The sequence below is a fragment of the Strix aluco genome, chromosome 2 (assembly GCF_031877795.1).
Source record: "Strix aluco isolate bStrAlu1 chromosome 2, bStrAlu1.hap1, whole genome shotgun sequence".
NCBI lineage: Eukaryota > Metazoa > Chordata > Aves > Strigiformes > Strigidae > Strix > Strix aluco.
The window spans coordinates 36,439,316-36,679,181 of record NC_133932.1 but is presented as its reverse complement, the minus strand read 5'-3'; the positions used below and the strand labels follow the sequence as shown (position 1 = coordinate 36,679,181).

The 239,866-nt window shown below is 38.8% G+C and overlaps 4 protein-coding genes and 2 long non-coding RNA genes across 26 annotated transcripts; 3 read left to right on the top strand and 3 right to left on the bottom strand.

The window, feature by feature from the left end:
• Positions 1–29,528: 29,528 nt before the first annotated feature.
• DYRK1A (dual specificity tyrosine phosphorylation regulated kinase 1A) lies at positions 29,529–122,367 on the bottom strand. 6 transcript variants are annotated; one of them, XM_074814355.1, is made up of 12 exons: positions 122,299–122,367; positions 92,043–92,121; positions 58,130–58,335; positions 42,155–42,247; positions 41,114–41,302; positions 40,210–40,357; positions 36,603–36,889; positions 35,368–35,514; positions 34,850–34,990; positions 34,265–34,571; positions 33,961–34,085; positions 29,529–32,857 (listed from the first exon to the last, which is right to left on the bottom strand). In XM_074814355.1, exons 2-12 carry the CDS (start codon positions 92,050–92,052, stop codon positions 32,234–32,236), a joined length of 2,277 nt encoding a protein of 758 aa, XP_074670456.1. In that variant the 5' UTR covers positions 92,053–92,121; positions 122,299–122,367; the 3' UTR covers positions 29,529–32,233. The 6 variants fall into 6 exon arrangements, with proteins under 6 accessions (XP_074670456.1, XP_074670457.1, XP_074670458.1 ...); XM_074814356.1 differs by having other exon boundaries at positions 122,331–122,352; XM_074814357.1 differs by having other exon boundaries at positions 122,308–122,326.
• On the top strand, positions 122,298–135,556 carry LOC141919224 (uncharacterized). Of its 3 annotated transcripts, XR_012621898.1 has the most exons (4): positions 122,791–122,819; positions 123,606–123,637; positions 124,114–124,220; positions 132,943–135,556. It is a non-coding gene; the product is annotated as an uncharacterized LOC141919224 (long non-coding RNA). The 3 variants fall into 3 exon arrangements; XR_012621899.1 differs by lacking the exons at positions 122,791–122,819; positions 123,606–123,637 and adding an exon at positions 122,298–122,439; XR_012621900.1 differs by lacking the exon at positions 123,606–123,637 and having other exon boundaries at positions 122,800–122,819.
• Positions 135,557–136,289: 733 nt separating this feature from the next.
• On the bottom strand, positions 136,290–146,434 carry LOC141919223 (uncharacterized). 4 transcript variants are annotated; one of them, XR_012621897.1, is made up of 6 exons: positions 146,346–146,434; positions 140,802–140,863; positions 138,846–138,974; positions 138,700–138,761; positions 137,082–138,074; positions 136,290–136,617 (listed from the first exon to the last, which is right to left on the bottom strand). It is a non-coding gene; the product is annotated as an uncharacterized LOC141919223 (long non-coding RNA). The 4 variants fall into 4 exon arrangements; XR_012621895.1 differs by adding an exon at positions 141,851–141,914 and having other exon boundaries at positions 137,082–138,761; positions 146,346–146,431; XR_012621894.1 differs by having other exon boundaries at positions 137,082–138,761.
• A 9-nt stretch (positions 146,435–146,443) lies between these two features.
• VPS26C (VPS26 endosomal protein sorting factor C) lies at positions 146,444–170,531 on the top strand. Of its 3 annotated transcripts, XM_074814362.1 has the most exons (9): positions 146,544–146,570; positions 147,936–147,982; positions 154,273–154,416; positions 155,706–155,855; positions 159,407–159,487; positions 161,999–162,073; positions 166,954–167,104; positions 167,443–167,595; positions 169,166–170,531. In XM_074814362.1, exons 2-9 carry the CDS (start codon positions 147,980–147,982, stop codon positions 169,246–169,248), a joined length of 840 nt encoding a protein of 279 aa, XP_074670463.1. In that variant the 5' UTR covers positions 146,544–146,570; positions 147,936–147,979; the 3' UTR covers positions 169,249–170,531. The 3 variants fall into 3 exon arrangements, with proteins under 3 accessions (XP_074670462.1, XP_074670463.1, XP_074670464.1); XM_074814361.1 differs by lacking the exon at positions 147,936–147,982 and having other exon boundaries at positions 146,444–146,570; XM_074814363.1 differs by lacking the exons at positions 146,544–146,570; positions 147,936–147,982 and adding an exon at positions 153,337–153,541.
• A 1,597-nt stretch (positions 170,532–172,128) lies between these two features.
• TTC3 (tetratricopeptide repeat domain 3) lies at positions 172,129–234,885 on the bottom strand. Of its 7 annotated transcripts, none has more exons than XM_074814346.1 (46): positions 234,838–234,885; positions 233,809–233,894; positions 230,804–230,849; positions 229,495–229,627; positions 229,001–229,088; positions 227,769–227,822; positions 225,532–225,655; positions 224,522–224,607; positions 223,645–223,739; positions 221,879–221,941; positions 217,874–217,928; positions 217,009–217,171; positions 216,835–216,883; positions 215,608–215,731; positions 212,341–212,395; positions 207,628–207,688; positions 205,220–205,286; positions 203,776–203,913; positions 202,688–202,768; positions 201,860–201,972; positions 200,254–200,380; positions 198,562–198,684; positions 198,282–198,383; positions 197,633–197,725; positions 196,863–196,927; positions 195,322–195,458; positions 192,799–193,113; positions 191,720–191,983; positions 191,254–191,300; positions 189,560–189,616; positions 188,146–188,222; positions 187,234–187,386; positions 185,341–186,247; positions 183,343–183,408; positions 182,505–182,654; positions 181,109–181,248; positions 179,676–179,744; positions 178,878–178,974; positions 177,829–177,929; positions 177,467–177,560; positions 176,771–176,869; positions 174,302–174,723; positions 173,731–173,851; positions 173,360–173,587; positions 173,058–173,147; positions 172,129–172,440 (listed from the first exon to the last, which is right to left on the bottom strand). In XM_074814346.1, the coding sequence occupies exons 2-46, from the start codon at positions 233,881–233,883 to the stop codon at positions 172,330–172,332; spliced, it is 5,925 nt and encodes a 1,974-aa protein (XP_074670447.1). In that variant the 5' UTR covers positions 233,884–233,894; positions 234,838–234,885; the 3' UTR covers positions 172,129–172,329. The 7 variants fall into 7 exon arrangements, with proteins under 7 accessions (XP_074670447.1, XP_074670446.1, XP_074670451.1 ...); XM_074814345.1 differs by lacking the exon at positions 234,838–234,885 and adding an exon at positions 234,699–234,767; XM_074814350.1 differs by lacking the exon at positions 234,838–234,885 and adding an exon at positions 234,699–234,767 and having other exon boundaries at positions 177,467–177,557.
• A 39-nt stretch (positions 234,886–234,924) lies between these two features.
• Positions 234,925–239,517, top strand: PIGP (phosphatidylinositol glycan anchor biosynthesis class P). 3 transcript variants are annotated; one of them, XM_074814342.1, is made up of 5 exons: positions 234,925–235,006; positions 235,418–235,518; positions 236,788–236,860; positions 237,389–237,507; positions 238,892–239,517. In XM_074814342.1, exons 2-5 carry the CDS (start codon positions 235,437–235,439, stop codon positions 239,020–239,022), a joined length of 405 nt encoding a protein of 134 aa, XP_074670443.1. In that variant the 5' UTR covers positions 234,925–235,006; positions 235,418–235,436; the 3' UTR covers positions 239,023–239,517. The 3 variants fall into 3 exon arrangements, with proteins under 3 accessions (XP_074670443.1, XP_074670445.1, XP_074670444.1); XM_074814344.1 differs by having other exon boundaries at positions 234,952–234,996; XM_074814343.1 differs by lacking the exon at positions 234,925–235,006 and having other exon boundaries at positions 235,043–235,518.
• The last annotated feature ends 349 nt before the right edge of the window (positions 239,518–239,866 follow it).

Genomic DNA, 239,866 nt, shown 5'->3' with positions numbered 1-239,866 from the left:
TCTCAGCATTTTCCATGTGCCACAGAATGAAGCTTACATGGGTACAGTAAGGACAAACCTCTTCAAAACGATGTGCCCAAAAACCTTTATGATATGGATCAACTATGTCCACTTGACACAAAAAACCCACCTAAAATCATTTTTCTCTTGTTTAGTATGGTCATTTTACAAAAATTAACTAAAGTTAATTCTGAATATCCAAATGGTAAGTAATTTAACAGCTAAACAAACCACAGTATTTTAAAGGTCTGGGTCAGTATTTTAAAGTTTCCCATAAGTAATATCACATTTTAATATCACTAATAGCTAGAGCCAAAGTCTGAGAGCCAGTTACTACCATTTTTTCTTCCATTTAATCCAGAAAGTGGACAAACAGAAATTAAAGCAATTACTTTAGATAAACATGAAAATTTTTTTATTTTAGTTTAGAAACTACTTTATCGGTAGTCACAAACTCCAAATATTTCAAAGCCTGAAGTCTGCTATATCATTCCCAGTAGAATAAAAAATAATAACGTAATAAGATATCAAATACATTTTTTCTGCATTTCTGCATAAATCTCAGAAGTTGAATGTTAACACAATTAGGTTAGAAAATTAGGAAATCATATCTACCTTAAAATACTTACATAGAAGTTTATGAATACATTAGTAAAACTGTACATGAATATGCACAGATCATCTTAGTCGGTAAATAAGCAGGAATCAGAAAAAATCTTCTGTGGAACGTGCAGTTACCTACCACATAGCACTGTCTATACTAGTATTCTGTCAGATAAGAGCAGATACGAGGTAGGTATGCAAAAGTAATCATTTGCTATTAACCTACCTTTGCGTGCTTTTGTCTTTCCCTAGCAACAATTTCAATACACCTGCGAATGGGTAATGATGAAAGCATATTTATTAAGAAAGCACAACAAAATAATGTATTTAAACAACTAATTACATTTTTAAATAAAATATATATGAAACTGCTGTTCTAGGAAAATTGTTTACCCACTTTAAAAAAAGGATACTAATAAATAAGTTATTTCCTCTGGAACAATAAACAGCTTTGGACACTGTCTTGATTTAATTTTCTTCTGTTTAATCCACTGAAATACCAGTGTGCCGTTAATAGAAGGCACGGCTGTAGGTGAGAGCTGAGAATGAAGATCTGTTTTCTTTAGTTCATAGCTTAGAATTCAGGCTCCCTTTTTTGCATCTTTGTTTGTCCAGACTATTTCTTACACATTCCAGGACCCAGAGGAAAAATTCACACATGTATTTTGAATACCATTTTTTACTGGACTTTGATTCATTGCAGTACTAATTAAACTTGGTGTGAGTATGACTGGAGCTGGGTTTTCTTCCCATATCACAGACTCACCAGTGGCTTTGCGAGCTTGCCTTCACCTGCAGGTGATATACCTACAAGGCTCCACATTTTGAGAAACAACGGATGTCGCAGCAGGTGTGGGTGAACAAGGACCTCGCGGCAGCCTCAGGTCTGGAAGTGGGCCACATCTTTCATTGACTCATGTTCTACCCACCTCAGCCAAAGGCAAGCTATGTAGCTGGTCAGTACATCGCGTTTCACCCTTGGTTGATTTGGCAATTTTCTTGGAAAATTAGCAAAATGCTATCTGGGCTAACACATCCAGTTTGTCTGCAAATGCAAACTCACTTTCACCTGGCCCACAAATGCTAGCAGCATGCACAGCCTTAGCACAGGCTGCACAGCTCCAGAGGTCTCCAAGGTCTGTTCCTGTGGTTACCTTGCTGGGATTTGAACTAAACAGATCAAAGCTGGTGCAACACATGTAGGCTTACATCTGTCACTGCTTTTATGGCCCTACAGGAATATGCACCAACATTAGCCTGAAAATGGAGGATACTCAGTCACAGAAATTATCTGTCAGGAACCTACATGTGGTCAAAACTGATGAGGTTTGTGTGTTGTGCTTCCAGGTCACATCTCTCCTGTAAACACAGTTCTTCATCTTTAGTCACTGGGGGGGTCATACCATTTCACATAAACATTTGCTGAAAGAAAAGAAGCAAGGGAGAAAGAAAGGCAGAAGAAAAGAGTGTCACTCTCCCTCTAGCACTTAAGTAACCTTCCAGGAGATGAAATACAGCCTCTAAAAGGTGCTTTTTCAATTATTCAGCATTACAAACTCCTGTGTTTAAAAAGGTTAGAAGTTACAAGATTATCTTAACAGGCATAATATTTTAAAGGGTAAGACACTTTTCAATAGGTCTTATGATCCTAAACTGGTTATGAAAGATCAGCCTCCAAGCACTGTCCTAGTAAGAACTTCATTATTGTTACTAGGGTACTTGAAGTTTAACAATGTTTCATTGGATTATAGGACAATAGGATGAAGATATTTTCTACAGCCCTTATGTTTTCAGAGTTCTGCTTTGATTTATGTGGGAAAAACAGCTAATACGTTGCAAATACAGAATTTAAAATAATGGGGTTTGGTGGGTAATGATCTGGGTCTCTGAGACATTTTGAAACTGCTTTTCAACAGTTTTCAATAGTTTCAGTTTTGTGTGGCACTTTCTCATGTTTTATCACAGTATCTTTTACTTTATACTTTCTCTAAATGTTACAACACTAGATTATCATGTAACATACTATAATCAGATTTCAAATCAATAGATATTTCTTTAAATGTGCCTTATAGTTAAGCAAATTTTAATCTGCCAGAATTCAGTTTACTCAGTGACAACACAGCTTTCTATTCCATACCCTGTCAATTTGCTATACAAAATTCTGGCCACCCATTGCACCACATCCCAAGGCAAATCTCTGCTTCTCATTGCTAAAGTTCTTTATAATTTGTTTTTTTTCTGAAAAGCCCATGAGAATTAACTCTAACTCAACCTTATTTGATCATTATTTGGAGAGTGGAATAAACTTAAATTAAAGCCATTTAAATTTTGAGTAAGTGCTATAAACTAATTCAGTGCAATCAAACTAATCCACTTCAAATTATACCATTAGCTAATTTAGATTAACTTCCTGCATAGACAAGTCTCAGTTATAAAACTAGAGACAACAGACAGATAAATATGAAGATAAGAGGAAGTGATGCAACATCAGTGTTAAGCTGGGTAAGGCTTCAATATCAGTGAACATGTGGACTGAACAGTATTGAGGTTTTTGTAACTGTCACAAAAAATGGAAGCTACAAGGAGGAAAATTAAAGCTATACATAAAACTATTGTGTTACTATTTATGGCGTTATTCTCCAATAAAAAAGAAAAACACAAGGAAGATGAGAAGACTTTTGATAATTTACCCTTACATTTATAACATAGAAACTTGCATTTAAATATAAATGTAATTTAAATTTTTGGGCCATAAATCTGCGTTCTAGTGAAGTTGACCCTAGGGACAGACAAGGCAGGACTGGAGCAGAGAGGTAGATTACAGAGTTTTCCACACAGGTGGCTGCTGATTTTTTTGTCAAAGGATGAGATGGGACAGCAATGGGGATGGATAGGGAGAAAAGAATGTGTCCAAGAGACACGATAAACCCACAGCAAGTTCTGGAGGGACTGAGGTATACCTCTGCAGAAATGCTGTAGAGACCTGATCTCTAGGAGACCCTACAGAAGAAATCCAGCAGGAGGAAGAATTCAAGGTGACAGCAGTTTGGTGTTTCAAATGCCACAATGTGCCTCCAATGTGAAGGCTGGAGGCAGATGCAGCACCCTTCCAAGATTTGCTTGCAGAGCAACCTCCCCACATCCCCATGAGGGTGCTTCTGCGCGAGGGAGAGGATGGGATAAGGGAGAGCATGGAATGAAAAAGACAACAGTGACTACAAACAGTGCACTCAGCAAGATAAGAGATGAACAGAAGGAAGAAGATGGGCAAGAGCACTCATGTTGTAATAAAATGTCAAAAAAAAAAAATCAGTTAGGAACAAAAAGGTGAAGACAGACTAAAAATGTGTCTGAGAGATCAGAGACAGGAGCCCTTTCAGGGGCAAGGGAAGAAAGAGAACAAAAACAAAGGTCCTTTTACCTTCCCATAAGCTGTTCCCTGAAGTTCTAGCTGGTTTTCACCTTTTTGTAAATATTTGGTTCGTGTTTGCTTTCCATATGACAAGGGAGTGGACTTCAAACTACTTAATAGCATCCTATTCCCTCTAAACTGACTACTCAGATTGAATGATTGGATTCAAACTATTTTTTATAAAAAACATGAAATGTAGATAAGAATTTAAGCAAATTCAGTGTGCCAAAATTAATAGAGAATCAAAAAAAACCCCAATCCTGGGAATATGAATCATTAAAATAAATACCAACTCCAAGACCTGACTTCTAATACACTTTTTTAAAGTTGGTAAATAACTGAAAATCAGTTTCTATGATTTTATTTTGTTATGGAAACAAAGAAGAGGAGAAACAGCATTATCCAAGATTCAGTTCCCTGCTGGTATTTAAAAACTGAGTATACTCAGATATAGTTTTATAAGCTGTTAACAGATTATTACTCCCTTCATGCCAAATTTTACATCACATTAGATAACTTCTGTAGAAGGACTAAGGATAGCAAAAATATCAGCTAACTCTTCAGAGCAAATCGTGTTGCACAAACCCAAGAAAACAGTTGCTCATACAAACTAACCACAAGCCTACACCCTCCAGACAACATGCATATTTTATTAGCGTAACTTGTAGCAATAACACTGTTTCTGTTTTGCTAAAATGTGCAGGAAGAAGAGCAAGACAGTCACATTTTAATTTTAATTCTGTGAATATTTCAACAAGAATTGAAGGTATTGTAACACCAGTTTAGGAAATTTTGTCTTTAAGCACAGGAATGGAGCTGTGTGCTTAAGGTCATGGGTGTGCACAAATACCTTTCCCAGATTAGAGTCTGTGTTATAAGAGCTACTTAGCACATTGCAGGATCATCCCAAAACTATTTGGTTTTGTAAATGACACATCGTTTAATTCCATTTAATACGGTGGGCTGCAAAGCTGTTATACTTACTCCTCATTGAACAATAATGAACAAGGCATGCAAGTTACTGGTCTAATTCCAGAGACACACTCAACCTGGCTGCCTGCATGTAGCTGTTTGCTATCCAAGAGATCAGCAAGGGGAGCCATGTCTCCCTCCAAGGGAGGGATGCTCTTATGCAACAGCCAGTAGCCATCAGCAGAGCTGGCTGAAATCTTTCTAGGCAAATTTGCCTCATTTGGAACTGGAAAAAAAAAATCTTGCTGGTTTGATAAGACTCTCTTGGTTCTCAGTGAACATAAGCAAATACAAGGAGTATTTATGTGAAATAATCCATTTCATAAGGGGATTTTTTATTTTATCTTGGTCTTGTCATGGTCTATGAAAACTGATGCTTTCCTTTAAATTTCTTAAGCCTCAGGTTACTTGGAAGCTGAACATCAAGGGAAATGCCTGAAGGCCTCTGGCTATGCCAAATGGTCATGCTATTGCTTGTTAACAATTTACCATAAAGACATCCTGTATTTTTATATTAATACTGAAAAGGAGAGCAATGATTTTTTTTTTTTTTTTTTTTGGTAAATGTTTATCCTATAAACTGCAAATCAGGTCAGAGCTGCTCAAATGCGTGCAAACAGATTTCTTTAACTTTCACTGTGAAGAGAAGAGGGAGCTATCAACTAGACAGCTCTTCCTTCAGTTGTACTCCATGGGAAAAAACCCCTGTTATCACTCAAGCCAGCCAGCACAGTACCTTTTCTGCTGAGCCTGCGCTATTTATTTTTTCCTCCATATTCTTGCCCAGACTCAATGAGTGGAAGAAAACATGGTTCCTGCCTGTTGAAAATTATAATTGCTTCAGAACAGTAGATAGATTTCATAGAGTTTTTATTTCTTTCTTTTTGGGTTTTTTTTTTTTTGGTCTTTTTTTGGCTAACTTAAATTATTTACTTTCTTTGAGCTTCATCCACTGTGCTTTCTTCCTGTCACGTTCCACTCTTGACTGATGTGTACAAGTGTTTCTGCTTTCCATGCTATATCAAATGCAGTCTCGCTGTGGTCATCTGATACAGCAATTCAGCTATTTCTGGAAGGTTTTTCCTCTGGCATGGATTTTGGTTAGCTCCAGAAATCTAACTTGCTTATGGACCTCTGATGTGCCATCTCTAGAAACTTGCATTTTATATTCCATTACTCCACCAGCATGACTGAGAAACATCCCCTGCAAACATATCTTACTATTTTTACAAATCCTTCTAATAGCATTACGTTCTCAGATTTCTTCCATCGACGGCTGTGGGATTTTTTCAATGTCTCATTATTATTAATAGCTGTTCATCCTTCATATCTCTTACCTCAAATTCACTTTCAGTTATTTCTGTGTTGACAGTTGCAGCCTCTGCACTTTATCTAATCTACCATGTATGTCTTCCCTTTCTTGAATTATGTTCTCCTGAAGCATCATAGACTGAGTTCACACTTTTATCTTTCTGCCCCCAGAAATACAGCACAAATTCCACCTTCACTACTTTGTAGCAAATGGCTTTTTAAATTCCTTAATGAATGTCAAAGTATCCTTTTAGTTTTCCCAAGTTGAGGAATTCTGCCTTCTGAGGTTTTTTTGCTCGTAGTGTACCTAGACAAAGTCCAGAACTGCTGAGCTCAAGCGTACTTTCACTGGTTTTCTCATTTCTTCAGCAGAGTATTGTAAGCTTTTGCTTTGTCTCTTTACTTGAGACTAGTCACAAACCACACAGTGCTTTTCTTCCATTCCCAGAGTGAATGAACAGAGATATCCATTTAAGAGAAGTATAATATTTTGCCTTATTTGCTATGACTTTTTGTGCTCATAAGTGAAATTACTCAAACTTCATGAAGAAATCATAACCAAAAAGATGCAAGACTGAAACAATCTTTTATAAAAAACTCTATTATTATACATTTTTCCAGGGTGTGTAAGTCAGAGACAGAAGAAGTGAAGTAGCTTGTCTAAAGCTATGCTGAAAATCTGGCGCAGAGCTGGATATAGAGCTTAATTTTCAAGAACAAGTTTAGTTCCTTAACCCTCATTCCACACACACAAAGAATAACCAGGGGTCAACATCGCTGCAGTGCAGATGGGAAGGGGGCTGCACACACATGAATTTACTCTCCCCTCTCATGCCTGGAGGCAGGTACTGCTCCAGCCACTATTATTGGGAGAATGAAGAGGGTAAGTGTCTGAAGACATTTCCTTCCCTCCTCTTCAAACCCATGATTAAAAAATAGTTTCTCCTTCTTCTAAATTAATACTTGAGGGGAAATTGCATCAAATGCATGAGAAGTGTACTGGATTAAAAAAAAAAAAAAAAAAAGGCCTGTTTAATAAATGCATCTTCAGTGTACCATACAAAAATAGATTTCATTTAAAATTTCCCTTAAGAGAACATCTTAAAATGAAGTTAAAAAAAAAAAGAATCAAATGCTGAGGCACTTGTTTTAATTGGCTTTAACTTCTGCTGTCTAAATGCAAAGTATGAAGCCCATTATAATTTGGATGGCTGGTGCTTCTAAACATAGTGACAGAATTCAGTGAATGAAGAAAGGGGTGGCAGGCCAGCACACACGCTGCCAAGCAAAACAGCTACTCCAGCCACGCTGCAAAAATCAAACGCACATACAGAGCAGTAGCTATAATTAGACATGAACAAACCATGTCAGATGTGTTAAGAACCCACTTTAATTCAAATATTTCTTAAGGTTTTTCAAGTACGCCCTTCTACTGAGTTGGACTGAAATCTATTTCAGATAATGATGAAGAGTTACCTTGTCAGGGTTTTCTTTCCAAACTAGAGGAAAAACAAGTCAGTAGAAATGTGCATGCTTAGATCTACATTTTCCTGGCTCTCCTATTACCCCTCCTAAATCCTTCTCTCTCTTGTTCGGATTTTAAAACATGCCTTCTTGAACTCACAGCTGTGTGAGTTTGGCCAACATTCAAAAAAAGGGACAAGGAGTTTTTTATGTAATACAGCTGAAGCTGAATGTGGATTCAGTAATTAAGGAGAAGGTTGCAGGACAGGCAGGCTTTGATAAAGCCCTTACATGGTCAGAGAAAAGATCTTCAGTATCTTCTCCCCAACTACAGCAAGCACCCAAGTTTCAAAAAGAGTAGCTACAGTAGAAAGCAGCACGGGCAGCTTTTTGTACCAAGAAGTAGCAAGGAAGTTTTCTCCTAAATTTCAATAATTAGAACTTATTAATGCCCCTTAAGATTGAGGATGCTTGTTCTCTCCAATATCTGTTATTCATTTTGATTAAGGATTATCCATACACTCTCTAATGCTTTCTTTTCAGTCCTTGGTTTCAACGAGATTTACAGGAATGAGTTACATCAGCTTAGCAGAGCAAAGCATAGAAAAGCTTTGACTTTGTCACTTTCAAATTCAATTCAATTTCAATTTCTCAAGCAAAACAATTTCACAATATTTCACCTCACAAATAAAAATATACCGGGGTATATTTTTAAGTTTCTCTACATGCCTTGTCCCTTCTCATTAAATAAACAGCCGGAGTCTTTTCAGCTTTCCTCCATGAGAACTTTTCCATTCCCCTCATCCTTTCTTCTCACTCCTCTCCAAGTCATTCCCCCTGGAACTTTTCACTGAGCTGCAGATATCCAACTGCAGGCAGCGTGCTGTTCAGTGAATTCCCGAGCTTGGTGAGGTGCCTCTCAAGTTTCTCACAGCTTTCATGAACTTTGCCCAAGTTTACCACCCCGTGTCATTTACGGGATTTGCCATTGTGTTCCTCAACCTCTTTTCAAATGTGTAGTAAGGATACAGGTCCTAATCCAGGACCTTTTGCTTGTCACTTCCAATATTGTTACTGCTTTCATTTGCATTGTGGTAACTTCTGCCCTCTAAAACAGAGTCCTACTGTCCCTCCCTGCCCCCACATTCCCATGGAGCACCTCCTCAAGAGCAGAAACCATTTATGGTGGCTCCGAGTCTTCTGCATACAGCCACAGTCATGCAGATGAGGCAGGAATCATCTTGTGCCCTTTGCTTTCCAGACAATGGAGCAGAGTGAAAGACCTAAACTCTGTCAAGAATAATGTTTCCTTGCTTTTCATTTAAATAAAAAATATGGTGATTACGGCTCAACTTTCTATTAGTTGAAGTTCAGAGCACTTTTAGTATTATTTGTTCTATATCAGACACTACAATTTGGTTTGCCATTTATCTCCTCACCATCACTTTGGGTGTTGTTTTTTTTTTAACTTGTACCACACTCTGGTTTCTTTCCCCAACCAACCGCACCTTTATTAAGGAAGTTGAGAGAACATGTCAAGCTTTTGATAGCTCTTGAAGCAAGCTAACCCAAACAAACAAGGGCTCAAGGTTTCTGGTCTGAATTTACACAGCAATGAAACAAATGACTGGCAAAATGAATTACAGCATTATTCTTCCTTTCCCTTTCCATGGTACACACTGACTGGGCCACATACAAAATTACTTTAAACAGGCTTAGCTTAATCTTCAATAAGCATTTGCATCATGTCAATGAGAAGGTACCACTTATTACCTGAAGGCAGGAACAGAAAACGTTTTTGAGCAAGAGGCTCAAAACCAATTTATACCGCAGATGAAAATTGGTCAGCCAACAATGGAAATATGCTGGGTTCAAGGCAATAATTACAAGACCAGTCAGCAACTCTAAGCACATACCATATTCTTTTTGCCTTGGATATAAACATATTTCAACTGAGAAGAGTCATAGAAAAATGAGAAAAGTCTGGACTTCATCACTTCCTAGGTTAGACAATTGCAGACAATGGATTGTGTCTCTCAAGCTTTTCCCTGGGCTACACTGGTCTTTTGCTCAGGGAAGTTCCATATCAGTTCTGAGGGAACAAAATTCTCTCAGCCTTTTTCACAACTGTGGAACAAAATGCTATAAAGAAAAAACTGAACAGAAATCAGGGAAATATTTGAAAGAGAATTAAAAAGTATTAATGAAGCATTTACAGAGCTCGGAAATGGACCTGAAATGTGCCTGCATTGGCAAAACTGACAACTGATGGAGGACCAGTCTTACTACTCCCAATCACCCAGCAGTAGAATTAAGTTCTTCTCAAGCTAGGACATCTTTACCAGATCTGCTTTCACATAACACCCTGTTATGAGAAGGTATAACTATCTCCACTTCACAGGGGAAACAAAAGCATGGAAAGTTTGTTGTAACATAAGCCCAATGCATTAGATCTTAGGAGGCTGCCTGATTGGTTAATGATCCCCCCCTCAGAGGAAGGAAACTGGGTCCTTTTGGTCTTCTAACACTTACTCTATTAGTTGTCCTTGTTCAAATTACAGCCAGCTACAGAGGTCATGAGCTACTTGTTCATACTCTTGGAAAATTTTATTTTCAGAGCAGAAAATAGATAGACATGGCCAAAAAAAACCAAGATGAGCTCAGGGTAGCATAAGCACTCACCCACAAAAGAGGATGTTCCCTTCTTCCTCAGAAGAGGTGAGAAATAAGGAAAGGGGTTTTGGATAGGTATCAAAACTTGTTTTCTCATTACAATTTCCTTAGAAACAAGATTTTTAGTATAGTCATCTTCAAAGTTTCATGATAAAAGATTAGTACATAAGCTATTAATAATTATTTTTATTTCTGACTGTGATGAAGTGGGGTGATTGTTATCAATCCAGACATTACCTTCCAGAAATTACTTCTGCCTTGGCTTATCTTCTAAGTCTACAGCTTTGAGTGACAGACAACCACTTTTAGTAGTAATCCACAGAATTTCCAGAAGCCTTACAGAAACAGCACACACATACACTGAGTAGTGTATGCACAGGGAAGCCAGTGCACAACAGGGCGTGCAATATAGTCAGTCTTTGCCTCAGTCACTCTTTGCCGGTGTGGCCAGTCTGAATGCCTCCAGCTTTACTGTGCATGCGGAAATAACAGCACAACACACGAAAGCAAATCAACCTGTACAAGCACAGCAAATCTGATGCATACAGTGTGTGCAACAGGCTGAAGACACATGTGGTAACCTGACTCACTGACTCTTTACAGGCTACTTGGGCAACTTTTTGTACCAAATCATGAGGCATATAGTTTTAACATATACCTTCATCCAAACTCCAGCCTGAAGGCTTGAGTTTGTTTTTCAGAAACATTCAGAAGAAACATTCAGAAAAGAAACAACCAGCAAAACATAAGCTGAGCAAGGCAAGAAGACTTCCCAGACAGATTCCCCTGTATATTAGCCGTATTTGCCCGTGACTATCATAACAAAAAAGGCAATGATGTACCTTACAGGACAATTGCCACCATGAATTTTTCTTTACTTAGCAAAATAAGATGTTACCTCAACAGAAGTGGTAATAAATGATATTTTGGATTACATTCTTGTCTATTTTTCTGACTTTAAACACTGATGAATGATATACTTGGCCCTTTTGTTCTACTATTTCTCATTCTGTCCTCTCTCCCTCTTTTAACAAGTCTTAAAAGACAGTTCAGTGGTTGTTCTTTTGTTTGGAAATGATTAATAAGTTTAAAAATAAACCATTTGTTTTACCAGATAATCCATTTTTTTCTAAAGACTGGTTGGAAGTATTTTGTACCATTTGTAAGATTCAACACTTAATCCAGAATTCTTATTTTGTTATAGTTGCTGGCAATGATCCTATCAAAAAGCAAAGTTGTTGGTAGTCTCATCCATAAGAGAGACCACTTTAAGAAATGTAAATTATTTTCTTGCTTGTAACAAAGATTTTAAAACTTGAAGAGGACTTTTACTCTTCAAGATAAATGGCTGTACAAAGATACTGAATGACTCCAGCTGTCACGTGTACTTTACAGCAGGAGAGAAACTATTTTATTACTCTTTCTTTGAGATTCCCATCTAAGTATGGTCACAGATAGCAACAGAGCGAGTTGTTCCAGACTTCACAGTTGTAAAGCCAGAAATACTAGCTTAAAAAGTGTTTCTCCATTTACTGTCATTCCTAATATATTTCTAAGTAGCTCATTAAAAATTTGGTGAAAAAAAAATGCAAACTGTACTATAAGCTCCTCTGGAAATGCTGTTTCCCTATAGACCTATTAGCTTTGATGGATAATCTCTGGAGAATCTCACACCAGCAACTAAGACCCTTTGTTGCAGCTGTCTGTCATCACACTGCCAAAGTAGGCATGGCAGAAGGCAATATATGCCTACACCTCTGTCACAGTTTACTGTCCAGCATCTTCATTTAAACATGACTGCATTAGCAGTGTGAGCACAGGTCCAAGGTTTGCACCAGAAGAAATCTCCCCTTTGCTCAGTTCCAGTCCAGGAGCGACCAACATCTGGCATATGCTGTGGAGGTACCATCTAAAGATGGTATAACAACTGCTACAAGACTCACTAGCCAACTTTCATCAGAGCTCTTAGATTTTCACATACTGCTCACCTGCACACTATAACATTTATTTCCCCAGGCTGAAGAAACCTGTTTACCAATCTGCCAAAGGAGTGCTTAGTGCTGTAAGAAACCGAGCAGGGAGTCTCAAAAGAGCCTTACCTCAAGATGGCCCTTTCGTACCAGACTGAAAGTTGCCGAGTGCTCTATTTCTGGGGAGAAGGGTTTCCCAAAAGCAGACCATTCAGACAGGAGTCATGCAAAAGTTTTCTGGAAGCTTTCACACAAGATGAATGGGGTGAAGAGAGACTTCTTGGCAACAAAATAGGTAGACTTACAGTCCAGGGGACTGCAGAGATTCTCAGAGGTGTTGGCTGGTTTGGAGGGCTCCCTAAATTACCCTAAGGACCACTAATATCTACCTGACCTACACTTTCCCCTTCTGTAATGATCGTCTGCAGGTGCATCAGTCAGTCTCTTCACAATTTCTACTGCAATGAGTGCATAATCTTGGACACAGATGGTGTGACACAAACACAGTATCACAGTAGGCAGGTAGATGGATAAATTTTAATGTAATAAAGGAATAACTGCTTGCTTTCTTCCTCATTTTCTCTGCTCCTGCTTTTCTCATTAGCTCCTCAGAACTTGGGTTCTGTCATGACTCCTCCTTGCAAACAAAAGTGGAGTATTCTGGTAAGTAGATTCATTGTGTGTCCCCATTTCTTGTCTTCTGCCAAACTAGAAAATCTTGAGAAGAGGAATCCTTTGTGGAAAGGGAACAAAGCAGTGGGCAGAGAGTGCAGAAAAACTTCTAAGGTTATGGTAATGAGGAAGAAGGTGTGAATGCAGAAATATGATCCAAGTAGAGCATAGTTTTTCTGAGAGTGATCATGATACAGTTAAGTATATTTTCTTCTCTGTTTCTTCTCTTTGTTACCATTCTTAATCCATGAGAAGCATAAGTGATTATAAGCAGCTACATGAGGGCATAAGTTTTGCATCATAGTTAAAGCAAAAAAAAAAAAAAGTATTTTCTTGTTTCTCAACCACATTTTTCATTGTACAGCTCAGAGAAAGTAAGAATCAAATTACTACCTCTGCTCATGGAAATTATTACATTACCTCCTCAAGGTGTTCTAGAGTGTTCCACCAAAGCAACCTCTAGATGACACATGAGAATATTAGAAGAGGTATAAGAAAAGAAAAGCAATCTTGTTTAAATGAAAATCTCTTCAAGTGTTGAGAAGTATATTGTGAACACACAGTTATGAGTTACAGTTGTATTATCAGTATGTGCTGAAAACCACATCATTCTTGGTCGTGTTCTTCTAAGTCAATGATTTCTGTTTACAGAAACATTTTTGTATCTTTCTGAATTTAACTGTAATATATGATCAGAGAAAAAGTGACTAAATAAAACAGAAATGAAGGTGCCATAAAGATTATTTCATTTATGGCAAGATGGATAATTATAGATAAGGTTACATAAATTGCCTCTATCCTGAGTTCCTATTTTCAGTCATTTATTTAAATTATCAATAACTACTACATTTAGCAACTAAACCACTCAAATAATTTCCACTTAGAATGACTAGAAATCCCAGTGTTTTCCACTATGAGAAAAACATTTTCTTTAAGGATATGCTTTGCATCATTTTTAAAACCCCCATACAACCAAAAAGTCTAGAGTCAAAAAACTTTTGCACATTTGAGCAGGAAACATTTTGACATTTGAACCAGGAAAAGCCCTCACTGAAATTAAATTTTCCATGCTATACTTTGTGAAAGAGGCAATGCAGAGAAAGCCATAAAAATCATGACATCAGTTCTCTTGTCAAGGGAAACTCATGTCAAACTGGCAGAGATTTGAACAAATGGAAAGGTTCTTTACCTTCTGTAGGTCAAAACCCAAACAAAATCTGCCAGGAAAGGAGGGGACAATGTTAAACTCGCCACAGCCATGGCCCATAAAACTGGTACTTGGATGAGAGTAATATGGCTTCTAGAGGTTAATCTCTAAAACTGGATGATTTCATTACTGGATACTTTGGTTTTACAGCTGATTTCCATGTTGTATAAAGTGGCTAGAGTAAGAACCCTCGCATGACAAGCCTTGCACCATTACAAAGACAAACTATTAAACTTTTTATTATTAAAAACATCAACAGGACGAAATAGTGAACAGGCAGATTCATTTTCAGGAAGACAAAGACTAGATATGTTCACCTGAGGGCACAGAAAGATGAGAGAAAGATAAAACAAAATGGATTTACCATAGATGCCAAATGTCCTTGATGGGTGATGCAGCACGTAAAAAATATCAGAATAATTAGAACTGTGTAAATGCCAAAAAGCCTTTTCATTAATGACTTGTTAGATCAGAGCAGAAAATTTGTTTCAGATGAGTTCACGTCTGCTCTCCTTGAACATCCAAGCAATCAAACTTCATTACAGATGTGCTCCTGGAAAGCACATCTTATGGATATATGCTCAACTATTTGCACAACTTGTATGAACACTCATCATGGAAAATCTCTCTTTCTCATCAGGGATGAGATACTGTTGCAGAGGCAGGACTGAAGTCTTCAAGCACTTCAAGCAGACACAAAGACTGAAATTCCATGCTGCATCACAGGGGTAGAGAAGAAAGACATGGGCAAGGGGAGGACTGACTCTGCTTTAAATTTCATTAATTCATAGGCTGCCACAGGTCTTCAAGGTTAAGTAAATTGTGGCTGGTTATGGGCCATAAAATTCTACACAATCTCTGTATCTCCCTTGTATGCGCTCTATGTTTTACTAGAAGCTGCACTTGTCATTGAAAGACTGGTACCAAGGGAGGATGCTGAAGGGCAGAGAGTACTAATCAGACACATACCGTAAACCATAATTTGAACAAATACTGTCTTGCAGTGTGAAATCATAATATATACATGAAAACTACCTTTAAAATAATCTTACAAATCTACCTAAATAATGGATTTTCTCGGGGACTTTATGCTTCATATAAGGAAAAAAATGCAGGACAGTGCTGTAATATAGATAAATGTTGACTGGAAATATGACAGAGTCCTCCAGCATAATTTACTGGTAATTCAGATTATAAATCTGAACTTCAAGGGCAGAAAGACAGTGTAATAATTCAACCACCAATTACCAGTGCTCACTTCCAATTAAACCCAATATAATGAAACTTAATCAACAGATTATTTTATTTCAAGAATTGAAGTTCTTTAATTAATCTCATGTTTCTATCTCACATTCCAAAGCCCACAGTGACCAGGTCCTAAATTTATGTTTTTGTTGTTACTATTTCCTATCACGGTTTGCTCCAGTTTCCAGTACTTTACATAGCCTAGAAAAAGCAAATTTCAACCTACTGACAATAGACTTGTTTCCCCTGTTTAACTTCACAAACTTTTAAGTAGTTCAGTTTGCAGGCATCCACAGGTTGAAAAACCTTGTATTTTAAATACACAGGCCTTATTGACAAGCCTCTCTTGCTCCTTTTGCCTGTCTTTAGGTGACAAAAAAAGACAATAAGAAAATGGTAGAAGGTTGAATAAAATCAAAATTTTCTACCTTTTCCCCTCTAGTCTTTCCCCCTGTTTTTAAATACTAAACTAATAAGTAAAAAAATCAGTAAGACTCAGGAATTAAGGTGGAAACAGGTTCTCTCAGAGTCATTCTCCCTTGCGCTTTACCATTAACGTTCCTTTGTGTATAATCACCCTCCTTTGAAAGTCTTTGCCTTTTCTGTTGCATCCTGTCTCAAATTTTCATTTTGTTGTGGTGCTGTGTGTGACTTATTCCTTCCCCAATAGTGTTTTCTATTTTTAAGAAACAAATTTTGCTATAATTTTTATTAATTTCATGTTACTTCTTTACTTCTTTTTACTACCTTTAGTTTTCTTTATCCCATCTCTCTCATTTTTCTTCAACTACGTGGTTTACATTCAAGTGTTTGCTTTCAAATTGTAACTAATATAATTTAAGGCCTATATCATAGAATCGGAACCACGGAATCATTCAGGTTGGAAAAGACCCTTGGGATCATCGAGTCCAACCACCAGCCCTACTCTACAAAGTTCTCCCCTACACCATATCCCCCAACATCTCTTCTAAACGACCCTTAAACACATCCAGGGATGGTGACTCCACCACCTCCCTGGGCAGCCTATTCCACTGTCTGAACACTCTTTCTGTGAAAAATTTTTTCCTAATGTCCAGTCTAAACCTCCCCTGTTGCAGTTTAAAGCCATTCCCTCTTGTTCTATCACTAATTACCTGTGAGAAGAGACCAGCACCAACCTCTCTACAATGTCCTTTCAGGTAGCTGTAGAGAGTGATGAGGTCTCCCCTCAGCCTCCTCTTCCTCAAACTAAACAGTCCCAGCTCCTTCAATCACTCCTCACAGGATTTGTTCTCCAGGCCCTTCACCAGCTTCGTTGCCCTCCTCTGCACTCGCTCCAGCACCTTGATATCTCTCTTGTATTGAGGTGCCCAAAACTGGACACAATACTCCAGGTGCGGCCGCACCAGTGCAGAGTACAGGGGGACTATCACCTCCCTACTTCTGCTGGTCACACTATTTCTAATACAAGCCAGGATGCCGTTGGCTTTCTTGGTCACCTGGGCACACTGCCGGCTCATGTTCAGCTGCTTGTCAGTTAGAACCCCCAGATCCTTCTCTTCCAGACAGCTCTCCAGCCACATCTCCCCAAGCCTGCAGCAATACATGGGGTTGTTGTGGCCCAAGTGCAGGACCTGGCACTTGGCCTTGTTGAAGCTCATCCCGTTAACGTTGGCCCACCGATCCAATCTATCCAAGTCTCTCTGTAGTGCCTCCCTATCTTCATGCAGATCGACACTCCCGTTTAACTTGGTGTCATCTGCGAACTTACTGATGATACACTCTGTGTCCTTATCATCAATAAAGGTGTTAAACAGAAATGGTCCCAACACCGAGCCCTGAGGAACACCACTTGTGACCGGCCGCCAGCTGGATTTAGCTCCATTGACCACCACTCTCTGGGACCATCCAGCCAGTGATTGATCCAGCAGACCTTTCACTCATCCAGGCCATCAGCAGTCAGTTTTTCTATGAGAACTCTATGGGGAACTGTGTCAAATGCTTTCCAAAAACCCAGGTAGATAATATTGACAGCTTTCCCCTCATCCAATAGTTGGGTCATCTTGTCATAGAAGGAGATCAGGTTTGTCAGGCAGGACCTGCCTTTCATAAACCCATGCTGACTGGGCCTGATCCCCTGGTTGTCCATTATATGACTTTTAATGGCACTCGAGATGACCTGCTCCATGACCTTCCCTGGCACCAAGGTCAGACTGACAGGTCTATAGTTTCCTGAATCCTCCTTTCTGCCTTTCTTGTAGATGGGTGTCACATTTACCACCCTCCAGTCCAATAGGACCTCCCCAGATAGCCATGATTTCAGGTAAATCATGGAAAGCAGCTTGGCGAGCACATCTGTCAACTCTTTCAGCACCCTTGGTTGGGTGTAACCCATCCGGTCCCACAGACTTGTGTGCATCCAAGTGGTGTAGCAGGTCTCTCACCACCTCCTCTTCAACTGTGCTGACCTCAATCTGCTTCCCCTCCCCATCTCTGAGCTCATGAGGCTGGGTGTCCAGGGAACCACCAGTTCCACTGCTAAAGACTGAGGCAAAGTAGGCGTTGAGCACCTCAGCCTTCTCCTCATCCTTAGTTACCATGTTTCCCTCTGTATCCAATAAAGGAGGGAGATTTTCCCTAATCCTCCTTTTGTTGTTAATGAATTTATACTGATCCTTTGATTCCTAATAAAAACACATTTTAAAAAATGTAGAAGCAAATGTATCTTCTAGCTGTTTCAGTACTGCTAGTTTTTGCAGTATGTTGTAAAACATACTTAGAAGCCTTGTGTTAATGTCTTTCTTTTTCCTTTCCCCTAAAGAAAATACAAATCTGAGAACATGACGTTAGGTGTATTATAAATATTGTGTGACACTCAAATACTGTCATAACATGTTCCCTACAAAAAGCTAACAATCCAATAGTTCATTATGATACTGCAATGATAGCCAAATAGCATGAGATTAATTTTTCAGCATGTCTGAAAGGGGTTTTTTTATTACCATGGTATTATTATTTAACTAATAACTTGCATGCCTACTACATTTATAGAAAAAGCAGAAAAAATGAAATTTGCTGGTAAGTCTTGTTGAAACGAACTCCCACCAATGTAAAACTGGTGTGTGTCCATAGTCCGCACAGAGATGAATCTGTGGGATGCACATGAAGTCTGCAGAGCTGCCTCCAGCCATCTGCACCATTTTGCCTGTGACCTAGACATTTCAAAGCATGTAGTGCTATTATAGAGAATATCTGGACATTTTCCCTCCCCTCACAATGACCAAGACCCCTGCATTAACTCCCCACTTGAGTTTTTATCTCTTTACCTTCCCTGCCCTTGTGCTACACTTCTGTTGTTTTCATCTTAATAGAACATACTTTACACCCATTTCATATCACTCCTCTCCACAAATGGCCTTAATCCTAATCCCTCTCCTTTTCTAGGAAATGCTTCAAAACCACAAGGCTACACACTCTTTTTGGATTCTCTGCCTGTCCAAATGAGTCTTGAACCCTTAGCACTCAATAAGGTAATTTTAAGAGGTGGGGTGCACAGTGCCTCTTCTTCCTTTTCTTTCACCTTCTATTCTGAAATCACATGAAATAAGTGATACCCTCATGGTAGTATGGGAGTATCTCTTTGAACCCCTACGGACAGGCAAGATTAGAATCCCACATCTGCCAAATCTCAGCTGAATGCTTTATTCAGGGATGAAATGTTCAGTCATTAACATCAGACCTTTTCTCCCCATGTGCCTGTCTGCAAGTCCGTAAGTATTAACATTACCATTATATTGTAGTAGAAAACTACAGTATGCATTCTGACTCCTGAAAGGTTCAACTCCTTCCTACAGTCAAGTGATTGAATGGATTTCACTGAAGAGAAAAACATGGCAATAGCTTTGAGGTATCAAACTGGCAAAGTAAGAGTAGAAGTTTTCACAATTATCAGCACTTTATTTTTGCCTATATGCTTTATGTGTGTATTTTATTTCCTTTTCTATGTACTGAAGCCAACAAGAGGTCAGCTGGAATGTTGATGAGGAGAGATGTGAAAAGGGGGAAAGAAGAAGGTAGAAAAGGAGGAGGGGGGAAAGTGATAAGAGGAAAGAGAGAGAAAAAGTAAAAAGAAAGGAAGAGACAGGAAAAGAAGTGAAAAACGTGAAGTTACAGACATTAAAAACAGTGAAAAGTGGTGAAAAGAAAAAACATGAAAGAAGTGAAAGAAGATACCAAGTTGAAGTGAGAAAAGGAGACATAAAAGAAGAGAATGAAAAAAAACCTGAAAGATGCAAACATTTGAAGAGAAATGAAAACAAAGAAAAGACATGAAAAAGAAGTGATGGATGGAAGAACTGCCAAAGGAAAAGTGAAAAAAGAAATGAAAAAATAGAACTGAAGAGAAACAAAAGTTGAAAGACGCAAAGCAAGAAAGGATTGAGGGGATGTGAAAGCAGTGACAAGCAGGGAAAAAAAATAAAACAAAAGAAGGGAGGTAAAGGAAGAGACCTGAAAGGCAGTGAAACGAAATCAAAGCAGTGCATATCTTGGACAAGCATTGAAAAGGTGAGGAAAACAGCAAAACGGCTGGGAGAAGCAGGGAGCAGAAGGAAAGGGAGAAGCAGGAAAGGAAAACAATAGGTGAAAGAAGTCAAGGAGCAGTGAAAAGAAGTCAAAGCCATGAAAAGCAGCAGAGAGCAGGAAGAAGCATGGGAGGGAAAATCAGGGGTCAAAGGACAAGATGTGAGAATTGGCAATGTAAAGTCAAAGCAAGGAAAAGCAGTGAAAAGCAGGGAGAGAAAGGGGAAGCAGGAGGTGGAGGAAGAGGGAAATGGAGAAAGGCTAAGAGGAAGGGGGAGGGGGAACAGGGGAAGAGGGAAAGAATCACAACAGGGAAGAGAAAAGAAGGGAGGCAGGGGGCGTTGAAGACCTGAAAAGCAGTAGTAAGAAGCCAAAGAGGGGAGAAAGAGAGCAAGGGAAGGGAAGGGAAAAGAAGGGTAGGAAAAGGAAGGGAGGAGGGGAAGACCTGAAGAGCAGCAAAGCAGTAAAAAGCAGCAAAAAGCATTCAAGATAAAACAGAGAAAAGTGAGGTCAGGGAAAAAAACCCCACAAGATATAAAAAGCAAGGATAAGCAGTCAAAGCAGAGACAAGCAGGGAAAAGCAGAGACTAGGGAAGCAGCCTAAAGAAGTTAAAGCAGTGAAAAACAGGAAAGGGAAAAGCAGGAAAGGGAGGGAGGGGAAACAAAACAAGATGAAAGCCACCTGAAAAGTAACAAAAAGGAGTGCATAAAGTGAAAGCAGGAAAAAGCAGCCAAAAGCAGGGAGAAGGAGTGAAAAACAGGGAAGGTGAGCAAGCGCGGGGGGGAGAAAAAGATCTAAAAAGCAGCAAAAAAGTCAAAGAAGCCAAGCAAATGGACAAGCAGGGCAAGGGGGAAGGAAGGGAACGGCTTGAAAAGCAGTGGAAAGTCAAAGTGGTAACAAGTAATGAAAACAAAGGAAAAGACCAGACAAGCAGTTGAAAAAAGTCAAAGCAGTAAAGAGGCTGAAAATCAGGGGAATGAAGAAGAGGGGAAACAGGGGAAAGGAGGAAGGGGAAAAAACAAACTAAAAAGCAGTAGAAAGCAAGGAAAAGAAGGAAAAAAGCAGGGGGAAGACCAGAAAAGCAGTGAAAGGAAGTCGAAGCAGCGACGAACAGGGAGAAGAAGGGGAGGGGGGAGACTTGAAAAGCAATGAAAAGAAATCAAAGGAGTTAGTAGCAGGGAAAGAAGTCAAAGCAGTGAACAGCGGGGAACAGGAAGGCAAAAGCTGGGAGGCGGTGGGGTGGGAAGTAGGAAAAGACCTGAAAGGCAGCCACAAGAATTCAAGCACTGAAAAGCAGTGAAAAAGTGTCAAAGCACTGACAAGCAGCGAAAACAAGGCAAAGCAGTGACAAGCAGGGAAAGAAAGGAAAAGGAAAGAGACCTTAAAAGCAGAGAAGTCAAAGCAGCGTAAAGCTGGGAGAAGGGGGAAGAGTAAAACAGGGAAGAGAAGTCAAAACATCAAAACACAGGGAAAAAAAGTCACACCAGTGAAAAGCAAGGAAGAGAAGGAAACATCTGGGAAAAGAGTCAAAGCAATGAAAGGCTGGGAAAAGAAGGAGCAGGGAGGGGATAAAAGACCACAAGAGCAGGGAGTGTCAAAGCAGTGATTAGCAGGGAAAGGAGGGAAAAAGAAGTTAAAAGATATGAAAGGCAGTGAAAAATCGTTAAAGCAGTAAAAAGCAGTGAAAAATAGACAATTGCAGAGAAGGGAAAAACAGGGAAAAGAAGGGGCAGGGGTTGGGGGGAAGAGAGAAAAACAAGAGACCTGAAAAGCAGGAAAAAAGTCAAAGCAGTGAAAAGCAGGAAAAACAAGATGGGGGAAGGAAAAGACCTGTAAAGTAGTGAAAATAAGTTGAAACAGTGACAAGCATTGAAAAGAAGGGAGGAGGGAAAAGAAGTAAAAGCAAGAAAAGCAGGAAAAGATTGAGAAGCAATAACCAGGGAGGAGGGGAAAAAGAAAGAAAAGACCTGAAAATCAGTGAAAAAGAAAAGCAGTGGCAAGCAGAGGAGGTGGGGAAGGAAGGGAAAATATGTGAAAGAGAAGGGAAAAACAAGGAAGAGACCTGAAAAGCAGAGAAAAGTCTGTTAAGTACTGAAAAGCAGGGAGAGGGTGGGAATAAAAGTATGAAAAGGAAGGAAAAGATGAGGATAGAAAAGCAAGGAGAAGACAAGGGGCAGGGAAAGAAAAAAAAAGTCAGAAGAAGGAACTAAGTCAAGCTAATGAAAAGCAGGGAAAATGACAAAGTATCTGAAAAGCAGGGGAAAGAATGTCAAAGCAATGAAAAAATAAAAGCGGGGGAAAGCAGTGAAAAAAGTATCAAAACAGTAAAGAGAAAGGAAAAGAGGGTGGGAGGGAAGATGAAAATCTGTGAAGACCAGGAAAAAGCCGAGGAGGGAAAGGCAGGGGAAAGGTAAGAGAAGGGAGAAGTGGGAAAATGATGAGGAGAAGCAGGTAAAAGACAAACAATGCCATGCAAGGAAGAGACCTGAAAAGTGGGGAAAAGGCCAGAGAAGACCACAAAAGTAGTGAAAACAAGTCAAAAGATGGAAGAGGATGTCTGAGCAGGAAAAACAAGAGACGTGAAGTCAGGACAGTGAAAAGCAATGAAGATAATATAAGGGGGATCAGAGGGTGTGCAGAAACAAATAGGGGAAAGAACTCCAAGCAGTCAAAAGCAGGGAAATGGAGGGGAAATTAAATAGTCCAAAAATCATGGAAGATACGGGAAAAGAATGGGAAAGAAGAGAAGTCAAAAGCCAGGAAAAGCAGGGAAGGGATGGGAAAATAAATGAGGGGAAGAAGAAATACACCTGAAAAGCATTTGAAACAAAGTGGAGAAGGGGGAGAAACCTGAAAAGCACTGAAGTGAGGAAAGAAAGTAAAGAAAACATCTGAAAAGCACTAAAAAGAAGGGGGGTGGGGGAGTGGGGGAGGGGGAGGGAAGACACAGAAAGCACTGAAAAAAAGGGGGGGAAAGACCTGAAAAGCATTAGAAAGAAAAGCAGTGAAAGTCAGTGAAGGGAAAGCAAAGGGGGGAAAGCAGTGCAAAGCAACAGTGGAAAAGGAAGCAGGAAAGACAGGCAGGAAAAACACACACAGGAAAGAGAGGAAGTGAAAAGAAGTCAACATAGTGAAGAGAAATTAAAAGAAGGGGAGGGGGGAGAAACAAACTGAAAAAAGAAAGGGGGGAAAAGACTGGAAAAGAACAGAAGTCAAAGCAGGCAAAAGAACAGAAAGCACCAAGGAGAAAGGGGAACCTGAAAGACTTGAGAGGAAGCCAAAAGAGGAACAAGCAGGGAGAGGGGAAAAGCAGGGAAGGGGGGGGTGGAAGACATGAAAAATATTGAGAAGAAGGGGGTGGGGGGAGCAAGGCAAACAGGGAAAGCATGGCAGGAAGAACAGGCAGGAAAACAAAAGCAGAGAAGACAAGCAGGACAAGACAGGAAAAGCTGTGAAAAGACAGGAAGAGAACAAGCAGGAAAAGGAAAGAAATACTGTGAAAAGAAAAAGCAACAAGAGGAAAGCAGGGAAAAGACAGACAAAAAAAGCAGGGAATAAAAGGCTGAAAGACGGGAAAAGGGGAGAAAAGCAAAAGGTGAAAAGTGTAGGGAAGTGGGGAGGTGTCAGAGTGGAAAGAAGGGAAGGGGATGGGAGCGGGAAGCAGTGAGAAAGTAACTTGGAGAAGGGCGGAAAGGGCATGCATTTATTGTTTCTGAAGAGGGAAATGAACTGCGGTTTCTGCTGAAAATGAAAAGAGTATTAAAATTATTCTAGCCCAAGTTACTGTGTTTGACACTTTCTTCATTGTCCCCATAAAAGAACTCCTAATATGACATTTCTGATTTTCAAAAGCTCTGGCTCCTGAGATTCCTGGATTTGTCTTCCCAGGTCACTGAGGTTATGTCAGGACGAACCTTCACACTGTCACGATATCGAAGTGACCTCTACGGCCACACCTGATTTCATGGCACTGCCACTGCAGTGTTTCTACTTGTAGCATGTTTTGTTTACAGAGCAAATGTCCCTTTACATAGGATACTATTAGCTCTGTGTACTGAAGTTACCAGACTGACGTGAGATAGCATACATAGAGTACAACAAATAAAGTGGGTTATTCCAGTACAGAATAAACTTACGTACAGCATTTTTCTTGAAATACTAACTTAACTAGTGTACAAAAAAGTGGTAAAAATTCCTCATACGCAAGACAAACATTTTGTATGGGCAGGAGACCAATTCAGATTAAAAGAAAAATGCATGAGTGCTCTGGCACGTTGCAGCAAAGAGGAGGTATCCCACTGGTACTAAACTGCACTAGCCCTGTACTGGGAAAGACGACAAGCGAGACTGAAGCTTTGAAAACTAAATTCCCTCAGCTCATTCTTAACTCCAAATGGAGTTTCCTTCAAGTGCAAATTATGGAAGGGTTTGTTGCACTGAAAATGCAGCATAGTTCAGAATGTGCTCCATTCAGGACTAGCCTTTCTTCCTGCTTTAGGGAAAAAAAACAACTCTTCATCATCATCATCCTTGCAGTCTCAAAGTGATTTAACTTGATCTATCAACTGTTGACATTTCATGCTGGGAAGGAGTCATGAAGGGAGCCCTGAATGAGCCACAGGTTGGCAGGAGAATCTGAAGGAAAGGAATTGCTTTGGAACAGCACAGCAGGTGGTACAGAAAAGACTTCTACTGGTGAGGGGGAAGAGAGATCGTAAAGAAGTCTGAGTGGAGAGGTTTTCCGCTTGGTATCTTCAATTAGTTTCTTTAGAACAAACTCAGTTTTTATTTTTTCATATATAATTTTCCAATCACTAACCAACTAATTGTCTTTCAACAGTCAACATCTGTCAAATCTCCTTCCCTCCCGCTTCTCATGGGGAGACCTACAGGAGGTGGATTTGGTTATTAATTTCTATTGTCTTATCTATGCTACTGTTCTTATTACTCAAGACTATATGGAACACCTGTAAGATCTGAATTTCAAGAAATTCTTAAAATCCATGGGATTCTGCAAGAGATTCGTAAGTTAGTGCAGCAGGGCTCATCTCTGTGATGTCCACATAAAACTGGATCTTAGAAGCAATGTTTTTAACCCTTTCCTCATCTTGCAGTTATTTTTTTAGGCAGCAATCTGTGGATTGCCTTGAAAATTAAGTCAACTTTCTTTATATACACACTGCAGAAAGTCAGCACAGCAGTAGGAAAGCCAGAGTTCTTTTCAAAAAACCCAGAAGCAAGCTACCAAGCCAGATCTTCAAAATTATAAATTACTGCCATACCATTGCCTTAAGCAGCAAGAACTGGCTGACACTATGCAGAAAAATTAATGGGAAAATGCAGTGCAAACATGTTAAGACAACAAGCATGTCCTACAGTCAAACATACCAACTTTCAACACCCTTTAACAAATAAATGCTTTGAATTAAAATGTTGGTATGTGTACAAATTGTAAACAGCAATTCATACATGATTTTAAAAAAATTAAGCAGTCCTTTAGACTCAACTTTTTCTTTCTAGAAGGGATAAAACTGCTCATCTGTTGCTCCACTGGCAAAACAATGCCTTCCCAGAAAGTTTTCATGATAGGCTCTACCAGGAGGTTGCAACAACGAAGAATCTAAATGACTTAATGTATTCAAGAGCACATTGCATATATTATAAAAGCATTCATATTGGAGACCAGCATGTTTCTAGGAGGCACTGCAACGCTGCCTTACAGTACACAATTGCATGAGATTTGTCCATTTGCATTCAAAACAATGGAAGCAAAACATCAAAACATTTTTGTGCTTTGTTAACTGAACAGCTTTAAACTAAATTTGACATGTAAGATGCAGCGTTCTAGACAATACAATGCCCTTATATCCAAAACATACGCCATATGCATCATGACAACTGTATTCCCGGACGCTGGAGTCTGAAGCAGTGGGAAGCAGAAATTCCTGTTGAAGCTGTTCCTATGGAGTACTTGGAGACTAAGAGCTGGACTGCACAACTTACCAGAGATGAGAAATGCCTCTTGCGAAGACGTACAGGAAAGAGAAATAGAAGAAAATTCCAGTGTACTACAGAAGTTTAGTTGCATTGCCTTGTTTACCTTAAGCCACATTACATTCTGTGGTCCAAAAAGCATGATCTACGTGCAGGTTTCTCGGTATTGGCTCTATGGAAATTGAGACCAACTCACCCCAGCCCAGGATGCATCTGCTCTTAAGGATTATTAGAATTCAGTTTAGAAAGACAAATCTGGTCCATACACTCCCCCTGAAAGGATTTATGATGTTTTTACAATGATGGTAGTTCTGTCTTAAGAGAATATTACTAGCCTTAATTTTAAAAAAAATAGCTGATGCTTTTTATTATTTAGACTGAAAATACTGGGGCTGTTTTCCCATTTGAGGGAAACATTCCCAGTTTTCTATTTGAGGTTTAGCAGCTTTGCACTGTGACACTGTTTATCATTATTTACCTGGGATACTTTTCACTGTTGCTCACTGAGGAAAAAATTGCTTGTTGGGAAACAGAGGAGGTTCTGCCTTAGGAATCAGGACCTAAGATGAATCCACAATAGAACATCTTCCAGGATATATAGAACCTGTGTCCTTTCTACTCCGTGGCAGCAATTTTTTTTAAGGATGTCTTTGGTCAGTCTCGCTTCCATTCTCATCCTACTAAACACACGTAACAAGTTTTAATAGATAATCACTCAATAAAATACACTACTTGGGTTTTGGGGGTTTTATTCCTACAGTTCTAAAACTCCATTTATAACATGTTGGTTTGCCTCTTTTAAGGACCTACTAGGCTCTGCTTTCAGTCCCTTTTAACCCATCCATCTCAGCCCTAGTCAGTAAATAAATTAAAATCCCTTCAGTTGCCTACATGCTGACAATCCACTTTATCCATCACTGCTGCTTCTGTCAGTCTGATCTCTCCAGCATATGCTCGTTTGGTCTGCTGTCAGAAAACAAATCCTCCTTCTTCAATTTAGCCTTTCTAAACTGCAATAAAATCATCCCAACTTTCATTTCTGCTCTCTTGCAAACTTCCAGATGTGACCCAAGTCTTGACACTTGATAAACAGTCTGGATTCAAGTCTACCTTGAAACAAGACAGGCAGCTACATTCTAGACACTCACGTCAATTACTGGAATCCAATCTTCTGTGAAGAACATACTTTCCACTAAAGTAGAACTGTTAAGCCTCATTCAACATGGCCATGAAGCTTTTCATTTAGTTTCACTCACATGCTTTCCTAGGACCAGGACCACATAAACATTTTCTCAGTCTCACTTTCAATTAAGGTCTGCACAATCCCCCGCCAGCTAAGGGTATTTCTCTCCCCTCCCTATGCCATTATTCACGTTAGACTCCCTCCCACACAGAACATTCTTCCAATTCCACCCCTTATCCTCTAGATCTTCTATCCTCACTTTCCCACTAGAATCTATGAATACTGCTTAAAGTTAATTATATTTTCTCTCTGCCATTCAGCACAGGAGCCTGAAGTTTAAAATTTTAACTACCACCTTTGTCTGGCTTATGAAGTGTATCACATTCTTGTATCATTCAGGCCTTCAAAGAATAGTCACAGTGACTGTCCTGTGATTGAACTCTGTGATGCTCTGTAACATCTAGCATAAAACATAATAAACAACAGAAACTACAAATCCTTTCAGGTCTAGGCAGATCATATATATTTGATAGGGCTAATATGGAGAACTGTTGAAATAAAACCAAGGCATCTTAATCAATAACGAAAAAATAGTTCAACTATCATTATGAGGTGGAGAAATAAATACCGATTGCAAACTTCAACATGAGGTTGCCTCTGTAAAACCCCACAAAACCAGGGATATATCACAGAAAACTACAATTTGGCAAGGTGTCTTTCTTTGCTCGACAGATGTAAGATACTGTGCAATTCTAACAGCCATCCTTCTAAGTAAAATAAATCACTTGCCAAAGTCATGCTATATACAAACTATCCTCATGAGATCAACACTCAGCAATAATTCTAAGTTGCTTGTGTAATTTTGAGTAGAAAGATACTTTCATACTATTGAGAAGTTCCATATAATGATCTTATTGAAATATAGTTGTTCTACAAATCAACACAACATATTCACCACGCTGCGTCAGAAGGTTAGAGTTCTAGATTACTTCCTCATTAAAAAAGGATGTTTCTGATGGGTTCCAACAGGAATTATCTTCCAAGGTATTTAAGATTTTTCAGTTACCAAGAAAAAAATATAAGCACATTGATGGTTTAATGAAAATAACTATGGCAGAGTGATAAACAATGAAGACAAGTCACACCTATAGGTGAATCCAACCCTTCTGTAAACCAGTCCCGTTCAGACATCATTATACTTACAGGATGGAAGACTACATCCTGGAAGAGCAGCAGTTCTGAAAAGGACTTAGGAATCATGATGGATAATCATCTAAATTTACAATCTTTTAATGCAAATAACTGAGACTGAAAGATTTAAAAATGCAATCCTTGGAGGTATAAACAAACAAGCGAAGATATAAACTGAAAGGTTCAAGAATGTACCTGCACATACTACACGCACACAGCAATATTGAAAACGCTATCAGATGCTGTATGCAGTTCTTAAGTCCACGCTTTAGAATGGATTTTAAAACATCTGAAGTTTCAGAAGAGCCATAAGAGCTTTACAGTTAAGAGATTTAAGGAACTCCATCTATATAGGTTATTAAAGTTAACATATTTTTATGTGAATAAAGTGAAATAGTTTAAAACTAGAGTAGTTATTCGTTATGCTAATAGGCAGCTAGCTATCCGATGGCCAGCAGCTGTAACTAAACAGTCCTAAAACTGAAGGAGGACTAAGAGTATGGAAAATAAACTAGCTGAATCACTCAAGAGACACGGAAAAATCCTCACACTTGAATAATCTATATGAAAATCAGCTATCTTTTTCAAAAGTAGGTTCTACTGCACCCAAAAGATACGGACTTCACGGTGCAGAAATAGCTAGATTGAATTCTAGGGATAATGGCATGCCAGTCAGATTGTTTCATTACCATGGTCACTTCTGGCCTTAAAATCAGCTAGTCTGTAATAGGTAGAAAGCTGCAGTGCATATAAGAACATTCAAACTAACAGATGATAATATAAAGAACTCAAACTACAAGTACAGTCCATCAGAATCAAGCAGAGCTGTGTTCATACATCAGTGATTTGTATACCTTGCTGTTTCAATTAAAAACTCAAAATTATCTGTTATGCCTCCAACTTTTACTTTCATATTTTTAAGTCTGTTTCAATGTATCTGATATTTACATATTATAGTATAATTATACCTACCATACCATGGCTTGAAGTAGGTTAATTGCATAGGAAGATTTACTATGTTTACATTTTTTCTTAAATTACTCTTTTTTTAAAAAGCACAGTAAAGAGTCTGAGGACAAATTATTCAACTGTTTATCATACATAAGACTGCATGACTATAATACAAAGGGCTTGTCTTTTCATTTAACGTTACAATATACACAGCAAGTCCGGACTAGATCTTACAATCTGAACACAGGTATTTAACCTTTTCCATGCTGTTTATGTTTACAATGCACAGAAGTCCTGTAACCAAACTGTGTAGTAAAGCACACAAAACTGGACTGTAACATAACACAGTATGCAGAAGCACTGGATTTTATGATTTCTTCATTATGTAATTTTTTTTTAACTGCTTTATTTTTTGGTGCTTGCTAAGGTGTGGCAACCCGCGCACACAAAAATTACCCAGATTTCGTATTACCCTTATATTCCTAGACAGCAGTAAGTACTGGATTCCTTTTTATATTGCTAAACTCAGCATCCTGTTTCTAAGGTGACAGCCTTCCAAATCCTTGTAAACTTCTCTGAATTACTGAGTTTAAAAATAAAAACAAAAAGAAAACAGAAAAAAACCCCACTTTCATCCACAGGGTTGACATGTCAATATAAAAGAAATATGGATCGCTTGATTAAAAAAATCATGGTTTACAAAAAACTGCTAATCCCAAGTTTCATTCCCATTTACATGGTAGTCAGCTGCTGCGTTGCCCCTGTAAGTATAAAAAATTCCACCTTTTAGTCTGAAAAAATGACTTAGCCACATGGAACTGACCAGTATAAGCTCTGGATTTTCTGCTAAATTAACTTTTAAAAGGGCTTACTGGCAGAGGTAGATCACTGCTTCTGTAATATATAATGGGCAAACAATGTTAATCTGGGATGGGCAATCAATGAGTCACCCTTATTCTTTCAAATGTTTTTCACGGCGCTTTTACTTTTCATATAAATAAATCTCTGAATGGGCCCATAAATTTTGCAACTGCCAAGCTGACTGTGTTATATTAAGGCAGCATTACCCAAAAATTAGGCACCTGTTAAATACAGCCTGCTAACTTCAGGTCTCATGTGAGTGTTTTGCTTTACTCAGACTATTATTTTGGACCTGTTCATGCAATCAAGGTCTTGCCTTCAAGTTTACAATTATGTTAATAAGGAATACAAGAATCAACTGCTGGTTTCATAGCTTCTGGATCTAGTGTCCCTTTTACCTTCAGAAGCCTGAACACATTTATAATGTAACAGATGTTAAAGTCTCAAAGTAGATGTCAATCTATTATGTTCAGTACACAGATTGCTGTAAATGTATTGGCTATGAATTCAACAACAGTTCCAGTTTTGTTTAAGCAATAGTACAGCCATAATTTTCAACTGACATTTAAAAATGGTCTAGTTACACCTTGTGTCAAAGTGCAGAACTGCTACATTATTGGTTACAGACATCTATGTGCTATAAAAACAGCTTTGGTACAATAAATTATCAAAAAAGAAAATAAATTTTTGTAAAATTCACAGCATAATTGTGAGGCAAAAAAGCAGTCACATAAAATTCTGCATTTTTAAAAATGTTCAGGATGAACAGAAGACGTCTTTGTGCAGAAGTAATGGTGGAGAAACCACGTGCCGAGAAAAAGCAAAAGAAAAAAGTAAAAAGCAGGAAGGGACACAGTTGTAGCTATTTCCATCAAACGCAAACCACTACTCCTGTGACCTTCAACCAATAAGGAAGTCAACTTTATGACACACGCAAAGTGACCTTGCAATACCTTACAATAAGTGGGTCACAAAAGTCTATTTTAAAAGAAAGGCCTCTTGAATTACCCATTCTCTGTGTTTTCAGCATTAAGGACTGTCTGCAAAAGCATGTCCAAAAGTGATTGCATCTGAAATGGTAGGCTCTTCTAACTTAAGAGTCCAAATCCATAAGGCCAAAGGTTATCCCAAAGACCACCACTTAGACCTCCCCAGGACTGGCCAGGACCGACCCGTTGATTGCTTCTCAGTGCACCTCAGTTATGAAACCAGTCATATTTCAATACTAACTGACTGTGGGCTCCAAAGTATGAGACCCACAGAATCCCATTACAATTGCTGCTTTGATCCTCAGTAGATTCAGAAAAGGAGAGTTCTGATCACCGCCACTTAGCATGCTTAATGTGCCTTACAAACTCCATTACAACCGTCCCTTTTTACAGCTGAAGAATATATATTTGTGTAATCTGAAGGTCCCTCTTTCTTACAGTACTGCATTTCTGTGCCCATGTTTGTTTGGGGAACTAAAAAAAAAATATATATATATTACTCACTCCCCTCCCACCCAAAAACTTCAAAGGGCCTTTTTATAAATCATGTGCAATGCCTTTAAAAAGAAACTAGTTTGCAACTACAACTAACATTTGAACAATAACCCCTGTTGAATGAGACCAAAAAAAAAAAAAAACCCTCCCCAAAAAAACCAAACTATGACTAGGTTGTGGCAAGTTAAAATGGGGGAAGCAAAAGGTGAACACCACTAAGCTATCCGTTAAGGTGGGTCCAGACATGGCTCTTAGAAAAAAAAAAAAAAAAAACCAACCAAAAAAACCCCCAAAAAAACAACAAAAAAACTTCATTGTCCCTTTGCAATCTTTTCAAGTTTAAAAAAATAGTCAGCTTTGCCCTCCTGTAGCGGTTCAGTGAGTTTATCTCCTTCTGATTCAAGCAGCTTTGCACTTTGTTTTTGGAAAAACACCACTTCTATAAAAACACACAAGAAACAAACTTAGTTTCAGTTTAGTCACGAGCTAGCCACAGGACTTTGCTGAACACAAACTCCTGTCATGGGAGACTCTTCTCTATCAATTCCTTGCCTCATTGCAAGGTGTCCTTCAGTCATGTAATGAGCAGGACCTGTATTAGCAGAAAACTGGTATGTTGGGTGTCCAGCTATGCCAGTTTCTTGGCGCGGATTAGAGTAGACTGTTAAATTCATGTCCATAGCTCCATTTTGTCCAAAGTCCAAAGTATTAGCAGCCACGGGGCGGTTCTGATAGGCCTGATTGCCTTGGTTACCAGTAGAGGAGGAAGATGTAGAGGAAGAAGTAGTTGAGGAAGACAGGGATGTCATGGAGTGGTGACTGTGGCCCACCTCCATAGAATCCTGGGTGGAGGAGCTGTTTGTTGGAGAATTGTAGACTCTCGGCCTGGTCCGGCTACCCAAGGCTTGCTGTCCATGATGGTGGTGGTGGTGATGGTGGTGGTGGTGGTGGTGAGAGCTATTTCCGTGATGATGATGTAATGCATTCTGTTGTTGAGGGGTTACATGGAAGGTGGTTTCTTGAACTGGATGGTTTTCAACAGTGACCTGTGTAGGAGCTTCAGTGGCTGTCCAACCAATTGGAGGAGGAAACTGTTGTCGAACCTATGTTAATAAGCAAAATAAAAATTAAAATGCAAATCTGTCCACTTGCAATATGTGAGAGAGATTAAGTTATTAATGCTTATGCTAACTTCTTTAAAAGTTAACCAAACCTTGCAGCTGCAAAATTATTCTAGAAATGTAAGCATGTAGTTAAGAAGCATTTCTAATACACTTTTCTAAATATACCTTAAGAAAAATGAGTTCACATTCTAGATGCTTTTTTCAAAACAACAGTTTAAGTAAGTGCAATATGTGACCTTACTGTCAAGATGATAGAAGCAGCTTTACATAATAGCAGTAATAAACAACATAATGTTTGTACAACACCTAGAACAATCAGGTCCCGATCTCTGACTCAGGCCTCTGGATACAGTAAGCATACTAAGCTACATTAGTATGTTGTAGTTCATATCTTGAGTGGTGTGAACAGCATTAGAGGAGTACTACCCACACCTCTGGGAGAACACAGCTGATTAAAGATTCCTAAATTAGCAAGATCTAGCTACTCACTAACTTGTTGCATAAACTGAAATGTCTACTTAGGAGAATGTATGTTTTTATCTGTTCTGTACAAAAATAAAAATATTACTGAATTATTTGTGTTAATAAATGAGTCGTTGCTTCTTTCCAAGAAGCAGTATTGAACAAACACTAATTCATCAATTGAAGTCATTGATGAATCATTGTTGAAGTACCTGAACACCATAAAGTGGAAGTAAGAACTCCAGCAGGAGTCCACTGAAGTACAAGCTAGTTCTTCACTGGGCTAGGAGATGCATAGTTGTGTGTACCCTTATGCGCTGTGTAAGGTGAAGCACTGACAGACCCACCTGACTTATTGCTACCACTAATTTGAAACCTTCACCTCTGCAGAACCTATGGAAATTTTTACAGCTACCTGTAGTAACTTTTACCTAAGTGACTGACCTAACATACAAAGGACAATACAAGAGCTGGGGGTAAAAAAATAAACCAAATGAGATGGCTAGTTCCAGGTCTAAACCACTTCAGTCTTGAAATGAAAGCGTTAATTAATTTTGCAGATTTAATATTCTCAGAAAATTCATATATATCAAACAGACAAAAGCTCTATTTAAGCATACCTGTGGGCTGTGTGTTTCACAGTCCATAGCTTGAACAGCAGCAGTGAAGTGTCCACCACTATGTCGATGCTGGTGTGTGGGGTCTGACCGTGCTCTTCCACTGTTGCTTGTTCCAGAAGATCCACCTATAAAATCATAACATGCATAATAACTGAAGAGACACAAAATTTAAAGTAAGCTGTAAAACAATGACAGCATGAAGATATTTAACCTGCTTCAAGGTAAAAATGCAAGACCTATGATAATCACATTTTGACGTGATTAGGAAATACAATTTTGTTATCTGTTAATGAGGAAAACTTACCTGAGCTTGAAGATGTACTAGAGGTGGTTCCTGAAGACTGTGACTGCTCCATGGCAGGACTTGTAGACACACTGTTACTTGTGTTTGTACCTTCGTCTGCTGTTTTCTTAAAGAAACTATGCTGTAGGGCATAATAAGGTTGAATTCGTGTCTTAGGGTCATAATCAAGCATCCTTAAGATGAGGTCTTTGAACTTCAAGTAGTCAGCTACAGTATGACCCGATTCCCCAGCACGACGTCCACCTGGTCCTCCTGTTTCAACTCCCAGTATATTGTGAAGTTTACGAGTTCCGGGTGGTTTGTATTCCTGTTGGGAAGTTTGAAATTGCTTGAGATCAAGTATGTATTAAGCCTTGGATGTGCACAGTTTAAACATGCCATAAAAGGAAGTAAGTCAAATAAAAGTAAGAAACTGTTCAACGCTACAGAAAGTGTTATTTAATCAACCTGTCTTACAACATGGAACAATAATAAACAACACTAAAGCTACATTTTCAGTAAGGCAAGATGTAAAATAAAGTAACATCTCACCAATTTTTAAATTGTATTTTTTTTTTAAAGAAACAGCCTGTATCATCATCCTACCCTTTTTCCATCTTTGGTCTTCTTCAAGTTCCAAGTGCCATCTGGCAACTTCTCAAAGAACTTTCTTGCTTTTGGTGCTTGGTCAAGGATGTGGGTAGGTGGTATCCCCAAAACTTCCACTATTTTATTCATTTGATCCACCTGTTCCAAGCAAAGAATATTTGTGAAAAACATGTGACAGACAGCTATGCAGTATGACAGAGTGAGATTCCAGTCACATGTGAAACAAATGTTACCTACCCAGACAAGTTCTAAATTAATTGTGAGTAAGGAAAATCCAATGTGTACAAGACAAATTAGTGAATAAGGAGTAAGAAGGAGCACCCAGAAACAGAAAATTATTAACAGGCAATTTAGAGTTCTGACAAAAGACATTGCTGTCATTGATGTTTATTCATTTTAGAATTATTAGATTTCTCTAATTTATGTACTACAATTAAACAGATGAAAGTCATGATGAGAATGAACAAAAAAAAAGATAAAAATCAAATTACTTGTACCATAATATAGCTGCATACCTCATTTGCCCCACTAAAAAGAGGCTCTCCAGTGTGCATCTCAACTAAAATACACCCAAGGGACCACATATCAATTGCAAGATCATAAGGCATTCCCAGTAGCACCTCTGGTGATCGATAAAAACGACTCTGGATATATTGGTATATCTGAAATAAAAGCATCTAAAGGTAATACCCAGCATCCAAAGAGCACTATTATGATTCCATATTACAAAACAGAACTACCATGAAACACATTTTTGGTGTAGGAAAAGCCAAGGTATCGGTGATAATTAAAAGCATCTATACATTACATTAAAAATATGTAAACGTTAATTCTTAAGAAAATATTAGCATTCACACTCTCTCTCTCTAAAAAAAAAAAAAAAGACAAAGTGCAGATTCAGTATTTTACACTTTAGGGTTGATGAGTGTAATCTTATGCAATTACAGGTAATCATGCAACAAAGTTTTAGTCTGCTATCACAAGCCACATCAGAATCACTAACACTTCAGACAAAACTGATAGTAAAAGATCAAAAGCCACAATTATGATGTGAGAAAACAAGATGAAATTAACAGGTGATTCCAGGAACTAGAAAACAACACATGGGAAAAAGCAACCTCCATCCACCCCTAACCATCCTGCTCATTTCACAAGACAGATAATTCTATCTTGATTCTAAACCTGAAGACTGGCTTAAACATAGGCATATTAAAACCAAGAAACAACCCCCCCCAAAAAACTCAGTTTAGTCTTTCCACAGTTGCTAAAGTGTTTGTAAAAATGGGTTAGTTATAACCAGTACCTTTAAAAGCCAGCTACTGCACTGTCTCGACCCTCAAATATCTTATCTCCAAGGCATACTAAATAGAGAACATGCTAAAATCGAAGGAGTAATACATATGGAATAATAAAACAATAAAAGATTGTTTTATTTAATAGCACTGCAGACTTCTACAGTCAAGCACTGATGCATTCTGCATTAACACAGCATAAAAACATAACCAAGGAGAAAAGAAAGATGGAAAGTTTATCACTATGGTGAAAGTGTATTTACTATGGCACTAAAATTCATATTTAAAGCTCTTACTGACTGCTGATGTCTAACACCCTATGTAAACATTAGTTACTATTTCAATTAGGTCATCATTAATAAAGTTTACATTAGATATCTAGCTATTATGACTTAAAAATATTAAGTTTTTCATATATATCCCACAGTAGCATAAATAGAATTTTTACTAATACTCACCCTCTGTCCAAGTTGACATGAACTGCCAAAATCAACAATCTTGATAGCGCTTCGTTTGGGGTTACAGAGCAGGATATTCTCAGGTTTCAGGTCACAGTGAATGATACTAAGTTCAGGAGTCGCCAGAAAAAGCAGTGCAGTGCACATCTGCTGTGCAAATTTTCGTGTCAGGTTCAATGAGACGCCTCTGAAGTTGGTGTTCCGCAACAGATCATACAGATTGTAGGACAGCATTTCAAAGACTAAGCAGAGATGGTTTCGGAACATGAAGTGGCGCTTCAAATGCACTTTAAAAAGGGGAAGAAAATAATTAACACATATCCTGTGTGGTAAGTATTAAATACTAATTACAACACAATGCTGAAATATTATAATCGATATGTAGGAAGCTGACCTATGAGTAAGATACTACAGTGTAACTTTTTTTTTTCCTAGGTCTATGGTTATTTACAGAATATTGCTGCCATGTCTACCGTACAGGGGGACATTTTATACATCTGAAGTGTCCTCAGGTGTACCTCGGTAAAGCTATATTAACCAAAAAATTATTTAAAAGATAGAAGAGGCATTTTTTCAAAATGAGCTATCACTTCCCTATCAGCAAACAGATTTGTGGGTAAATAAAAATAACAGCAAAAAAGACAAGAAGCATAAACTGTGTGTAATGCAACCTCTGTCACAACACTTGATCCTTTTCAGGGGAAAGTTAATTTCTCCACCCTCCTAAAGATAAATTGTATTTATGTCCCAGAAGACTGGAAAAGTGCACATACAGCGGCATTCTCAACAGTAAAGCAAATACCGGACTTTAGACTGAACTATTTTTTAGAAATTTCCCCTACATTTACAGAGAAAATATTTGGCTGTCAGATTAGTTTAAAATATACTAAGACATTACTGCAATTTATAAGATGTGACTTCAACTGATTACTTCAATTAATAAAACTGATCAATATCCCAAAGACATTATATTCATTTCAATCAGGCATAATCTCATGAAAGCAACCAATCCGGTCCAAATCCAATCAATTTTTTTCATGAAATAGGTGAAAAATTCATCACATTAATCTGTTTAAAGGGCAAGCAGGATTTACCAGTCTGCCAATCATTCAGGTTGGTTGCCGTAAGTAAAAGAAAACTGAAACAGGAAAAATACTTCAGCCCTCATATAAAAAGCAGCACACTCTCCTTTTTGTCCTAATAAAATCTTGAACCAATATTAGCACAATGAGAATTCAAGACTTTCAATTAAGGTCATTATTGGTGTCCTACAGATTCTTCATGTGTCCCTAAGACCTACCTGTAACAATACCATTTGCTTCCACCCTGATGCCAGTTCCTGCAGTACATCATTGCCTAGACCTTTTGTATTTTCTCACCTTTGCCATATTTCCACTACCCTCCCACTGTAAAAGCACCAGCACCTTTTCATGTCCCTGTGGACTTCCTACATTTGATTTCACTTCCTCCCCTAAGCTTGCTGCACCCGCCAACTCAGCAGGAATCACCACCTACTCCAACTGATTTGTAACTACCAGCATGCTGCTGGCCAGCCAGCACCACGTCCAACCACCACACAGCTCAAATACTTTGGTAAGAGCTGAACTTGCCACATCTTTCCTTCAGTGAAGACATGACATTTGAGTATTTCTCCTCCACTCTACCACCAATTTTCACAAAACTTGAAGACCTTAATGCATTCTTATGCTTGTGTTAAGATCTGAAGGAGACCAGACAGAAGATGTGAAGGTACTAGAGGAGATCTGACAGAAGCTAAACAGTTAAACTTTATGTCCTTAATCAGGCTACAGTGTATTTAACCATGTTCTCCCTGAAGTCTACATTTTACATCACACAGTATATTGTAACACTTGAATGCCTTCTTCAGCTATTCTCAGCGTTGTGATCTGAAAGTCTATGTAAGGGGGAATCATTCACATGTCCTACAGACACCTTATTTTTTACATGAATATGCTGAATGCTTCAATTAAGTCTTGTTGAAGAAGTATGTTCTTAAGCAACTGTTCCTACACTTCGAAATATTTTCCAGTGAAGTGCCTAGAGATCTCAGTTTTCCATGGTAAATTTTTGCACAGCATGCAATACAAGATTTTAATCCAAAACATTATCTATTTGGGATTTTTGATCTTTATTGATGCTGCCATGTTCATCAAATACTGTGTTAACTATTGAAATATACCCTAATAGATTTGGAAATCAGCTTGAAACAAGCCTAAAATCAGCTGCCTAAGCAAAGACAGTACATATTATTTCCCCATTGTTCAAAATTATCAGAACTTATTTTTCCTTTTTTTATTTCAGCATTGCTCTCTATATAAAGCCATCCTGCCTTAACTCACAGAGGGATATTATATGATGTTTCGGTCCATTTCATTTTATTTAAAATTTCAAAAGCTTATTTGATGATGCCAATAGTGTCTTTATTTGCTGCATATTAATCTGAAACTGGTCATGTCTTTAACGTCCCTGAAACATCTTTCTGACATAGTATGCTGTCAAGCTTAGTTTTGGTTTTATGTAAACATGTTATTAATAAATTTAAGATAAAAATACATTAAAAACTTTTACACCGAATACATAAAATGTATTCTAAAGACAACATTTTATAAAACAAGTTAAAATGTAACTGAATACTCATCGGATAATTTAGTATCAATGTATATTAACATTATTTCAAAGGTTTCTTTCTCAACTACAGAAGGAAAAATTAGTAATCCGACATATACATGCAAATCAGAAAAGCACAGCTATTAGTATTTCAGCTTCTACAAACAAAAGGATGCTTAAATCTTGCAGTTTAATCTTGCTTAATTACTCTTTCTCATACTTCTCCATCCCTCTTTACAACATGCTGTTGCTTTCCTTCCATCATCTTTTTGCTCAGTTGTCCACTCCAGAGGACAGACAGGATTTAACAAATTTTTTACATGAGCTGACTTAATTTCATCATAATTACGAAGTTCAAGTAGCATTATAATAATAAAGGGAACAGCATTTCAATCTACAGGAACCTTCAAAATTATAAGCTTTAAAGTATTTTCTGAGCTATAAATGGGCAAGTCTTAACATCTACACAAGTCTTAACCTCAGTTTTGTTAAACAAAATTTTGAGCTTTTAAAAACACACACAATCAAAAAAGAATGATTAAGCTAGCCATAAAACTACTGTATGATGCTGGTTTACAATAAATATGCATGACCTTATCCATGACAGTTCTGAGATAAGTTTATGATACATTCAAAGTAGTGAAAGAGATGCGAACTACTACAGAATACAGCTTTTGTGCAAAAGTTGGTCCATAGCAACTTCTTCAGGTGTCCGTGTCATTAACTGGAAAAAGAAAATTCTACAAATTATCTCAATGCTACAAAGTGACAAGTCTGTTATCCCAAATACTTTTATATATTCTTCTTTTGGATCTGGTCCTGTTGCAAAGCAAACTGTAAAATTTGCACTAAATAAAAATTTAAAAAGCTGTATTATTCTTTTCATTTCTTTAGCACCAGAAGCATCCTATGCTATATAGCAAGATCTAAAATATTCATAATTTGATTTAATAAAAATGAAGAATAACTATTCAAATACCTATATAGTACTTCATCTCAGTATCATGTTTGTTCATAAGCTCAAGCAGCCGCACTTCAATCTGGGCTTGGTTCAAGAAAGCCTTCTTGTTTTTTATTATTTTGATAGCCACCCACTCTTGTTCCACTCGATCATAAGCCTTTACAACCTGAAAAAGTCAAATACATCAGTAAAACATCTGGAGTTTTCAAAATACAGGAAAACTCACTTTCTAAACTTTCTTTATGTTCAGAATGCAGAGAAAACATTTTCAGAAATTTTGTTCTTTTCAGTTAAATTTCTCTTCTTAAATTTCTTCTCTTACTTGATACTATTATTGATCATGTGACATTCATTACAGTGAGTCATAAAACAGAACTGTGGCTCCACTGAGCTTCACTGAGGCTTCCCTAAGGCAAGTATTATATCCAAAATGCAATTATCAAAACAATCTAAAACAATCAAAACCAATACTGTAAAATGACTGGCAAAATCTGAGAAAAACTAACAAAAACAACAGAAGAAAAGCTCCATCTTCCTTCCAGCCTTTTTCTCAAGCCTTGGCTACAGCTGTGAACAGTAAAAACAAATGTTACTAAGTAACATTTGTAATAGGTATTCCCTAGCACTAGGCTATTGTTTTATTTTAGAAACCCAAGCCAAACAGCTAAAAATGTGCAGATAGCAAAAGGCTGAGCATCTGCTCATTGCAAAATGCTTTACCAGATCTACATACAGAAGTATATTCAAATGTTATCTGTAGTAACAAGAAACAAAACAAAACAAAAGTGTCTTGAGCAGGCACTCAGTACAACAGGATTAAGAAAGAAGAGTTTAATTCCAAAATGGAACAGGAATACCAGTTCAAATGAAATGCATATCATGATTCACATGAATTATAGGTTGTTCAGCTGACATAAATTACCTGTCCAAAGGATCCTTTGCCTATTAAAGAGTCGATTTCGTAACGATCCATCCACTTCTCCCCATTTTTTACAATATAGTCATAGTTGTCATCATCATAGCCATCATTGTAAACTTTTCTCTCCTTTTTGTGACTGGAATCATCTCCTTGGCCCTGCTGATGCCGCCGTTTTTTTTTTGCATAGTAAACCTAAACGTGGAAAGTATGTTGCTTAAGAGCACTTTTTAGAACATCAGTTCAGTAAGAACAGAATCAGCTTTTATAATCATCATACCTAATCCTGTGATTTTAAAATGCAACTTCTACTACTGGAAAAATAAACAACCCTCTCCTGCTATCACTCTATTTGAAGTCATTATACCAAAGCAAAGTCTTGATGGGTAATTTAAAACTCAGAAACCAGATCTAAATAAATGTACTAATAACACGGATCCCTTGAGTACATGGGTCCAAAAAGAAAAGACACACCACAGTACGCTATACACACAGCAAGTCTGAAAACAAGAGTTATCAGCTGCTCTTTCCATAAGACTGGAAAAGAAGAATTCCAAGGAAATCAGTAGTCACAGCAGAAATCCCTTCGCATTCCCTACAATTTTCAAAGAGTCAGAAACTAACCGATGCCTTCCTATATTAACCACATATTTTTTTATATTTTACATTTGCCAATAATATTTAATCAAGTAATTTAGGGAAAACACTTTACTATTTTCCTTAAAAGTCCTTAGACACATTCATAAAGGTTTATAGCATGAGCTAAAAGAATGTTTGTGCCACTCATATTTCCTTATCATGCAACACAAAAGCTCAACATTTGTTTATAAAACAACAGAAAATAAATTCCAGGATAAAAAATTTCCCATGTGCTGGACAGAAAGCAGGACCATGACATCAATGATCTCAAATGAGATGTGAGCAAGAGAGAAAGATTGATTTTTCTTATCTCTTCACTAGATTAATAGCAAATATACTTAATAATGTATTGTATGTATACAAAAACTTCACATCAATACACATTACAAAGATAGCTGGAGCCATTACCTCATTAATATGCTTGTATGTTTTGATCAAATCTACGGAGAGTTTCCTCAATGGAGCAGTGGCTGGATCACGGAAAGTTTGGGGCATCCGCCTCTGTAATATGACCATATCATAACTCAGAAAGCAAGCTATATAATTACTGCACCAAAATGTGACATTCCTCACAGAAATTAGTTATTTCATTGCAACATTTTTTCTTTAACTGACATTAAAAAAAAAAAAAAAAGAATCAAAAGAAATTAACGGTTACTTTTTAATACATTTAATTAATTAAAAAACAAACGAACAAAACCCCCAAGATTCCTACCTCTCCTCCCATTATGCCTAACAAGCTTAATCCCAGTAAACAGTTTTCCCCTCAGTTAAAAATACAGCTCCTTTGACAACCAAGATCCTGCTAACATTACTCTTCTACCTCATGACTGATGCATGAACTGTAACAGTATTTAATTTCTAGCTGCATTAAAACCACAAATGGAAGTTAACAATAACTACTGGAGAACTGTGGCAGTTTGCCACATTTAAACTGTATGAAATTCCAAATTAAAAAAACCTCAGGTACCATGCTTTGCAATATCCAGGCCTAAATCTAAATCTAAAACCTAAAGAAAATCTAAAGAAATCTAAAGCATGCACAATAAACACCATACCTACTTTCAAAGTTTTAAAACAATGTCCCTGAAAAGGTAGTTATGTTCCTCATTTGTGTTTCCTGAAATTGACAACATTTAGAACAAAACCATCTTCAACAGCAGGCCATTTTTTTTATTGGTTTCCTGAGGAAACAATACCTATGTGTGATAAAACTGTGTGCCTCTTTTTTTCCTTTGCACATATACACCATATAAATTCCAGATCTACCGATTAACTTCAACACCTCCTTAAGATTTGTTTGGAATCTCAGAAGATAAAGCTCCTGAAAAGATAAGTATCCCCCGTAAAGAGAAGGCAGAAAAAAATAAGTCACAAACCATTTCATTTGGCTAAAGCTGACTACCTGCTCAGCAGACACTTACTTAACAGCACAACCGTACCACCAGACAAGCTCCGGCAACTTCTGTCTCAGCCAGTGAGAGTGTCAGATGGGGAGCTAGGAGAGACAGTGGTGAGGCTGGTGTGACTGGTCCCCTAGCCTGACTCTCTCTATTCTTTCTCTTCCCAATGACAGAAAACCACAGGGTACGTTTAAGTAATTTCATTGCAGAAAAGCTTGTTTCATGTAGGTTAAAGCTGCTTCTACTTCCTTATTCATTATTAAGAGTGTTAGGTGACCGAGCACCACCACACTCAGCCTTACAACTCTCATCTCCCATTATTTCATCTCATGCCATCAAACATGCTCAGGCTCAGAACTCTCCTCACTTCCAAGTGCTTAATCTCATCGTATGCCTCCTATTACAGCTAAACTGATATGCACCTCTTGCAGAGCTGGGGAAAGAGCTTAAGTCATCAACAAAAATAATGAAACTGATTTTTGTATTAGTATTGTTGAACTAATAAATAAATTGGAAAAGCGTAACTGCTCCTCCATTTTTTAAAGTATCGTGGCTGTGCAAATAGCTCTTTTTTTTTGCTCAATGATCAAATTTTAAAAATCGTGTTGAAGTGACCCAAAAAAATTCTCAAAAACAGAAGCAATAAAGAGAGTTTGTGTTTCTGAAATTGGACCTAAACTCAGGTACCAAAGCAACCATACTAGAAAGCTAAGCTGACGCTCTCCTCCTGCAGATGCACAAACCTCACAGCGGGGGGAAAGAGAGCATGAGCAAGAGCAAGAGAGCAAGAGAGCAAGACAGAACGTGAACAAGCAAGAGGGCTAAAGAGAGCAGGGAAAGGCAAGACACTTCCAGCAAGCTTACTGTATCTGCGTGATGCTGGGACTCCCAACAGGTACCAAATTGAGTGGAGCTGAAGGCTCTTGACAAACACCAATTCAAAGCTTTGATGCACACCACTCCAAATACACCCACATAACATTTCTACTCCCCTGCAAGACTGATGATTTGTGATCTTTTTAATTAAGGAATGTTTCTGAAAGACGATGCAACACAGTTAAACTTCCCTCAGGGAATTTTAACCCAAGTCATGCCCTAGGTGTTTCTTCAAAGCAATTCACTTTTGGGTATGTTCACTACCATCACAGAATCACAGAATCATCTAGGTTGGAAAAGACCTTGAAGATCATCCAGTCCAACCATTAACCTAGCACTGGCAGTTCCCAACTACACCATAACCCTCAGTGCTATGTCGACCCTACTCTTAAACACCTCCAGGGATGGGGACTCCACCACCTCCCTGGGCAGCCCATTCCAACGCCTGACTATCTGTTCTGTAAAGAAATATTTCCTATTATCTAGTCTAAACCTTCCCTGGCACAACTTGAGGCCATTCCCTCTTGTCCTATCGCTTGTTACTTGGTTAAAGAGACTCATCCCCAGCTCTCTGCAACCTCCTTTCAGGTAGTTGTAGAGGGCGATGAGGTCTCCCCTCAGCCTCCTCTTCTCCAGACTAAACAACCCCAGTTCCCTCAGCCGCTCCTCGTACGACATGTGCTCCAGACCCTTCACCAGCTTCGTTGCCCTTCTCTGGACACGCTCGAGTAATTCAATGTCCTTTTTGTAGTGAGGGGCCCAAAACTGAACACAGTCATCGAGGTGTGGCCTCACCAGTGCCGAGTACAGGGGCAAGATCACTTCCCTGTCCCTGCTGGCCACGCTATTGCTGATACAAGCCAGGATGCCATTGGCCTTCTTGGCCACCTGGGCACACTGCTGGCTCATGTTCAGCCGGCTGTCAATCAACACCCCCAGGTCCCTCTCTGACTGGCAGCTCTCCAGCCACTCCTCCCCAAGCCTGTAGCGCTGCTGGGGGTTGTTGTGGCTGAAGTGCAGCACCCGGCATTTGGCCTTATTGAAACTCCTGCAGTTGGCCTTAGCCCATCGCTCCAGCCTGCCCAGGTCTCTCTGCAGAGCCTCCCTACCCTCGAGAAGATCAATACTCCCACCCAGCTTGGGGTCATCTGCAAACTTACTGAGGGTGCACTCGATCCCCTTGTCTAGGTCATCAATAAAGATGTTAAACAGGAGTGGCCCCAAAACCGAGCCCTGGGGGACACCACTCGTGACCGGCCGCCAACCGGATTTAACTCCGTTCACCACAACTCTTTGGGCCCGGCCATCCAGCCAGTTTTTTACCCAGCAAAGCGTGCAATCATCCAAACCTCGCGAAGCCAGTTTTGCCAGGAGAATGCTGTGGGAAATGGTGTCAAAGGCCTTACTGAAGTCAAGGTAAACTACATCCACAGCCTTTCCCTCATCCAATAAGCAGGTCGCCCTGTCGTAGAAGGAGATCAGGTTTGTCAAGCAGGACCTGCCTTTCATAAACCCATGCTGACTGGGCCTGATCATCTGGTTGTCCCGCATGTGCTGTGTGATGGTACTCAGGATGAGCTGCTCCATCAGCTTCCCAGGCACTTAAGTCAAGCTGACAGGCCTGATTTCCCGGATCATCCTTCCGACCCTTCTTATATATGGGCTTCACACTGGCCAATTTCCAATCTGTCGGGACCTCCCCGGTCAGCCAGGACTGCTGGTAAATGCTGGAAAGCGGCTTGGCGAGCACCCCAGCCAGCTCCTTCAGCACCCTCGGGTGTATCCCATCCAGTCCCATAGACTTCTGTATGTCTATGTGATGCAGTAGGTCACTGACTATCTCCTCCTGGAATGCGGGGAGGTCGTTCTCCCAGTCTCTGTCTTCCGGCTGAGGAGGCTGGATTCCCTCAATACAACTAGTCTTGTTATTAAAGACTGAGGCAAAGAAGGCATTAAGCACCTCAGCCTTCCCCTCATCACTTGTTACCATGTTTCCTCCTGCATCTAGCAGGGGATGGAGGCTCTCCCTAGTCTTTCTTTTGCTGTTGACATACTTATAGAAACACTTCTTGTTGTCGTTGACTGCTGAAGCCAGATTAATTTCCAGCTGGGCTTTAGACCTCCTGATTTCCACCCTGCATAGCCTCACAGCCTCTTTGTAATCATTGTGACTCGCTAGCCCTTTCTTCCAAAAGCTGTAAACTCTCCTTCTCTCCCTGAGTTGCAGCCAAAGCTCCCTGTTTAGCCAGGGGGGTCTTCTCTGTCGCTGGCTTCTCTTACAGCACCTGGGGACCGCCTGTTCCTGAGCCATTAACACTTCCGTCTTAAAGAGTGTCCAGCCTTCCTGGACCCCTATACCCTTCAGGATCGTCTCCCAAGGTATCCTTTCAAGCAGGTGCCTAAACAAGACAAAGTCAGCCCTTTTGAAGTCCAGGATGTCAGTTCTGCTTAGCCCTCTCCTGGCCTCTCTAAGAATAGAGAACTCTATTATTTCATGATTGCTGTGCCCTAGTCGGCCTCTGACCGCCACATCATCCACCAGTGCGTCTCTGTTCACAAAGAGGAGATCCAGCAGGGCACCTTCTCTGGTCGGTTCTCTCACCAGTTGTGTCAGGAAGTTATAGTCTCCCACAAGAACAAGGGCAAGCGATCGTGAGATTTCACCTAAATGCCTATAGAATATTTCATCCACCTCTCTGTCCTGGGTGGGTGGCCTATAGTAGACTCCCACTGCAACATCTGCCCTGTTGGCCTTCCCCCTAATTCTAACATAAAGACACTTCACCCTGTCTTCACTACACTTGTACTCAGAGCAACTGTAACAGTCCCTAAGATACAGCGCCACCCCATCACCTCTCCTTCCTTGTCTATCCCTCCTAAAGAGCTTATAGCCATCAACTGGCGCACTCCAGTCACGGGAGACATCCCACCATGTTTCTGTTATAGCCACTACATCAAAATTTTCCTGTTTCATCATGGCTTCAAGCTCCTGTTTGTTACTCATGCTGTGTGCATTGGTATACATGCACTTCAGATGGGCTAGTGTTTTGCCCCCTTCCCCCTTCAAATTTAGTTTAAAGCTCTGTCAATGAGCCCAGTTAACTCCTGCCCCAAGATCCTTTTCCCCCTCTAGGACAGGTGCATCCCATCTAATGCCAAAAGGTCTGGCGTCCTGTATACCAACCCATGATTGAAAAATCCAAAGCCCTGATGGTAGCACCAGTCTTGGAGCCACAAGTCCATCTGTTGAGTTCTCATGTATTCTTCATCCATCCCCACAACTGAAGGGATGGAGGACAACACAATTTGTGCCCCCGACCCCTTAATCAGTTTCCCCAAGGACCTGAAATCTCTCTTGATTGATTTAGGACTTCTCCTGGTAATGTCGTCGCTACCTACCTGAAAAACCAAGAGAGGGTAGTAGTCCTTGGGTCTCACTAGAGCGGGGAGTTTTGCTGTGAGGTCCTTGACCCGGGCCCCAGGGAGGCAGCAGACCTCCCTATGAAGCAGGTCTGGTCTGCATATTGGGCCTTCGACACCCCTCAGAATGGAGTCACCCACTACAATGACTCTTCTGGGGTTCTTTTTAGAACTAGTTTTAATACCTGGTCCAGAATGACCCAGCCTTGGTGGACCTTGGTCTTCCTCCATGTTTGTCTCATTTTCTTCCTCCTTCTCTTCTTCATTCAAAAGTTCCAGGGCCCTGAATCTATTGTGAAGGGACACCATGGAGGGTGAGGGAGGTTGGGAGAGCATTTTCCTGACTCCATGAGCAGGGACCTGCTTCCAGCCTCCCCCATCTCTTAGGTCCCTGGTAGCAATAGGATGAGGGATTACCTGCCTCTTCTGGGGCCTCCATTTGCTCCTGTTGCTTCATGGGTGCCAAGGTGCTACTCCACCAATCAATCTCCCTTTCACACTCCCTAATACTTCTTAATCTTTCGACCTCTGCTTTGAGTTCTGCCACCAGGCTGAGCAGGTCATCCAGCTGATCGCAGCGCAGACAGGTGTTGTCACTGCTGCCCCCCGGCAGGATTGAGAAGCTCAGGCACTCCCTGCAGCCCGGGACCTGGACCGCTGCATGTTTGCATGGCAGCTCCGTCTGGGTCGCCATGTTCTTTCTGGTGGTGGTTTTGACGCGAGTGGAAACCATAGCTCAGTCTACTCGTGGAGGACGGTAAGATAAAACTAGCTCAGATAAGTTCTAGACCCAGGAGATGGACTACGCCCTGTCTGCTCACCCTGTCCGCTTGCCCTGCCTGCGCAAACTGATGTGCCACAACCTTCTGACGTGCCGTGCTCCTGTTCGCCGCGCTCCCTGGGGGCTGCTCTTGTACGTGAGGGGCGCGTTGGGTGCCGTTACTCCAGTCTCCGCCCACTCTGAGTCCCCAGTGCCCTCGTTCGAAGCTCACTCTTCCCACTCAGGGGGGGAGGTGACTTGAGGCTCTCCCTCTTCCCTGGGCTTCTGCCTTCATGTCTTGTGGTTTTGCCACAGGTTTTTGATGCTTTCAGAAGGGTCCCCTGCCGCTGTCGTCCTCTTCAGAGCCCCTCTCCTCAGCCCTTCTCAATCAATTTCCCTTAAGCAGGTTTAATTCCTTCATTCTTTTTTATTACAAGCATGACCATTTTGTAAACATCAGGAAAGTCTGTTTTAAAGTTTCCTAAACAATTTGACATTTACAAAACATTTTTGTTTCTTCCTTTCATCTGTCAAACAAATGTGAACCATTAAACAAATCACGCCTAAATATGATCTCTTTTGGTTCTCACCCACAGCACTGTTAAATAACTAAAGGGCACCTAGTCCTAATCCCAACTGCCACTGTTTCAGGCTTTTCAAATGCAAGCATTTCCTTTAAATTTCTTAATCTGACTTAAAGAGATTGTTGGAACATGGGAACACTGGTAGACTTTGGTAGATTTAGAAACCATGCTGCAGTGCACGAATACTGGCAGGGACCAGTCTCTGTCCTAGGTTGACATGACCAGCACAGGCTCTGTTACGCAGGTTATGAGTTTTGAGGAAAGAGTCTCAGTGTGGAAGAACTCTATAGTTCAGATCAACTTTCAGATACAAGGTTGCTGTAATTTTGAAAGGGAATTTGTAGGACAAGTATTCATGTCTATTTTCTAATTTATAACTCAAACTTCCTTACTTAAAAAAAAAAAAATCTTCTAATTTCAACTCTGAAATAAGCGGGGGGGGGGGGGGGAATAAATCTGATTTTTTGCTGTTCCCTAATCATAAATAATTAAAATTCTGCAGGCTACCCCTATGTTGCTTGCAGTCGATACCTTATTTGAAAATTGTGCTTTTAATTGTGCATTTAGACAGTCACACATTTCTGAGGACACACTTTAACCTGTATGAACTTTTTAACAGGTACTGTTTTGCTATCGTGGGTTCATGAAGTTTTTTGTGGGAGAGGAGAAAGAAATGACCTTCTCTTCCTTCTCCTGTTATATTGCAAAATCTGTAACATTCTCTTCTTTTTCCAAGATCCTTTTGGAGACTCTTGCTCCCTTCTTCCTGACAATGGAAGACTATGGAACAAAGTGGTCATTACCCACTTTATACAGTAACAATCTCCAATTCTTTATCATTGGGGTAATGCTGATTTCCCTCTTGGCTTCAAAGTATGCTCAACCACAAGAGGAAAAAAAAAAAAAAGAAGAAAAAAAAGGAAAGAAAAAGAAAAATCCTATTGCACAAGCTTCAGTCTCTATCTGGTGGCCAGACAGCAACACTGCAACCTCAGATCTTCCTAAAGATAGAACACAAATCAAAAGATATGCTTGTATTTCAAGACTGAGAGATAAGAAACTACTTTCATTACAATTTACAAAGTCAGTAAATACCCACCACATTCTGACTGGTCCATGCTTATGCCTCAATGGAAACAGTACAGCTACCTGGGATGGAACCATGATGAAAACTACAAGTAAGGAACTGAAATTTGATTTTTCTTACCTATTAACCCAACACACATGACATAGGACTGAGAAGCAACCTGTAACTAGTCTAAGCAAAGAAGAATTAAATAAATACCAAAAAAAGGCAACCAAGAGCCCCACTTATGTGTTACACAACACATCTGAGACAAACCATGTTTTAAGGAAACTATGACTTTTAACTCAGGTATGTTATTTTAACTAGCATAGTCTTTAAGGTTTAATGAATGAAGGAACAGACAACATTCTTCTCTCTCTTTGGACATATGCTTTGTTATCTAAAAAACAGATGGCCCTGTTCCTTACTAAATGCATTTTATTTTGATTACAGGAAATTCTGAGCAGATATGTATATTCAGTTAATGGAATGCTCTAATTCAGAATTTTTAAAAAGAAAGATCCATCACCATCCACATGCATTAGTAAAAGAAAGAAATAAAAAGACAAATTCTGCTTGTGTATAGTACATATTCCATTTTACAAACAGAATAAATAATGAAGATTTTATACTGTAAGGGTAACTTTTAGCAAGAATTCCAATTGTAATGAACTATTTAGTAGACTCCCATATTAAAGAACTGAATGGACCAGTCTCATCTCTTATGCCACTCACTATTTAAAACCCTTCTTGCATCACAGTAATATAGAATAGGAAGTCAACCTTAATCCCACATCATGGTGGGCAGCCACATAATAGATGGTGTCTCCAGAGGGTCAACAAAACAGATGTTTAATTGCTATAACCACAAGCCACCATAACACTTCCCCATAATATACAGCAAACTTCAGATTTTTAGAAAAACAACCAAAGAGAAAAAAGCGTACATGCCAGAGAACAAAATGAGAAATCCAAGACTCTTCAAATCTTCAAACTGACTGTACTCAGAGCCAGAACTGTATGCAGATAGGGACAGAATTTCAGTCCAATTACTTTTATCACTGATGTGTGCTCTGTATTTCCCTCCTATTCTGGCTTCCTTCCCCAAATAAATTAGGTTGTTGAATAAAAGTAATGGTACGAAACAGAGAATTTTAAAGTTAAATAAATAAATAAAACCAGCAAGGAAAGAAAGATCATCTGCCAAGATTTTATCCTGATTCAGCCTAATCATTTTTTTAAAAAAGCAGCGGGGAGCAGGGGGAGTAAGAAAAAGGGAATAAAAAAACCCATTCTGAAATTCTTGTTGCCAGAGCATAAACATTTTTTTCTACAAAATGCCTGAGATAGATGGAAAGTGAGAGAAATGCTTTTACTGAAATGAACATTCATGACACAGTCTGGTGAAGTCTGACCATCACTAATGTTGCTGATTAGGTAGCTGACAGAGTGAAGGATTTGCTACTGCCTGCTAGAACACATTAACTTTGCAACTATCTAGTTGCAATCAATAAAATCTCTGGCCAACATCTGGTCAGTAAAACCTAGAATTTTGCAGGTGGTAAGTGATCTTAGATAGAGACAGAAAGATGTTTAGCAGTCAGCCTGACCTCTGAATTCCAGATGCTTTGTGAAAGCTAAACTGTTGCAATTTGTTACCAAAATCTGCCCAGCAATCTCACATCAACTTCTTTATCAGGTAAATCAATTTTCTAATCTTTTGTACTTAACTGAAACAAGTTTCGGGCAATCTGAGTATCTATGACGAAAATAAACATTAGGACAGCACAAAAGAGAAAGTTGTGAAAACTTTTAAACTCTGATCTTCACATCAGGCTATGTTGAACTCTCAAGAGGTAACCAGTTGAAACTGGACAAAGAAATATTACTATATGTTCCTGCTAAAGGAGAAAGGTCCCACAGATCTCATCTTTTCTTTTCACTCTAGACCACATGCTGTTACTGCTTTCCTGAACTGGCTCTGGCATTTATCAATGAGGTGAGACCACACAACTAAGAGCAGGACCCCATCCTGCCAGCAGGCCCAGCACCTGGTGAATCAGAGATTTACAGTAAACCCTTACAAACAAGCAGTTTTTGGGAATCAAAAGCCTTAAGCCTAACTATTGAAAAAAAGAAAAAGAAAAAAAAAGGACAGAGCTGGAAGTTTTTAACTGTAATTTAAAACCTCATAAATAAGCAAAAAACAAAGCAATCTGGTTGGCTTTGAAGTATCTTCCTGTTATTTGTTCCTTGCCAATGATGAGATGAGTAAGTTTTGGCCACCATAGCCATAAAGCAATAGGTGCAAGAGAAGATGATGTGAATAACATTTTAAGAGTAACATTTAATATAAATACATATTTATATAACTTCAATATAAATTGTCATTACTGTTTCCTAACCTTTAATCTGCAACTGTGAATGATTCATAAAATACCAGATTGTGGTCTGCAAGCCATTAGAAATCAAAAAACAAGCAGGACAGAGCAGGAATAAAAACAATAAATTAACATTCAAGGCCTAGCTTCCCCATTATTTGGTTATGAATGAAAATCATTACAGGAACTTGAACAAAACAATACTCCTCCAAAAAAGGAGTCAGTCCTCAGTAAAAAGAAAGACGAAAAAATAACCTGAGAAAACATAATAAGACAGATCATCTTTGCTATTTATCAAAATGACATTGTTTACAGAAAAGCTGCTGTTCTACATGCTAAAACTTAACAGCTACACCTGGCAAGTGACAAGCAGTATCCTTATGTATCTTGCTGCCTGAAGACATTTACTTACAGAGAGGAACTACTTGCTCTCAGTTATTTCTATAAAACTTCAGCACCCCAAAATCTAAGGCTTCATCCTGGATTTTATTTTCAAGCAAGTCAATTTTGTCTGGATTTGGACAAAATTGTTTACAAAGTTCAGCGAATGTAGCAATGGAGAAAGTAACCTTTGTAACATGCGCATTCTCAAATCTCAGAATCACAGAATCATCTAGGTTGGAAAAGACCTTGAAGATCATCCAGTCCAACCATTAACCTAGCACTGGCAGTTCCCAACTACACCATAACACTCAGTGCTATGTCGACCCTACTCTTAAACACCTCCAGGGATGGGGACTCCACCACCTCCCTGGGCAGCCCATTCCAACGCCTAGCACCTGTTCTGTAAAGAAATACTTCCTATTATCTAGTCTAAACCTTCCCTGGCACAACTTGAGGCCATTCCCTCTTGTCCCATCGCTTATTACTTGGTTAAAGAGACTCATCCCCAGCTCTCTGCAACCTCCTTTCAGGTAGTTGTAGAGGGCGATGAGGTCTCCCCTCAGCCTCCTCTTCTCCAGACTAAACAACCCCAGTTCCCTCAGCCGCTCCTCGTACGACATGTGCTCCAGACCCTTCACCAGCTTCGTTGCCCTTCTCTGGACACGCTCGAGTAATTCAATGTCCTTTTTGTAGTGAGGGGCCCAAAACTGAACACAGTCATCGAGGTGTGGCCTCACCAGTGCCGAGTACAGGGGCAAGATCACTTCCCTGTCCCTGCTGGCCACGCTATTTCTGATACAAGCCAGGATGCCATTGGCCTTCTTGGCCACCTGGGCACACTGCTGGCTCATGTTCAGCCGGCTGTCAATCAACACCCCCAGGTCCCTCTCTGACTGGCAGCTCTCCAGCCACTCCTCCCCAAGCCTGTAGCGCTGCTGGGGGTTGTTGTGGCTGAAGTGCAGAACCTGGCATTTGGCCTTATTGAAACTCCTGCAGTTGGCCTTAGCCCATCGCTCCAGCCTGTCCAGATCTCTCTGCAGAGTCTCCCTACCCTCGAGAAGATCAATACTCCCACCCAGCTTGGGGTCATCTGCAAACTTACTGAGGGTGCACTCGATCCCCTTGTCTAGGTCATCAATAAAGATGTTAAACAGGAGTGGCCCCAAAACCGAGCCCTGGGGGACACCACTCGTGACCAGCCGCCAACCGGATTTAACTCCGTTCACCACAACTCTTTGGGCCCGGCCATCCAGCCAGTTTTTTACCCAGCAAAGCGTGTACCCATCCAAGCCGCGAGCAGCCAGTTTTGCCAGGAGAATGCTGTGGGAAATGGTGTCAAAGGCCTTACTGAAGTCAAGGTAAACTACGTCCACAGCCTTTCCCTCATCCAATAAGCAGGTCGCCCTGTCGTAGAAGGAGATCAGGTTTGTCAAGCAGGACCTGCCTTTCATAAACCCATGCTGACTAGGCCTGATCCCCTGGTTGTCCATTATATGACTTTTAATGGCACTCGAGATGACCTGCTCCATGACCTTCCCTGGCACCAAGGTCAGGCTGACAGGTCTATAGTTTCCTGAATCCTCCTTTCTGCCTTTCTTGTAGATGGGTGTCACATTTGCCACCCTCCAGTCCAATGGGACCTCCCCAGATAGCCATGATTTCAGGTAAATCATGGAAAGCAGCTTGTCGAGCACATCTGCCAACTCTTTCAGCCAACACTCCTTGGGTGTAACCCATCCGGTCCCACAGACTTGTGTGCATCCAAGTGGTGTAGCAGGTCTCTGACCACCTCCTCTTCAACTGTGCTGACCTCAATCTGCTTCCCCTCCCCATCTCCCAGCTCATGAGGCTGGGTGTCCAGGGAACCGCCAGTTCCACTGCTAAAGACTGAGGCAAAGTAGGCGTTGAGCACCTCAGCCTTTTCCTCATCCTTAGTTACCATGTTTCCCTCTGCATCCAATAAAGGAGGGAGATTTTCTCTAATCCTCCTTTTGCTGTTAACGAATTTATAGAAACATTTTTTATTATCCTTAACAGCTGTAGCCAAATTGAGCTCTAGCTGCGCTTTGGCTCTCCTAATGTTCTCCCTGCATAACTTCACTACATCTTTATAGTCTTCATGAGAGACCTGGCCCCTCTTCCAAATTTAATAGATTCTCCTTTTGTTCTTTACTGACTCCTTCAGTGCAAGATTCACTCAAAGACATGCTAAACTGCTCCGCAAATAGTTTAAGAGCGGCGAGTTTACTGACAGGAGGGCAGTTTCGGAGAAGAGAGGGCGGCCGTGCCGGCAGAGGCGGCGGGCCCAGGCAGCGCTCCGCCCCGCAGCGGGGCAGGCGGTGCAGTGCCGCGCTCTGCCCACAAGATGGCGGCTGCAGCGCGGGAACGAGCTTTGCGCGGCGGAGCCGGCACAACCGCCGCGAGCCTGGGAAACCCCCGCCGAGCCTGGGAGACCCCCGCCTCACCCACCCACCCGGCTACGGACTCCACGAGGTAATGGAGCGCTCCCAGGAGCAAAGGGGCTGGCAAGTCGCTGTTAATCGACTGTCGGACGCTGGCCCCTGAATGGGCTACTTTTAGGCTGTGGAAACTGGTAGCACCAAAGCTGACCCAATCGTCTGGGCTGCCCACGACCACTCGCATTAGGAAGTTCTGGGAAACTGAAGCTCAGAGACCTAACTTCTTGTCTGACTGGATGCACGACATCGCATTGTAATGATCTACCCTTCAAGAATTACACTTCCTATATCTGCCATAAGTCACCTTTTTTGTTCTTCCTATTTTTCATGGCTATATTAGATCATTCTATCAAGCCTCCTACAACAGACACGTAGCCTTTTGCTGCGCAAGTTAAAAACATGATCTTAACCATATGTACTTGAAAACATATATCACCTTATGTGACTGAAGAGAGTTTGCCATTACTATAAGGTTAGTCTGGTGTTAAAAGCTTTAGTAACAGACCAGCAGATAACAACAGAAAGAATGAGGAGGTAGGATTCCAACAGAGAAAAGAAAAAACCACACAAGGACGGTTCAGAAAATGATCTCTGCAAGAGTTTTTCAGAATTGACATATACAGGACAGATCTGCTTTTATCAAGGACAGTGAGAAACAAGTTGCAGCATATTCAAGGCAATACCTTGAATAAAAAGGATTCCTGTAGAAATATCATAAAGAAAGAATCTGTAAGATGTATGTATCATTTAGACATGAAAACCTAGATGGTATGCAGATTACATCTGGAGTGAAAGGCAAGATGGTAGTCCACAGCAATAGAGAAATGTAAGACAGCACAAAGCCTTCAATAATACAGTGTCATGACTTTGGTAAGAAAAAAAAAAAGTTATGTTGTTATGTTTTAATAAGATGAACTAGAGCTGACAAAAGGGCTATTGAAAGAGAAAGAACAATAAAATTTTTTGCACAGAGACAAGGTCTAGAGCAGATGAGCTGACTCACTAGCATAAAGATGTGAGCTGTATTTGGTTTTGCAGGTAAGATTAGCCAGAAGTGCAGTGCAATGGCAAAAAAGCCATTGAGACTCCCCAGCACAGGCTCATACAGAATCTCCATACCAACCTGGAATCTGGTGAGAACTCTTTATGGACTTGTTGATGGGAGAAGCACAAGAACTCAAGGAAAGAGTCATGAAAAGCAAGTAGTCAGAAGACTTAAAAAAGTTGCCTGCCATCAAAGCCAAGGGTGCTGAAAGCGGCTCACAAAGGATAAGGGAGTAAAAATTCTGAGCTGCTTAGCCAGAGGACTATAAAGAGTTCAACAACACAATTACAGTAAAAGAGGAAGGCAGAAGCTACAATGCAGAACAAGATGGAACTGGAAAAATAAAAACATTGATTCTATAAAATAGCGTTAGTGGTGCAAAGACAGCTCGATTGCCATTATCAAGGTGGCCAGCTGGTCATTTCTTCATATGCATAACTTCCTGGAGCCAATCACAGCTTTTTCCCTATATTTACATCCTCATCTCAGTGAGTTGCATTCTTTGGTTAACAATTCTTGGCTATTCTCTGAAAACTATTCTTCAGCTATTATTCAGCTACCATTTTAAAGCCATTGTGACCACAAACAGCAACGGATGGTGATATATCCCTAAAGTTCCTTGATTCTGCTTTTTGGCTTGAAAACATTAACAACTAAGCAGTAATGTACACTAAAGCTCACAGATGTGATGCCAGATCCTAATGCTTAGATAACTACCTTGAAAGGTTTAAGGAACACAGCAACTTTTCTTAATTGGCAGACTGATTCACTAACCTCTCATTGTGGAGGTTTTGGGGGACTTTTAACCTAAAAAAAAAAGTCACATAAAATACCTTTTCTCAAGCTAAATACTATTATATATGAGCAGATTTACTCTTCCTACTGAGTGGCTCTCATGAAAGTAAAAACATCCTTTGCCAGCTCCATTCACTTTGCCATCCTTCACAGAGTCCTAGTCATTACATATCTCCAAATTCTAGTATCAAATATCCTGGCACTTAGTTTGACCATTCTCATCCTCTCTAATCCTTCCCTCTTCCTGCATTAAGCACCTTCCTACAGAGCAGTACCAACAGAGCATCTCTTGATGGTACTGTAGATTCTTCTACTGAAACCATCTTGAACACAAGAACAGACCTGAATCTGGCAGCAACAAAAGACTTCACTCTCCATCCTCTTTAAGTGGAACATGACTCAGCAGCCTGCACCGAATTTTGAAGCTCTGACTTAACAAACTTCTGGATTTTAACCTCTGAAACCTGTTTGTGTTCATGTCTCCACAACTGGGATGTGCCATTTTTAAGAAAGCAACAGAATTCTCTCCTACACAGGGCAATACTAGCTCTTGTGGCTAGCAACCTAGCACTATTAGTTAGGAAGCTACTTCAGCAGTTCTAGCAACTCAAAAGCACTATAGAAGAAACAGTGACCCTGACAGCTTTCAAAAGCATCCATTATCATCATAATCCCTGTGTTCATTTTACCTCCTTGCAACAGTAAGTAGTAAATTAGTAGTAGTAAAACCCCAATGATAGCATAGCTTTAGATTGTGCCTTTTTTTAAAAAAAAGCATATCTTCCTTAATAAAATGTGTCTTTCATGCAAACCTCTCTATTCTAAATACACTAACCAGTGGCCCTGCATTAAAACACTGTCCATTAAAATAAGTAACAAAGCCATCACATTCTAACATCAAACAGCCCTAAAAAGAAAAAGCTATTATTAAACTCTCTTTCCAACTCTCCACTTGGACAATCTTTCTCCCCTCTCATTTCAGAAATGTTAAAAGTAATCATAATAAATATGTACCAGATGTTTAAAAACAACTTCCAGAAACTTATGCATTCACCCATCCTGAAGAGTCAGGAGTTAATTAGTTAAAAAAAAGGAAAAAAAAGGCAAAACCAAAGAAACCACTAAAACATATGCTCCAATCCTGTAATTTATGGGTATATAATATACTAGAGAAAGAATTATTACATCTAAAATGACTGCTATCACTTACCTGGTTTGTTAATGTTAGAGGTTGCTGAATCTGGTCAGCATATGATAAGGCAGAAACCTGTTGGTCATTTATGTTCTGCTGCCGACGATCACTGTACTGCTGATGCGAATGGGACATCTGTCCAGCCATCTGAAGGCCAGCAGCATGGAATGAAAACGATGGTGCAAGCCGAACAGATGAAGGTTTGCATGCTGAAGTCTCTCCTCCTGCAAAGACAATGTGAGTTTTTAATGCAGTTAATGGCTTGAAAATATTTACCTCAGTTAGCCTCTGTCTCCTAGCTTAGAGCTCATAAACACTAATAGTTTCACCATTTTAACATACTCAAGAGTTTTCATACACAATGAACACAGAAATCATCCTCACATGAAGATTACCTAGATGAAGTGCTTCTTCCCATTTCATTGTGGCAAATTATTCATTAATTGTTTATTCCTATGTATCCTTAACATTCCTTTTCTACCATTTTCACCTATGCGTCATAACTCAATTGGAAGTTGACACGGGTTACTTTCAAAGATACAGATTTTGTGTATGGATTTCATGAAAGCCAGAAAAACACACAGGTTCTGCCTTTCAAGGTTGTTCATGGCAACTTTCTAGACTGACTGTACCAAAACAAAAGAAAAGCTAGTGCCCAGTCTCAGCAACTCATCTTCCCTGGCCTCTATGTTTATGCCTTCCTCCAAACTGCTTAGCTCACTAGCCTACATTTTTAACTTTCACCCTTCTTCCAATGGTACTTCAATTCAGCTTCCTGACTCCCACTGCTGAGTTTCATCGAGCTATAGGTAGCAAGCACTGCAACTTGTATTAATTCCTTTTCGGGAAGGTGAAATCAGACTGCAAGAACCAACTGCAAAGCAAGAGACAAACAAAATACTTGGTGTCAAGTTCCAGGAGAATGCCAAACTGTATGGCCAAAGTATTACATAGTGTAACATCCTGAAAAATGTCAAATTTCACAGGCACAGAATCTGTCTCTAACCAGGACAGATCTTGCACCTCTCAACTCTTGCTTCAGATGTCTGTCATGGCATTTAATTGGTTTGTAGTCTACTTGTATCTTCACTGTTCTCTAACAGTGGAGGACAGATTAAAGTACAATTTGGTTTTCTTTGCTAAAGAAAGTTTAGCATGTTCCACATTTAATATCCATCCTTTTGCTTTTTCCTGACTATGCCAGAGGGGGGAAATTCTGTAAATGGTTGCCATGTTGGCACAACGTAAAAGACAGGGCAGGATGGGACAATCAGCCAGACACACTTAAGCCAACATTGCCACCGAAGGAATACGTGTTGAATCAGAAGCTGAAATCTGAAGGCACAATTATTGGTAAAGATTAAATTTAGAAGCAAGATGTGAAATAATCAAGCACCTAACCAGCATGGGAAATCCCCATTTCCCTTACAATCAAAACCTTACAAGAAAATATAATCAGTAGAAAATGGTAGATGAACACCGTCCACCAATCTGACTCTCTTAAAAATAACTGACTGTTCAATTCATCACCTATTCTCATTCAAGGCAAAATAAAATAGTGAAAATGATACTGTATCATTGACTCAGCACCTATCAGGGCAGCAGAAGAACGGCATGGGATGAAATCAAACAGCATTATATGTTAACATCATTTTAGAAGAATATAGTTAATAAAAAGTCAAAATAATATTCAAACAGCTATAAATAAGAAAGCCTATATATAGTATAATCACCATTACTTTAAAAGGGGTGCAGTAAAATTGTACAGTGAAGTACCCACTGACAGACTACTGGTATTTTTCTCCAGTGTTACAATTCAGTACTACTAAAAGACTAAGAACAAACTGCTTCAGAAAATGAACTGGTGGCCCACAAGCACCCACATATTTTCACAATGTTTCATTAAATCTTCAAACATTTTACTTAAAAACAAAACAAAACACAAAAAACCTGAAAACCCAAACCTTCATGAAATAACTATGATATATGAAAACTCCTTTTTTTGTGTGCATTATGGTGCCTCTAGTAACATGATAAAGTATCAAGATGAACTTACAAATGGAAATAAAGAAATTCCTCACCTAAAACCATTATAAGCTAAGTCAACTTAACGTTGCACAGAAAATTACTAACTCTTCTGTAAAACATCCATTAAAAACTGCTTTGTGATTTTTAACAAAAATAGAGATCCTTGTAAGCTCCAAAACTGTCCCCCAACATTTAAAGATACAGTGAAAATGTCAGTTAACTACCAGAGTGTAAACTTTTTAAAGTACTTGCATCTTTTCCTGTTTTCATTCCAAGTAATATTTTATGTTCATCTATGAACTGGGCAACAGATTGTCACCTGCTTTTTTAAATTTAAAATTTTGTATTATGAACTTCACAAGTTCACATTTAAATACAGGGGGAAAATATGTGCAAAGATTCTAATGCATCAGCTGACCTCAAAGATATCATGGTTTTTTTATATATTAATGCATCTGTCGCTTAGATCATGTAAAAACTGTATATAATTTTTTTTCCACACTACTGTACTCTCTTACTATCTAACCTCCATTTTTACTAGAGAATCAGAGTTAATCTTCCATCCATACAACTTGGTAAATTCAGTATACATTTACTTTTCAAGACATACTGAACACTCCTGTAAGAATGGGTGAACACAAGTAAGACATTATCTGGTATGTCTACTTTCTGCTGTTTTAATTTCTGCTGATTTCCTGCTTAACCTGAAAAAAATATAATCTCACTTAGCAACATCATGGTAACTGAATTAAAAGTCAAAACACTATGTAAGTCAGATAGTAAAAAAGTACCATTAATTCTAAATTGTAGAGCAAATTACTTCAAAAGTTTTTTTTCTTGTGTTTTTTTACCCCAGGCCACAGTTTCCCAAAGCATACTAGATATCTAGCAAATTAGATAACTTAATAAAACCAAAATTTAAAAAATTCTGCACTTGCACATGTCCCTAAAAAAGCAGAAAGCTCACATATATACACATAAAAATCCCAGTAGCATAGAGTTCTCATGTACAATTTGACTTCGTAGTATCTTCTAACACTCACTGAAAAGATCACAACAACTGAGGATAAAATGAATAATGCGCCACACACACTTTTTTTTTTAAAAAAAATAAATAAAGTAGAAAAGAATTAGAAGTATAATAATCCCACAAAAGAACAGTTGTAATACGGATGATTCAGTTCGGCTTTAAATTTTTCACGCTTGCACACCCTTCCTCTCCCAAGTCCACTGGCAGGATAGTGAGGCTGCAGCTTTCCTGGTCTTCCAAACAGACAACAGTTTATGGGACCAACTCCGTTAATGCAACAGCAATGCCCCACAAGAGACCTTCATAATTTGTAACAAGGTAACTAGACTGCAGAATCACAAGGAAAGCTTCTCCAAGAAACAGTTTGACAAATAACTTTTTTTATTCAGTAAATTTAGAATTTTTTGAAGAGTCAATGTTTGTGATTAACAAGCAGTTTCGTAGTTGCTTGGAGGAAAGTCGCACACAACCTAGGATGTCAACATACATAAATGAACAAACAATCCATCCAATCAGTCCAACAAGAAACATTGCAGAAACCACTCTCCTCTGGCAGAGATGCAAACCGGTTTCACAGAGCAGCACTGAATCTCAAAAAAGGGGTCACTATTAAACACAAGAGCCTGACTGCAGTCTCACGATGTGAAGTCTGTTACAAGTAGATACATGGAAATTGGCTAGCTTATACAGCATGTTCTCTGTGAACTCTCTGTGAAGGTGGTGGTATCAACCCTTAACAATGTTAGCAGTAAGTAAGAACTACCTGGGTCAAAATTTTAAGAACTGTAACTACAAGGCTCTGAAAGATCAGTAGCCAATTAATTTTCATCTTTACAATTTCTTACTGTTAGTGAAATGGAGACACAGGAGTTCACAGACTTCTGTTGCTGAAAGCAGTCTTAGCTATCAACAAAAACAAGTTACGTCCAGCACATGGTCCCTGATGAAATACCTGCCCTTGCCACATTTCAGACTTTGTTCCATGATACATGCAATCCTACCCCAGTACATCTAATCCCAAGAGAACACTCATAACTTACTATTACGAGCCAAGAAACACCTAATGACATGTTAGGAATAAATGAGGGGAGAAAGAATTGGCTAGAATAGCACTCTTGACCTCCTTTAGTTTTAGGCCGAGGAGTCAGTCAACTATAGAAATAGGAACATCTGTGTACATACATTGTGGTTCACAAAACCTCTGGTGGCTGAAGTTCATTCAGAGAGCTGGAGACATTCAAAAAAGGATGTGACCTACTGACCACCATAGGAGTACTAAAATCCACAGGCGCTCATTACCATGCCACATCCATAACGTGTACAGGATAGAAATATCTAAGGAACAAGATCTATGCATGAAGGTCATTAAGGGAAGAGATTACAGATTGGGAGTGAGTAGAATTATTTTAGGAACGGGCCTTACCTAATGTATTCATTCAGGGAATGGCATAAAAATATATACCTTTATGTATATTTGCAGTTTAAGTTGCCACAGTTTACAACAAACATTTATTTGCCTGTGACAGGACTAAATCAGAACTTGTCATAAAGAAGGTCCAGCTACAGAAGGCATCCCTTATTTCAGACTTTGGAGTGTATGTCCCTTTTCTCCTACAGTCATGAATCTGACAGCTCCTTTGAAGTGAAGCTCTTCAGAATACTGTTTCATTAGTGACATTCCATATGCCATAATATAAGCAAAATATAAGTTATAACAATTGTAACTTCTTGAGTTTTGTAAATTTACTGTCTCTGGAAAAGTAACAAGTGAGGAAGAAGTGAGCATTAATAAAATGCTACACTACTGGATGAGCAAACTACTGTTAACTATAACCAGAAGAAAATGTTTAAAAGAGGACCAATAGCATAAATGTGGTAATAGAGAAAACTTAAATTATAACCTTAAAAGAGGTCCATAACTCCAATCTATCTGAAAATACAGATACTGCAAAAATGGACTGCCCTATCATATGGAAGAAGGTAGGGTTTATTTCTTTAAAGCATGATCTTAATACAGTGGAAGAGCCTAAATTCAGTAATATATTTCTTCATTTGGCAAGGATGGCGAATACTTCCCTCATTCAAAATAGCTCTGTTTTAAATTACTTTTCTAAGTATCAAATAAATTAGTAACTCAAAGTAGAAAAATACTTGAGATGGTAGTTATTGAACAGTGCATAAATGAATTACAGTTGGTTTACTATTGGAAAATTTTTGGTACAATTTTGCATAGTTTTTTAAAAACTCAATGCAGTTTCAAAATTCAATTTCCTACCTCACCATTTTAAATTCTGCGATTCCCATTTTAACATCAGTCTACCTAACTCATTTTGACATCACCTCCTCCAAAAAAAGTATCATAAGGTAACCAAGTGGTGCAATGCATTGCTGACCTTCTCCTTTCAACATAATGTAAGGCACAAATATTCACTGATTGACTGTAAAGAGTTGCGGGTGTCTATGTGTCACCCCAAGAGTGGATCAGTTTCTGGAAAAAAAAAAAAAAACACCTGTGTATTGTGGTAATTTAAATTTGGTATCTAGGAATATGAAAATTTCAACTGAAGATTTCCCTACAGCTGGGCCACTGTAAAGTCTATTCTCTGGACAAGACTGGCTGATGGAAGCCATGCTATAGCCTTTCCCACAGTCAGTGACTGTGCCCCGGCACAGCTTGCCCAGAGAAGTTGTGGGTAATACATCCTGAGAGATACTCAAAACCCAACTGGTCACAGTACTGGGCAACCGGCTCTAGGTGGCCCTGCTTGAGCAGGGATAGGTTGGACCCGGTGACCTCCAGAGGTCTCATACAGCCTCAACAGTTCTGTGATTCTGTGCCACAAATGTAAGCACAAAACAAGAGACAGTATTTCTCTCCTGAATCAGAAAGTTGTTAGATCAGCTCCCCGGTCATGCAGGACTGCATCTGAAAATCCTCATAGCGATTAGATAGTTTCTTTGCATTTCTGTCACCCAACTCATTAAATATATACTCTGCTTCTCAAGGTATGTATGTGAATCTCTTTGTCCCTCTGTCACAGTTCTAAGTATTCTATTTAGGTATACTCATCATGAAGGATAAAAAAGGAGACAAACTCATACATTAAAATCATTAGAACATTAAAAGAAGTGACAGTTCCTTAATATTTCTTCCTACCTGCTTACCTCACAATTAAAAATTAAACCCCAAAAAGGACCATTGTAACACTTCTGACCCTGTCAGCTATACAAGCTTGCCTTCAAGACTGACAAAAGCATCTTCCAGTGCAGGAGCTGATCTTGATGTCATGACACCAGGACATAAAGAGTTCTCTACTTGGTAACATAACCTTTGCACTGGCCTTAAAAATACTTCACAATCTACTGACTATTGTGCACAACGAAGCAGGTAAAAGCAGTGAAAGTCACACCTGCATACTATTTCATACTTTTAGAAGTTAAATTGTAGTCATTCCCCATGTTTGAGAACTTACCACTAACCTTCTATCTGGGTAACTGATTTCTTTTACAATTATAACAACTTCATAACCCCTTCTGTACCGAAGTCCTCTGCATCTGGCTTCCAGACAGTGATCACTACTTCGGCAGAATGCTTTAGTTGTTTGCTAATAACAGCACTGTCCCCATTTTCCCACCTCTTTGTTCAACTCAGCTCAAAGAAGAGGCAGAATTTCTTATCAGATCCATAAATTAAACACCTGTAAAGTATGGTACAACAGCATTTAACTGGCAGAAATAATGCAGAACTATATTGGAATCAGTGGCAATTTCCTTGGGGGTTTATCCTGGACTGTGGGGTCATCTCATTTTGAAGTATGAAACGTTCTCCTTTGCACAACTCACCTTCTTTCATTCTCTTTGCATTGCTAGAACTTTTCTTCTTGATCTTCAACATTTTCCCTATAAAGACATTGACTAAATGTTTTGAGCTTCCTTTCACTTCCTCTCCCTCCTACCCCATCCTCCCCTTCCCTATTCTGTCTCTGCTATCTATTATCGGGGTCATTCAGCAATGTGCAGAGGTATTCCATCTCAGTGATATGTTCGCAGCTGAATGAGAACCTGCCAGAAAACAGGACCAGAGAATAAAAGTCTGAACTGTATCATTCACCATAATGGGCATTCTCATTTCCACACTCAAGAGTTCAAGAGTTTGTGGGCCTACACCACAGAGAGAGTATGGTAGTTCTTAGTACTGCGTATGACTGGTTCAGACTTCAAATCCTTTTATTTCCAACCCCTGCTACGCCACCACAGATGAAGGCATCCACCTTCTTGTTATTTTTTTTTCTGCATTCAAATTACTGAATATTAAAACAGCCAAATGTCTCCTCAGAGAAAATCTTGTATTAGTTGAGAGACTGTACAGCCCTGTTCCTTTACATAAGATTCACCTTTTTTTTTGCAAAGTTATTCATTTTACAGAGTTCTTATCAACCTTTTTTTACAAAATCCATGCTTGGAAAAGTTCTCAGTACCAATGAGCATTATGATACTTCAGCTACTAAGTTGAGTGTACCTCTAAGAAACAAGTCTCAAAAAGTGAGAAGACTGATCTCTGCATTGCTTTAATATCCAAACACCTCTGCATTGTATTAGCACATCCTAAAACAGACAGTGAGCAATTAGCAATAGCGACAAACAGTTGTATCTTGAGAACTCTCTGTTCAAATAAACCCACATATAAGACAAGTTAGACTTACCTGAGTTCTGCCTAAGCATAATAAATGTCAAGCACTTGGGATTTTAGAGTTTAGAACAATCATCTTTTAAGCAATAAGCAAATGCCAACGTGAACTCTAAGTGAACTACTGCTCTACTGAAACACTGCTTTGCCTATTGTCCTCCTGCACTGCATTTAAAATGACTGCATGAGAATGTGAAGGTACACAAACTTCACTCAGCTTGCTCTGGAATGAGGAAAGCTGAGAGAACCCAGGGAACAAAGGGAAATTACCTGCAGCAGCTACTGTAGAACAAACAACTCCGTTATAAATATCCCACACTAGTTCCTCCTCTGGAAGAACTATATTATGGTGGAGGAATTACATTATCAAGAATGGCTACTTCAGAAGCTATTCCACAATAACTATTCAGTCAACTTCCCTGTACAGAAATGCCAAATGCTACTTTCTCTCAAAGCAAAAATTAAGCCCTAAACTTAGAAACAATCGCCCTCTCATGTGCTGTTCACTAGGCCAATACTCCCAGCCCACAGAATCCTCCTGCTTATGCTCTTTCCTACTGGGCAGAGCTGCAGAGAAGATACAGTGCTTAGGAGGTGACACAAAATTACTTCTGGGTGCCATCTCTCCCAACAGTTTCCAGACCTTTGACATGACTTGCCTGTCACATGTCTGGTCATATGACAGAGATGGAGCAAGAAACCTAGAGAAAAGACAGGCCAAGAATAGGCTTCATTAACTGTTCTGATATTGTTGTGCCTGTCTTCACTATCCTCTTCCCTGGATGAGCTGCAGCAGGAGGTGGACTTTGGACAGGACTTGCATGCATGCGCTTTATTGCTTTTGTGCAGTAAAGCTTGTACTCAGGGGACACTAGTTCCCTCTACTGTACAAATACCATGCCTAAGACCTGTGACAGGGAGAGATTGTGGTATGTATCTCTCCCTGGCCATTTCAAAAATCTGGTTCCAGAAAGACTAAATGTCACTGCTCACTATAATCCTCCCACAACACGAGAAGGAAATTTCTAAAACTCATGAGCAACTTATGATTTAATCCACTGGCAACACTATATAAATCTATATTTCATTAACATATAAATATTACTCTGGAGAATCTTAGAACTAAGAAAATGTTGTGAAAGTGAAACTACTTTTTTACAAATGAAGACAAAGATTGCCAAAATTCTCAGCTAAAACCTACAGGAAACACAAGTACTCTAACTTTCAAAGTCAAAATCTTGAACTCTATGAGAACTCTGCTTTCACATTTCTATTTCTGAGAAACAGGCTGCCTAAGAGCTCATCTGAAAAAAAATCTACAACCCCACGAGTAAACAGTGAGGACTCAACCTATGTACAGGCCTTCACATAGACCAGAAGCCTCCACCTAGGCATACAGTGAACTGAAAGAACATCAGAATTGAAGAGTACTGTGCACAGAAGTTAGGAAACACCAGAATACTTACACAGTTTTAATTTAGTGCCTCTATGTAAATAAATTATGATACTATTTAGTTACATGAATACCCTATTTATTTTAAGGGACAGAATGGAAGTAGTGCTCACTGAATAGGTTGCCATACAATAGATCTTTTTATTTTCATTGTATTTAACATAATATCCCTTGACACTCCTCAGACTGTGCTCCAAATAAAAATATTGTCTTCATATATATTCTATAGTTATTGTTTTTGTACCCATGTAATTCACAAACAACAGTTTTCTTCTGCAATATTCTTATGAGATTAGATTTTATTCTGTCTTGCAGAAAAACAGGGAGACACAGGTTAAACACAAAAGAATTCCATGATTTAAAATTTCTAATTCTATATATATACACATATATATAAAATTTGAAAGACTTTACAAGGACAACGAACACGTACTAGTAAGTAAATCTCTGTTTTAATGAGGTCCACAGAGGAGCAGCTTTACAGGAGGTCAGGTTTCAAGAATTTGGAAAAAGTAAACCAAATGAAAGAGGTCTGAAATGGATGTTCATTTCTGCTCGCAAACAAAACCAAACAAGAAGCAGTAACTTGATTCGTGGACCAAGTACTGAAAACTAGCATAGTTCTTTCAAGCAACAGGTCACTAACGTAGGAATTACTCGTACAGCAAACCAAAGATCCATTGAAATCAGTGTCATGACTCTGAAAGTGGCCAATGGCAGTCATCTTGGAAGACAACAGGGCAAGCGTACAGGAGTAGGTGCCAGGTCTATTTGTCTAGTCTCCAGTCCAGGAATTACATGATGCAGAGTCTTTGTGATTAATGTGTATATATACATATATATATCATGCATCCTTTTCTTCCATGGACTTGTTGAACCACTTTTTGCATTTCAGCTTTTAGCATCCAGAAGATCACATGACAAAGGACTCCACAGCTTACTCAGAGGCTGCAGTAAGCACCACCTCCTTTTGTTTGTTGTGAACTTGCAGTTTACATCTGATGGCCTCTGCTGAATAGTAACAAAAATTAAGGCTGCCCTTCTGCAAAGAGGCATGATACTGACATGAAGAAATGAATGAGAGGCTTCACATCAGCAACTTTGTTTATTCTGCTGCTGGGGTGTTGGTTTGGGGGGGTGGGGCCAGGGGGTGGGGTTTGGGTTTTGGTTTTTTTTCAAGCTTCCTTTTGACACACTGCCTTCATGTGATCCTCCTGGAGACGATATTCTAGGATTTAGAGAAGAAACATCCTCAACTGTGCAACTGTATTCACGCCAACATATTTATTATTGAAAGTTTTATATTTTTCTAATACACATAAAATCATCTTCAGAAGTTTTCCTACCACATTGTAACTATGTCCAACTCTTCATCATAAACCTGTTGCTTGAGAAACACTAGTTGAATTCAAGTAGTTTGGCTGATGATTCAGCCCAACATGGTATTTATATTATGACAAATGAATAAGTGAAACCAAATAGCTGAGTAATCAATACTTACTTATTGAATATTTAATAAATCATATTTAAAGAAGAGAGCTAACATTTACTTTAAAACTGAAAAGAAAAATTACTGAAATATTCAAAAGAATTTAAGACTCATTTTTCAGAGGACACCAATGACGGTGAAAATGTGCCAAGACTAGGGATCTGATACTTCTTTTTTCTCTCCCCCTACAAATTTATGTTTATTTTATACAATCATGTCTAAGGTTAAGTCTTCTAATTTATTGAAAATCCTGCCATTTAAGAAGAGGAAACATAGAGACGGGGAAAATGAAGATCCCCTTTTCTTATGATCTTGGTTAAAGTTCGTAACAGCTCTTAAAATAGAAAAGTGCGAGTATTATTCCAAACAAAGATTTAAAACCAACTACTTAATTCCAACTATGTAAGCATATTTAATCTGGGTGAAAGGCCCACACCTGTCCTTCAGTTTCCAGTGCAACCTGTGAAAAACACAAATACAAATAAAAAACACTGTTTATAGAGAAAGTTCTGTCAAATTCATTAAGTGAAAAAGCATAAAGGAGAAAAAATACTTCCTGTTTATAAGTCATGATAATGTCACAATACAGACAACAGAAATTTAGCGACATAAAGTTTAAATTGACATGATTTTATGAAAGTCGTTTCATTAAACACTCTATAAAAGAATCTCTACACTCACTTTTCAGAAGGCTTCAAGCCAACTCCCCTTTAAGTGCACACAAATATATTTTACCTTATTTTTTTCTAAAATGCACTAGAAATCACCAAGCTTCCCTATTAAAGAGGAACATTTTACAAGGGCATATAGTGATAGGACAAGGGGTAACGGATTTAAACTGAAAGAGGGTAGATTTAGATTAGATGTAAGGAAGAAATTATTTTCTGTGAGGGTAGTGAAACACTGGAACAGGTTGCCCAGAGAAGCTGTGGCTGCCCCTCCCTGGCAGTGTTCAAGGCCAGGCTGGACGGGGCTGTGAGCAACCTGGTCTAGTGGAAGGTGTCCCTGCCCATGGCAGGGGGGTTGGAACTAGGTGATCTTTAAGGTCCCTTCCAACCCAAACCATTCCGTGATTCTATTAAAGAGCAAATGTTTGCTTTATTCAAGAACAATTAGATTTAACTCTGCTTCCAGTTTTCTAGAAGTTTGCGAAACAGTCAAAAAATTAAAATTCCACCAAAGTAGATTTAATCATAGGCTGCTTTTTAACAGTAAGCTTTCATCTTCATGGTGAGAGTGACTTGTAAACGGCTGCAGACCATGCTCATCTCAACTAATGCACTCCAATGTTTAGTTTAAAAACCAAAACTTGTTTAGTCCTAAAGTATAAGCATTAAATCATGAGAATGCCGTCTGTTCTCTTGGTATTAAACTACCAACTAATCCAGAGTTGTAAAAATTTTAAAAAATACTTTGTGCATAGATGTTCTCAAAAAATATTTCACAAAAGAATTAGTTGTCAAACGGAATCACTTTTACCAAAATCTCAGTTCCAACTGAACTCAAAGGATCCCAAATCTGCTGACATCAGAGTTATACCTGGTCAAAAATATGCCAGTGAAAATAATTTCCACCATTACTAGTAAATGGCAGGTGGTATCAAACCTCAGACATATACTGATACCTGTGGGGGGTGGGGGAGGTGGGGGGAGGAGGGGAAGAACACAGAACCTATGTAGATGGATTTACTCAGTTAAATAATTCATTAACCCTACATTCAGTTTTACTGAGTTGGAGAGAAATAATGTAAGTAGTTATCCAAAGAAAGCCCACAATTTGGACAGCTAAGGAAGACAGAGGGAGGGACTGGGGAAGAGAGGATTGAAGAAGGTAAACTAATCCATGATTGAATAGGAGAAAAAGCAGGTTTGGAAAGCAGCAAAAAAGGAAGAGACACAGATTTAAGCAACAGACATATTTTAAGATCAGATTTCCCGATATTCTTAGGCAGGAATTATATACAGGACAGAAAAAAATCCAGACTCAACTGTTACAGCTGAGGTGGGGTTTGCTTTTTGGGGGTTTGGGTGGGTTGTTGTTGGGGGGGAGTGGGGTAAGACATGTGAATACACCATTTTTAAAAGGCAAGTGTGTGTTCTGGAAATAGATTATTCTATATTCACACCAGCTACAGATACTTATTATCTCAGACACAGAGGTTATTGCATTTTAGGAAGTACTGATATTAAAGCTGACTTTATGAACATTCCATAGCCATGTTTTCTGCATAAATCTGGTTACTTCAATACAAAGCACTTGAATTAAAAGAAAATAAAACTAAGTGAGGGAAGAGCGAGAACAGTCCTCTCCCATCTACACAGCACTCTTCTGGTTTCAAGCTATTCCGGTGAAGATTTTTTTTTTTTTAATTAACGTGGTGTACACATACACAAATTTTTTAACCTGCACATCCACCCGTACGTACAGACACACATATATTCCCAAGGCCAATGCAGAGGGAGGGCGAGCCTGAAGAGCAATTAAATCCTCCTTTCGGTTCTGTGCTAAAACCCGTGCCTGCCCGCAGTACGCGGGCGCTGCTGCAGATCATTAACTGCTCATTTATCACCGCCGCTCACCAGGCACCACAATGCAGCACAACGGCGCGCGGAAACCGCCCCGCACCCCAGCAACAGCGGGCAATTAGCATAGCCTACCACCACAACCCCGCCGCCTGATTGGGCGAGCGCCCCGGCCCCCCGGCCAATCAACGGGGGCTATGCAAATCGCAGCCCGCAGTTGCCAGGGCAGAGCCGCTGCCTATTGTCCAATCGGAAAACAAGCCCTAAACAAGCCGTGCAATTGAGCTTTGTCACATTTTCAAGTTGTTGTTAACACTTTCAAGTTTCGAGCAAAATTAGCTCCATCTACCGAGGATTAGACGCGTGTTCTACATTTCACCCCCACAGCAAGGGCAGGGCAATGCAGTAATGATACACGGGGATTACAGCTAAGCGCTGCATTAGGATTTAAACTTCCCTTCCCGCAAAACAGCCCTGCTCCGGGACGGCTTGGAGAAGGAACGTGTTCTGAAGGGCTGAGATGCTGAAAGAGCCGAAGGAGATCGCATTCAAACACTCTCAAGCCCGCGATCTCTCTTCTAACGTTCTTCAGAGGCTTTGACTCAGCAGTTAAGAGCAGGAAAGTCCTTTCACCGGCTTAGGTGGCAGATCACCTTATAAAATTACGTGGGCTGCTATACTGTATCAGATAGTACAGGCTACTTACCATACATCATTCCCTTCCTCACAGGTACTAACATTCTGCTTGTTTCTTTGCTTTTAAGGAAGAGGAAAACCACTAAAGAACAAACATCCCTTATTATTTATCCCACTGACAGATTTTAAGTAAATGAATTTCAGTTCATTTGACCAAACTGAACCACCAGCAAAGACTGAACATAAGAAACCAAAGTATCATTCAAGAAACAAGCAATTTTTCCCACTAATTAAAAAAAAAAAATCACGATTATCAGAAAGAGTATTTGCATTAAGTGTCTCTGCCTGTGACAGTGTGAACAGAGAGGGAGTACAGCAGCTACTGACCACCACCGCCTCCAACGCTCCTCGGGAGGTTCTCTTCCCACATGCACAGATGTGTATTTTGAAAACCAGCATCGCTCAGCCCCCTTCAAATGAAGTCTCTAAATGCAAAGACTGACAGACTTACTCTGGAAGCTATTGCCTCTCCCTTCAACAGCAGAATGCAGCTGCACAGCTTCCCTCTACACCGCGGCGGACGCAAGTGATCCTGTGCATGTTTTACTTCACTTTCCACAGCCCGGCAGTGATGTGAAAGTGCTACTGCAATTGACTCACCTGGGAGACTGGTGTTTGTGTGTTTCTGGTTCTCGAGTGCTTGTGGAAGGTGCCCGACACTGGCAACCGACATCTCCTGTCCAGGTACACACCAGGTACAGGATATAAAGCAACGGCGGCAGCAGCAGCCTCTGTGTTTCAAACCCTCAAAGGACCGTGACACTATTCTGCCTGTGGATCGGCTGAAAGAGGGCTATGGCTTTCCGTCAGCTGCTAACCTGGGTCATTCCTGAAGAGGAGAGACGATCTGTATTTCTTTATCAATCCCTATGACACTTAAAACTTTTCAGATCTGAATCACAGAATATGCTTTTTAAAAGTGTCCAAAATGTCAGTTCCACAGCCTGATGCTAACAGAAATTAAAGCTTTACCAGCCCCCTCATTTAGAAAATTTAACAACTTCGTTTTGGAAATTTTATCAATAGTAAAACTACTAAAATATTTCCTTATATGTCCTAAAATACATGCCTAAAAATACATCTTAGTATGTACACTAACCCCTCTGACACATACAAAAAAAAAATCAATTCCACCTATTCTTTATCTAGCATGTTAGCTTTTTAAACTAAATTACTGCTTTTTGATTTATGCTCAGCTAGCAAACTCTTTAACAGTGCAGCAGCAACAGCAGTAAGCAGCAGCAGAGTGTTGTTATCTGACCATAGGCTTACAAGATTTTTCAAGCAATCCAGCCTGGGCCAGTACTTTGCAGCACTAATCCTTCTCCTAGTCTGCTCAACTGTCCTCTCAAAGTAATACTTTTATCAGTAGTTAAGAGTTTCTTGTATTGGTGCAGGGCCTGCCCTTTCCCCCACCTCCAAAGAGAATATAAATAACATTACTTACAATTTTCAGTTTACAGTGCAAAACTAATTGAAGACTGAATACAAATTACCTGCTACATGGCAACACATCAAACCATACCATTCGTACAAGAGGTGAAAAGCACCAAGTATTCTGTACCTAATCAATACCTGTGGCTAACAGCTAGCCTAACATCTAAACTTCACTTTTCAGATTCCACACGCATTTCCAGCTAACATAAGGCTAGCATAAATATCTGAATCATTTTTAAAGCTCTCCTTTAATCTATTGTACAAATACATATATATTAAAAAAGGAATCTTTTCCTACGCATAAAAACCATCAAGGGAAATAGAATAATTCAAGTCATTTCCCATTTGTAGCTACTGAGGCACAAGATATATTTAAACAGTTGGTACAGAAAAAATGGAAAGCATCTACCATATCAATGTACAGCTAGCATGCCAAACCATTAATGTAAGAGCTAAACAAGGGATGAATACATCATGTGCAATAGTCTCACATGATATAAATTATTCAATACCTGACCAAAGAAAACAACTTTCAGGAGAGAGGGGGAGGATCTGAAAGTACTTTTGCAGTTTGAATAAATACAGTATTATGAACTGATGCAAAAATCTTTCTAACTCTACACCACAGTTAAATAATCACATGTATTTTCAAACCATTCCACTACGTTACGTCAATCCAACTTGCATTCTGATGTTTACCATAAAGGTAGATATCATCTGATACAGTGTTGAAAATTTTAAAATAAAACCAACTGTAAAAATGAAATTACTTGGTACATAGCATAAATTCTGAAAATACATTCTTGCCTATGTCCCCTCCTTCCACTTGCAGGATTTGGATAACGTATATCCCTACTGGTACTGCAAGTCTTTTGCTTTTCTAATTTCAAACTGGCTACAGGACACTTTATTTGGGATTGCTATGCTGGCAAAAAATTAACATACACTTAATTCATGTCAAACAGAAGCCTTTTGTAAACTTAGATACACAGATAGAAGGCTTTTTAAGTGACAAATTGACAAACAACAAAATATCTACCATTATAAATTACACGTCGATTATGGGGAATCTGCTGGTGTAATGATTCCAGTGAATGCCTTAAATGGCTGATTTCATACACGATCTTGAAAGAGATGATTTCACTCAAACAGAAGATTATAGTACATACTTAGTTCTGGCAACTAACAGAGCAGTTATGTTGCATTTGGAAACAGTACACTGTTTTTATACTCTGTATTAATAACAAATTCAGATATAGTTTCTAAAAACCAGAATACTTAGAAACTCCAAAGCAGGCTGTCCTTATTAATCCATGTTATAGTTCACAAAAATAATAGCATTTGAAAAGGTTTTTTCCTCACTCCAAAGTAGACTGGAAGCAGCAGAATTACTTTCTTCTATAAAATATTCACAAGCTGTAAATTGTAACTATATCATTTTTCTGCTGTGTTCTCAGTGATTTGGTAACTGATATTCTGACACCAGCATTTTGCAAGACATCTCAAGACAGTCCTTACTTCCTGACAAACTGCACTCAGACTTAAGTCATTGAACAACAAATCATTCCCCAGTAAAAAGTTGTAACATTTCCATTCCTAGCTACTGCTAATCACAGAGAACTCCAACTAAAATCAGAAATAAAATCAAGCTTTCACAAGTACAGTGAAACCTCACAATTCCAAAGCACTTATTTGAAAGACCAATTTCCCACCTTAGTATACAGACTTTTAAGTAGTTACTTCTTTCGATTTGTCTCATTTTGAAGTACTAGCTTTCAATGAGAAAAAAACTTAAGTATGGTTGAATACCTACTTGCAACTAGCAACCACCAAAAGACAGTGATGCCAGGTTTCATTAATCCAAACAACAACATGATCCCGAAGCAGGGCTCACTGTAAATTGCCTTTATTTCTCTAAAGTAGCACAAATTTAAAAAGAGAAAAAACAAAATTAAGACAAAAAACCAACAAAACACACCCAAAACCAAAAAAAAAAAAAGTATCACTATTCCTTTAGGATACTATGATCTAAGAAAATTATTTCTGAAGTGTAACTCCTACATTTCCTTCAAAGGCTTCACTGTTTCTAGTATCATCTAAACAGTACATATTAAAAAATTACATCTAACTAGTTGTTAGTTGTAACAACAACTAACTAGTTGGGGGTTTTTTCACACCAATAATAATGATGAGAGCAACACCATTCAAGTACTAGAGCTGTGCAACTTAAAAACCTTTAAATTTTGTTTACGTATTCAGCTACATGCATCTATAAATCTTATTCCCAGGTTAAAGAAACTCTGTGAGCAGAGACTGGAGTTAACGTTTGCCATGACTGAGCTCCTCCTTTCCAAAAAGTGCCACCTCTCTCCTCTAGGGACATTATGGAAGATGCATAAACCAAAGACAACATGTTCCAATTGCCATGTTTAAACTGTAACATTTAAGACTCTCTTTCCATCAGTCTCTGGTTTTACATGCCAATTCTCAGAGCGAGCTACTGAGAGGGTGATCCATCTGCTGCATCAATGTGGGGAGCAGTGCAGAGATGGTGATGTACACTCTGGCCACCAGAAAAGACAGGTTACTTCAAAGGGGGTGCAGAAACAGGGCAGGGAGGGAAGAAATCATTCGACCATTCCCTGAAGGATATATAAACTACGCCAAGGAAAATCTGACCAGATGGCTAGACATGGTTCTGGGGTTGGTTTGGGTTTTTGTGCCTCCACAGAGGTGCAAAGGGAGAAGAGCATTCCACCTAAGGAAAGAGACTTGAATGTTTTTAAAGAAAGGGGATTATGTAAAAATATTAATGCGATCCAAACGCTAAACAGACAAGCAATTCTTCAAGGTTCAGCTAACAACTATGTTCTGTGAAAAGATCATCACAAGTTCAGTTCATAGCATAAATGCTAACGAAGTTCTAAGCCCTGCAGGCTTTTAATTCTTACGGAGTTTCAGACACAACTGTGCCAGTGGTCTGGCCAGAATATACTTACAGTTCATAAGCACATACTGAACATTACATTTATAGGCACCAGACACGACTGAACTGTAATGCAAAAGAACCATGATCTCCTAACATGTCATGTTACCAAGGGTCTAGCCACTGCAAGTCAAGAAAAGTGAAACAATTAACACATGATTTCTGTACCTTAAAAGGTTAGGTACCAATGCATTTCAAAGCTTCAGCATTACAGTAAATTTTAAAAGTGTGTTCTCAGTGAAGTAAGAGAATGAAACATAATTTTTACCTAATTTAGAAACAACAAATTAATTACTTTTTTTTTTTTTTTTTTTTTTTTTAGAAAAGAATAAGAATATACAGAACAGGAAACATTCTAATCCAAGCATTATTGTAATAAGGCACGTTATCTCTCCAGGTCTATGTAATGAATGGACATATAGAGCCAACACTTATGAAACACCCTGCTTCATGTATGGTAGGCAGCTACCACAGTAAAGACTCTGGCAAACATACACCTGAAGATGCACATTTTAACAGCACGACTCTTCTCTAGCAAGTAGATGCTAAGATAAGAGGGAAGAAGTTTGAAGTGCCCTCCTCCTCCCCATGACTGAAAAACCACACATATTAGACTGAGGGCTCTGTTAAGCTTTTGTGGGAAAAGATGATTGGAAAGGTGTATAGAAGGAATGTTACCAACAGCAGGGCATAAACTAGAGTGGTCATAAAACAATCTTCAAAGTAATTTCTGTTACTACAGTGATGAATCTGGGGGGAAGGTATAAATAAGCGTAATATCTGTCACCTATAAGATGTTTATAAAAGAAAATGAGAGCTGGGTAACTTAGTATCCTCATCCAGGAGACTGCCATTGAGCCCAACTTTACACCAAGTGCATCTAAGAGTTTAAAATACTTACCAGAAAAAAAAAGCTATATTGTTTATCATGCTCCAAAGCCACTGCAAAAATAGGGACTTGGTGCAGAATGAGCACAAAAAATCCAAACCACCTGCTACTGCTTTGTAGCATCAGTCATTATGCCAAGCAGTGGCAACACATGAAGCTGCTATTTGCCAAAGCATCTGGGTTGAAAGCAATACGGTGTTGTTCGCTGGCAGTGCTGTACAAGCTAGCACAAAACTGTTTCAAAATGTCCGTCAACCTCAGACGGGCTCTTCAAGACTTCTATAGGAATTTGCAGAAATCCTACAATTCTTAGCAACTTCAGAGCCCTATCACATACAAACAGAAGGCACCACAGACAACCTTCCCTCTTCTCTTCCTCTGCCCCACAAAACAGTAAGGGGAGACTTCCTAACATCCTTAGAAACAAAACGGAGTGGACGGAATAGAAAAATTGCCTTTGCCATTATTTGCGAGAAGGAAGCATGGTAGACTCTTGAGAGTGCCATGGTACTGGTCACCTTTAGCCAATAATCCAATATTTCAAAATGTTAGCAATGATTATGCTACAAAACGGGAATCATATGGATAGAGTTGCACAGAAACTAACAATGAACAAACACTATTAAAAGGACTCAAGTCAGAGATAGCCTTCTTCATGTGCTGATAATTATTTTGTTGTGGGTTCCACAACCATAGAAAAGATGGAGAATAATGTAACCTGATCTGTCTTCCTACATAAGCATGCCCCAAAGATTATGGAGAGATTTCTCTGAAATGCTCATGGTATCAAATAGAGAAAGCAAGCCAATCCATCTTCTGGGGCATGAGAAACAAGTTTGTAGGAGCAGTGAAGTCCCTGGTCAGCTCCACTTCAACCTCCATAGATTTTCAAGGGAAGCAAAGTCCTCAGTAGTGAACCACTAAACACATTCATATTTGGCCATAGCACTGTGTTTTCTATAGACACAGAAACTGTCATAGGGTTGGCCCAGAGTTTAACTGCAGAGACTGCGGTTTTTGTTGCAGATGCCCTGTTTTTCTTACAAATTTTCTAAATGGTCTGTCTCTATCATATTCATGGGTATGACATTACGGTGAACATCTCTTGAATTCTCAGTAGGCCTGAAAAACTTGGGAGACAGCTCACAAGAGAAAGAGATTAGTCTTCTGACCACAAAGCAAATCAGAGATCTGCACCTGGGCACACTGCAGACTACTGATCAGGAGCCAACTATCACTTCTCAAAGGGCACAGAATTCAAGACACTTACCTGTCCACTAGATTCTGAGGCTGAAAAAGTTATCTGTGGAGAGAATCTTGAAACTTGCCGGTGCTCCTCTCTTGCCTAGGGTTTAAAGCTCCAATAAATGGAAGACTCAGCTAGATGTTGCTCATCATCCAAAAAGAGGCAGCGTATCTTCCTGTCATGGGGAGAACCCTTCCACACAAGAATGTGACCTGATATGTTCCTACAGCCTTGTTTAGCCTATGCTGAAGCATTTTTCTTCAGATTTTCTCTTCAAAGCTTCCAATATCCTATTTGAGAGGGAGTAGGAAAGAACTCCTCTGTGGGAAGCTACAATTCTTTTATTTACAGAAATGAAGGATCAAAAAATTTCAGTATACAGGTTTAGTGATGACAAAGGAAAAACGCTCAACTACCTAACCTTGACATGTTCAAGAAATAACAGAGGAAATGAATGTCTAGGCTAATGTGTGCCAAATAAGAATGTAAACTCTGTATTACATACTATTATGAGGAAACAGAAGGCGGGGGGGGACACCGACCCCAAACCCAAAAATCATACATGAACTAAAGTCCCCCAGATGAAAAGAAGTGGTTACACTTTCACTTTTCCCTTTGCACTTTTATCTCTCTGGACAGTCCCCTGTCTTTCTTTATCAAGGACGAGACAGTTATGATCATTTTTAAAGAAACCATGCAAGCATGTTCCTACATATGGAACAGAATTTTTAGAAGTTCTCAACATTGACCAAAATTCCTACTGAGATAAAGTGGAGCTTTATCATTTGGTTATCACAGACACATAGCTGTGCAAACAAAGCTTTTGAAAAGCTCTTAAATAAGAATACAAATTTATGCATATGTGTCCCAATCTGTTTCTACTTGCCTTTGGTGTAACTGAATATGCTGCCAAGAGTTAATCTATTTACTACTACCAAATATTTTTAATAGCTATCTATGTATATAATCTATAAAGTTTGCAGAGCTACTCTAAAAACTAGACTCAATTCCAAAACTGGGAAAAGACAGATGCCTTCCCACCTTCTCTCATTTTATATGTTAGCTTGAGTTTCCCCAGCAAAATTCAGCTAGTTTTTGACAACTCTTATTAAAGAAGTTAATACTTCTTAATGGTGCTGCTTCATACTCCACTCTGCTCTACTCTGTTCAAACAAATAAGGAAAAGCTTTATAAGAGACACTAGAAGACTTTCCATCCTTCTTCAGCTTATGTGTATCAAAATGGCAGATATCCGAGTTCAGCTCATCCACTGGGAACAATTCATGCAAACTATCTTCTCTATGCCCATCAGCAGAAGGGGTGATTTGCCCAGAAGAAACGTGCGCTATGTGTGTGCCTGTGTCTGTCTGTGTGTGTGTGTGCACACACATGCCTAGTACTTTATTTCTGGATTCTGAAGGAACGATCAAAGAGTCTCAACGAATAAGGCTGCGAATCAAGGAATATAATTCAAGAAAGATAAATAGTCAGTGGATCCATGCATAAAAACCCCTTCTGTAATCAAGTAGATTAGATACTACAGTAATTCTGTCTACTCAGATGAGGAACTAGACAGGCAGGATTTAATTACTGAAGGCGAGAAGCATGTTAGGCATACAGATTCATACTCAGAGGTTAACATGCTTGTCCCTTTCCCTGTAACTGTACTGAGAACCCCAGAATGAGCTGGAGAAAAGACACTCCCTGACTCTTCGAAAATGAACATATAGGTGCTTCTCCATGGAGCATCTTATACAGACACTTCTAATAACTTTCTAAGGCATTTCTTATTTTCAAAACTCTTGCAGACAGTTCATATCTTTGAATAAGGAAAGACAGAAAGGAAAGACAGACCTCTGTCAGAGGTCCCATTAATCCAAAATGTGCAATACCTATCTAATTACCTGGTCTTTGATGAAATTCAGCTCATTCATTAGATAAATAACCTTGAAGCTAATCTTGAAAGGTGACCAAATCACTTTAAGTAGCCTGCTACACATAGACTTGCTCATAAGACACCAATTCACTTTTCTCTAAATTGATCAAAAGGCTTAGATAAGAGGGAGATTAAGCATCTTCCTAATGGTTTACTGCAGCTTCTTGGAAAGATGAAGTTACTGTAATCTGTTATCGAGGATAATGTGGATTTTTGATGGCAAAACGATACTGTTAATAAATTCAGATCTTTGCAAAAAAGGTATGATACAAAGTAAAACAATAAAATACTGTATTAAAATACTCTTAAACTATAACCAAGCTGTAAATCATGAGCAAGCGTATTTGTGCAAAGCAAGAATACCATTCTTTTCTCTACCAACTCCTTCCCTGGAAAAATGGTGAAGTAGATTTTTCATTCATATTATATAGGCTATAGATAATGGAGTTACTGGACACAAATTATTCCTCAGCTTTCTTAATGCACATTGAGTGTTTACATGCATCTGAGTTGAATACCTGTAGCCAGAGTGAAAGACTTCAAGTAAAAAGACGTCACTATAGATCTGGCAGTGTTTTTAACCCAAATCGTTGCTCTAGACTAAGTTAGCTCACAAATTCTATTTAAGGAAACTGCCTTCTATTGAAAAAGTGGAATATTCAGCTAGCTACGTTTTGGTGGCACTTTTTCTGAACAGAGTGTCAGAATTTTTGCATTTGGATGGCAGCCTGTAGAGTCTGGATTTCTCCCAAGAAAAAATGAAGTTTTGCTTCTTGCCTTCCCCTGGAGCTCCACATGCCTCCAGACATAGAAGAAAACACCAAACAAACAAAAAACACAACAACTACTTTTCGCCTTTCTCAAGATTCAAACAGTTGTTGCCTGGGGCCTTTTGCTACCACTATCTTTGTAGGAATACAAAGCTGAACACAGCATTCTAAACTGAAGTTGCAGAACCCTCACTTGAAAATTGACCAATTGATTTGGGTGCGAAACAGCCTTTTTTTCTGGGGGAAATCTCTTTTCTTCAGAAGAGAAGTCATGAAGACCCATAAAGTCCATAAACTCAGTGTAAGCCAGAGGTCCAGAACAACTTTACAGATACAATTTGTCAGAAGATGGAAGAAAATAGAACTTTTGAAAAAATCCTACAAAAAAACACCACAAAATTCTCTGGGTCTTTGGAAGTGAGAAGGAAGCAAAGGAATATTCCTGCAGCTCCAGGTCAGGGAAAAAGAGTTACATACATATATATATTTACATATTATGTATACATAAGAAAAGGTAAAACGACTGTGTTTTCTTTGTTTTGACCAGGAAGAAAAAGACCAGTCTTCTTCTGAGACAACATTAAGGTCAAAGGGAAAGGGAAAAGGATTCTACCAGTCCTCCTTTAAGGACTAGTAGACAACAGCAGACTTAACAGTTCAGTAAACACAGAACTAGCAGCTGTGTACATCTATACTAACAGAGTCAGCTGGGCCGAGGAAGGTTCCTAAACACAGAACTATGATCCACTGTGTCCATAAAATGTTAGAGCATTCATAGCATCAGTTCCAACTAGCACTCTTCCCCAGTAACTCCTGGGAATGTGTGGCAGTCAGCATGTTCCAGGAATCCTTCCCAATAGGCAGCTTTCAGGCAGCCACCCAGTTTTACAGGCTAGGACAGTTAACTAGCACAGATGTGTGCTGTTCCATGTGATCGGCTTCAGTGGCTGGGAACATTCAATTTACTAACACAGAAGTGGGCCTTTTTGTCTGTGAAATTTTATTCTTAAATCTCTTCTGACTACATCTGCTCTTGCAGCTCTCTTTTGGCATACTTTACTAATAGTGTCTTCTACCTATGTTGAGAAAATCTCCTTCCAAATAGTGAAAATGGCAAAACAGAAAAGGTTCAATTGTGAACGCGTTTTTTGTAAAATACTGGGGTGCAAAGAAAGAGGAGGGAAGACATGTCAAAAGCTATCATCTAAAGACTGCACTGCTTGCTTGAAGATTCTGGCCTGGTGAATCTGTTTCTTTGCAAGGTGCTTTGTTTAAAAGAAGCTAATGCTCCAATCAGACAACTACACAGTGAGATCAAAGGACAGGAACAGTTAGTTGATATTGAGGATCACCAAGCACAAAACATATACATGCAAAGATCTTCAAACACTAGTCTAAATTGAAGTACACAAACTACCTTATATTTTTTCAATTATTTACTTATCATCTCAATGCTAGAATCAAAATTTTCCTTCAACATCTTAACATGCTGATTTTGAAAAACTGAATTTTGGAGCAAACTCCAGAGATATGAACACTTAGCTTAAAAGAAACACTAGCTTTTGTACACCACCTTCTGAGATTAAGCACAGAAATACACTTAAACTATATGCTATGGATACATCATTTTACTCAGGTAAATCTCCAAGAATTACTCAGCACTGTAACATGATTACTTAATTTTACAGCAAAAAGTTTTAGAAAATGTTTAACTTCAGAAACAATAACAAATCAATTAATAGATTACTGTGGGGGTTTTTTTTTTTTTTTTACAGTCTTTAAGGAGCCCACATAGCCCACTTAAAGCACCATCTTAACATAAAAATAAGGAACACTACCTAAAACAAAGTTGTAAATGAAAGTATGATGGACATCCATTGCTTTTCACAGGTATTTTGATAAAATTTATTAAGTGAAATATTTCAAAGGGCAAACACACCCTTTCAATCCAAGCTAGCACAAAGCCTCTGATTACTGGAAGGTACAAAACTTGGTAAACATTATTTGTTTGGGGTTTTTTAAATATCTGTCAATAAGCTGATCTAATACATGTAAGCCAATATTCCATACCTACATGAAGATATCACCAGTTTCATATTCAATCCAACTCACAGAGAAGGATCTGATGTACTTCTTAGACATTACTAGCAAGTCAGAGCTCAATACAACAGGTGAAATCGTACATACTTTTACTAATATATAAAAACTTGAAGTCTCAGTTCAAGCTATCTAGGCATATTCAGTGACCTTGGAGGAGCATGAAGATGGATGAAAGTCCTACTACAGATAAGCTAGCATTTAAAAACAAACCCATCAAAATACTGTTGTATTCATCCCACTTCTTGGACTTCTATAATCGCTGTGGTCTGTACAGGGATCTTCACGTATTGCCAGAAATAGTTATTTATTCCCCTGGAATAGTAAGACAGCCCTGAGGAACTGCAGGCTATAATCACAGTATTACAACGTTTCTTCTCTATTCAAATACCTTACTGCCTACATAACCAGGAAAAACATTGCTTGTGTCCACAAACCAGGTAAGAATGACATCAACTTCACCCACCTTTGCAAACACGATCCTCCTACTTCATTTCCTGGCAGAGCACATCTATTGATCCTTCTACATTATATTTCAGAGGTAGTACAAACAAGCAGCAAGTTCACTCCGAGATACTGACCCCAAATAGGCAAGATGCACAAATATTAAAATTCTCTGTGATGTTAGTAAAGACACTGTGAGACAAGGTAACACTGTTGGGTGGTGTACCAAACTTTAGGTTGGATTCTCTGTTCACACGTAAAGTAGATCAGTAAGACAATGAAATACAAGTCAGGAGCATGCAAAAAAGAAATCAGTTAGAAGAATCAGAACTAACCAGCACAAGTAGAACTTAATACTATGCTTGTATCCTCAGTTTGTTAAAGGACCCTTAATAACCAATTAGGTTAGGAAAACGCAGGCACCAACAGATTTCCTTGGGGGAGGAGGAAATCAAGAACAAATCTCTCTTCTATGTCTGGAACAAAACTGCTGCCACCTGTTCCACCTTTATAGCAAATATGTTCAACAGCTGTCTTCATCTGCAATATACTAAAATCTAGATCTTCAAAGATATTTAGGTACTTAACTCAGCAAAACGTCAACAAGAGTTAGATGTGAGTATCAATGAAGTGCTAGGCCTCAGAAACAAGCCTTCAGAATATCACTTTGGTTGATCAATATATGCCGTGCTGCATATTACCCACTGTTGCCAGGATAACTGAAAGGTCAAAACTGCAAATTTGATGTCTCACCACCACTCATAAAAACAAATTATTGTTTCTTGCTCTCTAATCTAATCATTGTCCATAACAGCTTATCTTTTGAGAATAGAGTGTCGAGATGACAATCTGAGAACTGAAAACATTCTCAGTTTTATGATATTTTCCAAGCTTAATTATGTTCCTTAGTACAGAAGGTTTTAACTAGACCCACTTAGATTATGTCTGAACTTCATCTAGTGACATAAAATGGCTGACAAGTATATCCTTAAATTGTCTTACGGAAATATCCAAGCTAATAAGCATGGATAGCTGATTGCACATTAAGACATGGAAGCCATCGTAAAATCTGATGACAGGAACACCTACTCCCCTACATACAATAGGCAAAAAACTCCATCATCAGGTCTTAGCATATAGTATGTTGCTTTGACAAACTGGTAATATACTGGCTTGGCATACCAGTTAGGCATCAAGCTAACAGAATGTGTGGTCACCACTGTCTGGAATAGCATTTAATATAAACATATTAAAAACCATGTATCAAGGGATGAATTGAACTGAATAGGAAACAGCAGGCTGACTAGACTAGAAATAGAGAAATAACAGTTTTTAAGAAGTTACAGTGTCCAATTTCAGCAAGATCTATGAACAATATTTGCATAGTTCTTGCACCACCACCACCACCCCTCCCCCCACCTGATAATCAACAGATTTCCTACAAAGAACTATCAGGTACTCAGGACTGCCTGTTAAGAGAGCCATCCTATGGACTCTCTCTCTCTCTCTCTCTCTCTCTCTGTACTTCAAAACCTAACCCCAAAAGAATAGAACTGTTCAGGGATGGAGGGAGAGGTCATCTACATCTGACTGCATGATTTGTAAAACAGGATGCCTCCTACAAACATGTATTCCCCTTCTTACGGATTCTACAAAGGATATGCTAAGGAACTAAAGTGGGGCATGTTTTAAGTTAAGCCACTATTAAGCTTGTTTAGTGCTAGGGCTGGTCAAAACTGATGAATTTAGGGTATTTTGTCTCCACAAATAGCAAATCCAAACCAAGCTACTGCTGTGTGCAATGGAAGATTTGCACCCTAAGATGTACTTTGGAAATGCAAGACTTCAGACGTGATTCTTAAAAAGCTGTAAAGGGCAAGCTCCTGAACTAGTGTTGCCCATTGCTGAGTTCAAGGGAAGAAGCTTCCTCTAGATAGAAAGCAGTGGCCTTCCCCCAAGAAGCGTAAGGCTAAGATTCACTTCAAAGCCCATCCCCACTCCTAACTTCACTCAGAAACCTCCCAACCCAGGAAAACTATCACTCTATGAATGCAGTTTGCTCCCAAAAGCACACGAAACAGAACAAAACCAGCTGTCTGCTATACAGTATGATGCATAAGACAGAACGCTCATACTAGCAAACACCGGAGCCAGTAAGTCAACATGATATAGCACAATGCCAAGACTGTATTAGCAGCTCTAAATGCAGTCTAGCCATCCTATTACTGCGTTACCCAAGAGAACCTTTACTTTTCATTCACAGACTGACACCACAGGGGCTTTTTCATTACAGCTGCTCATCTGATGACTTTAAGGGCTATAAGATAGACTCTATATTTGTAGTGTTACATTCATTGTAGGCCTTGGGCATTCTCAGTGGACTGACCAGTAATTCTGTAAATGTATAATATTTTTTTATAATAGTTAAGATTGTAATTCTTAATCTGAAATTGAATTTTTTGTTAAAATTCAAATTTTTCTCAAGTCTAAGTGAGTCTTTGCTCTTAGAAATAGGTAACGGGAACAAATTTCAGCCTTGAAATATAGCTGCTAGAGCTCTACTGTTTATTAAAAAGAAATGTCATCACTTAATACTTTGTTGAAAGTTACCTCAAAAAAACGTTTTTAAAAAAGAGGACCACATAAATCAGGATACAAAATTAATAGAAATTACTTTTCTAAAATGTTAAAACTATAGATGTATATCTTTAAGATACTTTTATTTCAAGCATTATGCAGTTTTTGAAAGCACAAAGCTCCTCTGAATCTCCTATCTCAGTGGTCCCCTGATCTGACAACACCCCAACTCCACCAACACGGGAGAGGGAGACTAAGCTGCAGTGGCTGGAGCTCTGCACCGCCCCTGCCCTCCTGAAGAAACATGCTGTTACTGACTACTGCCACCCAATGCCCCTGTGAGCCCCACCAAGCACTCTTATGAACAGCCTAAGAAAGAATATTTCAATTACTTTTGCTGCAAAACACATATAAAACTTCCAGACATGAAAAAATCCTATACAACTACTAGCAGGGCTCTCTACAGGAATTCACACATATCTCTGAAGAGAAAGAGAGCTGCTCTCTCTTAAGAGGAAGCAAATTAAATAAAACCAGAGGCCTCTAAAGATCTTCTGTTTTAGATGCTTCAGTCTGTTCCCAAATAAGAAAAGTAGCATTCGCCACCAGGCTATACTTACATGCCAAAACCCTGGAACATGATTTTTGTCATTTGTTTCCTTTTCAATGAGGACTAAGGCTAAAAACTTAGATCTTCAATATCACGGGTACTAAGCAATTTTGGAGGAGGGAAAAAAAAAATCCCTTTTCTTTTAAATAGGCAACTTCTTTTTAAATATGGATGCATGAATCTAACTTTAGCTGTCCAGGTTTTCACATTTCTGATCTCAAATACAGAAACTAGAGCATTAATCTAGTCTCTTGACTTCAAGGTTATCATTCATTGAGGTCAATGACTCCATTTCTGAAAAGCAGAACTTCCACTTTCATTATGATAACTGTTGCCCTTCAGTAAGCAACTGCGTTCAACTTGTTCCTGACTGCTTTCTCACAACTGCTGACAAAAAACTAACAGGCAGAAAGACAGCACGAACAACTCCTGCAAAGGGAGTTATCTATGTAAAATAGTGGTTAACCCTAAAAGCATTCCTATTCATGTGAAGTGCTCATTAGCTATCTTTATTTAAAACTTCCACTACTAATGAGCAACCCTGTCTCTTACATTATTTTCTTGGTATCTTCTGTTTATGTTAACCTTCTGTTTATCTGCCCAGCCAAGACCTGAGTATCCAATAAAAACTGCCCGAAACGATACAGTCAAATATGTGAACAAGTTACTGGTGGACAGAATCAGCCTAATTGGAATGAGAGGCACCAACCAGAAACAAAACCGGAACCAGCCCACACTGGTTCCGTATGGAGCAGCAGTATTGGACACAAGTTTTTCTAACTACAGAGTAACAGTGGGGTTTTTTTGGTTTGTTTTTTTACTACTGACATATAAAAACATTCTTCAAAATAGCTACAGGCTCAATGAAATCAGCAGCTAAAATATTACAAATACGACATGTGAGAGACATGGCCCAATTCTAAATTTTCATTCTACTCTTACATAAAACTAACACCTGAACACTTGCAAGACTATAAGTTCAACCCAATCCAAGAACTTCCCAGAAGTCTTTATTCTGTACTTGTTATATTTTAATAAGCAATGCAGCTGGGGGAAAAAAAAAAACAACTACAAAAGGCAAGTATCCATGCAAGTACCTCCTATTTCATTGTTCTTGCACTATTCTTATTGAGTAGTATTGGAATGGCTTCTTTTTTCCCTTTTCCAAACATGAACAATATTTTTTAAAGATAAGAGCAGTATGATCACTTCCAGTGTTTTATCAAACAAATATAAAATTTTCACATTTTATATCACTTGCTTGGTTCTCAACATCTCTGGTGCATTCAGTGTATTTTCATGATGATGAAGAGAAGAATTTGATACAACTATTATTTTGATCTGTTTTCTGCATTCAAATTTACCCATGAAAATGTGAATGTGTTAAAAAAATAAAGTTAATACATGATAAATTCTACTGTACAATTGAAGATAAAATAACCACCCTACTCTTCTTTTTAATGATTTTACATGATCAGACCTCTGGATCAGTTTGTATAGGTATAAGAATTGGACAAAAATACTGTAATATTCATATATTGTATATGTCTATTTAAGATATAACTGATAACAGTTAGCCTGTTTCCATGCTGCCCTTAGTATGCAGAAATGTCCCAAACAGTGTTGTTCAATGGCCTTCTAAATCAGGAAGAGTTATCTGTTGTGTTTTAATATAAAGTGCATCATCATCTAAAAGCAGTTCAGAACATGCAGACTCTTTTTCCTTCCCTTCTGCTTTCAAGAACCATACTTCAACAATTAACTGTTACTAGTTAATCTCTTCTGAGAGGATCAGTATATGGTGTTAAGGAATGGATCCTTCTGGAACTTGTACTTTTGGTTTAACAGATCTATACCAGTCCTTTATACTCTCAACTGAGATATGAGCCCTTTTCTTACAAAGGTTAAGACAAGAAGCTTTAAGCTCTTCAAAAAGCTTAAAGATCTGACAACTAATTATTTTTAGTTACGTATTCCTAGGCTGCAGCCAACTAGAAAAATCAAAGACAAAACCAGAAAGTTCTCTGCTATAAATCCAATCCATTTTTATAAGGTAGCCTCCACAAAGAGGAAGGGGAAAAGTAACAACCAACCACACAGTCATACTCTGCTTAACAGGTGCAGGACAAGATGTAGCAATCACTTTGAGAACATGAACTTTTAAACATGAGATGAATCCTTGTTTGTAAATACACAGCACAATCCCAAATTTGATTACACCATAAAAAGTAAACACTTGCTAGTATGATTATCAGCATAATAACTACAACCATAATGGCAGTAATAGCATTGGCACTTAAGGTTCCTTTCTTTCACAAAATGTCCTGGAGAGACTGACTTTCAAAGTACAAAGAAGTAAAAAAGAAAAATTCACATTATGAAAATATTTTTTTTATCAGAAACCACATTTTAGGCAAAACTTTGTTATCACAACATCCACTTGTAATGCGCAAGCATGTCTGAAATATAAATTTAGCTTTTCCTATGAGCTGAATCCCCAGCTTTGCTTTTTGCAGAGTGTTTCACAGAAAAGCAGTATAGATCCTACAAAATCTACAAGTTAACAAGATGGACAAAAAGCAATTATTGAAAATCTTTCAGTTGTCCAAACAGCATATTGAAATGCCTTTCTCTATATGTCTCCTACGTACCACAGGTGCTAAGAACAGGGCAAAAAGACAAGTCAGACACGCTGCAAATCTGTCTTCCTGGTCAGACAAATTAGAAAATAAGATTCAGTATCATAATTTCTTCATATTTTCACTCTTTTTTTTTTTTTTTTAAAGCAGTGGACCTTAATACATTCCTGCGTTTTCAGCTTAAGTGTGATCTAAAATTTAAGTATTCCAAGATAGAAAAAGTGAGAAAATCCCCTTCCTCAAGAGAATTGTTTCCCCCAGTTAAGCTGTGGTTAATTTTAGGGTTTTAGAGTAGGTCAGTTTCCAGTGAAATGAAATGATGCCCATTGTAATAAAGAATTTATTGACCCTATAGAGGCTTTCATGCTTTAGCCAAAGGTAGCTTAGATATTACCAGGCATCTCTGATCAGTCACCCTCAAAAGCCAAGCCTTGTTGAAAATGCAAAAGAACCATCCTCAATAACCACAAAACCTTTCAATTTCTGGCCTGAGCTTTCACCAGCTACTTTGAACTTGAGAAAGATATCAGCCGAGTCATCATATGACTCTTGCTGTTACTGCATTACAAAATAATTACAGTACATTTTTTCATTTTAAGGCATGCAAATCGCATTTATTCTCAGAACCTCAGCATACTAATATTGGCTCTCCTAATAAACAGAAAACTGCAAATAAATCTTACTTGTCTAACTTATATGACATGTCAGAAGCCTGAAAGTCTTTGTCAAGGTACATGGTTTTTCACACTGTATTTTATTATGGGACTTCTAAATAAAGAATTTGGGCTTTAGAAGATAGAATTACTACTTAAAATTCAAACTCTTGTATATATTTCTGCTCTTTAAGCTCGTAATTCTACAAGCTCCCCATCATCAGAAATCCTGGCCAAAATTGAAAGTGCTTAAGTTTTAAGCTTTAAATCAGATTAATGTATTACAATATGAAATTTAATTCTCTCAAAGTGTAAGATACATGAAGTACGATTTCATAATGATATCTCTCCTTTCAGTTGTGGGCCAAATACTTTTAAAGCTTTCAAACCATTTTCTCAATATTTAAGTTGGGCTGTATTTCAATCCACACCACAACAAGCAAATGACCTACAATGGTATCAACTGCAATGAATGCCTACTAAACAGAGCTGCAAAAATTCAACAGAACATTGAAAGATTCAATTTTGAGACTTTAAATGTTATACCTCTAGATTTATATATTTAAAATAACTGAAATATCCCTTCAGAATATTTTTTATTTCCCCTCTTCTTTGCCCCACCTAATTTTAGAATTCTTCAGACCCAGTTTTACTTGAGCTATCAACGTACAACTTACAGACGTTCAACTGGAATGAACGAATGTTTCGTTTTCACAGAATGAAATATCCACTTACAGCATCTTGGTCTTAATCCAACATGCTCCATGTAAATATACCCTCTAAAGCTGTTTATGCATGAACAGCTGATGCAACTGAAAACTGTCAATCAGGAGATGATCTGCATGCATACGTAAATCTATCTAGCTTTTTTTGCAGCCCCAAGGATTCATGGGTTTTAAAGCTGAACAAGCAAATGAAAGATCTGTCTTGTGTACTTCACTGCTCTAGGCCTCAAAATCTAAGTCACAGCACTGTTCATGGCTCAAATAAGGGCATTTGGGTATAAAAAACTACCAATCCTCCTGTACAACCTGAATTTTATTCTACTTCTGCTGATCATGACTTTTCATGTCAAAATATTAACCATATTTCCAGCAGAACAGTATCATAAAAATAAGCAATTTAATCTGCAAATACACTTGGCACGTACAGTATTTCGATGAGCAAAAAATGGAAGAACTTCCTAAAACATCAATTTTAAGAACGGCTAGTGACTTTAAAAGATGTTCAAAGATCCCATCCTCAGTTCCTGAGAAATCCTACAGTAACTGGACATAAGCATCTGATAAGGCACAGTGAACTCTTATAAGCTATTAATTTGCTATGCTCTGCAGATGGATCCATAACATTTCTTGAAAAGAAAGTTAACCAATGATAGAAATAGTGTGTCACTAAATAGGTGACATACATCTGTTGGCATGTGGGGGGCCTTAAAAGAGGTCAATAACAAACAAGACAAGACTAAAAGCAGTACAGTTAGTCACCATGTTTAAAAGCAAACCCCTTTTTTGCATAAAACTTTGGAAATGGTTATTTCCGTTCAGGGAAACCCATTTTCTTCCTGGATAGCTGCAGAAGAGTTTCAAAGGGCAAAGGAAGATTTCAGAATTCTGCAGGTTTTTAAATATTCTACTAAGGTTGGAACAACATCATTTTAGGGGTACAGAGAATGGAATAGAAACAAAAAGTAGACCAAAACCATCAAATAATTTCCCTTCTAAAGCCCTTGAAAAAAAGATCACCTGTATGCATCGTCTTCTTTCAAGTCTCATATCATCCTGCGGGGGTGTGGGGGACAGGGGAGTCCAGCAGCAATTAACACTGCAAATGAAGAGAAAAAGAAGTAAATGTAAATACAAACTAATGAGATACCTACAAAAAATTTAAACCTCCGTTCTACAAGATCCACATAGCGCTGAGTTCAACCCTAGCTCTCAGGTATAATCACAGAGCTAAACCAAGGAAGTTCCAACAGAAAACGAAGTTTTCCAACAGTAAAAGTAGAAAGAGACATTACAAAGACTATCTTCCACTGACATCTATTGTTAGAAAAATGTATCTAAGAGTCAAAATTTCAGAGATTAACTTAAATTTCAACTAGTCATTGAACAGTTCTGAAAAAAAGCTCTTCTCAAACCTGCAAAAGTGGAATTACTGATAGTTACCCATATTTGCAAAGCCCTAAATATGTGGATTTTTACAGAAACTCAGGACAAAATTTATAAAACATGACTGCGCTTATGTGGGATTTTACCAAATCAACAAACTATGAGCTGTAAGTGCACATAAATCCATACATGTGCAAGTCCATTTTTTCCTCCTCTCACATGAAATTGAATTAGGCTCACCTTACAACAAATTAAAACATGCTCAGAAAAATTAACCTTCTACAAGACAAAGTGATATAAAGACATGAGTTTCTAGGAAGAAATCATTAGCAGAAGTTAAAAAGAATGGTGGGAGTATAAAAAACCAAACCAAAAACACCCAAAGAAACCACCAAGCTCCAAAACATAACACCCAACAGCTAACCAACCCCTGGTCAAAGTATTTTTCAAGTATTTGCTTTTCACTTGTTCTCCAACTAAATATCATTGGTAGTCTACAACCTACGAAGATACCAAAACCACTTACAAATTACTGAGAATTTTAAAGAACCTCTGCAAATTACGTAACAGCTCAAATTGTAGGGTCTTGATTATCACTATTTAAACACCTCCTGATATACATAACTCCAAGAAAGTGTCGAGCCTAAAATGCACTTAGATACTGCAATCTGAGCAGACAATGTTGCAGTTCACTCCGTTCCTTCATCAGCAGTGACTGTTTAAACACTGTATATACCCTAAGCCAAGCAGTTTTTCTGTCACCACACTGGCTTCTTCCTTGTGACATGCATTCACAGACACACACAAACAAAAAAGGGTGGGAGGAAGACAAGGAAGAATTACTTTTTTGATACATGTAGGGGCACATGTTTCAGCAGTTCTGTTGTTATTTTACAAGCAGGTGAATTCTTGCTGTTATGCCTCCAAAAGACAGAGGGGGCAAACAAAAACTGGCCATGTCACACCATGAATCAACAGCCTTAGTTTTTTACTGCTGAAGTTCCAGAGACCTAGAATGTCACTATCACATCCACAGCAGTCATGAACTTGTCAAGGCTGATGAGTACTGCCTAAGGCTACACAAGACCCTACAAACTAGGCACTCTGATGTCTAAATTGCTTCAATTTGGATAAAAGATTCAGTCTGGTACATGTGCTAAGTGTATACATTACAGAGACAGACTTAGTGTCTTGCACTGAGCTTAGTCCCACTAAACACAGCAGAGGCAGCCACTTGTATTCAAGAACAAGAAAAAAGGAAGAAATAGCAAACTCTTCTCTTCTTTACACTAAATAGTCCCTGGATTTAAACAAACAAACACACAAACAACAGAAGTCCTGGAGCACCAGATATGTTCAGCCTAGTTAGGTGTCTTAAGGCTACAGAGCTATAATCTCATTTTTGAAAGTTCTCTCTGTCCAAGTTACTTTTATTATTATTTTTTATTATTATTAACTACAGTATCTGTGGACACTAAGATTAGAGAAAGCCTTTTCCACTGATAGCTGCAGGGACTGAAGGCATGACTCTTTTGTCGTTACTACTCTAGCTCAAATACAGCAAGGATCACCTCTCATTTGCATTAGTACAAGGCCAGTTTCAATAAGCCAGCTTAGTTCAAACTATCAACAAACATGAGCAAAGCTAGCTGATTTTCAGCCAAAACAGATCGTAGAGCATTCATACATTGTCTTCTGCCAGTTCTACAATGGGAATGGTAAGCTCCAAAAGCAGCACATTAGCACATCTCCGGCGCTTTACAACAGCCTAATGTTGTATCAAACTGACTGCAACGCTAGCAACATACAGCACTGTCGTGGGCAACAGACTGCCAACTCTATTCCAAACCGTAAGAGGAGGAAATCAGTTGATAGGAACATACTATCCAATAAATACAAAGACTACCAAGCTATAGCTACAGAACTTGAAATCACACAGCTGATTTTGTCAAAGCAGTAAAGCAACTTCATACACACAGGAAGCTATGCTTTTTGCTGATTGGAAGTTAATCTAGGTTATTTTTAAGATCACTTATAATACTAACTCTGAAAAAGTATTTATCTTTCAAAGAATTCACAGAAGTATAAGAAATGAGAAACCACAGATCTGAATTATTTTAGAATTTAGAAGATGATGTTAGAGCTACTGACAGTAAGAGTTGCTGATGTAACTAAGAAGTCATCAACAGGTTATTAACAGGGAACCAATACATCCACCCACTTCACACCTAACTAGCAAAACATATCCATCACAAAACAATGGGTTTCTTCAGTCTCCTCACAACTCTCCAACAATTATCACATTCTGAAGAACTGGACAACTAAAGTGGAATTAAAACCCAGAGTGGAAAGGCAGGTTTGTAGCACTGTATTCTGAGAAGTGATCCACAACATAAAAAGTAATCTTAAAACAGTAGCAGAGAACAAAGACAATGAGTTACTGTGATGGTAACAGCATCATAGACACACAACATAAAAGGGTAACATTTTAAACTTTTTTTTTTTTTTAACAGATACAACCAAATCACATATAATAGCTGCAGGGGTAACACATTAAACTCAGTAACTGAGTGTCTTCTGCTGTGCTTCTGCATTGCCAAGTTCTTAAAACCAAAAGGCCTTTTTACACAGCCCATACAAGGGCGTCCTGGTTCAGATAATAAATTGATGACAAGAGCAGGCAAGCACAAATCCCACTCATTCCACAGTCTGTAAAATCATTACTAGAAGAATCCCCTTAATAATAACATTTACTGGGCTTCAAGAACCCAGTTTGATCTACTTACTGCTATAGAACTGAAGTGAATTGGAAATAAAAGAGTGGAGGGAGGAAGAGATCCCAAGAAAGGTGTTGAAAAGCAAATTATGAAAGTGGCATAACAAGCAAAAGAATAAAACCTCAAGTCTTTCATTTAAACAAAGAGAGCAGTTCTTAGAAATCAAGTGTGTATTAAGCTACTATGCTAAAACTTTACTTCATGCTTTTATTTCCTATTTTAATTACTGTTGCTTTCTACTCTTCATCTCTCCAACCCACACACAGTGCTCCTCTGATCTCCTCAACATACAGATAATGGGATTACCTACCCAAACCACTCCACATTCATTAATAATTTCAAGTGTAGAGTTCAGCTTTACTACAAAATCTTTTGCTAGATAAGCCAAAGATGTTGAGTACATTTTATGCCATGTTATACCCCACCATATTATAAAGATGGTGACTGTGAAAAATAAAGCTTTGGCTTTTCCTTACACCATAAGCCTGGTTTGCCTGTTAGCCTCTTTGAGGACTAAGGTTCTATTCCACTGTATTCCTTAACAGCTCCACTCCTTCCTTCAAAACACTCAATACCCAACTTATGTCAACAGGTTCACTGTAAATCAAAGTTGGTTTCAGAGCAATCATACTTCTAAAAAACCTAAAAGTTAAAGTGCAAAAACTATTACGTCTCTCTGAAGATGCTTCATCATCCTCCCCCATTTCTCTTTTTTGTGTTTGGCTGGGTATCAATCAGATCGTGAGATTTTGCAAACGGGGACAATTTTATTACATATGAGCACAGTAGAAAGCCAGTTCAGCTCAATCTAGATGCAGCAGAGTAGTAAGACTTTTTTTTTTTAAACTATATTATTTTATAAACATAAGAATGTAAGTCATGTTACATATTTAGTTTGTTTAATAGTTACTAATTTAAAGCATCTAGAGTTAAAAGATTCTATCCAATTGTATTCATTGCAAGTTTGCAAAGTATTAAAGGCAACTATCAAACATCTTTAAAGAAAGGCCACATTTACACTCCAATTTTGCTTTAATTTTAAGTATATATGAAGAATTCTTTCCATAACAAATTTAAATAAGAGTTTTCAGAAAATCAACAATAGCACACCCAATATCTTGAATTAAAAGAAAAGTCTGTCAGGGAGAGTTTTACTTTTTATACCTCACTAATTTAAACACTTTGTATATAGATTTAGTTTCCTTATTCATTACCACTGTATTGTAAGATTCAATATGGCACCTTTTGCAAATTAATCACAACAAAGTTCTGGAAGTTTTTCCTCTGTGAAAAGGTTATTTTGCAATTTCTGAAATCATACTCATGAACTACTAGAGAAATCTCTGCATACCTCATGACTACACACACTGTTGTCAGAGATGAACATAATTCAGGTCACTGACCTTCGGTAAATACAGGCAGGCCTGTTGCTAGCAACATAAAATATAAATACTTACTTAGAAGCAAAAATATTTATTTGTTTACTAGAAAAATTATCCTGAGATATACACCATGAAAATGGGATTATTAACATACCATTATTAACATATAACGGATCTAGGCATATATAAATCTATACAATAGCAATTTCTTAAACTGTTGTTATTCTGCATCTCAACAGCCTGTTCTTGAAGCTACACAGACAACCAATGATGTTGCTTGATGTAAGACATACAGGGCAAAAGATTTACCAAATATACCAGATTTGGTGCATTATTCAAAATACTGCATAATAAGATGTGAAGTACAACCAATACTGCTGGAATGTAAAATAAATCTCATAGGGTGCTAGTGATTGTCAACTTCCAGAACTAGTTCCCAGAGAGACATGATTGAGGAATTCCAAAATCATTATTTTTACATCGCACAGCACATACTATGTGTGTTGTTACTAGGTAAAATCCCATGTGTTTAGATGTATAAATTAACATGTATCTGAAAACCAAACACACACACAGGTATATTTACTGCTTCTGTTCTATTTAGGACCAACAGATGTGATGTTATATATAAGAAGTAATTCATGAGAACAAAAAGAAAAAAAACAGACTAATTTGTATATCCAGTGTACAAAGCAGAACTCAGTACATCATCTCCCATCATTTCACCTACAAAATCACACAGATAAAATGAAAAGCAGTATGGTTTCAGCATGAAAACCCAACATACCCCTCGACTTTTATGGTCACCTGTGTGTTTCTATACCTGACAGCCAATATACTGAGTACTAAGCAAAATACAAGTAATTCGTGATCAGCATCACATTTAGCATGTTTGTTCCCAAAGTCACAGATCCCTGTCTCCAGGTTTAAGTGCTTTGGATTACGGAAAACCTATTAGCTAAATGTTTTCACTGAAATAGTAACTACATTACGACTATTTTTAGGTTTTAAAAGTCATAATTCACTAAGAAAAATATACTTCAGTTTAGTTTGCATATTCAACAGAACTATGAGCACAGTCACCTTCATGTCAGTTTACCCCATGCTTAAGAAAGGGAATGTTAAAATTTTGGGAGGAGCACATTTTTGTACATGACTGGTTTCCAAGTTAGGGTGAAAACACAACAATCAAAATTGACTTCACCAATACACAATTCATCCTAAGAGCTTGTATTATACTTTGTGTTCCCAATGAGTTTTAAATGCACACTGCTAAACTAGAAAACTATGCTAGTTTCTAGATCAGTATTTGTGAAATGCTTATGAAACAACCATATCTAAAATGAAACATAGTCTACCATCATTTTTCTTGTACACTGTAAAATTATTCTCAGTGTTCCAAGAAGCATTAGTTCCTCTAAAAAGAATATACTGTGAATGACTAGTTTCCCTCTTATGCTAAATTTACAACACGTGATGCAAGAACCCATCCTTTAAGTGTGAAAGCATGTACAAGCAGCTTTACTGAAATCACAAAGTTTCTCACCCAAATTCAAACCTGGCAAAGGCAAAACTACAGTTGCAGTAGAGCAAGAATTTCTTTTCAGCAGGAGTACCACTTAAGCAGTCTGTATCCTTTCCACCACTAGCTGCTTGGCTGAGACAGTGCTACTATTACAAGAACACTCAGCAAACTGCACTGTGGAACTGACCCAGGTGGAAAAACAGGGAGCAGGAGAAAAAAGACCACTACTTTTTATGCCGTATCAGTCCTCTAATCTGGTCCACTACAGATGCACAGTAGTGTGGCAGTAGGAACAAACAGCTGGGCCAAAAAGGGACTTCTTAGGCCAGTACTGGTGTCAAAATATTAAGTATGGAAGCGACCTGATTTTATCATAGAAGGACCTACACTGGTGCTACACCAGTACTAATTCAGTAAGACTTCAGACTGCAATCTGAATCTCTGAAATACCTGGTTTATAACATACAATTTTTTAAACCTATCCCTTTTATGAAAAGAAATGCATAACTTCTAAAAAATGTACTGTTTTCCTTCTACACAAAGGGACTGAACAGTGTAAATGTTATACTTGACCTATAGAGCCAGACAACTTGGGATTTGTTTTATAAATATTTATTTGTTCATGTGAACCCCAGAATAAAGCCTATGGTTTTAGAAAGAATTAAACTGACACAATTTAGGAGGAGGAAATTTAAAAAAAAAAAAAAAAACAGAGAGAAAAAAGCCCCACACACTAATAAAAATGTTAAAATACTTGAGATTTTTTAGATAATTTGCATATGCTTCCTTTGTTACTCATTGACTAAAAATATTAATTTTAGAAGCACAAACTTAAAATATTTTTCAGTATACTGACTATATAAGGAACCACAAATTAGAGGGAGGAGTGGCAATTTTTTCCACCTGCTTAATAGTGTCAAGCAAAACAGATGTGGCTACATTTTAACTGTTTTGGAACAGCAAAGTAAGTCAGGCCACTGTATTTAGCCTTCATCAACCAAAAGAAGCAAAGAGATGCTACAGCAGGAGTTGCCCATCCCCTGAAACATTAGCTAAACCATTCACAACTGCTGGATGGCACTGAACTCTTATAACCAAGTAATTCCTTCTGTACTGTTTAATGGCCTCACTGAGTACAACTGCAATTACTACAGAGTCCCATTTAAAGTCAAATTCATGTAAGCCTGAAGACAACAGAATTCCAGGAAACCGAAGGATATTTATGAAAACCATGTATTTTTGAATTATTTCTGTTGTCTTACAAAAGCAGATGCATGTAATAATCTAATTCTTTTTCATGTTAACACGTGCATCCAACCTATGATTTCCTTAAAAGGTGACATCTGATAAGCAAGGATTTAATTCTTTTTTTTAGAAATAGAGACATTTTCATTCGTATGTTAAACATGAACTAAACAGTAGCATGTGAGTAAAATCTATTTCAAAATAGATCCATGAGGGCTGTAAACGGGTTTATCCAGAGTACTGTGTTCTCACAGTTGTAAAATGCTTTTCAGAGATGAGATTTTTCTAGAGATGTCCTCAGAAAGATTGATCAATTCATTTACAAAAACTGTTTCTGTTCCTTGTGGTTAGGAAAAGAACTTTAAAAATGCAAAGCAAAACATATGCCACATTGCATTCATCAGTTTAGAACTTTAGACCTAAAAGTCTCAAGAGAGTATAACCTTCCCACTTCTCCCTGGTTTTTTTTTTTTTTTTCAACCATAAAGCTAGCAAGCAAACAAAGAATTAAAGGAATGCCTAAAATTTCCACAGAATGTGGCCAAACATCACTCAATTTACAGATCTTTACTACAGTCTTAATATTACTACAGCTTACTATTCTTCCAATTTTGTGGTCACTACCTACTACTTCCATTCTTTGTTGTACCCTCTATTTACAAAACAGACCCTCTGCTTCTCAGAGACCTGGCAAGAGAGGGTACTCAGAAGCAGCTACTTCAACTTTTTAATCCTAAACTAGAGTTGGGACAGCACTTGTAGAGCTCTCCAGCCAAGCAATGTGCACTGAAATGCCTCTCAAAAACTGCAGGAGCCCAGTCACACATTGTATGTATGCATAGATACACACACACATGCACACTACATACATACAGGAGGTAAGGGTGGTTGTTCTCCCCTATGAATACAGACTATTTTAACTGCAATGTCTTTATACTGATGAAAAAATAAAATCTTATTTTTCAACAGGCGAAAACAACAGTTCCTGTCCAAAAGTTTGCTAAAACAGCTATTAAAAAAGAGGAATTCAAATAAATGGAAGAAAATAAAATGGGCATCTGAATGGCACAGTGTTTTCACAGCTGCCAGGGTTTTATACAAAATATTATGACACATTCAAGAGAATTCAACTTTCTAAGTGACCCATCCTTATCAAATTCAGATGTTACTGGGTTTTGACATCATTACTGTTTCCTTGTTTTAACTGTTTGCTTTTTCTTTTCCCCTTTTAATTCTGCCCTGAACCATGACAAATTCCATATCATGCTGCAATGTACATGTAACAGGAACCAGAAATTAATAAATTAATAATTATCATTATGTTTCAGTAAACACTACTGTAACAGAATTCATCAAAAACAGACAGCATGTAATATCTTACTCAGACAACAACAAACTCCATTACAAAAATACTTCATATACTTCTACAGATTCCTGGGAAATTATCTGTGGAGCTGCTATCATATGTCTAAATGAAATAAGACTACTCCATTTCAACTTTGGCAGCAGATAGTTCTGACCTTACTTTCAAAAACGATCTAAAGTTACATATTTCAAGTACATTTATAACAACCTAGATGTTCACTGCCCTGATACAGTAGCACCTTCAATCTTGAAGGCTTCCAAAATATTTTAATACATGGAGATATGCACACCTACAGTCTTCCAAATTAAAAACCAGAACAAACCAAGCAACCACACACAACTGTAAACTGCTGGCTAGCTCCATAAATAGATGGTGCTTACTTACAAGACTTTGGGCAAGTGGCTTATTTCAAGTCACACATTGCTTTGTGTGCCTTTTTAAATACTTTTTAACTTTTTCAAGCACACCATGGACTAACTGCTGTTTAACTGATTCCCATGACAGCTCCTGTTGACAACTGCAAGGCAATCATCTACCCTTGCCTTTCAATATTCTGGAGATTTAGACTGGACAAGCATATGCATAGGTACTCTCTGGTCATATGTTAACCATATGCCTGGGTCTTAAACCAATCTTCAGCCCATAAATCCCCATACCTTCTGCTAAAGCAGGTATACTTCTGATATGAAAAGTGATAATGGAGAAGTACTGCTAATATCCTTTCTACTTTAACATGATAAAACAGATATAGCTGCCCAAACTTCAGTTTAGGCTGAAAAACTGAAAGCTTGTCTACTTCTGCCTTGTATCTAAAGAAACTAATTGTAAATATCTAGTTCTCAAACATCAGAGTTTTCCTTAATGCATCTGTCAGACTTCACCCACTTAGATTTTCTGGGGACAGTTGTTCAGAGATGTTTCTGAGCCACTGCATCTGAAAGGAGCAGAAAAAGGAAGACATCTCTTCAGTTACAAATACACACTTTTATCATCCTAGAAATCCTGCAGAACTCAATGTAAACCTTCTTTAAAAAAAAAATATATATATATCTAGCCCTTAAAAATCAGTCAATGAGCTAGCCAAATCATAAAGTCCTTCCAACAAGACTTCAGCCACAACAACATTCTGACAGTAAACTCACCCGTGACTAAGAAAAAATACTAAAATTACTATATATAGAGCACAATCTTATAAGAAGCCTGCCATGGAGGACAGCCTCTGCTCTAAGCTTTCTCCTTTTTTTCTTCTCTCAGGGAAATACACAAGATACAGTCTGTCTTATCATCAGGTGATGATTTTTATGCAGGCAAGTTATATTTTAGGCAAGTTCTCAGGCTTCACATTTACATTAAAATAGTCAAACTCAGTACTTCAGAAATAGGGTACACACTGCCTCTCCACAAAGGCAAGGGGAAGAGACTGTTTTAGCAGGTTGACAGCAGCAACCAAAGCAGTTTTGGCCATGCAAGTGTAGTAAATGAGGACATAACCACAACTTGAGCTTGCTTACAGAACTCAGATTTGCCTTTTAACTAGATCTACCAAGTTAAAAGATGCTTGAAGGGCATTTTAATATTACTTCTAGGATTTTAGGATACTGACAAAGTAACTTAGGTCCTAAGCTAACAGATGGGAAAGAGAAGTTAAAAGTTGTTTAAAGAAGGAGAGGAGGAATCCCTTATTTCCAAAACTATGTATACCACAACTGTTCTTCCAGCTCTTTTTAACTTGGAAACCCAAAACCAAGCTCCAGCTTTCGCCAGACATGTCAGTACAGAAACACCATGTTTAAAAATCTTGTTCAACATGCTTTCAAAGAGCAGTTCATATGAAGCTCAGTAGCTTTGAAAATTGACAAGTGGTCAAGTTCAGGCTCCATGACAACCAGACGCATTCAAAATTGATGATGAATAAACTGACATTTCATTAAAATAAGAATTCTCAGGCTGCAGTTCCCCAAAAGCCAAAGCTGATTTAGATTCAGCTGCTGTGTTCCCACCCACACCCCTCCTTGCCCTCAACCACTAGTGCAGGCCCATCTCTTGCACCACGTCTGGCACCTGACCCAGTCTCGCTGAGTCAGTTCTGCAATTTAGCATGATGTAAAATATTCACCTTTTTTGATCAGTTTTCTGCTGACTCTGCACAGCTCCAGAGCCCAAGTCTGACTTTCAGCTTAAAAATCTACACAGTAAATAAGAACCTAATTGTTCTTCTTAGCACACGCATACAGCTAACACATTTATATTCTGTGTAACACTACTGGGTCACAAAGAACTTCATTTGTATTTTTGTGCAGTCTTTGATGTTCTGGACCTTTGAAACTGACAGTTCCTAGGTCAGGGACAAGAGTCCAAAAACTTACTGATACTTGAAGTGAGGCAGCCATGCTCTAGGACTGTGCTGGGGTAATAAACAGGGCATTGTACTCATGGAGGGAGAACCCCACAGCATTAGGCGTTGTGTTACACAATAAAATGGTCATCCTCACCTAAAAAGCTCACTATCTAAATAGATCACATTTGTCCACAGAAAGACAAAAGTAGAGAGCTCACAACTTTTATCTGTAACAAGGTTTACTGTATAGGCTAAGAATACAGTACAAGAGATGTAAAGAGCAACCCAGCTAAAAGTATTTCCCACAGTTCTTGCCAAACTGCCACAGAGCACCTTGAAGACCACAGTTAACATCTGGTTTCATATCGATAGTAGTAGACCCCACCTCTACTTCAGGAACACAAGTGAAATGTTTACAGGCTTTTCTATATATAGCTTGTGTCTGTCATAATAGTCTACATAAATAAATTTAAAGAAATAAATTTAATCAGGCATGCCAACTACAAACTTCTCTGATGTTGAAAAGCAAAATGAACAAAAAAAGACTTTTCACCACAGTAAAATCCAGCATCCTTACCATTCAGCTCTCAATGTCCCAGCCTAAGTATATATAGAGACTTCCACGATATGCTTTAAGTTCTAACTCAGGCTCAGGTTGACCAATGTAACAGCAGGAGAGAAATCTGAATTCTAAAGCAAAAAGAATTTTGGTTTGGATTACTGCAGCAGTCACATAGGAAGCATTATTTCTGTTATCTTAGGAGATCCCAATTTAAAGGAGCTAAGGAAATGCACTGTTTTCAAAATTCAAGACACCTCTAGCATAAGCACAATACCATCTATTTTTTATGAGTTTCACTTACTACGTACACTCAAACACATTTCAAAAAATATCACTATTTGTATTTCAACATATGAATTAACAAATGCAAAGACAAACTTATCAAATTTATCAGATTAAGTCCTTCAGAAAATTAATTTCACTACAAAAAAAACTAGCGTTAAAGTCCCTTGACAAATAACTGAAGAGTGAGTAGAATATAATCCCACTGATACAAAGCATTCTATGTTCCATCTATACTCTCCCACACGCTCTCCACTTTATTTGCATATCATTCCTAACTTCGTGGTTGTCCTACATTTTCATAATTCACATAATATCTTTCCACCGAGGAAATAAAACATCATCCATGAGCCATTTCCTGTAAAATGCATAAGCACTGATTAAATCCCAGAAAGTTTTTTTCCTCTTCCCTTAAGGTAAGCACACTAATCACTGGATCAGAGAGTCACATTTCCTTTTCTCTCTCCTCTGTCCCATGATTCTTTGGTTCTTTTTTGTACAACGGCACAGATTACATGGGACTCAAGGACAGCTGCCAAGAACATCTGAAAAGCCAGGTGATCTAGGTATTCTCACTGGAACTGAACAACGTGAGTTCGGATCCCCTTGATCTGAGGAGCACACTGAACTGCCACCAAGGGCAGCAGCCACCCTCTGTCCTTCCCAACTCTCCAGTGCACAGCCACGCTCCCTTCCTTGCAAAGCTTCAGCATCCACACTGAATATACAGTAAAACAATCAACTTAATGACCCAATTAAAAACTGTTCACATCTTTGTCAGGTTAATTTCCTGCCAGTTTAGTAAATTGAAATGGCTTGGCAAATGGTAAGAAAAACTTAAAAGCTAGAACAAAAAGGCTAACAGGCCAAAGAAGGTGCTAGCTCAGTTTATGCCACATAACATAACCTCCCACCAAGCATGTCTTCACTAACTGACCAAATTCAGGGCTACTACTTACAAGAAAATAGCAAATCACAGACAAGACTTATCTTCCTGGCACTCTTCTACCTCATGATGAAACATGAGGTAGCTAAATTGGCAGTAAAGTTTTTACCTTTATTTACATCAGTAGGTTTCTGTGCTTAGCTTCTTAAGATGGCCCAACATGGAAAAGTAAAGCAAAAAACGCCAATGAAGAGAACTTGCAAGTATGCTTAACCAAGGGAGAAAGTGGACAGAGACAGTCTCTTGTGATCCAATTTAGGCTGCTGTCAAACAGCCATGTCATGTTCCCCTGCAACATCCAGGCACCAGAGGCAGCGGTTGTAATGATGAGGGCTACAAGTCCATCTCGGGCCCTAGCTTAACTCCTCTCTGTCTCGTAAACCATCTTTGAAGGAGGAAACTACTACAACTCTTGTATCATGCTCATGAGGTAATCTCCAATGTGTATAACACAAGGCACTCCAAAACTATGGTAAAGAAAAGTTTCCAAAGGAAATCAACAAAAAATGCACAAATGGGTTTCCCCCTTCTTTGTTCCTCCAATGTAGTAAATGAATAAGTAAAGATTCCACATTTTCCTCGCATCATTCACTCCAGAACTACAGCCCTAACATTTCTCAGAATATAGATCAGCCAGCTCCAAAAATTTTTAACAAAATATGAATCATCCTAACAGAGTATTTTTTAACTTAACATAATTCAACATGGTTTTAAGTTTCATCTGTAGTTCATTTACCATGGCCTTATTCCCCGGTTAAGGAACCACTGACCTAGAAAACTCTCATTGAAGAAGGAGATAAATTAATGAACTTCAGTAAATTTTCATATAATCTAGTGATGAAGTCAAAACACCTTCTTTTTCAGATTTAAAACTCTGAGGTCTTGTTTTATTATCTTGCTGGCCACCATCTCTGTCATTAAGCATAATATTAAAGCAAATCTTGGTATATCCCAAGATATACCAAGATACTACTCAGAAGTAGTAGGCTGTAAAATTTTACTGAGTTTTAAATGGTATTACAATCCATCAAGAAGAATTCAAACACCCTACTCAAGTCATACATGCATGTGAATGCATGCACACACAAGGAAAAGAGCCAGTATAGACAGTGGGTCCATATCAATCAGTAAAAGCTTTACTGGGGTACTTTTATTATCAAATTGATTAGAGATTTCATCAAACATTCATGGTAGCTCTATGCCTCTACAAAATATGGTTACAGGTAGCTCATTGGAGACTCTAGAACACTTGTTCTGCCAGAGAAAACCATTGCCTTTTGGGCTGTAAATTTAAGAAAAAGTAAAAAACAAAAACTTGGACAAAAACCCCACACCATGAAGCCCATTAGATTATGAAGTCATCATAATCTAATATGACCTTCTACACAACTACTTTAGACTTTCATCCAGTAATTCCTCGTCAAGCATTCATCAATGTATGGAGTACCCCACAAAAAGATCTAATCATTTAAACGCCTTTGAAGACTAAGAAACCATGACAGACTTTCATCAAGCAGAATGGATTGCCAAACACCATTAAAACAGTATTATTTCCTGCTTATAAATGTAGAAGACAACGACCTTCTTGTGTGGAAAAGTTTTCATGAACGTAAAGAGGTTGCAGATACCCTGCCATAAGGTAACTCAATCCAAATTTGACAGCTCTTGAGCTCAAATTCACAATCATTTTTAAAACAAGTTATATTTTGTCAGCTTATCCTCAGTAACTGACCACATACATACCTACCTACACCCCCCGCCTTTAGCCCACAACAAATGTGAGAGACTTTGCTTTCACTCATACAACAGAATAAGAAGGTTAAGGCTAAGGATGAAGTAGCACATGATAAGCCAATCTAATCATTTGCTGCTACAACAAAAAAAAACGGGGGGGGTAGGGGGGTGGATATCTGTTTTGCCCTCATTCCTTCCCTTCCCAATCCTCACTGCTCTAGCACTAATTGACTCAAAAGAAAACCAACTTTTTTCAGGTTTGCTTACTGGCTAACACACACAATGCTAAATTATTTGAATAAATGTCATTTTTTTTGTGTACTAAAGGTTTTAAAGAACTCGGGACAATAGGACAATTTTTTTTTTTTTAATAACTGTTATATTATGGTCCTGAATGTGTAGTCTCTCAACTTGGGATAATGTTCTTTTGAAACCCTTTTTCAGTACAGTCACTATGGAGATATATGGAATTCATTTCTGAATATTCTCTGATGGCAGTCATAAGAAAAAGTCTAAAAGACATCTCTCGTCAAGATAAAGCCCAGGAAAATTCTCTTTAACGGAGGCCTTTCAGACTAATTTTGTCTAACTAGACTTTTATGAGGACAAACAGTAAAAGTTGAACCTTTGGGATGGTTTATATGAACTTCACCAGTTTCAGCATCCAAATACTGGGTACACACTGATCAATCAAATGCTGGGTTATTTGTCATTTGTTCAAGAAGCAGACATTGCACTAAAACTTTGACAAAATTATCCGTTTCGGTAATTCTAGGACATGCTAAGATTATACAACTTTCTGATTATTTAATAGTATCTCTGCCAGCATCAGAAGTTGGTAGGGTTCTGACCAGAGGAGTCTGGTTTCCTGCAGCATTTTTTTTCCTGATAAAAATTCCTAAAATTATTTTAATAAGGCAGGTTGCAGGAAGGAAGTGAGGACAATTTTTTTTTTTTTTTTTAAAAAAAAGGCTTTTAAATCCTGACCTTACAGACCTCCAAACAGTACTCAAGATCACCATGTTCAAGGTATCCAGGAAATAAAAGGGCAAGAAAATCTTTAGTGTCTCACTGAAGTCCTTGCAGACTACCAAGAATAACTTGCTAAGTGGAACGACTCCAAAACAAAGCCACTTCTCCAGTAGATTTTTTCTTTAATTTTCTAAGAAAGTTACTGAACTGGTGTATTTCATGTAATGATGTGCTGTCTTTTTAAGAATAAATTATGTAAAAAGGTAACTTTTGACATAGACCTGCTCTTTTTCCCATTTTGTGAGAGAGCTCAACAAGAAGGTCATGAGTGTGATCTGACACACACTGTGGATGATGCCAGCAGAGGTATCCTTAGGAGGAATACAGTTTTTCCAGACATCTGAAACAGGAGAGCAACGTATGAAATCGCAGGGGCACAGCAAAAGGGATAAGAAAAGCAGAATTCAGAGCTCCTACCAGGTGCACCAAATGGACCGATTGCAGCCTAACAGACTCATCTCTATAGCCCTTCATACAACCAGTTTCCAGTGCAAGGCAAAAAGGAAACACTGAACATCATAATGTAGTCATCAAAAACCTACACTACACTGACATCTTCATTTCCAACATAAGTTAGGAAAAGCAAAGAAAGCTATGTTTAATGGATTCAAAACTGGAACTTCCCTCTTCCCAACACTTTTTTTTTTTTTTTTTTTTTTAACTTTTAAACAAGAGAGCACCACCTTTGGAAATAAGTCAGAATTCCACACTCCTAATTTCAGACTTTACTTGAACTGAACATAAAGCAGACTTAACAGCTCCAGAGCTTAAGAGAAAGAGACATCTATGGAGTTCAGTGGTGCTACACCAAATCTATCTGAGGGAAGATGGATCCCCACACGGATCTAGCAGCCAAGGCTTACTCTCCTTTTTGCTCAGAGAGATTTTTATTCAAAATACTTCAAGTTATCTTCATACTGGATTTACAGGATTTACTAGAAAGTATGGAGACATTCATGTGTTTAGGAAAGAGCCAAACTCATGCTAACCTGTACAGATTATATCTGCCACAGACACTGCCTGAAAACACTGAGCAGTCTTCCCCCTTTTCCTGAAGGGCTCAAGATGGATGCCCTGAAGGGCAACAAAGACAGCCAACATGAGAAGTTCTGAAATGCACAATAGTCAACCCAAAGCAAGTTAGGGAAAAAAAGATACAAGGCTTTAGGAAAAGTGCAATGGATTGCTGAAGAAGGGGATGGGAGGGGGGAAAGACAGGCACTACACATCAAAGTAGCTAAACCATTATTTGACTAAGGAACCTGAACTACTCCCAGAAACGAACAATGCAATGTTGTTTATCACAAGCCAAAAGTCTTTAGCCATGAAAAAAAACATGCATAAAACAAGCATGATGAACGAAGTTTATGAAGAGCAGACTAGAACAAGACCCAAAGCAGAAGAGAAGATGGATGGGATTGTTTTTTAAATCAAATCAGACAAGCCACTGAAGAGATACAGAATTTATGAGTAATACTTTTATTTACTAACCAAAAAGGAATGGAGTGAACATTTCCAAAGACAACTATTGTAATTCGGAACAGTGTTTGCCCTATTAGCATGTACATCCTGATAGCAAGCTGCTTGATAACCTGACCTAGAACAGCTGGCCTAACGAAATAAAAACCTGCAAGCTCAGAGAGTGATATGTTTAAGTGCACTCTCATATAAGAATGCAAATGTAAGATGTTGTCCACCACATTTTGCGTGGAAAAAGCATGCCTTGCAAGGTATTTAAGGTGCTCCTGCCCTCAGTCCACCCAAAGGCTTAGAGAAGGAGATGGGCAGAAAAATGCTTTTTTCCTACTATAAAGAGCAAATGTATTGTCCAGTCTTCCACATTTCTATTTGAAGTCACTTTGGATTATTAAAATATGGATGGATATTAAAATATAGATGGATTCAGATATTAAGGAATCAGCACTCCTGTCTCCTACTTTCCCAACTAACAGGTAAATAGTTATCAACAAAATTTAAACAACATGAACAAAAATATTAGATATCTGAATACATGGAAGTGAAACAACAGCATAATCCCAGCAGCTCTGGTCACTTATTTAAGAGGACAAGCAAGCATGAAATTTCCAAAAGAGTTGTTTGTTTGTTAACATAACCCATCCAGTCAGTGGTTGTGTTAAAATCAAGCTATCAGGAAAAACATTTTTTCAGGTCTCCTTTGTATAGCAGGAATAAGGAAACTAAGCATCTTTGCTCTGCAACTTAGCTTCTGGTATCAATAAGCTATGCTCAGATCTTACCGAGACAGCTGACAGCTGAAAAATACCTTTAGTTAGAACATTAACTTTAGAAACTTCAATTCGTCTCTCAGTTTGTCCAAAGAGGAACAATATATATTTTATGTGCGCATATCTATTTTAAGGCAATAAGTAAAAATTTCAGAAGTGAGTAAGATTGAAAAGAAATCTATATATTGTATTGTTTTGTGGTAAAGTGGGGGGGGGGGGGGGAACCAGAAAATTTAAAACTTGGGGTTTCTTAAGAGGTTTTAGTCTTTACAACATGGATATTTTTTTCCCCTCAAAAGCACTGTTCTTACAGGGGGGAAGAGAAAGTAAGAACAACTGAAAAAGAACAAGCAGGAGAAAACACAGCAAGCAAGAGACAGCAAGAGACAAAAAAAAGGCACTTGAGAGACAGCACTAGAAAGGACATGGGAGAAAAGGGCATGAGCTGAAGCCAGAAAATTGTAAAAAAGAACAAGTGAGAATGAGGAAGAACTAGAGGAAGAGCACAAGAAAACAGATGCATCAGGAGTAAATAAGAAGGTTAGACAGCAAACAGAAAAGCAGTAAAGTTAGAGAACTTGTTATCAAGTAAGACTGTGGTAGTGCCTGTTAAGAGTGCACGCAAGCAGGACAGCATCAGAGTGGGACCATTAGAGAGGTAACAAGCAGGGAAGTTTGAGATAGCAAGCAAAAGTCTGAGAGGCAGAGCAAGGGAGGGGGGAGACAGAGACTGACAGGAGAGTGATTTACTACAGGAGGGGTGGCAAAAATTCCTCAGAGTGATGTTCTCCATTAAGTAACAGTGCTATCGGAGACTGTTAACTAACCCCTGCCTCTTCTAGGCACCCTGTTCCTGTCCACCCACACAACCCATTCCATTATCTTGTCAAATGTCTGAGCAGCAGCACCATGTACTGGGTCTGGGAACTGATCTGACTGAAAAGTAACCTGATTCTCCACCCCCACACACACCCAAATGTTATATATATAAAATTATATATTTCAGCCAACTCAATTCCCAAGTCTGATTCACTGGTTGGTCTTACAAACAGCTGTGCCAACACAAAGCAGGTGGGAACAAGCAGCCAGAATCTGGAGAGAAGGGGAGCTGTTTAAGTGGTAATTGCCTTCAAAGAACTCCCTGTTGCACGCTTTGCCTTAGAACAACTCTTTCAACGATTTCCCTCAAAGTGCTTCAGTGCCTCTACGTCTTGCAGCATGAACTTCACATCAGTCTGTTAATACTTACACTGTAAAACAAACCCACATAGCGTCATCAGATTAAACACCGTGCATGTCCCACGCCCCTCATAGATGAGATACGAAAACAAAGAATTGTTGCTTTTCACTTTTTTGCTTCTTTTTTATCAATTATTTCAAATTTGGCATAGGTACAGTTTGGGGGAGAGCAAGGTAATTTTCACTAGCCTCATGAAACATATACAGATTTGGGTGGGTGGAAGGAGAAAATGGTTTAGGGTAGAAGGAAAGGGGGTAGAAAACCAATGTTGCTTGTGTTTTTCTCTGAGCACCTTTGCTGTGTTGTCCTTCAGCATTCTTTCAGCACTGAAACTATGTACCAGCCTATGGTCTTAACTCATGCTAGAAGATGGAATTGATCTGGATAAAAAAACGGTAATGAAGTCTTCTCAAATTTCCCCCAAATTTAAGAAGGTATAGTAGCAGAAGACTAATAGTTTCAATCGTTACCATCAGCTTCTGTCAGTTTGCTTCCCTTCACTGCCACAACTACCAATGTCTCAAGACTCTGACAAGTTTGATCAGCTGAAATTAGAACACAACTATTATTGTAGAAGAGTCACATTTAAGACATTTAGCCAATTTTCCCTCATGAAAGTCAACCAAACCCAAGCACACAGAAGTGTGGTTTACATGCCCAGTATACACTTGCACAGGTAAACCCATTGTTCCCCAGTCAGTTCACTCTCAAGTGGTTGACCCATAAGATTGAGAACCCAGCCCTGCCAGATCAGGTAGGAAAGGTGGGAGCTTCTGTACTAATGAGATGGAGATGTTTCAATCATACAAACTGGGCAAATACCATATATGACTCCTTCTCCTTCCATGTGAAAAAAAGTTTTATAAATGTCAATAAATCACAAACTAAGCTAAGAAATGTTTAAGGCAGGCCTGATACACAATTCTGTTTCTTTTATATATTTTGCAACACAATCTTTACTTACACAGTCAAATGCTGTTTCATTCATTGAACAGATGCTTATCATGTACATCAGGAGGATAGCACATAGAAAACAAAGCTATATAGTAAATGCCACCTATAGCATAAATTATACTATTTACTGAAACACTCCATCAGTTCTTTCCGAAATTGAGGTATGTGTATCAAACAGGGAAAGAGGTTGTAAGTAAAAAATGATATTTTTTTTTGAAGACAAGCGAAATCCCTTTGGGAAAAATGAGTATGAACTCTAATTCCCCCCAATTTCCAAACAAATCCTAAATTCCTTGAGCAGACCTCTATCTGGATATGCTGAGTCACTCTCCAACCTTAAGAGACTGCTCCTCTGAGTTACAAAGCACTCGGAATACAAACTCACCTCAAATGCAACTGCAAATACATAGCATCCTGCTATTAAGACATTAAGACACCTAAACCCTTAACCTCAGCTCCACCCATTGCGTCACTGTGTAACTTCGGGCAAGTCACTTTACCTTTTTTGCTTTCATTCCCCTTGCTAAAAAGCAGCTTAGTAACATGTATTTTATCTCCTGTTAGCAAGGCAAAAACTGCTGTGTATGGAAAGCAAAATGAAGTTAAGTGCTGTACAAAACACCTAAAATCTCTGAAAGCCCTCTCCCCACCCCAAAAAGCAGGAACTCAGTGTCTTCAGTCAGGCTGCCAACAAGCAAGATACATAAACATTTCTAGGTTTGGTGCAGGGTTTTTCCTATACATTGGACCCTAATAACTGAAAAACATTTCTCTTCCACAACATGCTGAAAGGATCTGTTAGCATTTGCTAGATTCAGCTACTAAAATGTTACATCTGTGCACAAGCCTATGAGAAAGTCACAAACCTGAGACTAAGTGCAAGGCCTAGACAGTGTGCAATTATTAACAACTTGTACCTTAAAAAAAAAATACTATATTTACTGCATGATGAAAGATAGTTCGTACCACCAAAAGCAAGAAATAATTTTCCCATTTTTGTCAGTGCTTTGAGTGCTTGACTTAGTTTGGGAATTTTGACGGAAATAACTAACAAAGTCCAATGCAGCTCTACAGAGGTACGCAAGATTAAAATATAAGGAGAAAAGCCATGCTTACAACATATGGAATATAATGCATACCTGTTTCCTCAAATACATAAATAAACTGGCACTGTAAAGTTGGGAGCTCATACGTTTCAGAACATACATAATGACTAACACATAACTTAGAAATTGTATTCTGGGCCCACTGTATGCTTGCTAAAAATGTATCTTGAGCTTCCGCCTCACCTCAAACGAATCCTATAATAGAAAATACGAATGGAAAATTTTTCAAATATGGAGATCTAAAAATTAAACTCTTCATCCCATATTCAAACTGCTGTATAGAAATAAGTGCATATTCTCACATTGCAATAAAGACACATTACAAGACTCAAAATCTTAACAAAGAGTGAGGCCAACAGCATGACAACATACTGTTTTAGCTATGTAGACCTAAGCTGGTACTTTTGACATAAAAAAAAAAAAATAGTGATACTGACATACAAAATGATGAATGACATAGGAAAGGTCAATTAAGTCCTCCCTCTCATAACACACTTTGGAAATACACACTAAAGGGCAACAAATGTAAACTAAGGCAAAGGAAATCTTTTTCACCCATAAAAAAATTATTTATTGATCTCAATCAGAACATGTCCCTGATGAAATTAAAAAAAAATTACATTGGACAGAATGGGGAAAAAAAAAGAAGAAAACCAAACCCAAACCAAACACTCCTATGCTTCAGAATGCAAGGCTACCATGAACTTCTGGGTACTAGAAAAATATTTAATGACATGAACTACTCCGGTTTGGTGTTTCCTTTATCTTAAAATGTTTTTTTAATAACCATTTAGAAAGCTTATGGAAGTTTTTTTTTTTCCTGCTATTAAATAAAAGCCCCACACCCTACAAATACTGAGTCTATATGCACACAAGTCATGGATACAGACTGATCACAGGTCACTCATCATCTCTAATGTTTCCAAACACAAAGCACCACATGCATACACTGGCAGAGCTTCAGAAGACCTCTTAAAAATGTCAGTTTGTAATGTATGTACATTCCTTCTCTTCATATACAAAACACTGAGCTGAATGTCCCTGCGTATCACTACATACATTTTACTTTTATATTTCGCTTCCATTAGAACAGTAGCTAAACTGAAACGTGTTTTAAATTATCTCTGTTCAATTAGAGAAGTAGCATTTTTATAAATTGTGCAGAAGAGAGAATGGTTTCAAAACATGATACTTCAACCTTGTTGAGGTTGAACTATAGGCAGAACTTGTTTTCTCATTTCTTGAAATAACTGGATGCTGGTTAACAACATCTAGCAGAAAACCAGGATGATATAGCTGCTTTATACAGGTACACAACTATTTCTTTGCACTATAAGAAGAGAAAAAAAATCAAAATTTTTTAAGCTATACTTTAAAACAGAGAACTCAAGATACCACACAACTTGGCCTACCTGTTTTCCTTGTTTTATTAACTTCTGTAGGAAATTAAACAGAAATATTTTAGCAAAAACTTATATTTTGGTTTACTGCAATTGTCTGGCAGTATGTAAATTAAGTAAATGGGCACTAGGTATTACTAGAAATAGTCTCCAGTTCTAGTAGTTCCTTACACAAGAAAAGCATTACATAAGTTTCTAGTCCCCATCACATGAAGTAAAGCCAACCTTGATTTAAGAATGACAAAAGTTGTCAGTGTTATCATTATCCACTAGGGTAAGGCGGCCAAGCACTTGTACTCCAACAATCTGTTTCCACATGTGCAACTGGATTTCTCAAGGTTTCAAAACTAAGCTCATAAAGTTTTAAAATGTCCATGCTGTGAACATGACTCTGGTTAATTTAACTCCATAGAGATACGTAAATGAATGTTTTGATGGGTAAAAAGACTGAAAGTAGACTCATATGGACACTGTTAACTGCAAATCATGATTGCATGCTCTATAAAATACACAGGTGAAAATACCCCCAAACAAATCCTACAAAGATATGAGATAAACCCTCTTGTAAGGACCACATCAGATGTCATTAATGATTTCCATTCACACCTCCAGATTATTAGATTTTAGACCTTCTATCATTAAGCTTTTGTACAACAGACTATCAGACTACAGTAACTCACAACCTTTCTATTTATCAGAAGAAAAAACAAGCCACAAACATGTATGCATTTACACAATGTCATAACAAAAAAGCTACACAGGAGAACATTAGGAATGAATTGGTATGCATCTCAAAGTCATGAAATCCTGATTAAATGGAGAAAGAAATAATACTCCATGTTGTACTGTACAAAACAAAATGGAAATCAGATCCTAGCTAAGGTCTCTAAGTAGTACAACATGCAAAACCAAGCAATTTTTAACTAGGCCCTTATAATACAAACTTCAACTACAGTTTATAACACAGTATCATATATACTCTTTCCACTCAGCCTTCAACATAAATGAATCATTTATGATGCTGTCTCTAGTAGACATAGTTCACAGAAGACATTAACTGACTTAGAAACTAACTTTGTAAAACACAGTGTGTATTAAAAATAATGAACCATCAGGAAAAGTCTGAGGAGATATAAGGGTCATTCAAAATGAAGCTGTAGTAACTACATAGTTAACTGACCTCTCCCCAAAACAGCATCTACTAGTGCTTCTGATTCTGGGGGAAAGGAAAGTGAAATCTAAGTTTGTGGCCTTAGCATATACAGAACTTCAGCAAAAATCTGATTTCAGTGGGAACACAGACAGATATGTGCAATTATGTTCACATTCAGCATCTGCAGTAATGCTCATTTCCCTGCAAAGGGCCTGCCATGAAAATCTCAACTTCTGAAGGCACACTATGACATTGACAGGAAAGTCACCCTAAATACAAGAGCACATAATTCTAAGCTTATGACCATCTGATCATGGTGAAAAATGTACATTCAGCTGTGTTACTGCACAACTATGAGCAAGTATTGGTAGTATTTATGAGTAACTTGTACAGAAAGGGAAACTGCCAAGATCTTCATGCAACAATCACTTCTTGTAACATTAACAAACACATCAATAAATTCCAAACACTAACTTATAATTTTTAGCATACCATTAAATTAATGCCTACTTATCCGCAAGTTAGAAAGAATAACAAGAAAGAAGACAGAATCAGACATGATCCAGAAAAGTTACTGAGCTTCCAGTATCAATCAGATTTTGAAAGGGAGCATCAGAAACTGATCTGTCTGTAATTACACACATACCCTACATGTGTTTCATCTATAAGCACTGTTAAAACTGTATTTAAAACCCAAGAATATATATGGTTATACATTTATAAGTAGGAAAAAAGCTGTAGTTACAACTGGACAGACCAAACAGAGATCGGTGCAAGGAAATTCATACTGTTCAGGAAAATATAGAACTGAGTAAGTATTAACACATTAACTTCCCTACCTGACTGTATTTTTTTCCTCTTTTTACCCCTTCCTTCAGTTAAACAGTAAACTGACAGTATGGACACAAAACTATTTCCTCTATAAAGGAAGTAGATGCTCTATGCACCAATTGGGTCCTCAGTGACAGGTCCACTGGCAAAGTAAATGTGAAGTTATTAGCAATTTGTATAGTTCACAGGAACACAAATTAAGATTTGAGCACACATAGGTAAACAGGATTTTGAATAAACAAAACCATTTGCTACCTGTGTTTGAAGCCAGGAAGCCAAAAACCAATGAACGACAGGTTTTCGGGACATTAAGATTAAAAAGTTTTACAGGCAAGTTTGATTTAATCATTGAAATGTATTTAACTATGATTGTGCCAACTAGTCATTCTACTAGTTCGATTTTTTTCAGTAACTCCTCAAAATTCACTCTAAATTTTTTCAATTATACTTTGAAAGAATAACTCCACCACCAGAAATCAATTTGTACATTTCCATTCCTCTCTTATTTCACCATCCAAACAGTTATTAAAAAGAAACAGGAAACTTTTCAACACATAGACATATTAATATATTATTAACTAGTCCTTTAACTGACTCAAAACACAGTCTATTTTTATTTGCCTCCAGGGGAAAAGAAAAAGGGGGAAAAAAGGAAAAATATAAGGTTTGGGAACTTTATGTAACACATAAATTGAAAGCTTAGTTTCTCACAGCTGGAACAAAACTGACACTTAATGGAGTTAATTTCACTTTCATTTACTCTGTTTCACTTTCAGGTATTTAGTGCTACTAAGACCCTGGAAACTTTGCAAGGAGTATGTTTACAAATAAGTGCTAGCTTATGTTATTTTAATTACAGAAACATTTTCACTGCTTTTAAGAAATGCTATATTCAGAGCTAAAATTAAACTGATTATGTCTTCATATGGAGTAACTGAAACAGCTACTGTCTAGGCTCAGAGGCTCCAGAGTATTCACACTGTATGAAGTAGAGCTGACTGGAAACTATCTTCCGCGTTTCCCCAGCCCTTCATTGGGTATTCTGCCTATAAATCATATAGACAGGACATTTTTTGAATGAACAAGGGTATGGTAACATCAGTACCTTTCATATTGAGTCACCACATCTCCAACCTTTTCAACTGTGGACAAACCCACCTATCCTTCAGAGACTGGGGAGGGGAAGGAAAAAAAAAAAGGTGGGGAGAGCAGGGGAAGTAAGAAAGGGGAAAGGAAACCTTATGAGGACAATGGAACTTGGCCTGTCTCATCACTATGTTCTTTCTAGTCAAAGAGGAGCCCCTTTTTTGATCTGTGCTCTCAGACAAGTAAGCCGTAATTAAGCATCGACAGATACTGGACAAGATTCATATATATATTAGGGGAAATGGAGCTAAACTACAAATAAAGCTGCGGTAAGTGTGAACTAGAGACCTATTCCAAATGAAATACATTTGTGCCAACAAACGCAGTTATTTTTTCAGTCATGCTTGGAAAAAAAAGAATCAGACGCAAATTTTACCTTTCTTCCCCATAAAGGAAAAAAGATAACCGACAGATATCAATTACAAACTGCTACATGAATTGTTACATGCAACTAATGATTAGGTCACTGCAATTCTATTGCTATATTATGTCACCTCAAAAAGAGAACACTAGATTACTGTACCTATAGAATATGTCTTTCTGGAAGTAACAATTGTTTCTAATTACCAAAAGTTTCTCCAGTGTTTTCAAACCACCAACAGACTACAGTTCCCACAACGCTCCTCCTGAAGGTCCCATGGAGGTGAGGAAGGAAAAGGAAAGTATTCCCCTTCTCAGAATGCCTTGTTTACTTTTTTCTCAACTCATAACCTTACAAGAAAGGCATGTTTGCTCAGAAAGGTTTTTTGTATTATTTCAAATTGTCTTAGAGCAAAAAAGAAGTCTCATGGCATAAACACATCAAGTCTTTTAGACTTCTTAAAGCCTGATTAGCAAAAAAGTTATTACATAAATTTTTTAAAAAGATGTTTTTTACCAAACTCTTACTAAAAAAAAAAAAAGAGATGAAACTGTAAACTTAACAAATAATCTATTGTACTCAGTTATAAAGACAAAAGCAGCAGTTCTCTGTAAATAATCCTATTCTACAACAACAGATCTATTTACAAAAGGATTTCAGAAGTTATACAAGTCTCCCGTGCTCGCACAAAACAAGGATATCAAAGTTTTTTACTTCATGTTGGAGAATAATTCTCAAAATAGCATTAAAAATTACCATAGAGAAACTAAACATACACCAGTCTTCACTTCTTACTCAAAAACATAAGCTGTAACAACAACTTTCAACCTACAGTCCTGTAGCCGGTGTTAAAAACACCTGAAATAAAGAGGTTTTAAGAGGAATGCTGAAAAGAGAAACTCATTATAGCAACAAAATTGCATCTTTGGTAAGAGTATGTCTTAGTCTTCGAATCGCCACTCAGTTCAGTTCAGACAAAACTGTTAAAATGCTATCATAAGAAATAAAGGTACAGTTCTTCAGGTGTTTAACTAGTCTTTTTGCATATTACCACATGACCAGGTGGTACAGTTTCCAACATGTTAGCATAAATGAAAAGGGACTTTTTCACTTTATATGAAGGTGATGACTAACCTGAACTAAAATGACAAAAATATCATGGGAAGACCATTAAGACAAAGCCAGACATGTTTCTTTGCAAGGCCTTATAAGAATTTTTTAAAATGTAGTATATACATCAGCAAACACGTCCTAATTAAATGTAACTTTTAACGTCTAGAGTAGGCACACGGTTTATACTAGATACAAGTCATGTTTTTCTACTTTGTTTAAACTATCAACCAGTTGGTTAGAAGTCATTTATGGTCATCATGTCTTAATTCCCAGTCTACGCAAAAACCACGTCTTTTAAAAATTTATAAATTCCTGATGACTACCTCATTATTTTACACAAGTAAGAGTATGCTACCCATAAATTGACACTGAAATAGAGAACTCTTGGCTGCTATTAGGTAAAATTATCCTCGTTGCAGCTTCTCCGTCACTGTCCAACGTGGGGGAGGGGATTCCAGTGACAAGTTCTAAATCCACCCAAGTATTGATTCAGGAACTGTAACACTGCTGCTCATGTAACAAACTGTCTTTCTTACCTATTTGCCTGCAAACAATATTAAACTATTGTCATATGTAAATGCATACACAATAATTTAACAGAAGGAATTGCCCTCTTTTCTTGATTTAAGAAGACCGTGCTCTTTATTCATTTCAGAACAAAATACACTTGCTTTACTCAAAGAATATTCAAAAACCATGAATTAAACTCGATAAACTTCATAAACTTTGACAGAATTTTTAAATCACAGCAGAAAATGTAAGTTTAACACATCACACACATATTCTACTTCAGACTGCAAATAACAACACTCTAGTTCCAAATAATTCATATAAGCCAAAACCATGAAGCATAGCCTACAGAAGTAGTCTATATATATACACACACCAAGTTCACCAAATATATCTAGATAATGGTTAACAAATACTAGCTCACACTCAAGAGTTATTTTCAGTGTTATTATCCTAATTCTATAGGGTATAATTAATTTTCCAAAAATATCCAACCTACAGAGGTTGGGGGGAGGGGGGTGCGGAGAAAAAGAGAAAACAAGTTTACCAAAACTTTTTAGGGCTACAGGCTATTCCAGTAAATTAAACTCTGCTTGGTTACAGTCAGGTAATTAAACACTACTACAAACAAAATGTTTGCTTATTTATCACCAGATATCATGGACATATTCTTCAGCTTCACACACACCTTTTCTTAAGGAAAGGAGAATGAAATACCAACACGATAATAAAACAAGTTGTTAACTTCTACTTAGACACACACACACACCCCCCCCATGACACTATATCTATGTAAGTGTGACTATATATACCTACTGGCAAAAGTTAACAGCACACACTCATTCGGATTAAAACAGTAGGTTGTCAAAAACATGCTTGTTGATTTATTTTGTAGTCAGATATTCTGTCTTTGTTAATTTTAAAGAACAATGAATGTTTATTTCCCCCGATGACTGTGGAGTAATAGGAGAACTAAGTAACAGCAGCAATCTAGACACATGATCAAAGAACCCCTACATAGTCTTTGGACAGACTAAACTGAAAACTTCAAAGCTGACTGAGATTCCAAAATGCACCAATTTCGAAATTGCAAATTACAGTACTTTAATTGCATTTTCTGATTTGGTGGTGGTGGGAGGGAATGCCACTCCAGAGAAGGAGCACCCTATGTATCAGATGAGGTCTCTAATTTCTTCAGCAACACAGAGCTAAATTCCTAAAAGACTGCAGCCACCTATTAAAATACAGAAGCGTCTGTGTGTCCCCGTGCCTATTCCCAACTGCTTCTCCCTCCTCTTCCCCACCCCACCCCACCCTCCCCCCCGCCCAGATGACAGTCATCTCACACAGGTACTCCTTCGACATCGGCCTCCAACTTCCCCACCTACCTACCAACCGCACAAGTCCCTCACACGGGTGCAGGCAGGGGCACCTAAAGCCTCCACCACAACAGGTGCCCGCTCAGCTGATGGTTCAACTCCTGACGCCCTCCCCGCCGCCCTCTCCCCGCTCCCAGACCGGGGCGAGACCTCGCACCCGCCCACCGCAGGGCGTTGCGCATAAGAGCGAGAGGATCCCGGCGAGCTCCCTTCCTCCACCGCCGGTCCCGCGGCCCTCCTCGCCGCTCCGCTTCCCAACCCGCCAGCGACAGCCTCTCCCGGACGCCGAGGGGAGAAGGGCCGCAGAGGCCGCGGCCGCCACTGCCCCCCAGCCATGCCCGGCCTGCCCCAGAAGGGGGCGGCGGTAGGGAGGGCGGGGAAGAAGGCCAGGTCCAAAGCCCGGTGCGGGTCCCAGCTCTGCCAGCTCCGGCCTGGGGCTCCTGCGCTCTTCCCACCTCCTCTCTCTAAGATGGCAGCGGAGCTGCCCCCTGCGCTGCGCCCCCCTCGACCGCGCCGGGCCGGGAGGTGGCACCAGCTCGTCCCGCTGCGCAGCTCCCCGCCACCGGCTGAGGCGTCTCACTTACCCGTGTGGGGGGCGACGGGCCCTGCGCTCCGGCCCGGCTTCTCCCGGTTGAGGCCTCTTCCCTCGGGCGGCGGGCGCGGGCAGAGCGAGGAGCGAGCGCTTCCCCCGGCCTCGGCCAGGGGCCCCGGCGCGGCAGCGCCTCCCTCTTGTGCGCTCCGCAGTCCGGCCGCCCCGCCGCGCTCAGGCCCGCACGGCTGGCGGCGGTGCCGGTGCCGCTCGGGGCGCGGGGGGCACCGGCCCCGGGGTCTGTCCGCTGCGCGCCTTCCTCTCTGGGCGGCGAAGACGGGGTGGGGGGGGTGCCCGGCCCGGCCCGGCGGGCGGATCCGCGGCGCTTCCTGGCCGGGCTGGATTTTCTATCGCTCACAAAATGGCGCGCGTTCCAAACCTGCGCAGCGCCCGGCGGCGGCAACGGCAGGGCCCGGCCTCACCTCGGCTCGGCGCGGCGGCGGCGGCGGCCTGAGCCCCGGCCAGGCAGCGCGGGGACAGCGGCGGGCGGGCGCGAGCGGGCGGGGGGAGGAGGAGGAGGAGGAGGAGGGGGTGGGGGGGAAGCGCAGCGCCGTACCGAGCCCCCGGGAACTCCTCGCTCCCTCCCTCCTTCCCTCCCCCGCCTGCCAGCCTCTACCTCCTCCTCCCCCTCCCTCCCTCCCTCCCCGCTCCTCCTTCCCCCTCCCTCGCGAACCGGCTTCACCAGGGCGCTGCGCCGCGCCGCACCGCTGCTGTTGCTGCCGCCGCCGCCCCGAGCCTCTCCTCGTCCGCGACCGCGCGGGACGAACTTCTCGCGTGTCCCCGCCGGACACCCTCGGGGGACAGTTTTTTGAGGGTGTTCTTTCGTTTTCTTGTGCGCTAACGTCTGTCGGGGTGGAGGTGGGAAGGAGGAGGGGAAGAAAAAAAAAAATAAACCCCACGATTCAGGCGGGAAGAGGGTTTTTTTTTTTAAAAAAAAAAAAGCGCTAACTGACAAAATGGCGACGGGGCGAGCCTGTTTCTATGACAACTGTCAATCAGGCGGGCCGGCTGCCCCACCCCGGCCGGGCGGGAGACGGCGCTGACGTGGGGAGGGCGGGGAAGAGCGACGGGTGAAGGGCGGGCCCTGGTCGCCCGGGCAACCGCTGCCCCCACCTCCCCGCCCTCCGGCGTGTGACGGGATCCGTGCGGCCGCGCCGCGGCGGGGCCGGGATGGACCCGGCGTGCCGGGCCGGGGTGGGGCGCCAGGCCGGTAACGGCGCTGGGGGGAGGGGAGCGCCTGCCCCTGCCGCGCGGCTGGCGCCCGGGAGGTGGCGGCCCGCCCTCACCGCCGCCCGCGGGGCTGCGGCGGCGCCTTCCCCGGCCCGCAGGGGGCGCCGGTATCGCGGCGGCGGCGGGGCCGCGCAGGGCCGGGCCGGGCGGTGCTGGAGGCGGGCGGGGGGAGCGGGGCCCTGCAGCCGCCCGGGACGAGGCGAGGAGAGGGAGGGGAGGCCCGGCAGGCCGGGATTCCCTCGCCGAGCGCGGTGTGAGGAGGCCCCGGGAGGGCTGCGGGGTCGTTGCAGGCCGCCCTCCCGCGCAGGAGGAGCGGGTGTACGGGTGGCTCGGGCGGGCAGGGGTCCTCCTCATCCGCCCTCTAAAAAATTACTCCATTCCCCAAAAAAGAAAAAAAACCCGCTTAAGCAGTTGCCTCGTCTGGCAGGCGCGGTGTGGGTGTGCTGTGTCAAGGGAGCCTCGAGTTGCTAGGGGAAGGCTCCTTTCCACTCGTAATCGCAGAGTTGCGGTGTCGGTGCAGCTAGCCTAAATCTGTGACAGGGATTTTTCTTTTTTTTTTTTCTGGAATGCCCACAAAGATCAAAAAGTAGAGTATGGCCTTTATCTAATACTTTAATTCCAACATGTGATACTTTAATCTAGTCATTTTAGTTCACAGCCAGCCTCCTTGAAGAAATTAGGACATATTACTAACACTTGTTCCATTTGCTTTTCTTCCTATTTTAATTTTTTTTTATCTTGGTTTAAAAGGTGGAAATAAGCAGCCAAGGAGAGAGGGACAGGTGCGGTAACAGCCAAAACCATAGGTACCCCAAATAATCCAAGCATTGCTTTACAAATGCAGTATCCCATGCAGTTCAACCAGGCTAAAATTTTGTTGCAGCTGGAAGTAGCAGTCCAGAGTCCCTCCACCTTCAGCCACGCAGTCTCTCTGCCTCTTTTTCTACATCAGCAGGAATGCTAGCACAAGCAAACTAACTGAAACACCCACCCAAAAGAAAAAGTTCTCTCAATGGCTAGGAGAAATACTGATGCACAGGAGACAGCAGGAACATGTGGGGGGGGATCGTGGGGCCACCCCATTGAGTAGCAACACGGGGTTAGGTTAGATCAAATCATCCATGAAATTGCACCTTAAAGCTGTGGTAGGTATCTGGGATCACCATGATTTAAGCAGCCATTTCTCATTCCCCTCAGCCCCAGAAAGATTGAGAGGTCACTTTGAGCTGCTTTTGACACTTCTCTCTTTGCCTTCAAGTATGACCGGAATGCAGTTCTTACCCTGGGATGGGGAAAGCCAACATGCGTGTTCTGCAGCGTGACAAAAGCCCATGGGATCACCTGCTTCGATCCACAGACTCCCAAGTTAGTATCATTGTATTTTGGCCTAGGGTATCTAGGGTACCGTCCAGTGTATTGTACAGCAAAACCAGAACATACAGAAAAGCACTGGCTGTCTGGCGTACGCTCTGCCCAGTTCATCAGTAAGGAAGGGAAGCTCTTCTTTTGGGGACTCCATCCCCATGAGGAGTTTATAAACCTTGCTCTCACTTTGCCATTCTGTGTGGATGGTGATGTGCCGTGGCAGAGTAATTTCTCTGTTGTTCTATGTAGGTAACTACAAAGCTCATAGAAAGTTGTCACATGATTTACTGTATTAGAGTATGTTACAGCATGTAACTTGCTGGGGTTTGGGGGGTGGGGTTTGTGTGGGATTTTTTGCTAGCACTTAAAAATATTACAGAGTTTTCATGAGTTAGTGCACTTTCTCTGTCATCCCCTACTTTTATTTTGCTGGCTATACCTAAACTGATGGTATGTGGCAACTTGGGCTGAGATAAAACATCCTTTAAAAGGTGACGGCCTTTTTCTAAATTTTATTTTACAGTACAAACAACTAAATATTCTTGTCTTAATGTTATCTTGATAATAATTAATAACCTGTATAGTTTTTCTCTTCTACAACAGTGTTCTCTTAAATGTCCACTGCATTAAAAGAATGTATACACACTACAGATGGTCTACATTTTCTGTTTAGGTCCTCAACAGCTAAAGTGTTGAAGCTGGTAATCATTAAAATTAAGGAACAAGGCCATTGCAAACTGCAGTTCTTCCAGAATCCTGCTTCACGCACAGAATCTGGGATTAGAGCTGGTGTCAGGATGGAGTTGCTTGTCTGTACGCGTTGGGAGGAGCTTGTGTCCTCTGCTGGCAGTAGGTTTAGGGCTAGGGCTAGGGATCTGAGCATCTGCCAGGCGGGGACTCTGCCAGAATCCTGCCTCACCTGGAAACCTGGCACACAGGGTGGGAGCAGGAAGAGCTTTATCTTGGCCTTGGGAGCTAGGAGTCCTCTTCTGTGCTGCAGGTAGGGTAAAGGTTGGGTCTCGTGTTTGGGAAGTGAGGGTCTTCCAAGCTGGGACTCAGCCAGAATCTTGCTCCATCCACAGAGGTTTTGTTTTGATTTTAAAACCAGGTCAGCTTCCTGATCCATTCTGTAACGCATCCTATAAACGGTTGTACTGGAGAAACCAAGAAGTCAGTCTTGCATAGATGTGGGGTGGGAGTAAAGGGTAGAAGACGAAGGTACCCTTTAACTGGTTTTACTAGTGAATTCCACACAACAGGCCAAAAATAAATATGACAGTAAGAGACATTACTTTCTAAGAGATCAGCTTTGGAGAGAAGTAGCTGAGATAATAGAGAGTGAAGATGGAGCAATGAGAAATAGTTTGTGATCTGGAGGAAGGGCATCCAAATACTTGCTAATTTCTTCTACTTTGTTCAATATAATAATGAGTTATCATATCTTACATTTTTTTTCTTTACAAAAGAAGGGACTGTCTAGACAGGAAAGACTGAGAGTCCTTTTTTTTTAACTGTTCATCAAAAACTACCTAGAGGAGGTTGTCAGTATTTCAGTATCACACTTGAAAATAGGAGTTTGCATACATGCTTTATGAATTAGTAGACAGGCTCCTAAGAAATACTTGGTTTTCTCTTCTTAAGAGACTAACCCCTCAGAAAGCTGAATATTTTGGGCCAAAAAAGACAACAATAAGGGGAAAACTTGAGAAAAAATAAGGAAAAAACAGATTAAAATGAGGAGAAAAGAATACAGTATGGAGAAATACGGTCTAAGAGAGAAAACAATATACAACAGTCTAGAGAAATAGAACAGATGTAAGAGAAACAACTAAACAGTATAAAAGTTTTCTTTATTATATAAAAAGTTTTCTTATTTTCTTATATACAGCATTCAAAACATTAAATTACAGTATCTTAATGGGACAGAAATTTACCTTACAGTAAACCTTGGTTGACTATTCTGCCTCTTCTGCCTTTCAGTATGATCATGCTGAGAAATATAATCCTTCCTGTTTTCCTCTATTGTTTAGTGTGCATTTACATCTTTGCTGTTAACAAAGTGGACTTAGAACCAGTGCATAAATGGTGGTCATTGGAACTTAAATAATTCAAGAGTTCCCGAAGGTGCAGGGGTACCACGGAAGGTATGCTGTAGGAACAATGGTTCTACATAGCCCAAACAACAGCCCAGACTGATGGCTATTATTATTATTGGTATTAGGGGGGAAAAACACACACTTTGCCATCTAAGTGAAGAACAATCGGATACAGCATGGCAGATGAATATGAAGTCAGAAATAAATATTTGCGTGTTCTTATTTACTTTTATCAAAGAAATAGATTAAGGAGATCAATGAATTGGAGGGGAAAGCTGAAAATTATGTGACATTGCCTTCATCCTTTGAGGCTTCTACCCAGTAAAGATTAGAAAGGAATTACTTGTTAGGTCTGCTTGTTTTATAATTGTTTTTAAAATTTCTGGTAGTGAAAGAATGGACTACTGGTGTGCTAAATGTGGCATTTCTTACATCCACAGTGGCCAGTTCTGCTTATTTATTTGTTGGTTTATTTGATTGCCTCTGATTATGGGCATAGTCTACAAGTCTGCATATGATGCCAGATTTACTTACCTGGGTTCCCAGATGTTGGAAGCAATAGGTAATTTCAGAACCTTCCTCACTTCCTGTGGAAGATTACCAGGACTTCGTAACTCCTGAGCTAGGAATGTCTACTCACATAACTAGTATTTTAAAATAGCTTTTTAGTTATTCAACCCTGCCTTCTGTCAGTCACAGAATTAAAGCAGTATAGTTATGTCCATAGTAATTTTTGTGGCCTTCAGAGTATACGTTGTATCAGTAAGACCATTTGGGGGATGTAGACGTTTTCCTAATTAAAGGGTTAAGTACTTCCCAAGTCTATGGAAACTGCTCAGTTTCTTATCAGCTTGGATCCATCTCTTCCTGCTTCAGACTACAGATTTGTTATTTCAGCCACACAGTTGCCTGATAGTGGAGTATGATTATGGGTAATATGTCACAGTTTTTCCCTTTTCAGCCTTCCTACATTGAGTGGAGGAGTCCATTTGCCTCTTCACTGTATGTTCTGGAAGTCTTCATTCTGTGATCCAAACCCCAAAAAGCCCTTGTAGCCATGCAGTTTTTCTTTTGGAGCGTGTGCGTGTCTGTCTGAACTCCAGGCTTCCTTCGCACTAGTCACAGGCACTCTGACCTTTCCAGAGCTTAATATTTGTACTTTGAATAGATGTTTCAATCAGATGATATGTTGTGCCAGTAGCAATTCAAATAATCCTTGGCATCCTGCACATCCTCTGCAAGAGTGACTGTCTTAGGCCAGCAGACCCAGAAATCCCAGAAAGGATTTCTTCATAATATAGAAAAAATATTGTGATGTCAACGGTTCTGTTAACTTGTGTTTCTTAGGCAAAGCCACCATACAGCTCAATCCCTTTGGTACTAGGCCACAGTCTGAAGTTAAGTCCCAAAAGAAGTTCTTCTCTCTGGGTTACATCATTAACACTTCAGAGAACGCCACGGCAGCTCTCAGACAGACTTAATTCTAAATCAAACCATCATCTGGAGTGAGCAGCTTGTGTTTCGCCTGTCAAAAAGGTGCTGCTAAGTAACTAATGTGGTCCATCTCTTTTTAGGCCAGAGAGGTTGCCATGGTAACTATTCGAATGTAGATAGATATGCTTTTGAGTCATCATCAGAGCCCAGCTTTGATAGTACAAGGTTTGGATTGACAGCCAGTACTGCATATTGTGTAGGTTGGCACGCCTCTGGACCAGAAGGTCCTGGAATTGCTGCTGTTGCTACCGGATGAGGCTTGCTACAAAAAAAAATGTGTGGTTCCCTGAGTTTTCTCTGATATTCTCTTGAATGGCAGTCATGTATTCCTTGGTGTTCTCACTCTATAAAAAGGCAGGTTGAAGACCACACTCCCAAGTGTGACAAGTTCCTCATTCCAATTTAAAAGCCCTTCCCCAAAACAATGGAGTTTTTTGGGGAAGAAGGCTCTGGGAAAGAGGCTGAGTTACTTACTTTAGGGGAAACATATACTTTAAAGTTGTATCACAGAAGTGCTCCTGAAACTTCCTGTGGTAAATACATTTGTAGAACAGTTTCCTGTTAAAATCAGGCATCCTGAAGAATTGTGATTCTTTAAAACTTTTGCAAATCAAGTGCTACAATGTCAAGTATTTCCAATCTGGGAACTTCTCTAGATCCTCAGTTTCCAACTTCTAGAGGGATCTGGTTTCCCCATGTTTGAAAAGATGAAAAAGACATTATGTTAATTTAATCATAAAGTTTCACTCACATCCAAAAGGACTAGTACAACACAATTCATGTCTCTAAAAATGTGTATTTGGTTCTGCTGATTGTACCATAGCTAAGTTGAATCTACCTACACCTGTTCAATGTAAAGCTTTTGCTTCTCTGTAGGAATTCCTAGAAGAGGAAGAACTGTCCTCAATCCTGTTAAAATTAGGTGCTTCATTGGCAGCTTCTTTTGAAGCTTATCCAGAGACACAAACTACAGTTTCCTTACTCTGTAGTTGTGTAGCAGAACATATGTCTTTGCTGGCTAAAATGAAAACTTTGTTCTTGATGTCAGGAGAAAGCTTCTTGTGCTCCCTCAGGAGGGATATTGTCTATGAAGTTCCAACACATGATATCTGCAGTATCCTGACTTCACAAATCTGTTCAAGAAAGTTCTTAGAAGTATGTTCTGCTAGGTGCCTACATGACCATAAAACCTCCTGCTAGCTAAGAAAAAGAAACTGTGATGAGTTTTAAATTACGTTTCTCTAAACTTGCCACCTAGGGCATTTCATCATATTAAGAAATTATTTTTGGAGCAGCAGAAGCAAATTCCTCCCAGATCCTCTATCCCCAGATCCTCTATCCCCTCCCAGGCCAATATATTATTTCAGGTTTTCAGATTCCCTTTGTACCTCAGACACTGAACTACCCCAAAGCTCCAGCATGTGACCCTGCTGCTATCTGTTGAGCAAAGGGGACTGTGAACTGTGACTTATTTGAGGTTACACGTGTGCAGCTTGGCCAGTTAGCCACAGTTCAGCTTACAGTTCAGCTTTTCCCAAAGTGAGAAACAGTTAACTATTTAACCAGGATCAATCCTCGACCCAGCCACCAATTTTCACAGCACAACTCTGAACCTCTTTTATTCAAGATCTCTGCCCAAGACAGGTCTGTCAGATTGTGAGGTGGCCAACCATTACTAGGAGTTAAAAAAATATTTTGAGAGAGGACTGAGGGTCTAATCAAGAGGCACTCCACTCAGACTTATGAAACCAGTATGAAAAGAGTTTGTTTGTTTCCAATATGCATGTAAATCAAATCAGCTGTGTGTACATTACCTTCCTATAATGTGTATTTCAGACTCAGTTCCCTGGCTATCCACACTGTTGTGGCCCTCGAGCATATTCTGTGGCATCACTAATGTAGGCTAATTGCTATGTGGGCCAGCACTCCTTTTTTGTAGGGCACGCTTTTTAGGGGCCTGCAGTTTCACCTCCGCAAGCTATTCCAGGGAACTGGCAAGGCGGGCAAGGTTGGTGCTGACCTTATGCTGAGAATGCCCCTGCCCACCTCATCATGATCACTGCTGCATGCCAGCAGCACGGCCAACCAGGCCTTGTGGTGTCACGTCCCACAGGGGTAGTCCTGCCAGAACAGAGCTACTAAAATAGCACATCGGCTGCCGGGCAGGGTTTTTCTGCTGGTGCAAGGATATCCCTTAAGTATTCCCGCTGTAGGTTCCCCAGGCTGTCTGTAACAGTCTGGGGAGGGCAGAATGCCACAAGCACCTGTGGGGGAAGCACATGTGTGGACACAAATCTGAAACCGGCATGGAAAGAATAATGTCACCCCAACAGTTTGGTGCTTGCGTGTCAGCCAGCGTGCTCTTCCTGTGGTTAAGTCAGGTCCCAGTTCCCTTTAGAGGTGTAATAGGGAGGATGAATCCAGAAGGTCACTAGATGGTTTGCAATGAGTTAGGTGGGCTTAACTCTGTGGGATCTTACAGTTCTCCATCCCCATTCTTTTTAAAGAAGCTACAGAGCTGTCCATCTCCTCATGTCAGTGTTAGTGACTTCCGCCCCAAAGTCCCTTGTGCTGGGACTCTAAAATTAAATTACCTGTCTGTTGAACTGCCAGGATGAGTTTAAAAAAAAAAAAAAAGGTTGGAGAAGTGATGGCTTTCAGGTCTCAGGAAATCAGAAAACCTTGCAAGGGGTTCAGCCCCCCTTCCCCCCCCCCCCCCCAAAAGAATCTAGGGTAATGCATCCTTTCTCCTCCTCAGCTGCAGTCAGGAAGTCTGATTGTTCATTTATTCAGCACAGATACGTTTGTGAAAAGACTTAGCAAAAATGGTTTGAACCATCTCCAAATCAGTTCAGGAAATCCTGAGCTGGGCCAGATGCATGTGTTTTGGCAACACTTGCTGGGCAAGAATTGGCCCAGAAGCATTTCAGAATAGCTTGTTGAACTGTTCTTTATTAGTGGTCTTCCCTCTGCAGGAGTGTGTATTGTCACGTGTTGTTTTATTAAGGTCAGTTCCAGGCTCTGTACATTGAGTTAATCTATGACAAGACAAGATGCACAGCTAGTACACTAGTATGTGACAAACTCCTGCAGTCACACTGATTTGTTCAGGATATGTTTACACACCAGCAAAGTTGTAACCACGGATTGCCTAAATTTGTCCAGTGTTATCAACGTCAGTATGTTTGGAGTGCATTTCTGAAAAAAGTCTTAGATCTAGTTTAAATATAAATGTCTAAATCTGCATTTTGGCTCTTAAACAGTGGTGGTTTGGCTTTCAAGATGTTAAGCATGTTGAACGACATTTGACTTTATCCATCACTACTGGTAATCACATTATTTCTGTTACGTGTAAATAGTATAGATCTCCTTCAGCTCACCTTTTTCTGCACCAGTACTAATTGTGGAAGGTGGATACAGTTATGTGATGTATGAAAAAAAATGTTTTATACTGGGGGTGATAGAATATTGGCAAGCATTGGTTGCATAATTGAAGACGAGGTGTGGTGTTTGCGTGAGTGCTGTGAAACCTGATCGTGAGTCGAAGAGAAAAAGGACTTGTACTGCCATTTCATTTGTTGCTGGGTTTTGTGCATTTGCATTGGTGGTATTTCATAAATAGTATTTTAAACTGTTTCACAAGAAATCTGTCATTCACAAGAAATCTGTCATTTTTTAAACTGTAGAATGGACTGGGTAAAGGTGGCAAGTCTGTAGAGATGTGAAAGATTTCATTCAGCAGCAGCTGCGCATGAAACTCACTATGCCAGTGGTTGCACAAAACCACTTCTCTGTTCTCTGTTAAGTGCATTGCCCATAAATTCTTTCCCTTCTGGAGAATAAAATTAACATAACTCCAGATAGCTAATATTTTTATGTGTAGGGCCCATCAAGTTTATGAATGCACAGGCTGTCATGCTTATGAGTGCACACATCATCGAGTTTATAAGCAGAGGCACATAACAGTTATGCTCACAGCACATAAAGTTTATCTCTTGGTATATAAAACTCAGTTATGAAAAACAAAAGCTGAAAAATTACTTCAAACACGTTTTTTTTCACCCTTCCAACCTATATGTCATAGCAGGTCTTTTCACAATAAGCTTCAACTGAATTCTGTATGTATTGACAAAGGAGTTTTTTAAAGACACTGCCTCAGGTATGTGAAATTGGACTACTGTAGCCAAATTTCAGGCAGAACATAATTTTGAAGACTTCCAGTTATTATAACAAAGCTAAATGAAAAGCATATAGAAAATTCAAAGTGCCTAAAAACTAAATTATGAATGTTTATATCAAAATCCCACTATCTTCAGAGAAAATCCCCAACATACTAATTTTTCAGCCGTTTTTTTACACAACCCTATCTTTGCTGTAGCCAAGATGTGTCTGTAGTAGTATAAGTATATAAAAAAATTAACCTATCTACTCTTTAAGTTTATTCTAGTGTATCAATATTGAATCCCATATTTGACACCTAGAAGTGTGAATTAATACATTTTCTGAAGAACTATATTTATTTAATAAAATACTAATTACACAGTGCCAATTGTATACATGGGAGACTTATAAACAAACAGTGCTCAAATTTACACACGTGCTTTATATCTGGAATGGACAGAGTGTACAGTTTTCTTTCCAATGTGAAACGGAGTACAGAACACTGCGTTACTTAGCTCTTCTGTTTTATAATTACTGACTCTCCCTTCCTGGTACTTAACTACTCTGAATACTACTCTTAATTGCTAGGTTAATGCCAGTGGCCAGTGAACAGAGCATGTACCTCCCCAATACACTAAGAAGCCAGCTACCCTGAAAGAATGCTCAACTAGATTAAATAAGAAGTCGTATTTGAGTTGTGCTATGGGAACTTATTCACTTTTTATTAAATTCATCAGAGTCCTAATACTACAAAACATCATAGGATGTACTAAGATGTAAAGCAAGGGCTGATAGGAGTAACCCAAGAAAGCACAACAAGAGCAGTACTTGTCAAAAGAAGCCTGAGATCCAAGGCTCGTCTTACAGACATTACTTTTGCTGAGGCTGAAACTCCTGTCTGCTTCATCTATCACCTCCTATACCCCAGAAATCTTTTTTTCCCTCATTTGTACCTATCTGCTTGCCCACAGTGACCCTGTTCCTTGTCCTCTCACATTTGGTGAGACATCTGTCTCCTCTGGACGTCAGCAGCAGCAATGCTGAAGAGACAGAAGAGACATTCTCCCTGCCAGATGTGCAGGTGCCCAAAACTCAGATGCCACCACATGCCGGAGCAAGCAACTTCAGTTAGCCCACTGCTGTATTAATCGGAGAAGCAGTAACTCTGGGGAATTTAGCAAAGTTTCTACTGTGCATGGGCAACTGTGATTCTGTAGACATTCACAATTTTGCTTGGGGAGGATAATAAGGAGGACTGTCTTCTTAAGCCGTGGGGTGAGAACCAAGACCCAGTTTCAAATAGGCCCCAAAGCCAGTGTTCAATAAGCCTGGCACTGAATATAATCGATTTATATATATGGTATGTAGTCACTGAGACCAGACTCTCTTGTACGTGTGATGCAGAGTCATATTCTACACATGTGGAATACATTGGGTGTCTTGGACATGCTGTACTTGCGTGCATGGTGGTCAGAGTCTTGAGCACTCATGAGATTTGGGGTAAACCTGAAAGGAATGGAAATATTCTCTCTGACACCAAGGCAGCACCTATATTGATTATGAAAACCTGGTTCCAGAGAATTGAGGTTTCAGTTAAAAGTCTAAGGGTTTTACAGAAATTTATAAGAACGTATTTCGTCCTAACTTCATTCTGAGAAACAGCTAAAACCTTTCTGGCCTTGTTTTTTGGGTGGTTTGGTTTTTTTGTTTGTGTGTGTGTCCAGAACATTCAGGCTGAGGCAAACATCCAACTAATCCTTGTTTGTTTGTTTGTCTGTTTTCCATTGTTTATAGGTTTGCCAAGCTTTAACTACTTGGAAGAAGTTTTCTGTTCTGGGTGTTGCTTCAGGCAGATTTTTAGTTTCTCTCTCTCATTTTTTAATTTTTTTTTTTAAAGGGGAAGGAATAGGGAGAATTTGGGTTTATATTGAAAAGGGTAATATTTCAGTTTGGGAAATTTATAAGCAACTGCAAACCAAATGCAAGTTTAAAACACTGAAAACAGCAGCAAAAATATTTTAGCTGTTTTGCACAAGAAATAAGTTTTTGTTGTCTTTTGCATGTTGCTTTTCAGGGCAGTAAAATCAGTGTATAATAAATTATGGTAAATATCCTAACTCTGTGTCATTAATTTTTACCCAAACCCCAGATGGCCCTAAGCATCATCTAGTCCTTAGCCAAAGAGACAACAATATACAATTTCTTTACAGGCAACAGACAAGTGTCGCTGTATGTGTTCCACAGCAGAAAAAAAAAATGCTTAAAAGTTACTTCTGAATTAGGGAAGTTTTCCAAGCATTTGTTGTTCTTTGTCCCAACAGAGTATCATAAACTACAAAGACAGGGCTTTCTGCAACAGCTTCCAGTTGTATCGCAAAATTCTGTCTGTGACTTTGCCACAGTTAGTTCTGAGACAAAAGGTGTTAAGTCACTGCTTCTTCAGAGCTGACAGAAGCACCTTATGATTTTGATATGACTGCCAAAGTACATCTTCTTTTACGTGTTTCATTTTATGGTTATAGTAAGAATAAACATTTATTTTTAAAAAATTAAGCTATTCAGAAATTAATCATATTCCTAGTCAAGTGCTTGTTGTCTGACACATTTTACATACCTGTGGTACACAGATTACACTTAAATTCTAGGGTTTAGATACCACTGATGGAGCCGTCAGCCCTTCCTAGCTGCCTAATCTTCTAAGTACAGTCACTTTTCCAGTCCTCTACTTATGTAGGAGAGACATAGCGGCCTGGACATACCACCTCCAAAATGTCACAGCATTTACAACAGAAGACAAGGTTATGAATAGTTAGAACCAAATAATCCTTTAAGGCCATTACTAAGGGTGTAAGGTAACTTTGTGATGCAAGTAATCAGTACTACAGCAGCTTGATATTCACATAGCACTATAAACAATTTTAGCTATATATCACCCAGAATGAGTAGTGGGTTTTATTGCATCAGTATAGGTATTTCAGTTTTAAATATTTGTGGCATCAAAATAATTATTTTATTTTCTTCAGACATAGATTGTTTTACTTTCCTTAATGGCCCCACAAGCCAAATTGAATCTTTTGCATTATGATTGTGTGACATTTCAACTGGTGACTAATGGAAAAATGTTATTTTCCTTCATGCTATATAAGTGAAAAATAACTGATTTTGCTTAAGATTCCCAATAACTCTCGAGTTGAAACAAAGCACACAAAAGGTCCAGTTCAAAAGAATTTCTTCAAATGATGAAAAAGGGAGATTAGAAAGTCAACTACAACCTTAGCTAATACAGTTCAGTGCAGCAAGCATTATCATCTGGTGAACGTGCAAACAGTTGAGGTAGGATAAGCATCTTTGATACAGTCTGTTTTCAGGTTACCCTTATGCAGTGTATAAAAAGGTTTAAATTCAGGCTGCATTGAAGTATTATGCCATGTTCTACCATACATCTAAAAGGAGAGAAGTTCTGAGTATACAAAGGGAGGAAATTACATTTTCTTCCTCTCATCTGACAGTCATGCTCCCTCTTGCATCACTACCTCCCACATTTGCATTCTTGTCTTTTCTGTTTCTCACAATGGCAGTGGCCACCTGAAAAAAACAAAATGTTTTTCACAATTCATGGAGATTTTCCTTTCCTTTTTGGAGAAGGATTTTGAGGCGGCTTCTTCTCCTACAAGGAGGTAACCTTTCTCCCACTATGCGCTCGCTCTTTCTTTTCTTGCTTTCTAAGTTAATTCTCACCCTCTGCTCCATGATATGCCTTTGTAGCTAGCAGCTGTCCCGGTCATCACCAGCAGAACTCTCAGACACCAGCATGGCCTCCCTGCAGAGGGCTGGTGTTAGGTATTTACACTTGGGTGACCTTCTTCACTGCCTAACTGGTTTTGACACTATTTTCCAGCTATATGGATTAAGATTTTTTCTTCCTGAAGTCATCGGTCTTTCTCTAACCTTTCATGACTCTGAATCATGTCATAATAGTAAACCTCATGGCCTCTTAATCTGCTCTTCTATAGTATTTGCATGAAGAACTACTATATTTGGAACTTAAAACTCCTCTAGCCTGGTATCTGGTTTCCAGCAGCAGCCAACAGAGGATGCCCAAGGAAGAGCTTACAAACAAGGTAAGCATGTTGTCCCCAAGCACTCCCGGGCCCAGTAATCTGTGGTTTGGAGGCTTCTGCAGTGTGGACAGTGAGTAGTATTTTCTTATTTAACAGTCCTTACATTTAATGGACTTTTCTTCTGTTAATTTATTTGGTTGGGTTTATCTCCCAAACCTTTAGCACCTTTGTTAAAGAATTTCACCAGACCCTGGGTATCTCTAGGCTTGCTTTATTAACAACTCAGAGTTAGGCCATCACCTCAGTGAGTGGCAGTGGCTCACAAAAAGCACCTTCTATATATATGACTCTACATAACATTATAAAATACAAAAAGTCTTTGGTGTTTTCCCAGGAACTCTCAGCTCTTAGTTCTTCATCAATTTCAAAAGTCCATTATATTCCACAGTTTCAGCTAGTTCTCATCCTTCCGTTCCAATTCTTCTTCTGACGCCACTGCTCACTGATGCAGTCTTTGGTCATCATGGTTACTTATCTTCTTAAACAACCTTCATCATAATTCACCTTTAGACTTCTGAGAAAAGACTGAAAATGTTCTATTTAACATATACTTAATCTATGTCTAGCTTTTAGTTACCTAGCCTTTCTAAATTGCTTACCCCAAGTTAATCACTTATTTCTTACCTTTTGTTATGTCTAAAACTTAATACCCAAGATTGATTTTTAGTAATTCAGCTTGACTGGGTTTTAAGCCAGCCATGATGAGGGCTGTACAGGGGACAAATGAGCAGTATTTGCATTGAACTGTCAGTATTGTTCTTAGAGCACCTGTATCCTATTAATTAAACCTATAAAACAATATCTATTTATTAATTATTCCTGCTATTAATAATATCCTAAAAGAAAAAGAGTTTTCTAAAAGCTTGTTCCTTTTACAATCCTACAGTATCTTGCTTCAAAGATTTCCACAGCTTAAAATCATGTAGAGAACCCACTTTCTTGTTTTTAGCATGCTTCCTAATAGCTTCATTAATATTCTTAGTACTCACATTGGAAAAAGACAGTGTCTCCATCTTTATCTTTTCTGTGTCACTGGTGATTTTGTAGACTTCTGTCATATCTCCCCTCAGTCATCTGGTTTTCAGAGTTAAGAGCCCTCATACAGGACCATTCTGTTTCTTTGGTTATCCTTGTCAAACCTTTTCTGAATCTTTTCCAGTTCTATTATGCCCTTTTTGATATGTGAAGAAAAGAACTGTACATACTACTAAATATGCAGAGAACTATGGATTGATACTGGGGCAGATGTGTTACCATGTTCTCTGTTTTGTTCCAAATATTTGTTTTTCTGAGTAAAAGGGAACATTGTGCTGATATTTTCATAGAAATATTAATCAGAACCCAAAGATCTCATTTGTGAGTGGAAAACCAGCTTACAGCCCATCCTTGTACACATAATTTTTTCTCATGTGCACTACTTTACTCAACTATATCAAATTTTATCTGCCGTTTTATTATCCAGTCACTCAGTATTGTAAGGTCTTTCGTCAGTTCTTCACAGTCAGCCCTTTAACTGCATCACAATTTGTCCTCTAACTTTCCTTTACCTGAATAGCTTAATATCATTAGCAACCTGTGATATCTCACTGCTCACCCTCTTTTTCCAGATCATTTATGAATACATTAAGCAGCACAAGTCACAGCACAGGTCCCTGCAGACTCCTCTTGTGATCTCCCTCTTCTATGAAAACTGACCTTTTATTTCTGTTTCCTGTCATTTAGCCGTTTTTTGATCCATTCCTCTTGCTTTTTGTTGCATAAAGGCGCTTTTTTGTTTGTTTGTTTTTCAAATGAAGCTTCATCTAGGAACTTCATTGCCCCTGGAAATCCTGGTAACCCTTAAACATGAGATCTCCCTCGTCCACATCAAAGAATTAACATCACCAAAGAATTATAGATCTGCAACACTTGACATAACGCAGCAAAAGCTGTGTTGTCTTCCTTGATATGTCATATTTATATACGTGTCCCGTGATTCTGCCCTGTAGGACAGACGTTAGTTAGTTGGTCAGCACAGACAACACACGAGGCTCATTTGTGTGTAGTTGCCTGGGTCTTCATGTCTGCCTTCCCCACCTGGTTAGCAGGGGAAGGGTTACACACTGCAGTTAGTACTTCAGCTTTTTGACACCTGAGTTCTCTTAGAACTCCTGGATGGAGGCCACCTGGTCCCCATGATGTCTGGCTTATTTCATCTGTTCCCTAACCTTTTCTCCTCTGCACTTGCATTTGAGGTAGATCTGCTAAATTCCCCATAATGCAAAGTTCTGGCACGGATTTCTCTAAGCTGTTGCACTGTGAACACAGATGCTAGAACATGAATGTAGTCTTTTCTCCTATGCTCTCGCTTTCTCTGAGTGTTCCTTTTACACCTTGATGGTCTACAGGCCCTACCCACTCCACGGCAAGCCTCCTGTTCCTGATACTTATGGAAAAGGACTTGGGGTTTATTTGGGGTTTTTTCCATGCCTTTGCAAGTCATTCTTCAAGCTCAGTTGTGATCTGCCTTATTGTATTAATGTACCCGAATTTACGAACCCATCTGTTTTCTGCATTTCCAAAACAGTTCCCAAAGGATACCTTCTTGCTTCTAATAACCTCTCTTACCTCGTTGTTTATGCATGCTTGCTTCCTATTCTTCTATGTCTTTCTTCATATGTTCTGAGAAGCTGGAGTATCCCATTATTAGCAAGATGATGAAAAATAGGTTTCTCTTTGAATACCAGAAAATAGGCCTAAAGGCCAGAATTTACCTTGCAGAAGAGTTACTTTGCATCTTCCCATCAACAGAAATTTTCTTCTCCACACTGAAAGGATTCTTTCTCCTCTCATGTTCTTAGTCAATGCCAAGTCCTGCTCAACCAGCAGCTGAGGATCTGTCTCTGCAATGTTGAAAGAGATCTAAAACTGAAAACTAGCATGTTTTTTAAGAGGAATCTTATACATCTACTTGCTTTATTGCCTTTGAAAATTATTAGATAACTTTACTGTGTACATGTGTGTATGTGTCTATATTAAAGTTAAAAATAATTTCCATACTATCCCTTACACCATTTTAAAATATTGCCATCCAAACACAGAGAAAAGTATGTAATTAAAAATGTGTAGTGTCACTCAACGTTTTGTGATGGTATCTCATTGCCACCATATCTATAATATGCCAAAGGAAAAAGCTATTTTAGGGACCAAGTTACACAGTTTTATGTGAAAAGAAGAAAACTAAAAAAGGTCTGTCTACTATCTCATCTAGCTCCATAGTCCAACAATCAGAATAGTAAGGTTGTAAATTTAACGGTCATTTAACATACCTTAAATTTCATGCACATTTACATACTCCTTACGACTAGCAGTAAGAAACATCAATGGATAAAAACTAATCCATAAATTGTAATTTTAGATTTGGAGTTTTAAAAGCTATTTATTTCACATTAAAATGTAAACAGCTGAGGGTATTGATATCAGTTACTGATATATTATTTTTTTCCAGTCTCAAATCAATATTTTAAAAAAATTAAATTAAAAAAGTTCTGTTACATTCTAGTCTCCTTTGAGGCCACTACAAAATTTAGCTACACAAAGCCTGTTGATTATAAAAGATGATGTAAAATGTGAGATTTATATTGCATTATTAGCAAGCACATATGCTTGTTTCCTGGGAAAACATGGCAATTTCTGCTCCTCTAAGTGGCTGCTCTGACTTAAGTGCTGGGCTTAATGACCAAAGGAATTAAAAAATTAGCAAGTGAGATCAAACTAGTGAGTCGATTGATCCAAGACTTTGCCATCTACAGAAGACTTGTCATAAAAAACACCATGGAGAGTTACGGAATATCCAGCTCCCAGATAAATTCTGGGCAACACATTTTTTGTTTAATATGACTGTGGATGTTTTCAATATCTATATAAATCTCAAATTATTTTTCAAGTGTTATCAGCACTCAAAGAGTCAATTTTACACATTAATTATCTGTGATTATTTTAATATTTTAACATGCTTTACAAAAAAAACCCACCTTTTTTTTAAAGACTGCCAACTTCTATTGCTGCTGGCAGAATATGCAAGTTTCAGTAGAAATTTGTAACTTACTTTCTACTGGTTTTATTCTACATACTTGTATCAAGCCACAGGCTGTCTGGCAACTTACCAAACAGTGCCTTTATATCAATCAGTTCTCACACAGAAGTCTGCAACTTTTACTATTTCATTAAGAATTTCTTTTTCCACAACATTTTAAAAAATATCAACTTGCACATCATCATCAGAATCTCACAATGCCCAGTATCAACCTTTTGCACTAGGAAAAATTGCTATTTATTTCTATAGGGTTTTTTCTGATTCTAAAGTACTTCTTATTCAGGATAAGGCCTCACCTGTCACTATTTTCTTTTCCTGACAGACTCTTTCAATAATTTTTTTTGAGTGTCTAAATCAATTGTTTTGCTTTATCCACTGTTGGCTGTCACCCCTCACATGTTTCAGAACATTATTTTCCATATTTGCTAATTCTTTTGAGAGGGAAGTAAAGCTCAGTGCAATTTTCAGTCAGTTCAAGCCCTTTTTAAACTATCTAATGACATTTACTCTGAGGTAATTCCCTTTAAAATTATGCATTTTTGCTGGAAAATTAGTTAGTTCATTCTTAAATACCTTCAAAATTCCTTGACCAATATTATCTTGTTTATGGGATTAGCTGCATTTAGTTTCTTACCTTCCTATCACCATTTCCTGCTTTTTCAACACCTCAGCTTCCAGCACAGCTTCGTCTGTCACCTGGCACAAATAAAATTAGGTATGTCTACGTTTCCTGTGACGCATCAGTTTGCAGTGTTTTTACCCTCTTTAGAGGAGTCCTCATTGCGCTGCCACTGAAGTTAACACAAAAAGCTCTGTAGGTTTCAATAGTACAGAATCTAGTCCGTGCTCTTCTAACTTTCTAGTGGCTGAATATGGTCCTCTAATTAACATGGACAGAGAATGTACCTCTGCATTCTTTTACTCTATGACTTCCATTTCAAAGTCTTTGAGCATTTACTTTTATTGTACCTCTCTTAATTTTAACATGACATACTATCTGGCTTTCTTTAGGCCTTCTGTATGGACTTTTCCTCACCTTAGTTTCATTTTGACTAGCTTTTTCCACCTTGACATTTGAACAAATAGGTGTATTTTGTTGTCTTATAGCCTGTTCTCATTTATATACGTGTGTAGCTCTTTTAAGTCTACTGTACTTTAAAGGATAAGTTTTAATGAAAAAGAAATTTCTGTGCAATGGGAAATGTTTTAGAAAACACTGATAAGATTTAATGTCTATATAGCCCCTATATTTGGTGCAGAGATTTTAATTTCTTTTTTATGATCTTCCTCATTTCTGAGGCATTCAGAAACACTACCACTTATGTTACAGTGCTGGGATTTGGTATGATTTCTCCACCAAAGATAATAATTTCAATATGCTTCCTGTTGTTTAGTGTATCAGTTACAGTTATTTCTTCAGCTAACACCTTTGTGTTACTTAGGAGTAAAGGATAGCCTTTCCATTCAGGTGCTCTGAAAAATAATTTTCAGTTCATATCAAGCACATGCTTATATAATCCATGTAGTGCTCTAAAAACTGCCCAATACATGAACAATATTTGAAATTACTGTTTTATTAGAATTAATCATCTCTGATCTCTTTCAGTAGTACATACTCCATATTCTTCTGATGGCAAGTACTGAACTTTCAAGTACATTTCTATTGTCATGACTTTGTATTACCTGTACAACTTCTCCCATTGAACTCTTTAAGCATACCACTGCTCTCTATGCAAAGATTTCAAAACTATTAAAAAAGCAGAAAAAAGTATGTTTCAGCTTCCCTATGGACGTTTACCCAATTTGCATAGACTAAATTTTCCTTATTGCAAGTTATGAATGCTATCATTCTATACCAGTTAATACATATATTTCAGCTCTGGGCTGAGGCAAATATAGAAGTCTGATTATTCTAAACCATTTAAACATATTTGTTAAAATAATGTCCCAAAGGAGATCAGTTACATGCATAAAACAAATGTATGTATCATACTACTGAAGTTAATATGATTTTTCCATTTGGTTTCAGTTTAAGTTCATCCGTTACCAGAGTCCTTCTAGTTCATTTCTGGTTCAGGCTCAGCAAAACTTGAAAAAAACAACGGAAGTTCAAAGTCAAGTTTGGGTTTGGTTAACTCCACAAGTAGAATTACATGCAAGATGAGTGCAAGCAAAATATGTACCCTTTTAGTCTAGTTCTTTGTGTTCAGAAATAAACAATATATTTATTTAATTTTATTCTTGTGGCTGAATGCAGCACTGCATGGACCAACAAACGTACCAATTACATAAGTAATAGAGAGCTGTCATATCAAAGTAGCTACTAGTTTTCTAAATGAATTCAGATCTCCCAAATAAAACTATGTTAAAAAAACCCAACCCTCCCAAAACAAACAAACAAACAAAAACAGAAAAAAAAGGGGGAAAAAAAGAACTACTTTAAGGGAGAGAAATATTCAGTATGATTTTGTCATTAAAATGCATATACAGAGAGAGTACTGGAGGATTGCAGCATAACCTTAATGTTGTAATTACCTAACAAGTGATTCTTTAACTCTGGAATCTAACTAGCACCTCCAAATTCCAGAAGATGAAGAAAGCAACAAAAATACCTCCCAAATTCCGCTACATGGCACAGTAGTGATACCCACACACATAATCTATTTTAACCCCCACCACAAACCACTGCTACTCAGACTGCCTTAGAGCGATACAAGCTGTCACCATGTACCTGGGCCTGCCCTCAGAGGGAGTAAGCCCCACGTTTTGACCCAGGTGCCGCAGGTCACATCTGTCGGCCCAGGCACAGTGACAGGTGAGCTGCCTTCCCACCCCCCTGCCTCTGTGGGCACCAATATTCTCCTGAGAAGCCCCCTACTCCCTTTTGCCTTTTCATTACTTCTGCACTTCCAGCCTGGAGTGTGGCTGGGGCAAACAAAACACAGTTGCGATTTTCTGAAGGACCTCCTGTTGGCCAAAGGAAGCCTAAGATTTTCAGTCTCACCATTTGTCCAAATTTGGAGTGGATTTTTCAACTGGACAGAAGCAGCACGCTCCTGACAATGAGAGGACTCGCTGCCAAAATTCAAGCCTTTGCTCTGAAGCTTGAACTGTTTAAGTAATTTTGCTGAAATCTTCCAAAATAATTCACTATGAGGTGGATACTCAGTAAAGAAAATTTGTAGCTTGGGTCACTCAGAAGAGATCAGTTCCTATGACTGGTTCTAGTTAGGCCTGTGACTAGTGACATAACAGAAACAAATAATACAAGAGATGATCACTTGGTGACTCATGATATTCCTCTCCAAGAGTTGGATTTGACTCTGATAAACCTTTATTTTTTGGTATCTTGGGATAAAAGTGGTTAAAAGGGGAAGGGACAATCACAAGAAAGTAACAGTAAAAATCAGTGTCAGATTTTGGCAAGCTGAATTGAATTGTTGGTATATGGCTAGGGCATCTCTCATCGTTACAACTAGTATTAGCTCTGTCCAGACATTTAGAAACACTGATGTCCACATCTGCCAATCTCTTTATTTTAGCCAACAGCCTCCCTAGTCCATCAGAACATACCTTCATACCTTGCATCTGAGGTCATGGTCATGAAGGAGACATCCAATACTGGCAAAAAGAACTGCACTAAGAGTGTTGAACTGTCAATACAGAGACCATATTTGGACACCGCACTCATGGGGAGCCAGGGTGCTCCAGAGCAGTTTGTTTGTGATGATCTGTGTTGCTAGGCAGATGGGCAGCTACAGCTTGTACCAACGGGAGCTTTTTCTGGACATGAGACTTCAGTTCCTAGAAATGGGTAACTGAAGTACCTTTAAAAAGGTTTCCTAAGAATGATAAACATTTGATTGTGAAAGTGACGGCAGAAAAATCTACACACTCAGAAGGCAACTATACTGGCTAGGCTAGTATTTTTTTCTTTCGAGTTCTCCTTTGTTGGGGTAGAATATAAAAATGAAAAAAATTCCCTCTTTACCTGCCTCATAGTAACTAATAACAGTAACTAGCTATATGAGGCATGGTACTAATATTCATTAATCACAGTTAAGTGCTCCCTTCTCCTTACGCTGACCACTTTCATTCTCTCTTCTCCGAAACAAACACTGCAGAATGTAGAGTATCTCACTTCTTTTCTCAAGACAAAAATGCTCCTCATTACAAGAGCGTGCACTGGTTTTTGCCAAGCTTTCTGTAAGCACTCAAGCAGTGGGGGGGCAGAGTGATGAGGTGGTCTTCAGTACTGGAGTGTGTGTAGGGGTGAAGAGGAATGGGACAGAACCATCTTCTTGGCTTCACATAGTTGAGAGGACTGAATGCAGGCTTGGAGTGCTGCAGACCACTTCATGTAAGCTGTGAGTGCTTCTCTCCTGTCACTTCTAGAGCCCTTTCACGCCCAGGAATGGTCTATCTGCACGCTGTTGCTAGGGCATGGTACTCCCACCACTGATAGTTTAAAAAAAAAAAAAAAATACAGCCCCTATGTGAAGCTTAAGAAAATGTATCTTTAGATTGCTACTTCTAAATACCAATCTTTAAAAAACTCAGTTATTTATACTACGCAACGCAATTAAAATACAGAGAACTTCAGAGTCGTTCAGAGGCTTACTCATTCTCTAATCTCTTCTAGATGTATTTGCATTACCTGTTTGCACAGAGAACAGTAATAAAGATGCTAGAATTCAGGCTTCAGTCAAGGGAACCAGCTCTAGGAATTGGGCTTCAAAGATCCATAATGCCACCAATGAACAGTTCCCCCAGTGTCTAACTCGGGCCATCTAAAGACTTCTTGGAAGACAGCATTCCACAGACGAATTTGTCTTTACCCTTCAGCTGTGTGCTTTATGCACTGTTGTTACAGTAGAGCCAGTTTACAATAACTGTGTAGTTCACTTCCAGGTTTTTTTGTTCAGGCTTTCAGTGGTTCTGTTATTTTTATTGCTAGTACTCAAAACCCAGAAATCTATCGCAATCCCCTGCTCCCCCACTAAGCTGTAGTTTAAGAGTGAATTAAAGAATTCCCACCTTTGAAAATGAGGTAAGAATGGGGTTGCTAGACTCTGAAGCTGGCTTGTGCTTGTAACATCTCAATGAAATGGCTGTCCTCACTTTTTAACACCAAAAGAATAATGACTTTAGAAAAGCATTAAAATTCCTTACTAGGACTCATGCTTTATAGATTTCCTTTGGGACTTGAGATACCGCTGATGGACAATTTCTGGTCCCACTGAAATCATAGGAATTGCTTATCTGTGGTCCTCATCTGTAAGAAATTGAGGCATTTCTCTCTAAACCATGACCACACACATTAGCTGTTCACCTGCAACGTTTTCCAGACCTGGTATTTTTTTTGCTTTAGGTTTTTAACACAGATTTTTCTCACTGTGTATTTTACAAGGCATTGCCTTCTTAAGTTTATCAAGTTGCAGACAACTTTGAGAACAGAGGCTGGAATGTATTTTGAAATTCAATATGCTGAATCATTCGTGGTAATTTTAACGGAGACAAATTCAGCCCTCGTATATACAGGTTCTTATGTCGGCACGGCCTACATAGGACTAATCCCCTTCCGTGCCGTCAGCACTATAAATCTGAAGACCGCGAAGCCTTTCCTTATCTCCCACCGCTCCTGCACTAATCAGAACGCGGCCCCCGGGCGCCACCGCGGCACAGAAGGAGGGGGAGGCCGCGCCCGCAGGGCCCGAGGGAGCGGCGCCGGCCCGCGCCGCCGCGGCCAACCGGGGTGGGGCGAAGTACCGCAGCACCGCCGCCGTTACAACGCGCGCGACCGGGTAGGTTCTCCGGCACTGGCGACAGTCCCTAGGCGCGCCCGCGGGGCTCCCAGAGGCGGACACCCCCTTCCACCGGCGGCAGCGGCCTCCTCCGCCCCACCCAACAGACAGCGCGCGCGAGACCGCCTCCCGCGAGCGCAACCGTTACGGCGGAGCCGCCCCGCGCATGCTCCGCCCTCCCGCGGGCGGTGCCTCCAGGCCCCAAGCAGCCGGGCGGCGCCGCCGCGCCCGCAGCTGGCCCTGCCGGCCCTCGGAGCGCGGGGGGAGCTGTAGTCCCCGGGGCGTGCCGCGTCACCCGCCCCTATCGCCCCCCACGGAGCGGAAGGGCGCCGACTTGCCCGGCGGGAAGCCCCCCCTCCCGTTGCTATGACTACCAGGAAGCGGGCGGAGCCGACCGGGAAGCGGAGTCACCAGCTGAGAAATGACGCCACTGGAAACCCGGATGTTCACGGGACCGACCCACACACACACACCCCCGCCGGAAGCGGGTGGCTAGGGAGGGGCTCCCGCCCTGCCGGCCGGGGTCACGTGACCGCGACGCCATGGGCACGGCGCTGGACATCAAGATCAAGCGGGCCAACAAGGTGTACCGCTGTGGGGTGAGTGCCGCCGCCCCGCCGCCACAGCCCCGCCCGGAGCCCGCCGCCCCGCCCTTGCCGCGGGTCCCCGGCTCGGCTTGAGGCCGCCGCGGGGCCGGCCCGCCCTCCCGGTGCCGTGTCCCGTCTCCTGGCTCTGCGCCGCTCCCTGAGGCGGCGATGGGGCTGCGGCAGGGCTCGCGGGCTGTTGGTGCCGTCGGGCTGGGGGAGGCTTCGCCGCTGCCTGCGCTCGGAGCTTTTCCCTCGCCACTACCTCGGCCCTCCCCGTGGCTCCCACTCTGGTCCCTGCCGAGGACGCCACGGGTCCCCGCTGGCCTCCGGTAGCCCAGCGGTGCGCGGGTCCGGCACGGCCTTGGGGTTCAAGCCCGGTTCTTGTGCCGTTCTGTCGGCTCGCCAGCCTGGTGGTACCGCGGGGCACCGCGAACCGGGCTTGGGCGGGCGGCGGCGCTTCACGAGGGAAGGAAGGAGCGAGGCCCCCTGAGACATGACAACTTGAGTTCACCCACAGGGCAGTGTCGCTTCAGTTGCTTGTACTTGTGTATTCCAGCAGGACTGGTGCTTGGGTACAGTGTGCAGGGGCGGCCAGCTGCTGCTACACGGTCTTGTTCCATTTCTGGGCTCTGCAAGAAACCCGAAAGTGTCTTAAGATGCTGTTTGTACCTGATAGGAAATCTCCTCCTAAAGTACTTAGGCAAGAGCAGATATATTTATTTTTTTTAGCCTGGTCAGGAGTCTGACTTCTTAACTTTTTTCACTGATGTAATTGTTGATAATGATAAAGTGATTGTGCATACTTCAGCTTTTGCAGCTACCTGAAAAAATGCTGTGCCTTTTTTTATGGTTGAAGACCAAGCACAGTTAGAAAAAAAAGCCCGGCTTATGTTTTCAACATTGATTTTTATCAATGTTTTTCTAGAAATATTGTATTGCAGTTTGGGGGTCTTTTTTTTTTTTTTTTTGCTATCCCACTGCACACTTGTATTATAAAAATCCTTTTCACACAGAACTTTCCTAATAACGTTAGTAGTTTGGCTGTTACAGTGTATAAAGCATGTTTCAATTTATTTAATATTTTTAATGCTGGAAAACGTCTTTAAACTGATTTGAATGGAAGGTTATGCAGCACCCAATCTACAATTGTCAAATCAGCTAGAGAATGACTTTTATAAAGCTAAATTATCAGTTTGTAACCAACACATCCTTCTAGGTATGGTGTCATAGCAGTGAAGACTGCTTCCTGTATCTCACTTTCACATTGTTTGCATGTTATTAGAAGGATGTTAGTTATTTCAGTATCATAATGCAGTGCCCGTTTTCAGTTTCTTCACTTGGCTTGCTTTATATCACTTTAAACTTTTTTAAATACAGGAAAGGAGTATTTCTTCTCTCTTCAAGATGAAATTAAGATATTTATGGTTAGTAAATCTGTCAGTATTGTTTGCTTCCACTTTAACTCCATGTGAAAAGGTTTATAATTTTAGTTCATTAACTAGGCCTGGAATTTGGAAGTTTGAGTGATGTGAAAGCACAATGATGAGCTGTACGCTAGAAGTAGACTGTGAATTTTTAATAGAAATTTCATAGGGACAGAAAGGAGGTTGCAGAGACCTGGGGATGAGTCTCTTTAACCAAGTAATAAGCGATAGGACGAGAGGTAATGGCCTCAAGTTGTGCAAGGGAAGGTTCAGACTGGATATTAGGAAATATTTCTTTACAGAACGGGTAGTCAGGCGTTGGAATGGGCTGCCCAGGGAGGTGGTGGAGTCCCCATCCCTGGAGGTGTTCAAGAGTGGATTGACATAGCGCTGAGGGTTATGGTGTAGTTGGGAACTGTCAGTGCTAGGTTAATGGTTGGACTGGGTGATCTTCAAGGTCTTTTCCAACCTAGACGATTCTGTGAATTACAAATCTCTCTTCAGCTGGGTGTGGAATGTATGCAGGTTTGTTTTTTGTTGTTTGGGGTTTGATTTTCTTTTTTAGAAATTTACTGATTATTGTATACTTCAGTGGCGATAACTATGCTGATAATACCTTTGGTCTATGACAACTTTCATCCCAAAATATGCTTGCATCAATGCTACTTGAAAATTAAGGGATTTCTTTAGTAAAGACAATAGTTCATCCCAATGTATATGTTTAGCTATTCATTTGAAGGCAATAGGGATACAGTGGCTATACTTGATCTTGTGTGTTCTGAATTTATATAAAGCTGCATTTGGATATGGAAGAAGGTGATGTCTAAATTATGTACTGGCATAATAGTCTTTGTTATGCCTATTTCATTATAATAGCACCAAAATTTGCTAAAACATTACCGAGCTTTCTAAGTCATAATTTCCCCAAGACTGTGATTAATCCAGCATAACTCCACAATGCCAGTTGTATCCCTAGCCATTTAATTTCTTCTGCCTTTCTTGTGCTGACATTATTAGCTACGCAGTAAGCCAGATCAGGGAAATGAATAGTATTTGGTTGGCATCACACTCAAAAAAAAAAGTACATGATAATTAAAAATTGGTCTGTCGAATCATGAACATCCTTTTTTGGTTTTCTTATGAACATCTTCTCAGGTAGAACAGAATATTTAACAGCCAGTGTCAGAATGGTCTTGTGCTGGATGCCCTACAGAAGAGAGATTAGACATAGTGGAGCAGCTCCAACAGAGCAGGAAACTGGGTGAATGGACTGAAGTGGAGTGGGTGAAGAACAGTCTAAAGGATTTCAGCCTGTGATTTTAGGTGATAATAGACCAAAGAACTGGTAATGGCAATGGCTGCTGATTCTTCCATTCCAGCTCTGGTTTTGCACGCCTTCATAGTGCATAATCCGGGTGAAATATTTGGGGATTTTCAGCAATTGGCATCTCTCGATCTGTTGTGTGTACATCAACCAGCATCTTTACAACGGTTGAGTGTATTTGCTATACATCTTTATTCCCTCCAAGAGGGAAGGGGTGAGGGGAAACAGATATAGGAGAGACACATTTAACAAGTAACTGTTCTGAGGATCTCTAAATGGTAAATTCCATGCTGAATAAGGCCCTGAAGGTGCCGGAGTCTATATTAAAAACTTCTAGGGAAGAACTCTGCAAGTTAACAAATCTAATTTTATTGCAGGACTGAATTTGTGTCTTGTTAGGGGAAAATACGGTTGAAAGTACATATGAGAAGGCTGGTGAGTGGAGAAGATAAAGGGTGTGTCTAAACCAAATAGCTGACTGGGAAAATTAAGGCTGAATAACAACTTTTTTGCTTTTTGTAAGGTCAGAGTGATGCATATGTTTCATTATAGGCTTTCCCCGTCAGGCCAAGATGTTTAAAATTTCTCTTTGGTGCTGAAATATCATATCATAGAACCTTCAAATACTGTTCCCTGTTGTCTTGGGTTGGGTCAGACAACTACTCATACTGCAACGGTGACCTTGGTTATGCTAAATCCAGCCGAATTCAAGCACTTTTCATTGTTGCAAAGCAATCTCCTACGCCAAGTGGAAGTCACTTCACTTCTGAAAAATTTCTTTAGTTCCAGGTAGTTGAGTAGGCATCTATTTTGTTCTTTTTAGTTGCTCTTTGCTTCTGCATTCACTGTTCTTTTTTAATTGGGAAAAATTAGACACAAAATTTGTAAAATAGTCAAGCATCATGCAAGCCTGAGATTGTGTTCTTGCTTTTAAAAAGGAAGTTGGTTAAAATAATGTGCTGTGATAAACAGTAAGCAATTTCTGTGTTCATTAGTTATAATCATCAGAAACTGGAGGAACTAAGAAAACAAAGACCTTTATTTAGTCCAGACTTCAATTTGAGAAAAGCTGGCTTAAACAGATTACTTTAAATTGTGAGTAAAAAACAAGTTTGCCACATCTTGGACCAAAAGAGTAATACCATTGTTTAAAAAGAAAAAAAGGGATTTAAGAACAAGATGACAGTAAAGTGGATCCTAATAGCATGTTCTATAACAGCAAAATAAGGCTTATTGCAGTAAGACTCTCTTGGAGTTCCTAGGAGCAGAAGATGTGTGTTCAAGAGACTTTTTTTTTTAATTGGATGGAATTCTTGAGCCATTGAGGCTCATTTAATAAGCTCTGGAATGCTAGAAGGAGGACAGGCACAGCTAATGATGCGTTTTATTTAGAAAATCTAAACAAGATGACTGGAGTAACTGTGGCAGTCTGAGATTGTACAATGCATTCTTCAGGCCTTTCAGCATAGAATTCTTTTAATTATCAAAGAAAGGTGCCATAGTTAATGTCAGCCAAGACTTTTAATGACAAGTGAGTCCAAAATATACTTAAGTCAGAATTTGCCTATAAGGAAGCCTTTTACTTTTTCTAAAAAAGCAAACTAATTAGTAAATCGGAGCATTGAGGTTTTAAAGTATCTAATGACTAGTTAGTTGGGTCTAGCAGACTTTTTCTGTTGAATGTGGTCAGTTTCTAAATAATCAGAAGAATACCTAGTTAAGACTTACAGGTGGCTTGTAGAGAAATAGATGTGGAAGACAATAATCAGGAATATTTAGTAAATGTGACTTGTGTGAATTTAATGTGAATTTTTAAATTGCAAAATGTTTGCCCTTTGTCCTAAAAGTGAACGCCTGTGATGTGGAAAATGGAATCTAAAAGGAACCTAAGGTGTCTTGTTGGTAACCAACTGACCGTGGACTTCCATTCTATCAAAATAATGAAAAGCTTAATCTATAGATGTATAATGGATATCAAATGGAACTAGAGAAATTTTAGGTATTTCTGATGGCATTAGATATGATGTCCTGTGCAGTTGTCAGCACCTCAGAAAATGTGATGACAGATTTCAGGTGGTCTTGAAAACCTGCCTTGTGGTTGGTTTGTTATTTTTTCAAAGGTACCTTGCCTTGAAAAAAAAAAGATTAGGCTGATTTTTCTTATCCGGGATGTTGTCAAGTGATTAGATACAATCTGAAAATACATAATATCTAGCTAAAGTTATTTTTGTAGTTCCTTAATGTAGCAAACAGACCTGACAGTGTAAACAGTCAGTTTGGAATTAGTATATATTCTAAAAGTAATTTTCCCAACAATTTATGGGACAGTGTAGTGCGTACTTCCTTCCTTCCAGTCCTTACATAAAGATTATAGATACTGAATAGCTGTCTAGTTCAGTCAGAAGTCTAGATGTGACTTGGGACTCTTGAGGTTCTGTGCTGTGGGTTATGCACCATTTCATGTTACTGATGGAAGATTTTTGTGGAAGACAATTGTCCTCAGCCAGACATGGGTAACTGTTCCACAACTAGAGAAACAGGGAATTGTGCTGCTGGATCAGATGAAGCAGGTGTTTATCTTAGTTGTGACCTTGGAAGTGACTGAAACTTTGGAAGTATCAGTCTTCCTGACAGTTTCACATGCACGTCTGAATGGTAAGGAACTGACAATAGAAAGCTAAGAAGCGTGTTTGGGATCATTAACCTGGGACAGTCTTCTCACAAGACCTGTTCTGTTTGTAGTTTAGCATATGTACCTCACTTCTCTGTCTGCTTCACATGGTAAATACCCTGGCCTTCCTGTGAATGGATACTCTGTTTAGATGAGTAATTCTGTGTAGAACTGTGTTAGCTTAGTTGCATCTTGCAGTTTTGTCATCACATGGTGAAGCCACGAGGAGTTCCTAGTAAGGGAGAAGGTAAAAAGTGAATAGGAGCAACTGATTGTAAGTTACCACATTGTAGTACACGGGGAGTAATTCTAGTGGTGACTTTCTCTGCGCCTTTAGTTTTGTGGTGTTAAAGGTAAATGAACCCCTTCTGATAGGGACTAATTTAGTATTAAATGATGCCAGGTAACTTTTACAAATCGTACATATCTGTAAATGTTTTGCAAAAGTAAAGTTTTCTCATAAATTGTGTGCTGACTGTAAGTATTGGAACATGTTGGTAAGCTTATGTTCTTTGGTTTGTGCTTTTTAGAAGGGTAAGTATACTGACAGCTTTGTATTTAGAAGGGACCCTGGTTTTACACAAAAAAGGACAAAGTAGCTCTTCTCCAGAAAAGACATAGCTGACTTCCCTCTACGCATCAAATAGAAGTATAATTTGATTGCATATAAACAGGTTAAGTAAATATTAGAACATCTTTTTCATGATACTTCCCTCTCCCACACACTACTGACCTGTAGAAGTTTTTGTTAGAAAGTGGTTTTGAGGTGTTTTTTCATTTATTAAGAGACATTGAATGTTATAAGAAAAATTCGTATTTAACTTCAAGTCATTCTCCTTTCTGCCCCAAATACGTACACCCTTATCGTGTGAAAGTATGTAGGCAATAGCTCTGCAATAGGTTGTTGCTGTGTGGTGGGAGACTGTTCTCATTTATTAAAGGAGTTCATGTGTTCAGGGTTGTCCTTGCTTCTTATAGTTCAGCTGTACTCATTTTTCAAAGCAATAACCTAATTGCTTGTACTAATTAAAGCGTGTTAGCAAAGCAGTACAGTATTTAGGTCAGCTTTTCTTCACTGTCCTTTTGTGCTTGTGTCTCCTGTTCCTGGCATTTCCCAATTGCTGCAGGTCCTCTTTTCAGACTTTCAGTGTGTCAGCCTTCATTGTGATGCTTGATGTTCTACTCCTGTTCTGCTTTAAACCGCCTGACCCATTTTCTATATTGTCATCCTGTACCACTAGTAAAGACAAAAGGCTGGCAAAATTCAAATAGTGTCTGTCAGAGATGTACCTAACTAGACTGGTTTTAACTGGTCGAGTGTAGAGTTGGCAGTCTGAATTATCCTTTGGTTGGAGTGATCTGTAGCTTGGTGTCTAGTTTGTAAGCCCGGTGAAGGTGCAGAGAGCATTACCAGCGAGCAGAAGAGAAGGTTAGCCCCAAGAAACTTTCTTCAGGTTCTCAAAGCACTTGCTGCTCTTTCCAGATGTGTATGAATGTTTGATGTGGAACTCAGGACTGAAGTGGATTATCTGTTGTAGGAGAGGGGAAGGCAATATATTATGGGGTATGTAAAATGAACTGTGTGTTGCTCTCCTGCAGTTAATCTTTTTTTTCAGTGTTAGAACTTGTAAGTTGATACTTCCAAGATGCAGTGTTCATGTGCAAATACAATTTTGTAGACAAAACATTCTTAATGGGATAAGTGATGCCTTTCTTGAGTCATAGAACTTGTGCCTTCAATTCAGATACACTTTTAAACTATTTCCCATGTAGCATGGAGGTTGCTTATGTAGTAGAACAACTAATTTATTTATTTACTTTAAATCTATTCCGCTCCACTCTTGAGGTGAGTCTTATCCTCAGCTTGGCCATCACTTTTACAGCTATACTTTCTCTTTCATCCACGGCTGATTGTCCCACTGTTCATATAAAAATTCCTCCTGGGATTTCATTCTAACATGTAAAATGGAACTTGTCTATTACCAACTGACCTGATAGTTGTTTATGAGGATATTTTTCATCTTCCTGGAGAGGAAGATCTTGAAACTTTGGAAAGAAATTGAAGCTCAGATTAGTACTTCTGCAAGAAGGAGGAGAATATTTTTAAAAAAAACAAACTAGAAGTACAAAGGTCTCTTCCTGACGTTGCTTTTGTTATCAGTATTTGTCTTTTCTGACAAGGTTAGACTGTTCTCTGGGAAGAGTTTTCTTGAGTTTGAAAATCAGATGGCATGCTGTCTGCTGTAGAAGAAATTTATTTAAACAAATATTTTTGTGTTGTCTTTCTCCTGTTAGGAAGTTCTTTCTGGAGTCGTGGTCATAACAAGTAAGGACACAGTCCAGCACCAAGGTATCTCGTTAACAATGGAAGGATCAGTAAATCTGCAGCTTAGTGCCAAAAGTGTGGGTGTGTTCGAAGCTTTCTATAACTCTGTCAAGGTAAGACCTGTGCAGGCTAATATTTTAGCACAAAACCTTTGTCTCTTTTTCTCAAATCTTTCCTTAATGGCTCTCGGGTAGTTATAGCACTTCATGGTATGTAAATGATAGAAAGCAAAGAAATGCTCAACATTACCTAGCAGTATATGCTGACACTTTGGGGAAGGAACTTGCAGTGATTGGAGAGGGTTTTTTTAGGGCTGAAATACAGTAACATAAATAGTATGGTTACTGAATGATGCATTGAAGAACCATGATTTAAAGAAAAATTAATAAATTGTGTGATTTTTTTTTTTTTGATATTTTTTTTTTTTTACTTTAAAGTGATTGGGTTTGATTGGACTTTTGTGCCAGATCAGTCACTATCACAGTAGTTTCTGTGGAGGCCATTGAGATTGTGCTTTACTAGGCATGATACAGGACCTGCACAGATTCTTCTGTGGAGTGTGAGGCTGCACACAGGCTGTTTGACTGCGGAGCTCCTGGAAGGCCTCTGTGCTGCTCTCCAGGTTTGGAAGTGTGGGGTTTGGAATCTAGCAGGGCAAGTTATCTCAGGCTCCACACAAACATGGCTGCACTGATTGAAGAAAGGCTGGCTCTGTCTAGAGGCGGTATAGCTACATTTGCAAAGCAGTTTGCTTAAGTTAGGGTAGCCTCCGTGCAGGGCCTTTAAGGTCTTCATTTATATCATAGTTAATTTGTTTACAGTATGAAAAATCTGCCCATGAATGACTGAAAACCAAAAAAAAACAGTAGAAGCAATAGATTTTCTCATTGCTGTCTAGTAGGTGGAAAATAATAGTAAAACTCCAGAGAGAAAAGAAGTGTAATCTTCAAGCAGGCTTCGCCAGTCCAGTCGTGGTTAACCATTGTTCCAGTGAGACTAGCCCAAAATACAGATTTTTAGGGTAGGAAAGGGCTGGGAAGAAGGTAGGAGGCAATGGCTAACTGCTCAACTGGCACACATACTGGTTGATTCCTGCTGCTACTATCAAGCATCATAATTTAGAGAATGGAACTCTGCTTTCCAAAGAGACTCTGCTGTTTAGCGCTCTAAATGTGTTTGGTCATTAGTGTGATACAACCATAAAATAGATCATCCTTTCTTAAGGAAAGCATTCTTGATGTTTCTTGTCATTGTAAGACAGGAGAGCTGTGTGTTGTGAAGAAATACCTGAGTTTCTGGAAATTCAGGAAGTCTGTTAGAGTTTTGTGAATGTTGTTGGTTCTTGAAATGACAGGTCTGTCACTCTGCTTCAACCTAAACCTCTCCATATTTGTCTTTGCAGCCTATTCAAATTATTAACAGCACTATTGAAATGGTAAAACCAGGGAAACTTCCCAGTGGCAAGACAGAAATTCCGTTTGAATTTCCATTGCATATGAAGGGCAACAAAGTTCTGTATGAGACATACCATGGTGTCTTTGTTAATATTCAGGTAAGGCACTCATATGTGTAAAGAAAATCTGAACTTTTGTTATCTGCAGAATGCATTCTAAAGCATCTTGTATTCCATGGAAGCAGAGCAGAAAGTTTTGTGATAAAGTTTTCTTTTCTCAATTTGAAGAATGAGCAGAAAGTTAGAAATCCTTTGAAGTAAGTAGCTTTTAAGCTTCTCCTTTTTAATGTAGCATTCTTCTGGTGTGTACTGTATTTTCTAGATGAAATTTAAGATTTAAAATCATGATACATGTTAACCTTTTAAGTACTAGTTTGTAGGTAGTTTCTAGTTGCCTTTTTCAGTTCCAGTTTCTAGGAGTAAATACTTTCCACAGCTGGTAACACTTCTTAAATGTGGCAGAGGAACCGTCCCAGGATCTCAGAATCCCATCAATATATTGTTGCTTTTGAAAAATTGTTGTGATGTCTGTTCCCTTTTATTTACCAGCAAGTTTAAGGTTTTCATTGGAAATAGTTGATGGTAATGAAACTGATCAGACGTAACATGGGATGTACAAGAGAGAATTAAAAGCATACTGGCAAGAGGGACTTCGGGTTGAGAAAGGATAAAATGTATTTGCTGTGCTTGTTAAATCTTGTACAGTTCTCTTACATGGTGATGATTTCATCTAGTTCTGATCTTATTGTGAGAGAAGTTGCATTTACTGTTTCGTAGATAATCTGTATAGTAGTACGTAGATAATCTGTATAGTAGTACATATCCAAATGCCAGTGTGTGTGTGCTGTTAACTGAGTACCAAACTTGGTTAATGTGAATGCATGTACTTAAGCAGTCAACAGTTTTGTCATCGCTTTTAATGGCGGCAGGGTAAAGCCCATGTTGTCATACTACTTTTGCTGCAACTTTATGTAGAAACTGCAGGAATATCTATAGGTTTTCAGCAGGAAGATTTATTGCATATTAGATTATAAAAATGTCTGCATTGTACAATCTGGGTTCACCAGTCTAAGCATAGCAGACAATTACTGCTAATAATACTTAAATATTAAAAATGAAGTGTACTGATTTACCAGATCCATTTTAAGACACAGGGATAAATCCTACAGGAACAAAGCTACCTAGTGTTCAGAGTCTGTTTTCCTGCATTCATTTGTGAGAAGCGTCCTCTAACTAGAGGAAATCTTTCCATCGTTTATTGTTTCAGGCCTTCCATATGGAGTAAGTCTTTAAAGAATTATGGCATAAACAGAACAGTAACAAGATGTCTTGCCTGAAATACCTTGTCAGAACTACTGTAACATATACCTGATCCTTCCTTATGTTGTAGACAAGTACAACCATTCCCTTCATGAAAAAAGACTGCACCACAGTGTCATTTTGTTCAAAACAAATGTGGCTGTGTAATTTCATAATGAAGACTCCAACCAAAGTGTTGAGAGCTTGTAGCATCTTCAAAAACATGAATTGTTTGCTTTTCTGTGGAGATGCGTAATAACACTTCCTGTCCAAATCTGTATGTACTATCTGCTTGTAACAGAATCTTGTGGAAACACAGTTTTGAAACTTTACCTTTTTTGGTTAAAAACTATCTTACCATAGGTGGGTTTGTTTGGTTGGGTTTTTTTTGGTTTGGTGGGGGGGTTTTGTGAGGGAAAGTCTTTCTTCAGCCGTCTCTTGGATGTAAATATTGTGTTAGACAATGCTTTTTCCTACTGAAGAGTGTTTCTTTGGTTTGGGCTTTTTTTTTGTTCAAGGAGCCACTAAATGGAAAAATTTTCAGACCAGTGCTGGTGAAGACTCACTGGGTTGTAAAACTTCTCCCTGCCCCCCCACCCCCCACTTATGAGAGTGTTGGATTTGATGACAAAGTACAAAACTGTTGGCTGTTTAGCTGAACTGGAAGTCTCATATTGCAGTCTGGGATTTAAAAAAACCCTAACAAACCAACCAAAAAACCATAAATAGAACTCAACCTACTAGCCTATCAGAAGTAACTAAAAGAAAAATTTCGTTGTTTTTTTGTCTACATTCCATTGTTTTTTTAAATACTTCCAATATCTTTTTTCAGTTTTGGCTTTCTTCCTAATGTAACATCTGTTGTTTGTGGTAGGTATGTCAAAAATGGTGCAAAACTGGTTGAGTTGCTTTCCATAATCCAGATAACTTGCCTGTGATCAATATCAGTTGTTTTAAGGTATACTTTAATGGTGAATATTTGTTTTGTTTTGTCATTCCCTCTCTCATCTACATAGCTTCTCTTTACAGGCTGGGGATAAAATGTAATTAAAAGGTTAATCATTAGATTTCAGCCTTTGAGTCCTGCTCTCCTGAAGAGGAAAATGTTATGCTGCAGGTGCTGTTTAAGAAACACTTCCTAAACCTCTGTCCAAGGCCTGTGCGGTTTAAAAGCAAGCCTCTCTTTCTTGATCTAAGTATTAGTATGTTAGCTGGGCGTTCAGTATCGCGATTCAAGTGTCTGTTCTTATGCAGAGACCTTCTAATTAGCCACTGATGGGGAGGCTCTGGGCCAAACTGCACAGCCTGCGTGGTCCTGCTGCCTCATTGCACTGTGTTCCCTGGTCTGAGTGAAGTGTAGGGCAGTGATAGAAGGTTTGCTCAACAGTGATTAACTGCAGTGGAAACCATAGTCTGTGATGGGGAAAGAGATATGCTCCCTGGTCTCGTTCCTGCACGCATATTCAGGTTATGTGCAGAGAGACACCATGAACTAGAAGTTACGAAGCTGAGTGCCTAGTCTCAGTGTACTTGTGTTTGCCAATTCCTCATCTGTAAAGAAGGATTTAAAAACAGAACAAGCAAAACAACAAAAAAAACCTACCTCAACAGATTCCCTATCTTGTAAGGACATTGAAAGGCTATGTTACAGATGCTGAAGTATATGATTACTGTGATAACCAAGGTCATACTGTTTTTCAGTCACTGATTTGTGGCTTGGTTTTTAAGGGAGAAAGGGGTGCAAATTGGCAGCAAGTTTTTGAACAGTGAACAGCAAAATTAACCTTGTTGCCTGACCTGACTGCATGCTGCTGCTTTGAAGTCCAGCTATATGGTTAAAGACAGTTCCCCATTAAATATGCATATAACCATTACCACTGCTAAATTCAATCTTACAAGAAATTTAAAATTAGAGGGGCTGTGAATACATCTTACTGATAATCACTTATCCAAAATACAGTGAAAAGCAATACCATAATCACTCTTAACTAAATGTAACTTGGGTGCTGAAGTTGTACAAGAATACCACTTGCTGTCAGTGAATTAGTACCTCAATCTCATAGGTTGCTACATAACACAAAAGATACAGAAAGCATTTGCAGATGACTATGGGACTGTAAACACAAAGAAAAATCAGCTTTCATTTGGGAGCATCTACGATCACTGTATGCCTCTTCTCCCCTTCCCCTTTCCCCATCACTGGTATGTACATTGCCTACTAATCTGTTTTAAACGATGCCTTAAATATTAATAACAGTAACATTCTGCACATATGCAATGAAAAGATGAAAAGTTGAGAGAGAGGAAATCTTAACTAAGGCTCTCTTTCTTTGCCCTTGTATTCTTGCCAGTATACCCTACGGTGTGATATGCGACGTTCTCTACTGGCAAAAGACCTGACTAAGACTTGTGAATTCATTGTCCACTCACTGGTAAGTGTGGTTTGTATTGACTATACAAAGTGAGAGGGTTTTTTGGTTTTTTCCGCTTTAAGTGAAGTTTGGCAGTAAGGTTAGAAAACCAAGTAAAACCACGTCATTTGTAATAGCAACACATGGGATGTGTCCAAGTAAAGGAAGCTAGCCTCAAAACAAAACCATCCAGAATAGCTAGGGTGTCAGTTGCTTTTGATTAGAATAACACATCTCTCTCTTAATTTAAAGAAGATAGTACAAAGAGGATTTGGATTATAAGATGTGTTTACACTGCACTGAGTTTATTTTCTTATTCATCCTTTCAGTTTTGAAAGAATGGTGTGGTTAGATAAATAGTGTGGCGTTCTTCTTTAAACACTATGTCAGATTATCTGAGCATTTCTTAGCCAAAAGTTCCAGGCACCCACAATGCCTGTCCTAGAGATGGGAGTTAGTTGATGAAGAAAAATATCTGATTTCTGTTCTTCAGATGACTAATTATGATTATGACTCAAAGTATCAAAGCTGGGACTGCATCAAGTTGAAAGTAAGAAGCTTGTCACTTAATAGTAAAGGTGATTAAGCTAAGCCCATGGTTGGCAATATGCTAAGACAACTAGGTTAAAAAATATCCACATCCTGTGGTTAGCAACATGGAGACAGCCCTCGTCCTGTAGAGATATATAATTTTGGGATGAGATTTGGCTGTCACAAGAAATGCTTTGCTGCTTGTTATTTGAAGTTCCTATGTCAGATTGGGGTTTAGTTTATATTGACTTGTACACATGTCCAGAGCATCCGATGTCAGTACAGACTGTGCCGGCCTAATTAAGTACCTGTTTTTCCACCCACAACTTGCTAGAACATACTGTTCGTATCATTCCTTTGAACTTCAGCAGGACAATAAATTATTAGACTCTTTTGTCTTACTTATGAATAATGGTGGAAATATGTTATTTTAGTTCTACAGTGCCTTTTTAAAAGATTTAGCTAGGTGCTATAAAGAAGTTTCCTGTTGGTAAGATTTCGTTATTTTCTAAAATATATTATGCTACATTTTATTGGTCCATTATTACAAGTAAGCCACACTTGTCAAAACAGTGAACAAATTAAATATTACGCAGTTTCCTGGTTTTATTTCTTGTTCCCACTACAGCACTTCTTAGATCACAAGTCAGTAAATCATGAATCTCTCAGTCAGGGTGAATTAATGAGGTTTTACTGAACGTATAATTCTCACTGTCAGTGCTCAATGTACCGTTTCCCTTAACCTTATTCTTTGCCAGAATTTGGCATTTATGGGAAAATGCAGTCAATCTTTTGCTAATATCTTTCATCTTGTAGCTGGGCAGCAGAAGCTATTTTGAATTCTTAAGTAGTGAGGGTAGATCCTAACTAAGAGTTCATGTTAAGCCCATTGGTGGTGGGGTGCTCTGCCAACTCCCAGTTACATACAGTTGGGAGTCTCATTATTGATGTTGCACTGCCCACTTTGAATATGTAGGGAAAAGACAGTGCACCTGACTGAGGTAAGGATGGAGAGAGGTCAGTGAATGGTAAGCGAAGCTTGCCTTCCTGATGCAGAGTACAGGCTGCCATCTCAGCAGAGCTCAGGGCCCATTCAGCCACTCACAGGAAGACTTAACTTCTTGCTTTTGTGATAAATGGTGTAAATAGATACTGAAGAACCCTAATAGTGTGCCCCCAGAATTGCTTCTCCAGTGTGGAAAGCTAACCGGGACCAAGTTCTGTTTATTTTACGGTTAAAGAAGCTGGAATGCTAAGCCCATTAAATCAACGCTACACTAGATTCCATCAGCTGAGGATCTCCTAGTAATATGAGGATGGCTTAGGAGACCTAAGCTGTTATTGAAAGGCCAGTGGAAAGAGTTCAAAGTGCTCAGAGATAACAGGAGGGAGAGAGAGTTTATGAAACATATTTGAAGCAATGGAGGAAGTTCATTTATAATCTCCCCCTCTCTCCTCTGCCCAAATTTACCGAGTATTAATAATGAAAGGAAACATTGCAAGTGATGTACAACATGTAATTATTTGTAAATAAAGAAATGTGAAATTTAACTTTTTTTCTATAGCATACCATATGCTTCAGCTAGGTAGTGTACTTCCTCTTTTCCAGGTGGTTCAGAGTAGTCAACCACATGTTTTGGTTTTGCTTTCCTTTTTGTTTTTTTCAGTGTAGGTAGAGCTTATGCCAGAAACTTAAAAATGGAGAGCTTATTGTGGTTTATTGCAATGGCAAACACAAAGTGACCAAAAATTGATGCAGTTCTGTTTCTACAATTCAGATTCGTGATGCATTGTGACTTGTATTTAGACAATATCGTAATGTTATTTAATGACAAAGGCAGGAAATTTCAGGTATTTTATTAGATAGATGCATACTTTCAGTATGAAGACAGTCCTGAAAACTAACACATCCAACAGTTGCTTGACTTTGGTTTTTTTTAATATTCTCTGTGTGTGTTTGGTAAATCATAGTTCACAGTTTAACTCTTTCATTACTTGTAGTCACAGAAAGGGAAACTGATGCCAAGCCCAGTAGACTTCACAATTACTCCAGAAACTTTGCAAAATGTTAAAGAGGTAAGGGTTTTCTTATTTTTTTTATTTTAAATGTAATGTTTGTGTGATTCTGAGTGAGAACAAGAGAGGAACGATTAAATGCTGCCCTGCAGATAATCAAACTTTTTTTTCCCTATTCTTTTTTACTTTTGTAAGCAATAAAGTGATTCTGCCTGATCTCTTCTGATAGTGGTGACTAATGCAAGGTGGAGCTTTTTTCAGTCATGGTTAAACATTTTTTATCATTTTTCTGAGTGACAGATGGCAGTGAAGAAAGGGAAAACATTCTATACCATGTGTAGCCAAGATCCTTTAAAAATGTGTATTTCGATGCGTGGTTATGCCTTATTTTACAGCCCCATGTGGCTTTGGGAAGCCTGTATGAACAGTAGTAGCTCTCTTGGTCACTTAGCTTTCTGAACACTGGTTTCCGTTTGTCCACTGAATCCTGTGTTCTGTTTTTCCAGATTTTGCAGTTGTGCTCTTTTTGTTAATAAGACTACTTTCCTGCTTTAGGCCTCCCTTCTGCATCCCTGATTTGTCTTCCATTGCCTTGAAACAGGCCTCTTAATCAGCTGTTTCGTTCTTTCACGCTGTTGTTGACCTTACTCTACATATTCACAGAATCACTGTGGTTGGAAGGGACCTCTGGAGATTGGTTAGTCCAGCCCCTGTGCTCAAAGCAGAATCATCTAGAGCAGATTGCTCATGGCCATGTGTAGTCAAGTTTTCAATATCCCAAAGGATGGAAACTTGTGCAATGTTACAGCATTTGAGCACCCTCACAGGATTAAAAAAATAAATAAAAAAATTGAAAGTAATTTCCTTTATTTCAATTTGTTCCCATAGTCTCCTGTCCTTTCACTAGATACCACTGAGAGGAGTCTGACTCCATCTTCTTACTCCTTCCCATCAGGTATTTATACATAATGATAAGATCCCCCTGAGCTTCCTGTTTTGCAGGGTGAACAATCCCAGCTCTCAGCCTCTTCTTGTATGTCTTCTTGTATGACCATCTTTGTGGCCAAATCCAGCAAAGGCTGGGCTTGCTCCAATCAGTCTGTGTTTCTTGTACCAGGAAGTCCTGAACTGGGCACACTATCCCCAGTTTAGTCTTGCCAGTGCTGAAGAGATGGGGAGAATCCCCTCCTTCAGCTTGTTGGGAATGCTTTCTAATGCAGCTCAGGATGCTGTAGGCCCTTTTGTCCAGCCTGTTGAGGTCCCTGTGAAGGGCAGCGCAACTATCTGGTTCATCATCCGCTCCTTCCAATTTTGTATTATCTGCAGACTTGCTGAGGGTGCACTCTGTCCTTCATCCAGGCCATCATTGAAGATACAAAGTAATAACGGCTCCAGTGTTGACCCCAGTCACTGGTGTACACCACTTGTGACTGGCCTTCTGCTGGACTTTGTGCTACTGATCACAGACTTTGAGTCCAGCAGTTCAGGCTGTTCTCAGTCCACCTCAATGTCTGATGTGTACATCTTGTCTGTACTCCATCAGTTGGTCAGTGAGGTTCTTAGGAGAAACAGTATCAAAACCAGCGCTGAAGCCAACATAAACAGTATCCATTGCTCTCTGCTTGTCCACCAAGGTAGTTATTTCATAACAGAAGGTTGGTTAAGCATGATTTTGTTTTCTTAAATCCATGCTGACTGCTTCTACCCACTTTCTTCTCCTTTATATGTTTGGAAATGGTTTCTGGGGTTACTTGCTCCATCGCTTTCCCAGGGATTGAAGCAAGGCTGACAAACCTATTGTTCCTCAGATCTTTCTAACTGAAGATGAGTGACATTTACTATCTTCCATTCTTCAGGAACCTTCTTTGCTCATGACAGTCTTTCAAAGATAATCAAGACTGGCCTCATGGTGACATGGGTCAGCTTCCTCAGCACTGGTGGGTGTGTCCCATCAGGTCCCAGGAATTTCTGTACATCCAGTCTGTTCAAACGTTCTCTAACTTGCTCCTCCTTTACCAAGGATAACTCTTCCTTGTGCCAGACCTTCCCTATGGTTGCAGGGGCCTGGGATTCCTGAAGACAAATCTTATCAGTAAAGTCTGAGGCAGAGTAAACATTTAGTACCTCTGTCTTTCTCATGTCTCTTGTCACTAGGTCCCCTGCCATAGTCAGTAGTGGGCTGGCATTTACCTTCGTCTGCCTTTTGCAGCTGGTAGACTCGTAGATGCCCCTTTTTGTTGCCCTTCTTGTCTCTTGATTTAATTCCAGGTGGGCTTTAGCTTTCCCAAAACCATTCCTGCACACTCAGATAGTGTTTTTATGTTCTTCCTGGGTCACCTGACCCTATTTCCATCTTTTGTATACTTCCTTTTTATGATTTTATCAGTAGCATCTTGTTCATCCATGCAGGTCTCTTCCTACCTTTGCTTGACTTTCTGAATATTGGAATAGACCATTCGTGTGCATGGAGGAGGTGATTCTAGAAAACCAATCAGCTGAGTCAGAGGATGAGCAGGTTGTGTCCAGCAGCCTCTTATGTCTCTGGAGACTGCTGCACACTGGAAGTGTATGTTTTTTCCAAACATAAGGATATAATAATTATTCTTGGTGGTAAAATTACTTTTGAGACTACAACGAAATACTGAGCTCTAAGCACTCTGCTCTTCCTATGAACTATGATTCCATATAAATTATTTTCTGTTTCTTCTTTCTCTTCTGTATCTTGATACTCTTACTCACTGGCTTAGCAAAGATTCAATGTTCATCATGAGAAAGGCCTGTCCATTAAAAGCTCTTTCTTAAGTTTAGTAGCAGATCCTTTCTCTATTTCAAGTACATAACCACAAAAGTAGATTCTAAAACTTCTGAGATCTCTGATACAGCAGATCTTGGTTGTGGAGCTGTCTAAAGAATGGTATTGAATGTGTATGGTTGCCCAAGCAATGGCCTCTTGTGTTTTGGAGTTTTTCTGGATTATTCTTTTTCTATTCTCCCTGTCTCAGAAAAATGTATGGGTCTGAAGTGACTACCCGGTGGACAGGTAGAAAAAGTCACTGGTTTTGTATAGTTAAAATACTAAAATTTCAATTCTCTGCTTGTCTGGAGATTGTGACTGAACTGTAATTTCTGGTAATCTACTAGAAAACTGATCAGGAGGTTTGCAGTAGCCACGCAAAGCACAAAGACTTTAGATGAAAAAAAACAGGATAGATTTGCTTGTATGTTATTGATTCTCATTTTTGGGGGATTACGAAATAGAGTATAAATGACAGGTCCTATGAGAGAAGACCTAGCTAGGATTAAAATATGAAGAGTACTGACAATAGTAAGGCTCTAGGGGAAATGTACTTTTAAAAAACCCAAGTCTCGTAGACTAACATTGAGGAAAATGGCGAGTTCTCATTCCACAAGTTCCTTTTATCTCTGTCTCTTAGGTTCCTGTACTTCACGGGATAGCTGTATGGTGTTCCTGTGAAGCAGGGAAGTAACTCTGTGTTTACTAATAGAGGTGATGAGAAGAACCTGCGAGGGATCATACGATAAAAAAGCATTTTACTCATATGTTATTAGGACTCGGTATTTCATAGGGTGGTTTTGTCAGGGATGTAACTTCTGTTTTTTAAGTTAGGAAAAAAATACCCAAGTGAGGTCACATTTACTAAACACATGAAAATTCCTCTTTCTTTATTTCCCCCAAAGATTTGTTTTGAGTAGAACAGCTAAATTCTGCAGAGGTGTTGGGTATCTGAGTGAAACAGTCTAAACAATAGCTGAGGAGAACTTTTCTGCCATTGCTACTGGCAGCCAGGACTAAGAAGCAAAACAGATTGGGAGAAAAAAGTGCAACAAGAGAGTTGGTTTGGAAGAAGGGAAAATCGGTTACATGGGCAAGGAAATCTGACTCCACAAGCAAGTGTGAACAGATGGTTGGAAGGTAGGGGCTAACATCAAAGAGGTCGATAACAAAAAATTAAGGAGGGAGCAAAGAACAAGGGCTGCAAAGAAGGGGAAGGTTAGAGCAGGGTGCTCAAAGAGTTTAAAGAAAGCTGGATGGTGAAGATACGAGCTGAAGATGTGGGTAGAACTCTTGACTGTTTCAGTATGCCTCTTGCCAGAACTTGAAATGTAACTGGAGCTTCTGGCGTGTGAGTTTCTCTGCTGGCAGAGAGTATCTGTGATGCCGGCTGGCCTGAAAAAGGGGAGGGCAGGGGGAGCAAAACCCCCGCTTTGGTCTTTTATGGAAACTGATTTATAGACTGTCATCCTTGATCAGCTATTCTTACTGCTCCTTCCTTAAAAAGCAGGAAACATGCTTGCTGCGCTAAGAAAATTTAAAAGTGTGATCCTGTATTCAAATCAAGCTTTTATTAATTGTCCTTAATTGGTGTCTTGGTACAAAAGCAATATGCTATGTCTTGCATTAAACAAAGACTTTTAAATGCCTGTCTTCCCTCCCAGTAGTGGCCACAAGAAATATTAAAAGGTGGGAAAATCACTGACATGATAGACTATGTTGTAATCCGTAACAACATGGGACCAGAATGCAGTTCTCTAGAGCACCACCACCTGATTTAACTTGGCCATCCCGTTAGCTCCTGCCCAGCCTACCTCCTTCAACATGGCATTCCTGACTTCTGGATTAATTGTAATAGCCAAATTTTGCCAGTTCATCCTAGGAAAAATGTTCCTGTGGATGGAATGAGTAGGGAGGATGCATGTCAGCAGGGAGAGTAGTAAGAGATATCTTAATGCATCTGCATAAGGATGCATATTTAAACAGTTTATTTAAGTTACTTGAGGCATTTCTGAACTTCTGAGTTCTTAACTTTGCAACTTTTTGGGATTTTTCTGTATACTTTGGTAACTATCTTTCTGTAAGGTATTTTTTTTCTTAGTCTGCTCTTACAGTTGTGATTGTGTTTTTTCCCCAATCTTTTCAGAGAGCTTCGCTTCCAAAATTTCTCATCAGAGGTCATCTCAGTTCTACAAACTGTATCATTACACAGCCACTAACAGGGGAGCTGGTCGTGGAGAATGCAGAGGCTGCAGTCAAAAGTATTGAGCTGCAGTTAGTACGTGTGGAAACCTGTGGTAAGTTTCTCTGTAAACGGAATGAGAACAGACTGCAGTAATTACCACTTGCACTCTTTCAGCTTAAATATGAAAGATTGTCAAAAGCCATACAATTAAATAGACTTGCAAAAAAAATGTTTTGGACTTCAGGTAGAGCAGTCCAAACACTAATTTAAATGACCTCTGTGATCCTTAACTCAGGAGTGCTAATGTGAAAATTTGCAGGTCAGAGCAAAATAGTTGCCCACACATACCTCCCCTCCAGCCCCGGTGTGTCTTTGGTTTAAATTTTAGCCATTGCCTTCTCTTCTCTTGCACTTCCCCTCCTCTCCCTCTGAATTTCCCACTTTCACCAGGGTGTGCGGAAGGTTACGCCAGAGATGCCACAGAGATACAGAATATTCAGATCGCTGATGGGGATGTCTGCAGGGGCCTACCAATTCCTATATACATGGTGTTTCCCAGGTTGTTCACCTGCCCTACCCTGGAAACAACAAACTTCAAAGTTGGTAAGTGTGTAGTGTGGTATGCTGTGTTGGCCTCCTTCATCCAACAGAAGTTTCTAGTTTAGCTTCTGGCAGGTAAGAGGATAAACTGCAGTCAGCACTGCAAGAAGAACGAAGGACATCCATCTGTTTCCCTGGAGAGGTTTCCTGAACAGGATTGCGGTCTGCTGTATTTCATAGAGATTGAGAAAGTACAGCCCAAGTACTTCCAACTAAAAACAGTTGTGCCGCTATTAAGCTACTTCTGACTAACAGAATTATATGGTAACGGGAGAGGAGCAGCAGCGTAATGGCAGGTAACTCTTTTTTTTCTGCCAAAAAATTACGTGTGAGTAACAGTCCAAGAATAAAATGCCAAGACGCTCCATTCCTTCATCACCAGCGAGAACCCCTCTTTCCATTCCCTCTCCTTTTTGTTTCCATTCTGCTGCTGCTCAGACTGAGAAGTAGTGAGGTTAGGCTGTATGTGACTTTGCTTTTCTTGATCTACGCCAGCTGCTTCTTCCTGCTTATTGTTGCCAAAATCCCACATTTTCCTTAACAAACACTTGAAATTTAGGATTTTCCTCACTTGTTCAAATAATTACTGCAAAAATTCTCTTTGCTAGCCTGTTTTTCTTCCCTTCATCCTGGTGGAATCTGTTGGTGGCTTTTTTTTTTAATTGATTGTATCAGACTGAAGCTACAAGTCCCTGCCTTTAGGATCCTTCCCAACTGAATCGTCTCCTACTTTTCTCCTGTGTATCTTGTGTGCACAACAAGTTTTTCAGCTTTGCCTACCTGCTCATCTTTTCCAAGAGCATTTTTGCACCCAATGTCTACAGTGATTTTCCCCAAAATACTGCTGTTCCCTACTTTTTGCCATTTCTAGGTATTGGATAGTAATTTACAGTGACAAATAGCTACTGTTAGTGTAGTATCTACTTCTAAGAACAGTCTTAATATAGTTATGAAGATTCTAAAAAAGGACAATTAATTTCAGTTTATTTTGATCTCTGGTTCCCTTAGTTTATTAACTCTAACCTGACTTTGTATTCCAACTCCATTTAGGATTGATTATAGGTGTGATGTTGATCTTGAACACAATATAATATGTGAAGAGTAGATTTTGGAGTTTAATTTCATGAAACCATACATAATGCAGGATTCTAAGGCTACGTTACATGCTGCCAGGAGCAGAGTAGTCTGTCCCCAAACTCTTCACCTACCATGCTTCTAAACAATGCATATTGGTGTGAGGCATCTTTCCCAAAACATTTTAATCTTAGGCATCTGAACTCTGCCCATTTTCCAGAAGACTGTATGTCCCAGGGTGTTGGTGATGGGGAAATGCATCCAGAGGATCCCAAAGATGAGAACAAGCCAAGGTTCTCTAGGAAGGGCCCAAGGTCTAGGATGCCTGTGGTGAGGTTCTGCCTGGAGTAGCATGTTCATCCCTGCCACAGGAAAATCCAGGGAATCGAAATGGTTTGGAAGAGCCCTGTGAAGTGCTGTGTCTGAGTACAGGAACTCCCTGCTGCTTTGGTTCAGATTTATATGGAACTCTATTTTTTTTTTTGTCCCCTTCTTCCAGAGTTTGAAGTTAACATTGTTGTCCTTCTGCATGATGATCATCTCATCACAGAGAACTTCCCACTGAAGCTCTGCAGGATGTAAATAGCCAGAGGAGAATCACTTAAGGATTTACTGAAAAAGGACAAAATTCTTCAGAAGCAAAGTGAAATTTTATCCATGTCTTATTTTAACTGAAAACACATCACTTCCTTGTCCCTGCCTTGTGTTTTCAGTCCTCGCAAAGTCTTGGCAAGACTTTGCCAGCCATGTGATGGCCTATGTGGATGTATCTATCCAGACAGCCTTGTCAGGTATCTTTCTGACTTGAACCACTGTGTCTTTCCTGATTTTTCTCAGGCAAATCCTGAAGGAAGGATTCTGTATATTTCTACAAGTTGTAGAAATAGGTAACAAGTTTCTCTCATTACTTCATTTTGTAATACTTGTTCTGAAGTCCTTTCAAGACCTCTGGCCTGTTATACATGGTGTGTATATATACTGGGGGGAGGGAATGGGACTTGTAATATAAAACTGAATAGTGTCTTTGAAGGTATAATAAATGGTGCTACAACAGTGCATGGTGGTGGGGTGGGATCAATACTGCAAGATGAACGTGAAATGAATAATGATGTGAACACCAGGTGTATTTGGGTCAAATTGGGAATATGAGTCTGCATTGGAGGAATGCATAGAGCTGAAGGTGTTCTGCGTGTGGTTTTTCCCTGGGCTCTTCTCAGGATTAGACAAACAATGCCCTTACTTTATCTTTGTGATTTGTGTAAAATAGCACTGAAAAAGAAGATCAGTCAGAAGTTTTTAGTCTGAAAATATACTTAATTTGCATTATACCATCTTCCCTGTTATAAGACTTCTACAGCTCACTTTTGATATGGAAAAAAAAGTGTCACATGACAAACAGCACCACTGAATTGTTGCCTCTGCTGACTACACAAATAACCATTCCACAGAAGACCATCACACTTTTTAATTAGATGGGCTAATATTGTCAGTTGTGCAACTTACAGTTGAAACATAAATGCCAGGAAAGGAGCAAGTTAAGGTAAATACGCTGAAGTGTTTCTAACTATGTATTGTAAAGGAACTACAGGAAAACTTTCAGCAAGAAATAACCTTCCCAATCTGAGCAGGTTGTAGGCTTTGATATTAACAGAACAGCCACAATTTAATTGTGAGTTTTCCTTACACTTATGTGAGGTAGAGGTAGGCTATGTATATAAAAGTATATGTCTGAAAAGACAGAATTAAGTGCCCAAAATAATTTTTTAGCTTTATCTAGCAGCATTGCCAAGCAGGAAAATTTAATTCTAAGTTAGGCCCTGGTTCTGTATCATCTGTATTTTAGGAATAAACATCTTAAATTCTTATTTCAATGTCTTATAACAGTCTTGTGGGGGAAAAAAAAAAAAGCTATGTACTGGAAGTGAGTACTCTCTAAGATCATGAATGTGTACAGGATCATTTTTGGAAAACTAAAGATACTCATTTGAGTCTACATGATGTTATGAGTGCCACCTGCTGCTCAAAGTGGCACTTACTTGGACCAAGGGACTGGGGTTGATCCCATCTCAGGGCCAGCACCCAGAGCAGCTGCCCCTCACCGCATACAGTCACAGGCCAGGGGGGAGCTGCCTGCTCTAAGGTTTCCTTTGAAAGGTGGGAAAGGGCAAGCTGATAAGAAGCATGTAAATACCAGTTCCCACAGCCATTATTACCTCAAGGCACACTGTCCATGTGCTTTGCCATGGCTTGAGCAGCTCAAGGATACCTCTACTCTGGAAAAGTGGCCTGAGTGCCAAGGACTTGAGCAGCTTTTGTGAAAAGCTAAGATGTATGTATCCCCCAACTCACAAAAATAGCGAGAGCTGGAAAGGATGTAAGTGCTGGAATGCTGAGCAGCACAGTACCCCATTCTTCAGGCAGCAAGACACCTCAGCTCTTTAGCAGAGAGTAGAGTACTCACCAACAACTTAGTCTCAGCAAAAATATTACACAAAAAACCCACATCAGCTGCAGTAGTAATTTTATTTTTGATCCAAGTGACAATTAATATACTGATTATTAATCACAAAGAGTTTAGAATTTCATCTGGAGGATATATACTCACATAGGGGAACAAATGAGCCCTAGACTTACCTACCTTAGTCTCATATAATCAGTTTAATACTGCTTCTATCCAAACAATAGTCACACTCTATTTTCAAAGCAGTTAAGCTGTACACTCTCTAGTCCTGGTCTTTTGGCTGTTTGAGACAAATTTTACTGAGGGAGGTACTCAGGCAAGCTCAGCCTTTTAAAGCAGTAAGATAACCATTCTTTCAGCTGTTTGTATTCTGTACCTCATGCTGTTGATGAACATTCATGCACAGAATACAGATGCAGTGTTGCTTCATTAAAAAATAAAAATCTTGTAATTAAACAAATCATCTCTTCAATGAGGGAAGTTCAAACCACATTTTGAGATTAAAGAGTTGAGCCACAGTATTCCAACTTGATACACAATCACATGAATACTTAAAAATTCTTGCTTTAAAATATTACTAAAAAATCATTATTTAAACGATTTGAATTATTAGCTATGGATTTATGCAGAGCAGAGAGCTGCAATTATATGAACTGCGTTCATAATGACCACAACAAGCCCAATTTGAATCCTGCAGTTAAACTGTAGTTGTTTATGCCAGAGGAAGGTAATGCCTTGGCTCTTCTAAATTCTGCTCATCTATCATTCAGGTCACCTACTTGTTTGATATGAGAATTTATTTTCAGCATGGTGTAAGCTCTGAAGGAAACCCCTCATAACAGGAATTAGGCACCATCCTTTGAGAAAAGCAGATAGAGTAGTTTCAATATCCCTTGGCCAAAAAACCCAACCAGATTTGTGTGCTGCTGGCCTCCGAACTACACTGGCTTCACATGTTTAGGCAGCAACCAGAAGTGCTGGATCTCGGAGTATGCTGATGTGGTTCTGCAGGTGCCACAGCAGTACCAGCGTCTTAAGAGCTTAATGCTCCGTTAAATACCGAATCAGTCTGAGTTCTACTACCATACTCCCTAAAACCAGGGTTCTGTCTCTTCCTAGGCATTATGTTTCTGTTCCTTACCAAGGTGGTTATTCTGCAGCAACTTTGTGTCTTACTACAATGTGTTCAAATAAAAGAAGGTTTAGGCATATTTGTTCCGTGCAGGGAGCTCAGGAAAGTCTTCAGGTAACAGAGCATGACCACGGCAGATTGGGCAGGTACTGGAGTGCTGCTTAAGCCATGTTCTAATGCACTGCAACAACAGGAAGATGGTGAGGAAACCAAGTCTGGTATAAAGAGTTCAGCTTAAGTATGTCAATTGTCACTAATAACTTTTCCAACATGTTCTATGTTACTAAAATTTGCAGTTAGAAAACTTCAATTGTGGTGCTGTGCTGACCAATTTACACTTGCACCTATTCTGCAATAACATAACAGCAGTAAACAAATAAGGTAACAGGAAAAAGTCGCCGACAGAAATATCAGGCTATTTAACATAATCCTGACCTTCTTACTACATGAAGTTATAGGTGCAACTGCCTTCAGGTGGCAAATGCAGGGTTTATAGTGACAGCCCATTCTGCAAGTATGCTGCAAACAAATCTGACTTGACTACCAAATTTACTCTCCAAAGAATAAGCTTAAATGAATTATCATTTTAGTTAAAAATCTAAAACTGGAAACTTTCTGACCCAGTAAGACCATATATAGCAAGTCTTGGTGTACAAAGTACAGAAGAGAAAATTGCACTGTTCTTTAAGCACTGAAGGGTAAGGGAGGGGAGGGTTGCTTCTGGAAAGTGGAACAACAGCATAACTGAACAGAGTTTGTAAATATTCGCATCTAATTGATAAGAACAAAAATCCTTACTTCTCTGTGAAAACGATGGCCACATTCTAGTTCACACAAGTCTCTGCTTAGCTCATCATGACATATTGTGCAGGGATCATCGCTGGAGGCCTGTCGATAAAATGTTATTTGAAAGCTAGCAACAACTAATCAGCAAGTTCTAATAAGGTAATGAAGTTACTAATTTTATCTAAGTATATTTATGTTTTTGTACACAAAATGAACAAGTCAATTATTTTTTCCAGCAATACTTTGATTATTTCATGTCTTATAAGTAGTACACGGCAGTCACTTCACATTCATTGAAATGGTGAAGAACTTACTGTAAAGTCTACTTTTTTCCATTTAGATTTAGGTGTTGCTCCAACATTCCCCCAGGGCTGAAGGTTTGGCCGAGATGGACTTTTACTGGAGGCATTCTTATGCGTGGGTCTCGCCTTGGGCAGGCTGGGTACATTTTCTTCTGCAGGTACTTCCCACCTCAGAGTTCCAGTCTGTGCTGGTGAAGCAGAGGATGCTGACCTCACAGGTCCCCCTGTTGAAGCTGGTGCCTAGACAGGTATTGGGAAAGAATTTGGAGCAAGTTCGTATTTCAGAGCCTGACAGCAAAGGAAAGTCTGCATTCTTTTCTGGGCTGTGCCGCGCTGTCAGAGATGGACAGTAGAAAAGGCAGCAACTACACAAACCACAGTACCTTACTTTGCTGGTCCAGAATGAGTTCTGTCACTCTGCTTAGAATTTCATCAAAACTCAAACCCGACAATGTATTCCCATTTCTTCTTTGTGCATCTTTTATGAAGCTAATAAAGTCTGAACTGAAGGGACAAAAAAAGACTTAATTACTGATTGGCAATACTATGGCTGTTATCAGCATGGTCACAGCATTAGAGAAGACTGTAGCTTCCACGTTTGATTCACAGCAATAAAGCCTTTAAAAAATATTAACGTCTCAGATGAACTGTGGCAAGTACCTGCTTCCAGTACCTCTCAATAACTAGGATCTAACTTAATCGTAAAAAACCCCAAACAATAAAATACTTGTTAGTGGCTCTCATTGGGGTAAAAAACCAAAACACATAAGCCAACACCACAGGTCTGTTCCCTTACAGAATATCTCACTGAACAGGAGAGGAGGGAGGGGAACAACTAATATTGTTATTCGCGTGAAATAGAAGCCATCTACTAAGAAATCAATTCTTTTTGTACTTTATCACTGGATGTTCAGAACTTCTGTTACTCAACATTACACTCATTAAAACAGGTACCTGCTATAGTTTGGGAATATACTCTGTAGGTGCACAATAATATTTTCAAATGCTTTTGGAAGCACTTTGTTGCTTGGAAGTCCAGGCTGCCTCAGATGTATAGCTGAGTCATCTTGGTGGTTCTGGTTTGGCTGGAGATTCTGAGTGTTACTTCCAGAAATCCCTGACGGACGAGTTGCTGAAACTTTATCAGAATATGATCCTTCCAGAGGTTTGGAGTGTGTTTTCACTGATCCGCCACTTGCGGAACAAGCCTTAGAATTTGCATACGCTGGCTTAACTCTGGCCTGTGTATTAGGAGAAGCATGTGCTGGACCTTGATCTTCAGAACTTGAAAATGCAGGAAGTAAATTAGGATGTGCAGCTGCAGAGGAATACATGACAATGGCTGGATCGCTGACTAGAGTTCTGCCTTGTTTTATCTAGGAAGTAAACATTTCACAGGGAAAATAGTGATTAAAGTAAATTTAGCAGAACTCTCAAGCATTTGCAACATGAACTAGGACACATTTGGTCATGCTAAGGAACTGGAAGGTCACATCAATTTATCTTAACTTGCTTTCCCTAGGTAAATACATTGCACAAAGGTGCTCTTTAGTAGGTACTACATATAGACAGCCTGTCTGAAATGGGATTAAGTAGGACAGCACATATGCAAAGTGTTCCTTTAACTTACTCTTGCTTTGCTAAAGAACGCATGGCTGTTGGACAGCTCTAAGTTGTACAGAAGTATAGCTTGAGGTGGGTGGTAGAAACAGAACTGCTTTAAATAAGTGCCATCAATTTGAAAATACAAAATTCACTGCTTTTAACAGATTATATAATCTATATATAATCCAGGGTGATTTTTTTTTAAACAGAAACACATGTCAGCCATAGTCATCATCTTGAAAAACTTGAGGCTGACATGATCCAGGAAGACTTGTTTTTGCACTAACGACTCTCTTCCATAAATGGAAAGAACTTAAAATAAGGTTAGTTGTTTGACCCCATGACTCCTATTTGTTTCAGAACCTGACTGCTCTAGGAAGGTGGCTTTCTGACACACAGAACTAAAATTCTGCATTTCTTCATAGTCAAATTTGCTGGTTCTTGTGCTGTGTTCTTTATTTTACCGCCTTTTTGAAGCCGTATTTTACCTTCTCTGTAAAGGTGTTTAATTAAACGGCATTAAACAGGTAGAAAAAGGGTTTTCATCACATCTTTTTCATTTGGATTCAGTATTTGCCTATTAAAGTCCTCTCAAAGCTGAAAGAATTACAGATCTCTCTTCTGAAAGTACTGTATTACTGCAATAAAAATAGTTACCAAATACAGAACAAAAAGTCACTCTTTCCCAACCTGCAAATTGGTGGTAGCCTAAGGATGGTTATTAAGTTATCTACATATTCTTAACAGTTCTGTGCCAGTAAGTAGAAAAGAGATACCTAGAAATAGTGGGGAAGAAAAGGTATGCAGGAGAGCAGAAGCGTAACTATTACTTGCATAAATCCAGAAAAACTGTAGTAACAATCATAAATATACAGTATTAGAACAGAGCCTTGAACCTAAATTATACCAAAAACAAAAGAAAAAAACCATGACTTTCTGCAGAGAATATATATAAAAAAAGTTGTGTGGTATCTTCAGTGAATTCAGGGATTTCATATGTGCGTGCACTATGATTGTGTTTTACTTATTGAGGCAATTATCTCCTCTATTTTGAGATATTTTTTCCTTACTCCAAACTGTCCCAGGTCCCATGGTTTCTGAACACTATTTCTCTTCAGGACTAGGCACCAGCTTGGTGCCCTGGTTTCAGTTTTACAGTCGGTGAATGGCAGCACACAGGCTGGTTGCACCGCTGCTGCAGCGAGCTTGGCTGTAAGTGTTTTATCACTGTCGTGGGTCTCCCCACCGCCACGCTGACGAACCGCTCAAGGAGCACGGACTTACGCTGACTTCGTCCTCGCACCAGGAACAATCGAGGGTTTGGAAGGAACTGACATGATTTGAGCGAAGCATTTGTGGAACTGTTGGCCCGTGAGAAAATGTTTTAAAATAGCATTTATCTGGGATATAGTCATTACAGATGCATTTCCATAAATGGCTATACTCCATCTAGTTCGTAACAGATACGACTGGAAGTTGATTTTGGTATTCATAATCAGTTACACATGTTGGTGTAACAGGGCCTGGTCCCTGTAGAATTCGATGCTACTGGAAAGTCCCAAGTCAGACAGAACATGAAGCATTTTAAAGTTAACTTTAAACAGCTTAAGCCTCTCAAAGGACTTGAAAATGTGCTTCTCACTGGACTTGAACACGCTCATCTGCAGTCACCTTTTCCTTCTGAACATTACCTGGACATATGAAGAGCCAAATTACTTTGTATTCAAGTTCTTTATATACATGTCCTGTAACGGATAGCCATGCAGATGCAAAATAAAGAACTTTTTAACAAACTTCTATCAAATGTAAGATACATACTAAGACACTGGGAGGAGAAGGAAGATCCACAGTTTCCATTTTAGTGAGGCAGTTCCGTACACCATTTTTCACCATCTGAATTTTTTCTTCATACTCAGCCTGCAGAAGGAAAACAAATGATCCTCCACATCAGCATTAACTAAAGCTCACTCTTTATTTAAAATGGCATTAACACAACTACTTTTTTGCAAACCACCAAAGATACCAGGCCTTTCAAATGGAGACATAAGGCTACCATTTGCTCTAGTATCATAAATATCTATTTAAGTACTTGCATTGATGCTTGAAAGGGTTTGGGAAACCCTTTCTAGTTTCTTAAAACTCAGCCTGAACATTTTACATCTTAACTTTTCAGAGTTTTCTATTGTTTTCAAAGAAGTTGTACGGATTTCTGAAGTTCAAAAAATATAAAAGAACCAAGCACCTAGACTTGTTAATGTGGGATCCCATTTTGAAGCAAGGGTATAAAGGACAGATTTTTTTCGTTTATAAATTGAAGATATTCATTGTAACTTAACTATACTTAAATAATCTGGACTTAAAACTGTGTATTCCTTTTGTAATTAAAAAAATGCAGTTCAGTATTTGGAGGACAAGCTACTGGGTGTTTTAAAAAAGGAATGCAAAATTATTTAAGGTATTTATTCTGTTTTCATTTCCAAAACTCAAAACGTGTTCAGAGAAATTAAGACTTACCTCTACTTTTTCCAGTTGTTTCTTTATATTTGAAATAAATATTTCCCAGGAATCAATCTGTGACTTCAACTTAGGTGCTGCTGAAGCTGAGCTGCTGAAGTATTCAAGATCTTCAGTTAAACTCAAACATTCCCATTATTTTTGCTTAAGACCAATGGTTTTAGTACAACAGTTCCTTTCCCTATCAACTAAATCACAGTTAAAGACTTCAAGCAATTTTAACTTAAAAACAGTTAAAATACTGATTTTTAAATTAAAACTAAAACTAACTGGTCTAGTTAAATAATCGTGACTAAACATTCAGTAGTTACTTGTATTTAGCAACTAGTACTACTGAAATTTCTGGTATAAACTCTCCATACCTGCTGAAGGACTTCAACATCTTGAGATTTGCTTCTGCATTGGCAGCTATGCCATTTACCTTGCGTACTTCAGTTTCCTTCCAGTTTTTGAGTACTGATATCTGTAACAAAACGTAACTGTCTAAAAAAAGTGCTGTAAAAGCACTGCTGTAGCACAAGGAATAAAACCTCAAAATAGATTTTAATAAGCATCCAAAACAATAGTTTGATGATACAGAGTACAACACACACACAGACGGTGTGGAATTTCAAGTGGAAATAACAGCCCTGGCAGGCCTTTGGGAGGATAAAAAGGCTACTTTCACTTCAACCAATAGTAGAAAGCTTCCATAAATGTTCCATTTGAACTTGTCCTACCTATTTTTTTTTTTTAATATATATACACACATATACTCTTAAAGGCAGCCGTTTAAATACTGCACAGTTCAAGACTGATGTGGACCAACAATCTAATCTTTTTATATAATCCTACTGCAGATAAGACAGCCTTCAAGCCCTTAAGAAACGAAGGTTGTTCACAATATTCAAAGCATTTCCAGTATAACACATATTGTTTTAGAAAAAAAATCTTGACATTTATCAGCACTCTTCTCCTTTCAGTGAAACACAAGTAAGTTGTTGCATTCTCATTCTACCTGATAAAGAAGTAGCTGTATATTCACTAACCATGAGTTACTTTTAACAAGGAATTTCTTATGTTCCTATGGTTAATTCTTACTAATGGAATTTATTCGTGACAGAGATACGTATGAAACTCAATTACTAGTTGAATTTTGTTTGGGGCAATACTATATGCCCCAAATCCTGGCTTTTAATACTGGTCAATAATAATAATGTACCTTGATGATCTGCAAAGTTTTGGAGGGTAACATCATGAACAGCACTTCTCAATATTTGAGTAACACTTTTGATATACTCTTATGAAAAGTTTTAGATGCTATTTAAAAAGTAAACTGTTAGATAAGACTTCACCAGTCATCTTCCCCACCTACTATCAGTGCAAATGATCCAAGCTCTAGCAAAAGTGTTTTAAGATTTTTTGTTTGTACCTCTGCTTTAACAGCTCTCTGCACACACTCTTGGCAGTCATCTTGACTCTTTTTTATAAGCTCTTCCAATTTTACTTTCTCATTAGCAAGTTTATTACTGTGAAATAAAAAGATGTTAAATATTTGAGTAACATTTGCAACAGAGTAGTATTTAAAATTTATGGCGTTTTAGAGGTTTTCTACAGCTATTCTCTCTTCTTCAGAGCCACACATCTCCATTTACATTGTACAGCCTGTGCCTTCAGGTATGGCATACTGCTGGCTCCATGGACAGGACCTTGGGATTTCTTAACCGCGTTTCACTGTGCAACCTAAAAAGCTTATAGGAGTTCAACTACTGCAGTCATACAAGTATTACAGTTCTGAGCCTGATCACATATACAAAGAATGTATCTATAAATGAAACCTTGACTTTACACTATGTGCAAATGAGTAACTTTTAGAAATGTTTAGATAGCCTCATGTACATTCAGGACTATAAGCATGTGAAGATCCAAACCTACATACAACAGTTCAGTATGTCTGTACCACACCCATCTTCTAACGTGTGTTCTAAAACACAGTATCATATAATCAAGGGAAATGTATGAGAGCATGTTGAAAAGCCAGTTATTTATTATTCTAAATATCTAAAAGAAAATAATATTTACTTATGATAAGTAAACTAACTTAGTATAAGAGATACAGGTTAAAGTCTGTATTTTTTTCTAAGCCTTTACCCAGAGTGAAGCAGACAACTCCAATAATGACAAGTCAACAGAAAAATGTAAATATTGCTGAAAGGTACAAGAGTTTTACCTGGTCTCAAGATATGTATTTAAATATACATTATACTGCTTTTCCTTCTCATCAATGGTCTTCAAATACCTAGAGCAATCACACATTTATTAAGCTTGTTCTGAAAAATGTTCATTAACAAATACATAACATGTTCCTTTATAACCACAGTGACAATCTGTGTGTTTTATATGCTGTTTAATAGCATAAGTGCATTTAAATGTATTCCTAATTAAGCAGTAGCTAATATAAAAGGAGGCTGATGATTTTTCAAGAGATATTTGGCCCAAACAACTTAAATTAAAGCTAATACAACAGCATTCAAGGACAGAAGTTTTCTCAGTTCTGTAAACCAAGAGAGAACATTAAAAATACAGTAGGAATTGTCAAATCTGAATGGATAAATTATTGCTACGTCAGTCAGTTTCATCAGTTATCTAGAAGCCATTTGAAATGTTTACCTGTAACTTGCAAAAAAAAAATCAAAATACAAAAGCAGACATGTACATATTTCAGCCTATTACTGTAATAAAACATCTAGCTGGTTACACAGCCATTCAGGTTAAAGTCTTTGGAATGTTTTGGGAAAAGCTACTGATAATACTTCATCAAATAACACACAATTTATTTTTCAGTACAGCAGTGACATGATCTCATGGATGCCTGCTGACTATGGTAGAAGTTGACCCAAATTGCTTCTTGCTCCTCCATAGCCAGGAGAGCTCATTGCCTAGCGAACAGCTGGGTTTGCTGCACACAGGATCATGATGGGATCTGTACATTGATATTATTAAGTTCCATGGAAAGCCCTCCAGCCTTCTGTTTTAGGGTGAATGATGGGTAAAAAAACCCCACAATAGATACATGCAGTTCTGCAGTTCTTACGGATTTCTCAGATTCAAGTAAAACTGCGACAGGACTAGAAAAGAAGGAAACATGCATCCCTGCATGACCCTCAGATAGGCTGTGTGGCAGAACAGACAAAAAGCCTGTAAGAAAAATAGATGCAGACCAGAGTTCGGTTGGGCTGATTGTACAATAGAAGGAAGGCTGAAAATGGAAATGAAAATATAAAGCTAATCATCATGCAGCAGAGGAGACACTGAGAAAGCAATGATAAGTCATGAAGGAGAAAAGTGAAAAAGCAGTGCTGATCTAAAGGATTCTGGAAAACGTGGGAAGATCTTAAATAGTGAAGGAGTAGTATTTGTTAATTACGTTAAATAACATTGTATGTAGATCCTATTAACAGCAGCTCTAATCCAAGAATTGCATTTAACTCATTTCAGAATGACATAATCAGGGCAATAAGTTTGAGTTTTCACTCTGCATACATCATGGAATCAGTAGATACTGAAATTTACCATAGTCTATCAGAAATAACTGTACTTACTGCTGCTTTTAAAAAAAAAAGCACAGAGAAAGTAATATAACTCTGTATTTAAAATTAGTACCTATCATTGGTGTCTGTATGCTTTTTAGCTGTGCTCCTTAGTGCTTTTAAGTTCTCTTGATTTTCTTTTTTCTCCTGTTGCCATTTTTTTACTTGTATTTCTAAGTCTTGATGAAACCAATCTAGTTCATTCTTTGATACCTAAAAGCAGAAAATAAGAAAACATTATTTCTGAAAATACTATTTTATTCAAATGCAAGTTACAGCAGATTGCTGACACGTGATCAAAAGCTAAGCCAGTGAAAATTACAGTAAGAGTTTTACTAGTGCTTAATCTACTCTTAGTTCAGGTATTTAGCATTGGCAACATTCATAAATGCTTTCTGCAGTGATCTGCACACCTCATTTACACAGCTTCAGAATACTTGCAACCTTGTTTTGCAGTCAGCTAAAAGAAAAAACCCAGTTAGTTCCACAGTGTCATGTAGAAATACATACTGAAATCCAACTCAAAATCCAGCTCAAAAATCGGTACTGATACTGTTGCATCAGTACTAACAACTGGGAAGTTACAATTCATAACAGAGCAAGACAGCAGTGAATCTTATGGCTGCCATAACTGCTTAAAAAAACCATGGCAGCATCAATGCATCATTGGGAATTCTAAAAAGAGTATTTTTTTAAAAAATCCTACAATGCCCATGGACAAGTTCATCCCCCGTGCACACAGCCATGCTTCCAGCTCAAAACTTTTTAAGCTCACATTTTTACCAAATATTCATACAGAAAAACCAGATGTGAGACTCCATCATGCCTTATATGACAGTTTGCCAGGCTACTCACAGCCAATGGTGAAGCTAGAACTCAGGAGCTCCCAAGCTGCAGTACATGAGTTTACTCCAACACATCATTGAAAGGAAAAAAATATATGAAACTGAGATTGAATGACAGGCCCCATCTTACTAAAGAGAGGGCATGGGGAGAGATGGCTCTCCTTTCACCTGATTTTTTTTTTTTTTTTTTAAATGGAAAAATTCCTTTTCATGTGGACAGATGGGCAGCCTGTGGCATCTACATCTTTAACTATAAAATTAATCCAAAGTGATAATAGGCTGATAGTGTTGTTTGGGGACTACTGCTCCCAGACATTTTCAAGGAAATAAAGCCTTGTTAGCAAACCTAACATATCAAGATGGAAGAAAGAGTCAGCAGTGTAGTGCTTTTTTGTGCTCGGGTGGAACCAAAACCAATACATATCCACTAGATGGAAGCAACCAATATTCCACATGTTTAAGTGTGTTCGAAGGAAGATGACACACAAGGACTGTGAGGTTTGCAGAGCCAGACTTCACAGCAATGAGGACTACCAGTCAAGTTTCAAAAATACTGTTGATCAGTTACAACCAATCTTGTGAGCCACTGCAGTTCATCCCACTGTGCATGGATAAAAACATTACCTCAGTCTCTTCAACACTTTTCTTTAGAAGCTCTTTTAAAGCACCAATTTCCTCCGAGCTTCGGCTTTGTAACTGGTCATATTTTTCCTCTGCTTCTTTAAGTTGTTCCTTTAATACCTGATGCTCTTTTTCCATACGTAGAATATCTCCCTGAAAATAAATCAGTTATAAGAAACAATCTAATATCTGTTACCACAGGACAGTGAACATTCATGACGTCTAGAAGGAACAGTCTGCTGTCAGCTGAGATTCAAAATCTTGAATGTGGTTGGGGTGGGGGTTTTTTTGTTTGTCGGTCGGTTGGGGCAGAGGGGCCCGTGTTTAAGAAAAAGTTGTAATACAATTTCAATCCAGCTCAGGAAATGAAAATTCAGGTCTGACCATGAATGGAACATGACTAGTTGGAAGACCACATTTTCCTACTTTTATCTCCTACTACAGATATAAGACTGCCATTAACATCCGTCTGAGCTGTCCTTATACCCAAATGGAATATTTAAATCAAACCTCAATATTTTTGGAGAAGAAATACTAGATTTCCCTAAAACATACTCCAACATCTGAATAGCTACAGAACAAAGCTCCAAAACCTCCTTGTTGTGGGCCTGTGTGCAGTTTCCTGAAGCAGAGGGGAAAACACTCCCGCACACCCCACAAAAAAAGCCAAACCGTAAACCACACACACAACACCAAACAAATTAAAATTTAAAAAAAAAAATAAATAAATCTGTTAAAACATGTAATTTTCAAGAGAACCTTCATCTTTTCACTACTAAATTTTTGGGCATTCCTTTAACCTTCTTAATGAGAAATTTACACAAATATGCAGGTAACTTACTTGCTGCATTTCAAACGGATGAAAAGGCAAGGTATTTGTTTCCCTATCAGCTACTTCATGATTTACCTAGAATACAAAGAATCATTAGTTGATTAAAAAGCTTTCCAGTTTATACATGCAACTAGCAGGTCAGCTCCGTTTTGGAGCTTTTGTACCTAACCTATAATTTTACAAATCCGACTACATTATGAAGTCAGTCTATCTACAATGTAAAAAGAAATTAGGGAAGTGTTTCCAAAATGGACTTCAATCTATAATGAAAGCACTTTTTTTGTCACGAACTTTCCCTAGTTTAATTGACCATGAATGAGTTTATACTGAGAACAGTTCTCCGAGTCTTTAAACACAGCTGTGCTCTAAATATCTGAAAACTTAAAGCTTGCAAAAACAGTGTCTGACAGCTCACTGAGGAGCTGGGTTTTGTGGCTCTTCCTAAACTCAAGATCTAGTACATAAGTGCTTCTACATAGAAGGAACTAGACTCAAGGACCTTCAGAGTCCCTGCTTGTTCTCCTCTAATACCACCCATCAAGGACTTACTGAAAGAACTGAAGTTTAAAATATGTGACATTAAAGATCCAGTTTATGATGTCACTGTTCTAATAGGCTATTAAAAATCATAGTCGGATAATGTTAAATACCTTGCTCTACCACACTTTTGCAAACAGAAACGTATCTGTTGCTTAGTGACCTTTTGATCTCTGCTAACCAGAATTCACTAAATTGAAAACTGTAGCCTCTTCTGATACCTCTTTGTTGCATGTGTTCAAAAACCAAACAGAAATCCCATTTTAAAAGCCCAGTCAGCCAAGTGATGAAATTCACCAACCAAGACTGATGGGAAACTTTCAGCAACTGCTCAGGAAAGATTTGAAGTGAAGAAAAGTTTTGTACACAAAACAAGTTTGGAAAAAAACTCCAACATGTTAACATTTGCCTAATTTAGAAAGCAGTAATAAAAAGACAACTATTTATCTTACAGCTATAAATGGCTATTCCTCCCTGAATGGCAAGAAACAAAGATGAGGAACTCCTCCCCAGCAGTCCCTCTAGCACGCTGGATAATCTCTCATAAATGAATCTGTGAAACTGCCATATCCATAACTCTGAAAAGCCAGTATTTTAGTCCAAAAATGTTTTCTGTAAAAAATGTGGATGTGACCGTTGTCTCCATCTGTTACATGAAGTGTGTTTTCACAAGTGGTGTATGCTGATCTAACACTGGGGTACCATTAAAGAGTGAATGCTCCAGCCCATCATCTGTCCAGCTGTATGCCCTGCCCCTTTCTGGGTATTCAGCAATGTTTTCTCTGCCTGTAGAACAAAACTTAGGGGTTTTCTTACTTCAGGAGGGAAAAGAAAATGTGAGGAAGTTTGCCCCCTGAACTCACCTTACAGCTGGGCCGCCACAGTAAGACCACAAGCGAAACATCAGCCAGCAATTGTTAAAATGTACAAGCTATCTAAATCCTCAAATACTGTGGAAGTTAAAACAAACCACTGAACTAATTACAAAAAGAAAAATGATGACACAAAAGGAATTTCCTTAACCTCTAAACCAAAGTTGAAACTGATGTGCACCAGTTCCCTCCTTTGATCCTGGGACAAAAGATATGTGAAAATATCAGGCAGAGCAAAATTCAGTGACCATCTCTAAAGAATTACAAATGAAAAACAGGACTAGTTGTAGAAAGCGTCAGCAACTTAAACTGCAAGTTCTAAGGAAGTTCCCAGTCTGATAAACACCTTAGTATCTTCCAACTCATGGTCTTTCTTTGGGAGCTAAGTACTAGAAAATGATAAATACTACTTTTAAGATCTCTTACATTTGTGTGGCTGGAAGTATTACTTGAATATTTGCTTTTGAAACTCTATACAACATTTGACCCTTTGGGAAGTCATAAAGGAACCATTCAAAAAGGAGCTGCACTTTCCAGTGCTTGACACTGTCATTTATCACTTAAAAGCTCTCAGGTAACTGTCATTTCAATTTCTTACCTGAACAGCTATCATCCTTGTATGAGGATTGCTTTTCATTAGAGGTACACCTTTCCTTTCTTTTTCCATCTTAATAACCTGTATACCACATGCAGCTTCATTTGTACTATTTGCAACAGCAAAATTGTCTTCATAAAATGTGTTATCCGAGTTCTCCAGATGGCACTGAAGGTCTTCATACATTTGTATTTCATTTGGTATGAAACTGCTGAAGTCGCATTTTCTGTCTGAAATTGCTGATTTGTCATTATCCTGATGAGCTACATGATCAGCATAAATATAACTAGGTTGCTTGGCAATATTTGACGTGACAGGCATTTTAGAAGGCACTGGCAATATTCTTTCATATTGATAACTGCAGGAAGCCCGAGGCAAAAATATACCAGGATTTTTAGAATCAAAGCACTTTAGTAAAATGTCTGAAAACGACGACTCGTTTTCTATGGTATCAATGTTCTGACTACACAAAGAAGGCACCGATTTACATGAAGTAGAAAACCAGGGCAAATATTGTGGAGTCTCATAACTTGCTACTGTTAAGTCAGTAGATGTTGATATATAGGGTTGCTTAGGATAAGACAGCGGTTTGAATTCCTTAGCAGCTGGATTTAACTGTAGGTTGTTCTGGAAAGAATTTTCTTGCACATCACAGACTATATCATTTTCTTCTGCATTACTTCCAGTCTCATTTCTGTTTGTATTTTCTTTAATAAGAACTGCATGCTTTCTTAAGCCAATAAGATTATCCACCATAATGAAATGAAGGGATTTCAGAAGAAAGGATTTCAGACCACCTTCATCTTCTACAATCTTTCGAGCTTCTTCAGGGAAATGTTCATATTGCCCAACTAGTAATTCATTATTAATTTCCATAGGGCCATGTTCTTCCAAGATTTGAGAGTAATATCTTAAAGAAAAGTTGTTATTATTAAGTAACGTTTTTTCATGTAATTCTAAAATCATATTTCACAGGTTATATTTTCACAATACTACTTAAAAGCAAAGAACCTCTAGAACTACTTGTTTTGCCAACTGACAGGATCAACAGAAAGGACACAAACACCAAGTTAAAAAGATAAGCTTATTTTACTTTAGTTTAAAGCAGCAGAAAAAATAAGCAAGGTGACGCACCTGATCATTACTACATAAAGTTAACTATAGTGATTAAGAAAGATACATCACCAATTGCCCTCATACTTTACCATCATCCAGATCCGTACTTCAGCTGGGGAGCCCCGTCACAGCGAAGGATCAGAGAACTGCTCCCAGCAATTGGGAAGTCCTACACAGTGCTTCCACTCGTAGGTGAGGTCTCCATCTTCGCTGTGAGAGGGTCCTGCTTTTATACAGTTTAGCAAACAAATCATATAAAAAAAGGGGCACGGAAACATCTGGTAGACTGGCTTCACTTCACTTGGGCACATCCCAGATTTGGCCAGGATCCTGGGCGCATCTGAGGAGTTCCTGTCTTCTAGGAAACATCTGGCTTAGGGTCCAAAAATATATATTATCTATAGTTTTCAGAGGATATTAACATGGTCATATTTCATGCTGATATGATGCTGGTCAGGAAGTTCACTCAGAAGTCAACTTTAGTTTGAGGCCTATGGTTCAGGCTTTGGTTCAACACCTATGGTTCGAGGCCTTTTTATGTCACTGCTAAAGAACAATCATTTGGAAGCTGGTGTTCCAGCCAAGCATAAAAATTTTCTGTAATACTCTTACTTGTCCACCTCTCACTAAAAGCATGCAACTATTTCAAAGCATTAGTACATACCCACATATACCAAACCACCAGGATTCAAATTCTGGACTTAATACAATATGTTATAAAAATCATGAAGTAATAATATTAAGACCTTTAAACTGCTAAGCACAGAAATGTATACTTACTCATATAAGCTCTCACAGGTTTGATCTGGGTTATTATCAATAACTCTTTGATAACTGTTACTATTTGAAATGACATAGAGAGCTTCAAACTCTTCTAGTTGCCCCCGAAGATATTCTGGGATTACAAATGGTTCATAAGAATTTGTAAAATCTCTGTAGCATCAAAAAAAAAAAAAAAAAGATATAAATAAATAGTGCATTTGAACAGTAATTCTTGTCTCTGAAAGTAACTTTATTTTTCACATATACTGAAAATAGTATACTGTATGGTAGCTACATAGTGCTAAAAATATACCCCAACAACAAAATTGTTTCTAACAAGCAAAATAAACACTATCCCCAAAATACTTAACTGTTGAATTTATTAACTGACCTGCCACTAGCTAACACTAATAAGACCTGGCTCCTGCTAGCAGCTTTCACATCTATAAGCAAGAACAAAACCAGGCTCAGAATACAAGAGTTTAACTCCTGATTAACACACAGATTCTGAGCAATGCACTACAGATTACCTCAATCTAGCATCACAACCTGCTTGACATGGCATGGATGGTAAAGTTCAGTTTGTGACTGACTGGGTACATACAAACTTATCAACTAATTTCTTGCTACATTAAAATGGAATACGAAGCAAATAAGATCTTACTTGAAAGAACTGCTTCTGGCCTAGAAAATGTATTGGGCTGCAGCCTGGCAACCATTTGGTAACTTCCTACACTGTTAAGATCTTTAAAATTCTAATGCCCCTTACACCTACACTGGAAGCAGAAAAGTAATGGCTCTATACAAGCTCATGTCAAAACCACTTAGATAGAAACACCAGGTCTGGGTTAACAAGACACTGTCTTCTCCGGTACCTGCAAAGCACTTTGGTGTCTGGGCACTAAAGGCAAAGATCACGACGGTACTTACAAAGTATTTTCTTCTATAAATATCTTATCTTCTTCTCGTGGTGCTGTACTAACTCCACTGGATAATACTAAAATAGACTAATTAAAAACAAGATTATTTTTTTAATCTCACAAAAGTATATGCAAAATGATCCACTGTAAAGACTATGAGTAACTTATTTACACTGAACCTTACTCATGTTCAGAGGCCATATGATGAACCGCAAAATTTTTAAGTACAATTATCAGTACTAAGCCATAGCAAGAAAATTCTTCAGGTTATTAATTTCTTCTTCAGAACTTATTTTGAAAAGAGAAATTGGGATATTCAGCTCAATCTCCCTCTTTATTTACCAATTTCATCAAAATCCTAGATGTGCCTGATTTTAACTTGGAATAAAAGACTATTACAGCTTCACTTTGTTAAGACTTTTGTATACCTTCTTTCCACTGGGCTGCACATCAACTGACTTTCTAGGAATCTCTTCCTTTACATTCGAGAGCCTCCAAGCTTTAATAATTTTACTACAAGTAAGTCTGAGTTATTCCTGGTTCTGCATGGTTTTAATCTGACATGTTATTCTCATGTTCACTGTTACAAATATTTTAGTTGTCCTTTATTATCTAATAACTTTATAAATATACAGACTTGTATAGATACATTCAAGTCAGAAAAAGAAAAAGATGGCTGATGACAATAGGAAAAATCTTAAATTTACTCCTGAAATTCTACTAAAATTATAAAAAGGTGGAGGCACGGAGGAAACAAAGAAGATTGTATCTGAAGGTTTCAATAAAGTGAAATCCTAGAAAAGCAGGACAAAAGACAGTGTAAGTTTCAGGTAGAATATTACTCTTAGCAAAATCTATAAAATACTGAACAACTAACAAATCTTTCTGAGCAATAAATGGAACGCTTGCATCTTCAGTCACTGATACGTCCCTAAAAATTATCAAGAAAGAAAGTTAAAGACATCATTTCGGATCTATTTCATGAAGTGTAAAGACAGGTTTTTCTTTCTCAAGATGACTGGTAAAGTGTCCTTCTGCAAATTTGCTATTTGTCAGTGCAAAATGAAACGGAGCAGAAAGTATTAATTACACAGTGCAGTCAGTGTACTGCATTCACATTCTCCCATACGGCAAATTAAGATCAAAAGTCATTCAGAGTTAAGACAGTGAATAGACTGAAGGTATTGGTATCCAGTCAGTGACAAAGTTATTAATAAATAACTGCTTTTTCAAGTTTAGAAATACCTTTTATACTGAAAAATTTGTATTTTAACAAAACAGAACTGTATTAATTGAGTCTTAACAGCATTAGACTACTTCAAGAATGAGCCTCCACAGGGTATTTCAGAAAACAGCCTCTATACATCTGAACTCCAGCAATTTAAAAAAACCTATTTGTAGTAAGTAGCTAAAAAGTTACTCACCCTTGAGTCTTTTGAGTTCTTCTTCCTGTTTTTGTTTTTAACTTTGATACTATTTGTCTGAAACAAAAAAAATAAAATTACTGTTTTTTTCACTAGAAAAAAAATTATGATGCATTTCCAAAACCAGTGTGTAAATTTTAGGAAGTTTCATATTACAATTCTCATTCTGGTTTGACCAGCAAGATTTACAAGGTGAAGTATGCAATCTTCTCCATCTTCCATTCCCAGGTGAAAAATACAAAAAGAAACAGATTTACAAGAGACTATCCATGTTGTTCCTTTTCATCATTTTCCTCTTTAAACGCACAGAACATTGATTTTTAAAACCAGAATATTCTATCATTTCAGTATTTCAGATGCTTACTCATTACTTATAGCTGAAATTGCATATTTAAAGGCTGTGACATCCTGCACAACACAGTTTTGTGTGGGGAACAAGAAGCAAACAGAACTTTCCAATGTTCCAGTCACTTAAATTTTCTAAGATATGCAAAGACAAAGGAACTAAAATGCATCTTCACTTTTTAATAGCACTGTAATGGTAGATTAACATAACTCTACTAACAGTAACTTACCTACAGTCTATTTTAGGATATAAGTAACATCAAAATAGAAGTACTTTTATTGTAATGGCTTTAATTTCATTCTTGGATTTCCAATTCATGAAATGAAAGAGCAAAGAATTTCACATTTTATTAAGATGTATATAATTAACTCTAAAGATTTATTCTGTATCAAAAGTAGATCCTGGATTTGTACAGAAGTTTATCTGCAGGCTAGAGTAATTTTAAATAAGAGTGCCTCAAACACATAATTAACCAAAATACATAATACACTTCTGCCAATCAGAATGGATTTTAATGAAGATACTAATCAAAAAGTGATTCAGAATGACATACACTAAGACTTAGGGGTTGAATCTGAAAAGCATCTATAAATGGTAACAAACAAATGCAAAATATGTCTAACACTTCAAATTACTTCACTTATTAGCGGAACAAACGTCAGATTCCTAGCCTTCCAATTTAATGCCACCTGATACCTTTCCATTCGTTGCTTTTGACTGTAAAATATACAGTACAGTTAAGTGTCCAAAATTATGCAGACGCAAGTTAAACACACTCAAGGAAGAATCATGCTTCAAGTGCAATTGTCATGGTAAACATGCAGATATAGCAGTTAGTAAGAACCTCTCTGTTTGTAAATTGGGCACTTTTTTTTTTTTAATTCCCCAATGATAACTTTAAAAAAAGCCCCTCGGAAAGTAACACCAAACTGCTGTTATCAAGTAATATGTAAATGCTATTCCCGTGCACCTTATTTGCCTTATTTTCCCTATCCAAAGGAGGCGATACAGCACATCAGTGTACCCTCATCTGCTTTCACTACAACTTCCTCATCTGCATTCTTGAAATGCTCATAATCTAAAGGGTATCTTGTTGATTTGTGCTTTAACTAAAGAGAAAACCCAACAAGTATTTTACTGATGTAGTTTAGGAAAAAAGGTATGCAGTTGTCAAAAGCTTTAAGAAAAGGGGCAGAGGAAATAAAACAAGAGTAAATCTCTAATCAGGTCTGAAGGATGATAAACTAAACCAAAAGATGCACATCTTTATTCACTTTTGCACAGCTTTAAAACACCAAATACATACTTGTTTCCGAGCTTACACCAAATAAACATTAAGTCCACTTACCGATATATTTTCATTTCCCTGCTTCTTTAATATAATGGTAGGGTCATCTATTGAAAGGATAACAAAGTCACATTCATAAACAGAAACAGTAATATTTTATGTAACTTCAACTGTGAGCTATGAAATTATAGTAATAATTATTATAATCCTTTATCATATACCACCAAAGCATCTCAAAGACTGTAGCTGCAGTATGTGCTTAAACTGAAAGATAAATACCTATTTTGGCTGGACATCATACGTGCATAAAGGTAAACCAACATGCTGGCTGTGGCACATGAAACAAACCAGCAGAAGGCAACCTCAAAAAGAGGGGCTTGCCTTTTGAGGCCATAACGCCTTTTAAACACTGAACACAGAAGATCCCATATGAGGCCGTTAGTCGTCTGCTGAGGTTTCAGTCTTTTACAGAGCCCATCAAATGTGGTGTAAAAACAGAAAAGGAAGATGACCTTTGTGTGCTTACCCATTTTATCGAAGAATTCATCTAAGGCTTGATGAAGAACTGGAAAATTTTCTCTGTTGTCTTCTAACAGCCATATAAAACAACGGGTTTTCTCTAGGGGTGGTTTTAAGAAATAATCACGAATTTCTTTGTCTTCAGAACTAGTTGTCACATAGTCAAATTTACTACCATACTTCTCATTCCATAGAGTGGTTAAAATAGAAAGGTCAAGCTCTTTTAAAAATTGCCCATACTGAAGGAGAAAGTTCTTTGTAGCTGTCAGACCTAAAAGAGAAGAACAAAAACATTTCATTCTAGCTTCAGAGTTTTAGTGCTTACAGTGTGATATTCCTCTTCAAAGAGGAACAGTTTGTGCTAGAAATTAGACAGTAGCCTAAACAGATTATGTAAAATGTTCTGTATCTTGAAAATACAAACAAAAATGATAAATGGAGTTCACATAAAATTTTACTCTTAGTCAACACCAAATAATTATTTGTATAATAAATCTATAGAAATTCCTTAAAAGACATGGGCGCAATAGAATAGAATTGAGAACCCAAATGTTGTCCAAGGTTTTGGCATCTTACGTCCATTTTGCCTGCAAAAACAAACTTCCACCTTCATCCAATTATAAATTCAATAGGAAACTACACAGCAAGGCAACACTACCAAAGAGCACCAAGTTAAATTACCTCCAAGTTATACAGTCGGCTAAACTTTTATGACAAAAAACCCACCATGCTTTACTTTCCAGAAACAAATTATTTATAGAAATATTATCATTTAAGCCTACCTGGAATTTAAAGACATTAAAAAAACATATCTGTTCAATCTTCTCTTTCAACACAAAGCCCTGCCCACATTAGAATGGTTTACTTGCAGAGACAAGAGAGGTTATTACTGTTTTATCAATGATCACACTTTCTTCTCTAGAAATCCTGGCTAAGGATCAAATAAATAAAAAAGAGGAAATCTTTACTTTACCATTTAAAGTTAAGAAAGCAAGACTGGAAAATAGGGAGGTTATCTTTTCATCCATAAACAGAACAAACATGACAGGGTAAGGTTTTCTGCTATTACATAAGCATACAGCCTACCCAAGTTGTTAAGATGTTTCAGCCATTTGTGCAATTTGGGATCCACTTCTTCCAGCTCACTCAGCACATGGATAAAACTCCTTGTTTTAACTCTGTTTTTTTCTTGAATTAAGTAACTGATAAGCTGCTCCATCACTTCATGTGACATGCTATTAGTTTTGGTATATGACATGTAATCCTCCTCACTGATTACCAACCACGAAAGCAATTCCTTTAATAGTTTGGAAGCATCACGAACAGCTGTTTTTATTTGCTCAGCATTTCGACTGATATGCTGCAGGACTCGATCACCAGCATATAAATCTTGAACATAACCTATAGCAGGATTTAAAAAAAACCAAAACAAAAACAAAAACCAACAAAACAAGAGTTCATGTCTGTTTACCACAATTAAAAGCATAAACTTTAAAGTACAGATAATTTGGATTAAGTGATGTTTTTAATTATTTGCTTTATTGCAACACTGAAAATTACACTTTACATATAAATTAGCCTCCACATTATGAATTTGACACTGGTTTAAATTTGGTTTACACAAAGACACAATCCTTAGCATCTTAACTAGATTTCAGAAAGAAAAAACCAATTACCTGCAGCAACAGTAACTTCAAGCAATTGTCTATACAGATTTATCTGCGTGGGCTGCATGCCAGTCCTGATGCAGAAACAGAATTCCCCCAAACATCAGTTCTCAGAGCAAAGGCAAACTTCTGAGTGCCCAAGCATACACCTAGTAGCAAACCTTTGCCCTGTCCCTGCCACTGGTTCTTTGTAGAACAAGAGTGAAAAAGATCACTGGCTCTTATCAGCCTTCACCCTTCATTACTCTTCAAGACTACACATTTATAGAATGCCAGTTTCAGAGCTTAACTCACAGCAACCATAGTCAAAAGATGTAGATCTGTAAAGCATTTTATTAAAAATGAAGCACTACATATTACACCTAGAATAATTAAGCATTGTAACAGACAGTTCCAAGCATACAAATAAATTAAATGAACTCTATGGGTATAAGCCACACCTGAGTTTATCCTGCAGGAGTCTGCATGAAAAACCTCTCTATGTTACAAAAATGCACACAAACAAGTGCTCCTCTCACTTGCACTCCAATTTACAAGCAGATTTGTTCTTATTTAAAGATAGCTATGGCTGCTAACAAAACAAAAAACCCTTTTGTGATCTAGCTCTCCTCTGAAATTAGCCTCTCAACCTCTCAGACAGCTTGAGAGATTGAATTAGATGTTCTTTTGCAAGATTTCCTCACAAAATCTCCCCAAGCAAAAAAACAGGGCAATAGATACCTTGTTTCCACAGACATGCAAGATTTCAATTTTATTATGGAATTGACTCAGAACAAACTAAAAAGGTTGGCCAACACCAACGCACAGATTTTTGTAGAACTGTGTAAGTTGCTTCATGTTGACATATTCCTGCATCAGAGCCCCTACTCTTATTTGCAGTACTGCAGGCTGAGTGTTTTTGTGACACTTTTTAGCTCTTACAGGTTTTAAGGGCATTTGGGACAGCCAAGCCACATATATGTGAGTGACGTGCAGTGTATCCAAAGACCAGAACTAAAGCCATAGGAAGGGAAGTAGACTAGACTTAAAAAAACCAACACAAAGTCAACCGACCATGATTTTAGAAAACCACATGGAAGCAAAAATAGTAATCTATGGTGCTAATGGAAAGGACTGCTCTCAAATAAAATGGTTAAGGAAAAAAACCCAGAAACTAAAAAGATTAGCACCTCAGAATATTTTATAGAGAAAATGCCAGGATATGCCATTGAACAGGCAACAGGGTTCTGGAGAACTCTGAGTGTGGCATGCGTGGGATGAAAAAGTGCCCACGTAGTATTTAATACGAAATTCTACAAAGAAAATAACATGAGCACTATTTTAAAGCTAATAATACAGACAAAAATAAAAAAAAATCATCACCCATTTTTGTTTGTGCTGTAGCTTGCCCTAATACAAAACGCAGTGGAAGTTCATACCTCTGAAATACAGAACACTGCAGATCAACTGGAACACAAAAGTTGAAGCATTAACCCACTACATACTTACAGGTTAAAGTATTTTATTTTCCCCAATCCTCTGAAATTTCAAGTCACTGCAGTTTCTGCGGTTAGGCTATTGTTTGTTCTCTACCTGAGATGCACTTTTTTTTTCTTCCTGTAGCAGTGTCCTAACTTGCTGGGCATAAAGCTTTTTCTGAAACCACTTTTAAATAGAATAACTCGGAATTTGAGCCTTTACCCTCTTCAGGCTGCTTCTTCATGAAGCAATGAAGCAAGTATAAAGGTCTTCTACAAGGAACTCAACGATACACTAACATCTTACAGTTAATTTAGAAACTAAAACCAGAACTGAAGTAGAAGTAATGTTGAGTAAAACTGCAAGTCTTTGGGGGGGATTATGTTTAATATTAGTATTCTACTATAATTCCACTTAGGACACTCAGAATGCTATTTATGCTACCTCTTGATAACTTAGAGCAATAACCTATACTTTCACGTACCACTGTAATCACTGTATTGAGATGGCTCATTTCCCATCTGGTTTTCTTCTATTTTCTTTTTAGCAGAATTCTGTGCCTCTTCTCGTGCACGCTTTCTTCGTAATTTTTTTTCTTGTTTCATTTTTAGCTTCCTAAGACTGGAAAAAGCAATTAAGCAGTGAGCTTAACATTAGTTAAGTTGCCAAAGGAGTTAGGCACATCTAAGTTTTTTTCCATGTCTTACAATAGCTATAAGCTCCATTCTACTATAAAATATTATGCTGAAAAGTACAAATATAATAAAGCTAGTTTTCGTTTAGAAGAGACCACAAAATTTCATAAGTTTCATAATAATCAAGTATGTAAGTGTAACAATATCCTCAAGTGTTACAATATCCTCAAATAATTTTTACTCCCATTAATGTCTGAATTACCTGAAATACTATCAGGTTTTTTTTCTTAATTTATAACTCAGCATTTTGAACAACATATCAACATTTAGATTTCCTTAACTTTTAAAAATCAATTTTGTTTATCCTCTCAGCATGATTCCTCATTATTTATAACCTTACTTGACCAAAAATGTAAACTCTGTTATGTCAAAGGTACATGCATCAACAACTGAAATAGCATAATTATACGCAGTTTTTATTTACACTTTCTAAACATTCACACAAAGTTGGTTAGATAGCAAATGCTGTGAAACAGTGGTGTTGAACTTATGCCACACAGCAATATGTCTTCCTTCCAGCTAAAAATCTTGCTGAGTTTCTTCCCTCTAGCAAGGGGAAGGAATAGAACAATGCCTGCAAGCTCAGACTGAAAATAGAGGTGGTATTCTAATCTAGATACATTTGACTATCACTGCACGTATAATTAAGACACTCAATCCATTAAGAAGAATATCAGACACCCACTCTTTTAGCAATCCAATTATTAAGTGTCTTAGCACAAATGAAAGACATGTATGGAGAGCAAGAGTAAAGCAACAGTCCTCAAGTTCTACACATAGCCGCCAAATCACACTTTCCCCAAACAACATGTTACTTCCCTACTTCACTGCCCAGAGACTTCACAATGAAATTAGGTTTCAGGTGCAGATGACTGCAGCAATTTATACTCAGAAACTATTTGTTCAAATTGTCAGGAAGTCAGTGATGCAATGGACAACTTATCCCTCAATATAGAGGTGTGGAAAATCTGATTTGCATCAACTCATATGCTGTATATTTGAAAACAGTTTCCTGTGACCAAACTGAAAATGTTTTTAAAGAACTGTATGACCACTAGAGAGCTACCAATAATTTATTCAGCAATACCAGTTAATGCCCTCTCGTGCTCATTTTATAAATCTGTAACTCTGTATCTTGTTTTACAAGTTAATTTAAATGCTTTTATAATTGAATCATATTTTACCAGACTTTTTAGTTTATCAGAGTCAAAGGGCAAGAACAGCCTTCCAAAGTATTTGTTGTATTTTAGCAATTCTTAGAAAGGCATGAAAAACAATCCTAGAGAAATCTGGTTTGTTCTCAAGTTAGTTTAAGCAGTAGAGAGCTTACCTTGAACATTTCTGTTTAATACTGGCTCTTGGTGGTTCCTTAGGTTTTGTGATTTTTTGTTCAAACTATCAAAATAAATGACATCATATTAATTAAATTTGGGTTACAATGCAACATTGTATACTCAAAACCCAGGGACATTTACTGCTTTCCAAAGCATCAAAAGTAATACTACAAAAGAAAAAAATACAGCCTACATAAGCCTTATGAAGGTCTACCTAAAATTATCTACTACTGCTACAACCTGGTATATAGCAATACATCTTTATCCGCAGAAAAGACAGATTGAAAGATAACACAAAGTCATGAAGAATTGGAGGCTGTTTTGCTTTACCAGTAGGCAGGAAGCAAACTTTACAATAATTTTTTTTTCTTCTCATAGACCAATACTGGTCTAGGAAGAAGTATCAATCTTCCTGTGACTCTGTAGAGGGTAAGAGCACTCTTCCAGTACAATTATTTTGTTTAGCAAGATTAGCTCTGAGTTAAACTAACAGTTCCTTTCATGTCCCTCTAGCTAAATATAAAACAAAGCTCCAGTTCCCACCCATTGCAGTTCTAATCAATACCATAAGGTAATGCCTGCTCCACCAAAAGAACAAATAAGAAGAGAACAGATAATTAATATTCAAAAATAATGCTCAGATTCTGTAGTTAGATAGCATATTACTTATGAGTTTGCAGTTACCAGTCTCATCTTCACTTAATCTCCTTTACCAGAGTAAATATTTTAAATATTATTTTCATATTTGATATGAACATCTACTTACTTCACATTTTACCAGACCAGAAGAACTGAAAATAACGATTTTTGAAATAAGGCCTGTACAATCAGGAGTGAAACACAATTCTTGAAGAAAATCCTGTAGGAGATGATACACACGACAAAGACATTCAAATTCATACAAAATGTATGTTCTTACACAGATTACAGTTTCTTAATTTGACGTCACCAATAGGTTATAAAGCTAGCATTTTATAGAGCTAAACTCTTACTGGATGAGGAAAGAAAGTGACAGCTGACTTGGCAAGGACTGCAAATCAAAAGGATCCTAGATCTGTGGCACACACCAGTTATTCCCCAAGCTATAGCAAAGCCCCTCTTCCTCCAACTTCAAGAGTCAACTTTAAGAATATTTTTTTATGAGTTCATACTCTGCCTGGATTTCCCTTCATTTTACACTGGTTGCTGATACTATGTTTTGTAAAATTCCTTTAGACATACTCAGTGTTGAACTGTTGCTTCAACAGCAAGACTGTAGAACAAATAAAACAATTTAACAAGACTTTCCTGTCTCTCCTGCCAGTGTCATGCAGGCGGAACATCAGGCTGTAGCACTGCCCTTATCACAAACCAAAGGAATATGATAATCTTGACTAAGAAAAAATAAAATGCTTATAGTCTGACATGGCTCTTACCTTATCATTTTTATCACTGTAGTTTGTTGTTTTCAACTTTTTCCAACAGCTGATATGAAACTCCACTCTACACTGCTGGCAGCAAGTAATACGTATAAAACCCTAATATTGAGAAAAAGTATGAATTTAGTATCTTTAAAAAACAACAGAAAACATTACACAATTTAACAGTAGATAGGATAAGATGGTGTGTTCCAGATAGCTCTTTAATATGAAAGTGGGCAGGAAACATGTAAACATGAAGTCTTATCTCCCAAACCCTTTTAAACTAAAATTTTACCTTGAAGTCTGGGTCTGTAAAAAATATTTGGACTTTGGAGTAGCCATAACATTGCTGATAGCGACAAATTGCATCTGGTTGTGGAGGGAACTTGCATTCCTCAATACAATTCTTTAAAATCAACTGAGAAACACAAAATGATATAAGACAAATTGCACAGAAACCAGGAAAAGATGCAGTATCTACTTAGAAACTTCTAGGGAACTCCGCAGTGAAACACACATCTCTTGAACAGCAGATGACTAATACCAAAAGAACAACTCTTCTGTCGTGAAAGCTATGGAAGACTGTGCTTTTATGGCAAAACATTCAAAAAGCTCATTTGAACTGCTATCAGCTCGGTACTCACAGCTTCCCTGTATGCAGGTTTATCTTGGACCAATGTTTTACATGCTGACTAATTCCAAATGTATGAGAATATAGTAAGTTTTCAATTGCCAAAAGGATGAGCCAGATTACTCAGATAATGTGAGGAAAATGGAACATCTGCTCATTTCCGCCATTTCCCAGCATTTCAGAAGTGCCTCACCCGCCATCTGGGTTACACGATCAAGTACATTCCCAGGAACAGCTCAGACCTGGCCCTGCACAGAAGCTAGTGAGATCTCCCAGAATAGTGTAGTGAGGTAAAGACATTAGAGTGACTTTATGTAAAGTCAGTTCAAGTCCCACAGGGTTGGCATTGAGCCCAGATTAACAAAACATTATGAGAAACAAACAGAACACCAGTTACAGCCTTTCAGATATTTGCACTACACTCTCCAGAAGTCCCAGACCATGGATTTATTACTGGTCAGACTACTGTGGTGTCAGCTGGAAGTCTATGAGAAATCTTTAGGTCAGTTTTTGTTTAGGAAGCAACAATACTGCTGCTTCTACCAGAAATGAAACAGGTCAGTATAGCCAGGTGCATACACTGAATAACCTAGCAAGTTCTACTGTGTCAAATTGCCTTCACGCAGAGGAGCTTACACGTCCTGCCTCTCATGGCATGGTTTATCCAGAAACCCTTCACAAATAACAGTGACTCAGTTATAGCTTAAACCAGTTAACTACTTTAAAAAAAAGCTGTTCAGTGTGAGAAAGCAATTTGTAATGTCAGAATCACAAGTTTTAGACCTTTCAAGTCAAACAGGGAATTTTACCATACAACTCCCATCACAGCAACCGAGAACTGTATGGTCAAACTCTCCTATCTGGTTTTAAATATAGCATCACTGCTGCAATTTTCAACTTCGCTTTTTTCCTAATTCAAATTTTTAACCAGTTCTCTCTAGCATTACATTGTGTATAGCATACACATCTACTTAAAGTCTACAAACATGAAACTAAGAAGTAGATACATTATGAAACACTTGGAGCAGATTAGAACCATATTACTACCTAGAAATACCCAAGCATAGAGCCTGACACAGAACCCCCACCCTTGCACTGCAAATGGGATGCCTCCCACATGTTCAAATTTGTTGTCAAGTTCTGCTCCACAAAGACCAGGCCTTGGGGCTGACAACGTTTCAGACAATGACCAGCGGTGCTTGCTCTGGCTGCTCCAGGCCAAAATCTTCCTTTTGCTTCCCTTCTTTCTTTGGCCTTGATAATGGAGAAGCAGGGAGGCAGATGACCACCTTTTTATTTTTTGGAAAGGCCATTTGACAGAACAGGTTTTTATACTTTTTTTTTTTTGTAACATACCTGTAAATTCTCTGTTCGTGTCTCTTCAATGACCCGAGATGTTGTGGGCCAAGTTAAGACTCCAGGTACAATCTTGTGATTAACCATTGTTTGTGATTTCATGAACTGATCGAGTGCATCTGAAAACCTGAAGTTTGAAACAGGTACAACATGTTCAAATCATATATGAGTAACTTCTACATGGCCTGTAATACTTCCACGATTCGTTTTATGATCGAAGGAAAAAAAAAAATGGTAACTGTAAGAGTATGCGGAATGAAAGTGCACCTGGATCATTAACTTACTGGTTTAAAGACTCTTCAATATAAAAGACTCAAAAGCGTAAGCCTGGAAGCCAGCCTGGATAAGGGGCCCAGAATCCAGGCATGGATGTGAGGCAGACTGAGAGCCTGCACTAATGCTCAAGGGACCCATGAACATGGGTGTGTTTGTCAGTACAGAGAGTGAGGGCATGTGTATGTTCAGAAGTGACCTTCAACCAGGATCAGCCAGAGAGGAGGCACAGGACTCTGCTACCTATACTTATGTTTTACATGAGTTCAGGTAGCGCTATACATGGGAGCTGCTCTGCCTGGGCTAGTCTGGGTGGCCAGCTGGGGGGGGGGGGGGGGGGGGGGGGGTTGTACACACACCTCTTTGGAGGACACACACAGCCTCACTACAGGTCAAAACTTGTAAGGGAAACAAGAACCGCATCTATGGGACTGGGACGCAGGCACCTCTTGCGTCTCAGACTGCACCTGGCTACTCTGCAGCAGTGGGAAGGAAGAATCCTCTCTCAGCATCCCACACTCTCTGACCAGGCGCTTTTAGATATTCCACATGAGGAGGATTTAAGGTTTAAAAATCAAACTTATTTATTTGGCATCGTATTGGGTTTACATGCAAGGTTGGGCAGGGGGGTGGGGACCACTGCTGCAGGGGCAGCCTCTGTAAGGAGAGGCCAGGGCTGCCCCAGTTCCAGTTGGCTCCAAGGAACCCACCACAGGGCACATTAATTAATTGTTATTATTAATGTTATTAATAATAACATTATCAGTTTCTATATGCTTACTGTCAGGACACTGGGAAGAAATACTGCCAGGAATACGTATGTTGGAGCCAGCTCAAGACTTCACTCTCAAGTTTATTAGTTGTCCGGTTTCCGCACTTTATGATTGGCTGAGCCACACATACACCCCCCCCCTGCCCTCCCCATGCTGGTCTGGCTAGCTCAGGAAGACATCACTCTTTATCTCAGGGAACCCAGTGACTCACTGGTGCAGCTGCCTTATCTAAAACCAAGGTTACCCACCAGTCTCCCTGGTGCTGAGATAAGTTAAGCTTTCTCAACGATACATTTTTCCCTGAGATCATAGTTTTCCACCCTTCTCCTGTGAGCTCTCCTCCACTGCAGGGATGTGCTGTTTAGTCATATCCCTATGCCCTACAGTCCACTCGATTCAGCAGCTTCCATTACATTCTTAGCAGTAACAAACTTGAAGTTGTTTGATGTCTGATGTATGAATTTAGTGATTAATGAAGAATAATTAAAAAACCCACACACATCATTTCCCAAATGAAAATATTTTTTGTATCAAATATTGAAGCTTTGTATTACACCAACCTGTTTTGTCTGAGGTATACTTTTCCAATTCCATAGTATGCCAAACAACCAAATCTTTCTTCCTGGTACTGTTCAATTATTTTCTTAAATTGCTCTTCAGCCTTTGTCAATGCCTTAAAAATAAATTTAAGACAACAATATGTGACACTTTGCCAGAAGCTTTTCACTTTTCCTCTCCTTTTCTGCTCCAGTAGACTGGGTCGGTACACCCTATTCTTTGATCAGTCTTACAAACAGTAAGGGAAATTAAGCAACCTTATGATCACACACAAAGCTCCCTTTTTAAAAAAAGAAACTTATTCTGTAAACATGGGCTCCCTCTGAAATAATTAAATTAAATGATTGAGCTCACTGAGCCACAAACACCCAGAGATTTTTAAATTCATTTTGAGACACTGAGTATTTTTAAACATTGCAGAAAAAAAAACCCAAACAAACCCAAAAAACCCCCAAACAACCCACACTTCTGTTTCAGTGTTTTCCAGAACCAAAACCATTCTCTTTCTCTTGTTTTAGAAGCAGAATGTTTGTCTTAGAAAGATTAGTGCATAACCACATTACAACAGAGTAGAAGAACAGTGATTGACTATACTTCATTAACACTTAAGAATCTCATTTAAAAGCTTAAAATATATTTTATTTGGCAGCTTATTTATCCAAAGCCATTAAAGATCTAGTCCCACCAGATGATAAACTGTATGGTTCAAAAACGTGACAAAAACTTTCCTTCCCCGCTCATTTTATGTCTGTTAAGAAGAGACAAAAGGGGTGGCCAACTACCTGAACTAGAATTTTGAATAAAACCAATATAGTGGCTTAATGTCATACCTCAGGTTGTCCTATTCCAAGAAGAGCAGTGGCATGTCCATAGATGATTACAACATAATTAATAATACGGAGATTCAGTTGCTGCAAATAGAAACATGCACAAGAACACTTTGCTGCTAAGTAGAACATTACTGTCTAATGTGAATTCACTACAACAGAGCTAGGAAACTCCTTCCTCATCCTTCTTATCATAACCTCTACCCAGATTTATGTTACAATTAGCATAAAAAGTGAAGGTTAACCACACCTTTACCGCTGGTCATTTGGCACCCCTATATATTTTAAAGTGATTAATCCTGAAATGTCTGCATTTAGAAAAGCTGTAACTACAGGCCTCGCTATGTTGACTTCATGCAGCGCAGTGCATCTTCACTATATCACACTCAAAATTGAACAGATTTTTTTTTTTTTAAATAAAAACCCCCCTTCTCAACCTTTTTCTTCCTAATGAATTAGGTCACAATTCCAGATAGATTGGTGCATTACCTGCTTGGACAGACAACTTGTTGGCATTGCAACAGCCCTTACTAAATTGGGAGCTTGAAATGCAGCAACGCATGTGCACACACATTGTCACACAAAACTTAATACTACAGTACAATAATTTAAAGAAATCTAGGACAACAAATGGGTCAATGGCTGATTGGCTAGATACATATACAACAAAATTTCAACAGTATTCACCATCAAAGAGTTATCTAACCTGAAGAATGTAAGTTTTTTACCCTACGTTATTACGAATAAAGGGTAAGCTGACAATGGACAGTAGTTTCTTATCAAATAAGATATTTGATAAGAGTCTCTATTATTATTCTTATAAGAATATTATTTTGGTAAGTATTTTTTAGATTACATCTAGAAATGCATGTGTATGCTGAACATTACAAAAATACATCCTATGCTACTATTGTTTTTTTTATCCTGTTCTCATTTGTCAGCTCTTTGGTGTACATACTGATTGGCACTGTAGTCAACATCACAGGCAACAATTCAATAATAATGACTATTTTGGTGAAAGAAAAGAATGAAACGTGGTATTGAAAGCACAAACTTCAATTACTCTAATAAACTCATTCCTCTCAGTTTACCTTTAATTCTGAAGAATTTAGAATGCTCAACAATTGTGAAAAGGCTTGTTCAGCACTGTGACACCGCTGGTCCATCAAGGCTGTATAACCATCACAAACAAGGGATTTAACCTCTTCTGGCAACATAGTTAAATCCACCTAAAACATTAAAGAAAACAGTAAATCCAAAAGAAAACAAGAGTCTTTTTATTTTTTTTAAAGCAAGCTATTTGCTAAAATACTTATCCAACAGACAACTGTTAAAATTCTGTACTTCCTACAGTTTTATCACAATTTCACTTTTAAAGCAGCAAATCAGGTACATTTTTATAAAATTGTTTTAAATTCAACTTCTAAAAACTTAAAGATTTTCATGGACCTACTGCTGCTAATCTCTTAATAATCCAGGTTTTGTTCTAAGTATATACGCTTTTCTCTCCAGGAAGTTTCAAGTTTAGTTCAAGCATCATTTTAATTCTTCTTACATATATAAAAAAACCCAGATTTACGCTTTTCCTCATTTGTACACTCCATTTTATGTACATTTTTGAAAAACTGAGAACTATTTCCTTCTGCCTACACCTTCTCTCCATCTACGTTAATAGCTCGTGCTAGCAGGTTTCAGAATGCATTGTTATTAGCCTTTTGCAACAGATACTTCCCGTTCCTGAAGTCTGCAGGAACTACCAGCAGTAAGACTGTAAATCAAGACCAACAGTTGCAGAACTAGGACCTTCTGATTAAGCCAACTAGTAATGCATTAGCCTTACAAAAATATGTCTTTTAAAGGAAATAAGGGTTCTTAATGCAGGCAGAACCTGCTCCTGAACCCAGTTTTGTCTTATGAGGTGCTTAATCAGAATAGAGATTTCTGGTATCTACTTCCCCAAATTAACAGAAAGGAAATGATTCATTATGTATGTCCCCATGATTTCATTCAAGAACTTTGGGATATTCATCATTCATTGCTGATAAGACCTGAGAGGGAGAATTCTCAATTTATGAATTTTATAACATTTTAAACAGCCATCCAACAAAATGTCCTATCATTATTTCCAAATGTATGTATCAAACACAGGAAAACATATTTACTCAGAACTTTGGGAGAGGTATTACAAATCCCTGAATGATTCCCGGCAATTTTTGTAATTTTTCTTACAAATCAAGATACGAGGGAGCTATATTACAAACTCATGGTTTTAGCTAAGTTATTCTATGATTACACTGAGTTTTTTTACACTGATTTCCAGTGCGAGGTCTTACAGGAGGGGAAGGAGGAGAAGCAAAAGACTACCAGCAACAAGACTGTATAAATCAATGTAATCATACAATCTTTGTCTCCTGATAAAAGTCAGGCTGAGCATCAAGTGTTAAATTTTTGAACAAAATGAGATTTTGGACGGTTATACTAAAAGGTGACAAATCATTTACACATAAAGTCGTATGCTAATGAAATCCCAGTTACCTGTTGCACTGTACAGAAGAGTTTATCTTGGACAGCTTTAGACTCTATCTTCAAATCAAGGTAATCTCTACAAATAACAGGACAATGCCATTATGAGTTTGTACATGTACTTTACACGTAATCTTATTTCCAAGAAACAAATTTCTGCGCTTTTATCAACTAGATCACATTTGCCTACATCCTAGAGATTATTACGGCACACTTTCACAACTGCAACAACAAGTACTGTAACACTATTAAAGATTATGATACTATTCATATAGTTCATATACTTCTGGCTCAGGAATCGCTAGGGCTTCAGCAAAGTAGCAGTCTTCATCATTTTATTTCTTTTCTTTTACCTTCTCCACCTTATTCTCAACTGAGTTGATCTTATGAAAGGGTGGGATAGGTGACTAGAGAACTTCCCTATACCAAAGGCAGCAGTAGAAGAAGGTGCTTAGGCCTCTTTCCCCTTCTCTACTCTTTTAAGTAAAAGATCCTTTACCCTAGCAGAACCACCACTTAAAATCAAATACATGTAGCACCTATGCGTGGTGGGGGCAGGAAGAGCACAGAAGAAACAGAGCTGTTCTTCCCAGCTCTTCCTTTCCACTACTGTAGCAGAAACACCATGCACAGCTAGAGAATGGTGAAAGTGTAATGAAGAGGCAAAGTATTGCTTAATACTGCAAACTAAATCCTCAGTGCTAAGATTGCTAGTCAATGCTTAATTATATATTGCCTTTTGCTAATATACATTCAGTTCTGTCCCACATTCAAAGGCATCAAACACTCATCATCTGAGATAAATTCTTTACAGCGTCAGAGGATTCCGTAGATTTTTGGAAGCCTAGCAACCTGCTAGTTACAGAAACGGAGATAAGATTGTAACTGACCATGCACCTCACTTGTTAAGAGCTAGCGTGTTTTTTATAGTCTAATAAACTTCCTTGTGAAAGAAGCAATTTTGTAGGTGGTTCAGTTACTTTAAAGAACATTTGTTCCCATAGTGAATTCTATCATTTTTCCACCCCTCTTAAAGTGAAAGTCGTCAGTGGCAACCCAGGTAAATAACATAAGTGGCCTCTCCTGCGACAAAAATTCAATTGTCCTAGCTACAGTGGTATTTGAAAAGAGTTATGGAAAAACAAAACGATTGCACTGTAATAAATATAGATTAAAAGATTGTGGGTTTTGTGATCACACTTAGATTAGGACTGGGAATAATCAAGTTTAGCATTCAGGCTTCCTAAAAGCCTGGACTCTTCTACATGAGAAATCTGCCTTTAAAAATTATCACTTAATGGACACTTTCCTATTTCAGTGCAAACAGCTTATTTTGCTGTACCCCTCAACTGAAAAGCACCAGCTGAAAAAGTATACAAGCAATAAAGCACAGTCAAGAGCTTAATTTGTCTAATTGCACAGCTCAGGTTAAAACACTGAAAGCTTCCATCTCTGTGTGTCCTTAAGTAATAAGTCATCATTTGCCTCAGTCACCTTACAAATAAGACAGCAGTAACAGTTCTTTACTCCTGAACTATGTATTAGATGAGCAAATACGTTAGCATATGGAATCACCTACAAATGCAGAGATTTCTCCAAACCTGTTTGGAGCATGTTGGCCCCAGTATCACTGGAAATAATTATTTCTCTTGTTAAACTTTGTTTTAAATGTTATAACAGATGGAAGCATAAATTTTGTCCATAAAGTCTATAGTGTTTCTTATCTCAAATAGTTTAAATTTTGGCCCCAAACCATCAAACAGATTTATATGCAGAATGTTCTACAGGGAGTATTGGTGTACTTAGACACTGATACACCTTAAGCAAAAAATCAAGTCTACAAACAACCTAAGGATGCTTTAAGTTGAAGTTCTTCTCTAGCATTCAATTTTGAGACTGACTTACAAAGCTTCCCTCGCAGTCAAACCTCCTCTTCTTAGCAAGCATATGAAGCGTCAGAGAAGTTTTAAAAATTATTTGGTACACAAAATAGAAACAGTACAAAGAGGCCTTGAAAAATAAGACTGAGCTTGAATTATGTTGTGATGTGAGTTTGAATGTAACAATTGGAACAAGATTCCTACTATCTTTTGCTGTAAAGGAAGCACATTTTTTTGTTATGGCTATACTGTGCAACTTGCTTTTGGGCAATGTTTTTTAAACAGTAGTTATTAAAATTATGCCTTCATTTACCAATGTAGGCATAAGCGAGCTTTGGAAAATACTTAGTTTTCAAGTAGTAACTCAGGCTCTTTGTGAAAACCGGAATTTTGTGAATTTTAATCAGCTATCTTAACCAATGTGAACACAGCGATGAGCAAAGAGCAAGCACCAAGTCAAAGTTGCATTAACTCCTTCTTAAGTGCTACACAAAATAACTCAAAATAATAATAAATTATAAAATAAGTAAGATTTCTTACCTCGTCTTTTCAGAGTCACCAGGTTTGTGTTTGGGCCTTCCTTTGTTTTGATGACTTTGGCCTGTAATGAGAAAAAAGTATTTCAAACAAAACAATCATCACCTAAAACAAAGAAAAAAAAATGCACTCTGAACTCACGTTTTGCTTTATAAATAATAGATCTTAAACATTTACAATAGTGAAAATTAACACACACAAGAAGTTTTTCAAAAAGTCACCTCTGAGTGTTACAGTATGAATTTGATACTATTTTTATTAAATAGTATAGGATTTTATTAATCCTCTAAAGGGGAAAAGATACACCAAATAAACAGAAGAATCTTAAAATTCTGTAACATACTATCTGACTCCACAATATCGTAACAACTATTAGACTCCAAGCTAAAGAAGTCAGTGTTATACAAAACCACAGTTATTATTCACTAATAGTTGATAACTAGAATATTTTAAAGGAAATAATAGATCGTTATGGATGTTCAACTACAGAAATTTTACAGAGTCTGCTGCTTCAAAAATACATTGCTAAAGGAGTTAAGTTCAACCCACATTAATCTTAGAAATGTAAACATATGAGTCGAATCGAGATAAATGTCCCTGATTGCAAAATAAAAATGTTTGACGATGTGGAAATACTGGGATCACAAAGACAAGAAAGAATCTATCACATGATACTGATTCATTTCTAACTCTGAAACTTAATGTCAAAAACTTAACACAACTAACTGGACTAACACTAAACTTTACTAATACATACCACTTCAGAGATCTAACACTGTTGTCGATTAGTTACAGGGCTCTACAAGCTGAGTAAGCAATTCATAGTAACAAGGAAGAAGAAAACATGTTTTAATACTTTATTGTAATTGGTCAAAACCAGGAAACCATGTCATTAACTGCAAAATAATCTCTCAACTGTTCTCTGTGGAATTAAAACATGACATTAGGCATGTGAATGTGCACATGCATACTCATAATTAAGTCAAGAAGTTTTTAATTTTCAAGAACCTTAAGTCAGAACATTACAAGGCGTTAATGACTCAACAGCAACAGTGACAATCCACTTACAGGAGATCTGCTTTCTAGTAACTGGACAATTAGACAAGCGAGGCAAGAAATAGCATTTCTGGACTGGTAAGGAACTAACAAACAGCTAATTCAGTTGCAGAACTACTGAGCATATTGCAAGTGTTCCTTATTACAGATACAAGTTGAAGGGGTGCAGACCAGCAGATTTTTTTTTGCTAAACCTAATGGATGTTACAAGGCATATAGGAATGCTGCCTTCTGCATCAGCTACCTGTTCCAAGAGGGTACCATTCCAGCTTAGGAGGCAACTGTGACTTTTCAAAAATCACAGAGACAACATACAGTCCAGCACCTGGATTCAAGCTATTCAAGCACTGGAACCCAAACATAAGGTACAGCTGCCTAAATCATTAAATATTGCTTGATTTATTATTATGCTTATGATGAACTACATAAACTCAATTTTGAAAAAAGGGGTTATTTATCTTTAAAGTTTCAGTAACTATCTAGGCTTAAAAATTGTTTATTTCATGATACTCAGAGAAGTATTTTCTATAATTATATACAAAATACTAAAAGACACTGATTACAGAAAAATACAAATCTACCCATTAGAGTAATCTCACTCAAGCCGGGGGGATGTCTCATGTACTCATTTCTCAAGTTAAGTTATATGCATACACACTTCATGCCTTGTGCCAGAAGTAATTTTTCATTAAAAACTGCTTAACGACATAAAGTTTAAATTAATCTGAACAAAAATCTAACATCACAAAGACTGAACACATTCAGAACTATTTCATGAACCATTTCTTGAAATTTGTCACACGGGACTCTGAATAGGTGTCTCTTGAAACAGTTCATATGCATCAAAAACTCCAAAGCAACAGTAACTATCATCACAAATTCCTCAAAATAGAGACATTTAAATGATGGAAAACAATAATCCTTTTGAAAGCCAAAAACCACTTAAAGCATGTCATCATTTAACCATTTAGAGATAGAGAAATACTACCTTTTCTTCATTATATAGGTCCCTCTCCCTTAAGGAACCAACCTATCATTCAAAACAAATCTTACTGAAGATAAAGGAATACAAGACTTCCCTCTCACCAACAAAAGAAAGAATTAATCAATACTCTTTTTTCATTGAATGATCTAATTTAAAAAGCCATTCAACAAAAGTTATTTCAGCAAAAATTCCTACAGAAACTACTATTCCCATATACCACCCAACTTAAAAAGACATTACTGTCAGATTTTTAAAAAATACTTTAAAAAATATAGCAAGCAAATCCTGTTGAATTATAGTTAAAATACTTGAGATACATTAATTCAACAGAGAACATGATTCACTTACCCCACAAACATTTTAAAATATTAGTAGAAGTAGTATTGTTTTTGTTAGACATTCCCGTTAGAAGCGAACAAAGATATTTAACAGAAACGTACACATGCTCAAAAAAATAGTACATGCAGACAAAAACTGAAATTAAAAAGGATGGTAACTTTAAGATAAGATACAGGGGCATAAAGTTCCTTTACATTAAAACTCCTGCAAGTCTTAGCCTTTGTTCACTTGAAGGCTTAAGAAAAAGAAAGCTGTTCTTCCCCACCCACAGTAAACTTGTATCAGCTAGTCATTCAGAGCGTAACTCCTCCTTTCAAATCAAAGCCAAATCAAATATTTTCTTCTACATCTGTACTGACATAAGTATGAGGGGAAGAGGAGGAGGAGGAGGAAGGAAGAACAGAAAAAACCCAGAGAATCAGCAAAGGTTTTTTTTGAAATTACTATGTTCAATGCAACATTTCATAGATCTATGGTCTCTCTAGGCTAGAATAATTTCCAGTTCTCTCCCAACATTCATCCTTTCATCACCCCTTTTCCCTCCTCAACCTCTCTAAAAAAACCAGCTATCCTTCTGACACCCTGCCCCTTCACCAGTATCAGCAGCACAGACAGACTGCAGACACCCTGCCCCCTGACCAACAAGGGCAGCAGGACACAGCCCACATTATTCATGTGAAGTACAATTCTCTCAAATCCCACTACTGTGGGTGGAGCCAAGGGGCAGCACAACTCCTGCCTGCATTCGAAAGACATTTGTACAACTTGGTCTTGCTGCCAGGTGAACTGGACACCAAGTGTCCTGGACAGTCCCCTGGAGCCAGGACATCACTTATAATCCTGTGTTTGCTATCAGCAACTGGGCAGGTTGCTGTACAGACACTTTGCTGATGATTTTTTCCACTGATTCAATAAAGCTTTGTTTTATAACATGTCGTCAAATTCCATTACTATCCAGACCACAACTTCTCGCTCAGAAAAATGTCTGGATTCACTTAGTTGTCATTTGTGTCAAACTCATTCAAAATTTCCTATAGCCTCTGTGCATCTCACATTTTGCTCCTTCACACCATCTACATATAGTTCTTCAAAATTGATTTGTATTCCAGAGCTTGACTTCCCCTTTCTAAACCCCTTCCCTGAGTCATGCTTTCTGCATTAAGTTCCTTCAGCACTTTATAGTTTCTTCTTTTCTTTATTATCCTACAACATATCTTTTCAACAAATTCGTCTTGACTCTTCTTTCGCAACCTTTCCCACATTTTCCCATCTCCCAATAAATCCCTTAATTCTTCAAGATACATACATCCAAAATCCACAAGAGCAAGATCACTTCTACTGCTTATTTTAAAATAATATTTTGTAACAGATCTTCACTAGTTTCCTAAAATCAAATTTTGAAGTGCTCTGAACTTTGGCACCTATTCAACTAAGTATTTAAGTATGCAAACACCAAAGAACAGGACGGCTGGGCACCAAGGACTTCAGACTGCTGCATGGTCAGGACTAGAAGGACCCACTGCCTTGGAGGTCACAGCTTGAGAATTCAGCATAAGCATGCAGCTGGTCCAGATGCAGTATTCCATACAAACATTAGAAATAAGAAAAATCTCGGAATGTCAGTGAAATATCTTATGCTTTCCTGGTTATAGCAGTTTAGCAGGTGATAAAAAAAACCAAGCAAAATTCAGGAGAAGATTTCACTTTGAAGATCAGAATTGCTTGCACTTCACTTTCATCACAGAAAAGTAACTCTGGCACTGTGGGAGTTTTGGTGGGTGGGAGTTCTCTCTATAAAAGGGATTGGGTGGTTTGGTTTTTTTATTCATTTAAAAAAAAAAACCCAAACATGGACAGTAAGTCACACCAACTTACACCTCTCAAACTTTGTAGCTAAAAAATCCACTCTCAAGTATTTTTTGGCCTCCCTCTCTAACCCCAGGATTATTTTAAGGATCTATAAGGAGCTTTTAGCACCACAAATGTGAATATTGAACCTACCCACACACTTCTCTTAAATTTAGATCCTTTTAGATCCCGTACCTGTCTCAGAAGGGAAAGCATTTCTAGCCTGTGACTCGGCATTCTACTTTTTAGTTCCAGTTTCAATTCTGAATTCATCCATGTAAAGTAGATTCAAACTACAAAAGCATGAAGGAAATAAGACAGAAACACAGGAGAGAAGTATCTAAGTAACTGCAAGCTAACAGGAAAAGAAGTGAAACATGATAGCTTACTGTTGTGGAAATAACACTAAATACACTTTTGCTTATTAATAACGGCAACAGCAAAGAAAGAACCGACTCGGACTTGATAAATAGCAAAAACAAACTCACTTGGTAGAAATTCCAGAGACCAACCTTTGCTTTCTGTTCTTTGGTTGTCAGTCACCTAACGACAAATACATTAGTTTGGTTTTACACAGATAACAAAAACCAAATAGATATCACTCACTAAATTTAAACAAAGAAAAAACCTAAGCCACTAACATTTAAACAAAGAAATCACAATGATAATACAGTATATTATGTCCCCAATCAAGAGGTAAAGAAAAACAATTTCATTAAATCAAAGTGGATTTGTATACTTACACTTTCCCCCCAAATTCATATCAATTTATATTATCTACTAATCCGACAAAATAGCATTTTCTGCAGTTATATTCATCCCAAAGGAAGACAAGTTTACAGACCTACATTATGAAGATTTTCCCAGCATAAAAGCAAATGAAAAGTTCTTGTAAGACAGTAAAAAAATCTTTAAGCACTTCTTGTGCATTCTACAACTGCTGTCTTTTTCAACAAGTTCTAACTTTCATTTCCTTCCCTTTGCCCTTGTACATTGGTTTCATTTTCCCCACTGAGTCATTTTTTTTGCTGCCCCACCCACCTGTGAAACCCAGAAGTTTTTTCATGTATGCACTGAATTGTTTTGACCTTGCTAGTAGGTTCACATGATTTATCATCTTGTTTTCTAGATTATATAGCTTATTTGTAACACACTTTATAGGCTAAATTATAACAGTTTCATGATCTTACAATAACAATGGTAAAGACAATCAGAAAGAGGTACAAATGTTTCTTTAATAATTATTGTGAAACTGAAGAACTGTCTGGACGTTCATTATTAAATTTTTAATTCCATGCTGTTACAGCAGGACTGTCAAAGTCTGCATGTGTCTACCAAAGCAAACCACACAGGAAAGTTTATGCACGTTTATTATACTGGCCATGAGGCACTAAGATAGCAACAGCTGGGAAATTCCACTGACATCCAGTAGCAAAACCCACCTAAACCAAGGTAAGCACCAACAAAATCCCCCAACTTTCCAATGTTTTGGGGCTGTGTGTTTGATTTTTTAAGGAATAAAAACATATGTACTGGTTTTGGCTGGGACAAAGTTGATTTTCCTCATAGCAGCTCATATAGTGCTGTGTTTTGGATTTTTGATTAAAGCACTGTTGATAACACAGGGATGTTTTAGCTATTGCTGAGCAGTGCTTGCACAAAGTCAAGGCCTCTTCTGTTTCCCATGCTGCCCTGACAGCTGGTGTGCACAAGAAGTTGGGAGGGGACACAGCTAGGACAGCTGACCTCAACTGACCAAAGGGGTATTCCGTACCATGTGATGTCATGCTCAGCAATAAAAGTTAGGGGGAAAATGAAAAAAGGGGGTGAAGCTCTGAGTTACAGCTTTGTCTCCCCAGGTAATTGTTATGCACGATAAAGCTCTGCTTTCTTGGAAATGGCTAAACATCTACCTCGAAGTAGTGAATGAATTCCTTATCTTGCTTTGCTTGTGAGTGCAGCTTTTGCTTTGCCTGTTAAACTGTCTTTATTTCAACCCACGAGTTTTCTCACATTTACACTCAGGATTTTCTTGCCCATTCTGCTGAGGGGAGTGAGCAAGCAGTTGTGTGGGGCTGAGCTGCCTACCAGGGTTAAACCAGAACAACACAGTACACCATTGTACTTTCAACAGTAGAATAACCTTCTAAAATGCAGAATTAGAGGCTTTTATTGGTGGGTTTCTTTAGTAATCCTTCACTAATGTATATCCTTAATTATTTTTCAGGAACAAAAATCAACCATGATCAGAGAACAAAATTTACTCTATTAAGCTTCTGTGGTGGATGCACCTACCTCCTTGACCAACTAGTGGTAGTTTGGTTCAGCCTCCAAAGGAAGCAAAGGCCTAGGCTGTGACCAGGCCATGAACTTCTCTAGTTCCAACCAGTTTTTCTGAAAACCCACACAGGGACAGGGTGACACAGTGAGCTTTGATGTGTAAGAGCTTGGAAACCGGAACACCAATCATGCGATTAACACATAAATGGCAGATAGTTCTTCCAAAACTCATTTGGTCAAGGAACAAAGGAAGTTGTGGGTACAAGGAGTCTCATGCTTACCTTTGCCATCACATGTAATTTGACTACGAGCCAACCACTTTATCCCATAATATGACAGCCCAAGTGAGCTTTTTTTGACCTCTCCCTTCTAAGTAGCTGGCAGCATGGCAGTGATCTCCTCCTGAGTTGGGACACCTCTCAAGGTTACTCCCCAAGGTTGAGGAGTAACCAACCAACTGCAGATCTTTGGTAAATGATCAATATTGCACACAACCTTGTATCACAGGGCATTAAGATCTTGTATTGGTAATTTTGAATCATTACTGTATCCTCTGTGCAATAGAGTAAGAGATTGAACCTTGACATTGGACTTTAAGCCTCACATTTACAACATCTTACTTCAGTATAACCACTTTTGCTGCTACCTTCAGCAGTGGTTCTCCAAGCAGCCTAAATTTCCCCTGCAAGAGCTTCACATTCTCCTTTAGCCTTCCTCACCAAAAAAGTTAGTAAAAATAATCTAGTAGAATATTTGTGCTTGTGAAGTCTTTTAAATTCAAAGAATGAATCTAAAGAATTACAAAGGGCTAAAGTAACACAACTCCATCTTGCACTACACTATACTTGTTTTACACACACAAGCCAAACAGATACTTGAGAACCGCAAAACCCTAGTTTTAAATACAACGCAGTTAAGCATACTATTTAACCAGCATTTCTCCCGTACAAAAGAAATCTGTTTACAGAGCATGAAAATAATGGTCTATAACAATGCAAATACCTTAACGTCACAATATCAGTGCTAAAAAATGCTCCAGTATAGCAAAAGCCCTGTATATGAATTAACTTTGGATAAAGCTTCTTCCACTGAACTCCATTACACCAGTACACGTTAACTCAATCCTCTCCCCTAAAGCCAAAAGGAAGCCCACATCTGAATGCACATTGACAGTTGATTAAATCAGACATGACTTCAGTCTCAGTAAGCCCAAAGAGAGTCCTCTCCTCCCCATAACATATGGCCTCCACCTTCTCATTCAAGCAACAACCTCCCTCCCACCTTCTTTCAAATCCTAAGTTCTGAACACTGATTTGGTAGTTAATTATTACTGGAAAAGTGCACTTGGCTGAGAAAGTACACAATTATTAAAGCACAGTGGCTGCAAACTTTCAGCCACACCACTAAATAACACATTCCAGATGATGAAAATCAACAATGTTAAGCCTTGTAATGCCAGCTGTAGCATAACTTACCCTGGTATCATGTTTCTGATGACACTGACGATCTTTAGGATCAGATTGTGTTTTCCTTCTGTCTTTTTCTATTTCTTTTTGTTCTTGAGAAATTATTAAATGAGACTCTGAAGAACTGCAGTCTCTGATATGTAAAAAGAGAAAACCCTAGTTCTTCCAAGATTTATGTCTTTTCCCCATATTTAAGACACAAATCATACATGTATTGCGAAACAACAACAAATACAAGAAGTCTAACCCTCATAAAACTGTAATGGCCTAAGCATATTTAAAGGATTTGATCAAACAGCCATTTTTATACCTTCACATTACACAGTCCAAGGCTATGCAAAAATGTAACAAAAAAAGTGCATCATTTTCTATGAAAAGGACGGGAACAGATGTACTGCATCTTTTTTTTGTAAAAAAAAAAAAAAGGATGGTAATGAATTAGAAAAATTGTTTTTAAAGATTAATCTTGCCCAAGGCCACATTTTATCTGTGTATTATAGAAGGGAAACAAACTTAAGTTCCTCTAGAATTTTCAGGTTTACAAAAAGCTGTTTAGTAGTTTACTTACTGTACTGGTTTTGAATGACAGCACATTACTACAAGTAGACCAATAAAAAAAAAAAAAATCAAAAAGATCTTTCAGAAAAATGTTTAATACAAAAGTTACAGAATATATTGTAACTTAGCTGAATCTGTGAACACAGAAACTCTTTTACTTTCTCTGGGCAAGGCAAAAGCACAGAATAGATGTGACAAAACCAAGTTCCTACAAATGATGATACACGTTCATTTTTACCATTGCCAAAATGCATTTGCCAGCATTCAGTTCCTCAAATCAGATTAGCATCTCCCAGCGAACTTTATATAGCAAAGTTAACACAAAAAAGTGGGTGTGACTGCACATTTTCAGGCACCAAATTTCTTCAACAGCAAAGTACTTAAAGTTGGGAGGAAAAACACATGAAAATGTAACTGCTTCCTGCTATTTCCAACATGGGTAAAACTTAATGCTGAAGGAAACTGCTTGCAAGTGGAACACATCTCAAGATAGTTTATTTAGTTCCTAAAAGCCCTCTTTACTCTTAGGCTGCACTCTGGTTGCAGTTCTGGTAAGTTTACTTCTTCCATTTTTATTTACTGATAAATAACAAAATTTAAGCAATATCTATGCTATGTATTACTTAAATCTTATAGTAAACTCGCTAATTGAAAAAAGTAAACTTGACAGTTGCTTACTTTTTCTCAAGAAGCAATTTCTTTGGTTTCTGTTTATGTTGTTTAACACCTACAGAAAATTATATAGGAAGGGGAAAAAAAGAAAAAAAGAGAAATTAGTTAGTTTCAAAGGAAAGTTATTAATGAAGGAGTTTAGCTATGTTCAAGGTAGATATTGAAATGAGAAAAGGTTACCATTGATTTCTTCTAATGTCTTCTTTAACTTGTCATTTTGTTGAATAAGATCCTTAAGTCCATCAAGAATATTCTTGCATAATTCCTGAGCTCTCTCATTAGCTTCCAAAGCCAGTTCGTGTTCCCCCAGTAATGACAGTGCCTTACAGAAATGGTAGTGACCCTACAAGGACATAAGTTTGAGTTTCAAGCATTCATTCACACAAATAGAAGAATTTATATTCAAAACAGCTGCAGTAGACAATAAAAAGTAAAATTTTACATACTCAGAAGTTATCTACTGCACCTGTTTCAGGTCCAGTGATGATTCATCAAAGTTTTCAACTATTCATAAGACTGGAACAGAAAGATAATTCACTAGGAGTAGCATCTAGTCCCTGGCTTTGGAATAGAGTAAATTTTCCTTTTCCACTAATCTCAACTACTACTTTGCAATTTTGTAACTAACCCTTATTTACTCTTCTTTAGGCCAATAATATTGGGAAATACACGTTGGTCATTAATCAGGATTTTTTTTTTGTAAGGACTACATATATTCTTTTTAAAGCAGTGTGATAACATAGCTATGCACAACAATGTAATAAATGTTTTCTTCTGTCTTTACACATGCAGAACACCATGTAACAACACTTACAAGCATGTCAAAATAACATTTTTTAATATAAAAGTACAAGCAAACTATGTATTTGGCTGACTGAGGCAGAACTGTTAGTCCACAAGGTACTGTGTTCATTCCATGGTCATTAGTGCTAAACACAGATGAGAACATGTCACATCCACCTGGGTCAAAGCTGTAATTATGACTCTGGGTTCTTATGTTTACAGTACCAACAAAATACAATTTTGAAATGTATATGAAACTAACCTTTGGCCAATTAGGCTTCAAAATAGTTGCTCTTTTTCCATCAGCAAGGGCTCTCCTTAGAGAAGGGAGCAAAAAAGAAGAGGTATTTATTAGTTGTACTTCAGAAAAAAACCTACAGACCAGATGTACAAGGCATTATAAAAATACAAAGTGAATAAAAGAACAGTTCATTCACCTGTGTAAAGGCACAGTCAGATACCACTTCTTAGCTGAAGTTTACCTGGGTTAAAACGTTACAGTCTCAATTCACCCATCAGGTATTTATTCCCTCCCCCTACCTCCTAGGTTTTCCAGCATTTCTACATATGTACCTACCCCCTAACCGGGTTCTAACAAAATGCTACTCTAAAAAGCAAAGCTTTAATAAAAAAGCCTGACTACCAAACCTAAATATTTTGACAGAAATCGTAAAGTAGTTATGTCATCATAGCTAGAGATTCAAGGGTGTAAGTATTAACTGCTGAGCACTGAAAGACAGTAATCTCCAAACATCCCAACAACTGAAGAACATGCCCGACTCTGACTTTTTATATAAAAGGTGTCATGGAATAACCGGAATTAAAATGTTGGTCAGGTTAGAAGAGAAGTAAACTATCCCTATGGCTATGGGAGAGAACACAGTGCAGGAGCAACCACCTCTGCAGATACCCATCTGCCCAAAGCAGGCAGTTACAGAGTTTATATACCTTTGGGATATACCACTCATTCTTCACTGCACTACAGCTATGCATCAGATAAGCAGGATGCAGTAAGTTACAACAAAGAGCTATCATATTGTGGTGGTGCAATCTTCCCCCACCTTGCAGGGCTACTCAGTGCCTGGTGTGATTCCCACCTCCCCACCCTGCCCCCAACTTCTGGGCCACATACCAACCTAGGGCAGTATGGATTGCAAATAGCAGTGGACCAGGGTGTTAAGGCACCCCCTTGATGTGCCTGGCTCCTGCTCTCCCTATCGCTTGGGAGTGGTAATAACAGTCCATCACCTCCTGACAGCCTGGTACATCTGTACCTGGGACGTGGCCGAGGGAGGGCAATTAGAGAACTGCACATCCATCAAGTTCTGGGGCTGCGCAACTGGTGGAAAACACCAGAATATTTCATCACTTGAGTTGGGCCAAAGTGGAAAAGTACCTGATGAAAGTCAATTATCTTGGACCCTATAAATAACAACCCTAAGTGAGACCCTGAGCTCTCCTGCAGGCCTGTGACCAGCATTTCCCATGAGCGGGACACCTCTCAAGTAATAACTCTTGGAGGTACCATTAAAGCCAACAAAGGGCCAGGGTGAAGTCACCCCCCTTGAGTCTCAATTAGCACCCGCTGAGGAATGGCAATGCACTGTAAGTATTTACTTCACACTCGAGAAGAAGGAAATTTTAACTGTAGGCTAGCCTTCTCTTTCACCCACCTCTCTACCTCCCGCTGTGTTTGGATATACACAGCTGTTTTCACAAGTGTGGGTACAGACATATTTCACTGGATCCAAATATTTGTCTGTCTGTGTGTCTGTATGTCTTGTGTTTATGAGTATACATATATATCTATACACACACTGATTTAGGATACCTTGTAGTAAGTTAGTGTGAATCTTGTCATTTTCTAGTTAAGTCCCTATTTTAATCATAACATATTTTACTGAATTATTTTGTAATCCTTAAACTGGTTAATGATTAAGTGCTGCTAGTCATTAATAAATCTTGATTTGCTGCTAAATCATTACTAATATTTCCTTCTGCAACACATAGGGAGTACTTCAGATGAGGAAGCTTACAATTAACCTCACCCTTCAACAGCTGGGTCATGCTGACTCAGTAAGGCCTTTAGAAAATGTCTGCAGGAAGACCTAACTTGAGAAGTCTGCAAAGGCCTATGAGGCATTAACTATTTTACCTCCACAAAGGGAGTGAATATGGAAAAAAACCCAAACTTGTTTCACATGAAAGTGTTCATAAATTGCCTAGTCACTACCACTGTTTTTTGTAACCATTGTAGCAGGAAAGCTTGTACAGAACAATCTGAAGGAGGAGAACGAGATGCTCTGTTGTAACAAAAGCTGGATACTAAAGAAAAGCCTGAAAGAGACAGTAATGGCAAGACAAGGAGTATGTTTTACACAACAAAATTCTTCAAGATTTCAGGAAGAGTTAATTCAGTGAAATGAAAGCAAGTTAGAACAAAAAACACCACCCCCCACACCCAATTAGAGAAACCCGGAGTAGTAGTGGCAGAATTTAGAGATGCAGCAATCCATTTTAAAAAATCAGTAGTAAAAAAAACCCACAACTGAACTAGGGATTAAAATGAGAGAAACTGCACCATATTCATATTGCAAAGGAAGCAAACACAAGGAAAAACGCTTGAGTAAAAGACAGCAGGGTATAGAACCTCAGATACTATGGGATTATAAAAGCAGTTGAAAAGATCATAAAAAACTGAATCACTCGTTCTCCAGTGTGTGCTCAGCTTTGTTTTCACCCATCCAGTCCTTCCTCCAGCGCCACCTTTCGACAGCCTGGTGCAGTGCAAGGAAAGTTGCCCCAGACTACTGTCTAACATCACGACAGGAGGCCAAGGGAAAGGTCCTGTCCTGTATGAAAGCCTGACAGGGGACACGGCCACTGTCTCTCACGAGGCTCTGAAAGTGGGAGGAATACACCCTCCTTGGATAAAGCCACGAACACTCCAGCACATGATCTGGAGAACACCCTATAATTGCGTTGTCCCGTAATACAGTATTGCCACTGCCATTAGCAGGCCATAAGCTCAGCACTGAGTTTGCAAACCCTCAGGACTGAGGCCCCTTGGTCCTGCTCAGCCTGAACTGCAGCTTGACCTGCCTGAAGTTTTCTTTCACTTGGTTTAACCGTGACATCCATTTCTCTAACTAACCGGGTGTCTATGGCCTTTTGTTCTACTTTTGTTTATTTTTGTGTGGTACAACCATAGATTTAGATGGAATAACTGCTTGTTACTGGTATCTATACAGAAGGAGGTATTTGTGACTCCAGAATGATGATGTCCTGTAAAGAAATACAGCCCTGATATGAGGGCAGAGGCCTTGAGAAGTGGAGACACAGGATGCAACAAAGGAGTACAGGCAGAAGATGACAAGAAATGGGGCACAGGATTGGCAGTGGAGACCTCAGTGGTCAATTAAAGACATGCCAGATCTAGACAATTATGTCTTTACGAGTAACAAAGAAGAAGTAATATCCATAAAAAGTACCATGAACAGTAAACTCAGATGTAACAGGGTACTGCATACCAAAGACAGAACGAAGGTATAATAGCACATTGGAAAACACAAAAGCAACCCCAAGTGGATCCCAGAATGACGAAGAAGAAACCATCAGCATGACCATCACATTCCCCACAGAGAAGGACTCTGCATGCTGACAGCTCTCTAATCCCACTGCTACAGCAATGGAACTGCTGACCTTAGTACCTACCCAGAGGGGCAGTGGAGGGGTGAGCATAACACCAAGAAAATGGGCAGAAACTAAGAATCATGTGGATACTAATTTTAATTACGTTGTCATTATTTCCTTTTTATTCAACAATTAGATCTGGACTAATAACAATTTGACCCCTTAAGATTTCAGTTATACTAACAACAAATTCTTGCGTTGGCTTTACATAAAAGGTACACATTCACCTTGCTCATAAACAAGATTTTTAGCTTAACAACTGGCTTAAGGAAAATAACCCCCATACCCACACTGATCTCTTCTTAAAGAGGTTTAATAAAAATCACAATACTCAGTGGTACTGAGATTTCTTTTGTTGTTGTATACCCCCCCCCCCCCAAATTTTAAATGGTATTACATACTGCCAGCAGATACAGCTAATATTATTCATTTTTCTTAGTATCAGTTTTCTGAGGACACATCACCACCATTACTATAAACTTAAGTTTTAAAAATACTATTTTCCTAAGTATATTGCCAGTTTTTAACTGCAGATCACCAGAATATCTCAGATTATAAACAAGGGGTTACTTACTTGTACTGCCTTGTGAGAATTAAACAGAGAGCTCTGTTTCCATACAAAAGATGGTTTGCAGGACTTAAAAAAAAAATTAGAGAGTTAGTAACATACTTTTTTTCCTCCTTAAGATTTTCAAAAGTAATGTAAGTTTTCACAGTAGTTGTCTGCAAGCACTCTAGTACCAAATTATATACAAGCTTCCTTGAATAGTCCCACTGATTTACAAGTCACTGAGAATATTAGTTTTCATCATATAATAATTTGTAAGATTCAAATCACTCTCAGCCTACTTTAAAAAAAAAGAGATATTTAAACTCCTTCCTAACTCACTAGGCTCTGACAAACATAGCAAAGCACACCTCAAATGGTCCAAAGATATGGCTAGTACATGGCTACTATGTTCCCTACAATCTCATCTTTGTTTAAAAAAAGAAAAAGAAAAAGGCATGAAGCATGGAAAAGCTAGCTCGACTACCTGACTGGGCAGACTAAGCAGCAGTTCTAAAGAGCTAAAGCATTGTCCCCAGCATACCTAATAGAGAATGAGAAGAGGGAACTGATAAATGTAATCCAGCAACCACCAGAAAGGAAGCCAAGGGAAGATGCAGTTAGTTAGGGAAGGAGTGTGATGATGAAGCAGATGAAAGTCAGCTCACACTGGGAGAATGAGAAACGAAAGGCAGTGCACAGAGCAGATAAAAGAAGGATTCCGTAGCTGCTAGACATCATTGAGCTATCCTTCACCTTCCAGCAGGGTCTTCAGGACGAAGAAGAATTTCTAACCAGTAGCTGTACCAACAGCTCAGCTCTACAGCCCCTGGAAACCATAAGACTTCCTTTGTTCTTTCCAAGCCATGGGATTTCCTTTGCTCTTTCACTGAATTCTGCTCCTCCCTCCCATTAACCAGCTACCCTGAGCAAAGCCTTCTTAGCCTGCTCCATCATCTCAGATACAGTCACTTGACCAAAGTCAGCCTACCCACCTTTTCAAGATTGAAATTGGGATTAAAATGTATCCTACTATGTGACATAAAATCTGAAGCAAGACATCAGTAAAATGCTAATCCTTTCCACTGCACGATTATAAAGCTACAGACTTCAAATAGACACCAGAACTTGTAAAAGCAGTATTTGCACAACTACAACACAAGTAGCGATTACACCAAATCAGTGTTCTGTAATTAGTTGATATTCTGTGCAGACTACAGGAAGGGGGCAAATGCTCTATATGCATATGACATAAATTCTCATTTAATCTCTGTCTCCCTGCCCCTTTATAGAGTCCAGGGAAGTCTCCAAAGCCTTTCAGCAAATGGCTTTTGGGAAAAAATTAAACAAGACTTACAAAAGGAAATTAAGACTGTTGCATACAGCGTTCCCAAGAACATACTTGAATATTTGTTCTTGCTCACTTTTTCTGCATCATAGCCGAGACAAATATTTACAACAGTTGGTCACACTGTTCTGCTGGAATAGTATTTAGGAGGGATGATACCAAAAGTGGCTGTTCACACCAAATAACTTATTTCCTTTCAGGTTTACTGTACTTACTGTTAGTAATTTTAGATCAGCCTTAAACCCTAACAGGATTTTCGGGGCAGTAAAAGTGCAAACAACAACTAGTAACAAGAAACAAAATAGAACAAAAAATGTGTTATATAGTTTTTTTTTTTTAAATTAGATATCATTGGCCTCTATGCAAAACTATACAGAATCAGGATAAATCTGAATAAGCTGAATACATAATATAACACAATCTAGTTAACCAGGTTAGTTCTTACCAAAACTCTATGGCTTTAGTATATGACATTATAGCACAATCAAAGTTTCCTTGGGAAAATTCCTCATTTCCTTTCTGTTTCATAGATTCACTGTTCTGTGGAATCAAGAAAAAACAATTCAGCAACGACTGTAATGCAACTCATTTGCAATGAGAAAAAAACATTCGACAAGAGGCAACTAAGTTTTTATGCTTATAAAAGCAGAATGTTACATATGCACTATTATTGTAATTTAATACTTTTAATTCATTGCAATTAATGAGCTTAAAAGTGTACAAATAAAAATGTTATGCAGACAAGAATACAACGAACAATAATTAAAAAGCAGGACTAATTCAGAAGCTCTCTTGTGTTCCATAACATAGTCATCAAAAGCAAGAATGCATCAAATAGCAAAGTAGGCCGAGTAAAGCACAGCTCAACCAGTTCCCTACTCAGTTCCTTTCAGTGGAGCTCCTGAACTACAGAACTGTAGCACGGAAGACACGGGATTTAACCAGACCCCCACAGAAAAAAACCACAAACATCTACACTAAGGGAACAGATGGCAAAGAATTTGAGAGCATCTTATTTCTGTTTTAAAAGGATCAAGTTGAACAGTCTTCTATCAATATTAACTACATTTCCTTGAGCTTTTTGGGTGGTGAGGAAGGGAGCGCTCTCCAATGTACGCTGGCAACATAAACAACTAATGCTCTGTTTATTAGGCCAGGATCTCTCAAGGTAACTATTTATGTCAGGATGATTACTCACCCAAGCTTTTGAAACCTTCACCTTTAATCATTTGGTCATTTTTATAATCTTTGATCATTAAAAACCCCCCAAAAATAACAAGAAAAAAACAAAAGCACAACCACATTCTGGTATCTTCTCTCACCTTCCTGCAGTTTTCACAGGTCACAGCTTTAAACTCTTCAACTAAATCACAATCTTCCAAAGCAACTTTAGTAATATAACGTTTACCTGGAGACAAAATTCAGAAAAATACGGTGGGTGAAAAAGTTAAAGACAAGAAGTAGGGTTTATCTTCTGCTGCTAAGAATCATACTCTATTTTCTGACTGAAAGCAAAATTTGACATACCAACTAAATAACAGAAACAAATTAAGCAACAGAAATGTTCAAAAGAAAATGAATTATTTATTATTGGGTAAGCCCAAAATAACTGGCTGCAGCCCGTAAAATATTTAAGTACTTCCCTAATTTCAAGCAATCAAGTGAAACGCAATTGTATTTTAAAGATTTGTATTTAAAGAATTTGTACTTCAGTACTTAACTATAAAAAGATTCTTCTCCTTACATGCGAGTTCAACTTCTACTACCCTGTTACCTACTGCACAGCTGAGTTAGAATGTGTATATGTAAAAAGTAAGACCAAAATACAAGCCATTTAACACACATCAAATACAGCGGGCCTGGGAGCTTTTTGTAATTTCAGCAGGACTTCTCCTGCTAGTGTTAATATCTTATGGTAACTCCCATGAGCTACATAAGCTAATTTTTGAAATATGACTGACATTTCAATTTTGACAAAATCCTCTGCCAAATGGTTAACAGAAAGACCCACATAGTATTTCAGACAACTTTTAACTTAACCCTAAGTTAAAGGGATACAGGGTGCACATACAGCCCATAAATGGACAAAGTGAAAAAATATTGAGCTCCTGTTCAGGAAGAGCACATACACTGTAAATACAACCCACATACAGAGATTCAGGGAAGAACTGACTGGTTCAAATAAGCAGAAAACAAGAAAAACCACCACACCACCACCGCTACTTTTCCAGTCACTCCCAGAGTAACGAAATACATGAAACATGAACTATTCCATAATTACAACACAAGCGACTTGCCTCACCATTGTTTCTTCAGAAGTGTTCATACTTACACTCAGCAAAGAAAATTTCAAGATAGATCCAACCAAAATCACTGAGTTTCTCCAGCCTCTGCAGAATACTGACATCACCTGTGTATCTGACCCAATCAAGTGCATCCCCAACATCAAAGACACCCTATTTCAATTGAAGGAAAATAAATAAACAGTAACTAATTCTACACAAAGCAAAGTTTTAAAACAAAAACAACAAACACCAACAGAGCAACAGCTCACTGGCAATATAGTGGAAGCATTCCATGTAAATATAACAAACAATACTACTATAACAGTTACACTACACACTTGTTCCCAATTTGTTAGCCTTTGAAATGGACAACGGGTCACAAATATAAATATCTGGGTAACTCAAGCACAGCATGATACAGCATATTCACAAAATTAAAACAATCATTCTTTCAACAGGAGTCAGGGGAGCCACTCAAATTATAGAATATGATTTAGAAACTTCTTTTTAACAACTGCAAACAAAATTGCTTCAGTGTGAAGTGACAAGCCTGATCAAAAAAACAACATTCTCCAGGCTTAGCCCAGGCAGGACTAAGACTTAAATTCTCTAAGTTGTGACTTCCCTTCTATTCAAACTAAATTTAATTGTTTAAGCTACAAAGCTTTATTTGAAGGAGAGGGATTAAGTGAAGACTGTCCGTTGCCTGGGATACTCTCACATTATCTGAGCCTACAGATTTTGAAAAATAATGTAAAAACTCGCATGACTAAGGCAAATATCACTAAAAATACAGGAACTGGGTAATCCAGCAGTAACACGGTTGTACCTATTCTGCTTCTCCTATTGCTCCTATCAGTTGTGATATTGTCTTCTAATAATGTTTTTATTTTAGCTTTTGCAGTTAACCTACAGCAGGCAGCAGAAACTAGAAAGTGGAAAAAAGTGACAAACACAGGGAAACTAACAACATCCACAGTCTAAAGTTAACAAGCTGAAAAATGTAATGAGTCTCGTACATTACATCCTCTAGTGAGGATGGATCAGCAGGTTTCCGAACCACACTCTTACTCTGCCATTCACAGTCCATCAGATTGAATCAGTATCACTGCTTGAGAATCTCATAAAAGATTTCCAAACTGCCTCCAAAGAGTAGAACTTTTGCATCATTTCAGTGATCAAGCTTAGCCCTGCTTGTAGCACTGTAACCCCACCATACAGCATTGCTATCGCTAGTAACAAGCCACAGGTTTTGTACAGAGTTTGCAAGGCCACAGGACTGTGACTTGTCAGGCTTCCTCTGAGCTTGTCCTGACCTGCTTAAAGCTCTGTTTTAACTGTAACAGCAATTTTTCTTCTGACCATGTGGTTATGACTAATTTGGTTTGAAAATGAACCTAAGCAGATCCTAGGATGAGGAGGGAGAAAACATCGACAGCAGTCCTTGCAGCTAAGAACTCCAGCTAGCAACAACTATACCCCTCACCCCACACAGGCAAACACCAGACAGAAGCCATTTACTTCAGGATCCCAAGGAGCAATACAAGGGTAAGCGCAACACCTGGAAAAGGGTCAGATACAGGAACTGAGTGTATTACAATTTTAACTGTACTATTATTAAAGAGTTTCTCTGGTTAGTAGTATTTCTTCATTTTCTTTCTTCTTCCGAAATAAGTAATTCTAGCAGACTTCAACTATACTAACAATAACTTCTTGTCTTTACATATAAAGTGTATTTGCCTTTTAACCAGATTTTTAGCGTAACACACATAGATAGGACTGTGTGCTTGTGGGAGGGAATCTAGAGCTCTTCAATACTGAAGGCAGAGAGGGAGCACTGTGACATGTCAAAGGATAAGTCTTCAAGAAGAAATGGCAAATCTGCAAGCAAGCAACAAGGAAGGCCACCAGTGGGTACCGAAGAAGATACATGGGGGGCTGACCTGGGCTCCAGCTGCACAGCCTAAAACCCACCCAGCCACACTGCAGTAGCAACCTCCAAACCATTTACTTTCAGCATACGAACTACCCTCAAAGTTCTCAAGCATTTTTGTCTTCTAACACAGACAATATTTATTTCACAGTTCCAGTCACACATAGATTTCGTTTGGTGGCTCAGAGTTGCAACAACTGGCAACTCCAGTCCTATATACTACATATTCCAAAAACTACAAACTCAATGTATTTATGCAAGCATTTCAAAGTTTTGGACATTTGTACAAATGTTTTGTTCATATTCACACATAAATAAGTATTCCTATTAAAAACAATTCAAGAAACTTACATTTTCTATTCTGCTGCCAATTCTCAGTATGCCACCGATAAAAGGTGGAACATTCTGGAAGAGGGATAGAAAACAAATAAAACCCAAGTTATTAAGACCGGATAACTTTAGTTTCTATCTGCTCAGGTTCAACTCAGCAACATTTTCTGTTCAGTTAAATCCCCTACTGTTTTTGTTGAAAAATAAATAAATGAGGGCATGGAAATAGAGAATGCATGGATGCTGTGACATCTGGGTAGGAAAGTCAGACACTTTAACCACTTCTGTAGTTACCTACATACCAAAGAACCAGCTGATACATCCCATGAAAACCATCCAAAACAACAGTACTTCCTCTCCTGAGCTCTTCTGCTCCTCCAAATAAATTTTACTATTGGATATACAAACTTTTACATGGAGAAGGATATACAGGCTGAGGAAGTAAGAAGAGGGAAGCAGAGGTAAACAGGGAGATGGGAATATACACAGACCCTCTCATCTAAAGATTGAATGGGAGACTACCAGAGAGGAAACAGCAAAAAGAACCCGTCACATGAGACAAAATGGAAAAACTGCAGGGACATCCTGAAGTACAAGGAGGTGAAAACAGAGCACTCAGTCTGAAGGACGAAGCAGCAAAAGAACCTAAGTATGAATCCACAAGATCAATACAGCACATGAATACCTAATCATATAAAGTCATATAACAGTAAAGTAGACTGGAAAAGTGTAGTTTGTGATTGAGCACAGAATTTCAACAAATTATTTTTTTAAAGACATGTCATACCTAAATTAAAAATAAAATAAAATATTTTCCCTTCAGCTGCTGAGAACATTTCTTATATCATTCTCTCCTCTGCACTCTTATGCTTCTGTTTTAAGTCAACAACAACTGCAAACCTTAAATATCATTTGTTAAATGAGGGAAAAATAACTGAGGTGGAAAAAAGTATTTAACTTTTTCATCCAGGAATGGTGCCATTTTTCTCACTGATATGACTCTCTTTCTTAGCAATTTACAAGGGCCGCAATCAACTGTATCATTGACTCTGCAAATATTTAGTAAGTTATCTCAACTGTAATAAAGCCTATGACACACTTTCTAGAAAGCTGCAGCTCAACCATCAGACAGTGTATTCACTCCAGCAAAAGGAAACATCTAATTTAAGATATAATCCCAAGTTGCATAAGGTACAGATTTAATTAACCTATTATACTTGAAAACTTACACAAAGTTAAGATATAGTACTTACAACAACTTTTTTAATTAAATCAACAAGGTCTTCCAAAACCTCTAAATCACAGAGTCTCTTCCAATTCCGGTCTAAAATCTGTGAACTGCTTAAAAACAGAACCAGTTATCATTTAGAGAAGTAATACTGTGTTACATGGTCTTAATCACTAGTATTTACAGTAATTAGATCTAAGCAAGAATATGGTTACAAACTCAAATCAAGCCCTTCAGAGGGGGAGAAAAAGAATAGCTGCAAAGCTTTTGATACTTTTGAAATAAAACGCATACGTTTAAGTACATAAATACTCTCTTAGATGCCAAACTTCATTGTTAGTATTTTCTTCTGTATATTCAAGAACTATGCCTTCTGACCTTAACTAACTTAGCTCACTGATAAAAACATTCCTGCACACAATTTAATGACTACTGAAAGTATATAATGATCTTTCAGGCAACAAACAAAAAAAAAAATGTAAAGGCTGATTAAATCACTTCAAGAACATGATTACTTACCTCCAATCAGCTACCAAAGAATTACTTTCACTTTTGAAGAGAAGAGGCCAAAAGATGCGTATTTTAATAACATTGCAATATTCTCTTAGTATGTCAACTGGCTGACTGCACCACACTTCACAGGGATCAACATCTTCAAGAAAACAGTTAGGAATTAGACTACACAATTCAGGCATTACAAGTAATCAAAGGCCAAATAAACATTCAAAAACATCAGAAACATTTCCGTACTGTATTCCTAAGTACCACCTAACCAAAACAAGAAAACTTGAACACTCCAAACACATCTGGCAACTTGAGGTTTTTTAATAAATTGGAAGGGGAGAGGGAATTTATATGGAGGTAAAAATAGGGACCTGATGACAGTCTTTACACTTCTTGCTTAAGTAACCGCCTGTACTCTGAATCGTATTGACATAATACATTAGAAACAAATAAATGCAGCCTGCTTCTAAATGAGGAGCCTAAGAAGGGCTGTGAGCCATTTAATGGCTAAGGGATTCTACCTCATAATAAAACACGAACCTCTTCTAACTGTACCCATTTAATTATTTTCTACAAAAAATCCAGAGTAGTGTGGCACAGAGCAACATGGTACAAAAAGATCAGCAATTTTCTTTTTTTCTCTAGAGGCCATGTGTGTGATGCATTGCTCTTTCAAAAATATAATCTATTTCCCTCAGATACTGTCTTTAAAAGGTAAAGATCCTTATTAGTCTATTGAGGTGACATCAAGTAGTCTCAGAGCAGAAGCATGGTTATCTAGGAGTCTGAACATATGTAAAAATCCATTTTACACAGCTGGCTGTGTTCATCTGAGTTTCCTACATATTACAGGTTACCATTTGTATAGTGAATAAAGTTTTGAAGAAATCGACATACTCGAGCCACCTGCTTTTCTGCAACTATTTTTTTTTTTAAATATTATCACTGCAAAACTTTACCTACAAAGATCAACTTGAAAGTGTCTTTAGACCTATACAGCTAAAACATAGCTACAATTAAAACACAGCTTATGAACACAAGCCTTAAATCTCCATCCTCATAACATTAATTGACTGCATATATGTACATATTATTGAGTATTTACACTGTTGTCACAAATGTATAGCAGTCTTCTGCACATTACATTAGGACAAAAAGATGAGAATTCTTCCAGTGTGCAAGAACATGCCAATGCTTCTGCTCAGAAATAATAATTTTCTATTTCATACAAAATAAGGAAAAAAGTGAAATAGCAATCAAAAGATCTGAACACAGCAAGAAAAGTGCATTAGAAAGTTATGTAACATTGGTTTAGTTTACATACCTGTTTTAGGCTTATGCGGTGACTGCTGTACAAACACTCCATGACCCTGAAGATAAACATGTTTTTTAACATTGCACATCTTGCATATGTGTTACCCTACCTATAAACAATGATTGTTTAATGTTTCTAAATATTAAACCAATATAAACTGCTTACATCAGGGGAAGAAAGGAATGGAAGTGATTTCTACATTCTGTCACCCATGCCTCTTCTCAAGAAAAGGCAATTATTGAACATATTTAGACCGGTATAAAAGATGGTCTATGGTTACATCTCCATAAGCAAGCAGCATGATTAAACAGAAAACAAATCTATGAAGCAATATTTGATACTGAGCAGTCTACATCACATGATATGCTCTTCAAGGGGTCTTAGTCTGCACTGGTTCAAATCTAGTCCCATGGACAGAGCTCCCATTTGCGGTTGATGCACATTACCTATACTCTTGAAAAGCACCTTCTAGATTAGTTTCATCCCCAATGAATCCCACTAGCACACTTCAAGACCTCTTCACAACATAAGCCAAAACATGAAAGACGGGGACAACTGAGATATTTGTTTCAAAAATGTTCTCCTGATGCAAACTAAAATACTAATGCAGATACATTAGTTAACAAAATTAATTGATAATTAACTAAAATTATTTAGTTAACTATTATAAATTACAATAATTTAGTAATTAACTAAAATACTCATGCATACACCACGGATCTAGACAGGAAAATTGTAGGTACCTTCTATATACTCATTCTGAACAGAAGCTTTTTATAAAATGTTAATACTGCTCATTCAATGCTCACCAGCATGTCGCTATATTCTAAAACCAATCTGAGGTGAATAAATACCCCCATGCTTTTTCCCCCCCACCCCATTTCCCCATGAATAAAATACTATTGGTATTCCCCATTCTCCCACATGTTTTTGCACTTGTGCAATGGTTTTCTGAGGAAAACAAGGAAACTTGAAGTCTGCAACATTCTGCATTACCAAATGACAAACCTCTTTGGATCCAATCTTTATAATTCACATTAAGCACAGCCAAAAAGCAAACAAAGCAAACAAAACACAATGGGGAAAAAAGCATGTTTACTAGAGTTATTTAATACAATGGTTTGGTTGCTGTCTTATGAAAAAAATGTTTACCTGCATATCCATTCAAAAATGTCCATAGATTAATAGTTATTGATAGGAAGACTTTTACTAATTTAAGCAGTATATTAAATCATACTAGAATAGCATTCTAATAATTAATAATTCAAAATTGGATACTAGGCAGCAATATAAGGTTCAAGAATACCTAAGGAAACACATTTAAGAAGACAACACAGGTTTTCAAAAAAAACCCCAATGTTTTTACCATTAACACCTGTATATTTAAATAAATACATACATATCAAAATAAGTGGAGTAGTTGATTTTCTACTTCATAAAAGCATACTGTACCAATACTTTAGTTTAAAACATAGTACTCCATATGAGCCTCTCAAGCTGAAGAACAAATGACTTTGTTCTGTTTTACTGATCCCTACAAAATCTATTATTTTAACAAACATTATACATGTGTCATTTAATAAATACTACATATCATGTCTATGTATTGCACACTACCATTTCCAAGAATATGACTGGAGAAGAGTATAAAAACAAACTGATTACCAAACACATCTTTCATAGTTTCTTTAGCAAACGTATTCTTTCTGGCAGACTTCCTGGAAATACTAGCATGCTGTGCAATGACGACTTACTAATTGACCTAAAGTGATGACAAGCAATCACATAATTTCACCCAAAGTAGCATTTCTGAACTATTACAACATTACATGTAAATCAAGGCTTACTCTCAAAAATAAATTAGAACATCGATGCTTAACAGACCAGGACACCCAATCACAAAGAGGAAGAAAAATTAACTATTATTTCAAAATCAGTTCATCTTGAAAGATGACTGTCTCCTTCACTCCATAGCATGGATTTTGCTACAATATTTAAAGACAAAACAAAGCACACACACACACCCCCTCTATACGTCAAGTCAAGGTGGTATTCACGCCAAGGCAAACCTGAAAACGAAGAGTTAGCACTTGCACAGAATCAAGGCCTTTCTTTCCATAACAGAGCACACACATCACCTTAGGGGATAAAGTGTCTAGTAACTTATGCTAACACAACTGTTAAGAGTACTTTATTTTGTCCACAGCACAAAAAAAAAATCTTTATTGATATAAACAATTTCCAATGAGACTCACTAGTCTACTGATAATGGTCCCTTGTAAAGATACAGCTTTACAAATAAGAAATTCAATTTACCTGTACTTTTTATTTCTGCAAAGAACAGTAGGCCAGCTAGCTCCTATTTTGCAGCAGCAACACATAGGATAAATAACTCCTAACTGAACTTTCCAAGCAACAGGAAGATTAACTACCACAGTGTTTTCTAAGACTCCTTAAGCATAGCAAGAAGGGGAAAGGAAGAGTCAAGGAAAGTATTTTTGGAAGTATTAAAGCAGAAGAGGGCTATAGTTTATTCAATAAAAGAAACAACTAAATAAGTAGAGGCCTTATTGGGCACAAAGAACTAAAAAAAATTGTTAAGAGATGACAAGAACAAAGAATGGGTGAACATGCTGCAGTTAATTTGCCGACTTGAACTTACATGAACTAAGATGCAATGCTTTGCAATTGAAGGAACTGAATCTGTGACTCTGAGTTATATCATCCCAAATACAGCCTGGATACCCAGCCAACAGGTTGGTCAAGATCTGCTAATAGGATCATCCCTGTCTAGTGTTACATAGTTGTATATGCATTCAGCAGAACTTGCCTGATAGAGGATACACAGTCTCTGTGCTCTACCCCAATTTAGTACTGCAAGTGAGTAACATACAGCAGTGTAAGGTACTTTTGCATCAGTCTGAATTAATGAACACTAGCAATTAGATCAGATCTGGGTATAAACCCCACTGGAGCATCTTGCAAGTTTCTCCTCTAGTTTCAAACCTACTTACCAATTCACAGCAAGATTTATCACCAGCATAGAAAGCCAGGGCTGCAAACTCAGATTCGGATATAGGTTCACCCATGGTACATGATCCTGAAAAAGAAGTATGATGAGAAATACATGAGGGGAAGGCAAATAACATGTGCTTTGCAGGACTTGATCACATTAAACGGCACTTTGTAAGAGCTTCATGAAAGACGTTGTGTTCTTATTTTCACACAGCACAGGTTAATGTTGAAAAGGGCTGGCTAAATCGACTGACTCTTAACAGTCTCGGAAGCCGCTGACGCCCGACAGCACTCCGGCCCGCTCCCTCGCACCTGACAGACAGGAGGGAGAGGGACGGGCAGTTTCTGCCAGCCGGCTGAGGGGGCAGCACCTCAAGCGGGGTTCGACACCGCGCCCGCTGCGCCGGGCAGCCCCGTCTGACAGAGCCCAGGCCCCGCGGCCCTCTCCCGCCCGGCAGCTCGCGCAGCCGCCCCCGTCCCGCCGCGACAGCTCCGCCGGAGCTGAGGCGGAGGCCGGCGGGGCTCCCCGCAGCCGCCCCGCCGCCGTGGGACCCCGGAAGCCCGAAGGTTCGCACTGACGTGTCGCAGCCCGACGCTTCCCGCCAGGACAGCCCTGCCCATGCCTGCTCCTCCCCGCGGCAAAGAGCTTCCAGCAGCCCGAAGGGGCTCCTCCGCCGCGGCTCCCATGGCCGACAGCACCGCTCCCCACCCCAGCCGGGCCAGGCCGGGCGTCATCCTGCCGGGGGCTCCGGAGAGACGGGTGTCACCCTCCGGGACCCAGCCCCACCGGCGAAAGGGTGTCACGAGCTCAGCGATGAACGGGGAGGGGGCAGGGCAGAAGCACCCACCAGCGGTAGCAGCGGCGCCGCCGCCTCCCTGCCTCACTCACCAGCCACCGCCTCCACCGCCCGCCCGCCGCGCCGCGCTGCGCTCCCCTCCGGCTCCGCTGGACTGAGGCGGCTCCCCCTGCCGCCCACGCCCCTCCACCGCAGCCCTCCCGCCGCGCGCGCGCCAGCGCCCCCACCCACCCGGACCCTGGCTACTGGCTCGTTCCCGCCTGACGTCATGGGTCCCCGCCCGCCGCCGCTGGCAGGCAGGCAGGCTCTGCACATGCGCCCGCTGCCCAGGCGGGCCTGCGGCCGACTGCGCATGTGCGAGATGCGGCCCGGCGGGGCGGAGGACGTGCGGTACTGGGGGGTAGGGAAGCACGGCGGGGCGCCTCCGCCTTCTTCCTCCTCCTCCTCCTCCTCCGGCGGGTGTCCTGGGTGTGGTTTTCTCCCCAAACCAGGCCGAGACCTCGAAAGGAAGGAGGCAGAGCGGCTTGGCGGGGCGGGGGGGCTGCGGGCAGGAGGGGCGTGCGGAGGAGGGAGGGGGGCGGACGGTTGCACCGCGGCTCCTGCGCGCCAGTTGCGGGGGCAGTGAAAGAGCCGCCCCGCGCGCCCCCCCCGCCGCCCACTCAGCGCGTGCCGCGGGGCCGGCGCATGCGTCTGTCGCGCGCGTGTCCCCGCCCCCGGGGCTGAGGGCGAGTGGGCGCGTGCGGAACTCGCCGGGAAACATCTAACAGCTTCTCCCTGTCTGTGTCTGTGTGTCTGTCCCCCCGCCCCCAAGTTAAAGGGAAGAGACCGGTATGGTTGAAAACTCTCCAGCCCCGTTGCCAGAAAGGGCAATCTATGGATTTGCCCTTTTTTTAGGCTCCTGGTTTGGCTTTAGTAAGTATACCGGGTACTGAATACTTCACCAAAAAGTGTTGCTTTGCTTACGAGACAAATGTCATTCCGATAAGACCATCTGAAAAGGATCGAAATTGTATTACACCACCTCTTGTAAGGGTGCATGATGGAGGACTAAGGGACCAGTGCTTGCCGGACCTGTCGGTTGTTACAAGGATCTGTCATTGCCTTTTGTGATTTTCCCATGTTTTGTCTGTCTTTAACCTTATTATGGGGTCTTTAATAATATTACAGAGTCAAATTATTTTAAAGATTAGCTGGATTCTCATTTTACTAACATTTTTACTTGAATTGCATACATTGTCACTGTTCGTAAACCCTTGTAGATAATAGTAGTGCAACCTTCCCCACCCAAATACTAAAAAAAAATAAAAATCAATCTTATCAACAGTGATGGAAAATGATTAGGGTTATACCAGCATTTCTCTGCTGGTGTGACAGGTGCTTTAGCATTTCATTGGGGATATCTTGCATGCCCACACAGGACCAGGGCTTGAGAGAGTGAGAACACTTTTTCAACACAAGAAAAGGTGCTGCAAATACACTGTAGTCAAATAATAATCCAGAATCCTACTGTAAGTCTTTCTTGCCCTCAGGAAGTAAGTAGAAATTAAACGATGTGGGTTTTCGTTCTTCTCACACGAAGCCACTGCAGTTCTATAACTTGTGTCACTGTTTGGCTACTAACCTGTTCCTCTCAAGTTTTGTTAAACCTTTCTCTGGATTATTTGTTAGGGAGAAAAAATTTTCAGTATTGGTTTTGTTGATGTGAAAGTGATGCCAGGAACCAACAAAGTATTTCCAGTAACTTTTTCTGAACAGTTCCATCCAAGCACTGCAATTCTGCCAACTTTTCCTTCGACCAAAGGACTCGCTGTGTGATCATTTTCTGCTTTAATATTTTGTGCATTCAGAATCATTTGGCATCCTTGTACTGAGGGTTTTTTTTGTTCTGCAGTTCAACTAACAATAAATTTTTGTCTGCCTACATAGGAAATCAGAATGTAAATGTTAAAGCAAATATAAAGATATATAACCAGCTATAAAATATTGCCCCCATATTGGGTGGGTTTTGTGTCTGAGAAGCATATTCTGCAATGTTTTGGTAGAGCTATTTTGGTTTAAATAGTGTAAAACCCAAATATTTTCTTAGGACATATCGGTAGGGAAGTATTACTCTAAAACTTGGGAAGGAAGTCTAAAACAGTATCAGTCGTACTATTATGACTTCTTAATTCTTCTGTGCAGTGTTGTACCTTATCTGGGCATATGTTCCCGAGACTTGGCTGTTCTCCTTGGGACTAACATACTGGCCTCAAAAGTAAGTTCAACCAGTTAAACTCTTTAGCCTGAATATGTGTAAGTATAGGACACCCTTAATTATTTTCAAAAACCAAAACTTTTTTTTAAAATATTGGCCTTGTATTTAATCCAGTTTTTCCTGATGATACAGGACTGAAATCTTTATGAAACATTTTTTTGTGTAGATAGGTATCTATGATGAAAACTTTTCATCGTGTAATGAAAGAAATAGTATTTGAATGTTTTATGGTAAATTTGACATTTTGTTTTCAGGAAGTTTGCTGCTGAAAATACAGTAAACTTTAAACCGTAATTAAAAAAATAAAAATCTTCTGGAAGGAATCTATTTGATGGTTTATACCAAACTAGCTACAGTGACTCTGCAGTCAGTAATCTTGGGAGAGACCAGGGTCCATATTCAGGGGTGGTGTTTCTTTTCCTCTTGGCTAAGTTTATGCTAGGTACAGTAACAACCACTACATGAAAATTGTTATATCATTAGGCATTTGTTATTATGATATGCAAATTTTTAAATCTCTTTCCTCAGATACTGGGCAGTTGCTTTGCCAGCGTACCTACTAGTTGCTATAGGAATTGGTTATATATTACTTTTTGGTATTAACATGATGAGTACAGCTCCTCTTAACTCCACACATACCATTACAGGTAATGTTATTGGGGTTTTTTTAAGATTTTGATGCTTAACTGATAATTCTGTAAATACATATATGTAGTCATATGTAACGTAAATCAAATCTTAAGCCTTTAAATATTTTGATCTAGAAAAGGAGTTCTTGGAAATACTGAAGTACTAGAGTGAAAAGATAGACAGGAGCCTGACTCTTCCCTCTCTGGCAGTGGTTTCCAACTAGTAGTGCGTACTTTGTTATTAATGTGGTCACATTAGAGGAGCAGGGGTTAGGCATATAAAGATCTCCCAGGTGTGCGCCTTGCGTTACAAATCAGTGAAGAGTGTCACGGGAAGAAGGGTGTGCATGCCTACCTGGCAGTGGCAGAAGTGGGAAGGCACACAGGAGTCAGGGTGGTGCAAAGGAGGCCTGATCAGATATGTTAGTGATTACCTGTCTAAAAAAGCTGTTCTTCAGTTTTTCTCTCAGATTTTGCGTAGCCTTTACTCCTGCCAAGGAGGCATGTTCTGGGCACTCACAGTATTCTCCAGGCAGCTGCATCTTCCTCCATGTGAGGAATTCCACCACTATTTGCAGGTGGCCATTTTTGTTAGAAAAAATGCAAACTGTAAAATTTGGCAATAGATTTACCTATTGCTAAGGCTGCTGTAGTTGTACGGTTTTAACAAACTATGTACATAGTATTACATTATACTGAACTGCTAAGGAAAAAAATCAGTCAAGTCTGTAGCTCACATGCATTACTCCAACGCTTCTGTTAAGAACTGCCGTTTAGTCACCCCTGTGTTCCTGGTCACTCATTCACACTCTTATGTCACCCTCTCATTTGGTGTCAGCCCAAGAATTTGTGTGGCAGGTGGAATGGGGGACCTACTTTGTTTGAAAAAGAACTATATTTGAAAACTTTCTTTTTTAGAGAGAGCGGTTCCATAATTGTGTTCAAATCGCACCTGTAAAAATGTTTATGCTGTTACGTGAATGGGTGCTGTGTGGTGATGGGAACAAGCAGCCAAGATAAAGGGAGGGTGGAGAGCACCTCTCAGACTAAATCCTAATACAGAGCATTCAAACTACAGACTGAGCTATTCACTGTGGGGATTTTTGTTTGTTGGTTTGTTTGTTTTACCTTTGGGTAGTTATGGTTTAATGTCATGCAGCATCTTAAAGCAAGCAACATCACAGACAGTGATTTCAGCAGGAGGGTAGGGTTGATTTCTTCAGGGGCTCTGCTAATACATGTTGATGTAAAGGGTTTCTGATGACCATCTCCTTATACCTCAGCAAGATGGCATCTTCAGCATCACTTATAGTAGCCTAATTTATAAAGTGTTGCATTATATAACTTTTTTTGAAAGAAAAAATATCTCTAATATGTGAAATGTTCTCGTTGTCTCCTGTAGATAACTATGCAAAAAAGCAGCAACAGAAGAAATTTCAAGAAGAAGCAATACCAGCATTGAGGGATATTCCCATCAGTGAAGTAAACAGAATGTTTTTCCTTCCTGAAAAGGGAATCTGCAGTAGCAGATAGTCGTTATTAAGATCTGTTTGAATAAAGGATTAGTAGAAGCATTACATAAGGAAAAGTAAAACCTGTCCAAGCTAAAAAAAACCTCTTTCTGCTTGTAGAACAAAGCTTGCTTTTTTTTTTTTCTGAATTTCTAACTAAATTTATATTAACACATTTCATTGAGATGGCTTGATTTTATTACTATGCGGGCACCTTAATAACCTGCATTGGTATGAGAATTATGCCATGTTAATTTATCTAACCATTCTTGTGGGTTTAAAATAGCATTCTATTGCTGGTAGATTTCCGCTTGTAATTTCCTTCTGAAAGTGAAAGAAATAGCTTTTGGACATGGCTTAATTCTATTTTCCTTTGAATTCAGGGAGAGAAAATGTGTTCCACTAGTCAAGTGCTTGAAGATCTTTTTTTTATTACAAGTTATGTGACTTTCGAGTGTTTATATTGTGAATATACAATTTTAATTTGTAAATATTAATAAAATGTAGCTATTTTTTACTTGTTGAAGTTAGCCATTTTTCTGTGGTTCTATCGTATTTGTCCTGGGTAAAGTTGTATAGTGGTCCTTTTTTTTTATGCAATTATTTACTCAGCAAAATGTGTTGATCCCCCCCCCCCCCCCAAAGTGGTGGCCTTACTGAAATACCAAGATTACCAGAAATAACGAAGGTGGGTTGTGAAGATTTTCTGAAACAATCCTTGAAATGACTTTCTGGTTTTTAACCCTTCTTAAGAATACTGAGAACTAGGTTCAAGGAAATTTCTGGAAATACAGGAACTGACAGGTCCATCTTATTATCATCTAGGTTATAGCAAAAAGCACAATAACTTGTTATGGCAGTCGTTC

Excerpts from the sequence above, each read along its gene's own strand:
- TTC3 (XM_074814346.1), bottom strand. The coding sequence starts at position 233,883 with ATGGGTGAACCTATATCCGAATCTGAGTTTGCAGCCCTGGCTTTCTAT. Across the intron at positions 205,287-207,627 it reads GGTGACTCTGAAAAGACGAG|AGATTACCTTGATTTGAAGA; the intron begins GTAAGAAATCTT and ends TGTTATTTGTAG. Across the intron at positions 181,249-182,504 it reads AAAGTGTTGAAGAGACTGAG|GTATCAAAGAATGAACTAGA; the intron begins GTAATGTTTTTA and ends TTCTGCTTTTAG.
- VPS26C (XM_074814361.1), top strand. The coding sequence starts at position 146,514 with ATGGGCACGGCGCTGGACATCAAGATCAAGCGGGCCAACAAGGTGTAC. Across the intron at positions 154,417-155,705 it reads CTTTCTATAACTCTGTCAAG|CCTATTCAAATTATTAACAG; the intron begins GTAAGACCTGTG and ends TTGTCTTTGCAG. Across the intron at positions 162,074-166,953 it reads CTTTGCAAAATGTTAAAGAG|AGAGCTTCGCTTCCAAAATT; the intron begins GTAAGGGTTTTC and ends CAATCTTTTCAG.
- DYRK1A (XM_074814355.1), bottom strand. Across the intron at positions 40,358-41,113 it reads GCAAAGGATCCTTTGGACAG|GTTGTAAAGGCTTATGATCG; the intron begins GTAATTTATGTC and ends TGACTTTTTCAG. Across the intron at positions 36,890-40,209 it reads TGAGATGAAGTACTATATAG|TGCATTTGAAGCGCCACTTC; the intron begins GTATTTGAATAG and ends CCCTTTTTAAAG.
- PIGP (XM_074814342.1), top strand. The coding sequence starts at position 235,437 with ATGGTTGAAAACTCTCCAGCCCCGTTGCCAGAAAGGGCAATCTATGGA. Across the intron at positions 235,519-236,787 it reads AGGCTCCTGGTTTGGCTTTA|TGTTGTACCTTATCTGGGCA; the intron begins GTAAGTATACCG and ends TCTTCTGTGCAG. Across the intron at positions 237,508-238,891 it reads CTCCACACATACCATTACAG|ATAACTATGCAAAAAAGCAG; the intron begins GTAATGTTATTG and ends TGTCTCCTGTAG.